Source organism: Poecilia mexicana, unplaced genomic scaffold, assembly GCF_051168715.1.
Source record: "Poecilia mexicana isolate PSO_F unplaced genomic scaffold, ASM5116871v1 scaffold_3, whole genome shotgun sequence".
Taxonomy (NCBI): Eukaryota; Metazoa; Chordata; class Actinopteri; order Cyprinodontiformes; family Poeciliidae; genus Poecilia; species Poecilia mexicana.
Window position 1 is genome coordinate 27,764,661 of NW_028263372.1, and position 288,358 is coordinate 28,053,018.

At 38.0% G+C, this 288,358-nt stretch overlaps 15 protein-coding genes across 17 annotated transcripts in view; 10 read left to right on the forward strand and 5 right to left on the reverse strand.

The window, feature by feature from the left end:
- Positions 1 to 10,589: 10,589 nt before the first annotated feature.
- Positions 10,590 to 15,497, reverse strand: LOC106930649 (retinol dehydrogenase 13-like). The gene is made up of 7 exons (XM_015008325.2): positions 15,243 to 15,497; positions 14,782 to 14,922; positions 13,514 to 13,705; positions 13,265 to 13,426; positions 13,062 to 13,178; positions 12,761 to 12,965; positions 10,590 to 12,575 (listed from the first exon to the last, which is right to left on the reverse strand). The coding sequence occupies exons 1-7, from the start codon at positions 15,316 to 15,318 to the stop codon at positions 12,479 to 12,481; spliced, it is 990 nt and encodes a 329-aa protein (XP_014863811.2). The 5' UTR covers positions 15,319 to 15,497; the 3' UTR covers positions 10,590 to 12,478.
- Positions 15,498 to 16,939: 1,442 nt separating this feature from the next.
- On the forward strand, positions 16,940 to 20,092 carry tmed3 (transmembrane p24 trafficking protein 3). Its single transcript, XM_015008328.2, has 3 exons — positions 16,940 to 17,177; positions 17,789 to 18,034; positions 18,914 to 20,092. The coding sequence occupies exons 1-3, from the start codon at positions 17,034 to 17,036 to the stop codon at positions 19,145 to 19,147; spliced, it is 624 nt and encodes a 207-aa protein (XP_014863814.1). The 5' UTR covers positions 16,940 to 17,033; the 3' UTR covers positions 19,148 to 20,092.
- Positions 20,093 to 24,856: 4,764 nt separating this feature from the next.
- On the forward strand, positions 24,857 to 25,869 carry LOC106930644 (mesogenin-1-like). Its single transcript, XM_015008319.2, has 2 exons — positions 24,857 to 25,716; positions 25,816 to 25,869. Exons 1-2 carry the CDS (start codon positions 25,000 to 25,002, stop codon positions 25,867 to 25,869), a joined length of 771 nt encoding a protein of 256 aa, XP_014863805.1. The 5' UTR covers positions 24,857 to 24,999.
- Positions 25,870 to 30,650: 4,781 nt separating this feature from the next.
- On the forward strand, positions 30,651 to 31,708 carry LOC106930643 (mesogenin-1-like). Its single transcript, XM_088004393.1, has one exon. The coding sequence runs from the start codon at positions 30,893 to 30,895 to the stop codon at positions 31,565 to 31,567; it is 675 nt and encodes a 224-aa protein (XP_087860519.1). The 5' UTR covers positions 30,651 to 30,892; the 3' UTR covers positions 31,568 to 31,708.
- A 1,497-nt stretch (positions 31,709 to 33,205) lies between these two features.
- On the reverse strand, positions 33,206 to 46,737 carry LOC106930642 (aminopeptidase Ey-like). Its single transcript, XM_015008317.2, has 21 exons — positions 46,710 to 46,737; positions 41,999 to 42,698; positions 40,210 to 40,352; positions 39,872 to 40,011; positions 38,866 to 38,992; positions 38,596 to 38,750; positions 38,407 to 38,520; positions 38,180 to 38,323; positions 37,987 to 38,052; positions 37,845 to 37,910; positions 37,325 to 37,497; positions 37,136 to 37,212; positions 36,880 to 37,013; positions 36,743 to 36,798; positions 36,500 to 36,647; positions 36,280 to 36,371; positions 34,597 to 34,707; positions 34,281 to 34,448; positions 33,969 to 34,109; positions 33,665 to 33,746; positions 33,206 to 33,528 (listed from the first exon to the last, which is right to left on the reverse strand). The coding sequence occupies exons 2-21, from the start codon at positions 42,580 to 42,582 to the stop codon at positions 33,373 to 33,375; spliced, it is 2,877 nt and encodes a 958-aa protein (XP_014863803.2). The 5' UTR covers positions 42,583 to 42,698; positions 46,710 to 46,737; the 3' UTR covers positions 33,206 to 33,372.
- Positions 46,738 to 49,935: 3,198 nt separating this feature from the next.
- Positions 49,936 to 67,135, reverse strand: LOC106930650 (aminopeptidase N-like). Its single transcript, XM_088004394.1, has 21 exons — positions 66,923 to 67,135; positions 60,881 to 61,598; positions 60,620 to 60,762; positions 59,220 to 59,356; positions 58,953 to 59,079; positions 58,248 to 58,402; positions 57,900 to 58,013; positions 57,664 to 57,807; positions 57,367 to 57,432; positions 56,808 to 56,873; positions 56,524 to 56,699; positions 55,275 to 55,351; positions 55,012 to 55,145; positions 54,806 to 54,861; positions 54,570 to 54,717; positions 54,387 to 54,478; positions 54,194 to 54,304; positions 52,542 to 52,709; positions 51,323 to 51,463; positions 50,597 to 50,678; positions 49,936 to 50,465 (listed from the first exon to the last, which is right to left on the reverse strand). Exons 2-21 carry the CDS (start codon positions 61,480 to 61,482, stop codon positions 50,310 to 50,312), a joined length of 2,895 nt encoding a protein of 964 aa, XP_087860520.1. The 5' UTR covers positions 61,483 to 61,598; positions 66,923 to 67,135; the 3' UTR covers positions 49,936 to 50,309.
- Positions 67,136 to 67,256: 121 nt separating this feature from the next.
- Positions 67,257 to 73,405, reverse strand: ap3s2 (adaptor related protein complex 3 subunit sigma 2). Its single transcript, XM_014991022.2, has 6 exons — positions 73,180 to 73,405; positions 71,607 to 71,698; positions 71,156 to 71,267; positions 70,740 to 70,811; positions 69,504 to 69,611; positions 67,257 to 68,289 (listed from the first exon to the last, which is right to left on the reverse strand). Exons 1-6 carry the CDS (start codon positions 73,246 to 73,248, stop codon positions 68,164 to 68,166), a joined length of 579 nt encoding a protein of 192 aa, XP_014846508.1. The 5' UTR covers positions 73,249 to 73,405; the 3' UTR covers positions 67,257 to 68,163.
- Positions 73,406 to 80,559: 7,154 nt separating this feature from the next.
- Positions 80,560 to 128,811, forward strand: LOC106920161 (insulin-like growth factor 1 receptor). The gene is made up of 21 exons (XM_014991018.2): positions 80,560 to 82,257; positions 90,043 to 90,609; positions 110,519 to 110,822; positions 111,353 to 111,489; positions 111,909 to 112,053; positions 114,648 to 114,856; positions 115,083 to 115,209; positions 115,398 to 115,633; positions 116,731 to 116,898; positions 116,973 to 117,174; positions 118,461 to 118,765; positions 118,892 to 119,025; positions 119,340 to 119,499; positions 119,603 to 119,699; positions 120,305 to 120,375; positions 120,448 to 120,677; positions 120,766 to 120,873; positions 121,301 to 121,463; positions 122,345 to 122,474; positions 122,612 to 122,746; positions 123,756 to 128,811. The coding sequence occupies exons 1-21, from the start codon at positions 82,167 to 82,169 to the stop codon at positions 124,249 to 124,251; spliced, it is 4,215 nt and encodes a 1,404-aa protein (XP_014846504.2). The 5' UTR covers positions 80,560 to 82,166; the 3' UTR covers positions 124,252 to 128,811.
- A 551-nt stretch (positions 128,812 to 129,362) lies between these two features.
- On the forward strand, positions 129,363 to 135,695 carry lrrc28 (leucine rich repeat containing 28). Its single transcript, XM_014991017.2, has 10 exons — positions 129,363 to 129,528; positions 130,286 to 130,527; positions 130,650 to 130,690; positions 130,773 to 130,810; positions 130,895 to 131,032; positions 132,142 to 132,348; positions 132,434 to 132,536; positions 133,016 to 133,191; positions 134,287 to 134,446; positions 134,567 to 135,695. The coding sequence occupies exons 2-10, from the start codon at positions 130,360 to 130,362 to the stop codon at positions 134,634 to 134,636; spliced, it is 1,101 nt and encodes a 366-aa protein (XP_014846503.2). The 5' UTR covers positions 129,363 to 129,528; positions 130,286 to 130,359; the 3' UTR covers positions 134,637 to 135,695.
- Positions 135,696 to 140,521: 4,826 nt separating this feature from the next.
- Positions 140,522 to 180,510, forward strand: LOC106920158 (synaptosomal-associated protein 25-A-like). 2 transcript variants are annotated; one of them, XM_014991016.2, is made up of 8 exons: positions 140,522 to 140,611; positions 161,829 to 161,934; positions 162,855 to 162,896; positions 168,541 to 168,589; positions 173,649 to 173,766; positions 177,382 to 177,501; positions 178,424 to 178,568; positions 179,210 to 180,510. In XM_014991016.2, the coding sequence occupies exons 2-8, from the start codon at positions 161,863 to 161,865 to the stop codon at positions 179,276 to 179,278; spliced, it is 615 nt and encodes a 204-aa protein (XP_014846502.1). In that variant the 5' UTR covers positions 140,522 to 140,611; positions 161,829 to 161,862; the 3' UTR covers positions 179,279 to 180,510. The 2 variants fall into 2 exon arrangements, with proteins under 2 accessions (XP_014846502.1, XP_014846501.1); XM_014991015.2 differs by lacking the exon at positions 173,649 to 173,766 and adding an exon at positions 173,995 to 174,112.
- Positions 180,511 to 184,933: 4,423 nt separating this feature from the next.
- Positions 184,934 to 187,994, forward strand: cox5ab (cytochrome c oxidase subunit 5Ab). The gene is made up of 5 exons (XM_014991014.2): positions 184,934 to 185,100; positions 186,748 to 186,864; positions 187,313 to 187,434; positions 187,618 to 187,740; positions 187,877 to 187,994. The coding sequence occupies exons 1-4, from the start codon at positions 185,028 to 185,030 to the stop codon at positions 187,729 to 187,731; spliced, it is 426 nt and encodes a 141-aa protein (XP_014846500.1). The 5' UTR covers positions 184,934 to 185,027; the 3' UTR covers positions 187,732 to 187,740; positions 187,877 to 187,994.
- A 1,116-nt stretch (positions 187,995 to 189,110) lies between these two features.
- On the forward strand, positions 189,111 to 195,656 carry fam219b (family with sequence similarity 219 member B). The gene is made up of 6 exons (XM_014991013.2): positions 189,111 to 189,499; positions 191,021 to 191,129; positions 191,464 to 191,557; positions 191,652 to 191,729; positions 191,904 to 191,955; positions 193,673 to 195,656. The coding sequence occupies exons 1-6, from the start codon at positions 189,428 to 189,430 to the stop codon at positions 193,820 to 193,822; spliced, it is 555 nt and encodes a 184-aa protein (XP_014846499.1). The 5' UTR covers positions 189,111 to 189,427; the 3' UTR covers positions 193,823 to 195,656.
- A 1,170-nt stretch (positions 195,657 to 196,826) lies between these two features.
- Positions 196,827 to 260,722, forward strand: LOC106920155 (AT-rich interactive domain-containing protein 3B). 2 transcript variants are annotated; one of them, XM_014991009.2, is made up of 9 exons: positions 196,827 to 197,282; positions 199,248 to 199,880; positions 228,807 to 228,881; positions 229,017 to 229,089; positions 249,011 to 249,194; positions 250,983 to 251,242; positions 252,846 to 253,136; positions 255,039 to 255,131; positions 255,222 to 260,722. In XM_014991009.2, the coding sequence occupies exons 1-9, from the start codon at positions 197,247 to 197,249 to the stop codon at positions 255,419 to 255,421; spliced, it is 1,845 nt and encodes a 614-aa protein (XP_014846495.1). In that variant the 5' UTR covers positions 196,827 to 197,246; the 3' UTR covers positions 255,422 to 260,722. The 2 variants fall into 2 exon arrangements, with proteins under 2 accessions (XP_014846495.1, XP_014846496.1); XM_014991010.2 differs by having other exon boundaries at positions 252,846 to 253,121.
- A 789-nt stretch (positions 260,723 to 261,511) lies between these two features.
- On the reverse strand, positions 261,512 to 280,362 carry LOC106920154 (semaphorin-7A). Its single transcript, XM_014991008.2, has 14 exons — positions 280,028 to 280,362; positions 278,300 to 278,433; positions 278,140 to 278,184; positions 277,954 to 278,046; positions 277,634 to 277,715; positions 277,248 to 277,355; positions 276,348 to 276,490; positions 276,063 to 276,247; positions 275,410 to 275,512; positions 273,745 to 273,925; positions 271,501 to 271,616; positions 271,179 to 271,324; positions 268,875 to 268,954; positions 261,512 to 265,770 (listed from the first exon to the last, which is right to left on the reverse strand). The coding sequence occupies exons 1-14, from the start codon at positions 280,107 to 280,109 to the stop codon at positions 265,436 to 265,438; spliced, it is 1,833 nt and encodes a 610-aa protein (XP_014846494.2). The 5' UTR covers positions 280,110 to 280,362; the 3' UTR covers positions 261,512 to 265,435.
- A 4,309-nt stretch (positions 280,363 to 284,671) lies between these two features.
- LOC106920152 (synaptotagmin-6) overlaps positions 284,672 to 288,358 on the forward strand; it is a 7,319-nt gene continuing 3,632 nt past the window's right edge. Inside the window, exons 1-2 of the mRNA XM_088004639.1 lie at positions 284,672 to 284,707; positions 285,530 to 286,573. Coding sequence (XP_087860765.1) covers positions 284,672 to 284,707; positions 285,530 to 286,573 — 1,080 coding nt within the window. The remainder of the gene's footprint in view (positions 284,708 to 285,529; positions 286,574 to 288,358) is intronic.

The following is a 288,358-nucleotide window of genomic DNA, read 5'->3' on the forward strand; positions in this document are numbered from 1 at the left end:
CATGCAAATGCAATATTGCTGCTCTGAAGGTGAGGCATATTAATGAAAGACAACGCATCATAATCAGACAAGGGGAGCTCTTAGTCCTTGACAGGCTCGCTGCCTCATCCTCAAATGTTAGCAGGGGTCAGCGAACAGCACATCGTCTAAGACAACATGTTGGCTTGACACGTGGATCCGAGGACACATGCATGAAGAAGGAATTTGCTAAAAAACATCCCTTACATACCCTGTGCAGTACTGCATTAATACAGGCGCATGCATAGTCCCGGCAGTTGGTGACGGAGGCTGACTCATGAAGACATGTGTTCATTATTATAATGCAGTCAGCGAGGAAGCACCTGCGGATATTCATATTTTTGATCATATTAATATGTGAAGGGTTTTTCTGGACCCTCCGTTCTTCAGCTGTCTTCTTAGTTCACGTCAACTAAATGAGAAGTATAATTTATGCTTTTAAGCATATGAAAGTAGGGGAACAGGGTCAACAGAAGGCTGCTATGGCCAACTACAACACCACAGTATTCAAAGACACAACAGAAGGAGGGGCTTGTCCACATCGTAATGCAAAAAAAACAAAAAATAAATAAAATCCTCCTTCACAGTTTATGTGATGAGACTCTAGAATAAATCTTATTGGCCAGATGAGTGTAAAATGTAATCGTTTGGACAGCAGTACAGAGAGCATGTTTGGCACAAACCAAATACAGCACTGCTGAAAAAATCCTCATACCAACTGTTACGCTTTAGGGTTGCTTTGGTGAGGAGGAATCTGGCCACCATTGATTTTACCATGTATCAAAGAATGCTTAAGGATAACGTGAAAGTAGCTTTAAAAATAATTGAGATGAAGGGAGAAGCAAACTTGATGCAAATGTGACAATAAGCCAAAACATACCTATAAATCTATCAAGGACTGACTGAAATTTAAGAAATCACAAGTCCTGAGAAAAGTCAAAGCCCTTGATTTAGTGAGACACTCTGGGGAAACTAAAATTACCTGAAACAACCAAGGAGAGATGAAAGTTCCTCAGACTAATGTTAGAGACTGGTAGGGTGGTGAGAATCATCTCGCTGAAGACAGTCATACAGTATGTGAGCATTTATCAATAAAGAGCTGAATGTTCAGATTTTTTCACATAATATTATATATACCCCAGGAAAATTTTAGTTTAAAATGATTTTAATTCAATGAAAAGGCTTGTTTGTCACAGGAAATGAGACAGGCACCTCTCAAAAGATAAAACTATTGAAAAAGAGCATCACTTCTTTCAATAGAGCATCTAAATAAAAAATGATCTGTTGTTGTTGACATTTCAGTTTTAAAATGGCACATCCAAGATGCATCCCTTCTAATCAGAGGAATGTTCTTTTGGAATTACAAACAAGCTTGCTTTTAGTTGCTGGGCTGCATGTTTTCACTGGTATTTTGATAATCATCAGAAGCTCAATGGCTCCTCCTTACCATCACCCTAATCTTTACTTACTTCATGAGGCTGGACTCAACTCAGGTCTCTTCCCAGGCCAATTCAAAACACTAATATTACTTGAAGTCAGAAGAGGAACTTGGTCAAATTAAAAGATTACGTCAAACCTAAATAGATTTTATTTTCTTGCTTAGCTCTATTGGGAGAAAATATTAGTTTTTCTCACAATAGAATAACAGTTAAATAGATCTCATAAGCATCTAAAGTCATACGACCTAATGCTAAGAATATTATTATTTGGCATTTTAATAAAAAATATTAATGATATGGGTCAGAACAGAAGCCATATTAAAACAATTTCTTCTCCTTCATCCTCTTTTTCATTTATATTGCATGCCAATTTGTGCAAATGTAAGCTTTTGAAGAACAATGCATGATGTGCCTCTTCACTACATAACAGTTGGCTTTTTGTCAGTTGCAGAACATAAATAAAGAGTTAAATTGTGTATAATTGAAACACAATTTGAAATAGAAATAATAAAATAATAAATTTGGTTTCATCTACAATAACTTAAATAAGCCTTGAACCGGATGTTGTTTGACTTTGATTTGAAATTTGTAGTTTGTCCAAGTTCCTCAAGAGAATATAATTGCGCAACCACTAGAGGTCGCTGTTCAAACAGGGATTTGAGCTCGCTGAGGGTGATAATTGATAGCGTTTATTCTACTTAACTAAAATATTCTGAAATTGCTGCTTTATGTTTGCTTATGTCTTGTTCAATATATTATTTGCACAGATAGTAAATAAGTTTTGTTTTATTTTTCCTCCAAACTACACAGTCATTCATAAACATATAAGAAATTGTAGTTATTTTTACCACGCTAAGGAGAATTCCAAATTAGACAACCTTTAATAATTATAGTACACATGTTATCAAATACAGTTAGAATCATTTTTTTCCTATAGTAAAAAATCCTGCCACAGTGGTTTCTCATTACTTACAAGAATTCTGAAAAAGGCTTGAATGCAGTTAAACTGGATTTGGGTTTCTGCTACATTTACATCCAGCTGTTTTATAGCATCCTGGCCTTGTTAAGCTTGCTTGTAAATTTGCTTTTTTGCTCCAAGTGTGAGCAACATTCATGTTTTTAAATAGTTCTCTCTGTTGCATGGTGATCGAGTGTGTTTACGTTACATGTCTGAAGCATTTCCCTCTGCAAGCTCAGCTGCAGCGCTACACACCAGATTTGTTTACACAATTTAAAAGAAGCATACCTTTCTTTGAGAATCAAAAAGCGCCCCTCAACTTACTGTGCGCATTTTGTATACAGGCACATAGGTTTGTGCCTTTTATTGCCAAACTAAGTGCAAAGTTCGCCCTCTGGCGTTAGGAACTTGTCAGTGATAACAGAGAGTGGATGGGTTGCAGTTTTCTGGGTTTGCAGTTTCAGCTGCCAGGTCCTGATGTGCGCTGGCAGCTCTCCATGATTACATTTCATCCTCCAGTGAGCAACAGCAGTGCAGCAGAGCAACAGCAACAGCAGCTCTGAAGGCTTTACAGTGTTGCTTCCAGTCTGCTAAGACTGTGGGAAAGTTGACGAGCTCTCATTTAGCTAAAGATGACTCTCTAGAAGGTAGATTTAAAAATGACTGGCTGATAGAGTTCATTACTTTTAGTGACTGATGAATAACTGAATAAATTATATAAATAAATGTCCCCCATTCTTCTTGCCATGTATTTATGCTTGTTGCTTAAAGGTAAACCTTTTTATTTCATTTTTTATTTTTTTGCAGCTCCTGTCTCCACAGCAAAATGCAGACTCAACTATGTACTGTGTCACCATGGATGAATGAAGTGTTGAGGGTGATTTGCATGTTACTTTCCATCCAAACGTAATGTTTTGCATGCTCAACAAAATTATAACACATGGCTTGTTGCAGACTGTAACTGTGTTTTTATGACTTTCCAAAATAAATTTCTTCTTTCTGCTTCTCCATAAACAGCTGATTTAATAGTTGGCAGGTCAACAAAATATCCTACCTGAGCTGTGGCTACTAGCTACCGTGGGTAAGCTACTAGGAGTTTGCGACAAGATGTGGAAAAAATTATTTTATGCAAAAAAGAAGACATTTTAACTTTGTATGCGCAGTAATATATTCGTTTAAATAGCTTCACATTTAACTTTTAAAAATATTTGCTACATTTCCAGGATATGGTCTTAGATCAGGTAGAAATGCTGTTATTTTTAGGTGTTGCTTGTTTGTTTGCTGTCAAATCTGGCAAATAGTTGTTGCATTTCATGTTGGCCTCCCTGCTGCTAAAAGCCATCGGTTTATAAATACTAACTGCCCAAAGGACAACTGTACTTGATATTCAGTTGAAAATAGTTTTTATTCCCCTTTATACCAAAATTATACATTGTTTTGATCGCACATTTTTTAGATTTTTTTTTTTCATTTAAAAAAATATTATTCCCAAGTTTTCCTTAATATCGAATAAGACAGAAAAAGCAGAACATCCCCATAGATTGTCCTTTGAATTTAAAAATTCAAGGGGGGGGGGCTTGAATATTTTTGCTTAATTTCAAATTAGTAGCAAAATGTGAAATTTAATATTTAAGACCCAAAATTACCCCAGTAAACTTTCTGTGACTTTTCAGTTCACAAGACGTTGTTGGTCCCTCATGGTATTGATTTCCAAACTTCAACCATTAAATGTAATTCTCACAGCAGACATTTTGATTTATTTATACCATATTTCTGCACAACTGTAAACCAGGAAGGACAACACACAGTGTAACCTACTGGAAGGCCATGCATTCCTGGTATGACAAAGCAATGTGTTGACACTAAAAAAGGCCTGATAGGTTTGGAAATAAGCAGCAGCATTTAGGAAAATTAACTTGAGCCATTTCTTCCCACACAAGATTTATAGAAACAGTTTAATAGTACATTAAATTACGGGATCAGTAAGGTGTGCCACAGGAATCTCCACAGGTGGGAAAAACCTTCCGGACAGCCGAAGGAAGTATGCGAAGACATTCCACAGGAGTCTGAAAGAAGATTTGAAGCTCCGGGCGGTACGTTCTCCCCCGCTGCCAAGCTACAACAAACATTGCATGTGAAACGTGGACAACATTTTTTGCTATAACATTGATATTAATATGGAGGAAGATGATATTATAGGGATGAATAGCTACTGCTGATGTCAAACTGTTGGTTTCTCATCAGTTTGGTTAAAATACTGACATTTGTTATTCTACCATGTTTTATCACAACAGAATAAATGTTGTAGCACACTTATATGTCAAAATAATATGTTCTAAAATGAAGGCATAGGTACAAGTGCGAACAACGTGGAGCTGGATGGTGGGAGCTTCGGCGCAGAGGGCCAGGAATGTGTCCGTGCTAATCCCAGTAAAGGACAGAAGATGTTTTAGCAGATCTCCTTTGGTCCACATCAGCAGCCCTGGTGTCCAATGTTCCCGCATAACCCCCGGAAAAAGAAAAAGAGGAGCCGGTGGCTGTTTGCTTTGCTCTAGACTTTCACACTGATGAGAGGAACTCAGCTAAATAATTGACAACAAAGCCAGGAGAGGAGGATTCAGGCCCTCCTCGCCCAGCGGTTTGTTAAGTCATCACAAAGTATCAACGGCAGAATGTCAAACCATGCAGAAAAAGCGATTCACTTTATGCAGTGGAAGAATATAGCTGGAGATAAATGAAGGTTTCATATATATTTTTTTTTTAAAAATCAACAGGAAACCATTTTAAATTAAAAATGTAATTGTTCAGTTTTACAGCTCCACACCAAATAACTTGTTACACGTTACTCAGTGTACTAACGCTTTGATTACCTAAACCGCTGGACATAATTTACAAATTCAGTTAGTTTTCACATGTATGGTTTCATGACTAAACAGATTTCCAATTGAAATTAAGTTGTAAATCCATTTTTATATGCTATTTACTTTATTTTTGGGGAAATTTTCAGCTTTAAAAAAGTTTTTTTGTTTTTTTAAGTGTCTTTAATCTTTTTCTATTGTATACTAGCTTTACCTGGAAAGTGAAGTTAAGCATTTCATGTGTTTTTTTTTTTTTTTAAGCTTTATTACAAAATCATTAATGTCTATGAGTGTTAAAAATCCTGGGAACTACGTGTCAAAATGTCCAGAGCAGCACAGCGTGAGCTAATCCAGGGAGACAGCTGACTTAACACCTCCCTTGCTTTGTATATGCTCACTCAACAGTGGCGCTATAGACCCTGACAGAAAATAGCCTCAGGGTCCTCCGGTAAATGCCTGCCCAACCCTGGCCTTAAATTTCCTCTAGACACTCCTGATCCTTGTTATGTGGCTCTTTTTTTTTTCCAACTACTTGAAAATTGCTCAAAAAATACAACCTGATCCACTAAAGTCACACATCTGAGGTTATTTCTTTAGGACAAAGAATACTACTAAAAAAACTAAGTGATCAAAATGATAGCCCAAAATGATCAAATGATCCAATAAGATCTGTGTTATTGGTTAAAAGATTTGGTAAAATGTGTTGTTATTTTTTTTTTCTGGGTTTCAGAGTGCTTTTTCTTAAAATAAATAAATATTTTTTTGCTAACTGTAAATATATCCTTTGCAGAGAATTTGAAAGTGGGGTTTTGTTACAGAAATACAGATTATAAATGAAGGTCTATGTTATATGTCCAAAGCTGTATATTTGTATTACTTTCATCTCACTGGACATGACTATTGTGTAAATAAATTAATCCAATCAAAAAAAAAAGAAAAAAAATTCATTCATTTGAGGACAATAAATATATTTTTGAAGGGGTAGATCAGATTTTTGGAGTGCGAGTTATGATTTAAAGCTATGCAACCTAAGAAGCATAATCCCAAATAAATAAACAACTCATAATCATAAAACAAGTTACAAATTAAAGGCAAAATAATTATTTGAAATTGTTTCCTATAGTGAACTGAAACTGATATAAAATATGAAACAAAAAACATGTTAACAACCTTCTCAGAAGCTTAATGTTACATGACATTATTATATTAAAACATGACATTATTTTAGAAAACTCTAGCTTTGATGGACCAATTGCCAAACTTTCTTTAAAGACTATTTTCAAAATGAAACACTGCATTACTTAATTTTATCTGATCTTGGCTACAGCCAAAAATAAATCATAAATCAACTATTTATGGCGATTCTCCAACAAATACGCATAATATAAAATGCAATGGTGTTTATCTTTTGCATCATTAAAGACATATCAACATTTCTTAATGTCTCAAATGCTTTGTTGTTTTAAAGAGCACTTTATTAATTCATTTTCTTTTTTTTTTTATTAAATTTGATGACTCCAACTCTTGATGCTTTGATGATTTTTCTGTGACAAGCTCTTTCAGTTTTAATTGAAGACAAATTACTAGATAAAAACCCTGCTTGTCCCGACAACTTGGAGCCAGTTGAAATTAGTTTTCGTTTCAACACCTGCAAATTGTTAGTCTTTCATTAGCCTTTTACACTGAAATCTTCTTTTGTTCTACCATTATTTCAAGAAATGACTTTCACTACAGATCCAAAATGCTTGCCCTCGTTATGGTTTTAGGGCACAAATGAGTACGAGACTCTTCTTATCAAAATGTCACTTTGCTTTTGGCAAAGGGCAGAGTACAACAACATCAAATTTAAATGTAATAAAGAATTTTATTGAGGCTCTAGATAACAGGCGGCACAGCTCAGCCCTTTTGACTGACCGTTGCCTGGCCTTTGACACAGTGGACTGTGTAAAGTAAAAGCCAGTGCTTATCAGTATCACGGCCTCAGAACGTGCTGCTGGATGGTTGTATAACATCGTTCCAAGAAAATTGAGCATGTCAAGAAATTTATCTTAACGCATCCAAAGGTGTTCCACTGGGACCACTCCTGAGTTCCCTCTTATTTGTATTGCATAACAAACTTAATGTATCTACTGCCGATATCCCCGTTGTGCTGACAGCAGAGTGTCATGTTTTGTTGCATTTGTTTGGCACAGTTAATGTGATTCCTGCTGGTTTTTTTAATCCTACAGTAACAAAACAAATGCTTATAGATGGAGACAGTTCCACTAGACTTTACCAAAGTAAGAAATTAATCAGTCTCATAATTTCACAATTAATTCTTAAGGTTAAATGCATAAATTATTTAGGATTTAAAATATTTCTTAAAGGTCACCTGGTGTGCTCCCTTGAAAAGGGCAGGATATGTCTATGGGCTATACAAAACATATTCATTATCATAAAATCATTCCTAGATGATTAAATTTTAGTCTGCTCAGATATGCTTATTTGAGCTCTTTTCAGAAGAAGCTGTTTTAAGGCCTCTTGTCACTTTAAATCTAAATAAGCTGCTGCTTCATACATTCATCTTTTTTTCACAGATTATCTATCTCATACTATCTCGTATATCATGGCATGTTGTTTACATACTAAAGAGGACCTTTTTAGGAGTTATGCATCCGGTTACATGGCATAAAAGTAGCACAGCACAATAGAAGAAAAAAAACCAATATTGTGCTGAAAATCAAACATGGTGGTTGCAGTGGGATAGTCTGGGACTGCTTCAACACCATATTATAGTTAATAAAAAAAAAATTATGTTAGCTGCTGCTCCTAAGGGTGGAACAGACTGTTATTATAGATATAAGGCAATTAATTTATGATTGAAAAATATATATTTTATATCCACTCAGGTTATTTTTGTCTGATATTAAAATACTTTTATTGTCCGAAACAATAAAGTGTGACAAACAAATTGACAACTGAAGAAATCTGAAAGAGAGCAAATACTTTTTTTTTTTACAATTCAGCTGTACAGAGCGAATAGCTGTAGTGAACTTAGCGCCTTCGTCACTGTGGTTGTTCTGACTCAGCTCAACGCAGGCACAGACTCGTCCACAGGTAGTCACGGCATTGGGCTTACGCACTCTGTTCCTCTTAAATTCAACGAAGGCAGCAAACCTGCATTCCCACACCTGCCTGCGGCAAACACTGTTCACGTCTGTACTCGGTCAGAAAAAAGAGACAAACTCAGACATGGAGGGGCGAAAACGGCGGAGCGAGAAAAAGACAGGAAAAAAAAAATCAACTGGATTAGGGAGGTCAAGACAGACACCTGCATACCAGAGGGGCAGACTACACAAATCTTCACATCATACACATTCTCTGTACGACTTTATGAACTCCAGAGACAGAAAGCAGGCAAAGATAATCTAAAGTTCTCTGCTGTGGGGGGGCGGGAGAGGGTAGCACATGCCACTGCCTGCACCTGTGCTAACTGACGCCACATGTCAGGGTGGATACACAGATTCAACGAGATTTCCTAGAAACCCACAAGCGTCCTATGCACTTACATTGGCACACCTGTAAAAGCTGAAACATGGTTCTTATTATCTCCAAATCAAATTCCTGGGAACACAGAAAACATTGTGTTTATATGAGACGTGTTTCTTTTATCCCCCAACGAACATGTTGGAATTGCGTAACGATTAAAAAAAAAAAAAAAAGGTAGCAGGAGGGAATTGAAAAGAGTGCCTATGTGTGCAGGTGAACTTGGAGTAATTTCCTCCTCTCGCTTCTGTGCACGCCCCAAGAGCAAGGAAAGAGGAGAGCAAACGGTCAACAGCGAGCCTTACTTTCCAGGATCATCTGAACACTAGTGGAGGTGACAGGTATGTTCACACTGGAATGTGCTGCTCAGCCACACCTGTGGGAAACACACCCACTGAACCTGGTCTCTCACATCCCACTGGCTGCTCTACCCCGTGACTGACAGATGTGAGAACATTTTGGCTCAAGTGCACAAATGCCGGGGGGCAGGTATGGTGAGTTCTAACCGGGAACCAATGACAGCAGAGAGATGTCTGGGACCCAGGCGGGGCTCTGGGGAAATAAAACTCATCAATGGGGTGTGTCTCCAAAGTTTGTCAGCAGGCAAACAGAAGGGCTGCTGCGGTTGGACGCAACTTTGACCGGTTAGAGATGAGCCAGTTCTTAGTCATGCGAGGATCTGAGGGACTGGCAGGGACGGTTTCCGTCTCTATTGGCTGAAACGTGGAAGCAGCACACCATCTCTCATCTACTCTGAAGAAATACCCCTCTCAAGGTTGGGGCTCGGACGACAGGGAAGGTGGATTTTGGAAAACCTGTGGTCGGACTACTGAAAACTTTGAAGTTTTAACTCCTTTCATCCTAGAGACAACAGACCCTTCATGTCACTATGACATAGAGAAACAGATGCTGTTGTTGTGCTGTGGTCACTCACATCTCCTTATCACTTTTCCAGCCCAGCTATATATTCTGTATCCGTTGGACGGAGAACTGATAAGGGCATGTGCCTGACATTCACTACAGGTTGCTGGTTCTGGACAGCCGTCTTAGCTTGTGGAGCCATTTGTGGATTATTCACTTAAAACTGCTACGTAATGAATAAAGGCAAATCAACATGCTAACCTTTACAGTTAATTTAAATGTTTACACATTAAAACCCTTTGTGTCTAAATCAGTCTTTGGGAAACTTTTCGAAATGATTTAAGGAGCTCAACTGATAGATTTCTGAGCATGAAATTCCCAAGCCAGAAAGCAAACAGCCTGACATGATACAGCATGGCCGACACAACTCTTTGTCACGGAAATCATAAGCAGAAAGTGGAATGCATGATTAGGTGAGTAATTATACTGCATTGTTGCATTGACACCAATTGGCCAACATGTGTGATTTCCATATTTAAGTTACAGTAGAATTAAAACCGATACACAAAGAGAGGAAGAGATCACATACAAATAAACCTGCTTTATAGTAATTGTTATGTATGAACAGTAGCAACATATAAATATGCCGTTGGCTAATTTAACTGCAAATTTGAGTCAGAAAAACCATTACTTTCAAATTAAAGCATTAGTTATCAGATCAGTAATAATTCCAAACATTTCTTTCATTTTCATTGATCATTTGAACTTAATTTTCCTTTGTTTAAATACCCAAATATATATGATATAGTTTAGGATCCAGCTTAAAAAACATAAAACAAAATTAGAATAGCCTGATTCAAATACACGATTTTGACAAAAACTGAGAATGTCTTTGCATTTGTGATCTACAAACTGACACAAAAATGCCTCTTTTCTTTGGACTTTTATTAGTGAGAATATTACACTGCTGGTCGCTTCATATTGTACACTTGGCACCTTGTGAGTTCAGTTACCACTATCATACACAGAAAATCTTTAGATTAAAGGAATAAAAAAAAAAAAAAACAGCCTTGTCTTAGCATCACAAACATTATCTCGTGTTAGGGTGAGCTGTGCAATCCTCTTGGTTGCATTTCTTCTTCCAATCTGTTCTGCGCCCCAGAGGCGTTTACATTCTCAGGATCTCATCTCTTCTAAAAGTGCAACAATCCTCCAAGAGCTGTCGTCACGGGTCAAGAGCCATTTCCTTTACAGAAAACCTCTTGTTTCACTTTTTTTTTTTTTTACTTCTTGAGCTGGCATAGAACTGAATATGAAAATAAAAGTTGTCTTCTTTCGTAAAATATCATCAATAAACGTTTTTAAGCCTTAATTGTTTCTTGTGCATTCTTGAAAATCTGTGGCTTTGCTGTGAATTTACATTGTTAAAAATATTGCTTTGTGAAATCATCCACAATCATCTATATAATGGGTTAATTAGAAGATTAAGTGATAAATAGGGGTGTAAAAGTACATGGAAAGATAAGGCATAACTGATAGCTTTATTTTGCAAACACATGGCTGTCACTATTTGAAGTTATTTTCCGCTGATATTTCTACAGAGGCATAACTAAATCATGCATTTATCTTAAAATGTGCAAATGTCATGCACTGTAGCATCATAGTAGCAGGATTTAGTGAAATTTGTGGAGTAAAGTGGCATTTTTGATATCAGGTGATTATGCAAGATTTCAGGCTGACACATTTTCAAATGCTTTTTAGAGTCATCATGATAAATACCCTAAAATACTGGGTAAAGTTCTTCATTCATATATTCATAAATGGCTGTCTGAGTTTCCATAAATGAACCACTTGCTGCTCACTGTTGCTTTATCACAACAGAATAAAATATTTTTGATTACATAAAATAAGTCTCCAAGCTTCTGTCTTGTTAAAATCTTTTGCTTCTTAAACTACATCAGTGTCCTTTACTTACACACCCTTATCTTGTTAATCAAACAGCTTTAATGTGTGCAACGGTTTCTTTTTGACGTGATATGATAACATTAGCAAAACAGGTGAGTACCGTGGATATTTGTGGAGTGGAAAAGCTAGCTGAGCTTTGCTTTGTTGCTGCAGGACTCTCCAGCGACTAGAAGGAAGAAATCCGGTGATGACAATTTACTACCTTACAAACTCTTCTGAAGTAGTTCACAGAACTATCCATCTCTAATCTGTGGAACAATGGTTGATTTTTCTAAAGTTTTCATACTTTTTTGCTGTTTTAATTTGTCGCCTACAGCCGTTTGAGGAGCCTAAATTTGATGGATGTTTGATTGAAACAGCCACATGTCTAACACTTGAACTGCTTTAACTAACATTTTTCATTGACTAATGTTTTCTTTTGGTATTAAACAGATTGTAAAAAAAAGCCTTATGTCCATCCTCTTGTCCACAAGACCTGTGATGGCCTGCAACTGATTAATCTGAGCGCAAACATCAGACTGTCACTGTTTGGCAAGAACACGTGTATTCTTACACCTCTAGTACAATTAAAGAAAAAAAAAATCATGCTTATATAAATTGTTTGCGATATAAAAATAAAGCTTAGCACCTCTTTATAGCAAGTGTTACTTCACTGGAATAAGAGTATATAGTGCAAATAATTGTGCTGAAAACATTTAAGTGCTTTGAAATACAAGCATGTGAAAAGTCTTAATTAATGAAATACCCATTTGTGATTAAAAAATTATATTAAATTGAAGCTCTTTGTACTCCCGTGTAAACAGGGTTACCAACTCCACTGGAAGGAAATGGTTGCTGAAGTGAGGAGGCCATGTTTAGGAAAGACCAACCATGGAGGCACTGAGGTCCCACAACCTTTTGGCAGCAGCGTCATCTAGAGCTGGAGCTGCAGGCTTTTTGCGAGCACAGTCGCTGTACAGAGGGAAAAAAACATAAAGAAAAAAAAATTCAAGAAAATGTCAGCAGAATTTTATCCTTTTTTTTTACAGTGCAAAAAGACAGAAACAAAAGGTGTTGCTACAAAGATATTCAACTAAGTTAGAGCAGATTTCCCCAAAAGTTACTGATAATCAAAATCCGTGTTCACTTGCACTTGCCTATAGTAGAGGCCGCTCTCGTTTGCCAGACTCTCCTCCACAGCACAGTAGATGCTGGTTTGGGCTCCTTCCCAGGGACTTTTAACAAACATCATCAGGACTGAGGCCATCGTCCTCTTCCACCAAGACCAGTGAGGGAACAGGTGGCGACCTAACTCAGTGCGAATCAGTCCAGGGTGAAGACTGTACACTGTCACACCGGTGCCTAAAAAGAACCCGTCATATAAAGTTTTAGTCACAACATGAAAAAACAATTAGTGTGTTTTCACGATGCGAAAACAGGGGCGCACTGAATGTGTACCTTTCAGTCTTGCAGCCAATTCCCTGGCAAAGAGAATGTTTGCCAGCTTGCTTTGCCGATAGCTTACCAAATTATCGTAGTTTCTGTCTAGGTTAATGTCATCGAAGTGAATGCGACCTGCAATATACAAGTTTTTTTGGTTCAATGAATTATAGTATATGCAGAAAATAGGTCAGTAAAACTCCGTAGTAGCTCCATTTTACCTGTAACGTGTGCAACGCTTGAAACAACAACAACACGACTTGGAGCTGATTTCTTCAACAGGTCAAGAAGAGAATTGGTGAGGAGAAAATGCCCCAAGTGGTTGACACCGATCTGCATTTCAAAACCATCTTCCGTCTGCCACTTAGGACACATCATAATACCTTGATGATAAGGAAAACAACAATGAAATTTATGGAACTAAACTACCAGTCTGCTGAAGGAAGAACAAAGGAAGAAGTGCCACAGACCTGCATTGTTAATGAGGATGTCCAGACGTTCCTCATTCTCTTGGACGTACTTAGCGAGCTCCCTGACAGACTTCAGTGAAGCAAGGTCCAGCTTCTTTACCAAAAGGTTGTTGTTCCCAGTCTTTTGACGAATTTCATCTGCTGCACTGTAGGCTTTGGGAATGTCTCTGCAGGCCATGATCACTCTGGCACCTTGTCAAAAAACATAATAAAATTATTTAATAGCAACACTCAGCTGTAGATAGGTCTGTGTGCTTGCACTGCCACTACTTTTTGCAGGATTATGAGTGTTACCTGATATGATGGTTACTAATGAGAAAGTATATCAAAGATTTTAATCAGTTGGTTGATTTCAAAACTTCTGTGTATTTGTCAGTAGTTTAAAGGCTCTCCAGTGAGATGCTAAACAAATTGCTAGACTAACCAGAATATACTGTGTGGATGGAGTCTAGAATGATGCAATGCTGGCCCTTCCCCACCTGTGACTCTGTGCTGCTATCCAGCTGGCTGAACAAGAGTACTACACTGTTTCCTTATACACATGAAGAAATAATCCTGGCTGAAAAGAAAACCATGTCTATTACTCTTTTTTGAGACTGTGAAGCTGAATCTGATCCAAATAAATGACTTGTTGCTCCTCCTCCACAGAAATTGATGACAGGCTAAAAAGATAAGTCAGCCATTTGATTTAGGTCTGTTACAGAAGGGGCCCATTTCAAGGTTGCGCAACTCAAAGACTACAGTCAGAGACCACCCTTACATTTGCATCGGATGGTTCCAGAGAAGCTGATGATCAGCTGCATGAATGGAGGTAGGAGGCACTGGGATTCTTTATTCTATTAATCTAATAGTATATGACAATATAGACATATTTTCAGTTTATGCATCTTTACTTTTATGTCAGAAAGCTACTCTTATTGCTTCATGATATTTTCTCAGTATATGTTTTCTGTCCAAATACCTATCCAATATAGATGTGAGTACAGCTTAAAGGATCATAAAATAGCATTTGAATAATCTCTTATGATGCTTTTTGAGATTAGGTGGAGTCCTAGACCCTCCCAGATTTACTGTTATCTTTAGTCTGAGTCCAGCTGAGCTGAAATTCTATGAAATCAAGAGGCCAAGTAAGTTATTACTGCAGATAAGATATTAACTAACTCTGTAACCCCACCAAAAGTATTGTGATTTCCATCTATGCTTTGGTGTGTCGTCAAAGAAATCAAATAAACCCAAAAACCCTTCCTCCTCTCCACAGAACATCTCACCTCTCTGAGCCATATCCATGGCTGTCACTTTCCCAATCCCAGTGTTTGCTCCTGTAATCAGGACTGTCTTGCCATCCAGCCTGGCCTTGCTCCGACAAACCCCTCCTGCCATCCATCTTCGCAAACCTAGAATCCCTATTCCTATCAGAAGGGGGAAAAGTGTTAACAAAAGACTCTGTAGAGTCTGCATGTGGTTTGGTATGTCTTAATTAGTGATAAATTACTACACTCATCCTAGTAGATATTTGACTTCTTTGATAACAACTGTAGTAAGATTACAATGATTGTCTCTGTCATGACAGAATAGAGGGGCATGAACTGTTGTGGGTCCAAAGTACAGTTTACTTTGACATTAAACCTCCTAGTGTGCATTCTGAAAGATGCCCTTTCTGCTTTAAACATTTCAGAAATCACCAAATGTTTCAAAACACGTCCAAAAAAAGCATATGCAAAAGACTTACCTGCAACAGCAGCGACTGTGAGACCCGTACTGTGCTTCTCCACGAAGTCCTTCAGAACATCTGCGTAATTCTGCATATTTCAAGAACCTATAGGAAACTAAAAGCTGTGGAAAATTATAACTGATGCAAAATTGAACTTAAAACAATTTCTTAACATTAACTTTAAATTCTCTGGAAGCGAATTATGTCAAACCATGAAAAAAGTTGCGGTTTCCCGTTCTTTATCACAGTGCTCTTACTTCGCGTTGAACTATAGGGTATTACGTAATGAGTACTTATGAACGGGAAAAAGGGCGCTGAGGGCGTTTGGATGGGATTTTCAGAATAAGACACCAAATAATATGGACACATTTTTGGTGCAAAAGTATTTATGCCTTGCAGCTTTGAAGTAGCAGAGGAAGACAAAAATACTACTAGCCTTATATTTCATGAACTGTGTGAAACTTTAAAGAGTTCTATCATCTCACTTCGGCTAAAATGTTCCTTGTGGTTGAAGTTCTGAAACCATTGTTTCTGAGCAAGGGGACTATATTCAGATAAGAGGAAAATAAGATTGATCTGATTTGCCCAGAGCATATCTTGCTTTGGAGAAGTATCAATTTGCACAAAACAAATCCAAACTTTTTTGTGTGTTTTCTGTCAGAAAAGCTGAAAAGCTGTTAATAAATTGGAATTATTGAATCAAACCTCACTTTGACAGATTATAATGGCAGCAGAATTGGATCTTAAAATATGGACATTTTTTTTTGTTTCTCCAAGCAAGAGATTTTGTGTTTTTAAACATTAAATATTAAGCAAAAATATAATCAAGCTGAAAAATTTCCTCGGTTTTTAAGCAACAAATGACACATATTTAAATTTCACATTTTGTATTTTGAAATAAACAATAAATAACTTCTTTTTTTGTTGTTGTTTTTCACATCTGATGTAGTGGATTTTTTTTCCTCTGTATTCCTGGACAGGAATCTAATTCTTGGACCAACATCATCGCGTGACTGTAGGAGGCGCTGTTTCTGCTCTCATCCCTCAAAGATGTTCTGGGTGGCAAAGCTGAAGCGAACAGTACGTCATTTTTCTGACGCGCTGTATCCATGGAGACATAGAGTTTTCGTTACTTTCGCTACTCTCTGCTAGTGAGTTGACGTTTTAAATAACAGAAAATCAAACCATTTGCTATTGCTGTTGCGCAATTAGAAAATAACAGACGTAAAAAAATGAGGTAGGATCAAAAGAGTTTCTACTTCTCCTTTTCAAACAAGTATCAGTGTGTTTGAATGTGAATGTTTGAAATAAGTAAAGTAAGCTAAACAAACTAAACTAAAAGATTATAGTAAAAATAAACTCAAATCACTTTTTTATTTTAAGTATTGTTGCTTATCACTGGATTCCAATTATATGATCGAATTACAAACAATTGCGCCAATATAAGTTTAATGTTTGTTTGAATTTAATAATTTAGAAAAGAGTTCAATCGGGCCATGTTGTGCTTTTATTTTGAAAGGTGAGTCGTGAAAATGCAGTCAAATTTGGGAGTTGTCTTGTGGACCAAAGGCTTTAATTTATCTCTGAAAAGATTTATTCTTTATAAAGTTTTGCTAAGAATTACTTAATAACGTTATTTTTAAAAAACAAACAAACAAACAAACAAACAAGCAACAACAAATATAAGTAAATAAGCAAACCGGTTCCCGGAAGTTCTTCGAGGTGGCGCCACGTCAGAGCTTTTCCTCTGTCGCCGTCATTTGCAAACAGCACTTCTTTAGTCTTCTGCGCTTTAATTTAATTTTCGCCATGCTCCGGCTGGGACTAAGCTGCTTTCTGCTGCATGTGGCTTTGGTTTTTGGGACGGAGCTCACGTTTGAACTCCCTGACAACGATAAGCAGTGCTTCTATGAGGAGTTATACAAAGATGTGAAGTTTGACATAGACTTCCAAGTGAGTTACCTCCCGAGCTTCTTGTATTTTAAAAAGTCGTTTTTTAAAAGTGAAAAAAAAAGTATTAAAATCTTATCTGCATTACTTAAAGTATTGTTGAGTGCTACAAACATATGTTATAGGCAGAGGCGTTTCTAACATGAACTGTAAACGGGGCATTCAATTAAAAAGTCTAGACGTAAAATTCTCTACATAAACTTTGATCTTCCAAGTTTGGGCATGTATTTTTGAACATTTCCTAAATGTTGTAAGCTTTTACTGGCTTCACGATCCTCGCTCTTCACATGCTGTCTTTCCTTGTATTTTACTTCCAAATAACAGACTTTTGGATTATCTTTTAAAATGGGAAAAATAGGCCAGACTCATTCCTGAAGAACTGGTGTCATGTGTGTTTTTTGTTTTGTTTCCCTGGTTCACACCTGAATCAAACGAATGGGCCCTCATGGAGCTTTGCTGCTTAATGGCCACAGCATTTTGTTGGAATTTGAAGGGGAAACGATTGCCATAGCAGAAAACTATTCTAGTTGATGTACCCGAGTGAACTGGGACTGGCAGCACTGTAAATATGTTATTGTTGACAGGTTTTGTAAACCATTGTTTACATGTTTCAGGTTATTTCAGGGGGGAACTATGACGTGGACTGCTTTGTCACTGATCCCCACGACAACGTCCTGTACAATGAAAGGAAAAAGCAGTATGACAGCTTCTCTCACACCACGGCCATGGAGGGAGTCTACAAGGTCTGCTTCAGCAATGAGTTTTCCACTTTCACGCACAAAATTGTGTACATGGACTTCCGGCACGGAGAGGAGCAACCTCTCCTGGATAAAATGAGCGGGAGTACAGCGTTGACTCAGGTAGGTCTGGGGTTCTTGGTGCTTGGAAACTGTCCTAGAAGACTAATATTTACATTTTTAATAGGACTGAGTCAGAGATCACTGGGGTCAGAAAAAATAAGAGTCAATTTAATGGACACAAAATGAATAAATATTATTACATTTACCTTACACAATTTACACAATATACATTTTTCAAAATATGTTACACACATGAGGTCTCCATTTGCTCTATTAACAATCTGTTCAGTTTCATGTTAAACACTGTGACTACTGTTCAAAACACTTTGATCGACTATGATTTGATGGCTTATGCAGCAGCTGGGTTAAAACGGACTGGGTTAAAACGGACTGGGTTCAGCAGTGGGACACTTTAGAAGAACTCCACTAGGTGGAGACAGAGTTATTTCGATGCGTTTCAGTAGTATTTTAACACTTTCTTCCACTGCTTATATGGTGATGTTGTACTGTTTAAGGAGCTTGTTATTATTTCAAAACACTCCAACAAATTAGTAGAAACCGAGTAGTTTTGTACAACTTTGAGTGTTAAATCTTTGCAGGTCTCATAAAGACTTGGGCATCATTATTTAACAATAGAAGCACCCAAAAGGGCTGCATTTGTAAGTTCTTTATTTAGGGAGAAAATATCCAGTATCAAATTTGGAAATCATTGGGTGTCATTTCTGCTGGCTTTGACTTAAGTTTAGATTTCTCAAATCTTAAGAGTAAGAATTGATATTCTTATTTTTAGTCAGAGACCAGTCTTTTTTTGTTTTCCTCCATTGCAGGAACATATATCTTAAGAGTTTTAGAAATTGCCTTAATATTGCTGTGTAAGCAATTTCCTATAGTGAATGTATTGCTTTTATTCTGATCCTTATGTCCATGTCTTGCTTTCAGTTGGAGTCGTCCTGTGTTGCCATTCATGAAGTCTTGAAGGTGGTGGCTGACTCGCAGACATGGTACAGGCTAAGAGAAGCCCAGGACCGCACAAAGGCAGAGCACCTGTTTGAGCGGGTGACGTACTGGTCAATCGGAGAAACTGTTCTATTGTTCGTCATCGGTGTTGGTCAAGTGATGCTTCTAAAGAGCTTCTTTAGTGAGAGAAAGGGCTCTGTGGCAGCCACCACTTAATAGTCATCTTGATCTTCCATGGGCATGAACATTTTTCAAGTGCCAGCTTGCATTTGGCCATAAGCACATAAAGTAGGATTTTTTCCTGTTAACTGGATTCAATAGTTTTTTTTTTTTTTTTTTTTTTTTTTCCTGACTGCTCAAATACAATCCTCAAACTTGAATAACTTTTTGTTAACAAGCAAAAAATTACCACAGTAGTTTTTTTAAAGTATAGTTCTTATGTTGTCTTTTAATAGAAGTGAGACATGATTATTGTCAAAGTTTCACCCCGCAGCCAGATTCTGTTAAAAACGTGGAAAATGAATAAAAACCAAAGAAAGATTGTGAATGTCAGTAGTGATTGTTTTAATCTGTGATCTTAATTTTGTCGGGGTGCACCTATTGCAGTTTTCTGGCCAAATCACTGATATTTCCAAAGCCTGGCCTGATGATTCAGATTTTTTTATTTATTTTTTTGTCTGATAAATCACTAAAGATAGCAAGTCTCTAAGTTGGCAACAGTAGGGTGACTGCTACCAGTCACACATGTGCAGGTGTGATCTGATGGACAGGTCTGTCAGTCCTGTCTCATGACAGAGCAAAACAAGACAGGAGTTGATTTTCAGACGTTTGCAGAGGTTGATAAGATTGGTTTCGCAACCAAAATGCAAGAAATTAAGGCCAATTTATCGGTGCACCCTTATCTATTTGTGTTCAGTGTTGTAACAAGCTTTGAGATGATGTCACATTGTCTTTTAGATGTATTGTTTTTTATGTTGTTGTGATGCTTATTAATTGTATTTAAATGTTTGTCTAGTTTCAACTGCTTGATTTGTATGTTTTTGTTTGTCATGCAAAGAACAAAAAGTAACCAAACATGGCTTGTCTGTCATATTGAGCTGGGAACACAAACTGTTTTGAGATTAAAGGTGCCAAAGCTGTTTATTAAAATTCTCAGAAGGAGCCTTTAATTATTATTATTATTTTTTGTATATTTAATTTCATGTTTTTCACTTCTTAACTACTATTTTTATTTCAGGACATACTTGGTCATTTCATGTCTCTAGTCTACAGATAAATACAGATTTTGCACATCAGTCTTATTCTTTTTGGGAAATGGGTGCCTTTTAAAATATTTTTGTTTGATTTCCTGTGAAGTTAAATTAAAAAGCCTATCTTTAGACATTCTGGTAAAATCAGAAGAGGGTTTGCAGTTTCATTTGACTAAAAATTTAAATTTAGGAAGCAAACAATTTTAAGATTTTTTGGTAACTTTTTTTGTTTGCACTGGCTGTCAAAACATTTCATTGAATATTTTTTAATTGTTAAAATAGATTGACTGGACGTTTCAGCACCATGACTGGTCATACTTTTAACAGGATTATAGAAAATTATTTTTGAAACATTACCTTTATTATACAGGTAGGCTTATTGATATTTTCAATGTTAAAACCAAGGAGCAGTGTCATAAAATTCAAATAATGAAACCCTGACTGGAATGCTGAAGTATTTTTTTCTTGTGTTTGGAAGAGGGAAGGGGCTGTTTAAAGGCTTTAAATTTTAGTTTTTGCTAGAAGATTCAAGTATTTCCTTGAAGCCCAATCATTTTTTTTAAGACAGGTCACAGGGAGCTGAACATGTTCATTCCCATGTCAGAGGCAGCTGTGTGACTGGAGAACTTGTAAAAACATGGCAGCACAAAAGTGTGAGCAAGTACTGGTAGTAGGAAGACGTGTTTACTCTGCCTGAGGTGTGAAAAACACCCAGCTCATCTGTCCAACAAGCTTATCACGCGTTCTAAGGACTGCAATGTTCTCAATTAAGTTAAAATATAACTACCCATATAGTCTTGGACTTAAATTTGACATTGGTGCTGTCTTATTGGACATTAGGTTTGAGTAAGTTTTGTCAGTCATCAGTTTATCACAGATGGATATGAAGAAACATTTACAACTGTTGAAAATCATGATTTTACTAAAATCATATTTGGACTATATTACTCCAAGAAAACAATTTTGCTTAATTCCTCGAGTTATTTGTTCAGGTTTTTTTTTTTTCTTGCAGTTTTACACCAGGTTGAAATTTACTGTCCACCCCTGGCTGACCCTTCCAGTCCCAGCAATGTTTCACACCAAGGGTGCAAAATGTGTCCCCCAGAGCTGCCTCCCCACCCACTGAAAAATGTACACACACAAAAACAGTCACAACAACGCAATGAAGCTGACAGAAATACCCCAACATCACTGATTACATTTTATAAATGTCTTAGTTGACTTGTTTTGTGATAACTTCAAAGTTGTGAAACCTTACCGAAATGTGAACACAACATAACATAAAATTAACTACCATAACAGAGATGTTAACTACAGCTGGCTGCAAAAAATGAAGCTAGTCCATTTCCAGAACATTTCAGTGTAGTAATGCTGCAGTTTTTAACTGAAACAGCAGACCAAAGAAACATTTCTTCAATAAAAAAAAATATATATAAGAAACCTCACCATTTACAGTCAGACACAGCTTATAGTGACAGTAGCGCTCAAGTTTGTCTCAATAAATTCTTGGCACATAAGAAAAACTGGCCAAATTCGTCTTGGAAAAGTTTTCATACTTTTTCAACATTTTCCTGTTTGTCAGTGAATAGTATTCTGGAGTATGTTCCTAAAAGCTGCACATGCCTCGACCTAAGCCACACCATCTGCATGCGTAGAGTCCTTCTGATGTGTAAACCTCCACACCAGTCTCTAGACTATTGCAGCTTCTACCAGGTTTTCTTCCAGGGTTGTACAGAATGTCACTGCATCCATGTCCACTCCAACTCTGATGTCCCCATTGAAGAAAAGCTTCACATTAGCATAATGTTGCTGCCATGTCACAACATGTGAAGGGTGTTATCAAAACATTTTCAGTTTTCATCCAGGTCTTACCTTCGTTCACATGATTTCTGTGTCTCCTTGTGACAAACTGAAAAGGGTTTTCTCCTTACCATTTTTGGGAATATTCTAAATATTTTTATGTTCTTTCATTTGGATTTATGCACATCTCATTTCAGAGCTTTTGTTTTGCTTCAACTGTGCTTCAACACAACTGCTGCAACGATTCAAAGTTAAAGTTACTACTGGTGTGTCTTCTATTTATAAAAATGTAATCCTGTCAGTTTAGTTGGATGGTCACACCTTGGTGGCTTTGCAGCTGTGCCATACTCCTTTCATTTTTCGGTCATGGAATGACTGATTGATGCTCTGCAAAATGCTTAGAACTGGAAATATCGTTTTATAACCTACCCTCGCTATAAACCGGTCATATAGTAGAATTTCAGTGAGTTTTGATAGTGAGTTGTTAAACGGCATTGTAGAAGTTGCAAAATTTCTGAGATATAAATGCAGAATCAGATTTACAGTGAATGACACAATTACACTCAAATCTTAGAGGTCAAAGTGGGGTTGACGGTATCAAGGAGGCCCAGACAGGTGGCAAGTAGCCCAGCCTGTGAGGCTGCTGTGGGTGGGCGTCCACCCGGAGGTGCCAAACTCCCAGCCCGGCTCCCACAGCCTCACCTCGGTCAGGATGCCTAGCAGGGTCGAGCTGCGGGTTCAGCTCTGGTTCACTCTGCCCTCAGTGTGACACAGTGTGCATACAACTCTAAGTCTGTTATGGTACATGGTATGGTAGTATGAAACCTCCCACTATTCATTTTAATTCTTGTATTTTGAGACCTCTGGGGCAGCCAAAGATACTGATATTTATGGATTTATGCATGCGCATAAATCCAAACCAGGACTTCAGTTCTCAGTAAATTGTCAAAAAGAGTTAATCTCGGCAGATTTATTTTAAAAAGGTTAAACAGCAAATGAAAGGACTGTGCTTTCAGAAGTGGAGATTCATTAAAATATTCAGTTTTTCTAGAAATTTGCATACCACCTAAAAATATGGGCATTTCTTTTGAAAAAAAAACCCAAAAAAAAAAACCTTGTCACTCCCTTTACAGACAGACATCTCATTTCAGAGCTTTTGTTTTGCTTCAACTGTGCTTCAACACAACTGTTGCAACGATTCAAAGTTAAAGTTACTACTGGTGTGTCTTCTATTAATAAAAATGTAATCCTACTAGGAGCTTATCTCAGTCAAGACGAGTGGGAAGACGGGGACAGAGCAGGGTTACCAGTCCAGAGCTCCTGCTTCTCACCACTAAGGTGTGAAGTGACGCCTCCAGACTCATCAGTTCTCAGCAGTGTGAAACCTTCACACCTTTGCCTTAATTAGATCATTTTAGGCTTCATTAACCCTCATCATATTTGTATTTACATTTTCAATCATTTATTGCATCCATTTAAAGCCAAGAAGGACAAAACAGGAGGTCAGAAGTGTGAGGTTCACCTTCATTTTTGAGCTCATATCAGTGTTGCACTGACGATGATGATGCTGATGCTGTTGCTACTGCTGGTAAAAAAAAAAAATGGTGGGATGTAAATTGCAGAAGATCATCAGATTAAGGAGATGGTGTCAGGATCAAATTTGGGAGGTCAAAGGCAGGGAAATGTTGACCTTTTATCTCCCCAGCATGCTGGCAGATTTAAATTTACAGCTTGTGAGGAATATGTGCTTTACTTTATTCGTTAACGTAGCATGGTCTCTGTTGTAGCCGCAAGTGACGATCGCAAGAAAAGAATTAAAGCAAATGTGCTCGAAATCTGTTTAACTTTAATCAGCTGGAGGTGAATAAATCTGCATGTGCATCATCACTTTAGCTTAAACGTTTTACCTTCTGGATGCTTTTAACAAGTGCAGCATCTGTTTTCTGCAGATTCTGCCTCAAACCTTTTGTAAAATGAAAATGTTTATGTAGCTCCATGTTGTGTCCAGTTCATTTGCTCTCTAGCTCATGCTGGGAACACAGAAGCTAACTTCTTTGCATGGAAACATAGCAACATCTGAAGCCAAATGGGATCTTGGTGATGCTACAAGCTCAGATCACCAGTTTTGTTTTGTTAACTTTTTTTTAGAGAATTGCTTGCAAATCCATCTGTGTTACAATTGAAGTCCAGATTGAAGTTGATATAAAGATTTGTGGAAAAACTTAAAAACTTTTCATAAGTATTTTCCATGCAGTCTGACTTGTCATGAGCTGTTTCGCAATGAAGATGAATCATAGTTTCTAGATGTGCAACACCGGCAGCATCATGCATCAAAAACTTGCAGAGCTGCACTGAAAGACAACTGTACAAAATAAATGGCTGAATATGAATAAATACCACAGATTTTTAAAAAGAACTGAAAACTATTCATCCTTTTTTCCCCCACGTCACATTTGTGTTTTGTGCTCTAAACTAACTAAATGCTGAACTGGAAAACATAAAAGCACAAAACGTGAAAAGTGTAAGACATATCAATATGTTTGCAAGGCAATGTACTCAGGAAAAATGTTTTTTCTGTGGTTTTACTTCTTTGCAGCTGACCTCAACTGTTCTAAAATGAACAAAGTAGAAGATGATTCACAAACAAGCCGCTGAACATGTGCAGAATGCATCGGGTGGCCTGGTGAGACAAAACCCAGAAAAAGTAAAAATGTTTGTTGTTTTCAGCAGGAGTCAAAATTCACACTTCCACTCCTGGAGCTGGACTTTCCCAGAGCAGAGAGAGAGAGAGACTGGAGCTGAAGGTGAGGCACTGTGAGAGGATCCCACTGCTGGAGCGTGTGTGTGTGTGTGTGTGTGCTCAGGGGCAGTGGCCTCTGCCTTAGACAGCAAGTAGTCAGAATCTGCAGAGGTGTCACTTCACACCTCTGCGGCCTGGCCCGGACTTATAAACCAGTGGAGGAGAGCGGAGCAGCACTCACAGCTTCCCAGTTCTTCCAGTCAGACCACTTTAACAACATGGATACCTCCTCTGTCCCTCTGCTCGACTACAAACTGCAGTACCAGTGGTCCTCTGACACGGACCTTTCCAGCATTTCGTCACCAGAGACCCTCTCACCTGTCCTGTCCATGGACTCCAGCTTCTCCCCTAACTACCAGCAGCCTCCACAGTCCACTCCCAAAGCAGCCAAGTGCCTCAAGTCCTCACCTTGCTCCCCACCTGGACGAGGCCGGAAAACGGGTCGGGGCACCCGGATTCGCAGCAAGCAGAGGGAGAGCGCCAGTGAGAAAGAGAAGCTGAGGATGAGGGATCTGACCAAAGCTCTCCACCACCTCAGGTCCTACCTCCCGCCTTCAGTCGCACCTGTCGGGCAGACCCTGACAAAGATAGAGACGCTCCGTCTCACCATCCGCTACATCTCCCACCTGTCAGCACAGCTGGGCCTGAGTGAGGAGGTGCTATTTCAGAGGAGGGAACAAGTGGACACCTCAGCCAGCGGCACGTCCTCTCCTGACCTCATTAGCTACTTTCAAAACTCCTCCGCAGGAGGAGAACACGTGCAGAGCCAGAACCCGTTCCAAGGCCTGTGTCACAGCCAGAACAGACCACTGCATCCTGGGCACTGTAGTTTTGGAGTGAATCAGCTGAGAACGCAGTACGCTGAAGGCCCTCAGGGAGACGTGAGCGTGGATGCAGCTCTGCGGTCACCTCCAGCATCCCAACCCTCTTGTCAGGTTTGTCAACATTTACTCATTCACATCACCGTTTGGTTTAACGCAACAACATGTTTTGTTCATCCTAACACATTCACTCCTTGTCCTTTTTTCAAGCAGATGTGTGGTAAAGACTTCTGCATCCCACTTGTTCCAAGAGACTACTGGGGCTGACCTCTCAGTGACCACAGACCTAAATCCCTTCGGTGATTTCATTGCGTCATTGCGAATCCAGTAACTTATTTTGAATATACGCTTTTCTACATTTTATTTATTTTGTCCTAGTAAATATACCTTGTAAATATATGACTAACAGCTATTTTTTTTATATTTCCCTATGTCTCTATTTATAATAAACAGTTGAAATACATTGTCATCTTTCTCAATTTCTGGTATACAGGTTGGACCGAAGAGAACACTTGGCATCACTAAACTAAGATAAAAGCCACGTAACTCAGGGTTGTCCAAACTTTTGTCACATGGGCCAAAATCATATATATATATATATATATATATATATATATATATATATATATATATATATATATATATATATATATATATATATATATATATATATATGTTGTAAAATGAAAATGTTTATGTAGCTCCATGTTGTGTCCAGTTCATTTGCTATCTAGCTCATCCTGGAGAACAGGATCCAAATCCTGTTCAGCACATGAACAGGATTTGGGTCATTTTTCTCTGAAAACACCTGCTGTATTTGGACAAGTTTAAAATTAAATTCAGATATGGGTCCAAATCTAACGTAGATCTTTACTCTAATTACAGCTGGGAGCCATAGAAAAAACAATTAAGGGTCTACAAATGGCTCCTTGGTTGCACTTCGGATACCCATGCATAAAATAACACAAAAATAATGCTGGACTAGAGTAAAATTCAGCATAATTGACAGCAGAACCCTCCATAAGTTAGCATACAGCATTTGATTATTAAACAAAAAGAAAAACTGCCGTGTTAGTTGCTGAGACAAGATCAGGTTGGTTAGATTATCTGCTTGTCAGTCTTCAAGTCTTGCAACAGATTTTCAATTCTATTTAGGTATGAACTTTGAATGGGCCATTGTAGAATTATGTTTTGTTGTAATCCAGAGGTCTCAAACTCTTCTACTCCAGTTAAAAAAACACTATCCACCTCACTTATCTGTCCATCTGGCTCATGTTCTCTCCATCTTCGACCCAGAAGGTCGTCGGCTGAGTTCCAGTCGCAGCAAGGCGGCCTCTAGTTGGATCTAATGTGCACTGAAGACCTGCGTTTGAGTTGGTTTACCTTCCAGCGGCCCACAAGTGACTCATCCTCAGCATGCAATCATGTTCCTGCTGATAATATAATTATTTACTTCAGGTGAAGCAAAGGCACATTTCAAAGTTCAACTGTGGCTACCTATAAAATTAAAAACTTCTGCAGGCTTCAACTGGTTTTCTTTCAGAATATCATTTTATTTTTGCTCCATCTATCTTCCTATCAACTTTAACCTGCTTCACAATCACAACTGAAAAAAAAACAAAACAAAAAAAAAACATCACCATATAATTATGCAGCCTTCACCATGTTTCGCTATTCAGATGGCATTCAGTTCAGCGGTGTTAGCTTTCTGATACCCAAAGTGTTTAGCTCATATCCTAAAATGTTGATTTTCCTTTTGTTTCTCTTACATAATTTGAGTCCAACTGCAAAGAGGACTTCTTTGATTTATTTTTCTATCTCGGGACTCAGCTCCTGAGTAGATGACTGATATTGTCTTGTCAGTCATCTGTGAGGAACAGAATTGTGAAAGTCACAACATATGAAAGTTGTGACTTTCCCATCTTTGGGGAAACCTCATGTCAAGATGCTTGAATATTTATTCCCCATTTGGCCACTAGATGGCAGTTTAAGGTCATAAGTAATTGTAAAATGATGCACTAAACTCCTGTTTTAAGTCAATTTACTGCATCCCACAGCAACAAAATATTAAAATAAATGTTTCCTTTGTGCTGCTAAACTGTGCTTTCCTTACATGTGTTAAGGAAAGTACAGAACTTTCTATATTTTGTCTATGAAAAACACAAAGATGTGTGTTTTTCATAACACGTTTCACCAACACAAAGATTTGAATGAAGCAAGTTTAAGAATTACATTCTTAAACCCTTTTATTTCCTCCTGTCACACCAAGCACAAAAATAACAAACTCAGAAGAACTACCACAAAAAGAAAACTGCATCTTTGTGGATAAAGGCGATTACTGAGCTAATTTCAGATTACTGAGCTAATTTCAGATTACTGAGCTAATTTAGGGATGAACAAGGGTTCATCCCTAAAGTTTATGATTCTTTCTTACTCCTGAAGGATTTATAGGTCAACATACAACTAATTACTCTGGCCAATAACTTAAAAAGTACTTCAAATCTTTTCAGTGCTGTGCTGCACTCTGCTACATGACCAAAGACGGTGTTCGCCATGACATGATCTATCACTAAAATCCTATTTTATCATGGGTATATTACTAAAATATTTGAATTTCTGAGGTAGATTTTTAGATTTTAATTAGGTTTGGCTCAGAAACACCAAAACTAAAAGAAATAAATACGTAAGCCACATATTACTCTGTGTGTAGTGATTCTTGCTCTTGCTACCTTTGAAGGATTTTTCCAAAAATACGATCTGCCTGATTCAGAAATGCATAATTAAGTTAGTGTTTCTATTTAGATTCTAGAAGTCCTCCTTCTAAAGGGAATGTAAAGAAATTTGCAGAACAGAGTGATTGCTGTTAGTGTTTATCTAGTTTATTTAGGGTTGCTTTGTTAATGAGGCATTGCAAACAGCGAGATCCTTGGCTCCGCTAAGTCTAGACTCAAATTCTCTCTCCCTTCTCTGACCTCCCGCCTCGATCGCTCGCTAAAACCAGAGGGGTCTTTAATATTCATCAAGAGAGTGGATCTGCATATCAGCCCGGGAGAATTAGCCCCGGTGTTTGATTTGCCACGTACACACGGCTCATTTGACTTGCGAGCAACCCACCAAAAGACTAACATACACACTTAAGTCTGTCATCACAGCAAAGCTAATAAACTCTCTGCTCAAAGTAAACAATGTCAGGCATAATGTAGATTAGGAGACTTGGAATCCTCCATCTGAGAAGACAAAAAGAAAGATAGTTGTAATTATTCTGAAATTGAAAGCAGGTTTATTGCTGATGTTTTTTTTTGTTTTTTTTTTTAGTTTCAGGTTGTTGATTTTTTTCAGATAACCTATGACTAACAGAGTAAATAATTAATCTACAAAGAATACCCTTCTGAATGTTTTTACACCCACTGAAATGTTTCACATTTTATTGCACAGCCACAAAAATCTGAAATGTGTGATGTGTAGTATTGCCATAAAATTTTTTTTTATTTTTGAATCAAGGATTGAACAGTTTCAGGAGATGCTTCTGATATTGTTTCATAACTTACCCCTGCTTTGAAGTCCTACAAGAGGTTAAACTTGACACTTAATTCAATGTTTAATAAGACAAACTAACCAAGATTCCCGAACGTTACGTTTTATCGAGTCCTCTTTTTCCTTTAAATGTTCATTTGCATTTAAATGTCTGTTTTTCTTGTGTCAGTGTGGCGGTGTAAAGCGGTGCAGCACCAGTTCACACCTCTTACCAGGAGACAAATGTAACACAGCAGTTTGTGGGAAAGCAACTTGGGACTCAGCTCCACAGAAGAAGTGAAAACAAATCCCGTCAAAAGGACATCGCTGGACACAAAGTGTTTGTCGAGCATTTGTAAAGCTCATCTCTAATCTTTTCCCATCTGTACTGCAGCATTTGTTCATTCCAATTAAAATGATTGTTTTTCTCTTGATCTGTTCGGGATGCATGTCACATTAAATGTGGCTAAAGTTTTTGAAAGATTTTGTGTTTATTTTATATGTTGCAGAAAATGACGATTTGAACTGGAGTTTGCAGACTCTTTAAATTCATGATGCTAAGTTCACAGTGACTGCTTTACCGTTTTGTTTCAATGTTTCATATATCATTAAGATGTTAGAGACAAACTGATTTATTGCAAGGGTTAATTTCTGTTGATTTGGATGACAATGGCACAGAAATAACGAAAATCCAAAACTTTGCTTCTACAAAAATCAAATAAAATTACACTGAAGCTACATAAACCTTATCTTAGGGGTTATTTTAGGGTTTGGATAACAAAGGGATTCAATATATGACTTCCTGGAAAAACTGGTTGTTAAAGCATAGCAGGGATGCAAGGTTCAGTTCAAGAGTTAGAGAAAGATTTACAAAGTATGAACTGCAACTGGGGTCGGTACTTTCTTTTGGAGACTGGCATTTCATACTTTGTGGATATTTACCGGCAATTAAACAGCAATGAAATACCTGAGATTAGCCAGTGTTTTCATGGTGTTGCATATTGAGGCTTTAAATTGAATATTTGTCTGAAGACTTGTTGCATCTTTTCCATCCAGGTTCTGAGGCCTGAGGCCAGCTGCTGGCCAAATAGCTAAAGGTGCTAATCATTCACACCTCCCAGCTGACACGGCACACTTATTCTGACCCGCTCTAAAAGGAGTAAAATGACAGGAAAGACCAAGACCAAAGCATTCATTAAGAAATATAAAGCAAGTTTTTCCTTAACAACATTTATACGCGACAGATAATGGGCCTACAAGCTTAATATTTCATTCAGACAAGCATTTACTCAGCATACAATGATTCAGAGGAACTTTAAAAAGAAAGATATCTTTCTTTTTAAAGATATCTTTAAAAAGAAAGATATCTTTCTTTAAAAAGATATCAACTTTTTTTGTTGCAAATCATTCCAGGGCTTCAATGAATCGCTGAAGTTCTAACATTAATCTCAGGCTTAAGGCCAGGCATGTGGCCCCTACATGATAGTGTTATTTTCAAACACCTGCAGAAGCATGATGCTCACACTAGAAGAGCCACATCACACCTTGTTCTGGAGCATGCCAGTTTCCCATGGGACCCCCTGGCCAAGGTGTCATCCCTGCTCCCAGAGCTCCTCAGTGGCTCCCAAAAGGTGACGCTTCGCACCCCTCACCACATATATTGAGCAGCCTCCTTCTCTCTTCTCAATATCCAGAGCATCCTTCAGCAGAAACCCACTGACAGGCCAGCACCACAGCGTCAACCCACAACGGGACCAGTGATACTTCAGCAGCGACTATGGAAATGTCCTACTGTTCTGCTCTCCATCTTCAGGAGAACTCCTTGTTCTTTGATTATGATCTTCTTCTAGAAAAGTCTCCAGCTTGTGATCCATCCTCAGATCCTGGCTATGTCAGTGCAGGCAGCAGCCTCTCTCCTACCTCCTCTGTGGAAACGTTTTGCTTTTCCCCAGTCTCCCTTCAGGCCTTAGGAAAGGAGCAACATGCCTTGAACTGCTTCCTCTTCAGCAGCACATTGGAGCCTCAACCATCCCAACAGTCGGAGACCGTCCTCAGCTCCAGGCCTTCCTCTTCAGCTACCGTCCCCATGAAGAACTCCAGGTCCAAGTATCCAAGTAAAAAGCGGCAGACTGCAAGCGAGAGGGAGAAGCTGAGGATGAGGGACCTGACCAAAGCTTTGCATCACCTCAGGACATACCTTCCTCCCTCCATGGCGCCAGCTGGACAGCTGACCAAGATCGAGACGCTGCGCCTCGCCATTCGATACATTTCTTATCTGTCGGAGCAGCTGGGGCTCCGCCAGGGGGTGCTGGAGCAGAGGAGATCCTCAGGCTTTGTGGAGCCGGCCCAAACACTCAGCCAGTTCCTGGATCAACCAACAGCCATGAGCACAGAGCAGCTGTCCTCTCTGCACCATTCATATCAGGTACAGTTACAGTTTCTTTTTATATAAATAAAGACACCTCTCTATTTATCTACAGTTAAAATATATTTCTTTGTCGTTTGTTTTCAGGATTTAAGTGCAGGTTACTTCGCCAGCGAGGAGTCCTGGAATCACCATGAACAATCAAAAGCTTTGGCATTCAGTGGACAGAATTGAAATGTTATCCTCAATGAGATTTGTTGCAAAAAGTAAACTAATATATGGACTGAACTTCTCAAGCTTCTAATTTTGAACAAATCATTTTCTGTGGTTTACCTACTTTTTTGTACATAGACGTGTGTATTTATTAAGTGTCCACGCTGTGAAGAAAATAAACATTATTTATCATAAAATCCCTTGTTGCTTTAATTACTCCAAGCCCAAATGTTCAGCTACACACGCAGCACTCACACTCAGTGTTTGGCCTCTGATTCACACAAACGTAGCAGCTGTCTGTAGGATGTGTTAAACAGGTAACACTTCCCCTCTAAAGCTTTTCAGGAAAGAGTCCCACTGAGAGAGGTGACAGCTGATCTAGAGCCAGTTAACCGCCATGTTTCTCATCCTGCTTTTAACGATTTAAAATGAAGCTTTTAATGTACTACAGTCATTATATTCACTTGGCAGATGTTACACTTCACCAAATGTAAACAGAGGTATATAGTTTGTCATAGGACAGAGTTGCACAAATGCCGACACTCAATGCTTTCCTCACACCTCAGCTAAGGTGTTAAATCATGACTTACTTCTGTAGACATGCATTCCTGAGTTGCAGTTAGCACACAGTCCTCTGCTTTGCACACATAAAACTTAAATGTTTGCTAATTCTTCTTTGCAAAAAAAAAAAAAAAAAAAGAAAGTATTACATAGGGATCATTTGACCTTTGACAAACACATTTAAATATTGTGATCCAAACTATTAAAATGCAACTCTAAGTTTAGGATCACTGTTTTATTAAACCTCCCAGTTTCAAGCCTTTTTCAGTCCTTATACAAGGATTTTCCTGTTTTTATCTCTGTCCGTGTTCCTGTGAAGTCTGACAATTTTGCTTCTCTCTTTACTGAAGCGTTCCACAACCTGTGTCACCATGGAGGACGGTGTGTTTAGGACGATATTCGGTTTTATAGAGCCATCCAATGCAAGGCATTGTGTAAGACTTTCTTTTTTTTAAATCGTTGATAAAGGCCAGATTTTTTTGTTTCTATTCCAGAGTAAATAATTATCTTGCCTAAAAATTCTCCCATCTGAGCTATGGATTTATGTGGAACAGATTTTTATTTTTCTAACGTATTCCTAGTGGTATTTTCTAAAAGTTTTTTTTTTTCTTAAATCTTCTGTTTTATTTTTTTATTCCTATTAATTTTAGTATTTTTAATATTAGAAGCAACATTATATATCAGTGTGTGCAAATATGTCAGAACAGAGGCAGACATTTGGCTGGGGTTTAATTTCTGAAAGTGTTGTGAAACTTTCAACCACGCATTTCATTCCAAAGAAAAATAATATGATGATGCATAAATAGAATCTGTTTCAGAACATTGTAAATTTCAGCCTAAACATGTAATGAGGTGAAATATGCTTCAGGTAAGATATTAGAGAAAAAACAAATGTTGTCAAGGACACGTAAAAAAATCAGGCTTTCTCCCCCCCCTGATAAAAAGCACACATATAATCAAATAAATTTATTTAATAAAATATTTTTTTTTACCAAACGCTTCATTAAAAATATTTGATCAAAAAATATCCACAAAGTTTAAATACATGGCTGCTTTCAGGCAAAAGAAAAAAAAAAAGATTTGTAGAAAAATCTGTTGCATGATTTATCCTCTGTACACTACATTCCAGATGTTTGACTGCTCAACCAATCAGACAGTGGTTTCTTGTTTAGGGCCACCCATTTCATGTTGGCCTTGGTTCTCTCCAGCACTGGATCAAATATCCCAGCTGCTGAGCCAAGCTTTGCTTCAACCTCTTTTTTGAAAAGCTCCAACTATAGAAGAGAGGGTGGGAAAACCAAAATCATTTCCACGTACCATCAAAAAAGGATTTTTTTTTTTTTAAGAAACAGCGTCACCACCTTTAATTCAGTTATAAGGAATTTAAGAGTTTAATTATTAAATCCGTACCTGTTTGTATTCATACTCAGTAGAGAATCGTTCCGTCAGTCCATTAATAATACTTCCAATGGAAATTGTTCCTCTGCCATATCTGAAGAAAGAGAAAAAAAACAAACAGAATGGTGTCATTTCTTGGACTAACATTCAAGTTAGCAAACAAAGCTGCTTTGAGGGACACTTTAATACAAATGTTTTTATTATTATGTATTTTGCTGATTTACTTGCTGCAACAGCACATGACTAACCCCATCCAAACGAGATGGTTAGGAAACACAAGCAACTTGCAAAATCTTTGAATACTGCGAAAACTCACTCGTTTAATATGTAGAGCCAGTTGGCTCTAATAAAATCCCAAGCCAGAGGTTGGCCGACTGGGTTACGTCCAATGTAAATAAAAGTATAAGATACATCCTGCTTCCGGATCTTCTCTGGATCCAGGCAGTACTGTAGATACCTGAACAAAATAGTTTTGTTGTTATGAGAGTCAAACTAAAAACACAGAAGTCTCTCAAACCATTTCAAAATCACACAATAAGCATTGACCATGTGTGTGTGTATGTGTGTGTGTGTGTGTGACAGAGTGAGAGAGAGAGAGAGAGAGAGAGAGAGAGAGAGAGAGACCAACCTGTTTAACAGCCAGGGCTCTTGGGTGCAGGACAGAGCATACATAAGTTTTTCTGCCTCTGAGGCAATCGTGGCGTTCTTGTACATCTCCCATGCAAAGTCCCATTGTGCTTTTCCTCCAGCTGCAATCGCATTGCAGTACACTGTGGACTTCAGGTTGGCATCGATGCTGTAAGGTTTAGTAAAAACAAACCAAAACAATTCTGTAAAAATGCTTATGAATAAGGAAGGTCCAAAGGGAAATACCAAGAACTCAATGAATTGGAAGAAACATGCTGGAAATATTACAAGAGCTCCACTTTCTGAAAAGACTTTACCTGTTGACAGCAGGGTTGTTCATCCACTCTTTAAACCAGCCAGATGTAAGTTCTCTGCAGCTTTCCACTCCTGAGCTGCAGGCCAGGGAGATCGCATTGATCTGATTGTATCTGGACAGAGAAGCACAGCGAGAGACATTATAATGGTTTAATGCAGTGATTCCCAACCAGTGGTACAAGAGCACATTACAATGGGTACGTGGAAACATTTCATATTTTATTTACCAGATGATAGGTATCAATTACTCGCCAGACACATACACTGTGCCCCAGTAAAAACATGTCTGGAATGACCCAAATGAAAAATAATCTAAGTTTTTTTCATCCAGAGCAAAAAAGTAACAAACAAAAACTGCATGTGGAAATGATGAGAACAAGTGGCATCAGTGCTGTGCAAGGCTCTAATGCTCCGCAATCAAAAGAGACACGGAGAGAGAGAAGACACAGACAAAGGTCGCAACACAAGAACCCGCAGAAGCAACAGCAGTTAAATATGGATAAATGGCTCGGCTGGAACATCCTGTTACTCTGGATTTAGGAGAGTTCATCAGAGTCCAAAAAAAGCAAGAAGGAGGCCAAACCTAAACCTAAGCAGCACAGTGAAAACTATAATTTGTAATTTTCCAATAAAACTCATTGAGTGTGTATGCAGTAAATTCCCACGGTTCCTTTAGCTGTTGGACAATTACTTTATGTCTCTTCAAATATAACACATTTCACATACTGACACACACTAACACAAACATACTGACACATTTCAGTAACAGAGGTGTCACAGCTGTGATATAATGGATACATTTTTGATTCAGAGAAAATCTTAGGTATGAAGAGCAATTAAGAGAACACGCGGTACTGAGATGAAGTCACTAAGGGGGTAAGCTTAGGATGAGCGATACCATGTATGCAATTAAAATTAAAAAGTGCAAGTTGGGAAACGTCTGGTATTCATCTTACTGACTTCCTCCTTATTCGTCTCACTTTTTTCTTTTTCCTGGGAGCAGAATGGGAGGGAGGGTATAACAGTGAGTGTGTCTCACTTGTATATCCTGAAGAGCATACACTGTTCTTTGAAGTAGAACATATAATGTTTGAAGAATGTTATGTGTTTATGAAAGCACATTGTAGATACAGACAAGGTGAATGGGAATACATATGTCTTACTTAAATGGCATGTTCTCTTGTCATTCCCAATTTGAAAAGTAACTGTGTAAATGTGTCCCTTTGATACTTTTCACCTCAAGAACACTAGAGATCATGCATTGTGAACTGAATATTCCCAGAGACTGTGATCAACCTAAAATGTCAAGGACAGATACCAAAAATACTTTTGCTACATTTATTTTATCTGACTCTTTCAAGGGTTCCAATAACTTGATCTATTATAAAAAATAAATAAAAAAACATTTCCTAACATGGGATTCATTTTCTGCCTGAAATTCCAATTAAAATTTGGACGTCTTTAATTATTTCAGTGTGAGATTTGTAACATAAATTAAAGATACATTTATATTAAGCTTTTTGCATGTCTTCACCACTGGGTTGAGTGGTAAAGACATGCAATGTATGTGCACTGTATGTGACAAAAGAGCAAGGTCTTCATGGTAAAATAAATAAATAAATAAATAAATAAATAAATAAATAAATAAATAAATAAATAAATAAATAAATACAAAGCATCCTTACTGATCTGTGTGCTTTTCTGGGATCTTTGTCCAATTCACAGTGAGATCTCGGAAGTAATGAAACAAGGGGGTGACCTGTTTTTTCATGTAGGCCTGAGGGATAAAGACAAAACATAAAGATTTTGACATAATTATTTTTGTTCTGTGATGATATGAGGCATTTACATTTAATTTTCCACCTATGTTGTCTAATATCTTTAACTTCACAATATTGAACAAACCTGCATGGGTCCATACAACTCACTGCGGTCAAACATAAGAAAGAAGTAATTCAGGTTACGCCTGGCTGTCTCCCAGGGCATATATTCAACTTCTTTATTCAGGAATGTAGTCATCCTCAGAGCCAGAGTTGTCTCAATTATGTTTGCCCTGAAAATAAAAAGAAATTAAACTCCTTGTTTTTTTTTCCGTTTGTTTCTTTACAGAAACTCAACTCCAATATTTTTCCAAAAGTGTGATCTCACTTTGCAAGATTAAAGGCATCATCAATAATCTGAGCCCTATTGATCACAGGAATTTCCTAGAAACAAAGAAACTGTCATGAGCAGCATATTCAGACATTAATAACAGAAATAAAGTAGCGGCACTACACGAGTTGTACTTGATGGTTTAAGGTCAGCTTGGCAATAAGACGCTCCCAGTTTGTTTCGTCGTAGTTGACTCTATAGAAACCAGTCATGTTTACGTTGGCCACCAACCAATCAGAGGCACCAAGAACCAGGTCTGTGTTTGTGTCTAAATGAAAAAATATATATATATATATTATCAATAATTATTAGTTTAATAACAATTGGTATCACCACCGTAATCTTTCTATGAGTGGCTCATAATATTTGTTGGCTTGAAATGATTCTTACCTTCCTTGTTAAGAAGCCAGTACTGCTGTTCAGAACCGCCAGTCTTAATCCAGGTAACAGGGACAAACCATTCGTAGCTGGAGCCAATTTCATAAAATCACACACACAATTGAAAACAAACAGCAAATTAAGTTTTGCATAGCGCATTGTTAGGTATGCGTGAATCCTCCATAAGACGCTGAATCCTACTTGAACTGTGAAGGTGTGTCCACAACAGAGTCTGGATCCAGCAGAAAGTGTTGCTGTGTGATTTTTCCAGTCTGGGTGTTGATGGTGACCACTGGGAAGCCCATTTGTAGGATCCATCGGTTCATAATGACCTCCACAGAATGAGGCAGTTCTACACCAGCTTTATCTACTGCCTAATAAAAAGAAACATTCAATGAAAAAAAAAAGAGTTGAAATTTGTTTGAGAGCAGCTGTTCAAGCCTGAAAATTATGTTTTTCTTCTTAACCTTTAAAAAAAGATAACTTATCAAGTTTTTTACATGGGGCATGGTGATTTAACCCCTTCACTTTTTATTCTTTTCCAATTTCCTGTTACACGGGGTTTGTGGAAAATGATATTTCACTTTTATTTTTTTTATTTTTTTTTAGCTCTGACTGGTTGTTTACAAAATGTGCTTTGTATTTGCTTAAGTATTTCCCAAACTTTTAAGTCAAAGCTTTATTTCCAAGAAAGCTGTGCAGATACATATTGATGTCTTACCATTTGTAGGTGCTTCCAGAGGTCTTTGTAGGATGTGGTGTTATACGCAAACTCCTCTAAATATGTCTGCAGATAGATCTCTGTTATTATTAACACAATATTGAAATTATTAATGCTTTTATCTCTTATAGCCGCTACTCACGTGAAGTCCTTTAGAAAAGACTGTTTCTGTAATAAAGTCTGAGAGCATTCTGAGGACTGCTGCACCCTGCAATGAAAAAACAAAGATTTTAGTTGGAGAGCCGTGATGACGGAGTCCTCAATGTATCTTCATAAAACGCAGTGACATTAACACTGCGATAGAGTCTGTTTGGATCAGAGATGATATGGTTTACCTTGCTGTATGTGATGGAGTCAAACAGTTGATTAATCTGATCTGGTTTCAGGACTTCCTCCTCTTTGGAAGAGAGGGGGTGGGAGTAAGCTGAGGCATCCACCCTCATCACACCGACAATTTCATTAAGAACAATTAAATCTTTCTGTGAAGGAAACAAATAGATGTCAAGACAGATTTCTTCCCTTCAAGACCTTCAAGTTTTCTCATCGAAACACCCAAGCTCACCATATTCCAGTCAGGCTCAGCGTAATCAGCTCCTAGATAAGACACATAGGTGGCGAACCCTTCATTGAGCCACAAGTCGTTCCACCACCTCATGGTCACCAAGTTCCCAAACCACTGAGAGGAGAAATCTACAATAAATACATATACAGTTTAATATATTTCGCTTACAAAGGGCAAGCAATACATTACCATATGAGCTAGCTCATGAGAGATGACAGTTGCCACCCACTCTTTGTCTCCATTAGACGACACTCCAGGATTGTACAGGAGAGCTGTCTCTCTGTATGTGATCAAACCCCAGTTCTCCATCGCTCCAGCGCTAAAGTCAGGAAGAGCAATCTGGTCTAAAAGCAATAACAGAATTCAGAGCAGGTCATGTTTTATTCCTCGCAAACATCTGAGCCATAGGAACATAATCAGGTAATGCAAGCAGATTGAGTAGTTTCTTTGGACCTCTACCTGACTTTTTGAGAGGGTAGGAAGAGTTGTAGTAGTTCTCAAAAAATGCCAATATGGGTCCAGTCTTCGCCAGTGCATAGTTCCCCTGGCCTTCTTCAATGGCCTTCCTGCGAGCCCAGATCCTGATCTAAGACAGGTGGAAAACAGAACTTCAGCACCATCACAAAACGCTGATGATGTGATCTGATGTTTGAGTCCAGCAGAGGGCAGCACAACTGTATCCCTCGTTGTATTTCATTAAGTTCAATCATTTTGCTTCTACTAATGTTTTGCGTGTTCAAGGATAACATTAACAAAGAATACAGCACTTATAGTTTATGTTATGGGCATCTTTGTGTTGATGGTTCTTGAAAGTTTGACTCCTCCAGCTGCAGTCCACACCTTCATAATCACCCTCAAAATATTTCGACTGGCTCTGCTTCACAATTTCTTCAAGGCTGCAGTTATCACTGTTGCCTATGCACCTTTTTCTATCCTTCTTCACTCATCTGATCAAGTTTCCACTGATCCGCTTGGATCCAGCGCTCCTTGTGGAGGGTGTCATTGACTGTCTGCTGGATAAATGTGCCCTAACATAAAAAATTCTGCATTTAAATTCTTTTAATGTGTTATTTCATGGTGTCCTGCCCTGGTTATTGTTATGATCCTGCATCAATCTGTTTTATTAAAGATCAGGGTTCAAAGGAGATCTGAGTGTAATATTTAACTGATGTTTATTGCTTTACATCCATGTTGTTTTAGCAATAATTCACTTACATACCAGCTTAATTATGTTTTTCTCATTATTTTCCGCCTTCAGAGCTCATAAGAGACCGTTTCATTGTACAAATTTAAAAGGAAAGTTACCAAGCTTCATTAACATTAATGTTAACAAGCCAAAGCCTGTTGAGATTTCAATACATATATATAAGTTTCACCCATTAAATAAAATCAAGGAATTATATTAGAATAGTTATGTTTACGATTCTGGCTGTGTTGTTTTTTTTTTTTCTTTTTTTATAATTACCAAGACACCTGCATCCGGATTCGTCCCAATGTATGCAAAATCACATACAACGAAAGCCAACAAGTATGTTGACATGATCTCAGTAGGTTCGAAGCTGGTCTCAATTAAGCTCTCTCCATTCACAGTGATGTTGACAGGATCTATGAAGGATCAAAAACAACAGCAGGTTCACAATCATGTGTTTCCACATGTAACAACAGGAACCAACTGTTAATACATTGGTGTAGTTGTTAAGCAAGTCGCTGTCTACAATGAACCAGAAAGAAGAGAGCAAGTTAATTTATCTTAATGACATGTACAAAAACAGTCATTTCCAGATAAAATGGGCACACACTTACCGTAGTTGATGGAGTTAGACAAAGCCACAGTCCCCTGAGGATGAATCAAGGTCATGTGGAAGACGGCTTTCATTGCTGGCTCATCGAAGCAGGGGAAAGCTTTTCTGGCATCTGTTGGCTGCATTTGAGTTGTTGCTACAATTCTGATAAAGCAGGAAACCCAGTCATTAATCTAACATACAGCTGAACAAAATGTGTGTATAAAACCGATTTTATACATAATTCCATTGGAATTTCCTGAAGATCATTAAATTGTTAAATGTGTATTATACGTTGAGGAATCTGTGCGCGCACTGCATCAAATTAAGGGTTTCCTAAGACGTTTAAGCCCCAGGTAGTTGATGTTGTATCCAGTGTAGATTACTGATTTTTCGTCTTGGAATGACCACTTTAAATTATCAAGAAGAAAAAGCAAGGTGCACTTTTTCACGCAAGTTTCAATGACATGTAAAGGATCTTCATCTCACTTTCCAGAATACATGATACCTCAAGCTGTTGCCATCCAGCAAGAAATCCCATTTTTTCTGAAGCACTGACCAGTATGCACTCCATTTCTCCAACCGAATTATTGGTTGGAGAAAGGTACCACGCCCTCCATCCAGGGTTGAGCAGGTATACAAAACAAATAAATGATTAAATAAAAAAACTTATTTTTGTATCTTTGGACACAGAACACAGTCTTTCCATACCTGAAAGGAAATGTAAATGGCCATATGTGAATTTGTAACTTCTGTTTAACTATTGACTATATTGTATTTACATGGTCCATGAAGAGCTGTGAAGGTGTTCAGCTAAGCTAGGTTTATCCTGTGTTTTTACTAAACACATACAGATGCATCTCAATCAACTAAACTATCAGTAATAGAATATTTTCATTCATTTTATTCAAAAAATGAGACTGGTAGAGATTTTACAAAAAGAGTATTTCAAGTATTCATTTCTGCCCATTTTGATGATTATGGCTTACAGCAAATAGAAACTCCAATATCCAGTTTCTCAGTAAAAAAAATAGAATGTTATGTAAGACCAAAAAGAGAAGGATGTTTAATACAGAAGTCTTATGATGTGACTAATACAAGACTGCTGACCTGACAGCTACGTGGTCAACAGTCACTGACACCCTCCAGAAGAAGTGAAAGCCGTAAAAGGTAAATGGGAAAGAGACAGGCTGTCGACAGAGTGCTGAATCCAAATTTGGGGGAAGTTTACAAGGACTGGACTGTAGCTGCAGCCGGCTTTAGACCACCTCAGGTATCCTTATGCTTCAAGTTTCATGGAGATGCTGCTTCCCTTTTCCAGCTGGACTTGGCACCTGCCCAAACTACCTAAAGCACTAATACCTGGTTTAACTGGACAACTTGCTTCATCTAAACCTCAGAAGGAAGTACTGTCAACAGGAAGATGAGCGATAGATAGACCCAACAGGGTAGACTAACTGGAGGCTGCTAATGGAGCAATCTGACTTCTTTAACACCTTACCAGTCACAAGCTGAACTCTTAGCTGTGTTAGCTATCCACGTTAATAGAAATAAAGGCCTAAATAGTACATAAATAAACATTTTTAAGGATACCCTAATTTATTAAGACATACTTGTATCTATTTGACACCCATCATTGTAAATCCCAGCACAGTCAACATATTGACTTAAAAGAAAATAATATGACTTCAGTTGTATCAAACCTGTTGTGACACATAATGCTACGCTTAAATGCATTTGTCTGAAAATCTCTTTTAAAGCACTGAGTCTTAAATCTGACCAAGTAAAAGGAAAATCATAAAACCTCCTACTTTTTCACGTTGTCTTCAAAGTATTCGCTCCTGTAGAAGCCTCCCAAGTCATCTGACAACTCTCCAACAAACTCTGTGTAGAGCTTGTAAAATTTGCCGGGCTGCAGCGGCTCGTTGAGCTGAATCACCAGGTACTGGGTGGGAGCCTCCAGCCAGGTTTTTTTCAGGGTGGGTGCTGTATCTCCATCCATGGACAGTTTGGCAAGAAATCCATCAAACTTAGTAAAGTCCAGCTTGTTGGCGTGGATGAGGATGAGATCAGTCTCGATCACACATCTGAAAAGAACCTGGGAGTGTCCGGTGAAGACGTACAGACCATCAGTGTTGGGCGTCAGCCGCGGCCGCAAGGTGATGTTATAGTGGACAGGAGAGAGGGTTTTCGGAAGTCTGTAGTAGTCCCAGGGCTCTTTGGGTCCAGATGGTGTGGTTGTACTGGGTCCAGCAGTGGTTGGAAGTAACTCAACATTCTTCGACTTCTCCTGAGCATACAACACTGAGAGGCCAATGATGACTGCTAAAGCTCCAGCAGCTCCAACCAGACAGACTGCTGCCACCGTTTTGCTGATGTAGAATCCACCCGCCATGTCTCCAGCACAGATGAGGAACAACACAGAAGGATGACAGTTACTCTATTTATGTCCTGCCTTTTAGAATCCAACCCAAAAGAGTTAATCATTGATACCGTGGGCAGGAGACTCTGCTGAAAGTGCAAAAACATTGAGATTCGAAATGTTCTAATGATAAGAGTAAAGTCCTGTCCGGACTGTAAACTTCCCGAACAGAGGCTTAAGATAGTGGTAAATAAAGTTTTAAAAGCTGGACTATAAAGATGCACTGGTTAAATTCCTGTTTATGCTCCATCGTGAGTTCTGTGGTGGATCATTTGCAGCAGATCTCTGTCTGTCCTGGTATGTATGAACACAGCTTTTATGTTTCCGGTGTGCCTAGATGTGGCTGTTTAATCGTTAAGAGGGCTGGAGCGGCATCACAGAGGATAGTAAAATCAAGTTAAAAGAGTCTAAACTTTTATGTTTTTTGTCACTCAGCTTTAATCTCATTTTGAAAGAGAGATGTGTACAAAGCAAATTCAGTGTATGAAAAGGCTCCAACAGTCAGTCTATTAATGCTACTGCTTTCAATTGCCTTGATTCTCTGGGTGATAAGGCACTGTGAAAGCTGCCTATCATTGAAAATCATTATCCATTTGGGTTTAACCCCACCTGCCCAGTGAAAGAGAGTCCAACTGGAGGTGGAAACACTCTCTATATACGTTGGATCACAACATAACATGGTGAGGCTGTGGGTAAGAAGGATCTCCGGTCAGCCTTGAAAGAAATCTGAAGAGGCCTCAGTCTCTGCATGACAGTCTCGTGACTGGTCATAACATACCAGCTCAATGTTTGAGCAGCAGAGACGATGGTGTCCTGGAAGACACCATTAGATGCTGGCAAGCTCTGCTTCTCTGCCTCTTTTGCTCTTGCTGCTCCTCATTAAATCTCTGTCTGGCCACATGGTTAGAAAGCTAATCTAAGAGACGTTAGAGTCAGCGATTTGATCCTTGCCAACTGTGATTGATGGAAGGGATGGTTTGAACTTCCCTTTTCTATCTTTTTTTTTTTTGGTGCTGCTCTGCAGTCACAAAACCTCCCTCTTAACTCCTCTTGGATTTGGGGTTCAAGTACTTTTTGTACCCTTGAGATGCTAATCATGTGCTCCAGCTGGTGTTATAGTTACGCATCATAACTGCCTGAATGTAAATCAGATGGAATAATCATCAAAAAAAAAACATGCCTCTAATAGAAAAAAAGAAGACTGAAATATTTTTAAGTGAATAAATCAGAAAGAATAGAACCGAGCGACTCCAGCATGCTGCCACCTGGAGCTGCACAACTATCATCACAATCAAAAGACAATCTGAAGAGACTTTTATACAACGTGAAACCCAGGAAACTACTTTTTGTTACTTTATGACTTTTACTGAAGTTTGTGGTTGTAAAATGACTAAATGTCGGGAATAGAAGAGAAGATAATTCATTAATCTGGAATACTCATATACTTGTAGAATCATTCAAACTCATAAAGATTGGGTTCAACAATCAGGATCTGGCAGGATTTTTGGTAACACTTTATTTGAAGGGGGTTGGATAAGACTGATATGACACTGTCATAAACATGAATAAGCCTTCATGAATATTTATGACTGTTGTCATAAACTTCATTCAGTAAATTATGACACTTTTAATACAAAGTTGACATTATTCAAAATGTCTTTGATATGACAACTTGACATTAACCAAGAAATCATTACTGACATAAATTTGTTATAAAAGTATTATTGATTGCACTTTAAAAATCAGGTAACTTTATGTTATTAAAGATAAAGTTTAAACAGTAATTATTTCTTAGTTAATGTCAAGTTGTCATAACAAAGACATTTTGAATAAAGTCAACTTTGTATTAAAAGTGTCATAATTTACCGAATGACACTTTATGACAACAGTCATAAATATTCATGAAGGCTTATTCATGTTCATGACAGGTGTTATGTCATGTTTATGAAAGTGTCATGACAGTCTTATTCACCCCCCTTCAAATAAAGTGTTACCGGATTTTTTAATTTCATTGATTATTCTTATGGTTTCCAAAGTGGCTTTATATTTTTGATTATCTTTCTGTTTTACTCATGTCAGCTTAATTGCATGTTTTCTATAACCTTCAAGAAAAATGAAGGATGTTGTTTGCTACTTTTCTATCACATTTTTTCAACGAACCAACATGGAACAAACTCAAAACATACAACTCTGCTGGCTGCAGAGAGAGAGAGGGAGTTTATTTCTGTCAGCAAAATTTGGTTAATGTGGGATTGTTTCACTGCACTGACACTTCCAGGCACATAAATAAACAGTCTATCATTAATAGATATTAAGTGTGAATGAACTGTAGGTGTTCTCCCTGAGGCCCTGCTTTATTCAGTCATACACTGAGCAATGATACGCCCATCGAGACTGGATTGACTGCCTTAGTATGTTCTCTGTGAAACAATCCAAGAGTTACGCCTTATTCCTGGAAATAACTGTTTTTTGATGTGTTTTTTTTTTTTTGCTGTCAGTAAAGACTTTTTCATGCAGTCTCTCCACTGGGAGTGCTAAACGACTGGAATCTGGCTCAAATGCAAAATGCAACATGAATGATGGAGTGTTACTATTTTGCTAATAATAACAACTATTCCTTCTTACCACCTGTTAGTTAAGTGAAATAAATAGACAACTAATCATTAGCAAACATAAGTTCCATGGGATAGAAGGTGGCTATATCTTTTAATATTGTATATGTATTTCTTTATGTTAACAGATTAATTTTGATGGGAAATCACGCCCAAAGAATCTGCCGTCATCTGGAAAACAGTTAGGCTTACATGTTCATATCGGACCTTTCATGAATGAACATAAAAGATCAACTGAAACTTTGCAAAGCTCATAAAACATGCGACTAATAAAATTTCTGTGTAGAAGAAATAATTAAAGTTTATATCAGCAAATTAGATCATGCCAAAGTTGATAGTGCTAATTCTAAAGTTGTGAGCAAGGAAGCTTCTAAGCCTAAACACAGAAGGTGCCAATGAATGGTGGTACATTCTTAACTCTGGTTGTCAAATAAAATATTTACATGGCGCGATGTTGGACTAAATTTAAAAATATTTATTATTATATATGCATTTTGTTTCAGCTGTGGAGCTCACAAAATGGGACCGATCAGATTCTTTAATGTTTGCAGGCACTGAGAGGGTAACTCTTCCTGGAGGATCAACCACAAAGTTGCTCCATTTAGATGGAGTCCATTTTCAGTGAAACTGTAAAGCTGCCACTGAGTTTTTAAAACCAAGCCTTAGAGTGGAAGTGTGAACTACTAGGCAGGAACTTTTCCCCTACTAACATTAAAAAATCTATTACAAATGATCATGTTAGAGTGAATACAGATTTTGTAACTTATGAAGAGGCACTGAGTTTATACTTCAACATTTAATTATGATCACTTCAGAGTCTAAGAGATTCACAGATGATTAACAAGTAAAGCCTGAGAGATGCTTGATTTTAGTTGATTATCTTAAATTATTTTTTAGGGCAATTAGAATTACACCTGTGTAATTAAATGCAACAACATCAAATTTTACAGAGGTAGGATAAAATAATTTTAGGTGCCAAAATACTGCAAAGAGTAAAGCCAATAAAAGTATTTTTTGAAGTTTACTATTGTATTTTTTGTCTTAATAAGCAAGGTGAGTTTGAAACACAGGAAAAACTGAAAAGGTTTTCACTGAAAGGATGAACATCATCTTTGCTTCTCAGATGAATCTGTTTTGATTTTTGCTCTTTCCAAAAGGGATGTTCAACTCCCAGAAGAAAAATCTATGTAATCACAGAGGAATGCAAAAGCAGTAATTAACTCTCATTGGCAGCTTGAAAGAGATACTTTTTTTAAGGTAAAATGCCGGTTCCTCCTGTCACAGCAAAGCAACCCTTCTGACATAATCCTCAAAGCGGATTTCCGTGTGAGCGCATGGTGAGAGTTAAAAAAAACGACAGTGTCCTGTCTGAAAGAGTACCTGAATTATGTGCGCGGAAAGACATATAAAGCAACAGGAAACTAAACTATTCCATCATTTCTCAATTTAAGGCTTTTCTCAGTGGATTCAGCCACTTTTCTAACTTACCTTACAAAGTCCTTAGAAGTGCTCTGCCTGTCAGTGCCATATGGGGAAACTTTTCCCCATAATTGAACACGGACAAAACATTTACTGGCACTCATTTTGGAACTTGTTCCATCACGTCTATTGACATTTTTCAATGCATGTTATCACATGCATCTCTGTGTTTTTTCATGCTTGTTATTATTGTGAAGCACTTTGGGGGGTTTTGACTTGTGAAAGGTGCTAGTTTACTTCCTTACACTCTGACTGTGCCTAGAAGATTTTCTGTGTTGAAGGCATTGATGATACTGGCATCTTTTCATCACAAAGGTGGGACTCTATTTAATTCTAACAAATATAAATTTCTTATACTGTTTTATTATACAAAGTCTAGCCATAAATACGCCCCCTTTCAGGAAAATGTGATGCTTGGAGTGAATTCAAGTGATACCGTACTTTCTGGAATGCATTAATGTAACAGAAAACCTCAACACCTCACACAGGAAGGTTTTTGTTCAAGTGTAAACACACGTGATTTTGTACTTTTTTTCACTTGTCTTCTTCTGATTATTCATGTCAAACTGAAACAATGAGGAGAGAATACAATGATGCTGGATTGATGTAGCTGTGTCTCCAGTTTCACTCCCATATCCTCAGGTGTTTGTAATTTTTACTGGACAAGATCCAACATGGCTGAACCCCAATAATAATAAGTTCAACATGGTTATGACTGTAGTAACCGGTTTCAATGACTTATCAGCCTCCTTTTTAATAGTCTAGTGAACTTTTAAATGTCAGGATGTCTCTCTACACCTCATTAGCTTATTACTCCAATCAAAAAAAGACTCTTGCTCGAGTATCTCATTATCATGCCCGTTGAGCAACGTTTGTTATCAGCCCATGTCATCACCTTGAACTGTGCTACGCCGAGCATTTCAGACAAGTAAAAACAAGGGAGGTTTCCTCAGTAGGCCATCCATCATTTGTTTTAAACCAGAACAGATGCTGAGCTTTTTCCAGAATAGCATAGGTTTATGTATTTCTGCGACGAAACACAGATAAGAAATACCTCAACTTCAGATGACTCTGATTGTGATCTCTAACCAACTACATAGGTTTTATTTTGGTTTATTAATGAAATATCGCACTGCCACAGAAGTTAATTTTCTCAAAAGAGACATCAGAGAAGAATCTGACCTTATAAAGATCATTCAGATGAAGAAAAGTAAGCCAGGTGTGTTAAAATACTAACGGAACACTCTTGTTGATTAGATTGTATCTGTCACAGCAGTATGCCACTTACAGAGCCAAAAGATCTCCCTTTGTGAGGGAAGAATGTATAATTTGGTGGGGGACGATGAAAATGTCATTTCAGACATGGAAAAAAAAAACTTACAGGGCATCCTTTTGTAAAATTCAAATTTGACAGATGACACACCCATAAATCAAGACAAGACGGGTACCATGATGCTAATCCTTCCCTCAGAACCCCACCCTTTTTAACATGGGGTGGGGTTGGGATGGGAGTGAAAGTCCCACTCCAAATATGGAGTAATCACGCCCCCTCCTCCCACAAGGAAGTGACATAATGGCATGTGTCAATGTGGGAATTGACATAACAGCATGTGTCAATGTGGGAAGTGACATAACAGCATGTGTCAATGTGGGAAGTGGTGTAACTGGATGTGACGTCTTTCTGATCATGTTCATGGAAAACTATGTTTCCATATGTGGTAAGGTTTAAACAAGATTTCTCTTAAAACTCATGAATTAGCTGTAAATCTATTTTACTAACTCTTAGAAGCACCTTAAAGCATCTAGTAGTAATTCTAGTGTTTGTACTATTAGAAGAATCTGGAATAAGTTTTATTGAGCTTTAAGTTATTGAGTATCTGGTGAAACCAATGAAGTAACATAGCTAAAAAGTTTTGGAGAAAATATAAAATTGAGATGTTTTTTTTAAGACTTCCTCTACTAGAGCGTTATTTTACTGCAGCATAATCTGGCCTCAGAGAGAGAATCCTCACACAGCCATCCCCCCTGCTGTGAAGTCCTGTCCCCCCTGAAACATCCCTCACTCAGCTTAATAAGGAACTATGGAGAAACTGGTTAGCAGAGTTTCATCTCATTATATCACCATAAACAACGTTTGGTTGCAAATTAAAAATATAGTGGTTATTTTTATTTAATTTTATTTTCATGCAAAATATCTCTGAAGGCTCTCATAACACCAGTGTTGTTTCAATAAAACAGTTTAGTTTCTTTGCTCAAATTTAAGGTGATTTTTTTTTGTTTGTTAGTTTTATTTGTATAGTAAAATTGTTGACTGCATTGCGTTTCCCTATGCAGAGTGAAAAACACAATGCATGTTTAGAAGTTTTGAAAGACAAAACACATTCACACATATTTATATTTATCTTCTTTTAAAACAAGACAAAATATATCTATTTATCTATAAAGGTAATATCTATATATTATGTAAAAAAGAGGAAGAGGAGCAGAAAGTGAAGGCAATCAGGAAGAGCCTGGATGAAGACAAGTCTTACAGCAAGAAAGATGAAGATGAAAAGTACAAACACAGTACTTTATTTCACAACTTAGCCTTTATTTAATGTATCTCTGACCTGTCTTATGTGTTCACTAAGGTTTTCTATCAACCATCTACAACTTAAACAGTTCTTCATAGAACAACTATAGTTATACTGAGATCAGATCACGCTTAAGCACAACTTTACATCAGTTTATCATCAAAAAAAGTCTGGTTTTGCAAAGCACTGCATAGACAAAATAACATATCTCCTCTGGCAGCAGGTTTCAGCCTGCAGACAGAGCTCACCCAAAGATTTATGGGGCCCTTAAGCAGAATTTGATTTGAGGTTCTGCCACATACTCACCATACAACTGTTAATTTCTCCTTCATGTTGTACCTGTTTGATTAATTGTGCACCACACAAATAACACAACTATTACTCTAATCTGTTATAATGTGGATGTGTTGAAACACCAGATGACAGCTGACTGCACATCAGATGGTGTTCCCTGAAAATTTAAACAGTTCTTTGTATAATCTAGAATATTGACACTGATATAATCTTTGTTTGAACATTTTAAGGCGTTAGGTACAACTGATGCTACAATCAAAAACTTTTGGGATATATTTTTTATGCCATTTTCTTTATTGTTAAGCTTTACAACAGTATCTAGTTGTGAAATGTTTTAGATCAGTACTCAAACACAGAAAGCAAGAAAGTTGTTTTTTTATTAATTTATTTAATGGTGATATTTTAAGGAAACAAATTTGATTCACAGTGTGAAGTTTGCATGACACTTATCAGAATCTGCATTAAATCAGTCATAGTTAATGATCTCAGCTTCTGCCTCATACCAGATCAGCATGTCGTCTTTATTGAATATAGAGTAAATCACACTCTGCATACATCATTATCTTTAAAATATAGTGTGAGGATATCATAGAAAAAAGTGAAGACTGTTTCTGCTTCTGACACTATTAATGTATCACAACTGAACGTCTTTGTGCAGATTTTGCTGTATTTTTCATTTACATTATTGTTTTTCTCAATTATAAATCCCAGAAAATACAAAAGCTGCATGTCGTCTGAAATTTCATTTCACAGTCTGCTCAGTAAACCAACTGAGCACGTCAGCTTTATTTTCTGTCACCCATTTTATGTTGGCTGTCGTCTTTTCGATGGCTTGCTCAAGTGCCATGGTAGCTGAGCCAAAACCAACATGGAGGTTCTCTTCTTTGAATTTCTTCAGCTGGGAGAGAGAAGAAGAAGAAGAAAACAAACAGCTGAACCTCTGCATATATTGCATTTATTTTCCTTTAAATAGCCTCAGGAAAATCCCGGGTGTAGTTTAGTGTGCTTGTGGCTGTGTGGGCTGCATACCTCCTGCAACTCAAATTCTGTGGAAAACCTCAGTGTGATTCCACTGATGAGATTAGAGAAGGAAAAAGATCCTCTTCCGTACCTTCGACAAAAAATAGCATTGAACCAAAGAGCTAAAATTGCACACACACAAAAATGAACTAGTAGATGTGTGACTTGTGTAATATCCCAAAACCAGCTCAAAAATAATGTGCACTAGAAATAGGATTCTGGTATATTATGACGTGATTGTGAATAACTGTTGAAAGAAGGTATGATTATATCTGCAGAAAACTTATTTTGCTTGGCAACACGAGTCAGTTAAAACTCACAGTGTGTGATTTTAAAGAGACATTCTGTTTTGTTTTTCTTTTTCCTCAGAAAGCTTCAGCATTCTTTTGCTGCAAGTTTTTAGGGGTTTGTCTTTACCAGATTTGCCTGAAGTACTAGTTTGTTCTTTTTTGCCACGCTCACTCTGACAGGAGGGAGAGCTATTTGATCATAAATTCTCATCTGGATTCAGCTCTGGACTTGGCTATCTAACATAAGTAAAAAGTTTAATCTAAACAAATTTTATTCAGCGGTATTAGATTAAAAGTGGGTTGAATTTGAAACCATGTATCCCCTTTCTTTGTCTTCACATTTATGCACTACTTTGTATTTATAAATCACATGAAATCTTCCCCAAAAACCTCTGGACTGTGATGCTGTAATGTGCTTTTTGTTTTTATTGAAGCGTCCTCTTACTGTTGGAAGATGTAACTCCATTTTGCTCTGACAAAGTTCCAAGCCAGTGGCATTCCTATGACATTATTTGCGATGGACTGGATGGTGGAGGTGACATCTTGCTTGCGTATCTTGTTCGGATCGAGGGTATATTCCAGATACCTGCCTCGAAACAGAGTCACCAAATAGAAGAAGTATATAAAATTAGGAGGCAGAATTTGGATGGTTACTTCCAGCAGGAAGAAAAAAACAACAATAATTACATCTCGAACCCTTTTGCCAGAGACTTTGAGAGCTACTGCTAACACTCATCTTGGTCTAGGGCAGAGGTTCCCAAACTGTGGGGCGCGCCCCCTAGGGGAAGAAAAAGTTTGGGAACCACTGCTCTAGGGTTTTATGCAACCTCACTCAAATTTGCAGCTTTCTCATCATATCTAAAACTGAATGATGTCTGTAGCTTTTAAGCGATGACAATGGTTAAGGTCATTTGCAAATCACGTCTTGCTTGATCTTATCTCCTGAGCTACCCTTCCGTATTTGAACTTCACTCAGGAACAGAAGTTGTTGACATATTCCGCTGACAGATGACACTCCCTTCAGGAAGAAGAAGATACATCAACAGTTCTCACCAGCTGTTCTCTACTGACCAATCCAATTAATGCATTTAAGATGTATTTAGATTTTTAGGCCATTATACTAACAGAAAATGTATCTAATGTGAAAGTAATGGCCTTTAACGTATATGGTGATCTTCAAGTATACTTGAAGTATATTGATGATTAAACTGACTGCAAATTTGCTAAAGTTTGTCTAAATGTTCTACATAATTAGTAAGTAGATAAAAATGTATAAACTTTTCATAACAGATCACCATACATCAAACTGGATCATTTAGCAAATTTCTATTTGTTGTTTTGACATAATGTCGATTAAACATCAGATTTTTATTTTATTTATCAAATTCTTAAAGATCCTACTAAGTTACACATGAAAATATTTCTAATTGAAAGAGTATTTGCAAAATCAGCTCCGAATTATTCATTTATAAAAACTTCCACCTACTCCACAGAAGCAACTGGGACCATAGCCCCTAGAAACGTAAGATTAATGGTGAAAAAAAACTGGGAGGAAATAAGTGAAATTGAATTTAACTTTGTGATTAAACACTTTAACGTCTTTAATAAGCAGCTAGCCATGATAATGCTGCTGGGAAAGCACAGGATGCAAAAGCAGCACCCACCTGTTCAAGAGCCACGGTGTTTTGGTGCAGGCCAGAGCCGACCTGAGTCTGGAAGCTTCCGATGCCAGAGACGCGTTCTGAAACATCTTCCAGGCAAAGTCCCATTCTTCAGCACCACCAAAGCCAATAGCGCTGCAGTAAACTGTGGCTTTCAAGTCGGAAGGAATCCTGGTCAGTAGAATGAATAAGAGATCAGAAGAATGAATTATCTTTCTGCACATCTAACAATTTCAGTAATGTCAGTAAAATATAATGAAGGGTACTGGTAATCAACATAATTGAATATGTATCTTATCAATGATCACAAGAAGATTTAAGCACTAATGATTTTAGTAAGCAAAAAGAAATAAGGGGCATTGTGAGGAGCACAGATAGAGAGGATGCCTCATACTAAGTGATGTACCCTGTTTGAATCCTGACCTCAGGACGTTTGCTTCATGTCTCCACTCCACCTCCCTCAAAAAAAAAGCCAAATCTGAGGTGCAAGGAGACTGCAACATTTCTACTGTATACACAATATCTAAACAGGGAAAGTTTTATAAACAGAAAATTCAAAAGATTCTTATCTAAGCTAAGAGTTTATCCAGCTCCCAAGAGCCTATAGAAATAAGTGCTGCTGCCTAATTTGGATTTTAATCTCTATGTCAATTTGAGAGAAGAAAGAAGACAAAAGGAGCTGGAATTCTCTTAACTACTTTACTCGACAAATTTCAACACCAGAACTGCTACTAAATGGCGTTCCTAAATTGGTCTGTTGTCTCACTCACAAATCTTACTGGGCCCTTTTGCTCATGCAGTTCCCACAGTCCTGCCTCGAGGTTTGGCTGGCGGGGGAAATACTGGCACAAACAGCTGTTACTTCGGTCAGAAGGTTAATCAGACCAGAAGGGTGTTTGCTTTTAACAAAGGTGTTTCTGTCGTCTTGGTGGCTTCTGACTATGCATTTGGAACCAATTTGGATATGATGGTGAAAGTATTTAGAAATACAAAGTGACGTACAACGTGTATCCAAGATATGGCGGAAAACAAAACCACACAAAAATATCTTTGCAGGAATTTCCCATAAAATTCAAATGAAAGAAGTAGAAAAAAAAAACATTTACTGCATTTCATACTGACTCAGAGTCACAACTCACCAAGAGACTGTCTGAGAGAAGAGGAGACGCCACAGGGACTAATTAGTCAGTCAGTGATGATTGACTAATCATCACTGGACGTTACACCACAAATAACAGACTTTTTTATTTTTTTTTAAAGGTTTCTTAAACTGGAGACAGACATAAAATATATATTTTTGTGACTGGAGGTGATTTTACAGTCAAAGATTTAAACATGTAATCATTCCTTCAAATTGCTGGACAGGTTCCCAGTCTATGTTAAATAAACTAACGAGATATTTATGAATTTTAGAACCACAAAAGAAACATTCATATGAGATAACTTTATTGGCGGGCATTCAAACAACACATTCCTTCGTACTCGTTAAATCCCTCATTTGGGACCTAAAAATCTAGGAAGTACATTATGAGGTGAACTGGAGAAATATAGTCAATGAAGGTGAAGGTCATTACTTAGGTAAACACGCTCTCCACAGTAATTTCTGTGAGGAAAAATAGGATGTTTTTAAGCACAAATATTTCCTTCATACTCACGGGTTGTGATCTGGGTTGCCCATCCACAGTCTAAACCAGCTGCTGACTTGTTTCCTGCAGGACTCCACACCCATACTACACGCCATCCAAACAGCATTGATCTGATTATATCTGAAAAGAAGCATCTAAAACTATGAGGAGTTCAAGTTAAAATGTATCTGTCAGAGATGTTATGTGCACGCTTATTGCTTACTGGTCTGAGTGTTCTATTGGTGTTTTGGTCCAGTTTGTTGTGACTGTTTCAAAGTATTCAAAAAGTGGTTCGATTTGTTTCTTGAGGTATGCCTAAAACAGAAATGTAACAATGAATATTTGGGGTTAGAAATTTCATTTTATCTCTAAGAGCTTGTCCTTTTTAGCACAAAATAAAATCAACCTGCAAAGGTCCGTAGACTTCGGTGCGATCAAACATGAGGATATAGTACCGAAGGTTTCTCAGGGCCGACGCCCAGGGGATATAGTCTCTCTCTTTTGACAGGTATTGAGTAGTTCTCAGAGCCAATGTCGTGGGGATCAGTTTTGCCCTAAATGAAAGAAAGAAGTATTTTATATGCTTGCAAAAAAAAAAAAAAAAAAACATTGTGGAATTTTTTTCATGACTTTTTTTTTCACCTTGCCAGATTAAATGCATCATCGATGATCTGAGCTCGGTTCATGACAGATAAAGCCTGACAGAAGAAAAGAAGCCAATGCAAATAAGTGAAGAGGCTTTACTTTAATAAAACTCATGGAGAGGTTTGCATTTTGATGCAGACACCAGTTTATCCGACCCGTTTGTGTACACAGAATAATGTCAGTGAAAATAGTACATTGCCTACCTGGTGACTGGTGTCGAGCTGAGAGAGGAGACGATCCCAGTTGTCAGCATCATAGTTAATCCTGAAGTAGCCAGACACGTTTGTGTTTGCTAGTACCCATTCCTGTCCAGAAACTCTCATCTGAGCATGGGTGTCTTGGAGGATTTGCATTGTATTAAGGAACATTAACATGCATTTAGTTTCACCCCTGAGTTAAAAGTCAAAGATGTTGTTCCAGAGCTCTCACACTTCTGACATTGCTGCGCATGTCGCTGTGAACGTACCTGTTTTATTCAGAAGCCAGTATTGTTGCTGATCCACTCCATTTTTCATCCATTTTATTGGAACAAACCATGTATAACTAAACAGAAAAATAAAAAGATACAATCTTAATGTCAATATGTTTATTAATATTTCTAAACAATATTCAGCTTGTTGCATTTACTATGTCTAACTCTGATAATAAAATGTTTTTCAGGATTCCTATAAAAATGATATTTGGAGACCTGCAGTTGTATTTTAATGAATTTGAAACATATTTCACTCTACATGTATATCATACATGGAGTGAAATATTTCAAGCCTAAGTTTCTTTAAATCTTACAGAATCTCGCAAGGAAACTCACTTTGCATTATTGGCTCCAAAGGTTACTTCTGTAAATCATGCAGGTTGAGCCCTAATTCTAAATAGATTAAATTCTTTATTTATTTATTTATTTATTTATTTATTTATTTATTTACCTTTACGTCTTATTTATTTTTTTACGATATCATGAAATGCATAATGTAAATTATGAAGAGTGGTTTGATGTGTAATTTATCCAGACTGTTTTGTGTTGTGCTAGAATGTCATTTCTGTTTAACAGTGTAAAAAATATAGCATAGTGGCTGCATTTAGATCACTCTCATTAGCTCTGCTACCGAATATGTAATTTCAAGAAAAAAGCCTTAAAAGTTACAGTTTCAGCCCAGACACAAATGGTAATCGCAGGACTGAAAGGCTACAAATAAATTACCCACTGGGACTAACAAAGTACAACTTTCAGATTTAGAAAGTGGCGGCTTTTGAACCTGATCCAAATCATTAACTGCTGGGAAATCTCATGACTCCAGCATTAGCACAAACTCAATTGTTGAATTAAAAAAATATATATGAAGGTTTACAGCAAGTTTCCTTTATATCTCAGTAAAGCGACAAGCTGATTGCCTCCATGTCACATTGCATTGATACAAGGAGCCCAGTATTAAGTGCAATTTACAAAGTCCAGAAAAAACATGGACAACCTTGTTAACAGGTCAAGTTTTCTGTAATATATTTTTTCTTTTTATTGGTCTTGTGTAACTTTTATATTTTCTCCTAACTTTAATTCTGGGTTTTAGTAGCTGTAAGTAACTCTAACTAACCTAAGTTAACAGTGTAGGTTGCAGCAGCCCAGGTTTTAAGCTATTCATTTTGTGTGCCATCTTCAATAACTCCAATTTATTGTTCATTATCAAATTGAAGAAGAATAATAAAGGAAAACTCATTTGTACTTGAACTGGGACGGCCTGTCCACTTTCGAATCTGGATCCAACAAAAAGTGTTTCTGGCTGATTCCTCCTGTTGTGGTGTTAATGGTGACCACTGGGAAGCCCATTTGGAGAGTCCAGCGGTTCATAATGTCACGTACAGAGCAGGGAATATGCAAATCTGGTGTGTCAGCAACTGCCTGGAGAAAAAAAGGGGGGGGGAAAAGAAGAATAGTATTTTATATTTTTTCTGGATAATCCAATGAAATTAAGCACAGCACATCTGTCAGCTTTGAACTTTGACAAACCTGTTGGAGATGACCCCACAGATCTGTATGTACTGTGTTGCTATAGGCAAATTCATTGAGGTAAGACTATAAGGAAAACAAAACAGGAAGAAATAACATGTAAAGCATTTAATAAATCATTATGACAAACATGTCCATGACAATGTGAAAGAAAAATCTTGTTCAACCTTCGTTGTTTTGTGTGTGTGTGTCCTAAACCTACCAACTAAATAACTGTCAATCATCACTATGCTAAAAAAAAAAAAAAAAAAAAACTCACAAGTGACAGCACCAGTGAAATGGTGGGATCAGTGTCTTTTAAAAAACTATGTGAACTATGTCAGGTTAATTAAATTCACTGGAAATTATAGAAGATCAACCTAAAATGACTGGATGTTAACATTAAACCAAAAAAGGTGTTTCTGGAAAGTATTAGTCAAAGCATGTACACACTTTCAAATGTTGTTGCAACTTCATAAAAATAAATAAAATGAACACTTTTGTTTTTAAATTGAATTTAGCAGGATATCGAACCACAAAGAAGATGGAAATAATGTTTCTTGGTGTTGCTGTTACCCACACTGAGTCCTTTGGCAAACACAGGCTCGCTGAGAAACTCTGACAGCATCCTAAGCACCGCTGCACCCTGAAAAGAACAAACTTCTAAACCACAAGAATTCAAGAAGTTTGAACTTCATATGAAGAAAACACTGTTGATTCAGAACAATGGCGAAACACACTGTGTTGGATTAGTGGCTCAAATTACAGGGCCAAGATCATGTAGGGACAGCTACATAAATCCCTGACTGTGATTATCACAACTTTCATTCTTCTAAGCAAGTATGTAAATGCTGCCACTTCCTAAAAAAAATCCAACCTTGTTGTAAGAGATGGTGTTGAACATCTCACTAATCTCGGCAGGCGTATTAACCTCCTCTTCTTTGCGGGACAATGGGTGAGAAGAGGCCAGGGCGTCTATGGCAAACACTTTCTGAACATCGTACAGAATGATGTAGTCTTTCTGGATTGAAGCAGAAAGGAGTCAGGACAAAACTTTCTGCAGCCATATTCACTGGGAAGGCTTTGAGAGCTTTTCATTGTTTTTAATCTTACGATGTTCCAGGTGGGTTCAACGAAATCAACTCCAAGGTATTCCACGTATGAAGCAAAGCCTTCATTTAGCCACAGGTCATTCCACCACTGCAAAGTCACCAAGTTTCCAAACCACTAGGAAAAAAAAAATAAAATCAAATATTTTGTCATGATGAAATCTCAGTTAGCACTTTAAAGCAAAAATGACTTAATAGATTGATTCTGGTCAACACAGGCCTGGTATAGGTCTAACCTAAAAGCCACTTGAAAAAAGAGGAAGCGGATTTAACAGAAAGATCCTTCTGTACTTGAGATACTCAACACCTCTGACATGTTAGTAAGGTGTTTGTGAAGAAAAGAATGGCATACCATGTGAGCGAGCTCATGAGAGATGACAGTTGCGACCCTCTCTTTGTTTCCTGTGGAGGAAAGGTTGGAGTCATAGAGCAGGGCTGTTTCCCGGTATGTCACCAGACCCCAGTTTTCCATGGCTCCAGCATTGAAATCAGGAAGAGCGATCTGATCTACAGAGACCAAGGGAAACTGTTTTATAAAACCAAGCAGACAGCATTTCACATAGTATAGGTTCGTTTTGCTTCATCCTGACTAGAGAAGATGTCACACAAGATTACAGTGAATAACTAAGGAAATATACTAATAATAAAAACAGAAAAAGACTTTGCTCTCATAATCATTCAGCATCGTCTTGTTTTTAGTTTGAGTTTTGGTTATCCATAGCATTAGCATTCTTATTTTGTCAATTAACTCTTGCTTAAGCTGATTTCACTCAGGATCTCACAGAGCATTCAAACTTCACTGGACGGACACTAATTTGTAAAAGGTTATTTAGATATAAATGAAAGCTTCATCTTGCTGGGCTGTTAGTATTCTGAAAGGTTTCTACACCTCTGCCCTCAGTTTTAGCCTTAGCGTCCATATATTTAAGGATGCTAAGATGGTGTATAAATACACCATCTTCTTTATTTTACTCCATTGTCCCAAAGGCACTTAAGAAGACAAATTTCCATCCCACAACTACTTTGTAACAAAATATTTATTTTACATGTAACCTACCTGATTTAGAGAGCGGGTAAGTTGCGTTGTAGTATCTCTCATAGAACTGAAGGATCGGTCCTGTAACATTAAGAGCATAATTGCCCTGCCCATCATTTAAGGCTTTTTTTCGAGCCCATATTCGAATCTGTAAAGAAAATTACAATCAAATTAGGTGAAATGGTGTGGGTTGGCTGTTTTAAGGAAAATTTTGTGCACAAATTAAGTAGCGTGAGGTTATCCCTGAATATTTAAATGAACATCAAGAACAAGGACATTTATTCTCACCAACAAATTGCTGTCGTTTGACTGAATGTAGCCAAATTCACAGACGACAAATGCTAATATGTAGGTGGACATTTTCTGAGTGGGTTCAAATGTAGTAACTGTGACTTGAACATTATCACGGATGGAGTCTGAAGAATCTGTGCAAAGACAAAAACAAAAAGCCACACTTTGACACTCTGTTGGCATTGACAGTGAAACATTACAGATTTTCTTACAAATTGTTCAAGTCATTTATTATCTACAGTTTGATAGTAACAACAGAAATGTCACCTTAAAGAATTTCAAAGCAATGAATCTTCCAATAAAGGAATGTGAAAACGCATTTCACCTTACACATTTCTTACTTTTTTTAATCACACTTAAATATTTCAGTTCATAAAATTATTTTTTTTACATTAGACACAGAACATGTGCTAGCCTGAATCTTTCTGGAAAAATAACTTAGCACTTGTTAAATCATGAATTAGTTTTGATTAAGCAAACTTTTTTAATGAGCTGATTTCAATTTCCCAAACTGCACCCAGGCTTGATTCCTGCTAGAAATCCCTTAACGGGACCTCTCTGACACATGAACTGTTTTCTAAAAGCAACATATGACAAATATAAAAAAAAAAAAAAAATTCAAGTACAGATGACTTTGCCATCTATCAGCATGTACCTGGTTATGAAGCTATTTCTAACGCAAAGGATATTAGGGAATCACAGTGAGATCCATCATCGACAGACATAAAAATACAGAGCAATGATGAACCTTCCCATGAGTGGCCATTATATGAAACACTTCAGGGCCTTATTGACGACTCATTTATGAGGTCAAAGAAGAATCCAGAGCAACATCTAAAGCAGTGCAGGCCTCACTTGACTCAGTTAAAATCAGTATTCACGAAAGAGCCTGGGCAAAAATTTCATCCATTGGAGAGCTACAGACTTTTTAGAAAATGTGCATGCCGTTACTTCTGGAGTGAAGCTAAGAGAACATTTTAGACAACGAACTTCATACCAACAATCAAACACAGTGGTAGCACGTTTGATTGATAAGGAAAAAATATTAAGGACACAATTGTCATGGTCTAACAACAAATAGGGTGTGTATTAATACACAGATACATAACTTGTTAAAGTTTGATATTTAATACCCATTATATTTATGACAGATGATGATTCTTGGTTAATGTCAAGCTGTCACAAGAAAGACATTTAAAAAAATATCAACATTTTATTAAAACTTTTACCAAATCACACTTAATAACAGTCACAAATATCCATGAAGACATCTTCATGACAGTGTGATGTCAGTCTGTCTTCAAACACAACACTTGAGCATATTTATTTTGTTCGCTAAAGTGTTAGCATATTTATTTTGAACAAAGTGTAAAAATATATATATATTTGAAACCAACCTATTTCCTTGCCGTTAGAGAGAGCAACGGTGCCTCGCTCATGAATAATGGTGACACTGAAATTTGCTTTCATGGCTGGTTCATCAAAGCAGGGAAACGCTTTTCTGGCATACGTTGCTTGCATCTGAGAGGTGGCGAGAACTCTGAGAAATGTTCAAGTTAAACGTAACCACAAAACAGACAGCAGGATGGTAAATAGAACAACAAAGCCTTCTTAGTCAAAAGTGTGAATATGGCGCAAAATGATCCATCACTTCTTACTTCTTTACACCGTCATCCATGTACTCACTCCTGTAGAAACCCTCCAGGTCATCTGCCAGCTCTCCTCTAAATTCTGTGTAAAGCTCATAGGATTTTCCCACGGCTAGTTTGCTGCTCAGCTGAACAACAAGATACTGCGTCCTCACCACAAGCCAAGTGCTCCGTATGGCAGGCGCAGCAGCTTCACCCTGGCCACTCAGCTTCGCATGGTTGCCACCGTACATGGTGAAGTTCAGCTTGTTGGCATGGATAAGTATGAGATCTGTTTCTTTTTTACACCTAAAGACCACAGAAGAATGTCCAGTGAAGATGTACATGTTGTCTGCGTCGGGCTTCAGTCTGGGCCATAGAGTCACATTGTAGGTCAGAGGGACAAGAGAGTCTGGAAGTCTATAGTAATCCCAGGGTTCCCTTGGGGTGAAGGGGGTCGTCGGCGGTATAGATGTGCTACCCGTATCAGCTTCATCTCCAGGCTTACCTTGAGTCTTGGCCCTTTGCTTATCATAAGCAATAGATAAAGCAATTATTGTAACCGCGGCGCTGACTCCGAGTACCAGAAGTCCAAGGCCCACATTTTTACTGATATTGTAGACTTTTCCCATATCTGACTCTTGGTTCAACTCTGAGGGTCCTCAGTCACTGTTTACCCAAGACACTGGAGCTCTTCTCTGTTAATGGTTGAGGTATTAAACATGGCAAGAAGATCTTTACGGAACACCTAAAGAAAAAAAGTAGAGAAGAATTCAATCATTTGTTAAATCATTTAAACATGTTTTATCTATTCCAGTTTTTCACATCATAAACTTCAGTGCATATTTTTTTTTTTTATCTATGTGCTTCACCAGCACAAAGCTACACATAGTAGTGAAAGCAAGGAGAAGGGATATACGAGTGTAAATATTTTTGAAAAGTGTGGTGTGGGTTGGTATTTGTCTCATTTTTCTCCAAAACCACCAAATGAAATCCAGTGCAACCACCTGACTTTAGAGGTCACCAAAATAATAGAGTCTATCTCTGTAATTTAATCTCAGTATGCAGTGATATTCAATAAATCATACTTCCCAATGAGTCTCTTCTGTCAAATTTAAAGTACATTTTAAAAAATATAACAATTAAGCAGGTAATAAACGTGTTTTATTAAGTCCACGTTTCTGTTTTTAAAAATAGTTCTTTTTTTATTGGTCTGAGGAAATATTCTAATTTTAAATGTCATGTTTTCATCAGAAGTAAATTAAAATTAATTACAATTAAGAGGGAAAAAAAGGCTTTCAAACATTCATTTTAGTATAGTCAATCTATATAATGTGTTCCACTTACTGATAAAGTTCCTAAAATAAATGAGTCTTACAAATAACATTCTAAATTGTCAGAAGTTATCTTTAGAAAGTTTGTAATGTCTGTACGGTGAATCTGGCAGCACATTGTTATGCTCTGGTGTATGTTTTGAGCTGACCAAAGAAATTACACACCCATTAGTTTGAGTAAAAGAACATCACGGATACTCATTGTGAAAATGTTCAATATGATAGGACGTCCAGATAGCACAGCTTCCATAGCAAAGACATTCAGTTCATCTGGACATCCTTGGAGATTCAGATGAACATTCAGCTTGCAAACCAGCATGTCCACAGATTGGAACTTTTGTTTTGTATTCAATAAGTTTCGTAACATCCCTTATTAGACTACCTACAATCTCTTTAGGTAATCTACATCAACATTTCTTCAGGTTTTCTGATGGTCTTCAAAAGTTTTCCATTTTACTTTGACTGCTTTTTAACAAACTGATTTGTCTTACAAAGTTTTAATTCACATGAAGAGCAAACATGTTTGCTTTAAATCCTTAGTACAAGTGATTCTGTTCTTAGAACATACAGTTCGGCATTATGATAAACTATTGGTCACAGTGGAATCTGATCACAATTTTTCTCTTTATGTTTGCTTTAAAATAAGTTCTCTGGACCTTTTATCAAGATATAATTTATTCACATATTAGGCTTTTCCTTCCAACAGCTTAAGCTGTTAGTTTGAAAGATTAAACTACACATATTCAGTCTTCTGAAAAACAAGTGGTTGTTCACATCTTATTCAGGGGAATTGACCACAATTACCTCGTGAGTAATGGTGATTGAATACAAATGTATGCCACACTCGTTTGATTTTGCTTTGTAAGAAAATAAAATGTGAAAACCATTTTTTTTTTACTTTAAACACCCATAGAATAAAAGTTTATGGTTTTCATATGATAAAATGTAAAATAAATGATATGTAAGCATGCTTTCGGTTTGACATCACCCTGGAGTCTTATCTCATGGGCTAAAACATTAATGCTCAGTCAATTAATCATTAGTTACAAAGTTAAGTGAGTAAATTGTTATTCATTAAACCTTTAAATAAAAAAAACTGTCAGCAGTTTGCTGTTTTCATCCCCTGAGTGTACAGATGTTGAAAGTGTTTCAAGTATTCATGTAGGTCCAGAATACTCATTCCTGCTGTTCTATGAACAATAAAAATAAAAATAAAATAAAAAACACATTTGGTACAAATTCTAGAAAAACATCTCAAGTCTTGCTGGTCAGATCTGCAAAAAATAAAAAATAAATAAATAAAATCATTTTGAAGTTTATGAAGTTTCATGATTTTTCTCAAGCTCAATTTAAAAAATATATTTTACATTATTAACTAGTAAAAACTGATTACTGAAAATCTGACAAGTTTTAGAGACAGAGCACACCATTTGCTTGTGTCATCTGCGGCAAAAAATTCAGCTCATCCTTTCCAGGTCAATGCTCTTTCCTTCCTCTGTACTGAGCAACATGTACTGCCTTATCACCTAAATACTCCCATAGTTTTAGAAGGGTAAAACCTGGACAGGTTACAGAAACATCTTAACTTAACCTGCATGACGAGGAAACAAAGAAAATGCAAGTAAACCCAAACATGCAAAGGAAGGACATGAAATGTCCACACAGGAAAAGGGCAAAGATTTGAAGCCTATCGTTTCTTTTTAGAGGTTTTGTGTAAATATAATTATTTTTACATGTAACAATGAAATTATAGTAGTAAAATCCTTATCATATTTCACTGCTTAATATGTCACATAAAAACTTTCAAATTGGAATCAATGTTGCAAAACAGATTAATAGTCAAATAAATTTCTTCATTTCATATTTAAAGATACAGCACACCTTAAAAACAGGACATATTGAAATCTGAAACATTTAAAAATGTTGATTTATATAAAAAAAAAACACTTGAATTTTTCAGTATAAAGCTCAGATCATATCCTCACACACGCGTAATAAAAAAAAATCAATGAATTACTTAAAACTTGACTAAATCTGCGTCGACAACTCAGCCGACTGAATCTGCTGATGAAGTGAAAGATTCACGTTTCAGGTAATTATTAACCTTTATTTAAAAAAAACAAAAAAACATTGTCATCTAGCTAGAAATGATTAATAGAGAGTTACATGTGTCATAGTTTGTGATTAGCCGTCAATAAAAATCCTTCAAATGTCAGTTTAAATAAAAGAAATCCCATTTTGCTAAGATAAACCATTCTGATTTAGTGAAGAGCTTCTGAGACAGTTTACAGTAGGCTGGCAGAATATAGTTACTTTTTCCATTAACATCCAAACACTTGTAGTTTGGATTTCAGCCTGACATTTAAGTAAATGTGCCAACTAAGGAGTTTATTGAATAACATTTGATAACTTGTTTAGCAAACAAGGCAATGTGATGAGTAAAAGGGCACATTTTTATCAGTATTATCTGTAGATTTTATTAGCTTAAGATGGATAATATGCTGATAAGTTCAAGGAGAATGACACTTAATCATAAACACTTTGACACAAAGGGAATTGATCGTTAGTGCACTGCTAAATTATTCCCATCTGCTTGCCATTATCATCAGGTTAGACAAACGTCAAAGTAAGTCTTTGTGAACACTCTCAAAAGAAACTCTGGAATCTCAAAACTGTTTATAATTAGCTCCTCAATTCACATGTTTTGTTTTTTGTTTTTTCATTTGTGCTGGTTTATTGCATAAAATTCCAATAAAATACATTGATGTCTTTGGGTGAAACGAGACAAAACGCTTTAAGAGGAAGGAATATTTTTGCAAGGCAGTGTATTTCACTAATGTAATCAGGCTTCAGATGTAATCTCATAACCCTAAATGTGCCCTGTATAGAGTTAGAGGGTGCATCTCTGTCCATCAATTTTGTGCCAAGTCACAACTTGATTTAGGTTCCTATAAAAACAGCCCAGACTGTAATTACTTTGGCCATCTATCAAAAATACAGCTATTAGTCTAGAGTTGGCAAACAGCGCTTAGAGTAAAAAGCAACACAACAATCTGTTGAAAAATGCTTTTCTTGGTTTTCAAACATGCAACATGTAGAACTTTATTTAATTTGTTGTGTGTTTGTTAATACAATCCACATCATTTTTAATAAATGTTTTAACATTAAAAACTGAGGCTGATGTGTTCAACCAGATCAGTCTCAGTTTTACATAATTATTATATTTCCACGTGGCAAATCCTTAGCTACAATTTAAGAATGCTAGAAATGGCGAGTTCGACGTCATTTCTGAAACAAAACAAAGAAATGCAGAGGAACTATGGGATTTCATGTCAAGTCAAGTCAAAGTTCATTTATATTGCGCATTTACAGCAACGTCAGCTGTCTAAAGTGCTTCACAAGAACTACGACATCAATTTTTTTTTAGAAGTGTTCTGGGCTGATTCTCAGGTGATAGAAGTTGGTCAACTCCATACAGCAGAAATGTCAAACAGTTCTCACTATTTACAGAATAAGTGTTAGCTCTGTGATTCACAGGAATGCCATTTTTATTCTGTTTCTCTAGTAAATGTTTGAGTTTTTCATAGGAATGTGAAAAAACTGCTAATATTCTGAACAGACCAATATTTATTTTTCTCTCACTTTTGGTAGTGATAAGAAGTTTTGTATATTTTTCGAATCATTTTGGTTTGGGATGGAATTTGCCTGTGTGGAAATAAACAATAAGGTTCGTTTACACACTTTTTTTTAACACATGACGTTACATTACATTAAACACAACCTTAGAGGTTTTCACAGAAAAAAAAAAACTATTACTATAGATTTGTAATAACTAATTACAAACTAATCCAACTAATTTGCAGTGTGTTGCATGTTTTTCCTCCAGCGTTTCCACCGTGTCCTTCAGCACCAAGTTAATATCAAATATCAGCTAAACGGGCCACTGACTGTCTACCTTGCCAACAGAGAGCAGGATAATCCTGTCGAGGGGGAATGTTTTTCTTGGGGGCCCAAAGTCACATATTTTCACAGCGTAAAAAATTTACAACAATAGAGCCGTGACACGGTTACATGTACTGTGAGCAGACACACGGCTATCATAAGGAGTCATGTGAATCTGTTTCAGTAAAATAAATAAAAACTTCTTTTTACAAGTGAAAGGACCAGTAACATCAAGGAAAAGTAGGTAGTGTTTTGCATTGACCTCATTATCATCTCCTAAGTGTTTCCCTACAGAATCTAAATGTAGAAGTGACTAGCATCTGCTGGAGCTGCAGGATTTACAGCCAGAAGCTGGCTCCTTAAACAGGAGACACGCAGCATAACCACAAAGTCAAACTTTTAACAAAAGAAAGTTCAAACCACCAGGTATCGCTCTTCACCACAAATATGAAAGGATTGTCTCAATTTGAACTCAAGACAAAGCTGGTTTGCTTTTCTATTTGGCCAAATTCAACCAAGATTATTTCAGAAGGTAGAAAAAGCAACTGACTATATTATTGAAGTGCTTCAATAATGAAAATGTATGATGTATTCATGCACTACTCGTAAAAAGTTGAGCAACAGCCTTTTTTTTTTTTTTTTTTTGCTTCTCCGTCTCCAGCCCTGAGAAACCTCCACCTTTAACACAGCTAGAAAACCTTTCCATCTAGATTATTCAGAAATACATCAAAGAACAGCCTCTAGTCCAGCATGTGGGCAGATTTACAGCGACCTGCAAGGAGAATCCAGTACATACCACTTGATGTTGTCTTTATGTCCTGCTTTGAGCCTGATGAGATGTGGAGGTTCAGCTGGAGTGATCCTGATCCTTGGCTGATGAGAGACTTGTGGTCAGCATCTGTGCGCCTGGCGGTGGGAGCTAGCACAGGTCTTCCTGGGAACGTAGGGAGGGTACAACCTTCTCAGATTTAACAAAAAAAAAAAAAAAACTCTATTATTGGACCAGGGGAGAGAAAGAATGTGGTGGAAAACTGCAGAACTGCAGGCTCAGCAATACTACAAGCTCAATATGTTCGAGGAAAAAAGGAGAAAATGTTCTGCAAACTTAAATGAGAGGAGAATGACTCAAATGATCAAACAGTTATTAGTTTAATTAATTTACCTTGGCAAAGGAATGTCTTTGACACCATGACATGCCTACTTTCCGTTACAGATCACTTCATCTCATAGTAAAACTCTACCAACAGAGCGTAACGATTTCCGACAGCTGAATTCAACAAATCACACACAAAAACATTTACAGAGACACAAACTATCGGAGGGGGAAAAAAATGTCTTCTGTCTCCCTAACAGATGTTGTCAAGACCTTCTGACGTCACACTGAAGGTTGGCTGGAACCAAGCAGCATTTACATCTCCAGAGCCGGACGCAATCCGCTCCCAGGAGCAACATTCATCAAAAATTATGAGGATGCCAAAGACATAATAAATTACAGAGGGGAAACTGATCTCCCCGCAAAAACCAAGAGTTTTTTTTAAATTATTATAGACAAGCACAGAAGTCAAAGTATAATTTTTCACATGGACTGGATGAGGTCCAGTAAAACTCAGGGAAAAAAAAAAAAAGAGTAATATTTTTTTTCTTTAGCTTGGTTCAAATTCCTGCTAATAAACAGCTGAAGCTTGGAGGTGCTGAAAAGTCCCATTGAGCAAAGAGAAGCTATTTAATTTGAAAAGATTAAGTAGCTCACTGCAGAAATTAAGACTCAAAGATACAGATGCTTTGTAGAACTTCTCAAGTGTTGTGCAATTTTTTTTTAATTGGGTTAATCTGCAAATGCAGGATTAAACTGAGTTCAGAATTCCTCTTACATACACATAGCAAAACTGGGATGAACAGAAAAAGCAAGCTGCTGTGGTTCTTCATTATAGGAATAAAAACCAGTGTTGTCTACATTAGTTGCAGAGCTGGGTGTTGCTGTCGGGCTGCATCAGTGGTCCCGTTCTGTGGCCCTACAAAGTTTGGCTGGATTGCTCTTCAGAAAGGGGAGAGGCTCGGCACTTTGATGTTGATGTCTCCGATGTTGATGTTCCGGGGGATCTCCGGCAGGTTCATGTTCTTCACGGCGGAGACGGCACGAGCTGGAGCTGCGGACAGACCTCCCTGCACGTGAAAAGCAACAAGCCAAACAAGTTTATGTCTTCTTACCATAAAAGAGTTTGTCCTTCCACATTTATACAGGAACAAATGTTCTTGAAAATATTCTCACATGCTTTCTTTTGAAAGCAGAAAACAAAGGTTGCGGAGAAAAACATAAAAGCAGCTAAAAAAGGGATGTTCTGTTATGGTGCCTGGACGTCTTCATGCACCTTAAACTTTCCAATATTTTGTTCAACCACAAACTTTGCTGTTCTTAATAGGGATTTGCGCAATTATCAGGTTCCATTTTACTCTAAAACCCCTAAATAATATCCAGAGCAACAAATTGCCTTCAGAAGCCAACTATGTGCCTATGTTTGTAATTTATTCTCTGTATAAATACAGCTGTTCTTTGTAGGCCTTTGAAGGGTTTGCTAGAGAACAAACAGCATTGTGACGGCTACGGAGCACAGCAGAGAGGTCAGGGATAAGGTAGTGGAGAGGTTTACAGCAGGGTTAAGTTATAAAACAAAATCCCAGGATTTGAACAACCAACTGAGAATATATAAAGAGAGAAATAATAAGTCAAAGCAGCTAAAAAAAAAAAAAAAAAAAAAAAAAAAAAGAAATCTTAAATTTTAGACCAAGTAAAATATCCATTTTGCTAATTGGATATTTCAAGGCCAAGCATATTTTTCCTCCCTTAATAAAACCTGAGATAAAATCCAACTTTTATCTCAAAGTTTTCTGAAGACAAGTCTGAAAATATCTTTGGGAGTGGACAGCTCAGTTTGAGCGCACAGGAGTGTCTCACACTCTCAGGTCAGGTTGGAATAACATAACCTCTCCATTTTATTCCCACCTGACAACAAGTGCTGCATTTACAACGGTGAGCTGATAAGATAAGTTTGACATGTGACCTGACAGAGAATGTGCCTTACAGATGAAACAGTGTCAGCTTTCGATGGTCATACTGATTCTGTGGGAATTGTTAGATTTTATACAAACATTACTAAGACCTAATGAAAGACTGTAAATTTATTTAAAAATAGCTATTATTGCCATTATACATCAATTGTTCCTTTTAAAACATGAATCACCAGTTTCTCTACCAGTTTAGCAAATAAGAACATTTTGCCCATTCAAATTAGATAAAATAATTGCTGAATCTCAGTCAGCGTTATGGGACGGGGGGTATATGTAACGATCACTTTAAATAAAAACAGAGAAGTCCTGACCTCTGACTTTTCCATGCGGTTCTGCACCTCTACTTGTGCTACGATCTCATTCATGTTGGTCTCTAGCACCATGCCTCCCATCACCACCTCCTGCAGGATATAATGAACCTGCAGAAAAAGCACAACACACTTAGTAAGGTCTCCCCCCTACAGCTCTGCTTCCCTCTAATATATAGGTATGTAAATTCCTGCAGAGTCAAACCATTTCATGGATTTACAAAAACGGTCTTCTTCCTTACATTCTAATACATTTCAAAGACCCAAAAAAGACCCAAAAATGTGTCTGCATTGCCAGAACTTGGCATGCAACAATAAATGATTTGTAAACATGCCGTCCAGGCTGTCTGCCAGCAGATGGTGAAGAGCTGGGGAATATTAGCATGCTGGTAACATTCCTCAGGCCAAACCTAGCTGCTCCACATGACAACAGATTCCTGTGGGAAAATTCAGTCAAGATGCCTGTAGATGTGTTTGATCACTTCTTCAGGTAAGTAGGTCTGTAACCTTAATAACTCAGATCTGCCTTCTAAGGAATAGCTTTATAAAATTAAACAAGTTTTTGTGTACACAACAGAAGTGATTTACTGACTAATAATTAAAATCAATAAAAGTCTATAAACCAGCTGAAAAGCACAGGTATGTCTGTGAGATGGCAGCTTCCTTAAAGACGGTTTAGAGACATTTGAAAGAAAGGATTTCTTAAAGAAGGAAAAACGGAAGCTCAGATACCTACATCACTTAAATAAAGAGTTCATCTGGGTTCATGTGAATGATTGTGTCATGACAGAAGAAATCCCCCAGAGGCTTTCAAGTTCACTAGAATGAAACCATCGGAAGTTCAGAAACTACCAGACGTGTTCGGATGCTGATTCAGAGTTTACCAGGATATATTCAAGGTAAAACTCTCCAATCTGGACTTTAAACACGTGTCCACGTTTAGTTAAATATTCATATGGAGAAAATTTCCCGAGCAGTGAAACGTAAGCCCAACTACCTACAAGAGAAATCTAGTGTTATAATATTGTTTGTTCTTCTACACACTTTTAAGCCGCAACAAGAAAAAAATTAAAAGGGCTCCAACTCAATCTTACACATTGTAATATCGTGCTAAATAAACATCGGTAAGCAGGAAAATTGTGCCACGCAAAAACAAGTTCAAACATTATTGCATTTATGATTGGAAATGAAAAGAAATTAAGAGAAATATATTTCAGTCACAAAAGCACCTCCACTCACCTTATCCATGTGGAATATTAGGTCCAATTCACAAACGTTTTCAAAGCATTTATCCAACGTTTCCACAAACACCTAAAATGAATGTAAAACAACAGATAATTATTTCGAGATATTTGTATTTTGATTCTGTGTGGACTTTTGTTGGATCAGTTTTCTGTTCTGTACAGGTAAATATCCTGACAGAAGAATCAAATCCTTTCTGATTTTAATTCAAAAGTATCTAGGGATGAGGTCATGGTCCAATAATAAATTATGTTTCCAGAATCTTACCAACAACAAGCAGATTGTGTAGCACAAAACATTTAAATCTGTTGTGATAAAACCTTTTTGAGATAAAATATTCAAGGGTTTTATAGTTCCTTTTAGTGAAACATAAGTTACTCTCAAAGAGTCGCAATAAAAAAACAGCAGCTGACCTGGATCAAGTCCAAAATGCCAAGCTCACTCTCAGATGAATCCACACAGAAGACAAAGTAGAGGGTAGCATAGTGTCGGTAAATCAACTTGTAATCTGAGCCTCCAATAAGACTGAAAGCAGATTTGAAAGAAAAAAGGCTTTAAAAAAATGCAGAACAAGCGTTTCTTTTACAGCAGCAGAGAATCATAAATAACTGAGATGAAAGGTCTACTTTGCTAAACAAATAAACGTATTTTTGGAAAAAGGGAAGAGAAAACTTTATATTTTGCTGCCATCTTCTGTTTTACAAAAGCTATTACAAGACATCAAGTGACGACCGTCTGTTGAGTAAAACTAAAGGAAATATTTCAACGTGGCTAAGGACCTTACAGAAACAGTAACTTAAAAACAACACATAACAGAGTTTGTTCTTCAGTATAAAAACAGAACATCAGAGAAAAATAACTTGCCTTCCACCCTCCAAGAAGTTACAAACATTGTCGTCTCTCTTTGATACCAAGTGGAAAGTCTCTCGAATTATCTGCTGCTGCATGTCCTCTGACTGCAAGAAAATAATGTACAGAGAAAGTATTAAACAATTTCAGAAATGTCTTTTGAATTTTTCATTTGTTTTACTGAAAAGGCACGGTTTTTATCATTCCATAAATTCCAGCAAGATTTAGGAGATCTACAAAACAGAGATCTACAAAACGGTGGTACTTCTAATGTGTTTTACAGATTGCTGCAGGCACTCGTTTAGCTTCTCTCTGCTTTACAAATTCTGGGGGTAATTTGTTTTCCTATAACTTTTTCCACTTAATGCAGGTGACAGGTTTTATACAACAGATGATCAACTAAAGTGGGATGCATCTTCAGGGGCATGTTTTGGTAGCACTGAAGATCAACCCTTTGGCTACTGGAGGCTGAATATGCCTTCTGTTTTCTTCTCCATGTATGTTGTTAAAAACTCATTTTAAAAAGCCTCAAAGTCAGAAAGTCCAATATACAAATACATTTAACAATTAGTTGGTTTTTTGTAAGCCTCGGAGATACTGCATTCAAATAATTATGTATATATATATATATATATATATATATATATATATATATATATATATATATATATATATATATATATATATATAAACACTAATAGAGAGTGTGGCTCCCCAAAACATTACTCTATACATCTCCACTCTTACTTCAGGAACCAGCACCTTGATCTCCAAATGTATGTTCGTCTGACTCAAGAATGAATCAGATGAACATAAATTCAATAATGAATCAGATCAAGAGCTTCCCTAAAACTTTTTGTGAGCTTTGTTTCGCAACCTTTTTCCCTCCACTAAACATCCCCTTTATTCACAATACATATGACTGAAACAACTCTAAACTACCAGATTGTTTTGCAGCTTAGCCCTTGTGCAGATGTTGTCATTGTGTGTCTGATAAACACCTGTCACAGTCACAGCCTGCTCAGGCCATAGCAGAACGTTCCTTTATAAGTAATCCTTTCTATTGGTTTGAAGTAATGTCCTTATTTTATGAGGACTTAGTGTTTGGGTTTTCGTGAGATGCAAGTCAACATCGGAAGAAAACTCAAACTTAAAAACAATACAGTCCGCAAACAATATACGAAAGTAGTGCGATAACGTAATAGCGCTTTATTTTCAAGATGAGTTTTAGCTATATAAATACACTATGTTGTGTAAAAAATAAAAAATAATAAAATAATAAGAGAAATAAATAAAATTATTTTGAATAAGGGTCAAATTTCGGCCCCGAATAGAAATTAATAGATCATTCCAGCAACAAAGTCATAATGTTCATAGGGCTGTTGTGAAATTGTTGACTAGCATATGGTTCACGAGAGAAAATTAAATATTGTGAACAAAAATGTGATGATCTGTCAGAGAAAAATCGCATAAAACTCGTTGAAATATTAAAACAGACTATGTTATTCAACATATACACAAGCTAACATTGGTTAGCACAGCCGGAAAATGCTAATTAACTGAAACAGCAACATCTAAAAATACTCACAAAATATTGATAGAATCGAATCAGGCGCGGCTTCCCGTGGTTGTTAAAAATCAATATAGCTTTTATCATGTTTGTTATTTGGCGTCACCAAATACTAGTGCCAAAAAATTTAGTATTTCTGTCAGATGTTAGCTTGTGTGCTAAATGGTCTTTCGTAGGCCGGAAATGTAACTTTAGCTCACATCCGGCTGCATCAGTCGATCTTCGCCAGTATTTTTTTGTTCTGTGTTGTAACTCTCTGTGCCAGACATAATATAAGGATAGGCGCCTCATGGACCGCTCTCGCCTATTGTCGCTGACAAGATTTAGGGCGGCCATCTTGGAGCGGTACACCACTCCACTCAGGGTTATGTGTTTAGCAGGCACAATGACGTATCAGCGCATTTAATCGATCATAACACACTTTTTTGTTACTGGAAACCATATTCAAACATCTATCAAAGCAACATTTATAAACAATTGTATTTTTAAGTATGTTTTTAATACATAGTTCATATTTAAATAAGCTTAGTGACTATAACAATAGAATAGGAATGGAATATTCTGATATCAATGTATGAAGAGCATATTACAAAGCACACAGTCGTTCATAATTTATTTAATAAATTATTTAGTAATATCAATACATATTTATATAACTATACAAACACAAATAAATAAAGATTAATAATGGCACAAATAATGATTAATAGTGAGTTATATATATGTTTATGTTTTTCAGTCGACGAGTCCAAAATCCGATGCGAGATTCATCCGTGCTGCAGTGAATCTGTCTCTCTTTATAGATATCTCCCACTTCTTCCTCACATCGTGTCTTTAGGAAACTTTCAAAACAAAAACGGAAGATTTAGGATGTATCTTCCTTTTGACAGAGTGAAAGAATATAAATAATAGTCTTTACCACCTGTGTAAACTTTGCCGGTGAATGTTATAACACATAATATAAGTTTTATAATATGTGTTATATTGTTTCATATTTAATATAGGCCCTTGTGTCAGATAATCTAAGTCAATGTTAGAGAATAATAATTTTTTTTAGATTTACGGAATCTCAGTTAGCCTTCATAGCGAGGCTGAACCCGTATTACAGCAAGCACTGTAGCTAATATTAGCTGGTATCTCGCCGGTGGACATAAATACGGTAAAGTAATATTGTCTGTTATCTGTGGAGCCCTCACATCAATAATCCCTCAGTGCTGAGGCATCTTCTGCTGTTTTGATTGAGCAAAGTAGGAGGGTACCGCTCCAAGATGGCCGCCGTATTTCCTGCACCGGAGCGGCCAATGCAGGGTTTACTCTTATATTATGTCTATGCTCTGTGCTACCCATTAATCCGTCCTACCTTGTGGTAATGCGCATGCGCACATAGATGCTACGTCATATACATCTTATTCAGCAGATTTCTTATTAATACGCCCTACCTCCGTATACTTGAAAGATAATAAACATGGTTGAAACTAGAGGATTTTTCGACAGAAAAGCGCATCTGACTGGTGGTTTCACTGAAGGCCAAGTGTCTGTTTCTGTAGAGATCACACTTGAAGTTGTTAATGATCTGCACAGCTCTGGATTCTGATCAATAAATAAAGTTTATTTAGTACAAAAACATCAAAATGACAAGAAGTTCATGATTTACATTTAAATTAAATCCAAACTGAATATTTAATTAAGATCTGTTGACTTATATTTGCATAAATTAATCACCTATTGATGTTACCTATTCATTAGGTTCAGATTATTATAAAGTAGTTAAAAAGTTTGTACCAAATAAAACCCAGCAGATTATATGGAGTCATTGTCATTCACTCCTCCTGACCAGCAGGGGGTGACAGCAAATCGCTTGTGTTGAGTTGCTGACTTTTTAGCAGTCCCTCATACAGAGCATGCATGTTGAGACAGTGGAGAGGAAGAACTCCCCTTTAACAGGAACAAACCAACAGCAGAACCAGAACCACGCTCAGTACCAGCAGCCATCTGACATGACCGACTGGAGGTGAGAAGACAGAGCAGAGACACAACAACAGGTCAACTGCTATGTTCGTGGAAGTGAAAAGGAAAGGGAGAACGAATAGATGATGGTTATTGGCTAACAGCATCATGTTAGCCAACAACCTTTTCCAGGAAGCAACCACATCTAATCAGAACGTCAGACCAAGTGTAGCTTCAGTGGTGAGAAAAATAACTGAGAAAATAAGTTTAGTTTCTAACTAAATTTCTTGTTTTGTTAGAAACACCAGAGCGCCACCTTCTGGCCTCTCTCCATATCAGTTAACTGTTTCTGGCTTTGTTTTTTTCCCCTCTGTGGGCTGTCATCTTATTGTGGTTAAGGTGTTTGAGTGTCCCAGTGATCCTAGGAGCTGTCAGAGGCTTCATGCCTCTATTTGGGACGGGTCTAGTCCTAGGTGAGGTATAAGACCAAGAGCAGCCTAAAGATTGCTTAGAAATTAACACAGAGTCTTCCTGTACAGATATGCCAATATAGACAGGGTTCCCCTTTACAGCCAGAGCTATATACAGAAGTCAAAGTTTCTCACAGTGTTTTATCAGCCTGGCGGGCCACCAGGCTTTATTTTACCCCCACCAGGATATGGGTTGTTGTTTTAAATAGGGATTTTTCTACACCAGTGACAGTAAAGATAGATTAAGCTAAAGATTTATAGTTGAGGCACTGAACTTACTGAGAAGTTGTGAAACAATTGTGCCGTCACATCAGTTGTCCGTTGGCTTCACACGCTGTCATTTCTGACTTTTGATGCCTGTAACTTGATATTTTTTAACCCAAAAATGCAGCAGACTGCTGATGGATGACCTTAGCAGCTCTTCCACCGGGCTCAGCAGGTTTTCTGGAGGAAACCCTGGAAGGGTTCCCAGGTGACGCTTCCTGATTGTTCTCCATTTTGACTTGAAACTTTCTTAGCAATCTGCCTTAAGGAATGCTGCAGGTATTTTGCTGTTTAAGTAATATTTAAAAGTGAGTTTTTGAAAAGTAGTGATTTCATTCTGAGTCGTTAAAGGGTTTGACTTGGAACTTGCACCTGTCTTGTTGTTGCATTCCCGTCCTTATTCCCATTTGCATGATTTGTTTCTCCATTTCTACCAAAAATTGGATGAATAGTCTTCATTCTGGTGCTTTGTAAACAAAATTGTTTTTAAATAATAAAAATAAAATGTTTAGTTGAGACCAGAGACTTCATAATTCCTCTTATTTTGTAGTTTTGTTTATTAATTTAGGATATTTTAAATGTCTTACAGTTCCAGTGTTAAATGTTCATTAGAATTTAAAGTTTGTGAATGAAGAGGACTTCTTCCCTTTGGTCCTCCATTCATCAGTTGCTTTCTTCTCAGTTGGGTTTTTAAAATGTATTGCTCTTTGAGAATGTGTTCTTGCATTATTATGCTATAGCCATTAACTAAAATGAGGCCATTTTAGTTGAAAAAGGTCTCTTTACCATCTATAGCAATAACTTCTCTGACAATTCATCATCTAGCAAAACTTATTGTGACAATTGTCAACATAAATTACGTGACCATTTTGATTTCTTTACAGGGATGTTCTCATAATCTGTTCAAATAAAAATGAATACAACCAGAAAATCCTTGGAGTTTGTCTTTCAAGTTGAGACCTCTCTGCTTCCACATTATATAATTTTGCAGTCTTTGTGACTAATGCACCATCAACTGAGGATTCATGTAATTACTGCATCCTTTGTACATTTTTGAATGCTTCACTGCTTTGGAAACTCCAAACAATGACATCCCAAATCAGCATCGACTGACTTTTGTTGAGATATTTTATAGCAAATGATTAAACTGAAAAGTCCAAATGGGTGGGTGGCTGGAACTTTTGAACAGTGGAATACAAACTAAAGTTTTTGAAATCCCATAGGTTTACCAAATTCTACTTTCCTTTTTTCTGCTCCAGACAATAAAAATATTTCATTAAAATTCCAGACTTTTCCTAGACAGCGTTGGAAACCTAAGGCTGAGGATACAGTAGTTTACAAATGGTCATAAAGCACAATCATGAAGGTAATTAAGGTCCTCCTCAAATATGTGAACTGGCAATTTTTCAATGGCACAAAACATATTTATGGATGTCATCCATCCATCCATCCATCCATCCATCCATCCATCCATCCATCCATCCATCCATCCATCCATCCATCCATCCATCCATCCATCCATCAATCCATCCATCCATCCATCCATCCATCCATCCATCCATCCATCCATCCATCCATCCATCCATCCGTCCAAATCAACAGATATCCATCCATTTCCAATTGAGGCAGTGCCATTATAGATTAAATAAAATGATTCTGTGATATTTCTGTTTTATTGACAAAGGAATGCATGGAGCCTCAGTTGATGGTACATTAGTCACAAAGACTGGAAAATTATGCAATGTGGCAGCAGTGAGGATTCAGCTTTTGATCACATGGGAAGCATGCTGATGTAGATTCTCAGTCATCCAGGACATTGACGTTCCTAACTTAGGCCAGCTCAATACTCATTTCACTATAGACATCAACTTATTGCACATCTTAAACTGATTTAGTTCAGCCAAAAAATGACACAAATAAAGGGTTACAATAATATCTCCTGGTTGTGGCATTAAGAGGTTCAAAACATGTTGGAAGAAGATATCCCAGCATGCTTCAGCACCTTCTTCACTTCTATATAAAAATCCATTCCATTCAAACTTTAACTATTTAGTAAACAGAATCTAAAAACTGGGTAAACATCACCAAGAAGTGAGGGAATTAATGAAAACCATAAGACCAAGTGTGTAAAAAGCTGTGGAAAACTACTGCTACACATCAAGATGGATGCAGCTAAAAGAAAACTTGTATGACGCTACAAAAGAGTTGAGACTGAGTTTGAGGTTCACCTTCTAACAGGACAATGACCCTTAACACCTAGACATATATATATTTGCTCAAATATATGTAATGTTTCCTCATATAATATTTGAGCAAATGTATAAACTATGCCTCTATTTTCAATATGTCTGTGTGGTACATTTTTCATCATTAGTGCTGCAGGGCCACCTGGGTTGTTGTCTGCATATCATCTATTATTTCCCCCTAAATTCCCTTCCTCCTGTGTGAGCACAGTGGAAAACAAACAGACGCTCATTAGCATGTGTGACCCGCTGGTGGTAAACAGGCTTATTTCCACATGAGTGCAATGTGAGAATGGATTTCACCGGGACAGTCGAGGTAGGTGGGCATTGCCGGGTGCCTTGATGAGAACTTTAATAGGGACTTAACAAATGCAAGTGGACAGGCACAACATTCTCTGGCACAGTAGGGTCATGTCGGTACAGTAACCATTTGTTAAAGAGTGACTCACTGTATTTGGACTCTTGGGTGGCCACTGATGTTCGTTTCAATTTTTAATGTGCACCCCTTCCCCATCCAAATGATAATTGACAAAATGCAATGGATGCCAAGTGCTGTCTGCCAGAGTTGAAGTAATGTGTGGCGTTCAAATAATGCCTCTGTGCCCTGCTCTGCAAAGTGATGAAAGCACCCTGTAATTATGGGTTGATCAAAACTGTCAGAGCCTCCTCTGGGGATGGCTTTGTTTACTGTCTGCGTCTCTCAAAGCATCACAGACAGCTAGTTCTCCACCTCCACAACCTGGGCTTCTAACCTCAAAAGACTGCAGCACCTTTACCTGTCTAAAAGTCACTTCTACCAATGAGGGTCATTCCTAATCTGCACAGTTGATATAAAATGTCTACACATCCCTGCTAAAATGCTAATTTTGTGTGATGTTGAAAATAGAGACCATCCATCCATGCATAATGCATCCATTCATCTGTTCATTCTTTCAATGTCTATAGTAGGCTGACATTGGACAATGGAAGGAAGTCAGAGTTCTTGGAGAAAACCCATAGAAGAACAGGGAGAACACTTAAACTTAAAAGAGACCAAGATATTTCAAAACTTTTTCAATCTCAGTTGAAAAGCAACTAGATCATGAAAAACTAAATGAAAAAAGTAAAATAATATGGTAGCATAAATGCCATTTCACCTTTAAATTAATAGGTTTTAGAAGCATCTTTTCAATTGATTTTAGCACCTAGTTGTTTTGCATTGGTGTCTACCAGAATGAAACATATTGTTTTAAGTGGCAGATTGTATATCTGCCCACTCCAATTTGCAAAATATTCAAATCTGCCAAATCTCTTTTGCACAACTTTATTCAAATCACTTTGCAGATTCTCAATTAGATTCTAATATGGAGTACCTTTGGGTCATTAAAAAACTTTTATCTTCTTCCACTATTTTGTTGATTTGGATGCATACATTAAGTAATTGTTGTTGTGTTGAAAAATATGAAGTTCCTCTTCACCTTTCAATAATTTAATAAATAGTTTTGTGGCAACACTGACTGACTGGCATTCATAACAAATTTTAAGTTCCTCAGCCCTGAATAAAAATGTATTTCTAATTGAAAAAAACAAACAAACAAACAAAAAAACAACATAATGCTCCTTTTACAATGTTTAACAGTGGTGGGTACGCTGTTCTTTGGTGAAGTTCATTAATTTCAAACCCAACATTAATTTAGTAATTATTGGCAAAATACTGAACCTTGATGTCATCAGACTATTTTCTTACATGATAATGAGATTAAAATTTATCTTGTAATTTTTATTTTCTTGCATTTTGTTCTTCAAATCTAAGAACAGACTTCCATTTTGCCGACCTGCTGTTTAGTACAGACACATCACATTTTTCCTTACATTACAAATACCAACTATTTTCACAGGACTATGTGGTTTTTTCATATCCACTCTATACCGGCATCTCCTCAGCTCTCAAGGTCAATTTTACAGTTCAAGACTTTTAAATATTGTTTTGTTTTAAGTTACGCAAGACTAAGAATATCAAATGAACATATAAATTAGACAGAGCTCTTGGGGAGCAAACACATCGTCTAGTCAATATCAAGCTTTTAATAGATAAACAAAGTCAATAATTTTGGTAATGCCTTTGCATGTCAACTATTTCTGACGGATTGCCACAAAATACACAATTATTTGCTTTCTCCTCCAGATGGCAGCATAAAGCCCACTCTAATTGGTTAAGTTAACAACCATTGCTGCAGGACCATATATAAAACTCAATTGTGCAGAAGAAATAATGGAATTTTTCAGAAACTTAGGCTTAATACCAAAACATTCATAAATAAATGGCTGTACAATTTCGGGGAAAAATAGTACCTTATTATACCAGTACCTTATTTTAATCGAATTGTATCTTCCTAAGCATGTTCTTCCACGATTTGCACACAAAAACTGCAAGACTATCACAATTAGCAATCTAATTTACATTAAAATGTCGTTGAAAATCAGTTAAACCTGGATATGTCATAGGGGTTCTTTTAATTATTTCGTATGATATCATTACTTTAATGTAAAAAATAGCTGAGATATATTCTATGAAAAACGAACAGCCTTTCTTAGATGTAAATATATCTTTTATTATAGGAGAGCTGTCTTTAAGACACATAACACGCATAGGATACATGCTATTTGTATACGATGGCTCTCCCCCGTCAGAGAAGGCCCTTGCAATCCGCAGCCGGGGGTTGTTGCTCCTTCGGGCATTTCTGAACAGCAAAACAAACCCGATCCTGGATCGGCATCCCAGATTTCCTTTACGCCGTATGTAAAAAAAAAAAAAGAAAAAAAAAAGAGTGGTTATGGCTGTGTCAATTTAGGCTGGTGACACAGAGGTCTCACTCTGTCATTTTTTAAATTCTATGTTAATCGTGATCGTATTTGATCCTGAACATTTTAAGAAACGACGAAAATAAAAATTTTTACTAGAGAATTTATGGGTCCTTGGAGCACCTACTTATAGAAATGCTAAAGGAAGTTTGACTTGGAGAAATTCTTCTCTATTAACGACAGTGACTAAGTAATTTGACTACTTTTGAGTCAGTTTGTTGTTACAGTTAATAATTTATCTGATAAAAGGTTAGTTAGCATCAAGCTGGACAGTGTTACCATGGTAACTAAAGCTAAACTGCAGTAGAAACGACGCCCTCCTTGCTCTCTAAGTTGGTACAGCTGCGTGATTCATCTTTCAGACAGAGACGATCTGTGCGCACGGCGCCGTGTTTACAGCGAACGCAGCAGACTGCAGACTGACCGAGGGAGACTGTGCGTGTACCTGTGCATTAATCTGTCTAACCACGCTGCCCGTTTGGCTATATATTGGCGAAAAGCACCGAGTTGCAAAAAATCTTGACCAAATCAGATGCTTTGCAGTCCGATATTACTTTTGCTATCAACGACATCTACAACAACAAGGCGGTGTGTGTGAGCGTGTGATGACCGGCTGAGGAGGAGGAGAAGGAGGTGGAGGAGAAGGAAGGAGGCTTCGGTCTGAAACCAGATTTTGTCGTGGATATTTCCACAGAGACGTTGCGTCGTTCAGATAACAGTGCTGTGCTTAAATGCAGCGTGCCTTTGGATGCCCCGCTTCACCTCGTTTCACCCCCATTTTAAGGCTAGTCTGAACCGTTTCATGCTTCCCGAAGACCCTGCAGCAGCAGAACATCGAAGATCCCCCCTCCCCCTGTTGATATGGAGTGTGAAGATGTGGATTACGATCACCGAGGAATCCCCGCCGCTAGTTTAGCCGCCATGCTTTCATTATACACGTCAATGCAGCGCTGTGTTTGGCAGGGATAGAGTGAGCTATGAATACGCGCTGTCTGGCCAGCGGGATAAATCGGTGATTTTTGGAGCACGACTGGACTCCCGTTAGGAAACGTGAGAGAGCAGCCTCGCTAGCCTCCTGGTAGTAGCTATTAGCTCCATTAGCCGGCTAACAGCTACAAGGTGCTGGATTTAAAAAAAAAAAAAAAAGGGTGTTTGACCGCTGTGGCCGGGTTTTGCCCACGTTTCCATCTTCGCAACTCATCTTCCCGCGGGATTGTTTGGTGAATCTCCGTGTCCGGGGATGAGGTCTCAAATGGAAGGGAGCCGCTTGACCTTGTTTGGGGGTCTGATGCTGGCTCTGTCCTCCTGCCTTCGGCCCGCCACCGCAGAGAGTAAGTAATGCTGCTCAGCAACACACTCACTGGGACACGATGTTTTTCCATGCTCCAGCACAAACTGTATGTGGGAAGACTGGGCCACTCGATTAAACAACACCAACACGGTGATTTGACGGTTGTTTTAAAATCTGTTGGAATTATGTCCAGCAGATTTCTCTCGGCGATGTAAACATTGCATTTATTGTTAAGCCTATGTTTATATGCAAATGTGGCCTCTGCAGATCAATGAATTGTGGTGCAGATATAAAAGAACGGGGCAGTGTTAGTGTTGATTTTAATCGTCAATTAAAAACATTTTTTTGTTTTGTTCTTGTTGCATGGTGATGTAGATAGATAGCCATCAGTCTTGTTAACATGGTTCCCATGTAGCCAGGAAAAGTATGGAATTTGAGCTTACAATTTTCCAAGTCTAGATACGTCAGGATACATTTAGTATGTGTGTGTGTATGTATATATATAGTGTGTTTTCCAGATTTTGCAATTTTAGATTTTGTAATTTAAAATCACAAAATCGCAAAAAATTGTTTTGCATTGAATTATACTTTATGTAGATTATGTGATAAATGATAAAGTGATAAATATGATTTAAGGAGCATGTAGATAACAAGACCTGACCGGGTAAAGATTTAATCTTTTATCTGAAGTTTTAATAATCAAGTCTTTAAGAGAAAACCAGAAAAAGCTTGAACAAGTCTTAAATTCTGAAACAGTTTTTTTTTTTTGCAAGGATCCGGAATGGAATCCTTGGAATCCTCAAACAAATTATTTGTTAAACTATTTCACCTTAAAGTGCATTAAGAAACTTTGAAACAGTACCAATATTTTGCACGTAAGATAAAAACAAAGGCAGATTAAATTGCGGTATAGTTTAGGTTTCCCATTTTAATTTACAAGATAGTGAAAAGTTGTAAAGCTGAATTTTAATTATTTCTTCAGATATTACAATTCAATATCTAAAAGCATCTTAAATTAATGTTTTTACCTTTTAATTAAAACTTTTTGGAATAGCTTCCAATTTTTAATGGTTTGGACCATACAAGGGTTAATTAATTGATGGTTTTCCATTTTCTTCTCCAGTCACTAAAAATAAATGCGCTGGAGGATCTTTGATAGAGTTAGTGGTCTTAAATCAAACTGAAAATGAAGGAAATACAAGGTATTTAACAAACAGAAGGGGAAAAATCAGATTTTTTCCCCCAGTGTTTTAGTTGTTGATCATTGATCATAGCCAATCTAGGGGAAAATTATCAGTGTCTGATTTTGGCTAATGACATCAACAACAGGCACAAGAATCAAGCAGATCAGCTGGCATTTTTAATCTTTGAAGCAAAGTGAATAACATCCCATAAGAGATTATAATGGTATAATTATTATTTTATACAGTGGCATTTCCTAGAAGGCCATAGGCCAAAAAGAAAACCTAACATGTGGGAGTCACAGAAGAAAAAGAAAGGACTACTTTATTTAGTTTGCATATTTCTGATTCCAGATTAAAAATAAAAAATAAAAAAAAAAAAAAAAAACACATCTTCCAAATCAAATAAAAATAATCGTCTTGGAATATTGACCATCAGCTGTGCTCATTTCTAAATATCGGCCTTGGCCATAGAGAAAACCCACATCGCTTGACCTCTAATCACAAACACACCACAGTCATAACCCAGATATGTTGGCACTCTGCATCCATCATTCTGAGTCATGCAGCAGAGAAAGTCAGCCAGGCTACACATGCACAGCACACTGTCAACTCTGTCGCAGTGTGGCAAATTGAAATTAACGGGGGGAAAAGAAGTAATAGGTGTTTGTTATCCCATTAGTAAAACGACAGGGAAATGGAACATGAGAAGTAAAGATTGAATTTTTTGTCTGTATCCAGGGTGAAACAGAAAAGCGAAATATTACTTTGACCTGCCAGTCTGTGGTGAGACTTCAGACGTATAGAGAAAAAAAATCCAACACTTATTGTCTTATTAGCTTTTCTGCTTTGTTGGATCTTGACATATTTGTGTAAAGTTGCCATTCAGATTATTTCAGGTTAAGGATCAATATATTTTTCCCTTGACAGTAATATTTCAACATTTAATTATTATTTTTTTTTATTTACCAGTTTTATTAATAAATGCCCCCTTTTACTTTATAAAAGCTGAATGACCTGTTTACCCCATATCATGTATACAAACTGGACATTTTGGTTGATTTGATACCAGCCTAGGTTTATCAAAAATCTGTGGTAACATTAATTCTGATCATCTTTTATAATTGGCGCAAAGTCAGAAGTTTTCAATTTAGGAGATTTTTCTTCCTCTATGCAGAATGGTTGATTTATAGTACTTGAAAAACAAATTTTGCCTCATGGAAAACGGTAAAATCTGTGGCTTTGGTGGGATTGAAATGTAATTGATTCAAAAACAAGACAGACATAAAATACATAGTCTGTATAGTAATACATAGACATACATAGTATGTAAAAATATGTATTGTATGGCAGTCAGTGGTACAAAAAAAATATTTTAGTTTAAAAACTTATAAAAGACTTGAAAAAAGTTATAAAAAAATAAAAAGGACACCAAACTGCACAACCTGGCCATAATATGTGCATAAAATAAAATTCAAAAACCCAAGGAACTGTCCAAAGACCATGGGACATTATCATTTATTTCTCTTTGTAAAACAAGCCAAAGGATATTTTGACCTTGGAATTATGTAAAGTCTTTTGCGTGACTAAAATGTCAAGAATTCAAGCCTCACAGCTTTTTACACCTTGTAAACCTTCAAATTTTATTAAGTTGAAGCTTATTCAGCCGTTTAAACATTTGTCTTTTTTGTATTACCACCTGAAATGCTTCCAGCTAAACTTTAAACTGCTTCCTGATTCATCCTTATTCATCTTGACATGTTGGGGAGGTGAGGTTTACCGGGTTGAATCAGAGTCCTGGTTTTAAAATAGAACAAACCAAAGAATATTCACAAGCCAAACAGACTGAGTTCTGTTGATTGGGAAGAGTGAGGAGCTTGTGGACTGTGTGTTACAGAGTTTACTGTAAGCCTCCGGTGGTTACAGGACGAACCCGGGAGCAGTGGAGGGGTTCTTTCGTTGAAATCCAGCGCCGGTGTTCGGCTGGCTAAATATGACTGGTGTGGCTAGACTCTGGGCATTCTTTCTGATTTACTGTCTCAGTTGTGAACGGAGGGGGCTCCCTGCAGGTTTGGTTTAGCCAAGGACAGCTCCGCTGCTTTTCAGATCTACCAAATGGGTTTTCTGTCAAGACTGAGCTTCTGCAGAAGCATTCCGGTGAATTTCTTTCTCATGTGGAAAATAATTTTTTATGAATACGTCTGCCCTCTCGGGCAGCTTGTCAAAAATACATTGGAAATGAGGAGTAAACAGCCTGGATGCAGCCTAGCGGCGATGGACGAGGCAGCAGCTGAGGTGTATCCTCTTTTCATTTCTTGTTTTATGGAGCTTCAAGTAGATTTCCTCTGATTGTCCGGGTGCTACAGCCAGTTCCGGAAAGGTGATCAAAAGTAAATATGCGATCTGGAGTCTCATCAAAGCTGCAGAGATAGGCTTGTGTACTCAGCTGTTCAAAATCTGTCAGTGCGGAAGTAGAGGGAGGGGGTGGGGGCAGCTAATAGGCTGCTACACCTGTCATTGGTGTTTTCCCTCTGTCGCTGTAAGCATGTATATTTTGATCAGAATCTCCCGCTTAGGATCGACACAAGCATAATTAGCAGAAGTGCCCTGTGAAAGACGGACATGCCGGATCTGCAGAGAGGCCACCGAGGGTAAAGCATCCAGGCTGTGGTGATGTAACATCACCAGGCAGTGTGCATTTTTATAGGCCTGAATGTTGAGACTGCATTAACAGGTATTCAGATGGCTGACAGGGAACGGAGACAAGTCGACTTATACCAAACCACATCAAGTTTAACTGTTTTTATTGCCATAAAACTAAAATAAATAAAAATAAATTAAGATGGCCATCTTGTCTGCCTATAACTTTGCATTGGACTTAAAATCCTGGATATTTCTTTTTGTAATTTTACAATTATATCTGAACATTTATAAATATTTACACTTAAATCTTTTAACTACAGTTGATTGTCAGGCGTTGATGCTCTGCTTGCCACATGGACTGGGTTTATGCATTCACAACAGGTGGAAAGTCACTCCTCTATCCTGCAGTATTGCCTTGCGACAATGGCATGGTGAAAACGGTGCATCTTATACAACTTTGAAGGTATAAAAGCTCCCTTTCATGTGGTGGGATCGTCAGGAAAACACAATGTCTTTACTGGAAATCCACCAGCTTTCCTTGTTTCACATTCAAACAGTAAAACTTTATAGACCAGCATTTAAGTGGTAGTGTGACAACCTGTTTGCTGCTTCATGTGAGTTTTCCATGACTCAATGCCCTCCAGCTTTTGAAGTGTAAAGCCTCCTTGCAGTGATGTGCGATAATGGCTTCCATGCTGCTGTGGGTGCTGCTGGGGCTTCGGGCTGAGTATTGTTTTGAGCCCATCTTCCAGGTGGGAGTAAGAGCTGGAAAGGTAAACACTTCACCTATCATCAACAGTCATTACTGTCTTTAGTCACCAAACTTTTCCACACACAGGCTTGCGTAATTCAGCAACACACTGTACAAAGCCTTGTGTTTTGATCTTAGTTTTTGTAGCAGTTAGTTTACAATAGAGGTTGGTGTAGACATGGAATCAAAGTAAACACATTTTCAGCAAGTTTAAAAGCAAAAAAAATAATAATAATGTGAAGTATTGTTGGTCCTCAGCAAACCTCAAAAGCACTCGTAGGCATTTATTTCCAATCTGTGCACATCAAAAGTCAAACTAGCACCTTTTGTTCTGTGGCCTTTGGTCCAAAGCCAAGACATTTCATTCCTGTTGAAGGGGATTCCTTTAATTAATTTAATCGGTGAGCATGAACTGTAAGATTTCTAGAGGGGAAGATTTCTATTGTGGGACGGCAGCATATGGACAAGAACTATTGTGTGTGCGTTGAATTTTGGAGCTTTGCCCTGTTGGCAGTGTTGATTGGTCAACATTTTGATGTCGGCCGAAATAGCTGGACAATTTTGGGACGAAAATTACTAGCTTGTAAAAATTCCAAAGATCTGATGACTTTCTATTTTGTATTACATTTTTAAGTTATTACAATCGCCACATAGTGAAAAACGATTATTACTGCCTATTTTATTGCTCAAACAAAAAAAATAAAATAAATCTGCATTAATACGCAGAGTGAAACCCATCGTGGGGCAGATGTTGGAACTACCAGCAGGAGAAAGACCTAAACATACAACCAGAGCAATGATGGAATGGTTTAGATCAGTGGTCCCCAAACTACGGCCCGCGGGCCGAATCCGGCCCGCCTCCACATTTGGTCCTGCCCCCTGCCCATTTTCATTTAGCACATGCTAGTAGCAGACACGAAGGATCAGCACTTTTACTGTTATAGTTACCATTCGGAAACTGCCGTAATCAGTTCAGTTAAATTTAAACTTGGCAACTTTTTCCTTTTCAACCTTAATAAATGTGATAGTCAATTGACCTGTTATGACTCAAATTTTGGGTGTCCACCCCCCTCTGCTGCAACTTTCGTCTCTTGGAATAAGTCAGGTGATTCTTTCACCCTGCAAAATTGCGGAAAACCTGGAGCGGCAGAGAATCTGTGGCTCATAGCCCGGTGCGGCTTATATATGTATACTTAGTGGGGTTTCTCTTTTTTTTTTTTTTTTTTTTAGAAGACTTTGGGGTTACGGCTTATAGTCTGGTGCAGCTTATAGTCCGGAAAATTTGGGATTTATTTCATAAATAGTGTTATTTCCTGGATTTTTTCTGTGAAGAACCCAGAGAGGGTTATTTGATTGTGCTTTCTGGAAAACAATATTTTTTTACATTTAGGCTCTCCTGCAATCGTCACAATTTTTCTGTTACAAACTGACTCCGGCCCCCCACCAGAAAGGGAAAAGTTATGTGGCCCTCACAGGAAAAAGTTTGGGGACCCTGGTTTAGATTAAAGCTTAGTCATGTTTAGACCTTAATCTAATTGACAGTCTGTGGCTAGACTTAAACATTCTTGTTCACAGATGCTCTCTATTCAGTTGGACTATTGTTGAGCTACGTTACAAAACATATCACACGGCAGAAGCTTAATCTCTAACCACTGGGGTACAGTTGCCCCAAAAACCCTTAGTTAAATTGAATAAATGAAAAAAAAAAAACGAAAAAAAAACCAAACTTTGCAGTCAATTTGAGCTGTTCATATATTTTCCTTCTAAGCATAAGGGTATTGTCATTGTTAGTTGTAAAGAAAACAGTCTGATCTTAATATGTAGCTAGGGACACATTTTGACCAGCTGATTTATATACTTTTTCTTGCAAAAAAAAAAAAAGAAAAGGTTTTTAACTGTAATGTTTAACCTGTACAGTATTCAGACAACATGTACATGTTAATTGAAAAATGACTTTTGGTGGTGTCCTTGGTAAAATGTTATGAAAGCCTGTTAAAAGCAAGCTGAGAAACAAAACAGTAAGGGGTTATGAGGCTTATGCTTGAGTAGCAACAGCCGGGAAGTCAAAAGTTTATTGTTAAACTAAGCATGAATCCAACCCGATTCAAGTGTTTACTTTGTCACACCACGTGAAGTTGCTTTTAAAGAATGAGAACAGGAAGACAAACATCTGCCAACAACGGCACAGCTCAAGTGTACTGTCAGTATGTGAATATTATAAACATTTTTTGTGAGCACGACAATGGCAGGAATGGAGTGTTTGTGGGTTTTTTTATGTACATTTAACAGGAAAGAGTGATCCAATAAATGATGAAATATCTTGATTTCTAAGAGCAGTTTTTGCTGGTGTACTAGAGAAGCTTTTAGTAAATACAATTGAAAGAAGGAAACTGAAAATTAAATAAAATAATAGAGCAAGCACTTTCAGTTTTTTTCATATCAAGTGCCACTTTGGTAAATAGCAGGTTTTCTAAGTACCACCATCTTGAAATTCATTTTAAACCATATAAAACCAGACAGGATCGTTTTTGGGGCTGATGAAACAAATTAAAAAAACATTGAGACAAAAAGAATTGTATCCATTGATACTGCAATATTGATCCAAGGACACAGGTTGGATATATGTTCATGTTCTCTTAGAAGTGGAAATTTTCAAGTTTTAGGTTGGAAAGATGATCAGAAAGCTTCATAGAAGCGAGAAAGTGAGATGTTTTTCACCAATCCGTACCTTAAAAATCCATGGTAGCTGCTTTGCATATTAATTATATCTGCTGATAGAAGGTATTTTTCACTTTCAACAGTTTGTATTTATTAAATCTCTTAAACACAGTACCACACAACCCCCATTGGTACACATTTCTACACTGCTTATATGGACAAACTAATTATTATTTGCTTTTTTTGCTAATAGTAGTTAGCCTGGCCACTTGTGTCAAATAGCAAATCCAATTTGTTTTCCAACTTGGAATGGGAACACAGCTGAATTGGGTTTAGTATCATTCCCAAGTTCTGACTTCAGAGGTGAATAGAATAGTTTCTGACTCGTTGTTGCCCACTTTATCATAGTAATTTTATTCATATTTTGCAAATAATTCACACTAAAATTTATCTTGAGTACTTCTAAATGTTGCCCAGGTACCATCAGTGGGTATTTATTTGTGCCACAGTTTAAGAACCTCTGCGTTGTTTACTTATTCAGTCTGCATGCACCAGTGGCCGCTCACCTCCTTTTTGTTTCTCCCTCTTGCAGTCTGCACTCCCAGTATCGACATCGGCAACAACATAAGTGAATTCAGACAACTGGAGAACTGCACAGTGGTGGAGGGCTACTTGCAGATCCTCCTCATAGGTGACAAAAGCAACAACAACTTCAACCAGGAAGTCTTCCGCACCCTCAGCTTCCCCAAGCTGACCATGATAACGGACTACCTGCTGCTGTTCAGAGTTTCAGGCCTGGACAGCCTGAGCACGCTCTTCCCTAACCTCTCCGTCATCCGTGGCCGTAACCTCTTCTACAACTACGCCCTGGTAATCTTTGAGATGACCAGCCTGAAGGACATCGGCCTGTACAACCTGAGGAACATCACCCGGGGGGCCATTCGCATTGAGAAGAACCCAGAGCTCTGCTACCTGGACTCCATAGACTGGTCCCTCATCATGGATGCAGAGTTCAACAATTACATCGCAGGCAATAAGCAGTCCAAAGAGTGCGGTGACGTTTGTCCAGGCATCATGGAAAACAATCCCATGTGCAAGAAGACCATGTTCAACAACAATTACAACTACCGCTGCTGGAATTCCCATCATTGCCAAAAAGGTAAGCCGACTCTGACACATAATATGTCATCTGGGATTTGAACAGGATCGTGCAGACAGTCCAGCCTTTGACCTGATTTGTGTGGATGCCAAATTTTTTGCTTAATAAACAGATTTGCAGTCATGGCCTGCTGTTCGTCACTTTAATGCCTGTGTTTTGGCTGAGAGAGAGGCAAAAAAAAAAAAAAGCTGAAGGTTGTGGGGTCTGCAATTTCTCTCAAATGTTTACCCAACTTAAGGTCACACAAAGAAGAAGCCTAAAGAAACTTATTAGCTTAGGCAAATTTAGCCTCTCCCCATGTCTTTGTTGCTTCAGTTTAAGAGTATGCGTGTCAAATATCAGCAGCTGTCTAACACGCTGAAATGTTTTGTTAAGTGTAGTTATCTTTAATTGTAACTGACAAGTCGAGGTTGGGCCAATTAATTCCACTTTCTTTGATAAATGCCTTAAAAATTGTAATTATTCTGCCTGTGTACATAAAGTTTAAAAGCTCCCTTTTGTGTTTTTGTATGTGGGGTTTTAGATAACTTGTTTTGCTGGTGCCTTTAAGGCGACATGTTTTGGCTGTGTGTGCGTGCGTGTGTGTGCGCGCGTGCGTGCGTGCGTGTCAGGCTGAAATGTTTCCCTGGTGACTGTGCCTTGCTGCAGACTCAGCATGTTAATGTTTTCTGTCTTGTGACATGGAGCTGTCGCAGGACTGGCCTGGAGTTGGCACGTAGGTATGTGCAGCAGCACAATTCTGCATCAGACACACTCGCAGCACGGACGGTTGTACATTCACATTCATGTGTGAAGGAACGAGGTGCAAAGATGCAAATGTTTGACAGGCCCACATGCGCCTGGGCTGCGTCGTGGGTTGTTGGAGTGACAGAGTGTGGGCATGCTGAAAAAGAAATAAGAAAGTGGAATATATTTGGTGTGTTGGTTATCTCACTACTTCTTTGCTTACATTAGAGTCATAGACAGTTTTTTATTTAACTGTTGATGGTACTGTGTTATTTAATCTCATCTATTTGGGCTGCAATATACTACTTCTCCAATGTGGAAAGGCTACGTGCATAAGTATAAACTAGTGATGATTCATTTGTCAGCTAAACAGTTCTTTTGATTTGTCTTTTCTTTTTGTGGACGTTTGCATATTTTACCTGTCCAAGTCTTGCACACCTGTGAATTTCACCCTGATTCCTCTACATCATACACAGTCAACACTTTATTCGGCACACCTTGCTTACTCTGGAGTTGGACCATTTTTTGCCTTTATTCCTAGTGGTATAAGCTCAACAGATGCTTAGAAGACTAGCCTCTTGTAGCTTTCAAGTTAGTTTTTAAGCAGTGTTACCTTTTGAGTGATGGCTTGCGCTCCTTTAGGAGTTCACTTTGGTTCAGTTGAAGTGAATTTTGGTGCAATTCGACTGCATATGTGAATGCCAAGAGGACTGGGGACTGCTTCAAAAGCGGGACATAAAATAAAGCGTAGGGCATTCTGGGTGAATACAACTAAAACAAATGCAAGATTCTAGAGCTGGCAGGAGAAATGACTTGTTGTCTTTTACCAAAGACAAAAGAGAAATCCTGCAACTAAAATCTTGACTCCACTCCATTTTTAGCATTTTGTGAAGAACAAAGTTCCAGTCAATGTCTTCTTCTGAAGTTTTTGTGTCGTTTACTTCAGTAGTTCTTTGTGCAGTGCCACCACAGGAAAGGGGCTAAACAGGTTTTTCAAAAGGTTTTTTGACACAGTGCAGTGTGAAGGCGAACTGCACCAGCTGAAAATGTAACAAATGTTGCAATTTTGGTCCCCATTTGAACAGAACCTATGACTATCGGGTGTGAAAACACCCTTAGTTTTCATAGTGACTTTAAAAAAAAAATTGCCCCGAACAGCAAAATTTATCTTTCTTGTAAATAAGTTAAGCCTTCTAGGGCTTCCAAACACCCCACTGAATCATTTCTCAATAATAGACTCCTAAGTTTTTACTTGGTTATTTTATTGATAATGCTTTGTTAAACTCCTTCCAGAATAGGTGATCTTGCACTCATAAGGGCATTGTGTCTGTCCAACAGCTGCGCAGGGATGCATCCAGTGTAATAATGCTGGAACACTCTACTGCAGAAAAAATGCAGCTATGTCACGTTAGCATTTCAATATGTAGTCTAAATGCCACTGGAGAAAAATAAAATTAAAAGCTACGGACTGGATTGAACCAAACAGCTCTGTGGACGTTTTGAGTGTTCAACAGAGGATATCATCCCTTCATCCACTGCTTTCTGTACATGGGACCTCTGCTCCAGTATTTTCTGAGCAACCTCTTGCCAGGAATATTAACATAGTGTCTGGGTGAAATGTTTTTTTTGTTTTTTGTTTTTTGAAACTGCAGACATGCCAAGGCTCGGGAATCCCGATGATTATGCCATATTTACCATAAAGTGTCTGGGTCAGATTTATCAGCTGTTTTCCAAAACCTGTCCGAACAGATGAGACCTTTTGGCGGATGATCTATATGTTTTGTCATCTTGAAAAATATGGCATATTATGTTTTTCCCCATTTAAGCATATTACAAAAAGGAAATAGGAGGAGGACGACCACGTGACGATGCTCAAGCGGCTCACCAGACAGCGTGCCAGACGAAGTGAACAGCTTATCAGTTGCCGCCACAAAACAGAATTTATCACAGACATCGACACAACTGCCCTCCCTGCAGGGACTGCGTTGTTGGGGAGACTATAGTCTAACTTGAAGTAGTTTTGTTCTTTAAACTCATTCATCTGTGGAGATGAATAACATAAGTAAACGACCCATTTTGACAGCAAAGCAGGAGATTTATCTATCATGTTTGTTTATACAACTAATGCCCAGGAGGTACGAACCAGTGACTTAGACAGAAAATGACTGACGTAAGCAGAACACACGGCAACACAAGCTGCTGCTGATTGGACTCAAAGGGCACACAGTACATTAAAGGATGACCTCTCTTGCATTTGTTTCAAACTGATAATGGATAAATTCATGAAATTCTACGTTATCAAAGTCGACTGTTTGCAGCAGCTATTCTTATTCATTAGAAATACATTAATAGATGAAAATAAACAATTAAATTGCTTTAAAAATAAAATTGTATTGCCTAAAATGCCATAACAAAGCCCCTCTTCAGTGTATGCCCGATCATTTCTAGTAAAAGATGCAGCTACTGCTTAAAAAGTACTTCTAACATCAACATGTCAAAAGCTCAGCCCTTTCTGTTTGGCTCAACATCAGTACAGCGTAGGACTGATCTGTTTTATTTTTATTTTTCAAATTTTTTTAGCTTAACTGATTTATAGTTGGATTGCAAAAGATGCTATAGAATTAGAAATGGGTGAAACTAAAACTATGCCACTTAATGAGTTTTGGTTAGAACATATTTAGTTTGTTTTTGTTTTAAATGCAAAATATTGTTTTTTTTTCAGTTTTGGGTAAATTGCTGCTCTGAGTGTGCTGTTCTTTCAGCAAATGGCTTTTTTAAGTCTGAATACGCCAGTTAATGATTAATCAATTACTAAATAGGTAATTCTTCACTATTACTTGATTAATCATTTCAACCCAGCCGCTTGTGGTAGATTTTTCACTAAATATATCCAAGCAATAGAATTTGTCTTGACTGTTTTGAAGATGAAAGTGAAGGAGCGTTCTTTCAGCCTGCCGACAGTGTGTGCAGCAACAGGTGGGGAATGGGCTGTGCTACATGACTCTGCTCCATACAGGTGAAGAAAACTGGTTATTCCAAGACTTTCTGTCATTTCATCAAATGTAGAAACATGATGAAAATTTAACAATTTTAAGTACTTGGAATGCTAATATTGACTTTATTATAATTACAGTTTAGCTTTAGCAGAAAACATAACCTCCACAGTGGACCATGTTGTCACTCTCATTCCTCTACCGTAATAACGGCCTATATCAAGCATCAGGGGCTGCACAGTGGCACAGTTGGTAGCACTGTTGCCTTGCAACAAGAAGGTCCTGGGTTCGATTCCCAGCCCCATGGTCTTTCTGCTGGGTCAGTTTGCATGTTCTCATTTTGCGTGCGTGGGCTCTCTCCGGCTTCCTCCAAAAACATGACTGTTAGGTTAATAGGTCTCTCTCAATTCTCCTTAGGTGTGAGTGTGTGTGTGCAGGGTTGTTTGTCCTGTCCAGGGACGCCCAAAATGTCTCACTGGAGATGGGCACCAGCACCCCTCCCGACCCCACTAGGGGCAAGGGTGTGAGAAAATGGATGGATCAAGCTTCAGTAATGTTATCTGGGATCTTTTGTTGAAGTGTCTGCCTTGCTTGCAAGACTTCTGCTGTGCTGACACATGAGTCAGCCATTCACTGCGTGCCTGCATTCAGTTTTTCATTGGATCAGTAAATGAAGGAAGGGAAAAACGCAAAGTCTGTTCTCAGTGTGTTTCTATAAAGGGGCATGCCTTTAGCCTAAACTCGTTCATAAAACTGAAAAAGGGGGGGAAAAAAAAGAAGGTTAAAAAGCCAGTTTCCATCTGTGGGAAAGTTTTCCAACTGTGCTGGTGGGGGCTCCATTGTGTTTACTTCCCTCATTTGTTTCTTGGGGAATCTGGGGTTGTCTCATTCATAACTCATGCGCTTCTTCTAAAGAGATGCTGTGTCTTCGCGTTCTGGGAAGCAAACATGTTGTTTCACTTTACCTCTGTCCCTCAGAGCAGACCTGCACACATGCTCACACATTGAACAGCATGGGGGGATGTTTTTTTCCTGCCGTTTGTATGGTCTGAGGAGATGAAAGCACATAATTAAAGTACCAAGTAGGTCTGGGATTTACTGGAAGGAATTTTTGCCATCTGTTAACCCCTGCTTGAAGGGATTACCATTAACCAAGACAGTTTTTTTTTTGTTATTCAGAGTTGTTTCTCACCCTTGCTAAGCTTTAACTCACTTTACCCAACATGTCACTCGTTACATTTGTTTTTCAGTCACTGGGTTGTTGTCTTGATGACTCAATGAACTTCATCCATCAACTGTATTAGTATAGAAAAGAAAAGTAAATGTTCACAGCCTATATACTACATTCCTGGTCATTGATAACTAGGGCTGGACAGTATAGACTGAATAATTATTGATTCTTTTTTTTTTCCTTTTTTTTTTAAATAGATAAAATACTACCAACCTGGTGCGTGACAGTTTCAGTTTTATCCGGACGTTTCACTCCACGTCGTTATTTTTTTAGTTTTAAGCTTTTAAGAGGCACGGTGGTGAAACCTGAAACTTCTGCTACGCCAGTTAATCGACAGGTGGTTGCTAGGTAACCATCGAGTCTTTTAGTTGATGCCACCAACCTTGTTTAGCTGGCCATGAAAGCTTGAGGGGGCTTTCATGGCCCCCTCAAGCCTACATCCCCCAGAATGCTGTGCAGTACTATATCAGAATTTAGTAAATTTATTGAAAAATTCTATAAGCTGTATTATCTATTAATATTGATAATGTCTATCACAATGTATGTTATTTTATTGATTTATTGTCCAGCCCATAGTAATTTACATGTTTTTTTAGATTTGAATGTTTGAATTTTGTAATGCTTTTAGTGGTCAAATGGGAAAAACACTTTTCCTGCTGAGTAAGACATAGGCACCGGAATAGATTTTACAAACTCATTTGTAAAATTGGAGAGAAAAGGACTGAGAAAGTGAGTCAATAATTTTTAACTTTGCATCAAATATGTGTAATGTAAATATAAATGGATTGGCAGGACACATAAATTACCAACACAACTGCAAATTAATTCAGTTAAAGTGAAACTCTGGGGTTATCAAAATTCTTCATATTTGATTATAACTTTGCATGAAAATGGAGTTTAAAGATATTCATTTGTGTGAAAATTGATGCAAACTGAGACATTTTCATCTCCTTAACTTCACAGTATCTGTGTAGACACAGAACTCTTCCTCTTCTGTCCCCTCAATTACAAAGGCTCTCCAAAACAATCATGGCTGAGAATCAAAACAGTAAGTTTCTGCAACCCTGCTAATGGCGGGTATTTAGAATTAAAATCAAAATAGCTTTTGTGACTATTTAGCCAACATGAAACTGCTTGGAAGAATTTTACCTGTAGGTCAGAGGTACCAGAAAAGTTGATTGATTCTGATTTGGCATGTTGGCTCTAGAACTCTGGCGAAGCACCTTAATTAAACACTGTCATCCTAAATGCAGTTTTAAATGGTAACTGCAAAAGGAAATGAACAAACAAACGCAGTCAAAAATCAATATTAGGAATTTTATGACACCATTACAGTGTTAAGTCAGTCTACAAAGTATGAAATGACACAGAAACAACAAGCCCTTTTTGTTTTTGTTTTTAACAGCCCTTATTGCTGTTAAAAATGGTGGACTGAGGCTGACATTTAGAGCAGAATCTAATTGGAACCAGTGACTACAAAACCAACATACATTTTATCCAAAAAGTCCAAGATGTATAAACAGAGTTTACATATTGGTTGATCCAACAATCATTTGATGATAATGATTATTTTGTTTGACTCCTTCTGCATCACCACTTGGTAGGTAAATAGGCAATTGTTAGCAGCTCAGTTCATTTAAGGTTCATTACAGATTTCTGGAGCCACTTATTAAGTTTCTCTTCCTTGAAAAACCCAAAGTCTTCACCTGTTTTGGTCTGATTTCAGTTTTTAACCCATTCTAGATTCATTGCATTGAGCCATTTCTCCAGCACTCTGAATTTGCTTTAATGATTGAGTTTCAATGTTAACAATAATAATTCCCTTAATACTACTGGAAGTCAACAAATTAATAGGCTGTGGAGGTTGTAAAGTGGAGGAAATCGCCTGAAGTGACATTCTAAAGTTCAACAAGTGGAATTTTAATAAACTACATGGTTTTGTATCTTGAAACACACTTTAGTAATGTCCATAATAAAATAAAAGTGTCATTAAATTAAGGTCAGGGGGAAATGTTGCAGGTTACATCACCAACACACAATTTTTTTTTATAATTGATTTGCATTACAGGCTCTTAGTATTGCAGTACAAAAGCTAAAAATTATGATAGGCACAAGGCAACCATTTTGTGTTATGGCACTACTACAAGTATGCCCATGTGTTGGGGGTTTGTATGTGCTGTGAGGCCATGGGGCACAAGCCAGGGATGTTTTATATCAGGGAATATAAAAGTCAGAGAAGCCGAGCTCCTGCAAAGAGTTCAAAAGATAAACTGACTTGCGTGGCCCAGTGCTAAAGGTTTAAGGAATCCCCGTGACTAGCAGTTCCTGCTGATGTCTGTCTAATATCTGCTTATTATTAGCTCCATACCTTCATGAACAGAATACCAGCATATGCTGTCTGTATTAATATGTGCCAATCTGGAAGTAAATGTGCAAAGCATGGGGCTGTGTCTTGGCTTGTGGTTGAATCTCTGGTTTGAAAGATTAAACAGCTAAGATCTCACACAAGACAAAAGATTGGACAAGTGAATTTCACACACATCTGATTGGCATTTTGGAAAATTACGATAAAGTTGAGTACTGTCAAATTTGATTTAATTCATAGTTATTTTAGCGTATTAGTATGATCACATCTAAAATGCACAGAAATTGAAATTCATTTTTACTATCAAAAGCCCTGCTCACACAAAAGTTTTACTTAACTATAAGGCTGTGAATATATAATCGAGATGATGTCTTAAACCGGTGTTTTAAACACCAAGACTAAAAAATTATTTTGATTTGCACACTTATAATAAAATTTTTAAATTTTGCCTTTTTATTTATTAAAGCATAGTCTTCATCGGCCGGTGAAAATTGTGATTACACATGGATTATGGTAACCTAGAAGAGATAAAATATGGTATAATGGTGTAACAAATACTTTGTGATATTGTAAAAAAATATATTTTCCTACACCTTCAACTTAGTGAAAAAAAAACAACCCCTCCACTGACTCTCTGCTTTAAACACCCCACAGTCTTGCTTTACTGGTACTGTCACATGACCAAACAAATACCATATTACAATCCCCATCTCCCTTCAGAAACACAAACAATAACAACATGAAGGAAAAGAAAAACTGTTTTCTATATCGGCCCAGTTTTCCTTATCAAACTAATATATTTTAAAACATGACCAACATTGGTCAATGCTATTTTAGTGCCATCATGGACACCAAATTTCTTTCATTTTATTAAATGAATTTTAAACACTTTTGGCACAGAATATGACATATTGAACATAAACAAAACATGATGTAGCAATTCACAGCCTTTGACAGTTCAAAATGATAAGACTTGTCTAGGCTCTTGAGAGCAACGCACAGCAAAAAACAGAGGTGGGGGCTCCACACAACCAGATTTTAAAAATAATAAAAAAGCTCAAGTTGCTACATCATTTTATTTGACATACCATTAAAATGAGTTTAAGCCATAGGGTTGGTGTTGTGGAATTTTTTTTAGCAGTTTTGAAAGTAACTTTTTAAAATATTCAAAAGCCTTGTCGATGCCTTATTGTGGCTGAAACATAAAATTTCTGAGGTTTTGAAGAACTGATATTTTGTCCTCATATATTTAGAATTGAACAACATATTTAGAATTGAATCTGACCCGGACCAGGGTCCGGGTCAGATTGCACAAGTCTAACATTATCCTAATGCTCTGTGATTATTTAGAGTGAGAGGAGCACGTTTCAGCCAATATTAACATTTCAATAAAGGAAATTGTGTCAATTTGAGCAAAGAATGGTACTATGCCCTTTAATGTAATATTTTTGGTTTCTATAGTATGCATTTATACATCAATAACAGATATACAGAGCAGCGTACAGCCCTCACGAGCATGATTGTGCACAGCTTCTCACAGACCCCGGACCCATAACTCTGAGACTGCCAGCACTTGTAAATTATAGTTGCTGCTTTGTGTACCATCCACGACTGCTTTTGGTGAACAGTCACACCCATCCCTGGAATTCCTGGAAGAAAACATTACGGGTTTGGCTGTGCTGAAGAGCCGACTGTAATTATGTGGCCTTTAATTGTCCTCTGTTAACACCGTCATGTGGGGATGAGCTGTGACCAGAGATTCAGATGAGTCTTTGGTTTGTGGATTTGAAGCTGTGCAGTTGGCACACTTTTATAATGGCTTTTTCCACTATTTTGCTTCAGTGATTTGAGTAGTTTTATGGAAAACAAGTGAAATATGTCTTATGTCTTATAAGCTTTAGTGTTATTTAAATGAATTCCCATTTGTCTAAACATAGAGGTGGTGTGTGGTTAGGGTACTTCAGAACTGCCTACTAGAGAAGCGGTGATCATTGCAACTGATTCCAGTTTTAATTAAATGGGTTTTAATTAAATGTTTTCCATGCCCATTCTAACTTTTGTAGCACAATCAAGTAACTGATACTTTCAGTTGTTATAAAGATACTGAATATATCAAACATAACTTAAAAGAACTTTGACTTGGTGCCTTGAAATTGGACCTCTATCACTTTAAGAAGCTCCTTTTCTTTACGACACTCCGTCTTTAGCACGTCATCGCAACAAGGTTTCTCCATTAAGCCTTCAACAACGATCTTAGGAGCATCACACTGATCAGTAGTTTGTGTGATTAGCTCAGCAGATGTGCAGTTCCACCAGGTGTTTGCTCATTGCTGCTGCCCATAGTGTGAAGGAGCAGAGTGGAAAGGGCGGTGCTTGGTGAGACCAAGCTTTTATGCACCCAAAATAATTGCCATGGCGATTGAAGGATTTCTCAAACATACACAAGAGAATAAAATCAACACTCCAGGTATGTTTTTGATGAGGGAATAATATTATAGCATGATATAAGCTTTCAGGGAAACCTTTTAAACATTTCATTCTCATTTTTACATTTATTTTAAGCTCCTCATTCACAATTACTGCTTCTTCACAGAAACATGTTAATGTAACTTCTTAGTTCTTAGCTATGTTTGCTGACCCGTAAAACATTGGTTCAGTACTAAAGGCCAAGTTTCCAACCAACTTGTCACAAATCGGCCCAGTCAAGCTAAAAATCATCTAAACTCTGTGTCTTACTATTTACTTACGAATGAACTACTCTTACAAGGCAAATGTACATGTTTATTAATCTGTCAACATGATAAACTTGTATTGGATTGGAAGGGAGTTGGATTTCTTCTCTTCCTCCATAGACATTTCACCCCTCAAGCATGCACAGTTTTTGTTCAAAATTATTTGCATACTTTTTGACCAACAATTTCCCCTTATTGATATTTTTTGGCAAAAAATTTGAGCCCACACATTGAATGAAATGAAAATACCCTGACATGGCACATAGTTTTTGTGACCTTGTGATTTTACTACATTGCATCTTTGACCATATCATCAAAAGACTGGCTTTGGCCACCTTTTTATTGTCTCAGGATTAGTCCCTCGGCAGCTTTAAATTTAGATTGAATGCCAAACAGATCAGCAAAGAGTCAATTTTATGACTTTACAAAAAAATTAAAGTATCAAATTTCACAAGCTGTAACTTTAAAGCATCTGCATTATGTATCTGATATTCCAATCCTTATTTGTGAAGTCCAAGTTATAGATTTTGAAATGGAAATTAGTCTAGATGTTAAAAAATGTGACAAAATTGTCTTATACCGCAATTAAAATATTCATGGAATCCACAAATAATGCCTAGAAAGTTATAAAAGGCAGAAAAATGTCTAGAAGTTTAGGTTTGGAAAAGAATAGCTTTTTAGTATAGGAAAAATATTTTTGAACATCAGAAGATGTTTAGTTTAAAGTACCAAACATTCAGGCCTTGAATTCTGGTCTAGCCTGCATGTTTTCAGGCTGCCATTAAGATACTTTGCCTCATTCATCTTTTTCGTCAAATTCCTGGGATACTTCTGTCCTCCCTCACAGCAAATACGCAGGGGAAGGGAATGTTGACAATGCAGATATATGGTCTGTGTGGGTGGTAGTGGTCAACATAGTAAGAAATCAAAGATGTGCACTTCACAGATTTTAAAATATTTGACCAGCTTGTTTTGATGCACAGTTTTTCCTCAATATCAACACACATTTACTTCAACTCATCACTAAAGTTGAGTCGTCGAGTTTGTAAGTATAATAATTTTGGGATATTTTACTAATTTATAAAACAAAAACAAATACATAAATGTGGGTTTTAAAGTCTTGTCATGCTTTATTTTATATTGCTTTGTTGACTTGTTCAAAACTGATTTCTGCTTAAGTGCAAACATGGAGAAGTTAAGCACATTTACAATGCATGTTATTGAAGATGCATCCCTCTTACATATATTCTACACTTATTAGAGTTGGTGGATAAAATTTAGGTACTTCTTGCTATGCCATCACCATCTATTTTTCTTCTTTTCCACACTTAATGTTTACCTGGCTCACAAAGTTAATTGCTACTCCCAAGGGATTATATATATACTTATTAGCTAAATTAATCAGAAAACAGACCAAGTCTGCTGTGTCGGCCACTTCGAGCATCTTGCATGCTGAGGTGAGTGAATCTTTACCTGTCCAGACAGTACATCTGCATAATGTTGCATGTTATTTCAAGCATATAAAAAGGTCCTTAATATAACATTTGTTTAGAAGTTGCTTAAATTCCACATTAATGCAGCATTTCTCTGGTACTTGGCATCTCTTTCTCTTAAAATTTGAGCAAACTTAAAAAAATTATGCTAGGCTAAAATAAAGTGCAAGGCTAAAAATGATTCTAAAACAATTGAATTGTGGCTGGTGTTTTCTTTGACACCTTTTACCCTTCCTCCCATTTGTGTTTCCATCTTACATTTAATGTTTAATAGAAAAAAATTGGACAAAGTAAAACAAATATGGGGAGAGAAAATAAAAGCAATTTCATGGTTTAAAATAAAACCATGAAATTGGTTTTGCCAATAATGGGTGTGGTGCGCTGTCAATCATTTTTTAAGTATCTCAGGATTTCTAGTACACCCTTATAGACTGTACTGGAATCACTTTTTATGAAAAACCACTATTGGATATGACTAAAGGAAGTGACAGTCACATTGTTCCATTGTTTTCTTTGTTTTTACTTTCTTCTCATTTTCTTTTTGTCATGTTGACGCCAGATCAGTTGTGATATCCGTTTTCATCTTATTTCAACACAAAGCTGCAGGTATCAAGAAACAGCTAATGTGATAGCTTTCTGGGTAAACCCTGTCCTGCTATCGTGTGGCTCCTCTAAAGCCTCTGGGGTGGTGGGGGGGGTGCGCAACATTTGATTAGCCTTGTCTTTTCAAGTCAGCCAACAGAGATGCCAGAGATTCCTTTAGTCTGTAATTGTGCTATAGAGTCAGCTCAGATGCTTGTTCCCAGCAACTTCCTTAAGACTCACCAAAGACTCTGTTTGGACTAACTTGAACAAAATAGTTTTTTGTTTTTCAGATCCTGGTTCAGATTTTGTGACTCATAAAAATACCACAATCATTGTTTTGTGAATAATACTGGCTACCGTGTCAAGGTTACCTGAGAGGATTACAGTAAGTGGAGAAAAGTTGTTGTGGGGATGTATGAGCTGTTTGCTTAGTTGTTGCTTAGGTTTTTTTAACCTTAGGTTGCTTAGGGTTTTTTTTCCCATTTATTCTCGTCTTTCAACCTTCACTTTTAGATTAGAGATGAAAAACACAATTATTTGTGTTGCTATGCCTTCTGGTGCAAGGTCCTTATCAAAACAACTTGAACAAAAAGGTATATAAATTACAAAACAACAAGGTTGATATTTCTCTCTTTAGAAGCTGGCCTTCTAGCATATTAATTTTGAGTTGAAAACACAGCTGGGTGCAAACCTTCCTGTGAAGCTGAAAGGTTAATCTAAATGTATGTCTAACTTGCTATATGCACAGGAAAAAAATTAGGTTTTTGTCTGTAGAGTACACCACTACATCACTGTACTTTGGCTCTTTCTTCTGTTGTGCTGCTCACTTCTTATGATGAAAAATATTTTCATGCCATTACATTCTTGTTTGTCAGCTTGCAGGGTGAATAACAAAATGTGCAACTTAAATATGTCATTTTGTTGTAGTAAAAGAGATGTAACCCTGATGTTGCAGTTTCAACTGGTTTGTTGACAACTGTCCTGCAAACGAAAAGTAGACGCAGTTTAGATTATGATGAACACAATCTGTTGTTGAACCGAGTGTCCAACTGGGGGGAAAAAAAAGAAAAAAGAAAAACTAAGCTGGCAATAAAGTTAATAGATTTAGTAGAGGATATGGCCAGTCGCAGCTGTGTACGGCGCATTGACCAACTTAGATTGGTCAATGCGCCAATCTAAGTTTGCGCCAACTCTCTTTTGATATCTTTTTTGATATCAAAAGAAACAAACGGGAGAGCTAATCAGATTTTGTATTGGTCAATTTTTTTTATCATGTTTGTCTAAAATTAGGCAAATAAAATCAAAAGTAAATTGGGAGTTTTAATGTTTAATGGGAGTGTTTAAATGTTTAATGGGAGTGTTTAAAGTCCCACAAGCCCTTCCCTCTTGTGGGAGTTTTAAGCTAGGAACTAGCGCTGCAGTAGCACCACTTTTTCTGCACCAGAGCTGCTGGTAGTACTGCCAGTTCAAGGTTTGAACACATCCCCACAGTCAGTAACATTTGTGAGTGTAAGATCTAGAAGTAGCTCTGTTTTTTGGGGTCCTTGTTGAATTTTAGCTTTTTATAGCTGCATTTTATGCCTCTTGCTTCAAATAAATAACTCCTTGTGGTTAAACTATAAGACACTTGAGAAGTCATTTGTATGAATAATAACAACACTATACAGCAGATTTGTTTTTCACTTGCAACCATCCAAATGCTTTGCAAGTTTTTAGAAACTATAAAGAAAAACTTGATTAAGTAATTAGCAAACTGCCTTGGAAACATTGCCAAAGTTTCCCGATGAGATCACATTACCAAAAATGATTCTGGGAAGCACGGTGTAATTTTGGCACGATGTCTGTTTATGTTAAGAAATATAGCAATTTGGATTGTTCACGGATGCTGGAGATCCAAACACAAACACTTTCCTGATTGATGCCTGCTTATTTTCTGTTGTCTGTATTGCTGAAAGCACTTTGTGTGGAGTCTGTCTTGTCAGACTTGGCTGGATGGCGGTTTGTGTCTTGCATTTCCCCTGATGAAATGGCCAGTTTGTTGCGATGTCTGTTTTCCTATAGGTATGCGTCGCAAACAGGACAGTTGAGGTCAATCGTGTTATGTTGCTAATGAATCCAGACCCATGTGCTCATTTGAATTGGCCTGCAGACACCACTCACACAAACAAACACACTTCTGGTAGACTTTTTCTTGAATGACTGAGTCCGTGAGCGACACTCCACACAGACTCACAGTCTGGCCAAAACAGATCATGCTTTGTGTAAGGCTATGAACACAGTTGAGTTTTCAGTATATTATCAAGTTTCTTTTCTGTACTGGAACACTTTATTTCCCAATACAGCTTGAGAACTGGGGGACACTGGGATGACATTGAAGTATAAAAAGTTGGGAAAAAGCTGTTGTAGATTCTGGAAACCTCAGTTATTTTTAGCTTGTTATGCTGCAATGCTCTAGTCTATTTGTTTTTGTTAGTAATTGGATATCTTTATTGCTTTAAAATTCAAACTTTTCTAGTTATAGCTTTACTTACAGCTGTCTATAACCACAGGTATCCTGATTGTAGGTAAAGATGTGAATGAAAGACTAAGTAAGAAGTAATGCACGAGTAAATCCTCAGTAAACCAAAAAGGATTTATTTTTGTTCATTATATCACCAAAACCTAAACATTTTCAAAAATATACAATAATGTACATTTGTTAATAATCTGAGGAACAAGTTTTCTTTAGTCTAAAGAAAGTAGCAACACCTTTTTTCAGAAATGCACAGATCAGGAAAATGTCCCATTCCGCATTTCTAATTTGCCAAGGATTTTAGAGTTAAACTTACATCACAGTTATTGCCGTATTGTGTTTTCTTTATTACCTGGGAAAATAACCAATACATAAGCATTGTTGACTTGACCAGAAGATTTCTTACAAATGAGAAGTCCGTGTGTAACTTTCTGTTATTCAAACCACTGGACTGGAGGTTAGTTTGGCTTGAACGAAGGAAAATAAAACACTCTATCAATGTTTTTGAATCGACTGTGCTCTCATCTGTCTAGACATCTGCTCTCGTCTGTTTTTGTGTATTCTACACTACCAAAGCCTGGATTGTCATAATAGGAATGTTGTTCCTGCGTGGGGCATGCCTTATCACACCCAGGGACAAGTGCTGAAAAACGTGGATTAGGAAACAGACGGGTTTTACATTCTGAACTTTTACAGGCAGGTCAAACGTCAGTTTTGATGAATAAACCAGCAGGATATTTACTGTAAACAACCACTGTGAAGATCTTTTTTTTGTTGTTTGTTTTATGTGTTCCACATTTTTTGAGCCAAGTGTCGACTGGAAAAGATCTGTTTTGATGCAAAAGCCCAGACATTTTCCTGCCACTTGGCTGTTGACTTCTTGTATTTTTCCAGCCAGTTCGTCTTGTTGTTTTAATGCAATGCGTTTATCTTTTAGCTCACAACTGGTATCTCTATCACACACCCTGAGAGTTTGATGTTAAACGAATGGATAGGAGAGACTTTTTAAGCTCTCTTCATTGATGCAACTTTTAAATAGCCATTACTACAGCAGAGCTTTAGTGTCTGAAACTTTAGCACGCTGCTATAACTACATGCAAATATGGTATATTTATGATGGTAGCTTGCCCTGTGTATTAACCTCAAGGCAAGGGTTAACTAGGCTCAATAAGCCACTATTATGCTTTGACAACTGATCGCCTAAGACATTGCTTTGTCATCAGTTTCTAAGCGCAGGTATGACTCAACTTATTCTTGCCGAAGATGTTTACATATGGAGCAGTTTACTTAGGCTCTAGGTTAATTTTATCTAGATTGCAGAGTAACCCAGATTTATTGCATCAATAAAATAACGTGTTAAGTTGGTGTTATAACTTTGCAAGTTTTACATTTGAATAAAGGCTTATTTTTTTCCAAATACTGGTCTATTACTGCTCTATTACTGTTTCCTTTTAAGTGAACATTAATTAAACAAATCCTGCACCATGGAGTATCAATAAAATTATATTGAAACTGTAACATTCTTTAACCATCAGTAGGTGATCATTGTCTTTTTAGTTCTTGATCCAGAAATGTTGAACAATAAAAGGCTCTTGAGGTTAAAAATGTGGTGAACATGATTTGAATATTGTGCATTTATGCGACACGTGTGCTTTATAAGTCTAAATCTTTTAGGGTCCCGGTTAGCGAAGGTCATAGAAACAAAGACAAAATAATAGGATTAGAAGGTTATTATTAAACTGCCACATTACACACATTCCTTGTGGATTAGCACTGATAGTAGTCATACCCTCAAACTAACAGAAACGTTTTCAACAGAATGTGAAGCACAGTCTGTTCCTTTGCAAATTAAATAACCTAAGTTGAACATATGTTTTGGCCTATGTCATGCATCTTCTACTTTTATTCATTAAAATATAGCACTTTCACACCTAATTCTGAGTATTTTCTTTTATTAAGCTGGGGATTTTTTCGACGGTTAGTGGAAGTGCTTACCTCACCAGAATGGAGTCCAGTAGACCAAGCTCCATAAACACAGGGACAATCTGCTGTCTGGTAACTTTCCACAGTTCATGCTGTGGGTATCTCCTATTTTAAAACCCGATTCTTAGTACTAGTTTTATGTATTTATATATTTGTATTTGTTGAGGTAAAGTGGAAGTTGTAAGACAGGTGAACAGAAGAGGGAAAGAAATGGTTCACAGCAACCATGAGTATCCATTTGAAACAAAAATAAAAGTCAGACAAATCACATCCACTGAAAAGAAAACATTGTCATGAATTGTAATGTTGGTGTCTTACACCATCTAAAGAAGTCGAGAAAAGTATTGAATTTTTTTTTATCATGTCCCCAGTCTGGATAAAATGTAAAAATAAAAAATAAAAGTATCATTTAATATTCAAAAATAACTCAGTTACCAGAGATTATAACTTCTTGTTCCAAAATGTAAAAATTGTCCACTGTACTGCTTTCTCTCAAATCAGATTTTTACACTCAATCTGTGGTTAAAAACCCCCCATTAAAACTATTTATTTATTTATTTATTTTTTGCAAATAAACGCTTCAAATAATCTGGTACGTACTTTAGCCTGATTTGACAAATCTAAGTGATGTAGATTTTCAACAGACTTGAACTAACCCAGATGCCTTAAAGATCTTTGAAATATTTATTTACCATACTGCCAAATTGGAAGACAACTACAATTTTTTTTTTATTTGATAAATTTGAATTCTGTTATCTTATCAAAAATATATTGGAGAATTTTAAAATCTGAGTCTGCAATAAAATTTGGATCATAAAACAACTTCTTGTGCTAAAATGGTACAGAAAGAGAGCATATAAATTTATTTCATTTCTCATGTGAGCATTGATAGACTTGTATCCTAAAAGACTTTTATTATTTATTTCATCACAGTAAATACAGTAAAATTTTGTGATGAAATACAAAGTTTTCAGATCAGAGACCCCTTAAAATCCCAGCTCCATCTTCTCCATTTCACACATCCTTGGCCTTTTATTTTGGGGCTACCTCAGAAAGTCCAACCCACGTCCCATTGGACTGATCAGGGTGTTCAAACCCTCCCATACAGCTGCTACAGCGTCATGCCCAGAAAATTTAAAGACTGCAGTACTTGTCGAAAGTGCGTGGCAGTGTAGCAAGGAGGATAAAAGCTGGAACTCATTATTTTTAAGGCGTCCGGTGGAAGGCTGTTGTACACTGCTGCGTACTCCGTGACCCATCCACGTCTCTCCGACCTTCACCATCAGTCAGGGTTGTACTTAGGAGGGCAACAGACTGGCTGCTCAGGCCTGCAACAAACTTCACTCAGGGATTCAGCATAGCTCTCTCTGTGGGGCCGAGGCTTTGCTTTGTAATAAATGACACCTTTCTGCCAGCCATTGCCTCATCAGAAGAGGTCAGAGGATGAGATGGAGTCCCGGGTTGGAAAGTGGAGGGGGGTGGGGGGTTGTTTCAGGGAAAGAACACTCTGTGCCAGAAAATGCAGCACTGGCTTCCTCCTGCTGAGCACAAACAGCCCCTGAATGGTTGGTGAGACCATGCAGTCTGGAGGTTCTGATTGGTTTCAGAGTCAGTCAGGAGGAGGGGCTGAGGATCATCCCCTCACAAAGAAAGACAGTATTTCTAAATATAAATCATGGCAAAATCTATAGCAAATAGATGTATTTTAATGCTTCCATTTGGTTCTCAACTGCTTCGAAAAACAGCCTAAGCACTTAAAAAAAAAAAACCCCACTAATGAATAAATTGAGATTTTTTTGGTGTCTAGAAAATGAGCCGTTTCATACATCTCCCGATTGCCGAGTGACAATTGACAGGCAACACCAGCTATGTCACCTAGCAACCCAAGCAAAGCTCCAGCATTGTTTGGTCAGCTAGTTGTACAGATGTGTGCTCTGTACAATGGCTGCTGGAAAAAAGACTTTACCATTCAGAAACCACTTGCTGCATTCTTGTTGGTTGAGCAGGGCGCGATCCTTCTGCTTTTCAAAGATGCGTGGTTGTGTAATTGCACATCTGTTTGCAGCCATTTTCACGTGTGATGGTAAACTTTGAGTTGGGGGTGGGGGGATGTGGCCAGTAAAAGCTTATTTGGATTGAAAGTGACAGGAGGCCCTAAAACAGCTCCTTTGAAAGGAGCTCATGTTAGGCAGAACAGAGCGGACTGAAATCTCATTATCTAAGAATGAGTTTGTGCTCAAAATGTAATGAACATGTTTTGTATGACCAATACACTTATCCTAACATGTTCAAGGAAGTATAATAGGCCACCTTTAAAGTTAACTTTTGCTCTAAATTACAGTTTTACACTAAGATGATAATCTAGAGCATTATAAGTAAGTTAGGAAAGGTTGTTTTTTTTTCTGACTGTTGTTTGTTGCAAATATAACTGGCTCAATTGATCTTCATTCATTAACCAACAAAATCCTTGATTTTCCATATTGCATTTTATGTTTGGATATAACCGACATCATGTTCGTATAATTTACCCAACTCCTTCATTTGTTTTAAATAAGTCATAGTGAGTAAAACTACACACGTTAACAGGAGGCAGCAGCGTGCGTCATATCTCGTTTGTAGACTTTATTTTGTTTGAAAGACTTGATGGAGGCAGGAAGTTGTAACCACCGTTCTATCATGCAACAGCATCCTTTAAGCATCAGTTCCTACAAACTTCCCTTTGTTTAGTTTGTGTTTAAACACAGCTTGTGGCTGACCTAAAAAAATGACAATAAAAAACGACGGCTTATTAGTTCTTCCAGTTTTTTTCCACTCTTTGATATGCTTCTTCCTTGCTTTATAGCTCACAGAACTGACAGACTAACAAACAGGAATAACGTCATGCTGTAATTCACTTTAATTAGCTGTTAGCTTGTCTTTATGACAGACAATCATAGCTGACCTGCGAGGAGTTTGAGCAGGACAGCTTATGTTTCGGCTTTTATGTTGAGCCTCTTTACTGACTGATATTAGAGATGAGTGAACCCCTCATGTATGTGTTAACGTTTAAAGGGCAGTTTTAGATTTTGTTTCCCTGTAAGTCCTTCATGTTTTTATTTAAACATGGTGAGCATTTACATCTGCCAATGCTTCATTTTGTGTGCCTTATTAGTTCACCTGCCATCAATTATAATGTCCCTTTGATTTTATTTATTTATTTTTTTCAAAGGGACATGTTCATGCAGAGAAGGTTTTTCTTAATAATTAAATATTCCTCCCTCTCTCTGTACTTTTTTTTTTTTTACTTCAGAGTGTCCTGAAAAGTGTGGAAGGCGAGTGTGCACAGCTGACGGCGAGTGCTGCCATCCTCAGTGTCTGGGCAGCTGCTCGCTTCCGGGCGACGACACTGCATGCGCCGCATGTGTGCACTACTACCACAACGGCAGATGTGTGGCTGACTGCCCTCCAGGCACATACAGGTTCGAGGGCTGGCGTTGCATCAGTGCTGACTTTTGCTCTAAAGTGCACCTTCCAGACTTCGACATCTTCGTCATCCACGGGGGAGAATGTATGCCTGACTGTCCGTCTGGGTACACGCGATCCACACCTGACAGGTAAACTCAAGTTAAACCCGAAGTATAGTCTTTCACAATTTGTCACGTTGTAGCCACAAACTTATATATTTTATTTTTTTTTATTTTGGTGGATTTTAAGTATATGCAGTACAGAACACAAATGTATCATAAATAAATGAAAAAAGTAAAATCTTTCTTCCACTTTTAGTCACTCTGTTACGTAATACTTTGTTACAAAAAATATATTTTGTTGCGATTTCAGCTACAAGGTTTCCTCTTTACCAACTTTATGAATCTAGTAGCTAATTTATTTTTACCCGTTCTTCATAATCTAGCTGTAACTAAATATTTTTGAAAGACACACTACGGGCTATAATTTCCCCTGAAAAGGGTTTTTCTTCACGTTAGTTTCCTAAGGTTTCAGTGTCTGTGACCTTCGGTGAAGTCGGAACAAAAAAAAAAAAATCTTAAGTGAGCAGAAATAATGAGAGCTTTGGAGACTGCCAAAGTGTGTAGTGATGGTGTACATTTACCACCTTTCCCTTTTTACCTGGCTGTGTAACCCTCAGCATGTCGTGCACCGCCTGCGATGGCCTGTGCGATAAAGTTTGTGACGGGAAGGTCATCGACTCTGTGGATGCTGCTCAGTCTCTCAAAGGCTGCACTGTTATCAAGGGCGACCTGCAAATCACCATCCGCAGAGGCCGTAAGTACTGCAGCACCACACTTCATTTATTTTTACTTTAAGGGTTGATGTAAAAGTTATTGTTGAGTTTAAACAGTATACACCAAAGAGATTTTCTACTTTTCAGTATAGGGAAGTTGGTTGAGAAGTTTCTAAACTGGGAATCCTTTTTGAATCAATTTATGCATCTCAAAAAAAGCTCTGTTTATTTTTTTTAAGTTTGGAGGGAAGAATAGGTTTAGTTTCTTGAATTGTTCTGCTAATTACTGAATAAGCTGCTGCTATATTCACCTGGCATAACAGAACAGAATTAGAAGCAAGTGTTGCTTTACTGTGCAATGACTGAAGTCTGAGATGCACATCCAGTCTGTAAATAAGTGGAAAATGTCCTAAAACCTCTCTGTGTACGTGCATGTGTGTGTGTATGTGTGTGTTTTCAGATAACATGGTGGCAGAGCTGGAGAGTTTCACAGGTTTGATCCAGAGGGTGACTGGTTATGTCCGGATCAGACATTCACACACCCTGAGCTCACTGGCGTTCCTCCGAAGTCTGAGATACATCGATGGAGAAAGCCTTCATGAAGAGTAGGACCACTCAACATACACTTAATCAAACCAGCAGAACTTTGATTTTTTTTTTTTTTACCCAATAGCTTACATTTCTCATTTATTTGTTGGGAGTGGTCTGATCATTTTTTCTATCAGTTTGTTTTAGTCATTTTAATCTTTTGTCTGTCTGGTATATATAGATGGACAGCTGTCTAAAGACTTAGATTGCATGTTTTTATTACTTAGTTTTTAATTAATTGTTTTTTGTAATTGATATCAGTTATTCTGTTACCGTACACAACTCTGGCACTTTCAATATACAAACACAAATAAGAAACTGACATCATGTAAAAAAAAAAACTGTTAGGATTCCTTAATTTGATTGAATGTACATCTTGCTAGATGTACTGAACGATTATGCATAGAGTCTTCAGCCATTTTGGAAACACGAGTGGAAACCAGAATACCTTTTCTCACATTCTTCTGTAAATAGCATATCCTGAATATGGTAGAGACCCAGTTGAGGGCCACAAGTGGTTCAGAGATGGTTCAGCTGCAGAAACTTCTGAATTTATAGGTGAAGTTACAAGATTTCCACTGTAAGCAGTAATACAACTATATTTATTGAACCTGTCCAATTGCAGTTTTGCTAATTACTACTCGACAACCTTTGAGTACTTCTCTAGTTACTGTGGAACAAACTAGAATAATTCTCTTGATCATCTGATTTTTAATGGCACACTCAGTGATTGGGCATAACTTTTTCACCGCTTGCCTAATAGCACTTTGCTCCCCCTTATCCTATAAAAACAACCCTGACCTGTCGAGACATGGTCTCCACTAGATCCTTGAAGGTAAGCTGTGGTATCTGGCACCAGGATGTTAGCAAGCAAATCCTTTAATTCCTCTAAGTTAGGTGGCTTCTCCTTGGAAATGTTTGTCCGGCATATTCCACAGATGCTTGATTGGATTAAGATCTGGGAAAGTCGGAGGGAAAGTCAAAGTGTTGTGCTTCTCAAAGCATTCCTAACCCGTTCTTTCTTTTTCCTTTTTGGCTACTGAAAAAGCAAACAGCCATATGAAAATATAATTTTCATGAAATGAAACAATATTTAGAAATGATTTCATAATTATTTTCGGAGTCTGACTAGATCTGCAATAATTAGTAATTGATTGATTTATCATATTGGAAATAATTAGTGATGCAAATAACCAAATAATTCAGTTCCTTTTTTAAATAAGGAAACAAACTTTTCATTGGCTAAAATGCAACAACGTAGTGAATTTGAACTAGGCAAGTTAAAACTATGCCACTTGAGGGGCATAGTTTTATTTCCAAATAAGTTTTTATCTTAAATGCAAAATGTCTATATATTGTTTTGACCAGTTTTGGCTTAGTTACTGCTCTGACTATGTTTTGCGAGCCTACTGTAACTCATCCTTTTTTTGAGCCTGTATACTAGAGTTATCTCTTAATCTATTGCTAAATTAGTTGACGATTATTTCAAGTCATCACGATAATCATTTCAGCCCTAATTCTGATTTATATCCTTCACAGCTTGATTGAAATACTGGCATTTTTCAGAAAGAAATGTAAGAGAGGAACACAAAGCGAAACACAAAATTGTATCTGATGATGTGGCTGTGGTTTCTCATTTTAAGCTCAGGAGAAAACTGGAGGAAATATGGCGCAGTAGTGACATTGCCAAGAACTGGTTGTTCTTTAAAAATTCAAACAATAAGAAGAAAACGGAAACATTAGAGATGTAGTACATGTCACAGCACTGGGCTCGGGAACAGAGAGGCAAGACGGAAGCCTTTAATTACAAATAAAAATATCCAAGCCCTTATAAATTGTGGGAAAAAAATAATTTTAAGGTCTCTCAAATGCTTGTAATGTTGTGGTCTGAGTAAATGAAGGTTGAACCTTTTGGCCATAATTCCGTTTAGCAGAAACACGGCACCAGACTTAGAGAAGCATCATGTTTAAGACACTTTTTCTTAAGCTGGATTTGTCTTTACCCAAGTGAATCTCTGGTCCACTTGTTTAGTCATCACAATTTGATCCAAACTCACTCAAATCCTTCACTTCTCTGCTTGCAGGACAGAGTTTGAAGGCAGAATTTTCACTTGTTCCTAGTAGTCAACCAACAGTCAACTAACAAGTGCTGTGAGTGTGTTATTCACTTTGCGTGGCGGTAGTCGTACTGTTTTGCCTGATTGTACAGTCTACACAGTCCTTGAATGCAGCATAATCTCCAGCAGTGCCTGGAAAGGTTCTTAAGGTCGTGGTGAGGCCTTCACCCCTCCTTCATCTGTTTGTCTTTTGAGTTCACTGGAGTCTAACTGTCCCAAGGTCCACATTACACTCATTCCTTGATGTTTGGATGTTACCCAGTGATTCATAAATTCCTATCTGGTTTAATAAAATGACTTACTAGGTGATTTTGTCTGTTTGCAATAAACTTCCAACTTAAAAACAGGTCTATTTGAAGAGTTAAAAAAAGAAAAAAAAAAAGGAGAGAGTTTGCTTTCAGTCTGGCATGATTCATTACAAACACAAATTTAGAGTGAAGCACCGTGTTACTGAATCGCATTCCCTATCTTGTTTATCTGGTTTGTCCCTCCAGCATGTATGCCTTCTCAGCATTCGACAACCAGCAGCTCCAGTACCTTTGGGACTGGAAGCAGCACAACCTGACCATAAAAGCGGGCAAGCTGTTCTTCCGAGCCAACCCGAAGCTGTGTACGTCCGAGATCCGCAAGATGTGGGAAAAGACGGGCGTCCTGGGCCGCTTTGAAGAGAGGGACTTCCGAAACAATGGCGACAGAGCCAGCTGTAAGAGTCGAAACGAACCTCCGTCCAAAAGCCACAAACATTTAAATTGCTATGTCCAGTTTACTCTAGTTTAGGAGCAGTTTGCAAACACCTCCTATGTACTCATTCCCCCCTCTGCACCATATGTCAGGGTTTAGAGCGACGTACTCTTTGCACGACTAATTGCAGCTTACTTTAGATTGAAGTACTTTCGGTGAGCTTGCCTTACTATTTGCTGCCCTCTTAGGTGAAAGCACCATCCTGCAGTTTACATCCAACACCACCAGCGACAAGAGGATCAAGCTGACATGGCAGCGCTACCGACCTCCTGACTACAGAGACCTCATCAGCTTTATAGTCTACTACAAGGAGGCGTGAGTTACTCACTGCTGTTTTAATCTAACTCGAAGTACGACTCGGTGGAGGAAAAAAAAACAAAAGCTGAACAAACCCGTTTTGATTTGGTGCTAGAGCAAATGTCTCATTCTTCTCTGGATATGTTGAATTTCTGCCGCTTTGGGCAATTAACTGAAGATTACAAATTGACCAATCCTCTTTGTAGGCCGTTCCAGAACATCACAGAGTTTGAAGGGCAGGACGGTTGCGGTTCCAACAGCTGGAACATGGTGGACGTGGAACTGAGGCCAGATAAGGAAAAGGACCCCGGGGTTCTTCTTTCCGGCCTGAAACCCTGGACGCAATACGCCATCTTTGTCAAAGCTATCACCCTCATGGTGGAAGACAAACACATGCCCGGCGCCAAGAGCAAAGTGGTCTACATCCGCACCAGCCCTGCTGGTAGGAACGATGATTTCATACCTTTTTATACCCAATCATTAGGTTTGCGAGGAATGTATGTCTGTATTTTTAGTCAATTGGAGCCAAATTGATACCTTAATGAAAGAGATGAATTACAAAATTTGCAAAAAGTAAAAATCGTAAAAACTAGAGCATTGGCACTGAAACAATAATATTTTTGCTCTGATTGCCTTCAGTTCATCTCCGTTGGTGTCTCAGATTTTTTTTTACTACAGTTTCCCTCCACTTAACTTTCCATACATGGTCATGACATTTCAATATAGAAACCGCCTGTTTTATTGATCTTGTGTCACTACTTGATCTGTGAGAAGCTGTATTTCACGTTTTTGTTATCTATAAGCCGTATTCATTAAAATACACAGTATTATGATATTCTAATTTACTGAGATCCATATTATTTCTGTTATTCCACACTCTTGTATGGCACGCCAGTGTAACTGGATACCCTCTCATTTCTTTTAGGCTTCATTTCTTTCATTTTCTTTGAGCGATTACTGCCCTCTGGTGACTCCCAGACTGCACTACAACCTAATCTTGAGCCATTTTCACGTCAATTAACACCCAGAGAGCGTAGTTATGACAATAGGCAGCTAACAGTCCTAATCATATAATTGCGATGCCCTAAAGCCTAGCCTAAAACTGAATCTACCTGGGATTAGATGTAACAGTACAACAAATCATCACAACTTGCAGATCAGCCCATTTCTTGTTCTCACCTGAAAAAAAAAAAAAACTTCTGCAGAGGGTAAACAGATATTCTTTTTTGCGTGGGATTTTTTATTTTTTATGTTTTTAGAGACATTACGGCTTCTTGTCAGAAACTTATTCAAACACATTTTCGGAGATGAGTGAAGGATCTTTGAAATAAACACAGCTGCAACTCAAAGGCAATGAGCAGCATATTGATTTACAGAACTGTAATTCAATTAGATGAGACAGAGGACTGCATAAAATAAATCCAGCTGCAGTGTAAAGGCATAGCAGCGCTGTGATGTCAGAGAAACACAGCTGCCCTGGCAGCCTGCAAGGAGAGCGCTTTCCCTACAGTTCCTCAAGTTGTGCTTTTCTTCTTTCAGCGCCCTCCATGCCTCAGGATGTGCGGGCCTACTCTAACTCCTCCACGCAGCTGATGGTCCGCTGGTCGCCCCCCGTCTCACCCAACGGAAATCAGACTTACTACTGGGTGAAGTGGCAGAAACAAGCTGAAGACAAGGAACTGTACCAGCATAACTACTGCTCCAAAGGTAGCCGTTTACCGTAAGGCTTTCTGCTGAAGGCAGCTCGATGGGACACTCATTCTTCTCCCTCCTCCCATCAGAGCTAAAGATCCCCATTAGGATTGCTGCCACTGGAGACAAAGAGGAGGATACAAAACCCACTAAACCAGATCCTGATGGAGCAGATAAAGGTCCTTGCTGCCCCTGCCCCAAATCGCCTGAAGCCCTGGAGGCTGAAGCTGCCGATGCCTCCTACCGAAAAGTCTTTGAAAACTTCCTACACAACACCATTTTTACACCGAGGTAACCTACTTATGTTGTGATGTGACTGTAGAGCGGTTTTAACTTGATTTATTTTTTTTTTACTGTTCTGGAATAAATTTTGGCTCCTGTCAGAGTTCAGGATTGCAGCATTCCACTTTGAACCAAAAAAAAACATCTGCAACACATTATTGCTCTCGGCCTCCACACACAAACATACACACGTCTCAGTCCAGTTGATGTAAATTAGCTCTCCGTATGCTCGGCATAAACAGACGGAAGAGTTGGACGCGTCTGCTTCTGAAGATCAACATCAGGTGACTCTGAAGACACCTTTTCCTGTTTAGTTCTTCTCAAGGAAACCGTGTGTTCCAGCTATGGAAATCACATCATCTCTGGTTTTTAGTTATTTATTTGAATTTTTTTGTTTAAGTTTTTCCCTTAAAGAGGAAAAACTAATGGGATTGAAGCTTGAAGTTTCCCCACTACTTAAAGAAAAAAAAAAAAAAAAATCCTTCAACCTTTTTTCATAGATAATGATAATTTCTAACCTATTGACCCAAATAACATAAAGTAAACCAGGCTTGGTATGTAGAGATGCAGCAGTCAGAGTTTTTTTTTTTTTTTTGGGGCCAGATTTCCAATCACCAATTTTTGCGACGTGAACAACAACTTTACTTCTCATTTCTGGATGAATTGAAAAGTCATCCACCTTTATGATAAAATGTTTACGATAAAACAACAAAGACTTTCTCCAAATATTACGCCTCTCTGCATCGATCAAAGTTTGAAAAATTCAGCAGGTAGTGAGAGTGATCACATAAAAAATAATCTATTTTACTTTCTCTTTTACCAGCAGCTTATGACTCGCTACTCTTTTATGTTTGTGCACACAAAATATTAAAATTCAACGTGTTACAGGACATCAATTTTTCTTTCTGCTTCAGAATGCACTCACGTACAACAACTAACTTAATATTGGGGAGAAAATCCTCTGGTTTGCTATTATGGTAAAAATAATTCATTCATTTGCTGTAACACGGCTTTTAGCAGCTGTTCTACTGTATGTCATTAAAGGGGCGGTGTTATGTATTTTCCAGGCACACAATGCCATTTTATAGCACAATCAGGGAACAAAATTACCTATAAAGCATTTGATATATAAATGCTTTATGTATCAAATATGACTTGAAAGAAATTTGACTTTGCATCATAGCAGCAACTGACACCTTCAAATTGGTAGTAACACATACCCACTTAGTTTAATGTCACTCTTGCTGTCAGTAAACGTAAACTGTGCTTTCCTTCTCTATTATTTCCGCCTCCAGGCCTCCAGATCGGCGTCGCAGAGATCTTTTTGGCGTCGCCAACTCCACCCGTTCTCGCCGCTTCCATCTTTACGCCAACAGCACTGCGATTCCCCCCCCTCAGGGCGGCGGCAACGGCAGCGTCCCTGACCCAGAGCCAACCGAACAAGAGTACGAGGTCATGGATGACAAGGTGACCAACCACGAGCTGCAGATAACCGGCCTGGAGCCTTTCAGAGTTTACCGCATCGACATCCACGCCTGCAACAGGCAGGTTCAGCAGTGCAGCGCGGCCGAGTTCGTCTTCTCCAGGACCAAGCCAGCAGGTCAGAACTTTGAACGGTCGTGAACACCATGGCAGTGTCTGACTGGAACTTTTGTACTGGTTTAGTTCTGCCGGAATACTCAAGACGTGGTAAAATCAAGATTATCCTCTGCATTTCATTCTCCAGAAAAGGCTGATGACATCCCAGGCCCGGTGAGCTGGGAGGGCCATGAGGACTGGGTGTTCCTGCGCTGGCCGGAGCCCAGCCAGCCCAATGGTCTCATCCTCATGTACGAGATCAAGTTCAAACTGGCTTCAGAGGTAGGTCAACATCTATGACGGTTTAAGTAAACAGCTAGTTGCTGTGTATTTAATGTCAAAAAAATATTTACACTCTACTCCAAAATCAATAGAAACATTTTTGCACGTCTCCACTCGTATTGTTATAGATTATTTTTTATATCTGGTGATGAGCTTCTCTTTGCCATCACCCTGATCTTTAGCTCTTTCTCCATCAGATTGAAGTTGAGTCGCAGGCCGGACTGCTCCATTAATAAAACGTCCTATTAGAAGAAACATGTTGGCATCATTATACTACTTTAAACCGTGTTTCCGTTTCTGTTTGTGTTTGTCAGGCCGAGAAGCACGAGTGTGTTTCTAGACAGCTCTATCGTAACCAGCAAGGCGTTCGCCTGACTAACCTCAGTCCTGGAAACTACTCGGTCAGGGTGAGAGCCACATCACTGGCTGGCAATGGCTCCTGGACCCCCACCCTGAATCTCTATGTTTCTGAAAGTAAGAAAAACAGTCTTGCTTTTTTTTTTTGTTTTGTTTCTTTCAAAAATAAATATGTAAGAGACCTTAGCAGTCAGTTTCATCAAAGTGTTCATGTCAACAGGTTCTGAAAGCGTCTTCGCTATGATCTTTGTTCCAATCTTGACCATCGTCCTAATCTGCGCTTTGGTGTCGGTGCTGGTGGTCTTCAACAGGAAAAGGTGTTTTTACATCAATTATTTTAGATATGACAAGTCAAAATTTGTTTGTTTTTCCCCAATGTTTTGCAGTTCCTTTGTGGCAAAAACAAAGAAAAAAAATATTGTACTGTAGTTGAGTCAGGCCAGACTGAAGCCAAAGGAATTTCTCCTTTGGCTGCATTTTGTGTTCGTAGCTTTAGATTTTGTTTTACTTCTGTTTTCAGTAACCGCACATTAACATTTTTTTCTTTGTCAAGAAAAGGCCGGTTCATACGTTGCTTTTAAATCGTATTCATGTCCCTGAAAGTTCTTCATGTCACTTTGCAAAACTGTCCTTCAAAAAAGAAGCCAGTTGAGACAAATGCACCAGGCTGAAGATTTTTGTCATTCAGGTTTTTGTAGTGTTTGAACACTTCCATCAAGGTCGTTTAAATTATTCATGCGATTTCATTGATTTATTGCGACAGACCTAATCTAGAGCATAAAATCTCAATACGATACATTAATGTTTGTGATTACAAACTATGAAAGTCTTTAAGAGAGATGTGCACTTTTTAAAGGCATTGTACTTAGTAGAATAGGAGATACATTGTGAACTTCTAAAACCAACTCTTGTTTTCTCCCAGGAACAGCGATCGGCTCGGGAACGGAGTCCTGTATGCCTCTGTCAACCCCGAGTACTTCAGCGCAGCAGAAAGTAAGTGACGTTTGTGTGCTGGACGTCCATCATTGTAGACTTTTGCTAACGGAAAACAATTTTCTTTTAAAGTGTATGTCCCAGATGAGTGGGAGGTGGCCCGGGAGAAGATTTCCCTCTGCCGGGAGCTCGGCCAGGGGTCATTCGGGATGGTATACGAGGGCGTGGCCAAGGGCGTGGTCAAAGACGAACCGGAGATCCTCGTTGCTGTAAAGACTGTAAACGAGTCGGCCAGCATGAGGGAGCGGATCGAGTTTCTCAACGAAGCTTCTGTTATGAAGGAGTTCAATTGCCATCATGTGGTGCGCACAAACAACACCTTAGGATGCTGTAGAGATGTCAGGAAAGTGAGTTTGAAATTGCAACTTGTTTTGGGGGTTTTTTGTGCAGGTGCGTCTTCTTGGTGTGGTCTCCCAAGGCCAGCCCACCCTGGTCATTATGGAGCTGATGACCAGAGGAGACCTGAAGAGTTACCTGCGCTCCCTGCGTCCCAAAGAGGTAGCACAGCTGCACAGAAATATTGATTCTGTTTAATTCAAAAATAGTGCTGCAAGTTGTTTTTATTCAACAAAGTCATTCAGTAAAGAGAGAGCCAATCCGCATCAATCACCGAGGGATTTCAGTTTGAACAAACAGCCTGCAGGTCATTTGGTCCAGGCATCTTTACCACAGACTCTGGAAGGATTTGGATTGTCATAACGGCATTTCTTTATGCAATCCCACATTGCTTCCATGATGTTTCAATAAGAGCTTTGCATGAAACACTCTTATTGTCACGTAGCACTCCCTCAACCTGTTGATAGTTTTGAATGCATGTTTAGATTCCTGCTGCTGCGTCCCTGAACGATTTACGGACAAGCGGAATTCTACCATAAAAGATTCTTTTAACCCTCTGATGGATTTGCCGCCTGTTTCTTGTCTGCAGCAACAGGTTTCCAGCCTGTCTCTCCCGCCGCTGAAAAAAATGCTTCAGATGGCGGGACAGATCGCGGATGGCATGGCTTACCTCAACGCCAACAAGTTTGTCCATCGAGATCTGGCCGCAAGAAACTGCATGGTGGCTGAAGACTTCACCGTAAAGATCGGAGGTATATATCACTGCCTGAAGTGGATTAAATCGTGACTTTTCTCAAAATCAAGCGTGCTTATTGGCACCATGTTTTGTTTTTCCATCATATTACAATTTTTCTCCACCTTTCTGTTATATTATCCTCACCTTTATAGCACATCAGTAATTTTTGGATGAAAAGTTGATGCTGCTCCATCATACAGCTCAGCTAAATGAGGTGAAACTAAAGGAAGTTGCACTGGAGTGTTTATATTTCTAAACAGAACCACACAAAGGGAATGCTCCATCTTTCACTAAACTCTGCTTGGACTGTTCCTCCTTCCCGTTCTGGCATGGCCCTGCCATCTTTGTTTTTGTATCTGGCGCCGCTTAATAAGTGGCGCCCTCTTCTGGACAGCGGCCAAACAACAACACAGAAAGAATATCTAGTTGTTTGTATCCCTACATTGAAACTTTTATATCATCGTCATCAACATGCGCTCATCCCCATCCAGTTCTTGCCTCTCTTATGAGTCTGAGCTGATGCTTTCAGGTTTATTTATTCTGTGAGAGAACTGCGTGACCTCTTAGCCTGAAAGCATCTAGACCACTGCAGTTACTGCTGCGCACTTCAATTTTAAAAGCTTTCGTGGTTTTAAATGTCTGTAAAACTTGCATGGAATCTTCTCCAAAGGATTATGGTTAATTCAATACTATTTCTAGGACTATAATCTGACTAAAGAATGCCTTCCTGTCCTAAATGGAGCCACTCGACAGACAGTAATTACAGCAAGAATGCAAAAGGAAATTTGCTCAATATTTACTCGTTAAAATCGTGTTTTTTCTAATGCCTTAGGATTTTCTAATTGGACGCAATCTTCCTCTTTTTGCTTAACTGTGTCCTCTTCTATTTCTCTGCAGATTTTGGCATGACCAGAGACATCTATGAGACCGATTACTATCGTAAAGGTGGTAAAGGTCTGCTCCCTGTCCGCTGGATGTCACCAGAGTCTCTGAAGGACGGTGTTTTCACCACCAACTCGGACGTCTGGTAAGCAGGCGCGCGCAAACCCACATGGAGACGTCGTTCTCTGCACACGGCGCTTCAGAAAAATATCCTTCGGACTCCGTAATGAAAGACAGACTCACCAACCTTCACAGCCCTTTCTACCGTTTTCATCTGTGCAGGTCATTCGGGGTTGTTTTGTGGGAGATAGCCACTCTGGCAGAGCAGCCTTACCAGGGTCTGTCCAACGAGCAAGTCCTTCGCTTTGTAATGGAGGGAGGACTGCTGGAGAAACCACAGAACTGTCCAGACATGCTGTAAGACACCACACACACACCACCCTGCACAATTGCCTATTATGCTCCCATATACTTGTCTCTCTGTTTACCATGTTTCCCTTTACTCTGCCGTCTAATTATAAGTGACTACCAGCTACTCCCACCGTGCAGCAGTGCCGCTTGTGGCCTGTGAGATTTCTAAACAGCAGTGCTCACTGCAGTCTGTTTTACATTGTGCGTTTTTGTGTGCTTTGAAGTGTTTGTCTCTAATATGAAACAGGCCAAATATGATTCCACATCAAACAGCTTGCAAGCATGAAGGACAAATTTGGCCACCAGTGAGAAAATTCCAGAGACACCAAGTCATAGACTTGTTTTCTCCTGCATGAAGCGTTTTAGAATAGCGGTTGATGTCTTGCTATTTAAATGTCATGTAGTTTGGTGACTTTGCAACCGATTTTGACAAAAAAAAACTTTGGTATACGTTTTACCAAAAAGCAAATACTTCATCTTTTATCACATCAGCGTCAAATTATTATCAGCGGCAGGACTTTGAAACAAATTGAGCATATGAATGTTTCTGTTTTGAAGAAAGAAAGAACAGACTGAGCTGCTCATAACAGAACGAGAAAAGTCTTTCACAACTTTTTTCTCAGTAACTCAACCTTGGCCTTGTAATTTTAAGATGTTCTTCTGGTGAAATTACATTTTTATTCTATTTATATTATGACTGTATTCTCGTAATTAGGGAAAAAATTCTTGAAACCGGGCCTTAGTCGTCCATTGCACAACTCACAGAAGAGATGGCTGATGTTTTGAAAGTATTTTCTGTCGTTTGTAAATTTGTTTTTAGAAAAGAAAGTGACGGGGGAAAAAAAAGTGATTAAAATCGGAAATCAAATCTGGTATGAAAAAATTTGAGATTTAGTTATAAAGTCATATATCCCAGCTGTAGCTTCTTGTGACAAAGCACAGCTTTTCTCTACTGAGAGATTACTTCAGTAGCATATGCTGCTTATAATTATAACCAATATTCCTTTGTGTGCAGATTCGAGCTGATGCGAATGTGTTGGCAGTACAACCCTAAAATGCGACCCTCCTTCGTTGAGATCATCAGCAGCATCAAGGATGAGCTGGACCCGTCTTTCAAAGAGGTTAGTTTCTACTACAGTGCCGACAACAAGCCCGCCGAAGCTCCACAGCTCCATCTGGATAAACTGGACCACTCCACGGATGTTCCCCTGGAACCCTCTTCGCAGCAGCAACAGCTGCAGCAGCAGAACCCCCCGTCTCCAAGCTCAGAGGGGGCGCCTGCCCCGTCACAAGCGCCCAGCTCCCCGTCCTCTCCCTGCACGTCGAGCGTGGTCATGGACAAGCAGCCTTCGAGCCAGCAGGCGGCCAACGGACTCTCTGGGACTGGCCTTCCCACGAGCTCGGGAGCCACAGTGCGGCCAAACCTGGACGAACTGCCGCCGTACGCGCACATGAACGGAGGACGCAAAAACGAGCGCGCCATGCCTCTCCCACAGTCGTCTGCCTGCTGATTGGGCAGAAACACGAACACTGTTCACCCACGGACCCGAAGAACCACATGTCTGACTGGGTGGTTTTCTTTTTTTTTTTTTCTTCTTTCTTTGTTTGAATCACAGTGAAGCCTTCTCAACAGGATGTGGATATTTTGAGACTTGCATAAAGATGGAAAAAACTTTCAAAGAGTTAATGTCCTGCTGTATGGCCGCACACTTTTCTTTTTCTTTTTTTTTTTTTTTTCTTTTAAATAATCTAGTATGAGTTTCTACCAGCTGGCTGTTATTTGTGATACCGCTCCTGCTGCTGAGTGGAAAGACCAAAAAGAAAAAAAAAAAGAAAAAAAAAAATCTTCAGTAAAATGAGAAATCATAAAAAAAAATAATAATTTTGAGGGGAGTTATTTCACTCTCTCTGTGGCTAAACTTATTTTATAAATTGTTATTTGTTTCTTTTTTTATGTTTCTGAATGAGGAAACAAAACGTGTAGGCCTTTATGAATAATCAGCGTTGTTTGTGTGTGCTTTTGAACGGGCATTATGGTGGAAACATTAAGCATATCTAAAGATTAACAAGCACTAGAACGAGGTCGCCAGTCGGTCGTTTCTGAAACCGGCTGCCATGAGGGTCGAGCGTCGGCATAATGCCGGGTCAAAAGCCAGTCCGCTGAAACAAACAATTGGAGAACAGTCAGCTCTGCCAAATCTGTTGCCAAACTCTTCTGCTTTCACATTTTCTTATCCTGTTGCTCCTCAAGATGCAGTCGTGAAAATGGAAGGAGAAAACAAACAAAAGCACTTTTGATCTTCCACCGCATCGTTCATGTAGAGGCCAGACGGACGTCAACTTTCCTCAGCCGTCCTGCTCGGTTTTTCTAGTGCTGACTGCGATCTGCGGTTCTTCTACTCCGTCAGATCCCTGTGTAGACTTCAGTCCCGTCAGTTTACCTGAAATAGAGCCAGCTGCCACAAAGTGCTGTTACGTTGGGGTTTAACAGTGAATCGCGTAGCAAAATATATACGACAAAACACAAAAAAAGGAAAGGACTGCAGAGGAAGAGCAGTCAGGAGAACATGAACGCCAGATCTGTACATCTGAGTTTTCCCCAAGGTCAGAGGCATCCTTGTTGTACACAAACAGGTATTTTTTTACACTTGTAAATACTTGCCAACATTTACATCTCTACATGTGCAGAGCATTTATGTACAAACCAGTTGTTTTTTCACTTTTTCTAACTTTTATACAGTCAAAAACTTTCATCATGTACAGAAAGAAGCTGCTATTCCTTATTTCTCTTGTGGTGTGTGTGTGTGTATATATATATACACACACACACACACACACACACACACACACACACACACACACACACATAAATAAAGAACCTTCTTCAGGTTGGTTTTCAGCTCGGAACATTTTCACTCCAGTTTCTTTTCTTTTTTTTATGCTTGTCATTGCTTTGTTGTTTATGAACGGATTTTGTTTCTGCAATTGAGTAAGAGGTACAATAACTTGCCTTGCATTGAAAGACCCGTATCTTCCTCGCATCCCCTCTAGAGGGCATCCATGTTCTCTGGTGCTTTTACCATCAGATTCACAAGCCTGGTGTCCCAAATAAAATCTCAGGTGAAAGAGAAAAGCTAAATCCTTTTCTGCTCCCCTTTTTTTTCTTCTTTATTTTCCTTTTTTTGTGCTGCTGTTACCCAGAGACATCCTACCGTGTGTTTGTCGTTCTGTGTCAGATTGTTGTATCAGTGTGAAAGCAATGTTTATCGCCACAATGAGTAACAAGAAGTTTCCTGGTCTCAATCTTGTGGTTTGTCCTTGCCCAAGTTGTATGCAACCAAAAATACTGACAAAAAGTAGGAAAACCTTCAAAAGTTTTAGAACATAGTAAAAATATTGTGAATAAAGTTATCTGAATTTGGCAAAAAATAAATTAAAAATCCTTTTTGAGGGGGATGTTTTCAGACTCTCTTCAAGTTGGCACATTTATAATTTGAGATTTCTTGCGCGGAAAATAGCTGCCTTCTATTTCATCAAGCAGCATCTATTCAGACTCTCTTAGACTTTTATCTGAACTAGCTTTTACCAAACTAAGGGTTTCCTAAACATCCTTAAAACTCATGGATATGGAGTCTGGCTCAGCAGAAAAACAATTGCATTTCCAGACTTTTGTCCAGCCCCTATCTTGTAGTTTCTAGTTTTTCATCTTTAGGGGGTTAATCTGGGAAATTAATTGACTTTTAGTACATTCCTGTGCACGTCATTTAGGTTTTTCACGTCGCTGACTGAGAAGCAACTCCACTGCACTTGAGTGTATGCATATATCAAACATCTATAATTCTGAAATGTGAATTTACAGGAACCCTAGACATACATTGGACTTCTTCTGACATAAAAATGTCAATTTTGTGTTAATTTCAGCAGTGGCTAAATTGCAGCTAGCAAGGAATAGCTTACAATCCAAATGTAAGCAGTTAGAGCACCTTGTAAATGTGTCCTGTTGTGGTTCAATGTTGCTCACATATTAATACAAAATGAATATTTCATCTAATTTTAAAAACAAGAGATTTAATATTAAGAGCATTTTTTTTTTCTTTTCCTGGAGCTAATTGAGTTAACTGAGTAGTGTTTTTTTTTTGTTTTTTTTTTTTAGCCCTGCCTATATACACAAAGATTAACTTTAGTTCACTATATTTAAACATGTGAAACAGTTCAATTACTATTTAGTGTTTCACAGTGAAACAACTGTTTTCTTGGTGGGTTATCTCTGGTTTGTCAGAAGTTACATGGAAGCTAGAAAATGATGTGACGGATAGAGAGCAGATAAACAGAATGTGCACCAACATTTGCTAATAAAGGTGGAAACTGTTTGTTACCCCTTTACATCTTTTGTTGTTTCCTACACATTTCAAATGATGTAACGGGAATTTTTGGTTCACCATTTTCTGATAATTTCCTTCTACTTTTTGTCAGTGTTTCAGTTAAGTTAACTTACGGTCTCTAGAAATCAAAAAAGCCCTTTCTTTGTATTTCTTTGTATTCCATTTTGACTGGATCATCTCACTTGCCTCTCGATCAAAAGCTTTTTTTGAAATATGTGGGCATCCACATGTTGAAGTAGCTTCTGTTCTTTCTTTTTCAATATTTTGTAAACGTTTGATGTGATTGAAGATTTGTGTGACTAAATGGGACTGAATTTGCCTGCAGCATTCAGTTTTCTGTTGAAATGCTTCAATAACATTAAGATATTGTGACCTAAAAGGACTGACGAGAGAAATACACTATGAACCCCTTTTGTTGGAGAAAACAAAATCTTTTCTTCGCGTTTGAGCATCAGTAATAAAACATTGACCTATCTAATTGAGGACCACACGGAATAGTCTCAAAAGTGACATTTTAACTCAATTCCCAGATGTTTTTGCTATTTATTTTTATTTTTGTGAAGTGGTAATCACTGTACAAATCTTCCCTCGAGTTTTTCCTCCCATTTTTTTCTTTTGTTTTGATCTCATATTTTTATGTCCTTTTGATATTCTGGGAGAAGGCTTTGTTATTACTTCCTTCAACCATCCATCTACCTCACTTTTTGTTTTGTCCAATCTATGTACTTGTATAAAACACGAAATATGTCATCTCAGCTGTTTGATCTCACTGGGTGCTGTGTAAAGGTCAAATTCAAACCACAAACCAAACCATCGTGGAAGCAGGCTAGGGCCTCGGACACATCAGATATTCTTTATGCTACAACTAGAGAACTTGATCTTTTTATATGGAGATGCTGAACAAATATATATATTTGTTCAGCAAATATATATATATATATTATTGGGGTAGCTTCGGTTGGCTAATGGGCTCTTTTTGGGGGGTCTGTATTTGCTGATTCAAGTGAAAGCTAGTGGAATTCAACATGAGGTATGGGATGGTTTCATTGGACCATTTCCCTCTACGACACTACATTGTCTTTCATTTGTTACATATATTATTCCTGAGTTGTAGCTTCTTTCTGCCCTGTAGCTGTTCCCACTATGATTTGATGACTGTAAATTGAAGAAATGTCTCTATGAGAAAGCGCTTTCTCTAAAAGCAGACCTGTGCTATATTTTATCAAGCTTCTTGTTCTATCCTTTCTCAGCCAGTCTTGCTATAAAATACTAATCAATTTCTGAAATCAGGTTTGTTTGTGGTCTGATTTTTGCCAGATTTTTCTTTTCTTTTTTTTTTTTTTTTTACCACTGGAACACCTCAGAGGTAACATAAAAACAGTCAAGTTTTTGTTTCTCTTCCCAACTCATCCCTCACTTTTTTTTATATACGTTACATTGACAGTTTGTTACATTTATTTTAAAATATGTAAGTTATTGATAGCCTTCCAAGTCCTGGATTTCTGTTAAAACAATTGTTTGGACTGATGTTTCATTTTGGTTTTTCTTTTGTACATGCTGTTGTAAGATTTTTTCTTGTTATCAATATATTACTGGGATAAAATGATTGGCCGAAGGAAAAGAGAATGTCTATTTCCTCGTTCTTTTTTTTCTACACAAAATTTAAGATAAATAAAAAAATGTACGCAATTTGTGTGGTATGTCTTTATTTGATCCTGTTTAAACTATTTTATATTAAAAGGAAACTTCTGACCATGTTAGTCCTTTTGAGTAACATTTATAACCAAATTTAGGATTTTCTGTAATGCAGCACTTCTGTAACAAATTGGTATTGACAGGAAAATGTATATTGAAGGAAAAACTTAAAATTATCACATATTTTACCTTTTGTGAAAAACGGCAGACATGTTCAGGATGCCCAGTGATTGCTGGAGGTAGACACCAGCCTCCTTACATTAAATATGGCAGATGGATGGATGCTTTAGCATACTACCTGGGAGAATCCACCATTGGCAGGGCAATTATTGGTTTTAAACTGCATAAACATGAACATGGATGCATACCACATTACTTTGTATTGGTCTAGTACTTAAAATACCGATAAAACACGTTGAGATTTCTGGTTGTAAACAAACCACAAACCGCTTTGCGACCAGATTCTCCTTAGTGCAGTACGGTTATTTACCAATTGGGGGCAGCAAAACCCCAGCGGCGCCATCTCAGCCTTGAAATAAAAAAGAGAAGAGTCTGTACTGTGACGCAGGCTTGTTTACGACAGATGATTGCTGCTAACCTGGAGCTTCTTGTTTGGATGTTTAGCTCTTCCAGGGCTCACAGGTTTCTTCCGATAGATGACGAGACGATGTAGACAGTTACAGTGTCTTACAGTGGTCTCCTGCTACTAAGGTAAATTATTTTTGTTTTGAACTTTGTGTTTTGCTAGTAACCAATTAGCAAAGTGGCTATTGCAGGTCACAGTTCTGACTTGTTTATGCTGAAAAAGGGAAACGGCTGACAGGTTCTGCATGCATCATTGACTTTAGCCTTTTGTTGCTCTTTCTAGCCTTATAGATACTGGTGGCTCTTATTTAAAACGACTACAAACAAAATACTATCTGGCCACATTACTGCATGCAGCTGTCGTTTTGTGGTTTTACTTTCTCCCTTTTCAATGAAAGGATCTCAAGAGTAATGTAGGTGCCTCTCAGCGAATTTGAGTAGCATCTAATATTGCTTTTATTTCAGCATTTCATTTCAAAATGAAAATCATATTTTTATTTGAATTTGTTGCACAGATAGTGAGATTCTAAGCGGAGGTTTTGTTTTTTTGTGCTGATATGTGAAAACTGAACCTATTTTTCCTATTTTGTTATACTTAATGTTTAATATTATCAGACACACCTTCCTAAAAGTTGTTTTTTGTTCATACTAGTCCAGAAAATATTTTCTATAAAGTTTCATCGTGGTTTGCTGGAATCTCGAAGCCTTATAAATAACTACAACCCCTTCGAAGCCGATAGATCTGGCCGTAGTATGCTGTATTTATATAATATTATATAATTAATCGGTATTTTGTATGGGTTTCATATTTTGGGCACTAAATTAACTTGTTCAAGAGATTCTAGTTGATTAAGATGAACCTGTCATGCTTGTTGACTTTCAGGAAACAGTGATGCCATAGGAGATTCAGGCGTTGCCAAGTGTCCTTCATCCAGGAGGGGAGAGCTTTCCTGAGAAATGGCAACTGAACTCCACGAGACTATATTCATGGCCAAGCAGGAGCGCCACAAAAACCTGTTCCTGAACTACAAAAACCTGAACATTTTTCCCGTAGAGCTGCTAAAAGATGAAGGACTACAGTTTCTGGAGAGGTTGTACATGAAGAGAAACTCGCTGACTACACTGGTATCCTCACAGCACCATCATTTGTGATTTTAAAAAAAGCACTCATGAATGACTGACGTTTTGTTCCTGTGAGATCCCTTATAATTTCTGCTTTTGTCCTGTTTTTTTTGTTTTTTTATCAGCCTGATAATCTTGCTCAGAAGCTCCCAAATCTTATAGAATTGTAAGTGCTCTTGTAATTTGCTCAGATATCTTTGTTGTATTTAAATATTTAATTTAAATCACGTTTTGTCTTTTGATTCAAGGTACCTGCACTCAAACAACATCGTCATTATTCCTGAAGGTAGGACTGCAGTACGACCAGACAGTTGTGCCATTATTTCAAAGAAATTAGATGTAACTGCTAAACTAACCTTTTGATTTCCAGCTATTGGAAACCTGGCACGACTGCAGTCACTGGACCTGAGCAATAACGCCCTCCAGATGCTCTGCCCAGAGATTGGCCGCCTGAGGTCTTTGCGACACCTGAGATTGTCCAATAATCAACTCAAATGCCTTCCACCAGGTAAATGTTATTCCAGTTTTAAATTTACAAACAAAATATGAATTTAAAATACAATATTCTTTTCTTAACTGAGCTAAAAATGTAGGGGAACTTCATGGTCTGAATGTTTATAACACAAAAATGGAAAGTTGTGAGAGCAACATAGTCTAACGATAGGTGTATTTGTTGCGCCATTCTGTGTTTCATACACTTCCCAGTCAACCTCCTGCAGAAAAGATTAGGAATGTTCTGTTTCAGGCTGATTACATTTTTTTTCTTTTTTTTTTAAACATGGAGAGGTGAAGACTGGAAGAAGTTCCACTTGCAGGATGTTTTGAATCCACTCTTTATTCAAGAATTGTTTGTAAATGATATCAAGATACTTTACTGTTGTACAAATTCATCATAGCACTCACTTTTCTTCTTGACAAATTAGTAAGTATTTGTTTCAACCAATCAGAAGAATTCCTAAGAAAAAAAAAATCTATGTACTTGTATTTATGTATATTACACGAAATATGTCATCTCAGCTGTTTGATCTCACTGGGTGCTGTGTAAAGGTCAGTTTTCTCTTGTCCACCTTTGAACTTTCTGTAGGATTAAGTTTTGGGTCTTGATGTTTTGTCTAGACATTCATGGCCTTTTCGCTGCAATTCTTGGTATGATTCTGTTGTCTGTAAGGTTCTGCTTCACCTTGTATTCATGTGCATTCACACTCTCCTTCCGCCAATGTTGAGAAAACTCTGCACAGGTGACAACCCACCTATTTAACACACTTATCATGGGAAATCTAAAGTATTAATTTGTGTAAGTTCAAACCTTTTGGGCACATCTGTGCTGTTGAATCCCATGTGTTTGTCTAACACATGGGTGTAAAACCTCAGTTTGCCAGCAGATTGCGTCTGAGCTCTTCAGCCAAACTGTAGAATGAAGTTGTCCAGCACCCATAAGCTCATGTTTTGTCATAATGTTAATCTTCAGCAGTTATTGTACACACTCACAAATTACATATGGCTATTTTTGGCCTCAAGAGATTTTTAGTATAGTCCTTTGTTTTAAACTTTAAAGTCCCAAATAACCACTCTGTTCTCCTAATATCGATGCTTCCGCATTTGTTATTTTTCACTCAGAGATTGGTGATCTGCAGGACCTGGAGACCCTCGACTTGGCTATGAACCAGCTGATGTCTCTTCCAGACCGCCTGCACCGCTGCCTCTCCCTGCAGAACCTCACAGTGGACCACAACCTTCTGAGTCATGTCCCCCGCCAGGTCTGCTGGCTGCACCGCCTCAACCAGCTCTCCATGGCAGCCAATCGCCTAACCTTCCTACCACTCGGTCAGTATGGTGCTGTGTCTGCGATCAACTGCAACGATTTGGATATCGTGAGCAACGCATCGTTAATCGTCTGCCTGTTTTATAGATCTGGGCAGATCCCGAGAGCTGCAGTTTGTGTTTGTAGATAACAACGTGGATCTGAAAGGCCTTCCCTCCTACCTGTACAACAAGGTCATCGGCTGCAGCGGGTAACATCCTTAACACCGACAGCAGTTATTTCAGAAGAGTATTTCAACTGGGTGCAGACGGCTTACTTGGATAACTGTTATATATCACTAAGCTGAAGTGAAATAACAAAAAACTCTGACATTAGAGCAATTTTGATGCATATGAGAGGGTTTAGTGTGACACCGTCAGCCGACAAGCAAAAATATCAATGAGTGTCTGTGGAGAAATTGAGTTTTCACTTCAGCGCAGCCTTTTTTATCTGAAAGGGGGGGGAAAAAAGATCTACACAACATCTTTCTCTCATATTTCAAAGTATAAACTTCTAAGCCAGTGATGTTAAATTTCTGGTGTTTAATACAGCGCAAACTTCCCAAACACATGCATATCAAATGTACAGAGTCTGCACGTTTTGCCATGTTGTAATGGTAATTATCACTTCAAGCTCCCGCTAGTACAGCTGCTCACTCAGGTAACAACTTCTCCTGTGGTGTGTGTGCAGGTGTGGCTTATCCTCTCAAGCTCTGGAGGGTGGCAGCATGGGTGAGGTACTGACTGAGGCCCTGGTGGGGCTGCCGGCTGAAGTGAAGGTGATTGGGTCGCACACGGATAACGTGGTTCCGCTGGAAGAGCTGGCTATGAGGACTATGCATCGCATCTACCATCACCGCCCAGCAGGTGGGGGCTGGCTGTAACTCGCCTTTATGGTTTCTGCAGCCTCTGAAAAATCACAGTCTTTTGGTCATCTCAGTTTAAAAAAAAAAGTCTTAAATATGTTCAGATTTTCTGTCTGTCCTCAGTTTTATGTAGTTACTCCTTCATTTTCTTAATTTGTTTATTTTTCCATTAAACTTCTTGTTGTCCTTTTGGAAGGAGTTTAATTGCCTAACAGTCAGTCTTTTTTGACAAATCCATGAAAGCAGATTCATCATAAAAGTGATTCATTGCTGTTTGTTCAGGGAATTGAAATAAAGAAAAAACTTTCTGGCTCCATGACCAGCTGCTTTAGGGGATTCTGTTCAAGCAGATCGGCGTAGTAAATATTATCTTTATTAGTTAAACGTGTTGTCAGTAATGTTCTCACGCTAAAATGCATTAAAGTTAGGTTGATGCTGAAGTATATTATTTATTTTTTTCCTCATTTTGCCCCATTACAACTACAGCTTTTAATGTATTTTATTGGGATTTTTTTCATGATAGACCAAGTGAAGTAATGCATGGTTGTGAAGAGGAAGAAAATGATCTGTGTGACTCTGCAGCTCCTGCAGAGTTACCATGAACCTCTTGGCTGCTTCTATGATTGATGCTCTCCGTTCTCACCTTGTCAGTGGTGGATGACTGTCAGTGTCCCAACTTCTTCAAAATTTGATCCCAGAAATTAATTTATACACAGGAAGACCCCAGTTACTAATATGGTGGTTTCCCAAATCAGTTTGTCACACCGGATTTTATTCATGAGTATAAAAGTACAAAAAAGGGCAAAGTACAAATTCACAGCACACCTTTCTGATTTTTGTGTGAAAAAAAGTTGTTTTTTTCCTTCCACTTCATAATTATGTGCTACTTTGTATGGGTCACTCATAAATCCCCATAAAATATATTTAAAAAAAGCTTTTAAATCAGATGTACGATACAATAAAGTGGAGAAATATTATGTTGAAATATTTATACAAGTGTTCAAGCCATTGATCCCCAGCTAGACAAATTCGTTTATAAATAAAATAATTGACTGTCTGTTACCTCGTTTTAATCCGTCGCATGTTGTGTTTTCAGGCCTGAACTTGCTGCCTCCCATCGTCCTCCCAAAGAGCCTGCTGGACCTGCTGCGGTTCCCTCTGGGTCACTGTCACCGTTGCAGCCAAGCCATGTTCACCATCATCTATCCCAAGCTTTTCCCTCTGCGTGACACGGCGTTGGCCGGAGTCCACCGCAGGTCAGAACAAACGTCCCCTTCTTTCTTTTTCTGCCCCGGTACTGTCCCCGTCTTATCTTCTCGATAAATGTTTTTAATTAAACTCGCTTCTTGTCTGCATTTCCGCCCCTTCCTCTGCAGAACAACTGTGAGTTTTGTGGCCTACTGCTGCTCCAGTCACTGCCTCCGGACCTTTGATCTGCAAGGGTGACATCACTTCCGTTCTTTGCGATCCGTCGGCGCTCATGAAGGTGACGGCTGATGATATCCTGTCATTTGTGATGAGGCGCTGAGCATCGGAGGCGTCCTGTGCAGGAACTCTGTTCATCATTATGTCAAAAAGAACCACACAGAAACTCTTGCCTTGTGACCGACAGACATGCTGCTCCTCGGGTGACACTACAGCTCTTTGAACAAAGACTCAAAGCGCTCATGATGTTCTTCTATCTAACCGCCGAGAAGTAGAATATTCTTGTGTGTCTGTGGTTGAGGACGGATCAGTGTGCTCCATCACTGATCAGGTTGGATCTGAGGTAACCACAACCCCTCCCCTCCCCCCACACTCACATCGGAGCACTTTTTAGAGCAAACACTTGGATTTTTGTGAAAGTTTTGAGTCATTTTTCACAAAGTTTCCTGTAGCAGGCACATTTATTTCTTTATGAAGTATAACCAAATGCTGTGTGTTCTCAAGAATATTTGAAGGTTATTTAAATTTATGTTTGATGTGTAATTTTTAAAACGGCGAGTATAAGGCTTTGTTCAGTTACCCAACAGAAGGCAAATACTCAGGTCTCAGTGCAGAAGTCGTGTATCCAATTATACGGTGCAATGTTACATTCATACTCAAAATTATAGTGTCCAAAAAAAAAAAGCCAGTTAAAGTTACAAGACCAAACTGTTCCCTTTAAATGTTTTTTTTTTTCCTTCCCACTGGCTCTTCATTTGTTGCACAAGTTGCAGGATTTCTTATGGCTTTATTTGTTGCATCAAGTTTTTACAAGTTATCATCTTAGAAACAGTTTCCTCCCACCATCTAAAACATTAAGATATGTCATTTTGACAAAACTTACATGAACCAGAAAACTAATACAAAATACAAAAAAAAAAAAAAAAAAATGAATAAAACGCAATGCTAATTATTTCTACTCCACACGCATTTTAAATTCAGTTTTTGGTGAAAACTGTGTGACTGGTTGCACTGACGCTTGGACGTTGTAAAGTTCATATCTGTTGTTTGTTTTGGCAGTAAATGTTGTCTGATCTTTGACTTTGAGTGAATTCGACTCAGTTATTTGATCTGAGGTGAGAATTTACATTTCAGCATCGTAGAGACGCTCAACTCTTTCCTCGTCTTCCTGCTTTTAGTTTGAGCAAACGCTCAAGAGGGAGACGCACAGCAGCTCCAACTACAGTGTAAGCTGCATGTATTGATTCATAGTGACCTAATATGTATGCACACCACACTTTCCAAGAAAGAAATACTCACAGGCTCATGGTTGTAATGTGAAAAAAATTCAGGGGGCATTGCTTAGTTTCACATGGCACTGCAGCAGCAGGTTTGATGCCAATGCCAGTGTCTAAGCTGCAGATCTAGCTAACACTTGGAGTCCTGTGCAGTTGTTTGTGTCAGTGGGTCAGGAGAGGAAAGCTGATTGTCTTCCTATCATTTAGGATAAAATCCCAAAAGAGATTCTGTTAAAAAAAAAAAAAAAAAAACATCTAAGAAGGGCCAGATCCAAAATTACCAGGAAAGCTTTTCTTAATATTAAAATAATTCCTCATTTTTGACACCAAAAATATTTCCAGGTCAGTGGGCTCTGCTGCTCCTTAGATGGCAAATCCTCCAAAAACACAACAGCATGTGCTGCTGTGAAAAGCTAGAAGCAGTGCCTCCGTCACCTGGAACAATGGCGTGTTCAGACAAATGGCTCTCTGGTCTGTAGTCAGACTCTCTGACCTCCCTCACCACGTCTCGGCTGGTTGCACATTTGCATTAACACACGTTCACCCCGCAGTCTTGAGAGAGAATTCAGTAAATTCTCAACCTGCTGGCAATGTACCCAAATAAAAGAGTAATATATGGTATGTTATTTCCATAATAAACACACAGGTCATTCAGCAAGGAGAAAGAAAATCACCTAAAGCTGTAAATGATTTTAGAAACTTGAATATTCATTCCAGGTTAGCAAGTTGGTTGATCCCATGCTGGTTAATCTTCCAAATGATAAAACTAATTATTCAAGCTCTTTCCACTCATCAGGTGAAGGTAAAATGCAGACACTAGGTCTTTTCTGATCATTTCCCTTGTTCTCTTTACCACATTTCTCCAGCACTGAGAAATGGAACCTGTGGCTCCGTTGCCACAAGTGTTTCTCTGGACCTTTCACAATAGCACTTAGAGTTTCTGATAACACAGTGTTTCTCAACCCTGGTCCTCACCGCCCCCCTGCTCTGCATGTTTTAGATGTGCCTCTGTTCCAGAACAGCTGATTCAAATGATTGCATGACCATCAAGTGCTGCAGAAGCCTGTTAATCACCCAGAGATGCAATTCAGGTGTGTGGCAGAAGGGAACTACCTAAAACATGCAGGACAGGGGGGCGGTGAGGACCAGGGTTGAGAAACACCGATAATAAATATTATAGGTATTATTTATTATTTTTTTGGCTAAAAATAATAAATGTATAAATAAAATTGGGTTTTTTTATAGACTAGCAACTAAATTCCTGCTGAATCTTGTAAAGATTTGTGGCTCTGAACATTCTTTTTTTTTTTTTTTTTCTGGGCAAAAACGGCCCTTTGGATTGTAAAGGTTGCAGACCCCTGATCAAGCTGGAGGAGAAATCTGATCTGATTTTATCTTTGTTTTGCTTTGGAACAAAATGTGCAGTGTTTAGTGCATATCTGTACACAGAAACAAAGTAGAAGTATTGACCTAAACATAATGATCCTGAAACATTTTTTATTTATTTTTTTTATAAATGTATGTGGACAATTAGTCTTTAGCTGTTTTGGAGTGTGTTTATAAGTTAATCCTCTATCTGGCACACCAAAAGTTAGTTTGAGCTTAAAGATTGCTTTTGTTGTCAGTGTGTGCACCGTGCTGTGCATGAATGTGCCCAGGACCCAAGGACACAAATCAGTCTTCATTTAATCAATGACAATTAAGTGAGATTCATTGTGCTCATCACTAGGGAGGGATCTCTTTTTTAATGGGTTTCTTCATGGGGCCGTTAACTTCAAGAAGACGAGGCTAATCCATCAACGGCAAAAAACAGATTGGCTCAACTAACTGGATCTTCTGAGGAGGACGGTGACAGTGACAGAGGTAAGTGGAGGGATGGTGGGGTGGGGGAACGTCCTGCAGCAGTGATGAAAACACATTGTTTAAAGTCATCACACTGAAACGTCCAATTGATTTTGGCAGCAAATGGATCTCGGAGCTCGTTTCTGTATCACCATTTCCTTTCTCTTGCAATAACTTCCCCTGCCTTTTTATTTACAGGCATTCTGACCAGGCAATTCAAGCTGCTCTTTTTTTTTTATTTATTTTTTTTTATCTAGGACCCACTGTGATAAATGTGGACCAAATGATGCTGATGCTTTGGAAGATTAATGCTAAGTTTTTACCCACAACATCCCAAAATAACATTTATTTCACCTCCCACTGGAGTTCAAATAAGTTTTTAGTTATTTATTTATTTGTTACTGGTGCTATTCATATTAATTTATCAAGCAGTATATTTATTACATCACATTACCATACCCTGGTGTTAGGTGGAAGCATTATGTGGAACAATAAAGTAGGTCCACTTGATCTGCATCATAAAGACGAAGATCTGGGCTGGACACATAGAAACTGATCATAATCTAATATTCTTATCATAAAAAAATTAGACTATCATATTCAGCAACCAGCTTTTTGTTATATAATATTACAAAAACAAAAACAGCAAATAAGGAGAACAAACTCAACACTGAATTTGGTAATGAATGAATAAATGAATGAATAGCAACTTTTACCATCACGGTCATCACGGAAACAAATTTGGCATAGAGAGGAATTTCAACTTTTTTTTTTTTTCCTTTCAGAAACCAGGAATCTAAATCTACTGATTATCTACTTTAAAATGTCATCTTTTCCAGCTCCAAAAACAGTCGCATAATTATCAAGATGAAGGTTGAGGTAGTTTAAGCCTCCATAAAGAGTCCTGTGGCATGCTATAAAAGACATAATGTAATTAAATGATGTATAAAAATATAAGATTGTTTTTTTTTCACTGTGGGATGTAATGTTCACTGATCTCGTATAATGTGGGGGCTGCTGGAAGCCTTCTGTGCTGTCTAAAGCCCAGAAAAAGATGGCAACACCCTATCTTAAAACGGTTTTCTCGTCTGCTTGTTCCTGTGTGTCACTTGGATGCTATTTAAAATTCATGAATCTGATCGTATGAAGTCAAGGGCCCAAGGGGAAAACAGCTGTGCACACCCTGAGCAATCTCAGAAGGACAGGGAGGACCGTCCAGGTTCATGTTTATGGAAATGCAGACACAAGCTGCTGTAAAAATCAGCAGACATTAGCATGCTTCAACTTGCACATGAAAAGAGATGCAGCGAGATCATTGGATTGTCTGCATTTTAACGCCTCTCTTCAAATAGAAATCTTGTTGCTCTTGGATGTGATGGTGGTTAAGTGTTTTTGCAGCTCTTGCACCGAGTAAAAAAATGCACTGTGATGTTCTGAGTTGGAGTGAAAGAAAGCGAACAGATGGCAGAATATGTCCAAACTACTCTGCTTTCGAATGCACTCAGTACCTATGTGCTGAGAGTGAAATGCTGGAGTGCATATTTTTCAGAAGGCTGAGTTCAGACAAAGAGAAAGAAGGTCAAGGGTGTCAGGTGAAAGAACTGGAGAAAACTGAAAACATCGCAGTCACTTCAACACTGAATCTTAAAGCAGAGCAGCTTTTGCATGTTTCCTTTTAAAATTCCCCTTGTTAAGATTTAACTCTTTTTGTTAAAAATCAGTGCACATTTTTTACTTTTTATTTTTAACTCGGTGTGTTTAAATCCTCCTGAAATGTGTCTACTAACCTATCAGATTTAGGGTAACATACAAACATATCCAGTTTGCGTCCTGATCCTGTTTATAAATGACAAGGGAGAATCTGTTCACAGGAGGTAGAAAGCCAACATGGCTTTGAGTTGGGCTGAGATGCCCTACCTTTTATCCGCTGCCTCTGACGTCAGAGGGCGCGGCCATTTTGTGGGCAAATACAATTCAGGGAAGCAGGAAATTAGAAGTCCGGCTCTTCAGATTAAAAGTCTATTATTAATTAAGAAAGCGTAATTTTGCTGCGGGTATTGAAGTAGCATACATGTTCTTTCATAGGCATAATTGTATACTAAAACAAAAATAATGTAGAATATTTGCATGTATTATATTTTGGTAATTTTTTTTTAGATTTTGATGTGTTTCTAATTTAATTTCCATTTTCTAAATCATATAATATAGAATCTACCATTGGTAATATTATTAGTACTATTACAAATTATGAAATAAACATAAACAAACAAAAAAATAGCTCCATTAGAAATATTAACCTCAATTTTGAAGTACCTATTAAAAGTATCCATACCAGTTCCTCCTCATTTCCGAAAAAAAAGTCTTATCACAACAACAAACTTTTTATCTATTTTAAGATTTTAGGTGACAGAAGAACGTAAAGTAGTGCCCAATTGTGAAGTGGAAGAAGCCTGCAAGATAATTTCCTTTCTTATCACTAAAAGTTTGAAAAGAATGTGTAAAATTGTATTCAACTCTACAGACACAATGCGTTGTTAAACATTGAATCTGTAAATCAAATATCCCTTGTTTTGAAAATTTTCATTTGAACTCTAGTTGTATCTTTAAGACCACTGTACTGCTGGAAAGTAACTCCACATCCTCTTAAAACCCCAGTTTTTACTCGTGACTCCCGTTCTGGTTTTATTTCGCAAAGTCTAAACCGGAAGTTCCTTTGTATAAATCCGCCAGGCGTAGCGCTGTGTTAGGGAGGGGGCAGGGTAGTGTGTTTCCACGGAGGTTAGTCCTTTAAACCGAGCTTTGGAGCGGACAGACATTTTCATCCTGTCCACACTCACAGCAAAACAAGGGAAAGACGAGAGAAAGAAAGTTAAGCAGGTAAGTTTGACTCCGTCCTTTTTGCCCCTCTTAATTTTGACATTTCAATACAACCGCACCGATAAAAGTTTAAAGAAGTATTCATAGATGCGCGCTTCATAAGTTCCCCAGTGGCTGCTTGTTTAAGAGAAGGATATGTGAATTGTTGTGACAATTAATCTTTTTCGTGAGTAGTGCCGCTTCTTAAGATCTCTCCGAGATTTCTTTGTATTTCTTTTAAATTTGTTTACAGAAATGTGATTTAGTGACGCCCTAAAGGACACATTATGATATCGCTCCTTTACTGTTGTGGATCTTGTGCTTAATCCCACTTTCTGTGTGAAATTCATTGGGACTGCCTGTCTGTTGCGAGGATTGTATAGAGGTGGGGAAAGTGGATCTGGTTCAGCACCCTGGACAGCTCCGAAGTGCTCAGCTCAACTACAGGCTGCGCTGACGCGCTACAGTTAGTCAGAAAACACGCACAGAGGTACTTCACCTATGAGGTTTCCTCAAGTTAATGAAAAAAATCAATATCCCTCTAATTTCTGGTGTAAATCATGAAAGAAAAATATATCAGCTAAACAAAAAAAAATTGCCATAAGATAGCGAGTTGTCGCTTGACATGTACCTTAATTGCATGTTTTGAGTTGTTTTTAAAGGTTGCGTCATGAATGAGAAAGAGATGCTAGGGAAATGTTATTTCCCAATGATTTGTCAGTTTTGTCAGATTTAGATTAAAACTGGACAATAATGTCAGCATGTGCAGCATGCATTCACAAAGGTCTTTCTTCGTTGCGGTGTTTTTTTCGGTTATCACGTTTTAGCTGCTATGCGTTCAAGCCCTGTTTGCCATCAAGTGCCATTTGGCCACTTGGATGAAGTTTCACTGTTTGTCACCACATCTGATTCAGATCTCAAGATCCAACAGCTCATGGAGGGTGGTGAGGACAAAAGAAAGAAAAAACAAATCTGATGAAAATATGGGCTAATTGCAATCAATGTCATCAATATTCACAAGTATTAGGTAAACTGATGTCATGTTTTACCTAATGTCATGCAACACTGCAAATAATTTTGAATAATTAGCAGAATGTGCCTTTGATTTATTATTTGTTTCTACAACATTTACTGAGAGTATATGATAAACAATTGACACTATTCTTTTTTGTGGTGAAAAGTGTGATGTATGCCGATGCCACTTTATTTTTAAAGCAACCTTTTTGATGATAATTAGAGATTGGTTCAATTCTAAGAGTCAGATTCAAGTTTCTGAGTAAGCATGTTGTGAACAATAGAAATTAAATACTTTCTTTTTCCAGTAATAAACCTTCAGTGGCTGACAGAAGAAAATGCTGCACTTCTCCAAGAAAATTTTTATGGGGCAAAAAATATGGATTTAGTGACATCAGTATCTCCTGAACCTCATCCAGGGTGGAAACAGCTAATCAGAGAACTGCTGAATTAGACTAGTACGTTTTGATTTATCCAGAAAAACCCCAGAGCAGAACATTTCTTCTTTTATGGAGCTTTGATCAAGGTTGAAAAAGTAGAAAAAGCAAAACTGAAGCAGTGAATTAAGCAACATGATTCCCTAACTTATCATGGACAACAACTTTCTTTGAACATGGGTTCACGAGAGCTTCAGATAATCTTCAGCTGTAAGCAAGAACATCACAGATTTCCCTGGTTTGTTCCCGTTTCTTTCTGATGAAGACATGCAGTAGAAAGTTATCATCTCTGAAGCTGTGAAGTTATACAAGCACAGAGTTATTCTCAGCCTCACTCAGATAAATGCTGCCAATAGTTGTTCAGAACGACTTTAAACTTTTACTACTAAAAACAGCATGCTGGCCATCCCCGTTTCCTGTTCTGCGTCTGGACTCGCGGTAATGCCAGTGAGGATGTACGGCTCAGGCAGAGTGTTAAGCAGGTCAGCTGCGTATTCTGCCTTCGTTTGGCAGCCTGGTGATGTTTGTAGCCAGGAGTAAACAAGTAGATATTTCAATTAGGACAGGAAATGAACACCCACACACAGAGTAAAGAAGGAGTCCGACTTACTACCAACAGAATAGTAGCATTGATCAACAATGCTCAGCTACATTAATATACCAAAATAAACCAGTTTCATAATGTATAAAGAAAAAAAAACAGTCTGAAAGACTTTTGCTTTACTAATCCATTGAAAAATCTACATAAAAGAAGTAAAGATGATTGACGGTTGAATTTCTGAGAACAAACTTGAATTTTTGCTCTGGGATTTTGTCACCTTCCGACACACAGAAAGATATTTTGCTAAAGGAAGTTACCAAATGACTCAGAGAATGTAGTAAGCCATTTGATGTTAATGAAAGTATTAATTGTAACCAAATAAGACTGGGTGATCAGTCCTCCTCTGGCCCAGTGAGACTGAGCCTCCAGAGGAGGGGGACTTCAGGAAACACCTGAGGAAACATGGATTCTATTAATAGACTAGAGAAAGACAAAAAAAAATATTTAATCAAATCCTCATTGCAGATAAAATACAATCCCATAGCTGGAGTTATTTTTGAACAGAAAGTTAGAAGCATGGAATTATCCAGGATTTAAATAAGTCATCCAAACATAACGTTATGATAAATTGTGTATTCTGAGTTAGCAAAGCAACATAACTTATAAAATCATTCATATTTTTGGAGATTTGGTAAGACTGGTTTTAACAGGTCCAGCAAGAACATTTTGAAGAGAGCTTAGAGGAAAACAGTCATTGTAGGCGACGTATGCCGTTTGACCTGCTCTGTACACCGTAGAATATTTTCAGTTGGATTGCCAATAACATTCCCAACATTTCAAGGAGAAGCTGTAACTTTTCATCGTATTCTTTCAATTTGAAATGTTGTGACGAAGAAGAAACCAGGCTGCACATAAAACCGGCTTCCTGGTGGGAAAATTGTACCTGCTGTCATCACACATAAGAACCCCTTTACTGCCACCTCTTCCTCCTCTCCCTCCTCCAACACTCCACCAGAAAAAAAAAGGTGAGAAATTACCACCAGGCTCCAGTCCAGTACTGCTACATCTGTTAAAAATAAGCATTATGCACACAAGGACACGTTCTCCTGGCACCTTGGTGGATTGATCACACTTTCATGTTGCTCACCTGTGAGGTTCGAACATTTAAAGCTCATATTTGCAATGGATGGCCCAGTTTTTCTCAGAATAAATTTGCCAATCATTCGCCACACTTTTAATAATTTGAGACTTTCTTTTTCATATTTAAATGTTACGACACAGTGTTACACACTGACTGTTGTTTTTACATCTTTTTAACTCTGTGTTGACATGTCTGTGCATTTGGTTGCTTGGACATTATTGCAGTTCTTCTCAGTTGATCCTAAGCGTCAACAGGCAACAGTGTGAAAACGCTTCTCACAATATTTGAGTGTTTCATGTGAGTAAAATTCATACATTTGTTGAACATGAGGGATCCACACAATGCCCTCTGGTGAAAAGCCCTGCATGTTCTTCCATTTTCTTTCATTTCACACCTCTTGTACTCTGCGAGCTGAAGTGGCAGCTGTGTTCAGAGCTTTTTCTCTGTATCCAACCCCTCTTTCTTTTCACACAAACACAAATCTTCCCCCCCCCCCCTTCAATCACACACATGTACTCCAACTCTAATGCTCCCTCAGCCTGTAATTTCTAAGTTCCCTGAAATTGTGAGATGATCTCCTCTTATTGATCAGGATGAAGCGGCAGAGCCAAAGTAACCTGATTCCTTGCTTCTTGCTGTAGAAATGCTCCTGTGTTACCTTGAAGGCAAGGTTATTGACGTCAGGGCAAGAAGAACAGGCAAATGATTCCCATTTGGGAAGAATGTATTAACCTGTTTTAGACATAGATATTTTTATCATGAGAGAATCAGTGTTTGTAATGCATACAGTTGTGCTGAATAATGTGCATATTCAATATTTTTCAATAAATAGTGTAGAAAAAGTATTCTGCTTTTTACAATACATTTTTTTAAATCAAAGTCAGTTGCTTAAGATTATCAAATAAATCTTAATATCAGATAAGAATAAACTTAACAAATACAAAAAGCAGTTATTACATTATAATTTCATAAACGGGGGGAAGAAGCGATTCTAACCAACTTTAATCCCATTACATCCATCATACAATTCTGAGTAAAAGAACATCGTATTAACAGTCAAACATGGTGGTACACACACAAACAGACATTTTCTTTTTTTTTTTTTTTGTCACCTTCTGACCCGATAATTTGTCATAATTGATGAAATCATGAATTTTGTAATAAAACAACTGTAATGTTTTGGAGTGGCCTTGCCAAAATTCAGTTCTAAATGTTTAACACTGGAAAGCCCGGCAATGTTTCTGCAATAATGAGTGTCACAAATTCCTCCACGGTACTGTAAGACTCTTTTTGCCAATTATTGTAAAAGCCAGATGACAATTTTTTTCCACTAAGCAAGTTTAAGCAGAAGTTAATTAGTTTTTTCATGCAGAGTCAGGTTGATATGGACACCTTCTTCCACCCATACAAAGGAAACTTCTCATCTTTTAGCCAAACTTAATTTATAACCGATTCAGAAAACGGCAAGCATTGAACAAATGCTAAACATAAACATGTAAAAAGAGTAAAACAGAGAACAAAAATGTTACTGACATTTGTTTTGTCATCTGAAACATTTAATTGGTGCCAAGAAGAGTCACTTTTTCATTGCTCTGCCTCTCCCTTTCAAAAGAAGGTGCATGCAGATATGGATAATTGACAACCATGTAAAGAACAGCATGTTGACAGGTGTCATCTTGAATGTGTGCATGCTATAGCAGAGAGCTGCAGGTCTGTTTGTGATTGAGCTAAAGTGACCAAGAGATGGTTACGGAAAAGGGAAAAATGTTTGATAGAAAGTGAGAAGAGACTAAGAGAAAGAGTAGTTCATGGGTTATGCAAGTATTTTCATGCTTGTGTGTGTATTCTGTGTGACGACAGATTAATCCAGTGGGTTTTATCCTCTGTGAATGGGACAGTGGGACTTTGCCGTGATTATCCCTGCAGGCCTTGAATGATTGCTTTGAATCTCCTGTGCTTCCCACATTATCATGTTTGCCTGCCTGCACACAGTTCCTCCTTTCTGCTTTTTAGGTAGCATGCTGACAGACTCACTTTAATTGACCAATCATGAAATTAAAGACAGAGGCTCTTAGTGGCAACTATAAATACTTGTTTTTGTCAAAAGATATGATTAGCCTTTTGAAAATCAATTGAGGTGGCAGAAGTTAAAGTTTTCATCTGGGTGATGACTCGTCTCTTCAGAACTTTGTTTTCTGCCAGTTTCTTTAATCTGCTTGTCTTAACTATTGACTGTCTGCGGTAGCTTCCCGCCTGTCTCTCTTTTGGATTATATAACAAATAAATGCCGGAAATACAGTCTGCTCAAATGAGACAAAACATCGCTGACTGCTGGGAAACTGATGTCTGTTTTTGTTTTAGGGTCTGTAACAGTGTTAAAACTCAAACCTGGCATTTTGGGAGTTTTCATTCAGTGGGAGAACCTGTATGTCTTTGTTGCTGAGTTGTTTTTCTAAAGCTTGGAAAAGAGAATGTGTTGTTTAATTTTATTGAAGTTTAAAAAAAAACAAAACAAAACTGTGCACTCCTGTTTTGGCATGTCTAAAAAAAATCTTGAGAAGTTTTTTTTTTTTTACTAATGTAAGTTACTCCATATCTTATCTGTAATTTTCCACAGCAGATTTCTCTCTGTGTGTCCCTCCTGCCTCTCCATAGGGAACGCTTTAATTCAGGGAGGCCATATTGTCACAGCAGGCGCTGCTGTCGGCAGGAAATCGCCTTGTTCCTCTCACACTCAAACGTTGTGCTTAACCCGAGTGGAAATCAGGAAGTTTGATTTTCATACAGAGCAGTATTAAAATTAAACACTGCATATTAAAGTAGTTGGAAAAAATACTTAAATAAAATTTCTACAATTTTTAGAAACATTAGTTTGAGTTTTTTGCTCTGCACAGTAAAGTCAAAGTGGACAACCGGAAAATGTGATGCATGTTTGTATAAGTCTACAAGTCGCATGTAGTTTAATAGCTGCCGTTTCAAAACAGTGTTGTCCTAACAGACTGAAGCTATCACTTTTTGAGTTTTTCTTGACAATATTTGCAAACAACAAAAATAGTTTGTTTTTTTTGGAAGCAAGGGAAAAGTGTACAAGCCTCTAACTACTCAGCTGACAGGCAGTGTGCAGCAGCAGGTGAAGGAGGTGGAGTAATGGGTTACATGCTGCAATCGCTCCAGGATTTTCTCTAGCATCTCATGAAAAGGATTTTAAACTAGGATGGAAGTGAAATGGATCCAATAAAATGTTAATCTGTCTGTACGATGGGATTGTTTTGGACTGATCTGGAATATATATTTCTGGATGTGAATTAGTGACTTGTTTTGTCTTTCAAAGGGTTTTGTGATGTCCTTTAAGATAACATTTACTGTAAATTGGAGCTGGAGAAATACACCCAATTTGACTTTATTAAATTACATGAACTATGAAATAAAAACAAGCTTAGAAATTGATACTTTGTGTTTTGAAGGAAATGTGTAAAAGTTGCCTCGCTGCTTTAACTTTTAATATTCCAGAGAGTAAAGATTGATCATGTCAGACTATTTAATGAACTCAAGAATGTTTTATTCATTGCATTCTTACAATTTTTTTTCACATTTTTTCTGGCCATTTTGCTGTTTCAATAAATCTGCCTGTTATATGAGTAAAAGAAGCTAGTCTGAGCTTTTCTGTCTATACGACTGGAGCTGCATAATATATCATCAGTGAGGCAGAAAGTGGTGGGTGAATGGTCTGAATAGTTTAGCCCTCAGGCTCTCCTCTTGCTCTCTGCCCGGGTCAGATCTTGGTATATTTACAGAGTATAGGTCAGTAGTGTGTTTGCTCTGGGGGTTTGGTTGTTATAATTAGAAAACTGCAACATATAATAACAATTTAACCATAGAAAAAATGTTATGAACACTATGTCCCCTCTGTGTGAACCCAACTTGACATTGTAGCAACAACTGTGCAAGAAATCCTGGGATGATTTTACATGTGTAAATGAGGCATGTTAGCCTCTCTAGCCTCTCTGATGCATGGATAAAAAAAATATATCTATTGTTATAGTGTTGAACATGTTGGTGTTGTAACAAAGAGTAAGTGAAGTATGTGAAGTGTGTATTTGAATGGAGACAGTTATTGAGTTATATTCTGTGTGTGTTTATTTGGTTTGGACAATGCAATCAGTTTGAAGTAGGACTGATGGTGTAACCTACCAATGGCAATTTTGAAAATATATTATGATGGTAAAAGGAACAATATGTCTGTTTTTTTGTTTGTTTGTTTTTTTAAAAAGATCAAAGTTGCTGTAATATAAGCATTTCATACAGCAATATCAGATACATGTGGTTGAAATTTTCTCAAAGAGATTGGGATCATCACTAGTTGTTCTTCACAAAGGTATTTAAGAGTTTTTAGTACTCAAAGTGATTTACTGCTGTTTATCTAACATGAAAATCTGGGAAATGGTGAAACTGTAAAATGTTGATGTTGGTTTATCTGATGAAAATGATTCACACACCTTGAACATTGTCAATTTTTTTACATTATAACCATACGGTTTTTTGCTGTTTATCAGGATCAACCTAAAGTAGTGCTCAAAAGTAAAGAGGAGCTTTTAAGCTAAGAGACGAAGTAAAAGAAATCTCAAGCCTGTGTGTGATAAAACCAATCAAATGTTTCCATGTCATGGATGTCACTTTTCTATTTTTAGATTGGATAATCATTATATCAGTATATTTCTTTAACAATTCAGTACAAACCATCATACATGCACCATCAGAACAATTTGGAATAAACAAATCACTGCTAATGTTGGCTCAGTTTTACCCAAAAAATAATAAACCAAAAGACTCCTGTGTTGTGTTAAGTTGCTGGTCCCACCCAGTGTCTTTGTGCAGAGGCATTACCCTTCACAGAACCCTTGTTATTAATAGCCTGACATGGTGAGTCTGTGGACAATGTGACTTTCACTTAAGGGAACACAGAGGAGAAGTTAGGAAAAGCTGTCTATTCAATTTTACATTCACAGGTTGTCAGTTTTAATTCATTACTGTTCATTTTCTTTTCCATAAATTATGAGGTAATTGGCCTGCTGTACACACAGCAGGCCAAAGATTGTTCAAATAAATAATACAGTTGCTTCTTAAAACTTAAATACTATATTTATGTCTTATCCACTTCTTTTATTTCTCTTTCACGATGTCACAGCAAAGTTTCCCTTTTCACAAAGCCAGTTGCGTTAGTTCACTCTGTGCCATGCAATTGTGCTAGAAATAAATTTACATGCAGTTAGACTAAGAAGGCAGTACCAGAAAAAGCAAATACTAATTTCAACTCACGCTGTGCTTTCCGACTCATTTCTCTCTGCACCTGGAAAAGATCTGTAGAAACAGACAAGCATGAAGCAGCTTCCCTAAAAGTCACCAGATTTAGGTTAGCGCCTCTGTAGACCCATGAGAAACATGCAGCCAAACAACTGAAAACCTGACCTGGTTTCCGTCACTGTGAGATTCAGAGCAGCCACACTGTCCTGATGTCCCATTTCCTTCACAAACACTGTTTATCTGGGATGAACACGCTTCCTGATTGATAGCAGCCTTTTCATTGCAGAGGCGAGTAAGTTTATCATGACAGAATTACATTCTGCTTCAGCTAGGGATAATTAACATGGCTCCTTTCTTCCTTCCAGTCCTGCATCCCTGCCGAGCTGCAGGTGGAGTCAGCTGCAGTTGCAGCTACTCTGTAGATCAATACGGACAAATACAGCTTGAAAATGATTTTTCGGAGGACTTCCGGGAAGGCAATGGAGAAGACGGACGCATAATTTTGCTGCTCCACCAGACCCACAATAAATAGCCGACAAAGTAATGAAAATTGATAAATGAGTACTAAATTAAAAGGAAAGGGCTCAAGAGGACGGACTTCTAGTCAAAATACGGAAAAGAAGGACATGAAGGCTGGTAGAAAAGATGACATTTCGGCTGGCTCTAAGCAGCTAACGTTAGCCGAAGCTACACCGTTGAAAGCTGCAGGAGATGCTAGCGGGGAAACAGTGATGCTAGCAGAATTACGAAAACTGCGGCAGGAAAACATCGACTCATTCCGGGACCTGAAGAGCTCTCTACACCGGGTAGAATCATCCATGGAGGACTTAAAGACACGACTGGAGGGTCTGGACAGAAGACTGACTGAAGCGGAGGACAGAGTAAGTGCAACGGAAGACCGAAGCATACGGCAGGAGAGGGCACTGGGACACTTGCTCGAAAGAGAAGCTATCCTCACGGCTAAATGTGACGATATGGAAAACAGACTCCGTCGTAATAACATTAGGCTGTATGGCATTCCAGAGGGAGCGGAAAAAGAGGATATGGTAAACTTTATCACAGACCTCCTGAACACTTCTCTGGAGTTTCAAGAAGAAGTTGTCATTAAACTAGAAAGAGCTCACAGAGCATTAGGCCCAAAGCCGGCAGCTGCAGCGGCGCGCCCAAGATCCATTATAGCCCGGTTTCTGGACTTTAATGTAAAACAAAAAGTGCTATTACAAGCTTGGAAGCAAAGAAACATAAAGTACCAAGAGCACACGATCTATTTCGACCATGACTACTCATCTGACTTGCAGAAGAAAAGGAAAAAGGTCAGAGAGGTAATAAAGAAACTAAAAGAAAAGAACATCAAAGCCCAGTCACCATACCCAGCCCAGCTGAAACTCTTCATGAACGGGGGGACAAAACTCTTCCCCTCACTTTCAGCAGCACACTCTACACTGAAAGACCTCGGCATTGAATCCTCCCTGGAGGACGGAGACATACTGGAAGAGGAGCTCATACGAGTTGGATGGACAACCCAGAGAAAGAACAGGAAGAGCCAACAGCTGAACCCTGCTGAGATCAGAGCCATTATCCATGGAGACAACAGAGAGGAGCGAGCCCTTGGTCGTGAGTAAGGCTGTCAGATCCGGTCTAGAACTGGATGGAAAGTAAACAGAGACAAGAATCTGTGATGAAGAATATGAAATATTATATTTGTGGAATAAAAGAAAAAACTAGTCTGGACTTGTAAGGGAGTACCATTTATCATAAAATATTGATTTAAATAAATAGATTTAGGCTATAACATAATTGTTGGAAAATAACCTACTAAACCGTGGGGAAGGGAGAAGGAGGAAAATCGGAGGATGCAAACTTTACAACCATGGCGGTGTGAGGACACTTCAGGGACATCCTGGAGGACCATCGCCCAGGCACTTTGTGCACAACACCCGGAGAGCCTTGTCTCTCTGCCCAAAGAAGATCGGGGGTGGGGATCCCCTGAGTTTGTTTGTATGGTTCTGTTTGTGTTCACTTCATTTCAGGGGCAAACCACTGGGGTATTGGAAGTTCACAGTTGTTTTTCATGTTCAGGAAAACTTTTTTGTTTCTTTAATGTTCTGTGTCTCTCAGCAAACAGTATATTCTATGTAACCATGACTTTTGATGTTACCCCGATTATAGTTAAGTGCAACTACAAGTATGTTTATAAGGAAGGGGAAGGGAAAACTCCAAAAACCTTAAGCTACAAAAATGGATACACTAACAGTAATTACATATAATATAAATGGAGTGAACAATCCAATAAAGAGAAATAAAATTTTGACACAGCTAAAAAGGCTGAATTGTTCAATTGCAATGCTTCAGGAGACCCACCTTAATGAGACAGAACATAAAAAACTTAGAAGGGCGTGGGTAGGGCAGGTTTACAGTGCTTCATGTGAGGGGGGCAAGCGGAGAGGTGTGGCCATCCTATGTCATAGATCATTAGGCTTTGTTGTAGAGAACACATACGAAGACAAAAAAGGACGCTACATTTTGGCTGTGGGTACAATTAGAGGAGTGAGAATGTCTCTCTTAAACCTTTATGCGCCTAATGAAGATGATCCTAGGTTCTTCAAGGACATTTCAGCTCTTCTGACAGCAAAAGCTGACGGATTTATATTGGTTGGAGGGGATTTTAACTGTGTGATGAACCACAAACTGGATAAACACCCATGTGACCAGAGACCAGTGCCACAGAAGGCTAAAATTCTGCCGAGTCTGATTGAAGAAATGGGGCTAGTTGATATATGGCGTCAAAGCCACCCCAAGGAGCGTGATTATACCTTTTTCTCAAAGGTCCATGGAAGTTATTCCAGAATAGATCTATTTTTTGTTTCTAAGAGGGAGGCACATAAAGTTACAAATTGCCATATTGAACCAATAACATTATCAGACCACAGTCCAGTTGTTATGACAATAATTTTAGAGAACAATAATCAACCTAAACAGTGGAGAATGAATGTTTCACTTCTAAATTATCCAGAAATAGTTCAAAGAATTAAAAACGATTGGACTGAGTACATGGAACATAATGACAATGGGGAAGTATCAGTGTCAACTCTTTGGGAGGCTGGAAAAGCGGTGCTGAGGGGGAAGTTAATATCTTTGTCATCCCAAATCAAAAGAGAACGCAATAAAAAACAATTAGAGTTAGAAAATTACATACGACATTTGGAGGGGGAACATAAGAAGAATAATGATGAAACTACCTTAAAATCTCTTGGCGAATGCAGACAAGCACTGGATATCTTGCTGACGCACAAGGCAGAGGGGGCTTTACGGTTCGCTAATCAAAAGTATTATGAATCAGGGAATAGAGCTAGCAGGCTACTAGCATTCCAGTTGCGCAAGAAACAGGCAGATCGCACAGTGGAGAAGATAATGAATCCTTTTACGAAGAAAATGCTGTCCCATCCTAAAGACATTGCAGAAGCTTTCTCAGCTTACTATGAGAGACTTTACGATTCAGAGGAAATAGACAGTAAAACAGAGAAGATTAAGAATGTATTGGGTAAAATCAAGTTACCAAAATTAACTGAAAATGATGCCAAAGCAATGAGAGATCCAATCACAAAACAGGAAATTGAGGAGGTCATAAAACACTTAAAGAATAGTAAAGTGCCAGGCGCTGACGGATTTCCCGCAGAATTTTACAAGCATTTTAAAGCAGAGGTCACGCCATTACTACAAAGAGTATTTAATTACGCCCTCACAAATAAGGACCCCCCAAAATCTTGGTCAGAAGCAATAATATCTATAATTCCCAAAGAGGGCAAAGACCCCATAAATTGCTCGTCCTACAGACCAATAAGTTTGCTCTGCTGTGATTTAAAAATCTTAACTACAATACTGGCAAACCGAATCCAAAAATGCATCCACACAATAATTAAACCAGACCAAACAGGGTTTATAACAGGACGCTTAGGGATAAATAATATTAGGAGAACCTTAAATGTGATCTCTATGGCAAGACAAAAACAGGATTCTTCAATGCTTCTCAGCCTTGACGCTGAGAAAGCATTTGATAGGGTGGACTGGCAGTATCTAAAACACACACTGGCAGAAATGGGATTCCATAGAGACTTTATCAAATGGATTGGTGTGCTATACTCTGGACCCACATCCAAAGTACGGGTGAATGGGTGCTCCTCAAAGAAATTTGGTTTAAAAAGAGGAACTAGGCAAGGATGTCCCCTTTCGCCTCTACTATTTGCCATTAGTATCGAGCCCCTGGCAGAAATAATACGGACAGACCCCAGAATTCATGGAATAACAGCAGGTGGAGTCACCCATAAAATTTCGCTTTATGCAGATGACATTATTTTATATATTTCTAATCCTCTGAGCTCAATACCTTGGCTTATGACTTGTTTAAAAGATTTTGGAGAAATCTCAGGCTATAAAGTTAATGAAACCAAGTCAGAAGCTATGATGTTGGTGGGGAAATGGCCTACTGGTTTAGATAAAGAGGTCACTTTTAACTGGTCCAAGAGGGGATTCAAATATTTAGGGGTGATGATTACACCACAAACCTCGCAACTATTTAATGGAAACTATAGCAGATTAATCACACAAATAAAATCAGACTTGGCTAGATGGGAGATTCTCCCTCTGTCCCTCCTGGGCAGAATAGAAACAGTGAGAATGAATGTGCTCCCACGATTAATGTACCTATTCCAGGCACTCCCAATTTGGATACCTGCCTCCACTTTTAAAATTTTTGATAAAATTATTAATAACTTTATTTGGCAAAGGAGGAAACCAAGAATCAGACAGAAATTATTGTTAAGCCCAAGAGAAAAAGGTGGCCTTGGTCTGCCTAATCTGAAACTGTACTACTGGGCAGCACAACTTCGTGTTGTGGTCGAGTGGCTTGTACAGGATGAGGAGACAAACTGGATCAGTCTGGAGAACAATGCATGCCCACTGGTACCTCTTGAAGCCATTCCATTTATGGAGGGAAAAAAGTGGAAGGATTTAAAAGTTGAAAATGAGTGGATTAATTGTACATACAGAGTCTGGTCTCTGGTGAGGAAGAAATTGGGAGCACCTTTAACAATATCCCGCATAATAAAAATAGCCAAGATCATTGACTTTTTTCCAAACAAACTGGATACGGGGTTTCAGAGATGGGCACAGAAAGGGTTAATAAGAGTTAATCAGTTATTCAGTGGAGAAACTCTTAAGACGTTCGGGGAGTTACAAAATAAATATGGACTATGCTCAAAAGATTTCTATAAGTACCTACAATTAAGGGATTACCTTTTATCACACAAAGAATGGCCTACCTTGAAACAAAATACATCGCCCGTAGAAATATTTCTGATAAAATGTGTAGAGGACCATAATAAGAGGAAGATTGTATCTAATTTATATAAACATTTACAGATGCATTTCTCTGACAATTCTACAGACATAAAGCAAAAGTGGGAACTAGAAATGAATATTGTTATTGAAGATGAGGAGTGGGAGGAGATCTGTGTAAAAGGTTTTAAGATCACCCACAGCCCAGGATGGAAGGAATTTGACTGGAAATTAAAAATGAGGTTCTTCAAAACACCTTTCGGTATTTCAAGATATGACAGAAAAGCCACAAATTTGTGCTGGAGGGGCTGTAATCAGATTGGGGATCACACGCACATTTTTTGGAACTGCCCAGTGCTGATTCCATTCTGGCAGGGGGTTCAGACAGAAATCAGAAAAATATTTAAGTTTACACTACCACTGAACCCACTGCATTATATACTGGGTTTGACCTTAAGAGAAGATAAAAAGGAAGCCCAGTTATTACAGATCCTGTTACTAGTAGCAAGGAAAATGATAACTCTTTTCTGGCTAAAGCCTTTACCTCCCACCCTTCAACATTGGAAAGAAAGATTGAAGAATGTGTATATAATGGAAAAGATAACAGCAAAACTTCATGTAAAAATGGACATTTTTCTGAGTGTATGGACCCCAGCTATTTCCCATTTTGGATGGCCACATGGGTAAAGATGTCAATGGGTTAGAAAAAGATGTGTCAGCCCCCTTTGTATATTTCTCTTTCTTAATGGAATACACTGGATATGTACACCTCCCTGTCATGTGACAAGGCCTTTTGTATGGTATGTAAATTGCCGAATTGGATTTAACTGTTTGCTGACCCCTTTTTTTTTTTTTTTTTTTTTTTTTTTTTTTTTTTTTTTTTCCCTTTCTTTTTTTTTCTTTTCCCCTTTCTTTCTTTGTTTCTGTCTTTCTCCTGTGGTATTATGGAAGCCCATATATAAATGTGCATATGCATATATGTTGGATTCTCAATATTGTTAAATAAAGAATGTTCAAAAAAAAAGAAAATGATTTTTCGGAGGGTTTACAAAGAAAAAATTCACAGTTTGCATTTTTTTTTCTAGTTATGTTGACGTGTGGAAACACTCTGAACGGTTTATGTTTGAGATAGAGTTCACATGATCCCACTTAACAAGGGCCTGGTTATTTTCATCCAAACACTGATTCTTTACTGTGCAGCAGGAGCCGGACACAACTGATGTTTGTTTCACACCCGGCTGCAGGCTGCAGACAGCAATGTGAAGTTAGACAGTTGTAACTTTTCTTAAAAAGTTTCAGAAATGTAAAAAAGGTAAATTAATACAGTAATAATAATAATAATAATAATAATAAATCATGTATCAGATAACACTATTTACATACAAAAATTACTATAATTTATGCATTTTATTATGTCAACTAGCTGTAGTAACTGTAATTGCTTTATGGAAAAGACTTGAAACAATCTCTGGTTTCAGACAGTGATGCATTTCAGTAAAAAATCAATTTTTACTGTCCCTTGTTTATAGGCAATAAAATGGAGTTTAAAATAAATAAAACCATCAATTTAGAACATAGTTGAGGTTTTATCACACACTAGGACTGTAAGGCCATTTCAATGTGCCATTGTCTGTTTACATGGTGGTCAACCAGGTTGGCAGGCTCAATCAATCCAACCTTTGCTTTGCTTTTAAGAGTCTTCTTAAAGAGTCTGTGCATAACAAGCTGGTAGTAATAAAGTATTTGCCTGGCAGAGTCAGGTGTAAATAATAATGCATGTGAAAATGAACTCTTTTTACCCAAATTCACAAGGAGAGACAACAAAACGGCACGCTAAATTTGGAACTGTAGATGAGACTTTGATCTGAAATAAAACTACCACGGAATCGTTCTTTTGGCTCCTTGGCTCGCTTCTCTTCTGTATCAATTGTCTTCTTTTTTTTTTTTTTTACTGAGGGGTTATATTTTTGTTCTGAAGACTGTTGCCAAACCAGTTTAAAATTTTCAGTTCTACAGCTTTTAGGATTAATGCTATTAATATTTCGATCAATAATTCATTGTTTGCCCTTTTAGTGTCTCTAGTGTCTCTTTTACTCTATCTGCTGTTGTGCTTGGGTTTGTTGCTCATCCCTGCTCCATATCTGGCCCAGTTTCCAAGAACAAGGCAACACCAGCTGCGTTCAGCCACAAGTGGACTCACTTCTGTGCATATTTGTCAGATAGTGATGAAGAAACAAATAGAAAACATTTCAACTCAAGTCTTTCATAATATACAGTAATGCAGGCGACATATTTATAGACAGAAACGGCATGGAAAGCAGATGAAGAAGAGACAAGAAGGCAGGAGATAAAGTCGAGAGAGAGAGAGAGAGAGAGAGAGAGAGAGAGAGAGAGAGAGAGAGAGAGAGAGAGAGAGAGAGAGAGAGAGAGAGAGAGAGAGAGAGAGAGAGAGAGAGAGAGAGAGAGACTAAATCCTCTTTCCCTGCTGACTTTAATCTCTCCATGGGCTGAGCCTGGCAGTACAGTCCTTCCAGCAGCTGTCATTCAAGACAAGTGATGGCTAGCAGGGCCCAGGTGGGGGATGGGGGCACTCGGACCCTGCTGTATGTCAGCTTTTACTGCAGATGTGTGTTTGGATGTGAAGCATGTGTAGCATGTTAAAGAGGAAGGGACTTTAAGATTCAAAAAATGATGTCAAAGGGATGGCAAAAGAAAATAACACTGTGAATCTGAAATTGAAATTTGAATAAGCTTCATCAGAAATACTTGAAAATATGAAAACCTTATCCTTTTGCTGCCATTCTCTAATCTATCTTCTTACCAGTTTTGTCAGGAGTTAAAACGTTATCGCGCCACTGGATTGCTATTTTGTTTGTAGCTCTTTATTCTGTGCTGAATAGTCATTTTATACTTTTTGCACTGTATTTTAAAGATAGTGTTTTAAATAAATCTACGTTGGTAATGTATTCTCTTTACTTTGTTTATTGTTTTGGATTCTCTTCACATTTTTAGATGTCAAAATGAACATATGGTGACTACAATGAAAAACCTGCTTCTAACTAGGATTGCTGCAAACTACAGTCTTAAAGCAAATCATTATGAACTGCACAAGCTGTTTCACGACTAAAGGAGGATTTTAGTCAACTAAAAATTAGTAATGCAAATTTGTGCAAACTTGTAAAAGAAATATCCTTATTTTGGTTTTAATAAACTGAAGAATATAACTGAGAATGAAAACTGAAATCTGACTGGAAATGAGAAGAGCCTGTGCTGAGGGTGTGTGAGTTGACAGGAAGCGACGTAACGGCTAAGAGAAAATCAATCAGCATTGGATCAATAACAGCAGATCAGTGGGAGGATGCACACAGTGAGGAGCATCAGGAGATTGAGTATCTGAGAGAGCATGGTTAAAAAGAGATGACTAACAACTTGGTTTAGATTAAGCTGGACCTGAAACACGAGTGCATGTTTCACCAGATTTGACTAGTTTTGCGTGAATACAGTGATACGAGTCAGCAAAACTACCAGTAAATCATCGTTTACTACCACTTAGTTACCTTCCTCTGATAAATGTTTGGACTTGTTACTGTAATATTCTGCCTAATGTGGTTTTACTGCTACAAGTGTAACAATGCAAAGGAAAATAATGTTACAATGAGAAACCTTTACATCTACAGTCCAATAAGCTAATTCCATTACCATCACAGCATCATTACCCATAATGTGGTAATGAAGAGTTTCATTATTACGTAATTAGAAAATGATATTGCTCGATGTTTGTCATAGCTTCTCTGGCATTCATAAGTACACAATATTTAAAAAAAATTTTTATTTCCATTGCATACATTTTATGCCAGCTATCATGTATTGGCAAAAATACAGGAAAATATCAAAGATAAAATATACTTATATATACATATTGTTATACCTTTAAAAAGCATGGCAACACAAGAACTTAAAAGACAACCCTACCCCTTTGGAAACATCTGGGAATTAGATAAGAAGCAGCATATGCAGAATTAAATTGACCATAGTCTTATTATTATTTACATTAAAAGCAAACACATTATTATAGCATTTACAAAAGTTCTTGTATTCAAGTCAAAACTTCAGACAATGGTAAAAATACAAAGGCTGGATTAACAGCACCTTATAAATGACATTTCCTTTGTTTGAGCACATTAAATTGATCAATACTTAGTTAATACATAATAATTATTAAACTTGGTAGTAGGAGGAATGTGCAGTATTCCCTTAAGAACATTAACATTAATATTAGCCAGTTCTTCTACTAGTAATTTCTTCAACTTGTTAAATTCCCATTTATAAATACAACATTTTCACAATAAAAAAACATTTTGCAATTAGATTATATAGAAACAGACAGAAATTTGCATGAGTTGGATTACTAAGCACTTCATGTTTGTTGTTGCAAACTTTATTGCTTGTAGTTTATTTTACTTTTGAAAATGTAGTTGTCTTATGAATTACTTTCCAATAATGTCATCCGGCACTTTAAGGTTGTCTGCAGCTCTGCTGGTGTTTACTTGGTATGGAAGATACAAATCTCCACTAAATCACTATAATTGGACACATGCATAAGAGTGATGCTCTTCATCTCATAATTGCAAGTTCATTTGTGGTGTAATAAAAAGCATCTGATCCTGCCAAACAGGCAGCAGTTTGTCAGATGAACTGTTAATCGGCCACCTATGAATCCTGCTCCTTATTACTCACCTGCTTCCTTGTGTGTTTTTAATCCGTTTCCCTCACCAAGTCAGCCTGTTGTTGCATAGCATTCACAGACACACGAAAGAGCCTCAGATATTAAAATAATGCATTAATTTGCTCATTTGTGTCTCTCTCCTGCTCAGCTTGTGGTTACCTTCAGTGCTGCTAATATACAAACTCGTTGTTAGAATTACATAAGCAGTCAAATAACTAGAAGGTAAAATGCCAACATAAATATTTCAGTGTTTTTCTTGCCAGCCTTTGCAGATAAAAACTGACATGTATCTATATATGAAGGGAGGGAACACGAATGTAGGAGAGGAGCACTTTAGGTGGGCTTTTTTTTTTCCAACTCCCCCCTCCATCTTTCTTCCCCGTCACATGTTCAATTATTAACTGGTGTGACGACTCCACGGGGAAGGAGGAAAGAGTAATAAGGACAGGAGGCGAGACGGAGCAAGGAGATAGTTTATCAAACATCCAGCTGTGACTCTAACTGACCTTGTCTGCTCACCTCAGAGATCTACTGACTGACGGATAAACTTGGGCGATGAACTGGAAACTAACGCCCAAGTCTCAAAAACCTGCAAACTATCACAATTGGCAAGCTGCTTTCTCTGTTTGTCTCCCTAAAATGTGTTTACATAATTTTATGCAAATGGCATATTGCATCACAAAATGGTTCCCTTTTTAAATTTTGCCAAGTCTGGCTTTAAAAAAAAAAAAAAAAAAAAATCAACACATTCCCTGACGGACTCTGGAAAGCAGCCGACTCTTAGTTCCTTTTATACACTCTATCATGAAGTAGATTAGATCACATAAAGCTTTAATGAGTCCCGAGCTGCAAGCTGCTGGGTGGTTAAATTTAAATCAAGTGACACAGGAACAGAAATTCTCTAGTATGAGTTCAGCTATTGAAACTAAAATGCATTATACTCCCAAATGAGCTCTGATTGGAGCCGATCACATTATTTGTCTTGTTGAAGTCTTAATTATTGAGTGAGACGGATGCAGAGTGTGAGGCAGACTGGAATAGAGTTGGGTTCTTTTTCCTCCCCTCAGCCTTTGTTGCCTCCATTTTGAACTCCGTGTCCCTCCTTCAAACTAGAGAGTAACAAGCACATCCATTTTTCATGGCGTGCACCACCAATGAATCTGTGCATGGGTATGCACATGACTACAGTAAAAATAGACTCATGTCTCCGCTTAGCAGTCAATCCTCTTGACATTTTTTCTTGTTTGTTTTGATACTCTCCGGTCTGTATTCAATGCCTTGACAATTGTGTTCATTTTATGTTAAAACCACATATCTATACTCACAGTTCATTTTTTACCTGCCTTATTTGATATTAAATATGGCTAAATGTTTCCTGCGTTATATCGGTTACGATTACCAAATTTATCTCTGTTTGCTCAATGCTAAAATATTAACGGAAAAATAGGAGCGGTCCCACATTTATCTCTTTGGACTAAACTAAACTGGTAATGACTGGAGAGTCATTTCCTGTGAGTCCTGTACGAACTTTGGCTAAAAGATCACATCACTCAGTGAAGGAGTCATTACTCTCAGTGCAATATAAAAAGACAGAGTAAAGTTTACAAATGCAACTAGAGATAAAGAGCTTAAGTTTTGGACACACATTGTGTTTGAGTCTAAACACCACTGTTACATTTCTGGGGGGGAGAAGAAGAAGTGTGAAAATCATCCCAGTGGTCTAAAACTTCAGAAAACTATTATGAAAATCCCTTGGCTGGAAACCTAAAACATTTGACCAGAAGTCACACAGTTTAAAAAGCAAATCTACCGAAAACTGAGGATATATGTAGACTTCTGAATTTGAAAGAAAGGGCTAAAAATAATTTTGGTAATATTTACTGAACTTAATCAGGAAAGGTCTATTTTTATTTAAAGTCAGATAGGGAGAAAAAACTGCTTTGGATCCTTTTAATTCTTTCTTCTTCTGTATGTAGCACAAGGTTGCAGCGTATTGCTGTGTGCTGAGCCCTGATGTCTGGAAGAGGGTTACACAGTGAAATATTTATATTGTCAGCATTTCACTTCAAGGTTCAAAACTTAATTTTCTCACTTAAATGTTTGCCTGAGGGACACTTTGTAAAGACAAATTGGTACAAATTGTGTGTATCTGAAAGTTTAAACTATATATATATATATATATATATATATATATATATAATCCCATTTGTTGTTTTTATTTAGACTGTCATCAGTTGTCGACAGAATGGCAAGAAGAAATCCATTAATGAAAGAAAGACAAAATAAGGTGTCTGTGCAGTTCAGGTCACATGTTTAAGTATTTAACAAATATCTGTGAATGCTACAAACCATCTCTGTGTCTAAATAATTATAATTCAGCTTCGCAGTGTAAATGTTGTGACATTGCCATGCATTGACTGTCCCCTAGGTGTAACATGGTGGTAGAAGTATCATGCTATGGGGATGCTTTTGTTCAACAGCGACAGATAAGATCTTCAGTGAAAAATGGATGAAGCTAAATGAAGAGCAAAAATCTCATTCTATAAATATCCAAACCTAAGAAATCAACTACTAACTAAAGGGCTATTTCAAAGCCCTTTAAAGAAACATAAATAATGGTAATCTGAATGAAAGCAGAGCAATACAAAGCAAAATGTCTTCCCCTCCTGCTTAGCCGTGATCAAGACAATAGTAACATTTCTCCTTTTCTCTCTCTCTCTCTCTCCCTCTCTCTCTCTCTCCAGTGTCTTTTAATTGAAGTGAAGTTCAACAGTCGTCATGGCAGATGAAGCGGACATGCGCAATGAGCTGGCCGACTTGCAGACACGTGCAGACCAGATCGCTGATGAGGTACATTTTCAAAACACATAAGCCAAGTTATTTAAGGACACACAATTGTATTTTTCCCAATTTTAGAATAACATACCTAACAATGTGTGCTGTAGTTTCTGGCAGCTACAGAAAACAAATAAATCAGAATGAACGACGTAACAGCGTAACAGCGTGGAAGAATAGCACAGGGGACAGACAGAACACAGAATGTGAGGCTAAATATGGTCTGCACTGAAAAGAGCATTGCTTTGTGACATGCCAATTATAATTTGACATTTCAAAATGACCTGTTCTTGTAAGGACACACAAATGTACTGCCAAAGCTCCCAGACTTTCAGACACGGTACCTTCAACAGTTTCTTCTTTCAGCAGTTGGTTCTGAAAGTCTCTGTTCTTCTCGACTGTAAATCGTTGTAGGTGGGATTAGGGGGAACTTTGGCCTCTTTAATGAGCTGAGTGGAGCTCAGGAAGAACAGATAATTCAGTGCATCAGAATAATAGGATGGCTCAAACGGCCTCATTAAAAATTCATGAGGAGATAATGCAGGGGCCAAAAGGCGGCCATGGATGGAGTTTAAAAAGTTAGAGAGGCAGAAGAAGAAAAACTAGACGAGAAAAATTTTGAACGAAAAGAGGGAGCAGGGCTTAGGAATCCCTTTAAGAAATGAATGACTTTGGAGAAGGTTTTTAAGGATTAGTAAACAAAAGGCAGAAATCTCATAATTAATGAGTGTGAGGACAGAAAATAACCTGTGTTAATTACATTACAGGATATCTGTCCACATCATTTGTTTTCTGTTCTCCAGCTTATTACCAATGACTCCTTGAGAATTTGTTTTCTACAGAAAGTCATTGAGATGTCCCTGTGACATGCATTGCAGATCGTGCACTGTATCTGCTTTTTGTGCACTCAGTTGATTTGTTTTCTCTATTTACAGTCCCTGGAGAGCACTCGGCGTATGCTGGCTCTGGTCGAGGAGGTGAGTCCAATCACTCAATCACATGCTTTTTTGTTAGCATTTACTAAACCACGTAATGAGCAGTTGTGACATTTTCATTTCTGTCTTTTGCAAGTGTAGCAAGCAAGGTCGTATATTCGAAGCATTCTTTCAACCTCAAATTTTTATTTGTAATCTGCAACTATACAATAATTTCACAAATTTCACATTGAACCTGATGTTTTGTGTGCATCTAAAAATGTGTGAATATGTGCAATATAAGATAAAGAGATTAATCACTTCTTTGCAGGGAAAAAAAATTTAAACAAACTACTTGATTGAGCTCATCTCACTTTAAGAGGAAGAAGGTGATGTAATAAAAAAGGCAAAGCTAACAATAGCGCAAAGGTTAAAGCAGTTCTAGTTTTCAGGGTTAGTTTTGTGTTAGGATTAAGACTTTGCTTATGTCAGAATCAAAGCGAAGAAATGCTAATGGATTTTATTATTGTGAAGAAAGTTTCATTTGTTAGCAACTCTCTCTGTCTCTCAGTTTGATGGGCAGCTTTTAATTAACAGCTTGATAGATTGATGTGCTATTTTTGTGAAACCCAAGATGAGTATACAATATACAGTTTCAAACACATCCTGGTAAATTATATCATTGTTCTTTCTGATAAAGCCTACAATTAAATATCTCCTCCTATTTTCTTTCTATAATCATTCAGTCTTACATGTTGGACTTCTTTTTTCTGAGGCTTCTTCAGATAATCTGACTCCAGCCTCTGGACAAGCTGAGATATTTTAATGAGACAAAACAGGGGATGGAGTAAGGTCTGCAGCTGACCTGAACTGTTTTCATCTCCACAGATAAGACTTTTCATTGACTGGATGAATATCTGACTTTTAATGTAAATGCCAGGAGAATGCCACTTAGTTGTTCCAATCATCTCTAAAATGTCCTGAGATTGGTCTGTGTTTCTTAGTGTTGATATAAACATCGGTGAACATTTTGAGTTTACAGCATTCAGTATTTTATACATCTGTCGCAGAGTGATTCAGCTGATGGCTTTCCCACATCCATGGTACTCTGGGATACCCTTAAACACTTACTCGTACACTGTGACTGCTGCGCAGTTCTGTTTCTCGTCTCAAATCTGTTCGCTTAGGCCCGACCAGGTTTGGTTTTAATCCAAACTGTTCCTACATGAAATATGTTTAAAAAATATTATGCTGTGGTTTCATGGAGTCCTGCTGAGGAACAGCAACCAGCTTGCTAAGTCTTTTCCAATCCTTCAAACTTTAAGGTTTAACTTGTCAGATAAAGTTAATGGATCGCATTCATCTCTGGGTTTTCTGCTCAGAGCTCAGCACTCTCTCTGTCATGAGAAGATTAACCTGTTTGTGAGCGCCACAAGTGCTGGAAAGCAGATTTTGTAACCTTTGAACCAAGATGGCTTCCTGAGTGGTAAGGAGAAACCGGAGATTCTTGAAGGCCTTGTTTTGATGGTGGTGAGGTCTTAGAAGTTGAGACTGATTGTTTACAGGATGTTTTCCAAGCTGTTAGATAATATAGTACACATGTTAACATAAAATACAATGATCAACATAGGTTTATATACAAAATACTTTCCAGTTTTATATACTTTAATCAGTGTATTAAGCAAATGGGTCTCTCTTGACATTTATGCTAATCCAATAGTCATGCTATGTCAGAAGTCTGGTTTGAAAAAATAAATTTAAAAAGTGTTTCCTAAAAAGTGTCAAAATGTGCTGAGCTTTTTATTTAATTTAAAAAATACTATAAAGTGTTTATGAAAACTGTTATCTTTACCGGAGGACTGCAGTGACCATAAATGAAAGAAAAAGAAAACGGATGAAATGTGAAGAAACGGGTATAGGACGGATATTAATAAGGAGAACGAGACCGAGGCACACAGCAAACGGGCTGAAAATGAAATGAGAGGAGGATGCTGAGAAAGATACAGAAAGGTATATGAGGATATTAAGCTTCCACAGCCTCTGAAACACTCATTGTAAAACTTTCCAAAGAAAAAAATTCTACCTAGGTTGGTGGATGAAGAACGTTGAAGATGAGTCTAACAGCCGAGTACTGGGCCAGCAGCAGCAGGTGTCTGGGGCCCACATATTTGTTATTTTTATGTTCAAAACTTACAAGCGTGTATCAGTGGAGGTGTTTTAAGTTGTCGGGCTTCTGTGAAGATAACCAACACACAGCTATCTATAATTATTACATCATATCCCCTCCTCTGACCAAGCTCTTGACCCCAGCTGGGTGAGAATGAAATTATTTAAATGGATGCTCTGTGCCTCCTTTGTTTTGCTGTGTTTTCCTGATTGCATTGCCTGTGCCATTTGCTAGAACAGTTTGAGTCTTGTTTTGAGGATGAAGACATTGCAAGAAAGGTGCTGGTCACCTTGCCTCTTCACCATTTTGGGTACAACCGTTTGAACCAACATCTAGCCATCTCACAAAGGGATTAGGCTGAGGAGTTAGAGACTTACCCCAAATTTAGCATGCCTTAGATCACAGGTAAGGAGTCACTCCTCTTTTGTGATCAAAACAACTCTGACCACTAGAGTTATAGATGTGATGTAATTTCTTTAATCTCACAATGACATTACAGATTATGCTCATAGAGTGACGTAGTGAGTGGCAGAAAGACACCAGACAACAGTTGTGGACTTCTTTTTGGCAAACTTAAGACAAGACAGATCATTTTATCTCTTCTCATTTGCAGTCCTAATATCTAGGATGTTTACTGAGGAATTGCTTAAGGCACAACATTTGTTAGTGCTACAGTTAATATCGTTGTCTTACAATAAAAAAAAATAAAAATAAAAAAGTCTTGGGTCTGAGTCTGAGCCAGGGAGTTCAAAGTCTGGCTTCTTAGTGTGGTCCAAAAACCAACATGTCAATTTGAAATCTCTAAATTGCAGTCAAAAAAAAAAAAAAAAAAAAAAGAATCTATTTTACAAGAATCTATTTTAATTCAAAGACGACAGAAATCACAATAAATCCCAAAGGATCTTTATATAAGTTGTGGTTTCTGCCATCTTTGGATTGATCTAATCTTCCACAGACACCCATTAAACTGACTGGATGAAGTGGCTGTGATGAGCCTGATAAACACCTTAGACAGCTTTTAATGTGAAAATAGCCGAGGGCTGCTGTGGAGCTTTTGTGGAGCCACTTTCATTTAAGATGTATGTGTCCCAGAAAGAATTTCAGTAAAACAAAATAAGCAATATTATTGTCTGTTACACGGAGTGGACATCTGTGTAATAGATGAATACATCCACTTTATGTGAACAAAGGGACTTTGGTTTTGTGCCCTCTTATCAGGAAAATAGATCAGTTTATTTGATTTTTTTTTTTTTTTAAATATGGAGACCAAGACCAAGCATTGCTATGAGAAGCGAAGGAAAAATATATTTCTAATATAGTCATGAAAAGCACCTTTCATGTGTATATTCTTAGATGATTATTTTGGGAAGACTGCTTAACAAGACCAGGTGATTCACTGTAAGGTGTGAAAAACCTGACTGCGTATATGTGTGAGCATGTGTGTGTGTTTTGCTGGCTGTACATGGAAGAGTGAAGTCACCTCACATTATGCCAGCTGGCATAGTCTGATATCCTGTCCTGTAGTTTTGAAATCTCAACCTGTCTGTGATTTCCCATGATTCCCTCTGGGTAGACAAGCAGCTCTCTCATCTAAAATTATTGACCTGCACATTTTGGCAGAGCTGAACACCCAAAAGCGTTAATTTGATCACAATGCACTCAACAAACCATTTCTTTCTTTTTTTTTTTTTTTTTTTTTTTTTTTTTGAAATTACATTTTCAGTCTTCCCGAAATAAAAATCTGTCACCACAACCAGCATTTATTTCACTCATTCCAATCTAAGGCAGGCATTTGTTTCAGTCAGTTTGTGTGGCATAAATATATGAGACACGTCTGTGCCTGTGTGACATCTATAACTGTTCTAAGAAGGTCACTGCACATTTTGATCAAAATTAACTCATGCATGAACAGAATGGCCTCTGGACTTTAATATCTGTTGTGAAACAGAAGCCTGGAGAGTGCAAAACTGTTGTTTAGTCACATGCACACAGCGGTTAGCATAGTTATTGTACGCTCATTGAAGTGTGATATTAGATAATGAAGCTCCTGCTGAGAGAAACAACACATGCACATGTTGCGAGTACATGTGTTATTATACTTCAGATCGTGCCAGCTTTCTAAGTCACACCAGAATGTTCTATTACAACAGCGGTGCATTTGACTCTCTGGGAATGAAACAGACAAAACATTTACCTTTCGATGACAAGGTTCTTCCCAGGAATCTGTGCAAGAAAATGCAGGAATACATTTGTGCAATGTTTTTCCTATTTTTAATGTCCAAGCAGCTTTATACTTTTATTTTAACCAAAGGTTTTGGTTAAAATGTTGCACATTTTAAACAAGCAAAGTTGAAATACAAAAAAAAATCCTTTAATTGTCAGACTACCAATGTTGAAAACTTGGAAGTGGACTTAACTTAGCTCAAAATTGAAGGACCCACTTGGCAAAGGCAGGGTAAGTTTATTGTTTCAGTACAGTTGAGCCTGTAAATGAAAGTGCTTTACAGAAAAATAATGATACACTCATAAGGACAGTTAGATTAGAAACAAGAATTACATCAATGCAGAAACAGAAAAATTGAAGCTGAAGCATCAGAACAAACAAATCAGAAAAACAATTCAGACCTTTTAAGGTTCATCTTTTCACAAAAAGATGTTTAGATCAGTCATCTAAGGACCAGTCAGATGTGATCTATTTTCCTAGTGTTGCCCAGAACTCGGGGAGCAGCATGTTGCATTCAAAATGTATTTATGGAGACATAGTTAAACTATACTACAATCACCTACAATTTTGAAAATAAGCTCACACAAAACTGCTTTCAAGGAAACTTTTTATTCAGGCAATGTTTTTAAGATGACAGTAAGTCTGTGTCTTTTGTAAACCCACACTCTATTAACTGGTAATTAGAAGGACACAAAAATATATAAGTTTGTTAAATTTTCTAATCATTATTATCTGATTTTGGTGAATCTTGTTGGTATTATAATACCAGGGATCCAAGAACAAAGCCTTGAGAAACTCCACATTTGATCTTTTTGCCATTCTGTTGTTTCTATGATTAAAAGTGTGACATAAACAAGTTCCAATTTTTTTTATAAGACCTGTTTATTGGAAAGACTTTTCATAAAACAAACAATAAAATACAATGCAATATCAAATGTTCACATTGAAAAAATAATAACCAAACATCCCTAAAATCACAAGAAGCTATTTACATTTGTGTGACAATACAAATCATGAGTAAAGGAACATAGATTTCAACATAAAATTTAATCAGCTTTAGTCTAAACATAAGATAGTCCTCACCATTTTTAGAAAAGGTGCAATGTCAGGACGTGTTTTCAATCAAGGTGTTTCTGCAGGATCAGCTTTTTAAATGTGATTTCAAATTGTAATCTGAGTAGATTTTGCTGTCCTGATATTTCAGCTCCATTCTGCTTGGTTTGCCTGTACTCATCTTTCACTTTTATTCCTCTTTTTTCCCTCCGTCTCTTTTCCTTGATGCCCCCTCTTCATTTCTCTGTCTACCCACCTGTCAGAGTAAAGATGCCGGCATCAGGACTCTGGTCATGTTGGACGAGCAGGGAGGTAAGTTCAAAAGGAGAGTTTGCTGAACACCGCTATTTTTTTATCCAGCTTTCCCTGCTCCTGATTAGCTCTTGCTGCCTGTAGGACCATTGAAACGCTAGAATATGAGACACATTTAAATTATTTTATGTCTTATTCAGTCAATGTCTGGAACACTAACATTCACCAGAGTCTGCACTAATATGACTAACAAGATTATACTCTATATTGTTGTGGAGCTAGTTCTCTGCTTTGCCTCATCCTGCATTCAATCAGACAAAATACTTTAAATGTTGAGTAAAAATCAGTGACCATAGCCAATGCATTTAGAGTCATTTTTAACCCACAAAGCCAGATTTGTAACATCTAAGATTTTTATTTATTTTTTTTTTACATATGTCACATCGGAAATCTCTCAGGTTTTTAGCAAGTCTATATTACAACCATGTAATGTGGAGGATCAGTTTTTGGGAACTTGACCCATTTCAGGGAAGATTAGCTAGTAAATCTCATCTTCCATTGCACAGATCTTAACTGACTGAAGATTATATTCTATAAATATGTCTGTTTAATATTAACAATTGATAAGAAGTATTAGAGCACAGTTATGTCAGATGTTTTAACACCCAAACATTGCGCAAATGAATGTGTAAAAATCTATTCATTTCTAAATGCAATGTGCCATTTGTGCAGTCATCCACTAGCAATGAGCACAGATGGACCAGCCTGTTAAATTGATAATCAGGATCACTTTTCAATAATAAAACAGTTTCACTTCTTTGTGCTAAAATATTAGGAATAGGTTAAAATGTGTGCTCAGCAGCGGATAGAAAACAAAGTAATCTATCCGTTTGCTGAAGAGAGCAAGGTGATCCGCTGTGGATGGTTTGTCAGAAAAACTGATGATGTGTGTTTCAACCACAACTCCCTGCACTTCAGGCTTGAAGGACACATGGACAGTCAGTCAGAGGGTAATGCTATGGGATGAATGTTGAATAAATTCTCAAAGAAAAGGAGATTTTGTGCTTTCTTGATGTGTCTCAAAAGTAAAATATTTTTTTGTCAGGAATGAAACATTATTGTTTTGGCTATGAGAAGAATAATGCTACTATTAACTGTGGCTGTTTTTGACAAAAAGTTACTACCAAACAATGCAAAATCCTGTTTTAGTCTAAAACCTTTGTGTTAGACAACAAAGGACAGAGGTTTCCATTACAGAAAAGGGACAAACACTAAGAAAATGACCTAACTTTGAAATGAGCATATTGATTTTTAAAGACTTGAATAGAAAGAGTACATTTCTCACTAAAAGTCATACCGATATATATGAAAGACATGTATGTTTGCAGGGTGTTTGGTTTTTGCTGTGTCCCTGACAGAGCAACCTAATTGGCCTGTCAAAACAACAGATAGCCTGTTATCCTCCTCTCTGATGTTTTCCTGCCTCTCTGAGGAACTGCTGCTACAGTGCACAGCTAACCGCTGTTATCACAGGACACCAATCAATTCTCAGACTTAATTTCCTCCGCCCCCAAGCTAATGTCCCCTATACCTGATCCCTATCTCCCTCTCAATCTATCTTCCTCGTCTTTTCTCCACTTCATGCTGTTTTCAGTGTTTGTTTTCTTTCTTGGATCTCTGCTCTTCTCCTCTTTGTTGGTTTTTTTTTTTTTGTTTGTTTTACGTTTATCTTTATGTGACTGTGTCTGCAGTAATGGTGTGACTATTCCCACAATCTCCCGTCTTTGACAGAGGCTGTTAGAGGCCCTGTCTGATTTGACCCATTATTTACTTCCTGTTGCATGAAAAAAGGCCTGTAAAAGCTTGCCAGGCATGTCATCATTAATACAGCCTTGCTTGGCTTTAACAGGGGTGTGACTAATCCCTTTGCCCTTTACACACAAGGCTGTATGCACGCATGAAGCTCACACATAGGAGGAAATATGTCACTCCTTCCAGTCATCTATTACCTGTGGTGGAGGTGTCACAGACGTTAATGAGCCCCTCCATGCTTGGCACGATGGCCTACATTTCAACAAGACTGACAGCTGATGGATTATGGTTCTGGCTTAGATGTCGCTCTGTAACTCCAAATTTTACGTGTTCTCACAAACTGCAATGATGCCCAATAAAAACAGCTGCTTTTATGAAATTTATAATGTCGTCTTGCTAATTACAAAGACAACGCATTGCTTTTATTAAATGTTTATATTTGCTGTCTATGGTGAGAATGAGAAAAATATGCATTTTTGTTCTCTTTGTTATTTGGAGGTAGGTAGTAACTAGTTATATATACTTTAGTAACGTTTTGAGAAAAAAATTGCTTAGGAGTAGTTTTATTACACCATTCTCTTTAGTTTTACTTTCACTTTATTCTACTGTTAGCAATGTGTTGTACCTTGCACAAGTATTCAGTACCTTAAAACCTTTTCTTGTTTCACTATATTGCAGTAACAAGCTTCAACTTGTACGTCAATACTTATATGAAGAACACATAGCTTTTCTTGCTCTGTAAATGCATTTATTACATTTATCAAGTCAGTAGACCAAATTAAAATATGCAACTTAGGTCCAGATTCAAAGAACAGTTATTCTTTTTTTCTGTGGAAATGAAACTAAGTGATATTTCCTGTATTACATGAGGCGCAATCAACACCCAAACCTCTTTTTTGTTGAGGACCAAATGGTCTCCTCTACTTGATGGTAATTATTATAGACTCTAAAAAACGAGATCATATCTGAGAGTAGAGAGTAAAGAGCTGAGGAAGTGTTTGTTTTGACTGATTGACGGGTTTTATTTATTCATTTTTAGAAAGTGGTGTTGTTGTTCTTGATACTGCTAAATGCACACAATTTATTGAAAAAGTACTCATGACTCGTGAACCTTTTTACAATCATCGTTCAGTAGGAGATCAGTCTTTTGGAGCCTCCAACAGGTTTTCTGTACAGTATTTAACTCTATCTTCCCATCAGTTGTGCCCATCTTCTCTGTCCTTGTTGCAGAAAAGCATCTCCAGAGAATGATACAGCCACCACCATGTTTCACTGTGGATTTAGTATGTTCAGGGTGGAGTCTGGAGTGCACCCTTAGCTTCATTTCCTTCATTGCCTTTTGAATGTAGTGTAGTTGAGCACCTTGTTCTACATGTTTGCTGTGTCCAATAAATAACTTGCAGCAAACTGCAGAGGAGAGATTCTTCCTGATTTTCCCCCCCCAACCATTTCTTTCTTATCACCACTGTTCCATTAAGACCCTTTGTGTAGTGCAAAACTCATACTTGCACCTTCACTGTACTGCAATTAGATATTACTGATGACATAGCTATTCTTAACAGTGTACAACAGTGTAGTGATAAAATTATGACTGTATGTAGTCTTATAAGAGGCTATTTATACCTATATTGTTTGTGTGGGTTTCAATTTTATAATAAGGTTGTGCCTGATTTTTGTGCATTAGTTAAGAGCGGTGCCTGTCTTCAGCTACTCCAGAGTAACTGGTCTCTTAAATGACTCTAATTAATACCCTCCTTGCTAGGCTTGTCAGTGTAGGTGGTGAGATGTCAAGTTTGCACTTGTGCCATGCTTTTAATAGTTTTGAGTGACAGGTCAAGCAGTGCTCCTTGAGATGTTCAAAGCTTGAGATGCTGTTTAATAACCCAAATCTGCTTTAAGCTTCTCCACAACTTTATCACTGACAGCCGTTGTGTTCTTCCTCGTCATCATGAAGATGTTTTTTTCACTAACCTTTTCAAACAACCCTACGAGACCTTCACATCAGATCAGCTGTATCTTTGCTGAGACTAAATTATACACAGGTAGACAATATTTGCTAGTTAAGTGACTCCACTGTACTTTTATATAAGGGTGAAAGATTAAAAGAGGATGTATGCATGCACCAGTCACCCTCCTCAGATTTTTATTTGTGAGAAATGTTGAAAACCTTATAATTTATCTTCCACCCCACAATAAAGCACTACATTATGGTGTCCTGACGCATAAAAGACAAATAAAATACAGTTAAGGTTGCAGCTGTGGAGGAAGTTCTAGTGCAGTGGTTCGAACCCCCCAGTTTCATATGCGCATTCACCGAACCCCCATCGTCCCCCCACCCCCGACACAGAAAATAATTTGCGGTATTCTGACTTATTAATGTAATTATATTAGTTGTATTACCTCCCCCACCCCACTGGAGGCAGTACCAACCCCGAAAAGATGTGACTAAGGTTTAGACTATAGAATTTGGTAAAAACTGAGCTTTACTGAAGTAATTAAAGACACAAGTTCAAATCCATGCTGAGAGTGGAACTCCTTCCCGCAGCACTGATTGGCTAAGCAATGTAACGTGATCCTCTGGAGGAAGTGATGGCAAAACGGGGCATCATCACGACTTTACACAGTGTGTCTTTACCTCCGCGGCAGAGGCTCCGCCGAACCCCTGAGACCGACTCACCGAACCCCTGGGGTTCGATCGAACCCAGGTTAAGAACCACTGTTCTAGTGGTATGAATAGATAGTTTATATAAGAAGCTACTTGTTACATTTTGCTCTGGCTCAGTTAAATGCTCTTTTTGTTTTTTTTTATCTTCTTGAGATCTTATTTCACACTCTTCAGCTGTAAAGGTTTACTTCATTGGGTCAGTCATAAATTCCTCCTCATCTCTCCCTCTCTTGTCTTCTACTTGAGCTATGTTTGATGAGCAGCAGCAGTGAAGCAGAGGAAGTGGCAGAATAACCGTCTTTATGTTCGGATGCAGCTCTGGATGAGGCACTCGGTTGCTGCCACTCAGATGAAATACTCTGAGAAAATCAAAATGTCCTTCGGAATGGAGGTAGGATGGAAAACAGAAGCTGATGCAATCACAAACAATCCAAGAGACAAAGTTGCATGGAAAGTGAAAGACGATGCCGCTGGAGTTCGTCTGGTTTCAATCCACTGCACAAGCGTTAATATGAGGCTCTCTCAGTCCTTGCTGCCCGCTTTGCCATCTGCATTTAGCCTCTTGCCCTGTAGCGTAGAGCGCCAACTAAACACAAACCAGTCAGCTTCATTTCACTGCTCTCATGCCTTTGTCCTCACCAGAACAACTTGATCGTGTGGAGGAGGGCATGAACAAGGTGAACGCAGACCTGAAGGAGGCCGAGAAAGATTTAAAAGATATAGGACAGTGCTGTGGTCTGATATGCCCATGTGTTAAAAAGTAGGTACCGGCCAGGAGCCTCGAGCTCTTGCCTGTCCAGTGCTGGTGGTGGTGGTGGTGATGGTGATGTCTGATGTCTCTCTTGTCACAGTCTATGTCTTTTTTTTGTCTCTTCTCCTTTGTCCTCCCCCCCCTTCTACTTCCCTTTTCCGTTTTTTTCCACCTCTCTTCTCTTCTTACGTGCTTTCGTTCTTGTGATGGGATAAATGACAATGTGTTGCTAATCAGAACAACTGGAGCGCATCGAGGAGGGGATGGACCAAATCAATAAGGACATGATGGATGCAGAAAAGAATTTGAACAATCTAGGACAGTTCTGTGGTCTATGTTCATGTCCCTGTAACAAGTAGGTGCTGCCTGTGTCGCCCGAATGCATGTGTTTCAGTGCCTACCTGCCTTTCTGTCCATCTGCCTGCTTCTGGTGTGTAGAGCATGGTAATCTGTGTTGTGAGCAATCAGGCCTGAAGCCACAACGACACACTGTTTGAACAGGCACAAGCACCGCATGCACAAGCACGTGTGCATGTCTGAGTTAAAACTAATATCACCAAATGATTATTGCATGCATACAGCATGTACTACTTGCATGTGCATAAGGGTTCTTTTGGTGCTGTATTTGCCCTCCAGTCTCCGTGACGGTTGCCATCAAAAGCCCTTCATTCCACAATGGATGAAAGATTCCCTTCCAGCAGGTATCAGCATCAACGAGGATCTCGACTGCGGCATCAACCGAGCTTTTAAGTCCATCCTTCACTCCTACACCTACCCAGTAGCATGATGCCTCGTCATCATGTGTTTGCTTAACCAAGCAACAATTCAACTAAATCCGTTGAATATAATAATTCTGGTGTCCATTTAAAAATCAAAAGCTCGCTAATCTAATTTATGTTTTTAAATGATCGTGATTAAAGCTCCAGTGTGAAGCGTATTGAAATTTGTGATGCCAGAAATTTCATGTGAACTATTCATTACAATTTTTAACATAAAGTCATGTGATTATGAGGATTAGTGTTATAGTCTCATAATAGTTTTTTTAAAAGGGGACCTATGATGCAAAATTCACATTTTTGCATGTGTTTGTTCTTCCATTAGGGGCTCAAAAGCTGCTTCTTAAAACAGCCCAGTCATTTTTGGCAGTAAATTCATGTTTTTTGGTGTCTGGAAAATGAGCAGTTTCAAAAACCTTCCACTTGTTAAGCCACAATAGACTTAACAATTAGAGCGCCATTACCTAGCAACTACAGCCTGGTTTTACTGCTGTATGCATTGTACAATGGCTGCTGGATAAGACAAGTTTTTTGAAGCACTGTATTTTCTCAAGTCTAAAATCAGCATAACTGTTGAGCAGAAGATATTACATTGCTTCATGCTCTCTCTTTTGACCAGATTTATGGAGATGCTGTTCTCCTGCAGGACTTTGGCAGTGTATGCACTGTGAAAATGATCAAAAACTGTTTTATTGACCATGTTGAAGGGCCAGAGTCATGATGACAAAATCCTAATAAGTCAATTGAAATAAATCCCTCTGTTTAAAGACGATAGAAAATTATTCAATGATGAATGAATCGGGACTCACTTTATTTAAGTGTCCAACTTGGACAAACAAGGTAACATTGCATTGTACACACTGAACCTTTAACCTAAGGTGATCTATTAAATTTAAGTAAACTTACTTTAACATTAATTCAAGATTACAAACTTTGAGTACCATGACGCCTCAGCCTCCTTCCTCAAGACTTTCTTACATTTTAATAATACACAAGAGTTAACATGTTATCTGAACTCAAAATGTTCAAGTTAAAGCTGTAGTTTGAAAGCTCAAATGAGTCCCTTACATCTGGCCCACAACAGCCAAACTATGGTCATTGAGTCATGTCTGTGCATTTTGCACCTGTGTACCAATGTACTCTATTTAATGTTCTCTCTCAGAGCTATAGAAAACACAAGTGACCTACAAAAAAGGAAGGAAATAAGAGAAGCCTAGCAGCTTTTGGCAATGTTTGATGAGTTTTCTTTAATCATTTTTTTATTGGGTGTCTCCATTTGACCAAATTTCTCTAGTTTCTTCTTGTAATGTCTTATACCTACTATTTCAGAAACGTTACATATAATTAGTTACTACTTGCTATGGATAGTTTTCAGCAAGTTATTTCCTTTTGAACTATGTGGTACTACAGTGAGATCTTGGACGTAATTGAAATGCAAACTTAGAAATTAAATGTATTGTTTGGTGCTTTGACAGTAGAAAAAAACACATTCTCCAGTGCACCGGACTAATGGTTCAATGTGTTTCTTTTCTTCTTGTTTTCTGACGTGTATAAACAAAATGTTTTTAATTTAAATTTTTGGTATTTAATCCCACAGTTGATATTTTGACAACATATCATTCTTTTCTCCAAAACTGGGCTGGACTGGATCCTGGCAGTCAATAACTGATCTTCCCAATTAGCACAATAGGGATCAGAATAAAGGAGTTGTAGTTTTTGTCAACAGCTGGCACATAATTTTTGATTTGTTTTCAGGGTTCATGTCTTTTGATTCAGCTTTCATATGTTACTGTTTTGGTTTAAGATCTTGTATATTCTATAGCTCTTTGGTCCCTTTCTTCCATTACCCACTTGCTATGTAACCCTGTGGTTATAGACTCTCATGTTTCATTTAAAACATATGAATTGAACGCATTGGGTTAAACAGCATGAGACGTTTCTTGTTAACAGTCTAACTGCATCACCTGATATGTGTGATATACCAACACTAACAAAGACTGCTTGATAATTCAGAATACTACTTAATAAGTATATGAAAAATTGTGTCATCACATACAAATCGAGATAAATATACTTACCAATGTCAACAAACTGATGAAAGTGTTCCTGTCGGCAAAGACCTGCATCTAACAGGTGTTTAATTAATGAAACGAGCAAGAAGAACTGAACTTGCTTCTTTGACTGCATGTGATGCATCATCATATAGCTCCATCCATCCAAATGAAATGAAGGGCTAATCACTGCTGGTCTTCCAATCAGAATGATAATGTTATGTAATTTTTCTTTCTTTTTGTGGGGATTTTTGCCACATGGACCTAACAGCTCAGCTTTCTTTGATAGCTACAGCATGTGTCTGATCCTGTTCCCACTGTGTACCAAGTCTCTGCATGTCCACTCTACAGGTCTTCATGTGTGTGTGTGTGTTGTCGTCTTCTTCTCTGTGCTAATTGTTTTTTTGTGTTTGAAATTCTTTCTGAATGTAAGCAGCACTTCAGCTTTTTACGTTCAATTGATCTGCATGTTGGATCAATTATTCACCAACATACTGCAAATGCATGTAACGGCTGTGTATCATATGTGCTTGTCATGCTGCTTCTGTTAGAATGATTAGCTTCATGCCATTTTACATTCTAAACATATATGCACATATATGTTTTGATAGAGGAAAACATGCATGCACATTAACATTTCACACGTCAGTGAACGAACACCACATGTAGACCTACAAAGATGTGCACAATCACTTTTACTAACCAGTTAACATACAGACGCTTACCACACAAAGTTCATCAACATTTATAGCTTTTTGATACCTCCAGTGGCCCTGACTGAAATGTGTCTGTGGTAGGATTAAGGGCGGGGGCCAGGCCTGGGGAGCAAACCAGGACGGAGTGGTCAACAGCCAGCCAGGGGCTCGAGTTGTAGATGAACGCGAACAGATGGCCATCAGTGGGGGCTTCATCCGCAGGTATACGTACATTCTGTAAATGTGTATTGTTTCCAGATTCATTAATGCTCAAGATATACAGATTTGAACATGTGTTGCTGTTTATTTATGAATGTAGATACTTAACATACATGAATTTGCTTTTTCATGCTGGTTAATAATTTTGTCTCTTGGAGTTACTCTTTCTTCTTCACAATATATCAGGTATCCTGTATTTTTGTAAGTACATCAAAAGAAAGTTGCAGGACGCACTGCAAAACCTTAAAGAGGCAGTATTATGTAAAATAGACTTTTTTGAGCCTTATATCATAATGTTATTCTCTCATCAAAAACATACCTGGAGTGTTGCTTTGATTCTTTAGTACATGTTTGAGAAATCATTAAATTTCCCTTGGCAACCATTCAGCTGTGCAAAATGTTTGGGGGACTGAGCGCTGCCTTTGAGGCTCCTCCGCGAAGCTGAAGTCTCCAAAACGAGTCTTTGTACCACAGAGCATCCCTCCGACTTCCCCACTGAGCTCCTTCAGACTATCAGCAGCAGCAATTAGGAAACACCTGATGGAACTGCGCATCTGCTGAATTCATTATTCAAGCTGCTTTTCAGTGAAACGCTGGTAAAAATGTTATTAAAGGGTTAATAGAGAACCGATGTGATAAAACAGAGAAAGAGCTGAATTTTCTTAAAGAAACAGAGGCCAATTTCAAGGCATCAAATTATGAAGCCAATTTTCTTTGAAATCATATTCAATGCGGCATTTTTATAATAACTGAAGGTAATATTGTTACCTTCAATTATCATAAATGCCATAAAATGGCACTGAGAACCTGAAAAATGCATAATACTGCTCGTTTAAATTTCAACAAATTTAACATTTCTTTTAGCAGCTTGTATCTCGTGTTTTAGGTCCAAAAACAATAAGCCACAATAAATTGTATTCTGCAGGGTAACAGACGACGCCCGAGAGAATGAGATGGATGAAAACCTGGAACAGGTGGGCGGGATCATTGGCAACCTGCGTCACATGGCCTTAGACATGGGCCAGGAGATCGACACGCAGAACCGCCAGATTGAAAGGATTATGGAGAAGGTACTGCATTCATTCATATCAGTACTATATAGAGGATGTGTCCCTATACCCAGGGACACATCCTCACATGATACCTGATTATTTCAGATAATCAGGTATCTGGTTACTTGACATAATCAGATACATTTTAACCTGTTACTGTTTTATTTATTTTTTTTATATATTTTATAAATTAACTGATTGAAACAAATCAGTTTCCATGTAAATGTATTACAAAAGAAAAGAACATTGCTATTCTTAGAAAATAAGCTGACAAAATAGAATTTTTTTCAACAAATATATATCACTGTCACAGATAAAAGCATTAAAAATTACTCTTACACCAACAAATATCAGTAAAATAAAGAAAATAATTAATTCTACAAGGTACAATTTAGCTAATACATAGATTAAAATTATGTTTATGATGGATTACAGGCTGAACATAAGGTTATGTACTGATTTCAAGCAGATTTACTCTGACTCTAACACACTAATGGACCAAATCTGATTTACATGCTGCCCTGTGAATATCTGATCTATTTACATTCCGATTTATAATACCTTCACTGAAATAACCCTTCCACATACCTCTGTATATACTTGTGTCTTACCTAAACAACCTGGCGTCTGTACAAGCTGCTGCTCTCTTTCTCTTTCAGGCTGATTCCAACAAGACCAGGATTGATGAGGCCAACCAGCGTGCTACAAAGATGCTGGGCAGTGGCTAAACGGCAGCTTAAAGTGCTCTCATCCCTGTTAAACCCCAGTGACACCAACCAAACCCGGCCCTGCCCCCAACACCAAATGCCGACAGCAGGCGCTGCACAGTCATGCTTTTATTGTGATACTGGTAGAAGTTTGCACACATGCACATATCATACATTGCTTCCCTCCCCTGCTCTCACCCCTACACCTACCTGACACTCCATCCAATCCCTAACCTTGTTGTCAATGTTGCTCTGTGACGTCACTTTTTTGGATTTTGCTAATAAATAGTTCAGTTAGGCATCATCCACTCCAGTCTTAGCCACGTTGTACATAGTCCATCTTTACTGGCTTCTGTGCCCCTGATCTCTCATCATCTTCTCTCTTCATTCTTTTCTTTTTTTTAAAGTCTCTGTGTAAAATAAACTGTCTGTAAACCTTATGTCCACATTATCCTTCCCCAGTCTCGGTATTCTAGTATTGTCTGCCTCAGATGCATTGCGTATTAATCAGATAGGATATATTATGCTATATGCTACGGCTGTATAAACAGTAAACACTGAGCACTGTATAAATATATCTAGATGTGAATCTGCTCAAAACTTAATAGTTACATAATAGAACATGAATTTTGCCTGAAATGTGACTGTCTCTGATCTGTATGCCAGTGAATTACCAATCTTATTATTGGAAGAGTGTTATAACGATTTAATGCCACATATGTTACACTGCAAACATTTTCCTCAGGGACCTAATCTTACTACAAAAAAGCAAAGTTTAATTATCTATTAATGCATTAAAGTCTATTAAAATACATATTTCTATCAGAAGGCTCATTTTGAAATGAGACAAGTAACAATTGCACTTATTTGTGGTCTGCACAGCATTATTGGGGAGCAAATACCAACAAAGACAAACAGCAGTGAGTTCAAGTATACAGCACATTTTAAAAAGTGTCTGCAACATCTTTGCATAAACTAAAGACCCATTCCACAACCAAAGCAATAGAGCATCAAGTGCATTATGCATGTTATCAGCTTCTCAAAGCATGAAATAATTCATTTATCCAGGAAAACATCCTAACTTGGCAACGGTATGCTGCATCCTGCAGCATAAACAAAGAAGGAGCTTATATCGGTTTGCAATAGTGCCACTCAGTTTTGTGTCTCCTTACCTTTCCAGACTGTGATCATCACTGTAAAATAATATGTACCTTGTTAAATGCCAATAAAACCATCTAAACTGTAGGACCAAATCCAGTTTTTCTGTCTATTTTGTTGCATTGTATCTGAGCAAAAGAGCTGCAAGGTTACAATGTAAAGCCCAACATAAAGGGAATGGAATCAATGGATCTTATTCAGATTCATCGCTTGGCAGCATCCTAATTAACTTGTGAAGATTTGCTAGCTTATATTAAAATATCATCAAAATGAAATTTTTTCAGAAACTTAAATTCAGAGGTATCAGAATATGACATGGTTCAGAAAATGTACAAATGGCACCAATCTGTGCAATACTTTTGTAATGACAACTTTTTATAGACCATCAGGTAATATGAAAGCATGTGTTACTGATATGCATATAGCAGCAGGAATGCTTTCTAAATACTGACAGATTTTCTCTAATTTCTTAGCAGTGTGTGCCTTTTGCACAACTTTTAATGAGTTCAACACTTATTCAAATTGACAGTTATAGACTAATTTGTTTTTATCCTTCTGAGTGTGGACGACTTGCGTTGCTGTCGCCGTTTGTGGTATAAAATTTACATAAATGGCCTCATTAGAAAAACTTCAAATGAGAAAAACGTTGACATGTTTGATACTTATTTTACCTGCTTTTTAATATGTATTCTACTCCCTCTCCACAGGAAGATGAGAAATAAGATTTATGTCAAATTCAGACGCAAAGGAAAAAAAAAAAACAAGTAAGGTTAACAAAGAGACAAAGAAGGAAAGATGAGTAGCAGCACATTAAACTAATGGACATCCACAGTGCTGCTCTGGGCTTAGGGAGGATTAGAGTACACCACGTCACTAAGAACTGAAACACTCTCTCCCACACATGGGGCTGATGGTCTATAACTTAGTTACATGTAATACCAGTCCCATTGCAAGCTTGCCAATACATGTAAATACAAAATGGTGGAAGATTGCCTTTCACTTTATCCCGATAAGATATAACAATTTTTAGTTTACTGAAAGACAATATATTAATGCTTAATAATTTAATCGGTGTTTTTTCTTTATTCTTACTCACTCTTAATGTAAATGATTGTAGAGTTAGGGTTTTGCAGTTAGACCTGGAAACGCAAGACATTGTGGGAAAAACCCCCACTTATTTGTGCACTTCTAATGCAAAGTCTCCCCCTAGTGGAAGTTTATGTAGATGCAATTTTGATTTAGACCATAGATTTGGCTCTTTTGTTTTTTTAGGGCAAAACGCCCCAAACACTTAAAATAGCCTGTTAAATAGACAATATCAACAAATAAATAAACCGAATGATTTCTGCAAGTATTGTAACAGAACGGTGTACAGGATGAGTTTATAGGCAATGTGAGGGAGAAATGAAAGGTTCCAAAGATGTTTGGTGGTGAGCATATCAATTACATTTTTAATTAGCATGTGCCATTAAAACAAAAGGAAGAAGAAGTGGGGGGAAATCTTTAAAGAGAGACGGATTCACTAAACAGCACGGATGAATCTCATCGGATTTTGGACTCAATCTCACCTGCTGAATCACTCTGAAGCTAGATATATATATATATATATATATATATATATATATATATATATATATATATATATATATATATATATATATATATATATATATATATATATATATATATATATGTACAAGGAGGCCTCTGAGACAGTCCAGCACATAACAGCAGGGTGCAAGATGCTGGCAGGGAAAGCGTACATGGAACGACATAACCAAGTGGCGGGCATAGTGTACAGCACATGTGTCAAACTCAAGGCCCGCGGGCCACATGTGGCCCGCCATGTCATTTTATGTGGCCCCCCAGCGTTTTATAGGTCCATGATTGACTTAAAATAGGTTTTGAGCACGAATTGACGACAAACTACATCTCCCATAATGCATTCCGATTGTTACCAGCCAACATTACGGCTTCTCGCCACGAGAGAGCAGCAGAGTCACCTTAAGCTGCTTATTGATTTTACCAGCGAAGACAAGCTAACATCAAAACGTCCAAGAAAAGAAAAATCGATCTACAAGTAAGACTGTGAATGAAGATGTGTGAGTTGGTATCAGGGCGGCAGGTGGCGCTAGACTTTTTTTGTTATCCGTTATCTTGACCGACAACATAAAAAAAAAAAAAAAAAAAATCGGTCCTGTACTATTTTTATCCGTGAAATTATAATCATATTAACATCGGATATTTAGCCGCATTTTATGTGGTTTAGTTAATATTCACCGTGAATCCTGATCCCATCACAGATTAAGCAGATAAATGCATCTACATTTTTCTCCGTAGTGACAAAAAAACCACTGACTGAGGCCCCAATAACTTTTAATAAATTAAATTAAGCGACTTCACTTAAATTAGCATCACTTCACCCGCTGGGGTCTGAACAACTTCCTCCTGGTTCCCATCTGCAGTAAAATCTGCACTAATTCATCAGTCAGTTGGATCTGTCTGATCCAAACAGATCAACTGAACTCTGAGTGTTTTACCCTGCGGGGTCCGGTGTGCGCTTTAAGGATTTTATTTTTTTTTTTTTTCGCTTCTCTGAAACGGACAGAAGTCACGTCTGCAGCTCCTCCAGAGCGCCGCTCTCCTGGGTTACGTGCACCAAGAAGGCTCAATTTGTTAAATCCGCTGGATGAGTTACTCCCAGCGGTTTTTAATTCTTCGCAGTGGCGTAACGTAACTGCCTCCGCAGTGGTTGAGCAGCAGACTGCGCATGTTACAATCTAATTAACTTTTGCATCGTCATTTATTTCCTCAAGATAAACTGCCGGCTCCTCAAATGGTTTAACACAAAGTTGCATTCTCTTTAGTTTTCTCTGGTCTGTAATGGAGACTTGAATTTAACGCACCATTTCAACCAAAGGTTTGTAATGCGCTTCCTAACCAGAAGCTCCAAAGAGTTATTTAACAATATGAGGTGTTCAATTTATTTTTAACATTGTATTTTCATACATTTTATGCTAGGGGTGCCCAAGTCTAGTTTTCCAGAGCTACCATCTGCAACTTTAGATGCGTTCCTTCTCTAACACACCTGGATCATTTACTCATTATAAGGCTCTACAGAACTGAGTTGCTGCTAATGAGGGAAGTCAACCTTTTGCCTGGGGTGTGTTTTAGCAGGGATGCATCTAAAAGTTGCAGTCTGAAGGACTGGAGCTGGGCACTCCTGATTTGTACCGTCAATGTGGCCCTTTGAGGGTGGCCAATATGCTGAAGTGGCCCTCGGTGAAATTGAGTTTGACACCCCTGGTGTACAGGAACATCTGTGCCGAATATGGACTGGAAGCCCCGAGGTCAAAATGGGGGACACCCCCAAAGGTGGTGGAGAATGACCGAGCTAAGATCCTGTGGGACTTCCAGATCCAGACAGACAAGATGGTAATGGCGAACCAACCGGACATTGTGGTGGTGGATAAAGAACAGAGGAAAGCCGTTGTGGTGGATGTAGCAATACCAAGTGACCACAACATCAGGAAAAAGGAGCATGAGAAACTGGAGAAATACCAGGGCCTCAGAGAGGAACTGGAGAAGGCCTGGAAGGTGAAGACCACAGTGGTGCCTGTGGTCATCGGGGCCCTCGGGGCAGTCACCCCCAAACTGGAGCAGTGGCTCAAACAGATCCCAGGAACAACATCAGACATCTCAGTCCAGAAATGTGCAGTTCTAGGCACAGCCAAGATACTGCGCAGAACCCTCAAGCTCCCAGGCCTCTGGTAGAGGACCCGAGCTCAGAGGATGAAAAAGAGAGAGACCACCCACGGAGGGTGAGAAGGGAATTTTTATTTTATATATATATATATATATATATATATATATATATATATATATATATATATATATATATATATATATATATATATATATATATATATATATGTATGTATATGCTTACATATACATAAACATGTATCCAATATATATTATTCAGTATTAATCATTATTTATTTGTGTCATTATTAATCATTATTTATTTGTGTTTGTATAGTTATATAAATATGTATTGATATTACTAAATAATTTATTAAATAAATTATGAACGGATGTGTGCTTTGTAATATGCTCATCATACATCAATATCAGAATATTCCATTCCTATTCTATTGTTATAGCCACTAAGCATATTTAAATATGCTGAACTATGTATCAGTACAATTAAAAAATACAATTGTTTATAATTGTAGCTTTGATAGATGTTTGAATAAGGTTTCCAGTAACAAAAAAGCGTGTTATGATCGATTAAATGCGCTGATACGTCATTGTGCCTGCTAAAACACATAACGCTGAGTGTAGTGGTGGACCGCTCCAAGATGGCCGCCCTAAATCTCGTCAGCGATAATAGGCGAGAGCGGTCCATGAGGCGTCTATTCTTAAGTGTGGTCTACTCTAGAAAACAAGAATTCACGTTCCAGAAATTACGTCAGGTCGACGTCCTCTACGTAGAGGCGTTCGGCTTTCCCCGTGAATCACGTGACGACAGGCGCCCTCATCGTGTCTGTCCGTCCAGAATTTCCCTCTCTATCACTTACAGGACGATTAGCATCTCCTGTCCGGCACCATGTTGCGAGCTCTTTCCCGTTTATCGACCTCAGGGTTCCGAAGTGTGGCTCGGACACGGACCGGTTACTCGGGTACGTAGGTCCGCTTTATACCTAGAGCAAAATCTTATAAAACTTTGAATACGATTGGTTTGCTCGGCTAGCATATAGCCACAAGCTAACACAGGGTGACATTGAAGCATTATTGAATGCAGCTGTTTCTTTTAGTTTCGTATTATCAGTGTTTTGCTCTTTTACGTTTCATTCTGTATTTTAATTGGGTTCTTGGAATGAAATTTAAAGAACAAGCCTCTCGACCTTGTGATGACCCCGTTTAGTCAGTTCAGAAGTGTCGGTAGCCGCAGTTTAACACAGCTATGACCAACACTCATTCTGTAGTTTTATTTGACCCGCGGCTTAATTCATCTAGCTTCCCTTGAATCAAAATGCGTTTTTCTGATCTGTTCTCTTTAAACCCGTGTAAAGTTCTCCAGCTCAGGCGAAAAGCTTTTTAGTCACTAAAAGGAAACAGAATAGAGTCTATGTTCATAAATAGTCATGAATCAAAGTGTATAATACCTTGAAGAAAGTGCAAAATTATGTTAGAAGAAGTTGAGATTTAAGGACGAGCAACCTTCTGTTCCTCGTCCTGACCTGAGAAGTTTCACCTCTGAGTAAAACTAATAGGGGACAATATTAAGCACACGACAGCAGGTGGAGAACTACTGCTGGTTTAATTTTATTTTCTTTGAGAACTTTTAATGCTCATTTGGGATCATAGTTAGTATGTTAAGTTGTTGATTAAAATCAGATGCAGATTTAGTTTGTGGTCTGACAATAAATACCATTTGTGCAGTGGGATCAAGAAGTGTTGCATGTGTCATTTGGAGCAAGTAGTTGTACCTTTTCATTCATTATAAATGACCATTATTCAGCATTAGATAGGCATTAGATTAGGTCTACTACTGGCGTCAGTGTGTAAAAGTATTTGTGATTTTGAAAAGTTACCTGCTCTGGTAACTTGAAAACCCTAATATGTCTGATGATTAAATACAGAATGACACATTTAAGCATTTTTACAATTATAAAGACTGACAATGTATTTCCCCAGAAAAGTAGTTCAAAACTAATTTTAACTAAGAGATATTTTTCTGTTGTATATGCGATCATGGGGAAGGTGGCTGATTTGAGACTGTCCCTCCAACTTTGATAATTTCCACAAAAGGTAATTGTTGAAGAATTGTCTAACCTAGGCTCAAAAGGGAGGAAAAGGTAACTCTTCACAATTGCTGAAAATTTGTTCCTCTGATTTTAAGTTTTTTTCTTATACAAGGCTGAGAAACTGTCAAGGTGACTGGGTTTTTCTCCAGTTGTACGGATTAAAGTAATGCAACTTAAGCACCATATTACTGTCTGGTTGTGTAATAATGGTAGTCAACCATCCGACAACAGCTTCTTATTCTTGTCTTACTCTATCAAAAGCAGAAGGCAAAATGTAAAGCACAACAAGCACTTAGAGCTCCTTCATTTAGTTGTTCTATATTCTTAAGTTTAGTTTTTTGTTAAATGCCTGATTTATTTAAATAAAATAAATTTAAATTTATTTAAATAAAATAAATTTAAATTTATTTAAATAAAATAAATCAGGTGTTATTTCTTGGTGTGATTTTGTGATTGTTTTTATTTTTTTAATTAGGAAACAGGTTTTGCTTTATAATAATTCTGCACTTTTTTTCCCAGCTCCCCTGGCATCCAGATGTTATTCCCATGGGAAAGTGGAGACGGAAGAGGAGTTTGATTCTCGTTGGGTCACCTACTTCAGCAAACCTGACATTGATGCCTGGGAGCTGAGGAAAGGTGACTGCACTGGTTGCTGTTGTCATTAAGAGAGTTTCCTGGTGTTTTTGCTGATAATGTTTTGGTTTGTGTAGCTTTTAAAACTCCTCACCAGATCCACAAGAAGACTGAAATTCCGAGGAAGCTTTAGGCAAATTCAGCTAATATAACTTAAAAGTTTAATACCTGTGGGAAAAAAAAAACTTTCTTTAAGTTAGTAGTAGGTTGTTATTGTTCTAGCTTTTAACATACTTGCTAATCCAGTGAACACTGGGAGAAGCAGCCCTGGAATACCTGCACTTGTTTGTCTTTGTTGAGACTGAAATACATATAGTAATTCTTCTAACAGGAAACAAACAGTTTTTTATTATCCTAACTGTGGAGGAAACTTTGTTGATGACACCAAGTGAGACTGTCACTTCTGAAATACTTACTGGCTGGTAAATAACAAGGATTTTACCAATTACAGGCATGAACACTTTAATTGGATATGACCTGGTCCCAGAACCCAAGATCCTAGATTCAGCATTAAGAGCTTGTCGTAGGCTGAACGATCTCGCCAGCGCCATCCGCATCCTTGAAGCCGTCAAGGTGAGTCTCACTCCCTCCATTGGCTAAGGCAAGAGTTCAGTTTCTTTTCTGAACTTTTCATCTAGCACTTCCAAACTGAAGCTCAATCAGAGAGTCACGAAAATGCCAATGTTCCAGCATTTAGTGTACTGAAATTTACTTGTCTAATTTGCAATCAATTCAAGCATATTCTCCTGTTTGCAGGACAAAGCAGGTCCCCACAAAGAAATCTATCCCTACGTGATCCAGGAGCTGAAGCCCACCCTCACAGAACTTGGCATCTCAACACCAGAGGAGCTTGGAATTGACAAGCTGTAGACTGTCGAGGTGAGAGGGTGTTTACACTACACACTGGCTCACACCCATGTTGTGTTTGTTGACTGTCTCAAAGTGTAAAACTGTAATGATGCACATAAAAATACCTGTGGGTTGAAACATCTCTCTCTTCTCTTTTTTCTTTCAGGCCTTTTTAAGTGATGATTCTCCCGACTGACCCCCGTTGGAAATATCTATACTGTTAATTCAATACATTCTGTGCTGTTGTACAAATTAATGGATATAATAAAAAAACAGTTACCAAACGTGTTATGTATTTGAAAGAGAACTACAAATGTAATATGTGCTGATGATAAAAAAAACATTAGAGGAAAGCCAGAGAAGTGCTGAGTTATAAATAAGTATATCACAAAAAGAAATTTGTTTTAAAGTGAAACTCATAGATTTATTGCACACACTGTGTAATACACACAGCACAGTGTGTGATAATGTGCTTAATAAATATATGTAGTGTTGCTTATCTGTGGATAATTTCTCATGCCTATTATGGCTTACAGATAATGAAAAGCGAGCATCAAGTTTTTAGGAAAATTGTTGCATATGACCTGGAAGGATTTTTTACTGTTCTTGTGCTACAAAATCAAAGGAAAGATTGATAATTTGACAATTTCATCAAAATCCACAAGGAGTGTAAGCCAGAAAAAAACTACCGCTAAAGAAGCGTGCTCTTCAGAGTTCTGCATTTAAAATATCGATAGGAACTTAGTGGAAAGAAAGAAGTAGAAGGGACAACAGTAGCCTACAGGTTGTTTCTCAGTGATCCAATGTTCCCTTGTCATATTGAAGTACATTTTGCATTTTATTTGGAAATCAAAGTCCTAGAATCTTTAGAAAATTGGAGAGGCACAGAATCCATAATATATGAGGTTCAGTTCGAGGTTTCCAGGATCTGGGATGATTTTGGCAGCCATGTCATCATCAGGTGTTGGGTCATTGTGTTTTCTGAAGTTCAAAGATAGCATCCATTTACTAGGTGTTTTTTTTTTATTAGAACATATTGTATGCTGAGGCTGGTTTCCTCATGTTGCCCTAAAGATGCAGCAATATGTGAACAGCTGTAAAGCAACCAGGTCTTCCTACACACCCAAGCAAAGTCACAGGCTTATCACCTCCTTACTATGCTACATTGATTCAGTAATTCAGATGAAAGGATACCTGACATAACATTTACATATAAAATGTAAACGATATCTTAAATATACAATGATCTGTACGTGTAAGTGCAGGAGCTCTATGAAACACTTACACTAAGTGTACCATAATTCCGTACACGTGTTTCCACTATATTTTTACATTTCGCTATCCACCCGTATCCACTCTCTTAGCCACTAGATGGCGACAAACTGCTAAAAAGCAGCGTAGTTTTACATATAGCAAAAGAAGAATCAGTGTAGTATTCGTAATTTAATACTTTATTTATTGTTACAAGTGTTTTAAAATTAATTGCTAACTAGCATTTGTCCTTATCCTTTTTTATGTATTTGCATTATTTATGGTCAATCTTTTAAACTCTGGAGTCGTTATCTATTTTTCCCCCGGAAGTAGAGACCTTGGCTAACACTGATAGCAACAGTCTAGCGGGCTAACAGAAGTGCCTAAAAGTAATCACCAGGTCCCTCTCCTGTGGGACTAATGTCATAGCTATGTTGTGGAATAAATTGTGACAACTAAACCGAAGATGATGAACGACATAATAGAGGAGCCTGAAAAGGACACACTCCTGGAGGCGCAGCAGGAACAAGTTTTGTCGGTAATGCTAAAGCTAGTCCAACGACAGCTTGGATGAAAACAGAAACTGGGAGGTTAGCTAGCTAGCCTAGCATGTCATCTTTGACAGTTGTTTACATGAGATAAGCTTCAAAGAAAAGCTTCTGAGTTTATATATGTGACAATAACACCAGCCTGGTAATTGACATAAAAAATACGTCTTTCTCAACCGCTTTCTCCTGTTCGAACAGTTAGGGTTTATAATGAAAGCTAAACTAATACAAATACAACAAAGTGCATTTGTGTTGTACTGTGTTGTAATCACAGTGCTGTTTATTTGTAACCCCCCCAAAAAAAATCTTTTTATAGGTTGCTCATCAAATGTGTGTTTCAATAAACACTCTTAATATTCATAAGTTCATGTATTTACTCAACAGTCCCAACCTTAACATATTTTGTCGCGTTGCATCCACAAACGTCAATGTATTTAAAGAGGGAAATTGATTCTTAAGTTACCTTACGGTAAATAAAAGCTTGACAGTGTGGTGTGCTTTTGTGTTTAGCTATTGAAACTCTTTAGATTTGTTCCTAACATCTTTACACGTTTGGAGGTTGAAAGTGTTGTTCTGCAACATATCTCAAGCTTAATCAGATTCAATGGAAAGTCTGAAAATCAATTTTCAAGTCTAGCCAGAGTGTCTGTGTTAGATAAATGACTGGACTATGATTCTTACACATAAATATACTTTGATCCAATCCATTCTACTGTTGCGCCCTGGCTGTATGTTTAGGGTTGTCCCACTTATGCAGCCTCACGTTTTCTTGCATGTATTAAGCTTCATGCATTTTCATGTAAACTATATGCTCTGTCTCTGCTGAAGAAGATCTTTCCCATAGCATGATGCTGCCTCCACTTTGTTCCCCAGTGTGGACGGCATGTTCTGATAATACAAAATCCAATTCATTTATAAAGTACATTTAAAACGGCAAGTTTATCAAGTATAAAAATAAGTTAAGAAAAAGGGATAAAAGTCAATCTATTAAATAATTATTAAAACACTTACACGACAGACACAAAAAAAGACCATGTCAGCTTATATGGTGCCAAACGTTATTGAAAAAGAAGGAAGATCATTCTGGAGTAAATGAGAGAGGTGCAGACAAGGAACGCCATTTAGGCATTTCTAAGAAAACAACAGGATTTTGAAATGAATTTGGTGACGTTGAGAGGCCAGTGAAGAGCAGACAAAATGGCTGAGAACAGACGCACTACTTTTGTTTATTCTGGGCCGTCAGTTTACATGGATTTCCAAGTCTTGGTTCAGTTTCAGTTTAGTTCAGTTTCCTTATTTTGGAATTAGTGGCAGTGTAATTTACAAAGGGGTGTCTTAATAAAGAGGCTATATGCAAATGTATACACACATTTCATACTGTTGTGTAAAATAAACAATAACAAACTTGAGTATCTAAGTTAAGACATTGAGGTTTGTGGTTGTGGTCTGACAAAAATGCGGAACTGTTTAACGGTTATGAACCCTCTTTGTTTGAATTTGTGAAATTTCAGGGACCAAGTAACAGCACAAGACCTAAGATTCCAGATGGAGGCATCCGGCCGGTGGAAAAGAGAGGACCTTACATCATGTCCAGAGCTCCAGCCATCCACCTCAAACTACGTGAGCATTTTCACTGTTAATGCAAGGGGAGAGATGAGAACAACGTTAAATTACATCTATGAACCACCAGTGATTTATATAAGTTATATTTAAGTATTCCATTGAGGTTAAGTCCCTGACTTTTTAGAATGTTTAGGGTTTATTTCAACCGAGGTCATAGAATGCAGATATCATGTGCAAACAGTACTGACCGGCTTTAAACAATCAGGAATTATACATTAGAATATGTGCACAGTAGCACTGATGAATCTCAGTATGGTTTAATCAATAATCTGGTTGTTGGTTTCAATCTGTCAGCGCAAGGATGACATTTATTCTTTTTGATCGTTCAAAGAGAAACACAGGGAGATGGTGAGGAAAGCGCTAAAGAAGAAAGCCCTCTCTGCTGGTCTTCCAGTGGCACAACAGCCCAGACAGGGAGTCAAGAGGTGGGGAAAGAGAAAAGCAGATTTTTTTTTTTAAATCATGTCACACGAAACAGGGATGTTTAAAGAGATATTTTTTTTCTACCTTCTTTTTCAGGACGGTGAAGTTTAACAAGGGCTACGCTGCTTTAAGCCAGAACGCGGAGGAAATGTTGGTGGCGCTAGACTCAGACAGGTGGGGCACACAGAAAGAGGCATAAATCAATCCGATGATGCCGCCTTCGAGGTCAAAATGATCTTTAAAACCGTATTTACGGCTTGATAATGCTGTAAAGTTGGCGCTGCACTGCTGATTTAGTTTAACAGCTACATTTACGACATTCACAGTCTCTCTTCCTGATGTTTTCAGTGATGAAGAGATCGATTTTGAGCAGTATTCCTCAGGATACTCTTCAGCCGAGGTGAGTTTGTCTCACTGGACATTTTTCAGATTTGTCTGATTCTTTGACATATTGTCAAACTGGCTGCGGGACTGTCGGCCTGTGGTTGCGGGAAGATCATTTTGTTTTCTTTTCACCGAGGTCAATTAGTGCATTTTTTATTCTCTCTGTGCACCTTTTCACACTATTAAGAAAGTGGTTTATTGAAAGCCTTGCCTTCAGAGTCATTATTCACAAACTATTGTGCTTTTTTTTTTGCAGGACATCTGTAACAGATATATAGATTTTAAAGCAAATAGGAGGCAAAAGATAAATGAAACGGTTTTTCTTATAGCACTAATAGAAAATTACTTTATTGAGTTATTTCAACTAACAACCACATTAGCCACGTCACAGATGACAATTTTTAGTTTTTTTTACTCAGTAGTCATTGAGTTAATGTCACAGTAATTTATGTGCATAGTTGTTTTCCTTTTTCTTCTCACACCCTCGTTTCAGGTGATATGTGACATATGCTGTACAGAGAAATTGCCTGGCCTTATTTCCTATGTTAGTCATGAGTTTGTGCATTTGGATTTGTTTATACAGGCTCCCCACCACAGTATTTTCTTTAATAGCTGCTCTCATTCTTCTATAAGTATTCATTTGGGTGAGATCACTGTCGTGCATGAAAACAAACAGTCTCGCTGTGACTGTCAAATGGCTTTGTTTTTAATTGTAGAATATCTTAATGTACCACATGGTACATATTTCAGATCTGAGCAGACCTGTCCACCTATGTCTAATCTGGATGTATATTATTCTTTTCTCAGCTTAGCTTTTATAGACTCTCTTTAGGAACTACAAGTCTTTTTCCTGGAACTCCTTAAAACAAGCCAAACTTGTCTATTACCCTCTCACCTGTTTGGACTCTCATGAACTTTTTTTTTTTATTTAACATACTTGCTGAAGCTAACTGAAGGCCTTTTTAAATTGAGTTTTTTGATCTTTTGGGATTATTCTGAGTCTTGTAAAATCTCTTTTCAAATTAAACTGGCTGAAACTTCCACACCCAGGAAGATTGGCAGCTTTATGCAAATTAAATGTTATTATATTCTTATAATAGCTAGAGATGTCCCACTGAGGGACAAGGGTGTAAATAAAATGGATGGATGGATGGATATTCTCATGATAAACTTACAATCTTTTCAAAAGTTAGTCCTAGAGAAGCCCCCAATCAATCATCTAAATATCAGAATCTGCCGCTTTTCCCTTAGTTGGTTCTGTTTGGTGATTGGCCTGGGAAAAACTGAAATATCTTGATTTATAGCAAATGTCTATAAATGTCTCGTTATACACTTTGTTTTAGTTGAAGAATCAGACAAAAGGTAAGGGCAAGTATGTTCTTGATAAACCAGTTAAACTTGTAATCCCTTTATCTTTAAAACTTGTCTTTGTCAATAAACCTACAGCATGACTATATTTATCCTGTATGTTTTAGTCCTTAAAATTTTAACTTGACAGCTATCAATTATTTGTTAAAAATTTGGATAAAAAGTGCTCAAGGTATTTTATCCCGATGATCTAATCAGGCAGGAAACTTCAGGAAATTGTCTAAAAAAACCCCAAAATACTTCCCTCATCAGTTCTCTACATAGGATAAAACTAACTTCAAATGTAAACTCACTAACATTTATCAGCTTTAGCTCAGCTGTTCTGTGAGGTTCTAGTGGAGTGTGTATTTTTTTTTCCTCCCCAGGTCCATCCTGATTTAAGCAAGCAGCTGCTTCAGGATGGCTACCACCTGGATGAGATTCCTGATGATGAAGACTTGGACCTGATTCCCCCCAAAGCCATGGGTTCTTCTATGTGCTGCTGCTTTGAGTGCCCGTCTTGCCCCATGCAGTGATGTCGGTGCTGTGACTTGGACCTTCTGAAGGTCTGACTCTTTATTCAGCTCGCTAGTTGCTGGGGCCAAAGCTCTTCTTTCTAATGCAGCTCAGCTGCTGCATGTTGCCTGAGGAAATCCAGCTCTGAGGCCTGATGCTGGACTGCAAGCATTGAACACTGAGATCGCTCAGCTGCAGTGAGAATGCAGAAGGACATGAGAGCAAGCCTTATCCACTGTGACTCCAAAGCCTAACTAATTGTATTTATTTATCATGTTCTTGCAGCATTACACAAAACAAGCCGTAACTATGACACTGGTCTGAGTTGAGTGATGGAGTATTTCGACATTCTTGATAAGAATGTTGACTCAAGGAGGAGCTGGCTGGTTTATTTCCTCCATGGTGAGCAGGTCTGTAACCCCCTAGAATACCACCAGTATGAAAGGTCTTTGTGGAAAGTTTAACCCTTTGACAAATCTGAAATGATCAGCTGTTTATCTGTAACTGTTAAATAATATATTGGCACCTCATGGGAATACTGGCAGCACCTGAGTGCACAATAGTAGTTTTATTTTTATTTTTACTTCCTCTGTCATTATAATCTACATCTGGTTCTCTCTCTCTCTCTCTCTCTCTCTTTCTCTCGAAACTCTAAATAGCAAGGTGACCATACATATGTAGCACCTGTCTCAGCAAATGCAACTCGGAACAAAACTGCAGCAAACTAAGAAGCACTCCGTTTATACATTTGGCACATTGTACAGCTTCTGTTTATGGTTCAAAATGTAGTTTTGACGACTGTGCTTAAATTGAGGATTACATTTGGATCTAGTCGTTCACCTTGGCACAGATCTACAATTAAAAAAAACAAAAACAAATGTACTGAAGAGACTGAAGATAGACAAAATGATTCCTCAAGGTAAATTTCTTTTGATTTGTGTAGTATTTTGGTTTAAGCAGCTCCTAACAAAACATGTCTCCACATCAGATTTGTGTTACATTATTTATTTATCATTGCATTTAAGTGTATGCTGAAATACTTGTTACAAGTTATTTACAGTTCTAATATAATTCACATTTAGTGTTAGTATTCATACATTTATTTGCTTTGTGTTCTGATGCTTGTTGTGGCGTCCAACACTTCAGAACGTATTTGTCATTGAGATTACAGCATTAACTGTTAAAACTATTAACACCATCTATTTGTCAGAGATGAAGAGACTTCTCCGTCTCAGGAGGGTTTTATGCGTTGGACGCACAGAGATCAGATAGACTTTTGCATATATATTTAAAATTAAATTTGAAAATTACACACCCGCTCCAGAGAATAAAATATTACAGGCAGGATAAAAACCTCCCTACCTACTGTTGCATACATGCACAGCAAAACAGTTCACCACATTAAGGAAGTATAGGACTAGATGAAAAACAAAATTCTGTGCTAGGACAATGTAGGAAGAGCTGAAAGCGGGTCATAAATCCTGAATTGGAGAGTTGAAATACGCAGCATAACCTCCTTACATTTTATAGTTTTAAGGCAGGTTTCTGGTTTGAGCAGACTGCTTTATATGGACCTACTAAATTAATTTTTTAACCCCATTTCTTGCTCTGTGGTGTGTTTTGATGTAGATTAAATTTTGCACTTAACACCAATTGCCAGTAGCAAGTACACTTGACTCACCTGTACTATGCAACTATGGGACAATCTGCTTGTTGTAGAACATTGTGACAAGGTTGTGTTATTGAGTGCTGAATGCAATAAATAAATGTTTTGTTGTTTGTTTTACAACTGTAAATACTCGGTTCCCATTGTACTCTGTTGGTTTACATTATAAATAAAAAAATCAATTAACATGGTTTGTATTTGTGTTCATTGAAAGTAACGGTGCGAATTGTGTAAAGAATTCACATTACAGGGAACCTCTTTCTTTTTGGACTACCATAATCTTTGTGCTATTCAACCACTTAAATATGAGAAATTGCTGCTCTTTCAGAACAGGATGACTAAAGCATTGGCTATCCAGACTAATACATGTCATTTAAACCAATTATCTTCTGTTGAAATGAGTAGGATCATTTTTCAAATTGTCTAAACACGTTGTGAACGTTAACTACTTCATTTCTTTTAATTAGAAAAAAAAACCTAAACATTTTGACTTAAAGCACGTCAATGAACACTGGTATTACCAGATGCTTTAACTTTTAAAATACTTATCAGTTCAAAAAGTTTTTGATCAAACAAAACATGTTCTCACTGACTTCTGCTTAATTAAGATCCTACATTCCACTTTAAAAAAAAATAAAAAATTCCTACTGGTATATCTTTACCTAAACATCACCAAATTGCACATCAAAACAATTTATTCAAGTTTGTCCTTTTTTAAGTATAAATTTCAAATAATTTTGTCGTAATTACATGCCTCAGAACAAGAAAAATGCAAACCACTTCTCCACTAATTATAAATCAAATTATAAATTTAATCAGGTTTTCAAATATGTTAAGTGTATCTACTGCAAGGTGCAGTTTGACATTTCTCTATTAAATTGTATTTTTATTGGTCTTATGTAACTGTACTTTTCTGATAAACAAAATTTTGCATTAGCTCTTAATCATAACCATTACAATTAAAACAAATAAACGCTTCAGATCTGTAACCTTGTAAGGAATATGGACAAATGTTTAACTTTTTAAATCGAATTGCCGACATTAATTTCCGGAAGGGGGCAGCATAGAGCTGTGCTGCTTGAACTACCTGTTGAGGTAAACATTTTCCAAGTTGTTGTAACATGTCGTTTGAAAGACTTTTATGCTACAGAAGCAAAATGTGTAAGTTGTGCATCTACAGTATACACCCTAAAATGTAAAAATCTGTACACGTTGGCTTCAAGAATATACACGCGACTGCATCAATACCTGTGTTTTTATTTTGATTCAGTTAAAAATAAGGCTTAATTATGATGTTGTCGCAATAACCGCAAACACGCTCTGTAATCCTCAAACGGTTGAGGAATAATGAAATTACTGTCAGATAAAAGCATGTATTAACTTAATTAAATCGAAATACTTGTTGCTGTCGTTGGGCGGGCCTAACGCTGGTGTGCGCCATGCGAGGGGGGTGTCAACTCCACTGGAGAAAAAAAACGGCAGGGAGTTACCTCGGCGCTTTCCGAGGTATGAGATTGGGTCATTTACCACCCTGCTCCCTTATCTATTAAAGAAGGAAATAACGAATTTTACGAAAGCGGTTGGAAAACGGACAGAAAAAAACGGGCAAACCTGGAGAACTGGCCCAGGAGAAAACGTCGGATAGCTCCTTTTTCTCCTTCTGCCGGCGGATCAGTCGGAATCTGAGGGGCGTGCACGCGCGCATGCGTGTGTGTTTACAAGTGTTTGAACTAGTGCCAGAAACGAGGGAAGGAGGATAAAACCCCAAGGAAGGAGGGATGGTGGACAACTCCAGCAGTAGCAAGGCGCAAATGGTGAGTGGTGGCTGTGCTTGTTTGTGGCTCTGCTCTTCTCTGACCTGGCAGCGAGCTGAAAAAGCCCTCCGAGAGTTCGTTTTTACGCTTTTATTCACGCTGCCGAGAGGAGGAGGTGGCTGCTGATCGCGTAGTTTCCCAAAGAAAAAGGAGAGCAAAGTTTGGAGAGGTAACATGTCCTTTAGAGCTGGTTACTTTTCATTCGTTTTTAATTTGGCAGCTGGGGCAAAATTTTTGATTTGTATTCTTAAAAAAAAGCGCAAGTTGGCTGACTTGGCATGTTTGCATGTTATCTCCACCTTATCTATTATGTTATCCACGTTATTTTGAGGATGTGGCAGCTAACTCGCTCTAATACGGAGGAGGTGCTTTAACTGTGTGTCTGTTTTTTTTTTTTCCCACTTGGTAGTTTGCTATTAATAATAATGTTGACCAAAACCTAGGACTTAATTGGCGACAGTTTTCACATTAATATAATATGATTATAGTTTAATTAATTATGTCAAATTTGTGTCCATCCCTCTCTTTGACGACCGTCTACTTCCAATACCAGTCCGGGTTCTGGTCATTTCACATTCTTGCCATTTCCTACGTTTTAAATTTTGTCTATTTAGGCTCGAAAAGGTGGGCGTCCTGGTAATTTGACCCCTTTGCCACTTTGTACCCCCATTTCTCCTCCGTGTCTTTGAAGAAATTGTGCTTTTTTATTACGAGTATTTACGTTAAGTATGTGGATTTTTGGGCTCACCTGTAAAATCCAACTGAATTAAAATTCAGTTGGATTTTATAATCTATTACTTCCTATTTCCTTTGAGTTTTGGTTGTAATCTCAATTTGGGCCAGATGACTCTGGAAACACAACCACTGACCAAATCAAAATAGTAAATCTATGTGACCTTCTGCTGGTAGAAAATGTTGGAATTTGTAATCATATTTCCTTTTAAAAGACCTTCCAATTTGCATAAAAAGCATTGGAAATCATTTGTTGTCAAAACGGGTACAAAACACCTCCTTGTATGAATTTGAGATAATAACAAAAAGCCAATGCTGAGTGGGTAAGAGGGATAAATGACCAGCACCCTTGTCAAGTGTCAACCCTGTGATTGGAAAACAATTTTTCAAAAGCAGTCGAGTCATTTTCTATTATCTGCTCATATATGCAGGGAAATGTGGTTATGAATTCAATAAATAATATCAGCAGGACGTCACTTAGCATTGTCTTGGTTTGATCAAGGATCATAATCTATCAAATTTCCAAAAGTCAACGGGGATCAGAACACAAATGAATAAAATGGGGTGTAACACAAAAATTTAAATTAATTTAAGATTTTAACAGTTATGACTTTTTTCATGTTTAGAATTTATGAAAATGCTGAACTACACAATAAAAAAAAAATCCCTATTGTGGTCAAATTACAGTGGAAGAAACACTTCATAAAGTGCTCCACAGCGGGATAATAAATAACCCAAAATCTGTGAAAATAGAATCTTAAAATGCTATTTCAATAAAATAAAATTACATGTCAGACTTGTTCACCAAAAATAACCAAGAGAAATTGTTCCTGGGTAAAGATTCGGCGACAAATTTACGTGGAGCCCGTGTCCTAAGAGTCATAGCAGTCAATATTTATCTGCCGTCTATGTGCCGTTTTCTATTTAAAATTGAATTTGTTGTCTGCATCAGTCATTTTAACACCCGGTTATATTGCAATGTGCTTAATTGTTAGTTAGAGTGGAAATATTTTAGTATTGATTCTAGCGCATAATGTCCTGGATTTATTATTCTTTTATTTTACAGCAAAATTTATTTTGAACCCGGTTTAATAATGTCCCTACCACTGAAAACATGTTTTTTTGGTTATTTAGAAACTTGTTGTATGTATGCAAATTTGTTGCCAACGTATCTTTACGGAGAGAGTAGCTTTCCTTATCTGTTCTTTATGGTTCTTTCTCTTCCCTCCACAGCCAAGCATGTCTCAGGAGCCCGGTGTGGCTTTTCCACAGAGCACTTCTACAGGGGGAATGAAGCTGGAGGCAGTGATGGAGCAGCTCCAGCGCCAGCAGCAGGCCCGTCTGGAAATGGAGAGGAAGGAACGGAAGCTGCGAGAGGCCCACATCATGTACGCTCAGCAGGTTGCAGCCCAGCAGGCCATCCTGGCTGCAGCCCGGGCTTCCGGGGCAAGCTTCATGGGCAAAGGCATGGCCGGAGGCGTTCCTGCAGCCGGCTTGCCTCCTCGGGTGTCCAATCAGAGCAGCGTGGACTCGGAAAGAGAGGAGGATGAGGACAGAGGCCGGGATTCGGGGGATGAGGATGACGACAACGAGATGATGGAGGGGGACGAGGGAAGCGACGAGGATGAGGGAAACCCCAGCGGCCTGGAGTTTCTCCGCAAGCAGACCCTGGCTCTGCAACAGAACGCCTCCCGCATCCCAGCCCGTCCGTTCGCAGGCTACTCCATGTCGGCCCCCCAGAGAGCTGCCTCCCCACCTGTTAGAGTGAAGCAGGAACCTGATGAGGGCATGTCCCCTGCAGGGCCAAACTCGTCTGCCTCCCCTAATGGACAGGCCGACTGGGGATTTGAGGACCATTTCAGACAGGTTAGTTCCTTCCTCTGTGCGGCTCCTGATGCTATGATGCATTTTTCCATTTACTCTTTCTTGATTGCAAATTGTGTTTTGCTCTTTTCCTAGTCATGTCCTCCAAATATTGAGTTTCCTCTGCTAATATTAACTCTCTGAACATGTTCCTGTCTTTTGTTGAATTTTGTGAGCTTAGTGTGATTTCTCTGCTAACACCCCCTGCTGGGAAAGACGGCTTAATCTTGACTGCGTCGTGCACTGCTCCGGGAGTATCTTTGTAAAACACTTCAAATCTCTACAGGGGGTTGACCGCCGATTGGCTTTTGTGGTGGGTAAAAGAAAAAAAAAAAAAAGAGCCTCTTGAGTGAGCCTTGGCAGACTGCCAGGCCGAGGTGCAATGTGTTCACGCTCGCCAGTTTTCTCCTCCTGCACTCACATTTTGAGTGTGTGTATCTTGCTCTTTGTCCCTCTTGGCGCTTTGCTCGGGCTCTGGTTTGGCTCTGGTCCAAGCAGCGGAGTCAGGCGGGGCAGTGCTGCTGCTGTGAGGCTGTGGGTGGCTGCCTGGGTCAGCTTGATGATTTTGGGTGGGTGGAAAGGTTGGATGTAGTACACAGTAGCAGCCACCCCAAGAGGTTCGGCTGTGTGCCAAGTGAACTTTCCCTTGAAGGTAAATATTGCCTCAGCACCGTGTTACAGAACACTGACATGTCAGGAGGGAACCGAGCCAAGCGCCATGTGGTTTAACATCATAGCTGCAGACGGAGCAGGTTAAACATGGCGCTCAGGAGCCTGTAAGTGAGATAAAAAGCTGTAGCTGTGCAGAAAGTGGACAGTATAACAGGACATGTGATTGGACAGTGGGCTAGGATGATTTGGCTCTCATGTGCTTCTATTTTATTATCTATTTAAAGGCAGTGGCCATTTATTGCACTGGGGAAACAGATGTTTACAGGGACGCAGCATCTGGAATGATGTGTTAAGTGCATGATATAAAATAAAATAACATGTCATAATATTTACATACAAATTTGGAACACTCAATTAGCAATCTGAGTTTTGCTTAAAACAAAAAGATAGAATTATTCCAACTGTTCTTAAAATAATCTAACATATCTGTTACATCTATTACTGTTATTTCAATACTTGAGGAAAGACATTAAACAAACACTTAATATTGTTCACATCATGGGAAATGTACATTTTTACTATTCTGCTATTTTTATAATAACAATTGAAGTACAACGAGTTTATATTAGTTAGCTCGTTAATTAATTGACCTTCCTGCTCGGTTAGCGATATAAGTTTTGCTGTTTGGTTATGCAAAAGAATTATGACCAAATGGCTAAATGTGCTTTTTTTGTTAGTTTGGTGAACATATAGTAGCGTTTTTTTCAGCAAATTGATAGGGTGTGCATATAAACAAGTTAGTGCTGGACATCGCTGCGGTACTTTACTCCGTGCATCCAAAGAAAACTCTGGTCATACTGACATGCTTTCCGGTCTTGTATTAACAGGATTTCAAACCCTAAACACATGAGGAGAAACATTTTAGGTCAAAACCCAACAAACAGAAAGAATTCTTTTAAAAATGGAAGCCATCCATTATCGTGTAGGCTACTTTAAGGCACTAGTTACATTAAATATGACAACTAAAGAGAAAAAAAGAATATTTAGATTCAGTCATAGTTTCATACATGTATATTCGTTCCCTCACTGAATCAGTGGTGCGAAAAAGTATATAAAGTAACAATCCCGATTTTAAATGTTTTTAGGGATTGCCAAGAAACATTTGGTGATCCAAATTGTAACTGTTTTGGTGAAAACAGTAATAATTCTCATCTTAGGTTTTGACATGTTTCTGATTTTAAAAGGTATGCAGTCATGTTTTGAGAACTCATTACTGTTGCTAAAAAAAGCTGTTTGGTCATTCATGATTGAAACGGCTAACTGCAGACTCTACCGAGCAGAAAGCCCAAATTAACCAGCTAATACCCAGTGCCACTCTATAATACGACAGAACTGTAATATTCTTCACATTAAGCACAGCATAAGAAATACAAAATTTTTAAGGTGTTTATATGATTTATAGAAAGAAGTTACAATAAATGTTTCTAATATTTCCACATAGATTATTTTTTTGTGTAAATACTATGAAACTAGTATTATTTTTTTTTACTCAAGGTTATCACAGGGGAATGTCCCATCTGTCTCAATCGCCCCAAAAATATTACATCCAAGATTTTTTATGCCTCTTTCCAAAGACGCGTTCAAGCTTGGCCAGAGATCACTCCTTTTCATCACAGTGTGACTCTTTAAAGAACTGAGCCTTCATTGGCTCTGCGCTGCCAATGGAGGTAGTCACACAGCAAAGTTGACGAGTAGGTGTGAAGTGGGGAATTGCATGAACATTGCACTATTATATCCATGTTGCTGTCATTTGTTGCTTCTCTAATGCCAACTTCACTTGTTAAAGCCCGTTGTCCGAGGATGAGATGGGCAGTAACATGCAGGTGTTCAATTGATGTGAAAGTGAAATAAAACTTTTTGCTTCACTCATAAGGCAGCGCTTGTCAGTTTTCTGAATTCTTTCACCTGGATTTTAGATATTTGATGTGAACTAGATCTTATCCCATGTGTAACTGCAGGTTTGCACTGCTGTCACAACTGAATAATAATGCTATTATTACACAAGAAAGACCGCACTGGTTTTTTTCATTGTGCGTAAAGGAAAAATTCTTTGCAGAAATAAACTACAATACTACCCAAATGTACATTGTTTTTAATTTTTTTAAATCCCACTCTGTCAACACTTTTCCTTTTTTTTACAAAAGAACAAAACAGCCGATGATGAGTGTAAAATGAAACATCCTGGAAACAACGGCATTCTATTTTTCTCAGATTGGCTGGATACTAAGAATAGACCAGTCAGGCTTCCATTTGCTAATGGTAATTTCTGTGTTTTTTTGTTTTGTTTTGTTTTTTTCTTTTAAAAACAAAGAAAAATGTGTGTGTTTTTTTTTTTTTTGCATTCAATGAGGAGGGGACATTATTTTTTTTATGTAACCGATTGCCAGTCAGAGCCAAGCAATGGGGAAATTACTCAATTTTGTTTACTGGTAGACTGATTAGTGTGTCTCCTGTTTAGAAATACTTGTCAAAGTAGACACAAATCTTGGACTTGCGTCATAAATTTGAACTTTTTTTTTTTTTAAAGAAATGTACTTGTATAAAAGCAAGAAATATCTTTCAGAGCAAAAGATTTGAACATTTTTGAATTGCTTAATCCAGACTGGCAAAACGAAACATTTTAGGTAATTCAACTAATGTACCTGTTGTGACCTCTGTTAACAAAAATAAAAACTGTCACAAACTTTAATCCACGGCCCCAGTTTTGCAAACTATTATTTTTGGTCCAGTTACTTGTGGATCCCACAAGTAACTGGACCATCCATGTGTACATCCCACATGGATGCCCTCATCCATGTGGGCATGTTGTCCATGCACACTTGGCGGCAGGCACAGGGAGATTAATATTTGTGACTGCAAGTACAGGTCCTAGGGCTAAAGATAACAACTGCTCTTAACCACATTTCCAAATTTAGCTTTGGACAATAGAAAACCAAGTTCCACCAAATTGGTCGGACTGGTTACTGTTTCCCTTGAGGTCAAATACTAGGGTATGTCGCTGGTCAGGCTTTGAGTGTCTCCTGAACAGTAGATTGTAGCAGCCAACTTGTAGCTGACCAGTGTCCTATGTGTGGCCTGGTGTCTTTTATTAGGAGAGGTGACCAGAGCCTGGGGGTTGGGGGAGGCATTATGGGAAGAGAATTGGTCTGGCCTTTTTTTGTTTTCTCTCTTTTATCTTTCCTGTCATTATGTCAGCTCTGCAGTATTTAATGACGGCTCATCTCTTCAGGCAGTTTCAGGTTGCACCGCTGTAGGGGGAGGGGATCCGTGTAGGCAGGGGAAGTGTGTGTGTGTGTTGTTGTTTTTTTTTGTTATTGTCTTCAAAGGACCAGAGTCAAGCCTGACAGATGCCACAGATACCGACTATCTTAAATTTTAGAAAAGGACATTTGCAATATTATGAAAGACAAAGGAGAGAGAGAATGACTCACTAAGGAGGGATTTCTATAGATTAACTCTTACTTTACCATGTCGGTGTGTGTCTCATGTAACCTGTCACACTGGATGGAGACTTTTATCTAAAGCACTTGGTGGATGAATGCTGTCAAGAGATATCACCATGGTGCTGAAGCCTCACAACCCATATTTAGAAAAAGTTTAGGTCCTGATGTTATCCAGAACAATTAGGTGATTAAAATTGGCTATGTCTATTTAACAAAGCTGCATAGTGCCTTCTCCCACCAACTTTTCTTTTTTTAATTGTGCACAAACTTGTCTTATGATGACCTTATTCATTTCCATGACCAAAATTGACAAATGTGTGAATGGGAAAGTGTGTAAGAAGAAAAAAGAAGGCACAACTCTGAAGTGTGTGAAGAGTAATACTGGGATATTTTTAATGTCAAACTCAGGCATCAGTACAAAGACAATGACCAACCAAGATGAAAGTAGTAGTAGCAGTCAGCAACTTGAATTTGAGCTCATAAATTGAAGGTTTATCTGATGATTTATCCAAGAGGTTGAGGCAGAAAAGGAGATTTTTTTTTGAAGAGCAGAGGCTTGGATACAAAAATATCTCAAAATACTGAAATTGTAGGATCATTCAGTTTGACATTGCTATTTCTGCTCTGATTCTGACCATCATTGTTACTCTGATGTGCACCAGAAAGTTCCTCTAAACAACTGTTTCAACAATAGCCTAAGTTATATTGAAACCATACAGTGATTGTACACGTCAGTAATTTGATAATTTTTGGAATTTTTCCAGGGAGACAATCTGTCTCTCCATTCAAACTTTAAGCTGGTTTTAGTTAGTTTCCCCACAACATGTGGTTTAGTCCTAAAAAGTCACTTCCCTTCTCTGGTTGTTGAATCCCAGTTGCGCTACCTGTGGCGTAACCTGTGTTTCCTCTTCCTTTTTTTAATGATAAAAAAATTCTTCCTTAATTGCTTTGGAAAAACAAAAGGAATAGCCAAATTCAATTTATTAATGTTTCATTGACTATAATTTTTAATAGTTAATGGCTTTATGACTCTAAGATATGATTTTCTAACTACATTTGGTGAATTTTCTTCCCATTTTTCCCCCCCAAATGTAGCAGTTTTTGTGCATCAAAATATAGCTCTTAACTGAATGAGATTTCCCTAATTCCTTGAAACAATTTGACTGACGGGCATTACAAATAATCCATCTTGCAGCAAAGTACTCCTGCCTATTTGAATGAATGTGAATGTCTTATACAGGGCAGCTGGGTGTGGACAGACATGTTAACCAGTGTTTTCGTGTCAGTGATGTATGCACGGTGACCTCGGCCCTCTCCTAAACAGCAGAGTAAATGAATGTCAAACAAGAGGATGCACAAAGGTGCCGTGTAGAGCCAGAGATGGGCAGCCACAGCACCCGGGTCTCCTCTGCAATGGGATGAAGACTACGTGACCTCTGTCGTTTAGCATCCACATGTGAATAAACCCCACCTCTTCTTACTGTAATTTGTTTGTGGTTATAGATAGTTTTATTTTGCCTTTGGACATACCGCTGAAACCAGATGTTTACAGACATAATATAAAAAGACAATCCCTTTGTTTTCACTGTTAATCAGACTAAACTTTTGCTGTTTTAGGTCAGTTAGTGTTATTAAATATATTCCTATTTGCTGGGTACTATAATAATGACAGAAAATGTTGTAGTTTAAGGCAATATTATAACTCAAAACTTAAACTCTGACATTTTTTTCAGCCTGTAAACACAATAAAAACTGCATATTCTTTGATGTGCTGCTTTGAGGTTAGCAAAAAATCAGATAAAGATTAGGGTTGGGGTTGGTGATGTAATATTCTTCCCTTATCTTATTTTCTTTTATAGTGAAATTTTTTATGAATCCCAACATAAAAAGCATAGTCTTTAAATACATATCATATAATCTTATCGGATGTCATAGTGCCTTGCATGCTTGCTGTGGATAAGCACATTAAAATAAATATTACAATATCAAAATTGCTAAACTTTTGGTGGATTATCAAAAGGTCTTAAAACCTTTTGTTGTTCTGGCAATACAATCCCTTGAATTAAAACATCACTGTTTTACATATAGCAAATAGAAAACTTCTAGCACTTTCCCTGGGATTTTCACTGAATTGTATAATAATAAGACTCAAATAGAAATGTAAAAATTAATCTAGTTTCTATGACCAGATTAATTTGAGAGTATATGACTGGATCTGTTTGCTATATAAAGTCCTTGAGTTACTTTTTTTAATAGATTTGTTCTGACTAGGTGTTGCATAAATAAATTGAAGGTAATTGTAACTAATACCTTGGCAAAGGCAGCATATTCTATTTGCTCTGTTGAGTTTTTAATTACATTTTACTGTTAAATTCACACAGTATGAATCTGTATTGGATTTATACAGAAATCTGTATTGATTACGAAAAGCCTGACTGACTGCGTCTCAATCTCAAACTGATATTAGTAAATCTCACGTCATTCACAGTCATAAGATTTACCTGGGTTTATTTCACATTTAAAATTTAGAAAGTTCATTTTAAATTGTGTTTTTTTTACATTAAATGATGTAATTTCTGTAAACATTAAGACAGGCTGTTCTTAGGAAGACATTACACAATTTCATTCTTGCCTTGTATCCTGTGAGCAGGCATAGCGCTAGCTTCTCAGATAATATCTGTACTCCTGGCTTTCTGGAAAGACAATTTTTATTTTCTATGAGAAAACTGAAAAAGACAAGTAGTAATTTATAACTGCTGATTTAATGAATGCAACATTGAAAACTTTTTCCAGGAAAGATTTGTCCTACAACTCAGGCGAAGAATGCATTTAAATGAGGAAAGCTGCTTGACCAGTATTGGCCTGGTTGGACTAAATCTGTTTCCTCCCTGTAATTGGGCATCTGCTATTGACAAAGCGCGGGAACACTTGCCACTCTTGAGCCTTGCTTTTCCTACTCATGCACTGAAGCCTGTCTGTTGAGGCAGCAGCGTTGCATAATTTAGCTGTCGCCCCAGCAACACATCAGTCAGGAAGTGGGGAGCTGCACGGCTGCAGCAAGTAGATCGATAAGGATTGTGTGTAAGCTTTAAGAGGCAGGAATGTTTGGCATTGTTTTCAGCTCGTTTTCCACAAATGGGGAGGAAATTGCATTTAGCAGATGGACTCAATGCTCTTATTTTGACAATAGAAAGTGGAACAGTTCTGCAATCGGTGCGCAAAAACGCTATATTTTGCTAGAGTATTGTATGTTTTTGGAAACACAGTCTGTAGTTTTGTAGTACAAGTCAATGTGCCCCACTTCATGCGCCAACTTGACCTGGTTTCTCTCTTTCAGAATGTTATCTCAGATGCCATTACTGTCAGTGGCTTTTAAATGGAGTACTTAGTATTACTCCGTTTACTGCACTTCCTGTTATGTTGATGTAATAAGACTGGAATTACTGTCTGACCTCTGCTTGTACAAATTGCCTGCAAATGGAGGCCATTCAGATGAGAAATAATGAGGAGGGCTGCGGTCCATTAAAACCTGTTGCAGTGCTTGTTCAGAACAAAGAGCGACTATAATGTGTGAGGCCTGGAATATCTTTCTTTGCACAATCTGCTGGACCATACAGGGAATTGAAAATCTCAATCCACACAGTTTACTTAAAGTACAAAAACAGAACAGAAGACCATACGTGCATGTAAAAGAGGTAGGTCTACAAAGGATTGTTGGTGTTTAGTGTTACACATTTGTTCATTTCTTTCTTTTTTTTTTTTAGAATTTATACTATATTATAGCTTCAACCCATGCATTACATTGGGAAGCAATGAGATTTAAATGATGCCTGTGGAGTTCATAGGCATCTTTTTGACTGCTATTTAAGTTTGACCTGCCTTTTATTTAGCCTAGTAAATATTTTTAGCCCGCAGGTTGTGCCTAAGTTATCCTAAACAAAGGCGTTGAAAGTCAGGCTTGGTTGGCCCATACCACCGACCCCCAAACGCCCTTCAACCACATTTAGATTTGATTAATCTTTACGTGGATGTCATCATGTTTCAGTCATCATTGAAACTGCGATCTATCTGGGATGTAATAATTTGTACAGAATAATAGTATAATTGTTGTTCTGTTGTGGGACTTCAATTTTGTTATTCCATATAGAAAAACGAGAAACTACTAAAACTCGCATTTGTTATTCAATCTCTGCTTAGAAAAATATTAGTTGGTTCTTTTCTATTTTTAGCTAAAACTATTTAAGAGGCATTATGGAAAAATATTTAGAATCACTTGTAGGCACAGTGTACTGTCCACTGATCTGATAATAATTTTTTTTATTCAAAAGCTGCTGATAGTGGTGTGTATCAAATTGAAATAAATGCCCCTAATTGTTATTTTTAAGTGCCGATTTTCTAAAAAAAAAAAAAAAAAAAAAAAAAAACCGACAAAAAACAATAATAAAACAAAATTGTAATCACTCTGACATTACACAGCTTTATCTTGTGCTGACCTCTTAACAGCTAAGTGTGGCTCCACTGCCCCCTCCCAGAAATAGAGGTATTGAATTTAGTAGAAAGATGAAGGGGGCAGAGGGGCTGTAGGAGAGTGGTTAGTGGTCTGGCTCCGCACGCTACACTGCCCCACCCAGAGGAAACATTCCAGACAGAATTAAAGAGTTAACTCTTCAAACAGTGAACATTCCCACTGGGGGCTCCCAACAAGAGACAGGGGGTTTGATGAGGGTGGTTGGGTGCATGTCCATGTGGTTGTTGAGCCTCTCATTGGTGATCTTTCAATTCATTTCACCCAGTGTTGCAGGGGCTGTAAAAGGGGGGGGGGGAGCCAAAGTGCCTCAAAGGGAGGAGCTGGAGGGGAGTACCCCACTGCTGAGGGCAGAGACAGTTGGGGTTTTTTATTTGTCTGAGTTCTAAAGCCCCACATCTGCTCACAGACAGGGGGAGGCTTCTCAGAGTGGCCGCAGTCCTTTGACCTCTGTCACGCCATGCCCTGGTCAAGCTCGCTACTTACTGGCGCTGTCCGTTTGTCAGTGATGACTCTGCCATCTGTACACAAAACCTCAGGGTTCATGCTGGTTAAGGTTTTAGGACTGAAGCGACGAGCTGTGTTGGTTCTTGAAAAATATACCAATATTATTTGTAAATAATCAATTGTTAGTTGCTTATGACAAAAATAATTATCATATTTTCATTCTTTGTTTCATTTCACCTCAGTAATGGGAGTATGGTGTGTAATTGTACAGCTGACTACAAATTGAAAAAAAAAAAAAAACACCTGTTGCTATGCACTGCCAGACAGCTGGCTTCAAGAAGTCGGCTGCACTTTTCCCTCCCTGTCTGATGGTTTGAAAACTAAAGGAGAGCTACCCACTACTCTTATTTACATAACCCTTTTTAAAACAATGGTTTACAACTTCAGGGCAGCATGTCTGTTAAACAGCAATTTAATTAATCAGCTATTATCAGATTATTCTTCCTGTCTTTGTTGATACAGGGCAAATCGGTATAATGTTGTGCTCAATAATGATTACTGCTGAGTTTGTCTTGCCTCCTCTATATCTAAGAAAAATTATGAGCATCAAAATTAAAATGGGTAATTGTCAAATATAAAATTATCATAACTAATAACTAGTATGTTAGATTATTTTAGCCTCATTAGCAACTTTATCTTTTATGGTTTTGATGCTATGTAAAAAATGTGATATTCTGTTCACTTGTTTGCTGTTCATGAGTGATAAATGAAAGCAAGAGTATGATACACCTGTGAATCATACTCATTTATTCAAAGTCATTACATTCATATATCTGAACAGAGATTTAGAAAAGAGTTAGAAATATCCTTTATTGTTCCTCAATGGGGAATTCAGGTGTAATCATATTTCTCCCTCTTGGGCAAACAACTTTATGTTTTACACTGACTCCTGCAGCATTTTTTTGTACTGTGGTATTTATGCACAGTACATAAATACCAGTTTCAAAATGCCATAAAAACATCTACATGATACAACAGGATTTGGATGTAAACATGCTTGCATAACGTGATGTAGGCAATTGTTCTCATTGCTTTTATTTGACAATTTACTGAAAATGTGATCTTATTCTGTTTAATCAGTGGATACCGTATGTTACTACACCAGGGTTCTTAATTAGGTTGTTGTCGCTATACTGCTGTGAATGTTAACACACGTACTTGAAGCTTGAAGTGATGACCCCTGTGAGTGCAAATAAGGGATAGCTCTATAGAAATAAAAAGCCAAAAATATTCAGTCTCAACCAGGACTAGTGCTACATAAGACCTGCAGCTCAACTCTCTCATAGTCTTTGACCTAGTATAAATACCACAAAATGTAAAGCAGCACATAGGGAATTTCCCAGAGTTTTTACAACTGAGCCCTGACGTATTAAATTTAACGAAACAAAAAAAAAAAAAATCTTCTGCACTACCATTATGCTAGATTCAACCAGCATTTTTATTTATATATATATATATATATATATTTTTTTTTTAGACAAATCAGACCTTATAAATATACAAGTATTGCAAAATACAATCATTCTGAATAGGAAAAATACAAGTTTGGTTTAAAATGTACCATACGTTACACCATGCAATTATTGATTTAACAAAATCTAAGCCATGAGGAAAAGGCAATCTGTGGGAGAAAACACTAAACTTAAACCCACAACATGATTCAGTGGCTTGTAGAAACACTTTTAGCAGCTATAACTTATACTAATTGTCTTCTGCATGACCTTATCAGTCTCTCACTATGTTGTGGAGATTTGGCCCCACACTTCTTTGCAACATTGCTTCAGTTGCTACATGATTTACAGGCATTTGTTTAAGGTTCCGCTCTGCCACAAGATTTAAATCAGGTTAGAGTCTGGACTTTGACTGAACTACAACGTGATTCTCTCTCTTTTTTTTTTTTTTCAGTCAGTCTTTTCCAGATTTGTTCTATATTAACTAAAGTCCAGTGATGTGTTCTGTGCTACACTAGTTAAATGAAATGGACATAAATTTAGCCTTATTTATCTATTTATTTATTTATTTAACGCAGATCAGTAATTTGTCTGACTACAATGCAAATAAATATTTGGCTGGTTGTGTTTTTATGAAAATATTTTCTCCCATTTATTAAGTCTTAAGTTTTTAGTATGCAGTACTATATCGGTGTTTGTGATTTTTATCAACATACAGTAGCATTCAAATGGAAAAGTACTTATTTTCATTTTGTGGATTTGTTCATGACTCACATTGTAATCTGATGGACATTTGGTCTAATTGTTTTCAAAGGAGCTTTTGCATCATGGTAGGGCGGCTAGTTAGTGAATGTTTCAATTGACAACTTTCTTCTAACGGGTTTGTTGACATGTTGAATACTGGTAGCAAAACAAGACGGGTGACATTTTCCACTTTTTTGAGAAATGGATGGCAATCTTACTGTATATAAGGAGCGGTTGTGCAACCATATGTTGCAGCCCATCCACTGTGCTTTATCTGATGGGTGCACTGTTCAGCTCCTCTACTGTCTTATCAGTTAACAGGTTCATTATCAATGATATTATTGGTTACAAATCACTGCAACAATTAATCATTAAAATTTCTTTTAGTGGTTTGTATACTCAGATAGGTAAAGTTCAACCTCTTGCTATTTTGTGTGAATTGAACTTTTAGTTTTACACATAACATAATGGATGATGCAATCAACCTATTCATGCCTGGTCAGGAGGTGGAGGAGGGGATTTGCAATGCACTCCAACCATCCAGCATGCAGATAACTTATTTACCTTTCAGCTCTAATGCAAAGTAAGCAGTGAATCATTTCAAGACATGTGAACAATAACAAAAAAATGGGGCAAAGTTAATAATTTATGAGAGAATCTTCAGGCTTATTTTTTTTTCTTTATTTCTTTCCCCCCCAAAAGCACAGAAATATATGGGTTCTTACAACTATTTGGCTTTTCCTGTAAACCTAGTTGTTGTTTTTTTCTTTTACAGTCCACTAATCTGATGTAACATTCACAAGCATGATTATTGATGGGTAGACTGCACTTTTCCTTTTTAATTAGGCTAAAAAAACATTAACATTTACTTGGAAGGTTGTATATTTGAACTAAATGTTGTTTTTTTTCCTAAACAGATCCTTGGAGATAGACTTCCCTTCAATGAAAACCGAGATACTCGGGTCCATTGTTATTTGATCAGTTTGTAGTAAACCCAAAATCCACCCCCTTCAACACACACACAAACAGCTTTGCCAGTTTCATTCATGCTTTACAACCACTCCCACAAAACGTATCTCAACACCTGCTCTTTAATGAAGGCGGACAACATAGGGGGAAAGCCAAATGAGAAAAAGACATCCACCAACGCCTTCGGCAGCTGCAGTGAAACATGGTCAAGGTCATGTTACCCATTATGATATTGTTGCTGAAAGTTTCCATGAGTTTCCACATAGACAGACAACATTGTGATATATATATATATAGTCACTATATGCAGCGTCTGTTATTCTGAAGAGAATAAACTCCTGGAATGTAAAGTATTTATGAACTTGGTGTCTAGAACATCACACAATTAATTTGAGTCTGATAAGGAATTAAATTTATATAACTATTAAATGTAAAAACAAAATGTTGCAAGCTTTTTGGAGAATTAACGTGCTGAAAGTTAGATATTTTTCAGAGTATAATACAGGTATGTTTTTGAAGCAACAATAATTATATTTTTTACGCTTTTGAACTTTTGTGTTAGCACTTTTATTTTCCAGCAATTTAAATAACGTCTTAAATTGCTTTTTAAAGGAGCTACTTTTAAGTACATTATAAAGTTTGCTTTCTTCTTAAATTTTTAAGATTAAATAGCAATTCAACTTAAGAAGAAAAAAAAACGATATAAGAAGTTTTCTGGGTTCGGCAGTCTCAAGCTATCCAAATTTTATTTGAATTGGAAATCAGCTGTCGACATTTGACACTATGTTTAAATAAGGAAAACTGAAAGGAGATGGATGCCGGATGCCTTCCTTGTTGTTTTTGCCCTCTTGCAGGATAAGGGGATTTACTACACATTTAGTGAACAAATTTGAAAGTCTTAACGCTTTATTAGTGGAAACTGTACCACGCCTTCAAACTATTAATCAACAAGTTTTTGGTTTTTACATGCTGAAGTGTGAAAATCCTCAATGTAGTTTATTGGGATTGTTTTGAATAGGCCAATGCAATAATTTACAATTGTAAGCTGAAAGAAATGTCAAATGGTGTTATTTTTTTTTAACCAGATGAAACTCTTGGATTGTAATATACCAAACATTTGCCTTACCCACTTTACTCTTCTGTCCCTAAAAAAATTCAACACAATCAACTGTGTATATTTTTAATGTCTACATTGACAGACCAGATGAATCAAGGGAAAAATGATAGGTTAAGTATTCAGACAGTAACTCTGTTTATTCTTCATCTAAAGCTAGAAAGAATATGGCACAACTCCATACCTACCAAGCGATTGCGGTCAACCTACAAGGAGAGTTTAAAACAGAGAAACTGCCGAGAGACTCATGTTAACTCCAGACGAGCAACAGAGATCCACAGCTCAAGGGGGGAGAATCTGTCGGGAAAGCCATTAGTCTGTGTAAGAGTAGCAAGATTGTTGAATTGTTGAAAGAAAGCGAAAAGACGGGTGGCAGCTGGCCAAAACCCATGTAGGGACCAGAGCAAATGCATAAAAGATGGTGCTCCGTCCAGATAAGATTAAGAGAGCTTTTACACAGTAAGAGAGCTGGTTGGTCTGTTTTAAGTTCGTCCCCTCAGCCATCTTCATTTGGAATAGTCAGGTGTAAAAGCTCAACCGTTGTCTGATACCGACGAAGCAAGTGAACCTTGGTGCGGTTTGTCTGCAGAGGGAAAGGAAACTGCCTATCTAGAGAGCGAATGAGAGACTGTGAGCCAAAGGGAGGAAGTGACAGGTGATTTCTAGACGTATACATGAGATGTGGAAACATTTATATCCTTGCTGTACCTTGCACTGTGTAACCATGTAACAGTTCCTAATTTTTCAACGTCTTTTTCTGTTTTGCTGCTTTCTTCAAATGTGTATACTGTATAGAGTAATGCACTCAGTGGTCTGTTGCCTCGTTTGCTCATTCTGGGCACATTCTTGTGATTTGACTGTAAGGTGAACAGCTTTTGTAACTACATGACATAGTCCAGTTTAGTCCACTTTGAAAGAAGTGGGTTTAAAATAAACCAAAGCAACTAACGTTGACTGCATTCCCTACTCAATATGTCGAGTTCCCTGGTTTGTCATAGTGTGAAAGCATCCTAAAATGGAAGTTTTGGCTGATTTGAAAATTTTAACGTGTGGTGAAAAAGCAACACATCTTCAGCAGGAACATGGAAGCTGATCAGACTGGGTAGAAATATTGATGGAAATAATTGTATAAAATCACTCAAGAAAAACTGTTGGTGACTGAAAAAAGACTCAAGACTGGAGTAGAGATTCATTCTCCAGCAGGACAACCTGAATCATACTGCCAGGAACGACAGAAATAATTTAGATCAAAGTCATATTTATGTGTCACAATCAGCCAAATGTGCAAAAACGGTAGAAACATAACCCAAAATAAAATGAAATGTATTTCTGCAAGCAGTCAAAGCCTGGGCCAGACACAAATGTCACTTTTTTTATTCAGTAAAAAAATTAACATTATTTTGCTGTCCACTTCACAATTGTGCACTACTTTTTTGTCTGTCACCTAAAACTACAGTAAGATACATTAAAATATGTGGCTGGCACATGACTGTGAAAACGCTAAGGGGATTTTAATGCCTGTGCAAAGTTTTCCGTATTACTTGACATTTCTGCTGACTGTGCATTTGTAAAAGTCAAGATGCACTGAACAAACCAATCCAAAAACGCATCACAGCAAGTGTTTCAAAGGCACAATGCACCCGAGATCAAGGCCACATCAGTGAGCAAAGAGACATTTCAGATGTTTTTTTGTAGCCTTAGTGTCTTTCAATAGAAAACTTCTGTTTGTTGGTAAAAGACCCTGCAAAATGGGGCCAACTGGCGTAGAAGTGTGCAGCGAGAGTCGTCTATTGTTAGTGGCTTTCTAGGTCCTCTTCTGCTACTGCTTTGGCTCAGCTCCAGGCTGCTTTCCGGGGCCTGTAAGCGCTAACTGGGCCACTGTGTCAAGGCGCTTGGATAAACGCAGCAGCTGACTGGAACCTGGCACAAAGCCACACTTGGAAGCAGTTGGAAGTGCTTCAGAAGGCTTTCCTTACACTGTTGCTTCCCTGCTTTTTGGTCAGCATTGCACTGGCTGCCAAAATTTCCTGCATTTTATAGTAGCATGTGGCTATGCTGTTTATCTTCAAACATAAACTAAACGTAATCAAAGTCCTGTAAGCGGGAGAGACCACCACAGCAGGAAGGAAGAAAAAGAATCTCCTGGATCCAACCCAGGAAACGTCACATTACACTAATAGCAATTTGTTTACTGCTCAGCCTCTAATATCCTGACTACCAGGAAAAAAATATTGTCCAATCACCATTCTTTTTAAATCTCACATTCTTTGTAAGGTAATAAAAAGTTTTATGCACTTACTTTGTCTCTTCCCATAAAATGTGTTATTACTGATGAACACAATTTTTATGAATTAGAAAAAGATACGTACAAAAGTCCCACCCCTTCACATGTGGTATCATTGAAAAACCCTAAATGTCCTCTCCAGATACCAAAAGGAATTAATTCAGTAAAATGCAGGGGGTGGGAGATATTCAACTTTAGAAATGTCCTCTACAGAGGACAAAAATGAACTACTGGTAGTCAGGAGGATATTTTCATTTGCCCTTTACTCTAAAACTGCTTGCTTCCTGAATCACAAAAGAAAAACCACAAGAAGTGAACTGTAAGTGGTATGTCTGTTAAGCATTGTATTTCTAAACTAGGATCGCATAAGCACAGTTTTCAAAGTCTTGTATTTTTTCAGTCTGAGTATTTTTAGTTACATTATTGCAAAGCATAATGTTTTCCAATAAATTTATAAAAATATAGATGCAATATAGATCTATGTTGCTCTACGTTGCAAATCTACAACTTTATGTTGCAGATTTGCACTGTCCAAAATAAAGTCAACTTTATTTGACCTGTAGCTGTTCTGGTTAATAGACAATCACATTGGCTGGAACTATGAACTACGTAAACTTTAGTCAATAATTTCAAAGCCAAAGTAGTAAATGATTAAAGCGTGACATAGAAATTTCAAATATGAACTTGAGATTCAACACAGAGTTCATGCTTTTGACAAAAATAAATGTTGGTGTTTATTGTCCAGATGTTTAGCAATACAAAGTAATCTACATTACAAATGCTTACCAGATGCTAAAGCTCTGATATGATGATTCATATTAAACTCTGATAATGTCTGAAGCAGATTTCAATGTCCCTTACACACACGCACACACACACTCCCACTCCCACTCCCAGTGGAGCTGGCCTTGATTAGTCAGCCATCTGGTCAAACAAAGACGTCTCGGGTTTTTCTGCTCTATAAATGTGATTAGAAAAACCTAAGACTGCCCATTGCTTTCAGCATAAATAGAAAATATTATAAGATTGGTTGTTTCAAAGGTAGGTGGAATAACACATGCCAAATACATGGATCTTTTGTTTCATTTGATGAAATGGACTTAAATGTAAAATTATTCCTGTGCCACACTTTAAATACACCATCATCATAGGAAATAATACGCCCCTCCCCCTTAATAGTTTCTTTTGCAATTTGATAGCTTTGGCATGATTTGGATACGCACATTTCAACATTTGAGTTTGATTAACGCAAACCCTGCACTGCAGACACACCTTTTGCACCTTTAGCACATTCTCTAAATCCTGTTTATTTTCTCCTATTTTACATTCCTTGCTGCTGCAATAACTCTTTTAATCCTGTTTTTCCTTTTTAGACGTACTGCAGTGCTACATTCGGTGCTATAAACTTTCCACAACCAACTGCAGAATTTCTACAAAATATTAATCTGTTGAATTCAAAAGGGGACAAGTCAGCCAAATTCTACCAGACTTTTCTTGATCGACTCTGACAGATTGGCAGACCAAATACTGCAATACTAAAAACAAAACTCCCCTTATTGATCAAATCCTCCCTGCATAGCTGGTAACCTTGTAACTCTTTGACTTTCCATTAGATTTAAAACTACCACCCCTACCAATGTTCATTAAACTGAACATTGGCATCAGTCAGGAAAAGCCTGATCGGTTCATCTCTGACAGATGGTTGTTAATACTACCTCACAAGAATGATGTCTTTCTTGTCACATCAAGGCATACCTGTGCTTTTAATCTCTTACCTTATAAAGGAGGCTATGCACTATATTTTGCACTTTTACACACATTATATTCTCTGTCCTCAGCAGACTTATGAAGCTCAAAGCTCATTCAGATCAGCTCTAATCTGCTGAGCATCCAGTAGAGATGTAGCTCCCTGCCGCCTCTGGAGATGAGCTCCAGATGCGTGACGGCCAGCAACATCCAAACCTGGTTCCCAGGGGGGTGCTGGCCTGTCAGGGTTGGAATGCCCCTGTACACTTAACGCTCACTGAGAGGAAACAGATACCTCTTGCTTTGAGCGGAGAAATCGCTCCCTATCGATTTAAACTCCTCTGAAAAGCTGTGAATTGCGCTTATGGTTTGAACATTTGATACTCCGGATTCATAGAGGCAGTCATAACAGTAACTTTTCTGACAGAGGAAGTCCTCCCACCCCCAACTCTTCTTAACCATGTCTCACAAAGAAGCCATTTACCCATCTGACTCCAGGCGCCATGACCTCTGTCGTTTTATATGTAATTAAAAGTTTTTTTTGTTGATTGTGAATGTATCAAGTTACTGTCACTGGCAGTAGACTGAGAATGTATATAAAGACTTATCAGGCTTGTGCGATGTCTCCCATCACCATTAGCTTTGGGGTGAGGTGGATGCTTGCCATTTGAAAGCTGTGAGATATGCAAGGTATTTTCAGCCAAAGCTAGTGACGCAAGAGAAATGTCTTATAGCTGCTTTAAATTTTGCAATATAAGTCCTAACAGAAAGAGGCAGGGATCCGGGATATTGTGAAATTTCTGCTTTGATGCACAGTTGGAACATAAATTTGAGTTGTTCATAAGATAGCTACTTAAACATTCTGGATAAATTATTATATCTGTCACTGTAGACTTCACAGAACAGAAACAAATTATCTAAACCAAATTATCCTTAAGTGGGGGCCCATGAAGCTCCTTTCTTGTTAGTAGTTGAAAAATTTAGTCTCTGCGGTCTAGTTTCTGATTGGCCCTGTAACCGCAGAGTAACGGGTTAACTTATGGAGCGCCGTAGTTGATGGCACAGATGTGATTCACTAAAATATTTGCTCTGCCTGTGAAAGGCTCTTTGAACCAATGAGTGTGAACTCCTGGCCACACCACCCTATAAACGTTGCATTTGTGTGAGGCAACGAAAGGGGCCATCTAGTGTAATGGGGGATGGGGCCTCTGCCTGTGGAATGTAGTGTCTTGGTGAAAGGGCTGGAGCTGAACAAACGCACTCAGTTTATTTGGCAAACCAGACTTACAGGTTACCAGCAGACATGTTTACTCTGCAGCTAATATCAAGATCTACTTCTTCTTCTTTTTTTCTTTATTTGTATTTCTGAGTGATTGAATTCACAACCTCTTTCTGTTTGGTTTAAAAACTGAATAAGGCAAATAAATTGTTGAAAAATGCACAAGTTTATTTTTCTTTTTTGTACGTTCGTCTACCTGCCCATTTGCCTGTAGGTGTCTCCTGTCTGCCCCCTCCCTCTTTCCTCTGTCTTTCTTTTTCAGCTTTGTAATTGGAGTGATTAATGGAGGGAGGGGTGGTCTTGCCTGGAGGCCTGTTTTTCAGTGGCCTATTTAGAGGTGCAGCACCGCTGAGGCCAAGACAGGTAGCAACATGCTCCGCTCTTGGACGTTTAGCCCCTTGTCCCCGCCACTATGTCTGTTCCCTCTAAAGCCAGAAATCTCTCATAGCTACAAACATGACTGGATACTCAGGGGCAGGAATGCCTTTAGGTTCTGTTCCTCCCTGATCTCATCAGCCTGATCTCATAGGATCTGTAGAAATGCTGTTAATATTTTCTTATGAGAGCGTGCAATCATGAGTGGACGTGGCTGTCAGCAGGAACTTAACCATATGTTCCTGACAGCCAGTGAGATTTACTTCCTCCTTGTTGCACATGGGATCACGATTAGCCGGAGCCTTGGTTGATGGTAGCGTGTGGCCAGCTCACTGTGAAATCCTTTACAGTTGTTAGCAGGTAAAAGATGCGGTCCCCTCGGCCCTCCTCCCTAATACACTTCCCAGTCGGAAGAGCCTCAATAAGTGATTTCTGATCAAACCCCAGTTATTTCATGTGGTTGAACTATTTCAGACCCTACTTTTGTCAGGCATGTTGGGAGAGAAAGCAGATTTGCTTCAGGGCTGTCACTTATTTTTATGCTTCAAATAATCCAGCATTTTTATTATAAACTTTATCGATTTAACCTGGACATTTATTTTTGCATATAAAGATTGTCTTCTGAATTAGAGCTAGCTAGCTTTTTATATATGTGTGTTTCACTGGCAAGGCAACTACTGATGATGTAGTTGTCTTTTTATGTACAGGAACTAAAATAATGAACTACTTTTAGCTGTGACTGAGTACATTTAGCCTTCTGTAACAAAATTATAGGAAAAAAGAACTCCCAGGTTCTTGATGGACAGCTGTCAGTGTAGCCTCTTCAGATTCAGCACATAAAAATCTTAATCTTAACTGGTCATGCTTCTTTTTCTTGTTTTAATTTTTTAATTTACTTGGCCTAGAGACTCTGTCTCCTTACTCACCATTGCTACAGGTAATACAAATCTAGCCATTTTTTCTGACATTTGGTGAAGTTGGCTAAAGGTCCACAATTACTTTTCAGTTCTTTGTTTTGCTTTTTTTTCCCTTTATTTTCCTTTTATCCTCCGAAGAGCTCTGGCATGCCTCACGCTTTGAAAAGCTATATCTTGACTGGTACCTTAAGTCTGCCGTCTTGTTGACAATTAACCTGCACTGATCTTTTTGTTTATGCTAAAAGTATGTTTTTTGTGTGTACTTGAGTTACTCTTATTGTTAGGGTTGGACAATCTTAGAAAATCTAGCGATGACAACTTTATTAGGAAATATTGCAGTGACTATCCATTACCATGTATGCCTATTTTCTGCTTCCCTTTTGTTTTGTGCTCCCATAACTCTTGTGACTGTTTAGACATTTTTGTGTCCAGTGTGATCATTTGCTGGTGTAAGACTTCGTCCAGCTGACTAAATATTAGATTTGGATGAAATATTCAAGTTCATAACACGTGGGATTTACTAACTCTAAATAGTCCTTTGTGATATAAATACTGCAGACGTTGTCATTGCAATGACAGTATTTTTGCAATATATTGTGCAAATATATTGAAGAAAATAACTGAAGGTGATGAAATGAATGGCGTTTTGCTCTTAATTCATAAAAGTAGGAGAGCCTGGCTTAAACCACAGATCTATTTAATAGTAATATAAACCTATTTCCCGATTTATTTTGGATATTGTGATTACTTTCTGAACTTGTATCACAAATAGGCTTTTAATTGTAATCTACCCTCTAAATGTTACTTTTCATTCACAGCATTGCTATTGGCTGTGGTCCAGATTTCCGCTGAAGGCCAAGATTGCGATTAAATTACTGCTGCCATGTCTGTTTAAAAGGTTTTCCTCGCTGAGCTGTTTTGACAGGCAGCAATTTGGCTAAAAAAGATTAGTCTAGGAATGAGATGTTAAGAGTACCTGTGGGATGAGAGGGGCTATCCTGTTATTGTTAGGTCCTGTTTCTGGGGTACAGGAATGTTGGTGAATTTCACTAAAGTTGCCCTCCCACCTCAGTCTGTTCTGGCAGAGTTCACTCTGGAAACACTGCAGCATTTGGTTAACTTTGATTTACTGCCCAGGGTTGCTATAGCAATCTAGCTTGCATGAGCATGAATTGTGTGTTCTTTGAGTATAGGTGTGGCTGTTTACACAGTTTCTTATAGATGGCTGCAACTTGATGAAGGTTTCCCTTGGAAACCCTAGCCATGTCACTTGAAGTTAGGATGTCTTGTTGGAGGCGCGGCGGTCAGGTCACCCTGGGAGCTATGATCCAGCCCTCATCTCAGTTTCCCTGGCGTAGTGGTAGATGACTGAGGATGATGAGTATTGACGTTTGCAGTGAGATTGCGTCCGGAGGGGGGCTGGGGACTTCCCTGTGTTTGCACATCCAGGGCTATTGATTTGAGCTGCGTGTTCAATAGCTATGGCCCTGGGGATTTGGCATGTACCTCTGTAGGGTGGGGTACAGAGAGCCCTGACAGTACCCTGGGACAGTTAGCTTTAAGGGCTTTTGAGGTATGGCTAAGGGCTAACATGACCTTACATGGCAAAGACGTGTTTTTGACTCTCCATAAGTTTTTTTGTTGGGCTCACAAGATTAAAGTGGTGGGCTGCTTGAACAGATGTTTTAGATCAGATGTGGTGCTACTTGTTTCCACCAGGTCAACTGTAGCAAGAAACTTCTCTTCTTTTTATACACTGGGTCACCTTTACTTCAACAAAGTATTTACATTATTTTTTAAATTAGATTTTTGGTATTTCCAAAGTGGACAGTGAATGTCTTCTCATCTCAGTCTTTAAGAGCTAGTTGAGTGAAGAGAAATCACATGATGCTTTTATTAAGGGTAAGCCTCTTCATGTAATAACAGCTGCACTATCAAATTGGAAAAGTGCTGTCAACATCCTGAGCAATCAATGCCATCCACCCCCCGCTCTCCAAGCAGCAGCCATTAACCCCTCTTGTTCCAGCATGCCTGGCCTCAATAAAATGGTGGCTCTTCTCTGGACATTTTTCTATGGTGTCAAAGTACAATTTCCTGCAAGAAATGCATTAGCATTCATGTGGGAGAGTATTGTGTGGATTGTCTGATGGAGTGCAATGAAGAATGTCATCCTGCTAAAGGTTGTTTGCTATAAAGCATCACAATAATGGCACATAAATACACAATTCGGTCTGCATTTCACATACATTCTATAAGGAAGTTAAACACTCTGCCAAGTTTTCACTGCCTTGCCTCCTTTTGCAGTCAGACATGTTGTTGAATCATTTGATGCAACCATCAGGCCAAGTTTGGCATCCATTTGTCTTTGAGGTATTAACTCCTTGTTGCAATTTTGGCAAAATTATTTTTTTAGTTACTGTTTTCTTTCTTTTTCCCACCATCACCATTGGATCACAAGTTGGAGCCAATCAAGAAAATTTTTTTAAATTTTTTTTATTTCACATTTTGATTTGCTGATCAATGTTCATCTTTAAGTACAGAAATGATCCAAAGTGTATTTAAAAACATTTGCATGTTAGCAACATTTTCATTTTGGTGTTTTCCTTTCAGATACTGAATAAGGGGGATCTTTCATGAAGGACGTTTGTGGAAGTGTGTCCTTTTTTTCCATCGTCTCCTCCTAGTGATGTCCATCTTTGGCTAACTTTTAGTGCTGTGTTATTCTTATCCCTGATTTGGCACTGAACCAGTTGGTCACGTATGGCCATAATGTAATTAGGCCACCCACTGCCTGGCCAGTAAACCCTTTAACAGCACAAGAGAAACAGACACAGTTGCTGTTTGAGCATATGGCAGCTTGTGCAGATAATTCATATGCATAGATGAAAGCCATGAATTGCTATGAGAGTCTTACATGATAATCTTGTGTAGAAATATCACAGTTTCACTGTATTACAGTTTTTATACAACAATTTGAAACAAGAATGCTTTGGTCCTGAATCTAACTGCTTACAAAATGGCAACAGTTATTCATATCACTGGTAATATGATCTAACATATTGCTGTGGCTGTTACATTAATGTTATATATAGCATTGTGTTATTTTTATTCAAATACATAGACTTGAAAGACTTGGTTATTTTCAAGGGCTTATTGTACTGAATGTTATATCTTTTTTGTCTTTATTCTATTTATAGATTAACAGTGGGAATCTGTGGTTTTATTATTGCCTTAATGACAGTGATGAATAGCATCTCTTTAGACACAGAACAACACAGACACTGTGGCTGTCTGTATTGTTTGTGGATTCAAATATTTCCAAAGAGCAAATTTGATTTTCTAAATAAAGGGAAAGTAGCAATGCACCTGGCTGTGCATTGCTACAAGTGGCAAGGTCAGCGTAGCATTTCTTTAACCTGCATAAAACTGTAGAGGTCTTGATTTTCCCTAGTGACTGATTGTCATGATATTCATAAGCCTAAGCAAATGAAGACACAAAATAGGCGTTACTCATTGACATACAACATGGCTGCACCAGCATGTTTCAGAGAGACGGGTGAAATTATTCTAGAAGCAACATTTTGACTGTTTTTCTTTTTCATATTTTAGTTTAAAACAATTTTTATTTACTTAATAGAATTTCAAGTTCAAATTCAAGTTTCCATGAATGTTGAAAAATTAAGCACAGTCCAGTAGCTTCCTGCATGAGATTTAAAAGTGAAGATGGAGGCCAGAAGATGCACATCAGATGCATCTGATTAACCAACCATCAATTTATTCAATCATTGTTCGACATGACAGGAGAAAAGGCATCAGCAGTGCCTTTGGAGAAGCAATTGTTGCCTGTCCATTAGTCTGGGAGCAACAATTTTAAGTAATTCCATGAATTCATAGCCTAGCCATTCCCCTCTGTATGAAGCAAAATGTAGCACAAGGCTGGTTTTTACCAGGTTAATGAAGTCATAGACTACTACTAAAATATTACCTACAACTGGAAAACATTTCACACTCCTTCTGTTTATCTTGTGAATTACTAGCAATTCCATCTAGAGGTCAAACTTTGCAGTGTTAAAAAAAATGCAACTAGCAGGACTTATTTTACCTGTAAAAACTCGCCACATCACACTAAGAATCAATTAAGGAAATGTAGCTTGTTTGAAAACATTGTCTGTTCTCTCAAAGAAGAAAACAGCAAGACAAGTTCACAAGTGCGGAACTAAACGGACCACTTGATTATGGAATAATGTCCTGAAATGACTGACAGCAAACCGCAACCTACTGATGCAACTTCGTTAAAAACATGGGGTTGACATTCTTCCACAGTTAGTCTTGTTGAAAACTTCAGGTTATACCTGCTAAAGGCAGTTCAACAAGCTCTTGATTCATAAGGTGTACTTCCCCCCCCTTTTTTTAAACCATTGCTGTATGCAGCCTTGCTTGTCAGATAAGCCAGTCAAAAAAATATATAACGTAAATGTACATTTCTCCCAGTAAAGAGCTGTGGACTACTCAGACAGGTGTTTGTTATATATGTGTGTGTACATATATCCACCAGTGTTTTCAACACAAACAATTCCTATTAGTCACACCCATACTGACTCCATATGAAACTGCATTTTTCGTGTGTGTACATTAAGCTGCGAGGTTATGTTCTGCTGAGAGCAAAACAAATGTCTTTACAGTTTTAGTTGTGATGGATGTCAGACAAATCCTGCATTTAGCAACACTCCTGTACAAAATGTTGGTGTTGCACTACTTTCAATAAAACAGTTATTAAATACGATAGGCATGTCAAGTCATGTACACATTTTCCATAAAATGTGGGAAGGTGTGTGAATTTTTTTTTAAAGTCATTTCTGGGTGGAGTGGTGGATGTGATGAGGGGGCTGAGGTGACTGATCATAAGGAGCGGTCCAAACACATCAGTAGCCACTCTTAACTTTACAAGGAGCAACATGGTGTTAACATTCCTCAGCTGACCAAGGTCTCATTTCAAGAGCCAACATGTCTACTCCTGGTTAATGGCTCCTGTTATAATTACTTTGCACGTGTGTGCATGTGAGTGTTTTCTTCACCAGAGACAGCATAAGTAAATATATAATGAAGAACTATTAGTCACATTAAGTGACATTAATGTCCACAAATCACCCAATCAGACTTATTATGAATTCAATGTAATCATTTATCAGCAAAGTGAATTCGCACCCAGACAGATTGAAAGTCAGGCACATATATTCAAATTGATCCTAGTTGCCAAACAATGCAGTTGCCTTCAGTTTATTCATCACATTTGAGGAAATCCAACAGAGTGCAAGTCACAGTCTTGCATCATTCACTTCTCCTGGATGAGCAAGAAGCAAAAGTTGGCTTTCACTTGTAGGAAAGTAGTTTTAACTGTTACAAAAATAGGAAATGTCTCAATTATTTTAAAGCTTTTAGATTTATATCAACATTATATATATATATATATATATATATATATATATATATATATATATATATATATATATATATATATATATATATATAATTTTTTTTTTTTTTTTTAGTTGCTCACATCTCTTTGGCTTTGAAACACTTTTTGACAGCACTGCTTCAATCAGCCAGGAGTGATCCCTTTCAGAAATGATAACGACAGTGGTCCCTTTTATTCCCAGCTTTGAGTGTCTTGAAGTTTTTAATTTTGGATTTCGAACAGGGATATTGATGCAAAACTTGCATGCTATAAAACTAACTTCTGACTGAGCTTTACTCCATATAAACAACATAGTGTAAAATGTAAAACAAGCATTTATTTGGAGTCCGAAAAGGGTGACTCTTATTGACTCAGTTGTGTCCGGCCTCTTTGTTAAACAAAAAGCTCTTTGTTTGCTCGGTTCTTCTGATCCCTCCACAGCAGGACTTGCACCTCCAGCCAGACTAGGTCATCCAAGACCGATCAGCCACTAAACCTTTGGGTGTTGAGGGTGTTGGATCAGATATCCTGTCATTGACGTTAAGGGAGTCTGAATAAAGCCAATTGTAGAAGTTGTTTCTTCTTCTATTTCAAAAATGTGTCATTTGACCCACAATATTTCCTGATATAAACAAACTGCTTGAGTTGCTTTGCACATTTAAAGTATTCTATTTAATAAAAGCAGTTTCACATTCAAAACATTGAAACGAGAAACATTTACCATGGAGACTTATGATTAACTGTGGATTGTAATAATTGAAAGGAAATAAAACGGTTAACCTTCATGATCTCGTATTTGGGTCCGGGGCTTTAACTGGGTTTTCATTTTAATGATTGGCTGCATTTTAAGGTGGCAGTTGAAATTAACTAAAAAGTTGCTTCAATACCAATGTTCAGTGAGCTGAAGTTATTGATCTGTGTCTTCCCAGATGTGTTTCAGATATTCTGAAGCACTTGTGTAACAGGAGGATAGGATGAAAATGATTCCTAAAGAAAGCAAATGGGTTTTCTTCTGGTTGATGTTTACCTAAATTATTTTTCTACTGATTTACCACTATAGTTAACACTCTCTCCTCCCACTCTATAGTCAAGTTTGTTTTAAAGTACTTGGTAACTTTTGGTGTCCACTAATTACATTCACACAGGTTTTTCCATTAAAAAAAAATCTTTGAAAATGTTCTTAATTCTGAAATATGTTATGGATTGAGAGGGAAAAATAATGTTTCGGTAGCTGAACTTGGCAAGTCAAAAGTGGAATCTCTGATTATAGCATCAAAATGACCATTTGCTTTAAAGAAGTCACATAGCCTAGTATTTTTTTTTAGTTCATGGGTTAAAGTAAAATAAATATTTATGCAATGAGTTGCATGTCGATCTAAACTTCTGTTTTCCTAAACATCTTCCCTTTTTTTTTTTACACCAAGTTCTTCTTCATTGCTGTCCTTTTAACAAATTTGTCAGTTTCAAAATTTTACTTTTACAGACAACTTGGAAAAAGCCTGAGTCTGACATTGACTACATAGTAATACTCTGTTACTTTAGACCTTTGTTCTCGTTTGATGTCACAACACCTTTACCCCTGCAAAATGCACAATGGCACAACTATAAACCCAGCATTAATCACAGAAGCAGCCAAAGGAACACAACAAACATGTATGGAAGAAAACTAACCCTGCACACCACTCTAAATGCACCATTCCAATGGTAAAAATTGGTGTGTGCAGAACCATGCTGTGAGGATACACTTCCTCAAAGGGAGAGTGCTGTGAAACAGCATTTCAGATTAGTTTGTCATGATCTGATCAGCTGTTACTTTCATGCTCAGCAGCGTATACTAACTAACTAGATTTTTTTTTTTTAGTTTAGGTGGCACTTTTTTCATATGTTTTCCAATGCAAATATCTTTTAGCTTTCTAACAGCACAACTGCAAACCTGCTTAAACAAGGTCAGAAACGTATAGACAGGCTCTACGTGCATATTTAAAATCTGAAGTATCTTCAGTCATGACATTCATAAAGGTTAAAGTTTAACAAAAGCGATCAAATTACACTGCATCTGGAGGCCTTATAGACCTTTGCACACAATGTATGTTTCATGTCCACATGATCAACCAGTAGTAATCTTTGTCACATGTCATAGATTATGCAATTTAATAGCAAAAGGTGTTTTATATTAGCACTTTTTTTAACACTCAAGGCTTAAAAACGTTTGCCTTACAAACATATGTTGGACATATATATTTTATGTATGTTGTTTATAAAAGCACTTTGTGCGTGTGTGTCTGTGTGTGTGTTAGGGGGGCACGACTGCCTTTCTTTCACAACTCTTCATGCGTTTATCTGTTAACCTTGAAACAGACCATCTGCAGCGGTTGTCCAGGTTGATGGCTGATGAATATTTGTTTTGGGTGCATGAATGTTGACAACAGTTAGACACACGAGAGTGAGAGGGTGAAAATGACTTGCTCTCAGAGGCCTTGACAACCTTTGCCCTCCTGGCTCTCATTTCAGGGCCTGTAATTGCCACTGACCAATAGGCTCCTGGTTGAAACTAGACCCCGCACTGCAGCTATTAACGTCTCCCTCCAAAAGGATCTTGTTTTGATTCCTGATGCTTTTATAGGTTTTGTCTTTAAGAGACATTCCTGGTCTGCACATACCGTGCACTCCTTTCTGCCTTTATTTTCTTTCTTCCCGTCTTGTGGGGCCATTATGCCCCCCTCCCGCCCCCTTCCTACACTCACAAACATGCACACATTGATGATTAGCCGTTGCGCATTTGTGTCTGTGTATGTGGGCGTATGTGCAGGCCTGCAGAGATGCACGCTAAGGCAAGTGACCAGCCCACCCTCCTCTGGCCCCTCCTGACAGCCAGCTACACTCTATGAACTTGGCCACCCGTCACAGCTGCGTTAAGATTGAAGGATGGGGGGCCCGTGTATCCAGCTGGGTCGGAAGACATGGGTGGGGGCAGGGCAGGTCCAGATGCAGATGGTTTAGGTCAAATGGAGATGTTTGAGGATGAAGGGGGAGGGGTATTTAAGAGATCGGGAGTACAATAACTCCAGAAGTTGCTCTTTCAACCCCTGGATAAATGCATTCTTTAGCTCCGAGTTTACATTAGTTTTTTTGTTTTTTTTTTCACTGGTTTTTATAGCTGGATGTTTGTTTTTAGCTAATTTATAGCTTTGTCTTCTATTCCCTTGAGTCCAGCACAAATGTGTTGACCTGCAGTAAAACGAAAAAAATCAAATGAACATTTTTGGAAGGAATAACATCCAGAGTTCATTCACAGCAACTAAAATTTGATACGTCTCTGAGATGCATTGTTTTGGTTCTACTCCACCTTTGTTCATACAAATTCTCTGTTTGATTGGCATAATTTTTTTCTACGTTTTTTCTGACCGTTATGTTTTCTATGTTTTCTGTTTTTATTGTTGTGTTTCAGAATGGCAGTGCTGGATGGACAGATGAAGCTGACAGTAACAGAGGAAGAGGAGAAGCCTCTAGAGACTTTGCTAAGGTGAGCTTGTTAAAGGCAACAAAATCTGGGCCTAAAAATGACACAGTTCACTGAAATTTGTATTAAAGCATCCTTGTTTTCAGCAGCCACAAAACTTGCATTTAATTCCCTGATATGTTTCTGTGTCTCCTGCAGCTGTATGAGCTGGACAATGATCCGAAAAGGAAGGAATTTCTGGATGATCTCTTTACCTTCATGCAGAAACGAGGTAGGAACAAAACATTAAGCGGCAACAACAGACGGGATAAAATATTTTGTGGCAAAACTATTGAAGAAAGTGGAGGTTTGTTTGGATTGGCTAAAAAGGATTAAGAATTTACAAGAACCCTCGTCATTCTGAAAAAAAGAGAAGTGTCCAACAGTTTTCACATGTCTGTCAGAACAACAGTAGGTCTGATTTGTTCATTGAAAGGAGGATGGTTTGTGGTGTTTGCATTTAAGAGTATTTCACTAGTCGGATGGACTTGCTCTGAATATTTATCACCTTATTTTCTGCCTGTTTTGTCTAAGAAGTGTGCAGTGTCACTTACCAGCTCCAAAATCATTTTACATTTTATACACCCAGAGAGGCAAAAACATGTCTGGCCACCAGTCCTAAGATTATTGGCCATAAGATCTCAGCAGGTGAGCTCTGCCTCAGCTGACCCTTAGCAGAGTGAAGTAGATCCCAGATTGGCAAAACTCGCTTAAATGCTTGTGAGTTAGGCATTCAGGGACCATGAACTGCTTCTGCACAAACTATAGGACCCTTCAGATCCCCACTGCTGATGCAGGAAGACTTTCATCATACAAACCTGCTGCCATAAAAGGCATTTGGCTTAAGTAATATCTCCCACAGTGAATCTCATTGTGAATACAGTGGTGCTCTGGATGTGTGTGCGCTCTGGTTTATGAGATAGTTGTATCTTGAAAAAGTATTCATACTCCTTGAACCTTTTCATCTTTTGTCATATATACATTTCTATGTATTTAACCAGAAATTAACCTGCTAGACCTACAAAAAGTAGTGTATAATTTTCAAATGCTACAAGTGCTTGTTGTTTTAAAATGTTTTCAGAAAACAATCTGAAACATTTGCTCTGGAGTTGTGTTTAGCCTCCTTCACTCTGATATCTATATAGAAGTAATAGTCAATAGAGTACTTGTTTAGAAGTTGCTATCAGATGAGATAGACTGCTGAAGATCTGGCACTTTACATCTCAGCAGGACTACAACCTTAAAGATACATCTGGAGCTGCAATGGATAGGTTTAGATCAGGGGTCTTCAACTCCAGGCCTCAGGGGCTGGTATCGTGCAACTTTTAGATGTGTCTTTGCTTCAGCACACCTGAGTCAAATAATGAGGTCATTAGTAGGACTAAAGAGAACTTGGCTGCATACTGAGGAGGGGATTCAGCCATTTGATTCATCTAAAACTTGCAGGACACCGTCCCTTGAGGCCTGGATTTAAAGCCCCCTGGTTTAGATCAAAGAGTATTGGTGTGTTGCAATCTCTCAGACCTAGAACCAATTGAGAGTCTGTTCTAAGACTTAAAATTTATTTACGGATACTTCTTATTCAGTCTGACTGAACCGAAACGATGGGGAGAAATGGGCAGAAATTGCAGTCTATATATGCACTAAGCTGATAAAAATGCATCCCACAGGAACTCGAAATGTACTTGTCGGGTTTTTCTATAAAGCATTGACTTGGGTGAGGGTAAATACAAATGCTCACTACATTTTCAAAGTGTTGTTGGTGAAACATTTTTAAAATAATGAAGAATTGTCCTTCTGTTTTTTGTAGTTGTACACAAACTTATGTGAATCTGGCACATTCAGTCTTGGCAAAGAAAATCAAGTATTTGTCGTTAAAGAAAAAATAAATAAACTACCAATACCTGGTCGTGTTTTGGTCCATTCATGTTTACTTGTATGTTTTGCTGCTAGTGTGCTACATTTTCAACCCAGAATGTTACATATTTCTGGGACGCCTAAATGTGGAAACATTTCAAGTTTATTTCTAAAACTTTATACAAACGGTCCTCAGATGCTCTATCCATATTTACATTTGACATCATCAATAGCATTAAACACAGTATAAAAAAAGTGATGCACTAAAAATAAGATGCAAGCAAAACCATCTCTTGCAGCTATTAGTAAATGTAATCATTTTATTGTTGGGTGTTTGGTGGCTGATTTCCAGAACAGGCTACACATACTGATGTTCTGAAACTCAGACTAAAAACGAGCTACAGGCTGTGTAACTCATTTTTTCTTTTTACAAAAACATGCCACAAAAATGTAAGATTTTTGAGCTCGTTTTTTGCCAAAGCACCATCTACAAAAGAGCGACCTCTCCCTGATCTGGTCTTGACACCTGGAGTTCTTGTTTGGACTCTAATGGATTGAGCAGAGCCAGAGAGACTTAAGTTTTTCAGGTCCTTTGTGGCGTCTTTGAACTCAGGACATAGTTCTCGCAACTTCTCTCAACCTGGTTATAAACTTTACATTCCTAAGTTTAGATTTTAAAAACAATATGAGTTCTGCTGTTTATCTGTTCAGGAGTTTGAGCCAAATTATGTTTCTGGTGTGTGTTACAGAAAACGTTAGAGGAGTCGGCTTGCACGGATCACGTTCCTGTGTCATCTTGTACAAGTGTTAGGTAGTGAGGGAGTGCAAGGGTCAACAGTTAGCAACCTATACTGCAGCTTCTGGAGATTACCTAAAATTGTATTCATTTGTGGGCAAACTTCTTTTGTGATTTCATACTTTGATGATTTTTAGGTTTTCTTTCTCTAAAATGTTTTATTTGACTTTTAATCCTAATTTTTGATTGAACTGTCACTCTTCAAGTTCTGAGTTCACATCTTCTACATTAAAGTCTCACGAAAGAATTTGAATTTGTTTTCATTTTGTTTTCAATTTCATCAAAAATTAGATTTACAAATGTAATTTATTAAGTAAAAAGTTTAGAAATACTATTTTATTTTGTGAGGCTCAGCAAAATTCAGTAAACTCTTGAAACAGGAGACAAATGGTGAGGTGATTTTTCCCACCTTGGCAAGGGGCCTCTGTCTTGAAAGGAAAGCAACAGCGGAAGGAAAAATTACGAGGGATTCCCATTTCCTGCCTCTGCAGTTTAAAAACATGCCTGTGTGGGTGGGTGTGTGTGTGTGTGTGTGTGTGTGTGTGTGTGTGTGTGTGTGTGTGTGCGTGTGTGTGTGTGTGTGTGTGTGTGTTAATGGTTGAGGAATTTCAGCAGCTGTCCTAAATAGTGTGAGGGGGCCCATTGATGCTCTCTGGATCACAGATAAAGCAGAAACTTCTCACAATCTGCCTCTTCAACTTTTATACCTTTTTGCCAACTTTTCATAATAGTTCTCATCTTCTACTGGCAGCTTGTTTTGCATTCACAGCTGAACTCGGTTGTGTTTGTTGTTTAGTAATTATTGAGCATGATCTCGGCCTTAATCAACCCGAGAACCTCATGTATATATTAATTATTTGTTGCAGGAGCAAACATTAGCTAATGGCCTGACATGTACATGTAATATAAATGGATTAGACCTGCCCACATTGGAGGAGTCTACATAGCCCTGATGAGTTACGACTGCTGTTCATTAGATCCATTACGGTTCTCCTGTCTCGATTCTACTCTCTGCAGGGAAGGAAAAAGCCTCAATCTGGCTTGTCACCATTAACCGCCTTAAGGATTTCGATTAAGCTGGAGAGGGATTGTCATGCTTGGATAACCAGTTGCTGTGTCATCGTGGAAAGGGGTGGGGGTGCTTGGGAAAAGAAGTGGGGTTGCGAATTAGGGGTGGTGTAAATTAGTCTGCTGGATTACATGATGAAGGGGAAAAAAGACTGATGCTGCCAACTGCCTTTCAGCGCTGTCCACTCAAGATGATTAATGGCCACAGACTGTGATGGACAGAGCCAAAGAGAGAGGCTCCTGTTCATTGAAATCACCAGTCAAGAACAGAAGGGTGTGGGGAGGGGACTAAACACAACAGTTCCTCCTTTTCCTCTAGCTATGAAAAAACCTTTGCATGTCACCATTTAAAAGGGCAAGTGATTTCTCTTCCTTTATGTATTTACTGTTTAGATTCAGCTTGAGTTTTGTAAAGCTCTGACCTCCAGATACCAATTTAATCCATTTCTGATTTCTTTTTAAAAAAATCAGAAATAACACATTTGTCTTTCTACTGGCTAAATACATTGAAAAAAATTATGGTCTTAATTTAAATTCACAATCAAAGAAGAAAATTCTCAAAAACACCCAAAAGTTGCAGAAATGTGTCTCTAAATCACTGAAAATCAAAACCACTGAAAAACACTTCAGGTTACGAAAAAAAGAGGCATCTTTCCAAATAAAATGAAACCAAAAATAATGACAGAAAATGTAATTTACTCACTCACAAGATTTCCTCGACTTTTTTCTACAGGATTCATTCCGAATAAATGCCAGTAGTTTTGTTAAAATAAAAACTACTGGTATTAATATTTGAGATGATTAAAATGGAAATTGATTTATTTTGTGTTTTATTGGTTAAAAAGCAGCTGCACGGTGACGCAGTTGGTAGAGTTGTTGCCTTGCAGCAAGAAGGTTCTGGGTTCGATTCCCGGCCCCGATCTTTCTACATGGAGTTTGCATGTTCTCCCTGTGCATGCGTGGGTTTTCTCCAGGTACTCCGGTTTCCTCCCACAGTCCAAAAACAACAAAGTAGATAAAACAACTTTTTTCATAATGAATCATTATTTATATTAGAACAGTCAGCAACACTGCGTGTGTGAGCAAGAGAGCAGTCGGCGTTACACAGCTCTGCAACTAATGGAAGGTTTCCACTATTATTTCAGTACAAAGTCAAAAGGTTACAGAGTTGGCATTTTAAGCTGTCTTTAATATCTTTATTTGTTGGTTAGCACTGTTAGGGTGAGGGTCTAATAATGCTTTCTGTGAGACAAAGAGAATCAGATTCTCCAAAAGGAAAAAGGAAAAGTGATTTTGCTATAATTATTTCATTTTCCATTCATCTGCTGACATCTCACTCCACGTTGTGTCGGCCTGAATGAACAGGCAACATGCTGCTGAAGGAAATTCAGTTTCCTTTTTACAGCTTTTTACAACCGTTTCGTGTTTCCTCTGACTTCATTTTTAAACACCTATTCTGACACTGAAAATAGCTGGCTGAGTCTTCTTCCTGCAGTTTCTACTCCTGCTCTAAAGAATGTCATTGTCCTGGTAGAGCTTATGTTTGGAGACTTCACTGATTTCTTTTGTTTCCAACTAGCTAATTGACAGTTGGAGTTGTTCGACTGCAACACTGTCAGTTTCTACTCAGAGTGATTTTTATTTATTTATTTTTTTTATTAATTTTATTTGGAAAAATTCCTACATATATCAAAGTTTTACTTTAACTGTTGGGAAGTTAAATTTAGGTCAATTTCACACTCAAAATGGGTTTAAAGTTTACTCTGAGGCCAGGCCAACGTCAATTTTTTTTATTTAATTTACTGTCAAACTCAGAGGTAATCAATGCATTTTTAAATTTAATTTCTTGTTGCATTTTCTACAGCGTTTTACACTAAACAGGTTCAAACACCATCCCTCTGCATATACATGTAAAAAAAACACTATTGGGTTAAATGGGTGAAATTAGTTTAAAAAATAAAATGCAAAACATTTGTTTTCTGAGGTGCTAGGAGATCTGACTTTGTTCAAATCTTTGAAATCATAAGCACAATTTGTGTGTTTGAGCCTAAGCTCTTGCTTGGCCTCGGAAAGGCTTTAGGGAACATGAGAAAATAGTTGGAAAAATGAAAAGAGAGATGACAAAGATGAACGATTAAGGTTGTGAGAAATGCTGTAAGATCTCCTTGTTGCTCTGATCAAGGTTGCAAAAATGACAAATTATGTTTCTTGAAAATGAGGAGGGTTTCTTTTTGTCTAGAATGAAAATGATGTGCGTTTGTTAACTTATGCTATGCACAGTTTGAAAAACAAAATAAAAATTCCTTAAGGACAAATAAACATAAATCTTCCTTTGCCAATTTTCCAATATTAAAAAAAAAAAAAAAAAAAAAAATCTTTCGTCCAGATTTAGCTTTTTGTTGCAGCTGTGATGGGATTTGTAGTGTGGGAAAAGTGGCTTCCCAGCAGGACATTAGAGGAAGTTCCCCAACTGTAACCCAGAGACCCAGAGCTCTGTCCACACCAATTACACCATGAATGGGCTCAGGGGGGATCCATGTATGCATTATATTACTCCCCTGGTCAGCCTCACACTGGTGCTCGTAACAGGCAGGCCTTCTGTACAAACACCACACCACAATGGGAACATTCGCTGGCTCTTTGATATGGCCTCATTTTCCTTTAGTTAACACCCCACAACTTCTGGAAAGTGGCAGCACCTGGTTGACAATAAAAGCACAAGGTATTGTGAGTATATTTTAGATGAAGTGTTGGTTTTTCATTTAAAAAAGGTTTTCTATTTCAGAGAGATTCATTTGATTGGTTAGAGACAGCTATTGGATGGATCCAGTATTCTTCCATAAAGATAATCCTGGTAAGCATGTTTTACTCAGAGTGAAGCAATAAAATGTAATGAAGAACGGACAGTTTTTCCTCTCTTCTTGCCTTGTGTCTCCAGCCCCTTCCTCTTCTACCCCCACCGAATGCTGCTTTCCTCTCTGTTTATTGTGCTACAGTTACAACCACTGAAACTTGATAACACCATGGGGGATAAGGGTGGAGGGCCGCACTGCGGCCTGCTTGGTCAGGTTCGGGGGGAGTGACTGGATTAAAGGGCCTCCTGTCCTACACAGAATGATTAATGATCTCTAAATAAGTGGGGTCCAGCGTTTTTGATAGGGAACCCTTGACAGACAGCAGACAAGGGAGAGGCCGTTGTGTGTCTTAATGTGTGAAAAGAGAGAAAACGGAGAATAAGGGATGAAGAGGGCAGACATGGAAACCACAGGAGGAGACAAGGGCAGACAGGGTGCCAGGGTGACTGAGCAGAGGTTAAAGGAGACATCAGCCAGTCTGAGCAGAAACGAGGCCTTGCGCTTTCATTTCCCTTTCAAGGCACTTTGTCAGGGAGCTGAAGCTGCCTGAGCTCACCAGTCAGACAGTAAGACAATCAGGCAAACATTAGAAAACCAGAAGCTGGAGCACAGGGGTCCGACTTTCAGGAAAGGGTGGCAACCTTAATGATACACCGACGCCAGCCACAGCTTTTTAATCATTGCTCCATGGAAAACTCCAAAAAAGAGGCAAAACTTCTCTTTTGAACACATCCTCCCCCAGCATTTGCGATCAAACATGTTGTGGCTTCCATCTTGATATATTTGGGCGCTGACATTATCTTTAACTCTGTGGCACTCCACCCAGTGGCTGGCAAATTACAGCCCTGTCTTTGTGGAGCTTACATCTTTAGGGTTACGCTCTTCCTTCAAAACAAAAGGAAATAGTAGTTTTCCTGATGGTTTTGTTTTTATGCTTGTGTTTGGGGGGAGGTTAAATGGAAATCTTAAGACCTTATTTTCTGTTTCTTTCCAGCCAAGGCTGCTCTTTATGTCCTTTCCTCTGCTTCCCAGCCCCCATCCCCATTCACCTCCTTGCTATTTCCTTTTTCATTTGGGAAGACATTTCAACATGCACAGATTGCCTCAGCGCTGTCTATCTTTAATTACAGCTGTAATGTACAAAGATTTGAGAACTTAAGCTGCGGAGCTGAAAGATTCCTAATCGCCGTGCACTGCAGAGAGGAGAACCCCAAATGGATACTTGGATGCAGCAACATCATAATGACACCTTATTAGTTAATTGTCCTCTTTTATTCATTGTGCTGCGTATTTGCAAGCAATCTTAGAAGATCTTCAAGAAATTGTGTTATTGGAGGCTTTCAGAAGCTTATTTCCCCAGAATCCCCCCTCTGATCAACAAACTGCCAAACTTCTGCTATCTCTGCATATCTGTATGTCTTGCTTCTCCATCTGTGTCCTGTGTGTGCTCTTAAAGCAATGTTTCCTGCCCTCCACACCCCGGTGATGGATGGTATGAAATGCATTACAGCCCCCAGAGGAGCCCTACACCAATACAATGGCCCTGAGCTCACTTCCAGTGCGGACTCTGCAACAACGTTCCATGAGCCGCACAGACACCAAGATGTGAGTGCAAAGGGGCCTAATGGAAAACGAGGGCCCAAGTGGATGTGAAGCACAGATGCTACAATCTCTGCCAGTGACATTTATGTTGATGTGTTGTATTTTTTATTTTTTTATTTTGTTGTTTAACAGTCTGTAAAGTGGATATCCGGTAATTCTTGAAGTAGTCTTTAGAAATTGTAGTATACAATCTCCTACAATGCATGCTCCCATGTTTGTTTGTTTTTTTTTTTAGGTTTTATTTGAAAAAAATAAGATCTTAATATATTGATAGACTTCTCTTATACTTGCTCCTGTCCATTAAATGCCCTAAAAGACAAATGCCTAACACAGTGTCATGGATTCCAGAAGCCAAAAGTAATTTGCATTGATGCGAGTTAAAATTTCCTGGACGGCTGTGTAACCCCCCACACGCTTTCCTTTGTTTAAATATATTTGTCTTTCTCCTCGACGTATAGCTGCAGATGTCTTTCTCGTATTGATCACTGCTCCAAATAAAGCTGATGGCTTTATTTGTCAATCTGGGTGGTTATTGACTGAAGCAGTTAGCTGTTTTATGAAGCTTGCTTTAAAGGACCGACATGTCTCTTTCCTGTGTTGCCTTTAAAACTTGTAAACTACCACCAGTGTTGGCAAACTGTGTTAAATTCCTATGCATGTATTTTTCTGTTTGACTTCACATTTACATTCATCTACGTGCAAGATTGTGTTATTCTCTCTGGCTTTAGGTGTTTTCTTTTTTTTTGTTTGTTTTGGGGTTTTTTTAGATTGGAAAAAAATCTGCAGCTACTGCCAGAGTTCCTCCCTTGATAATCCATTGTTATGTTGCTGTCACATAAGCATTCTCGACATTTTCTGCTCCATCATCAAAGACGGGTGTTTACAGGGTCAGGCTAAAGGGCTATTTTTCTCTCTAAATTTTCCATTGCATGTAAGTATGGAGCAGAGGTCGTCTTTTATGTTTCTGAGAAACCAGGTGTTTTGAAAATCTAAACTTATCCATATAAACACACCAAAACAGTGAGTGAAGCAGGCCGTCATTGCTCTTTGGTTTTGTTTAAAATTTTTTATTTATTTTTTTTTTTTGTCTCGTCTGCTGAAAACTAGGATTGCACAACATTAGGAAAACATGTTTCGTGCGATCATATTGGTGAATGTTGCAATAATGATGTGACTTGGGATGAATTGACAAACGACTAAAGTACTAACATTTGTCTACTTTGAGTTCATAGCAAACACTGACTCAAAAACAATAAATCTATACAGCTACTTGGGGGTATGGAAGGGATAAAAATGAAATTTTGGTTTCACATCAATGTTTCTTGAGACTGAAACATTTTAGGCTGCATTAAACAAATATATTATATATATAGAGAGCCTGACTGCTAGGTATTTGAATAATTAGGCAACTAATGTTGCATACCAGGAAGTTGTTTGTGATATCCTTATTGCATACAGTGATATTGCGAAAAAGAGCAACTTGCATTGTATTATGCAACCCTACTGAAAAGAGAAGAGAAAACTGTACCTAAGGTACCCATTTATGTCTCTCTGTTTGAGTTGAGCAGAAAGGAATCACAAGATTATGCCTGGTTATATGTAGGAAAGATAATCTAAATAAAACCATAGAGTAAGATCTTTTTCCCTCACCCTCTGGAATTAAATCACATTACAGTTTTCTAGTTTTAGTTAATGTGTGATATAAAAATGTTCTTTCTATTTGTTAACATATGTTTTTTTTTCTTGATTTCGTTTGAGAAATTGTCACTTTTTTTAATTTCAGGATTTTACACACGTGCATACATTACATTTTGTGTGTAAACAGTTGGGAAAGCTCACATTATGAACTCAAATTTGAAATTCACCCTTGAATTTATGCCAAGATAAAACCTCAAAACACTCTGCTCTGCTTCTTTGTGCAACATAATGGAAAGAAATCAGAGAGTTATGGATTGCAGCACAATATTTATTGAACCACACTGACCATCGCAATATCAGTGTCCATACTTTTTTTCAAATACAAAGGACTGTTTGGATGCAATATTTGGTTTTATATATTTAAAGTGCTATGCAGGAAATAATGTGTTTGACCAGTTGAATGGTCTCTGATTGCTCTTGCACATCATAGAAAGAAAAGAGGCAAGAAAATGTGTTTTAAGCTCCATTAATATCTGCACTCAGAAGATTATTACTTCAAAAGCAAGACAAAAAGCCAGATCACAGTTTTCAAAAAGCCACAGAGACGACCTTGATTTCTGATGACATGTCCTGTGAAACTAAAATTGAAGTGTTTGACCTTAGTGACCTCTGTTAGATTTGTTTGCAGTCTCTGTGGGTATTACTGTGGTACGGGCCGGTACGCTTCACAACATAGGCAAGATTGTATTGAAGCAATATCACTACTAAACACAAGCCCCAAGTTAAAGGTTTCAAATAAATATGTCTTGAAAATAGATTGTTTCTGTTAGTTAACTACACATAAAAATCCCCAGAGGCAGGAGAATATTTTATGGAGGTTGGCATTACGCATTATTTGTAGGTTCCCTTAACAGCACCTGCAATTTGTTGGAAAATTTCTTTTCAGTGCTTCTCTGGACTTTCTCCTGAGATAATTGGTCTAATGAAAATACTCTACAACTTGTTTGTGTAGCTGTTTGTGTCTGATTACACTTTGGCCATCCTTCAATATGTCCATCCAGCCATGCATTCACCCATCCATCTCTCATTTGGCTCCATACCCTCTGCTGCTGATTGGGGTCCTGTCAGTTGATCTGCTGGGTCTCAGGGGACTGACGGGACTTGGGTTACAGTTGGAGAGGCCATCTCACTTTTCGTGCCATCCAACCTTTTCAATCCCCCTCCTCCCCCCCCTATTTCGCCAGGTGACCCATCGTTATGACCCATGGAGAAGGAGTCATATTTCTCCCTTTCTTTCTCCTTTTTGTGCAACTACTGACATCTAGCACTATTTTTAAAGTACTTGGAAAACCTGTCGAGGTTTCACTGCTCGCAGCATAAAAAAAATGGAAAACAAATCTATCGTCTTTATGGGTAAGAACGATTTACTGCCAAATTGCAGCGGAAAAGCTTCTAATCATGCAATTCAGTTGCTAATGGTGTCATTGTGTGCAGCCTGACAGCCTTCCCAATGATTTGACTAGACACAGTGAGATTTGCAGCAGCTGACCTTTGTTTGGAGCCTCGCCAGTTTTTCTCTCCTTTACACCGCACAAGACAGCTCTTTTATTTACTGGCTGCTGGCTCGCTGTAATAACTCCCAGAAAGAAACTCCCTGACTCATCACTCAGTTGAACAATTCACTTGTAGATTCTTTGCCAACAGCAATTTTTAGGATTAATGTCAGCTCATTGTTAAAACTCCATTAGAGCTTTCTCATTACAAGGTTTAAGCTGTGGCACAAGAAGGCTTTGTTTGGTTCTCCTTTTGTAGACAGTAACTTAGTCAAGAAATCTGTCTACTACTTATTCAATTTATTGATTATTCAAATAATCTAAATTAGTGCTGCACAAAGTCAATATTAAGATTGTAATAACTATGTAGATTACAAATTAACTAGCATTTTCTGTGAAGTTTTACTTATTTAAGTGTCAATGTTTTTTTACACAAAGACTAAAGTTTATAAGTGGACTTGCAATTGTGCTCTAGGTCATTCCTCTCTTGTATAAGTGAAAGAGGAATGACAAGTTTCTCCTTCAGGATTTTTTTTTTTGTGGTTTCTACTAATACAGAAAGTTGTCCAGGCCTTGAAGAAAAGCAGAAAAGCCATCATAGACCACAGACACCATCATGATTCCCTGATTGATGTGATATTCCAAATTTGATTTTTGTCAATCCACAAAATGCGTTCCCAAAGTGGATAAAGTCACACATACTTTTCAAAGCTCTGCATCGTGACATGGAAACACTGCAGGCTGCTTGAAATCATCGATACTTTAACAACTGTCACACTGAAACACTTCCTTGTTTAATGAAGTCATCTGAAAATCTGCGACACAATTCACAGCATAAATCACAGGTATCTCATTTGTCCACCGAAATTGAATATTTTCCGCATGACTAATGAGCATGAGCATGTTTATTAACTGCAAATATGGATTTTAAGATCAATTCTTCTTTTTCCTCCGCTGTGCAGAGATGAACTCTGTCGCACTGAGGCATTATAAATCACTTGCAAAACATTTTCTGTGGCTAATGAGTTAAAAGTCTGTCACAAACTTGTTAAGTCTATGTATGGTCCTTTATTTTCTTCACTTTTAAGTCATTTTTGCACAGCTGAATTAGTTTGATCTAATAAACCCACACATACAAAAAGTTGCACATTGATTCTGTCTCCATTAAGGAGCTCTGCAATGGAAAATGGAGCAGAGTAAAACTGTTAAGTGGAACCACGTCCTGTAAAGCGAGCTTTTTTGTTGTTAAATTAATACATATGCTGTTCAGTTTCACAACAGTGGACTAAGCTGGTAACTTTATTTCTAAGAATTATGTCAATTATTTTGTTTTTTTCTTTTTTTATGCATGCAGTTCAGTTACTATTGTCCATGTATACAGTCAGAAGACTCCAGTGTTGACCTTTGTTTGGAGAGACGTCAGATTTTCTTAGGTTTTTTTTTTTCACACCCTGACAGACAGCTCTTTTATTTACCGCCTGCTCAGTGTAATAACTGGCCCTCTCTTTAGTAAATACAGCTTCCTCCATTATTGACTGTTTACCGTTTTCCTCCTTAGTATTGGCCTTGTTGACACAACTTGAAGAGAAGAATCTGTTGGATTTTATTCCTAAAAGAAAGCCAGACTGGTGCTGAAATGAATGAATTTATTGATTGATAAAATAGAGAGATATTGCAAAGTGCTTGGGTATAAAAAATATTTGTCTTTGTGAAGTAATCTGACATCTTGTTCCAATACTTCACTAATGAAGGAAACTACGCTGCTTTATAATGCCTTTATAATTCAAATGTATGTATGCACATAGCTTTAACATTTCTGGAGTTGTAAAACCTGCTTGACTTGCCTAAATGCACATAAAAGTCATTAGGTAAAGGAGTTGCTCTTTTTTTTTTTTTTTTTTTTTTTTTTTTTTAGGGTTTATCTCTGTGTGGATCATATTCAACCATCAACACATTTCATGCTTTTTTTCCCCCCTCTCGTCAGTAGTTCCTCTTTCCATTTACCCACCTTTCTGCCTGTGTTAGTAAAGATTTTTTGAACATATTGACATGACAGGAGCCCTCTATCTCATACAGCCAGATCTGTAGAGATTATTGACTGGCTTATATTGAAGAATTTAAGAGAAGGCAGTCCCTCACCTTCTCTGGATGTTGGTGTGTGTGTGTGGGGTGTGTGTGTGTGTGTGTGTGTGTGTGTGTGTGTGTGTGTGTGTGTTAACCAGCTGTAGCTTTAAATCATGCTCAGAATAGCAATGTATCTATATAGTGTTACATTACATTTAACTTCCCTTATGTGGAGGGGTGGATATCTTAACACATGATATGAATTGGGTTGTCATTCAAGTGGTGGCTCTGCCTGCACTAAAGATAGCAAATTCCATGCACTCAAAGCTTTTTTACCTTTTATGTCCTCGACCGTGCATTAAAAATAAAACAAACATCCCCCGGCATACGGCAGGGTCCTGACAATATGGTGGCCCGACATAAGAACGTATAAACTTAACAGCCGGGGTCTGCATGCATAAAGTAAACTCCCAGCATGTGGAAACCAGACGCTCCTCTCTTCTGCTAGTGTCTCTGTGTTTGATGTTAAAGAATTTGGACGGTTGTCAGTGGATATTCGCTAGAAATCAACCAATAATTTAGTGAATATTTTTGCCTTTTATTATGAGGAATGAAAGCTTATTAATCTTTAACATTTTCTCTTATTGACAGCAGAACAATGGGATGGATATGACGTTTTAAAAGAATCATCTTTGCAGAGGATTTTTGAAAGACAATTTCCCTATGTAATTCTTGTTCAGACTTGTAGGGCACAATATTTATTTCCATGTCTAAAAATAGTAAAATAAAAGGTAGGAAGCATGAAATAGAAAAAGCTAGTATTAAGAGCAATGATGTCAAGATAAGCGTAGCAGTAATTTTACTTTCTTTGGTCAAAAATTAAAGATTTATACAAGTTATGTGATGATGAGAAAGTCAGGAGAATTGCTGATGACAGTAATGAGGAGACTTAAGAAATCAGCTCTTTTAGGTAATGGTAACAAATATTTCTGTACAATTAATTGTCCCAGAAGTTATTGCTATGAACTACAATATTGTCAGTTTGAGAATATTTTCAAGTAATATATACTTGATGGCATAGTAATGCAAGTACACATTCTCAGCGATCAATAAACTTTAAAATCTAATCAGCATTTGACACTGGAACTGAAAAATATTTTAAATATCCAAAATACATAAAAGAGCAACAAAAATAGAAAAAAAAAAGAATTATGGTGTTTTTGTCAACACAAATTGCTCTTCAACAAAAATGGCTAGTTCAGACCGAATCACCAGACTGAAGAATTTTGTCATCCAGTTTTTAGTAGAAGGAGAGAGAGAAAAAAGAGAAATACGATAAATCATGCTTGTTTTAATTCATCATGCAATTAACTAATTTATTACTTACTGCGGCAGGCATAGTTAATCTAATAACCATGAATGTGATTTCTCCATACAACCATGTCACCGCAATAGTTTGTTCTCTTTTTGGGAGCAGTGCTGTGATTGTGAAAGTCTCATTTTCTTCCACATAATCAGTGTGTGAACTTAGCTGCAGTGCTGTTACGTAGTTGTTAAAAACTTTTCCAAGATCACCTTTTATAACATTCAAACTCTGTAAGCCAGTTTACAGGCATTCACATAACAACAGACCATTTGTTTTTGAAGAAAAATCCCTTCCAGCTAATGCTACACATGTAGTGGTTGGGAGCTAAAATACGCAGATAGCATCTGCAGTCAGACATTCTCTCGGCGCTCTAGTTGTTTCAGAATTCTGGGGGGAAAAAGTGTTTCCAACAAACAGACTGTTTGGTGAGTGAAGAGAAACGTGTCTGCTTTGCTCTGACAAGAAACATTTCTGTCCCACGTAACATACTCGTAATGGCAATAACGTAGATTATTACGTCCTCTACATTAGCATTCATGTGTGGTAGTACCATATATGGATATATTTTCCATGGAAACCAATGTGATCTAGTCATGTTTCATACTTTTAATTTATTTATTTTTTATTTACTGGGTCCAAATATTATGATTATAAATGCATTTTACAAGTGTATTGCGAATGTCCTGACTGTAATACGGTTTGAAATAACAGCAGCTGCGTCAGTGGTTGGTTCTGCTGTCATACAAAGCACTTTGTATTGCCTTGTTGCTGAAAATGTGCTATATAAATAAAATGACCTTTACCTGTAGAATCAATCCCAGAGACTGACACAGTTTGTATGGGAAAAAAAAAAATGTTGCAAACTTGAAACCTTTTCTCATCAGTTGGATTTGTAAAAGAATGTGAATGTCGACATAATTACAGTTGGGTTTGATCTACTTGTTGATGTCGTGATTGGGGTAGCGAGGAAGACGAGGAGGAAGGTGTGGATGGGTGGTGGGATGTCGGTGCTCTTAAAGACTCAGACGCTGCCATGAGGCCAGGGGCTGTTTGTGTTGGCTGACACCTTCCTTACAGCCATAATCCAGTCTTTCTCCAGCTGGCTAACTACTACACCTCCCCCTTCCTTTTCCTTCATCTGTCCTTCTTTTCCTTATAAAGGCAGCAGAGGGACACATTTTACCCCATTTTTTTCCTTTCTGTCTTACCTATTTCTATATGGGGTTTTTTTTGTAAGATTTTTGTCTTGATTATGACATAAAAAAACATTGACTATCTCAATGAGCAAGCAGTAAGGCATGATTTGTTTTGTTTTCTTCATTTTTTTGTTGCTCTTCACAGTAGATGGCAGTGAAACCTAACACCGGCCAGCACTCTCATTCAGTAAAAAATTCATTTCCTGTGTGTTGGCCGCTGTAAGGCTGTCGCCCCGTCTCATAATTATTTAAAGAATGCCCATCAAGAGAAGTCAGCAATATTTAATTTACCACCACTGGCGTCAGGGGCGCCCAATTGATTTATTATAGAGTCCATTTTAATGTGAACAGCTGTTTCCAGCTAAAAATAGGGCAAGGGTCAGATGAAATGACCTTGTTTTTGATGGGCTCACTGTATAACATTTGTTTTAGTCAAACAAGCAGCTCTTTTGTTTAGTTTTCTTGTGTACTGATAATTCGCTTCATTCTCCGATTGACAGAATGCGTTTACACCTGGTTACATGTTTTACTGTGAGTTTTTCAGAGACAAAAATTCATTATATAATGCAGTTTGCAGGCATACATCATAGGATGAAGGTATTGATCATTCTCACACCCACACACTTCCAAATATGAATCCTTCAAAGGGGCTGCTGCCTGCTTTCTTCCTGAAGGCCAGCCTTTTGAAGATCAGCCGTGTGGCTCTGGTGCTCGCTGTGGACATTTGAGGAAGGACTTAGGGAGTGGTTCAGGGGCCCTCAGCCTCGGCACTTCCCACCAGAGCGACCTCTAACCCCTGGTGCCATTAATCACTAGGCTCCTGATGGTCCTGTCCCTGGGGGAAAATCAGTCCGGGGCAAAGGATGATGGGAGGTGAGGCCTGCAGCCAATTACAGATTGGCTCAGAGCAAGCGGCTGGTCAAATCAGTGCTTCACAGAGAGATGAAGCATCCAGCAGTTTGCCTTCCAGAAGCCTCAATCATCATATTGTATCTCCGGCTTCCTCAACAGCATTTGGCAATACGCTTTATGTGTGAATAAAAACAGCCATTTAGAGCAGCTATGGGGCAGAGGTGGTGTGTTTTACTGATCAAAAGACATGTTTTGGGCTGCTCTAATTAGAGCTGGATGTCTCCAGGGTTTGAAACGGCAGATGTTGGACAGCAAAGCCAGGCGGTGCACTGGCTCTTTCAAACACGGGAAGTCTCTCCCTAATTGACCAAGTGCTGTGAATGTGATTTTTGTTCAATTATGATATTAATATAACTGCTTTCCTCAGGGCTTTCATGTGAGGCAATCAGAATTTGAAATGTGAAACTTAAACCATTTTAGATATAAAGATGCAGTAGCTGACCGTATTCGCACTGCAAGCTTTGTTCTGTTTTGCATAAAATATGAAACATTTTGAGTTTCCCTATGGCTACAGCCGCTACACAGAATCAGATTTTGATTTGACAGCAGATGGTGACAAAGGCACAGACGTGAATTAAAAGCTAACTAACTGCTGGCCTGTCACTCTGGGGCCAGCGCTCCTGTGTCTCATTTGTTGTTCTGTCATTGTTCACGAGCGGGCCAGTATGAAAACATGGCTTCCTGCTGACCTGCAGTTTAATTCACACATCAATAACCCCTGGCTGATCTCTGACCCCTGTAGTTGTACTAATTGTTTAATGCAGGATTGATGTCCAACGCTGCATTAGATGACTGACAAAGCACTTGCAGCTTGAAGCTGGGTTTGTTCTGGAAATTTTGCGTGTTCCCAGAAGCAAAAAGTGTTGGGGGTTTTTTCTGTGTGCCGTCTGTCTAGCTTCCTTGGCCACTGATTAAGCAAATCGGAAGCAAGATGGCATTACCAGATTAAAAAATTTATTGTGACGTTGATTCCACATTAACACAGTTTCTAAATATCATTTGCTTTCAAACTATTATTTTGCTTCTGAATTTTACCAAATTTAATTCAATAACTAATAACACTATATTGACATATCCATATAAGAGCTTAAAATAGTTTTAAATTAATTTCCTAATTAAAAAAACAACTTGTTACTTAATAATAAAATATTTTCTAAATATAAGCAACATCCCATTTGATTACTATGTTTCTCTAACGATATTGTTCTTAAGTGGTATGTATTTGGATAAAGAAATTATGACAAACTTAATTATATTTTATTGAAATGTAATGCAACAGACTAACGAGAAGTAGCAGAAAAAAAGAGGCATGGTTTCAAAGGTTTTTAGAAATAAAAATCTGAAAAGTGTGGTGTGCACTTGAGCAACCTCTCCACGACCAAAGAACACAGCAGACAAGTCATGGAGAAAAATAGTGGAGAAGATTATGATGTGGTTAGGGTCAATCCACCATCTGAAAATGGGGAAAAAGTAAACTTACCAAGACATGCATGCCCAATTAAACTGACAGGCCAGGCAAGAAGAGAGTTAATCAGAGAAACTAATAAAAGGTTCATGGTTTCTAAGAACATGGTTTGATCAGATGAGAACAAATTTGAACCTTCTGGACTACATGCAAAACATTTCCATCAAACATTAATGCTGCCTACCACCCTAAACAAAACATCCCAAAAGTAAAACATGCATTGTGATACTGCAAGGACACTTATTAGAGGCAGCAAACAAATGAGATAGGAGTGGACATTCACCTTTTTGCATGGACGTAGTGGCCTACTCATAGTCCCTTAATAAATTTGGCAATAGCTGAAGTCTAATCTTCATAGATGGTCTCTTTTAAATGTGACTGACCTGTGGAGATCAGAATTGTGGAGAAAAAAAATATCTGCCTCTACATATGCTAAGCTAGTTGTCCCATTTCCTCAAAAAAATCTTTTAACTGGATTTGCTGTAGGAAGTGTTTCTGCAGATTTTTTTTTACTTTGACTGGGGGCTGATTATAAGGCCAGGTTCATTTTGTGGGAAATTTGAAAACTACGCATCCGTTTTCCTCCACTTCCTAGCTAAGCACTGCATTGCATTGGTAAATCATACAAGATCCAAATAAAATACATTGAAGTTTGTGTTTGTAATACAGAACATTGCAAAAAAGTCCAATCACTCTGCATACTTATTTACTTTTTTTTTTTATTTGCACCTTCATTTTCCTGTTTGTATTTCAATGATTAAGCTCGTTTAACTCTTTTCAAATGCACCCAACACACCTCCTAACTAGAAATCAGCTTGTCTCCCAAACACTGGCATTGACTAAGGCATGTTCAGAGGGTCAGAGTCGCTTTTCTGATCTCCACTCCACAGGACCATGTGCTCACCTTGGCCTCTTGCACATGGCTTAAAGACATGTTACTAACTTAAGAAAATGAATCGGGGCTAATCTGTATGGTCCGATCACGCTGCTATTTTATAAAGTCATTAATGAGCCCAGGTTAAGAGCAGTCCGAGGAGGGGCTAAAGGATTGGTTGGCATTACCTATGAGGGCAAATCTGCACATCTCTATGCACTGGGTCCGGCACTTACACAGAGGGGTGTGGATTTACTCGGCGCAATCCTCTAAATGAGCTTCATTATACCAGCCTATCCTGGAGCCCACATCCCTTCCTCCCCACTGGTTCTTAAGGATTATTAGGTTGTCACAATCCCCAGTCCCCTCCTCCCATTTAATGCTTACACTATTGCCCATTGCACTTTGATTTGATACCGTCACATATGGGAAGCGGCCGGTGCTCCTCCCTCCTCCGCCTCCACCTCGTTTTCCCACTGCACACGTTCTCTACGAGCTTCACTGCAAATAAGCTGCTCACAAGATTAATGCATCTGTATCAAAAGTCTCGAGCAGCTTTGCTTTGTGTTGTTTGTGAATCCCCTTTTCCAGGTCAAGCCAGATTGCCTTAACGGAGCTAATTTGTTTTCAAGCCAATTTTAATGGATGTGCGGGGCAGCCAGCTCACCACTCTCGTCTTGTTATCATCCTAGTAGCACTTAGATCAGGATTTAGAGGTCAAAAATAATCCTAGGTGTTTTAGCATTGATTGTTTGATGAGCTAATGGCAGGATTCTTCTTGTTCTGGCATTCTGTCTGCAGAAAAAGCCTAGATGGCTCCTAAACCGGTCACCGTTCCTCAAGACATTCTAAATCACATAAATAATTGATACTGTATTGATGTACCTCGTTTATATATTTTCTGTAGGAACCCCGGTCAATCGTATTCCTATCATGGCCAAGCAGGTCCTGGATCTGTACATGCTCTACAAGCTGGTAACGGAGAAAGGCGGCCTTGTGGAGGTTATCAACAAGAAGATCTGGAGAGAAATCACCAAGGGACTCAACCTGCCCACATCCATCACCAGCGCTGCTTTCACTCTGCGCACACAGTAAGTCTTTGTCTGTTTGGAAAGGAAACAAATTACTTTCATCTGCTGGAACTAAGTTAAGAACGTCAAGCGAGTAACCTTCAAACTGGAAGCAAACACCTTTCCCATGTATGCGTGCAGTATTAAGGTGCGCTCACGTGTGACGCATGTCTTTTAGATGAGATCTTCTCCCGTTTTAATCAGTGCAGCTGTCTTTACAGACAACAAAGGGAACCATGCTTTGGCTGGGTTAATTGATGGTCGTGTGCAAAGCTGAGGAACAGCTCTGTTTACACCCTGCTGAAGTAAATGTGCGTTTGTACACACATATGAGAAAATAATCTCCTCTCTTTGTGTTTATTTGGATCTCCATGACATTACATCACACCCAAACCTCATTGATCTGTGTGATCTATCGATGTTATTTGGGTCAGAGTACAACGTGACTAAGGTGGGGTTGGACTGACGGCTTACACATTTAGCCAAGACTAAACCTATTTTTTTTATGGAAACCCATCAGTAGAAGTAACACCTCTTTATCTTCTTACACTTTAAGAAACATGATGTATGTTTTTATGTTGACAGGTTCTTATACAGTATTGCTCGCCTACTTTACATGATAGAAACTGCTGCTCTTGCCGGTTTATGCCCTCCTTCCTTTATGGGATGGGAAACATAATAAAGCATAAATCTAGAGCTGCAGTGATGTGATCCAAGTATGTTTCCAGTTCAGCCTGTCAAACGACATTATTGTTCCAGGTGTTGCTATAAATTCAGACGTTCTGGAACATAAAATCACGCTTCATCAGAAACAGAGTTAAGTGCATAAGGGAATGGAATTAGGGAAGGAAAAAAAGCTAATGTAAGTTTTCAAAATTTGATAACCAAGTGTGTACACTATGCTGGATATATTTTGGACATCTTGTTTAATTTAGATGATCAAATAAGAAGAGTAGAAAAACACGCTGATGATACCCTTTAAACTTTCCTGTGTTTTGTCACTTTATGGCCACAAACTTTAGTTTGATCTCTAACAAACGTCAAACTTTTGATCTTCATGCAAAATCCTCTGTGTCCAAATTAATTATCTCACATTATCCTGAATGTCCCTAGTCCCATCTTGCTATGTAGTTGCTTTTATTCAGCCAGAACAAGGAAATTGTTTCAATTTGATGAGAAGATGGGCACAGTAAGATGGTTTAGATCAAAGTATTTTCACTTTTTGGAATGGGATAGTCAAAGTCCTGAGCTAAATCCACTTAGTAATCTGCTGCAAGACTTCAAAATTTATGGTTTGTTGCTTTAAATGTAAATGGGAAAGGGCAAACATTTCAATTTCTAGATGTCCAAAGCTGGTAGAGAAACACTGCATAAGAATTGCAGCTGATATGTTTGAAAAAGATTACTCTATAAAGCTGAATGAGTGGGAGTCTTTATTACTTAATGTTGGTCTTACACACTGTGTAACTTTTGAAGTGTATGTTTCTTGTGCTACAAAAACGTGCAAAAAAGTTAAAAACATCTAAATATTTCCTGCAGACTGTATTTCTTAAGAAGAAAAATGGCTTCGCCTAATGAGACGTGCTGTTTCAGCTGCAAAGCAACATTATTTGGGAAAGTTAATTTAAAGAAAAATGCATTATTCTCATACTGGGTAAACAAAGTTCTATATGCTCACAAAACACATTCTTTAAATAAAAACCATACTTGCACTCCAAACACATTACACACGAGTGCATTTTTCACATGCTTGATTTTGATGGAAGGCTTTCTCTCAGTCGAACAATAACTTTGCATTTTCTTGCGAAGGTACATGAAATACCTGTACCCGTACGAGTGCGAGAGGAAAGGTCTCAGCTCCCCAGGCGAGCTGCAAGCCGCCATCGACAGTAACCGACGCGAGGGCCGTCGTCCCAGCTACAGCAGCAGCCTCTTCCGCTTCTCGCCTTCTCCAAGCACGGCCCCCCACATCCTCTCGCCTCCCAAGATGCATCTGGCAGGCCTTGGCGCCGGGACCTCAGTCGCCCTCAATGGCCTGCAGGCTTCTCCAGGACCCTCTCTGAAGAAAGGTTCGTGCTTTCAACTTGCACAGAATAATGTTATTTAAGTTCTAGAGCATGACAAATTTGGTTCAACTTCTGCAATATGAATCTGGAAAACTTAAGAAAAAGGTTTGAAGGTAAAGTGCTTAAGATTTTTCCACTTTAAAATACACATGCTTCCAAACAGTTTTTAATGGTGCTGGAAGGGGGAAGACGCAAATCAATTATGACTTTATAGGTTGGGTAAATTACTACTTGGGAGAGTTTAGCTGCTTTGATGTGGAAAAAATGGCTCAAGTCTGTCTTGTACCAAGATGCTGATTGATAGAGAAATACTGCCCTCTATCGCTGTGTTTGATAACTGCATCTTGCCCATATAGTCCTTCACATTGCAAAGAACCTTGATTCTTTTCTTACTCCGGTGCATTTTTGTTAGAATTTCAGCCTTTTGAATCTTTTCACAGTTTCATTGCCAAATTTGGACATCACACCTCTGCTACCATTATGATATAGATTTTCTGTTTGGCATCATTCTCCTGTTGAGCAGCCAGATTACTGTCTAATCTCTTGATCTCTTTCTTTATACTGAGAGTCCTCGGCTGTAAAACAAGCTCAGATCATGACCTCAGAATCACTGTGCTGTGGTGCTTATGTACTCTTTGATTTTTGACAAGCGTGGTGCTTTTTGTTGTTCAACCCTTCATAAAAAGCCACTCATTATTATTATTATTATTATTATTATTATTCTCCAGTTGTACAGTTTTTTTTTTTTTTACTTTAGTTTTTACATATCAACTAACTCCAATAGAGTCTTGGATGAACTTCTTTTGTTGTTGTTTTTGACACTTCTCTGAGCATTTCGGAGTCTGACCCCGACGTAAATTTGGGAGAAAATCTGTGAACATTGCCACATTTCAGCTGTTCTCTATACTGCATCACCCCGTAAACATGTGGGTGCATTTTTACTGTTTGAATGCGACTGTCAGAGCAAGTTCATGTCATCCATCCAGGTGTTTAAGAGTCCATTGCGAACCTTTTCTGCCCAAGGCTACTGGGAGCCCCCTCCTCTTTAATGATAAATAACATGTTTCCCACACAGGGGAGGCCACTTTATGAACTTTGAAGCTTGTGTTTCACATTAAGAGGACTCCTGCTGATAACTGTCATTACGCTGTTGTTTTATCTGATGTGGCTTAGCCTTGGTTGGAATGTGAGGTGTTGACCTCTAGCAGTGTCTTTGGTTTGACTTGAGTAATGAGCTGTTCAAGTTCTTTACTTTAAGTGGTCATGTATGATGAGTATTTGAGCTTCTGTAATAGCTGTCGGGCTCTGTGTGACATAAACCAGTGCAGAATTGTCTTATACTCATAGTCTTAAAGTCTGGATTCAATGAACTCGCTGACGATCTGAAAAAAAAAAAAAAAGAAAGAAAGTAAAGCCATAAGCAGTATAAAAATAATAGCGAAAACTAAAAATAAAGAATCTGAACCATCATTATATTCAGGATCACACAGCATTTGTTCACATTGAATTGATTTCTGTTCCTGTTTCAGTTTTACAACACGATTGTTAAACACAGTTGTATGTACAACTGCTTTTTTTGTTGTTGTTGTTGTTTTAAATAATTTAGAAGACCTGACCCCTGCGATCATGGCCGCAAGACCTCCTCTTGCGCTGTCTCTGGGTCAGCAGCAGGTGGCTGGTTTGGCGAGAGCAGCCACCCTGGAGCAGCTCAGAGAAAAACTGGAGACCAGCGGGGGAGGAGAGGGGCCGGAGAGAAAGATGGCCCGTCTGGCAGAGGAGCAGCAGCGCCTCATGCAGCAGGCTTTCCAACATAACCTGCTGGCCATGGCATCCCAGATGCCCATGAATCTGCGCTTGGGAGCCCCCACCATCACCACCAGAGGTCAGCGCTGCCAAGGTTGTGAAAAATATTATTTGAAATTTTGTAAATGGTGACTTTGTTTTTCCTGTGTCGATATAAATTAATCAATCCCACAATCTATCAAAAAATTGGTTTGAAGGATTAATTCTTTCCTCCCTATTACACAATTTCTATCAACAATAAAAAAAATCCATTTATTTAATTTCAGTCAAAAATAATTTCACATTTGCCATAATTAACATTGAAATATTCCAAGAATTAATTTACAAAATTGAGAATTATTTTTCTTTTTAATCACTGAGTCTACTTACTAATGATTTAATTTAAAATGGAAAAAAGAGACACACAAACTGACGATGTTGATTCTACACTATCTGGTACCTATGGAAGCTAAAAGAGGACGTTAATGGCTGGGAGATTGAATTTCAACAATATTAATTAAACTGATTAAAGAACTAGTCATCAGTGGTTTGCCATCTTCTCAGGAGAGTAAAGAAACAAGCTTTAAAGCTTTGAACTTCTTCAGTCAGAGAGAGAAAAACGGGAAGAATTCAGAACCATTTAGAAACAAATGTGATTTTCTAACACCAGAACTGATATGAATAGACTGAGGAACTGAACCCTATTGGTTCAGAAGAGGCGTTTTGCTTCCTCAAAGCCAACATGTGTTTCTGCTCCAGGGTTTCATCAGCTCTATTTCCACCTCAGATTCAGTTTTCATCCTCTGGTACTGGTAGCTCCTGACACTAGCTTTTGGCTATTTCTGTAATGATATTGACTATATTATAACAATGACCCACCACGATATGCAAGAATAACATCTACAGTGTGGGAGTGAAGGGAGTAAAAGTATATTTAGCAAGCCAAAAATATTATTGGCATGTCGAATTTGTTTCCATGGCATTGGAAAAACAATCCTAACCTTCCAAGCAGTTCTTTGCGATTGAACACTGATTTTACCAAACCAACTGAAATTTGATATACTGTCCAGCTCCAGTCAAATAAGTCAGCCAAAATAGATAGTTTACATTTGAATGACTTCCACATGTATGACAGGCATTGACACATTTATTTTGAGCATAAGACCTGAAGGTCATTATGACTTGACCTTCAGGTCTGCCAGGATATTTGGAGGAACCTTGTGGAAAAATGGGCAAAATTAGTTAAAAAGTTGGTTTGTTGGGTTTTGCTCACACAGCAAGCAAATGTGACCCATATCCAACTTTTTCACGGAAGTCTGAACAACCCATTTCCCATCTTTTCACCCCCAAAACACTCTGATCTGTGCCATTTCCATATGTGGTACTAATCTGATTTACATATCCAATTGTTTTCAAAACATCTGCATGTCACTTTAAACCAGGATGTAAATAACGACTGAAAATGATAATTTATGAACTTACAAAAAAGTCTGTGTCACTGAAGCGCATCATATTCCTGGCTCTGACTACACATCGAGACAGACATCTCTAAAGAAGATGCAGTCAAAAGGTTGTTGCTTTACTTGTGCTTCCTTTTCTTTAGTTTCCTTCGTGGTGTTGTCGTGTGATGATACCGACCGTTGGCTCCTATTACTGAATAAACCTTAAAATCGATCCAAAAATGGCCCTTTCCATTATTACTTCTGTAAACAATGGGTTGTTCTGTGACATCAAAACAGCCCATTCTTCTGTGTCTGCGGGTGGCGTTGGAGACTTTAATTGTTTACACAGAAGTGTGATTGCATTTAATTAGCGGAATGGAAGGTGACTAAAAAAAAATTAAAAAAGATCAAATTTCAGCAAAACATCAGAATTGAGCATCAACACATGGAGTATGAACGTAGCCGTAGTATTCACTACACTTCACAAAATTAGTTTGAAAAAATATTGGGATTAAAGTGATGAGCATGTCCTGTGAACAGATAATGGAATAATAAGTGCTTCTGTGTTGGTTTAGATGAGAAGCAGCAGGATATGTCTCTTAGCATCTCCACCAATGGGAATGCCAGCATCACTGTATCTGTGGAGGTTAATGGCACAATCTACTCAGGTGCGTGTGAAAAAGATCAGAACCTTTAATTTGTACTTTTCACTCCGGCAGTGATAAAAACAGTCTTTGGAAATTCTTTGTTTTATTCAGGAACCCTGTTTGCCCAGAAGTCCGGCGGAGCACCAGGGCCTGTTGTTGCTGCTAGTGCCGCCTCATCATCCCCTGCTGGACCCAGCTCAAGCTTTGGCTTCTCTGCTCCCCAGGCCCAGACCCTCAGCCCCACACCTTCCTCCACCTCCTCCTCCAAGGGCTCCGGCTCCGCCGAGCTGGCGCCCAGCAGTTCCCCCTAACTCGAGCTTTCCTTTGTACCCGCTCCCTAGGCCGCTGCTCCACGGCAAGGCCCCAGCATGAATATACAGTACAATGAGAAACCGATAAGAATAAGAAACTGTTGCACAACAAATACCTCAACAACCCTGTCAACCTTTTGGCTGTGTAATCATGAACATAGAGCCCCAGAATATCACATAAAACCCACTTCTCTGCATTAAATTCATCACACGCATAGATATACACAAATCAAAACACACATTCTACACACTCATACACTTGTTAATCCTAGTGTACATGCTAAACACAATCAGCTCAGCCAAAACCCACTGACAGGCGTATTCACAACTGAACTTGAAAAGTTTTATTTTAGGACATTTTGTTGGTTTTGTTGCCATTTTGTTGTCTTTTTGATTTTTTTTTTTTTGTTTTGTTTGTTTGTTTTTTTTAGATTGATTTTTGTTTTCAGTTTTTTTCTCTTTTTACATACCTCAAATCAAGTAACCTGCAGTGGTGTCTTTACCTCAGGAGCTGTAGAATATTTAACCTGAATCAACTTTATTTTTGTATTCTGTTTAAACTTGTTGCAATCAGGGGAAGTCGGGTATCTCTCACCAACAGAACCTCATGTACAGCACACTCACCTCACAGCAATAGGCCTCCAACCCAGGCCACTCAGGTCTGAAACACACTGTAGCCTCGTGTTGAACTCAGACTGGTGAATGATAAAGATGATGCTGTAGATCGGCAGATTAAATACCTCATTTCACAACTACCCTCAGTAAAAGACCTAACAAAGGTTGGAAGCACTAACCTATACAGGAGCATCTCAGTAAATTCAAGTATCTTTGAAAATGTTATTTAATTCAAGAAGGGAAATCCACCGCCTCAGAGTCATGCATTTCAAGTGTTTGTATCTGTTAATGTAACGATTATGGCTTTCAGCTAATGACAAAAAAACATATTTCAAGTTTCTCAGAAAAAAAAAAAAAAAAGTATTCCATGTACAAATATAGGCCTACTGAAAAATATGTCCACTCAATACCTAGTTGAAGCTCGTTTCGCATGAATTACTCCCATCAATGCGACCTGACAGGGAGGTGATCAGCCTGCGGCTCTGCTGCTCTCTATTATTGGCTCCGGTGTCTCTCATCTTTTACGCAACAGCACCCTGGTGGGTCTCAGTGGAGTTCAGGTCAGGCCGGTTTGCTGGCCAGTCGAACGCCGTGATGCCGTGTTCATTAAGGCACATACTGGTTCTTTAAGCAATGCGAAAAGGTGCCAAGTTCTGCCAAGCTAAATTTCTTGGTAGCTGGCTTGTTCATGTCCTGAATAAGTCTTTGTGTGTCGGTGGATCTTACAGCCCTGACCCAGGCTGTAGTCTACATTTTGTGAAAGTTCCCCAAGCTCTTAAATGGACATTTTTTTCCTTACCTCTGGTCTTCCCTATGCTTAACCTTATGCTGAGATTATGAGATTATGCCAGCTTCTTTACCAAGAGCTTTTGTGGCTAACTTTCATCCACGAAAGGTTTTGTAATAGGCTTACAAAACTTATTATTGGTCTAGTTTCTAGTGCAAATATATTTAGTGTATTTGAAATGAGATAAAGCTAAGTAAACAATTCCTTTATATTCATATAAAATCCTGTTTTCACTGGCAGATTATTTCACTTATAATGAAGACATTTTTCCCTTGCTATAAGTGAAATAATCTGCATGTGGAACTAATAATTTATTATCAGTATTAAGGAATTATTTACTTAAAACAAACCTTGATGAAAAGTTACTTTTAACTTCGTTTTGTTTTTTCCCACATGTACTAAGATATTTGCACTAGAAACTCGACCAAAAATAATTGGTAAGATTTTATGTTTTTACAATGCGAGACTGTCAGTAACTGTGCTGTAAGTAGTCTGCCCCATTATTATGATACCATAACATGAAATTTGTGCTCTAAAAGCTATGGATTTTATTTAACATTCTAATTATCTGAGAAACTGAATTTTTGGGTTTCATCCCTGCCCATTAACCACAATCATCAAAACTAACCGAAGTAAATACTTGAAATATATTGACTCTCTGTGTAAGAAATCTAACTTTTTGAATTGAGGCGCTGAAATAAATTAACTTTTTGAAAATATTTCTGTCTATTGAGATGCACTTTTAGTCCAGTTGCTCACAGGCCTGTTTTTTTAACAACTTAACGCACAAAGTTTGGGGGGGGAACAGCAGCTCTTGTCCACCAACAAGCCCAGTAGACCCTGAGCCCCCTGTCTCTAATCAGACCTACTGTGGCATTCCAAACCCAGCTACACGGTCCCATTTTGTCACCCCCACCCCGTATTCTGGTTTGCATCCTTCCACCTGAATGTCCAGTAGGACAGCGTCTTCATCAGTAAGTAGTTCCCAGACCTCACACTGGCCTCTCTCTTCTGGAGGGCATCTCTCTCAGGAAGCAAAGTGACAACCGCAAGGAATCACTGATAATTTAAAGAAGATTCATTCGTGAAGAATGCACAAGACTACGTGACTGTTTCAGAAAAAAAGAAAAAAAAAAGAAAAAAAAAACAGAAAAGAAAATACCTCATTAGACTCTCTGAAAGCGAGAGCGACACTACATACCTCGGCTGTGAAGCCAAATCCTGCCTGAACTGAAACTGAGATGGATGTACTGACACACTGCGGGTGGGTTTTGGGGAGGAAAAAAAAAAATTAAGAGTTGGGAGGGGTTTGCTTTCTTCCTGCTGTATTTACTCATAGACCCTGTTTCATGCATTCTTTTTTTCCTGCTATTTTTTTCCCAGTGGGTGGGGTTTGGGGTGGGCGGGGTGGGGTGGAGGGATTTCGTCTAAGGGAAGTGATATATGCATTTTTTTTTTTTTTTTCAGGGAAGAGGAACAGAAATGTTTGTTCCTCACTGTTGTACAGATTTGCAGGATTGTGACATTTGATTGCGAACAGAGGAATTGCAGTTAATTCTTTCTTGGCCGTTTTGAAATGAAATGCATGTGTACAATCATGTGACCAGTGTTAGAACACATTGATTTTCTGGTTATTGCACAGCTAGATACCAAAGACTAGTCCGGCTGGTCATCCTCGTACAATCCTGGTTGCACGTGCTGAGGTGCATCGAAAAACAGGTCCGACAGTCTGTTGAACTGCAAAACAAAGTCTCACCTAACCTTTTGCAACATAATCTTTGTAATATTTGTGAAAAAGAAGGTCAGGTGAGGTGCAAATCCTTTCTTTCTCCACATATTATGACATGCCTTCACTTTCTGCTCACAATTTAAACTAGATTAAATCGAATCTGAACGTGTGACATGAAAGGATGGTCATACGCTGGCTGTGTAGGAGCGATTGAAGTGTTATACAGAACAAAAAGCCAGGTCTCATGTCATCTTGAGCTTATATAATCAGATATTTTGGGGGGCACTGAACACACCACCTGTCTGCAAGCTCAGGCAATGCCCCCCAGTTTCAGTTCCTTCCAGCCAAACACACTTCCTGGTGGTCCAGACACAGCTGGCATAAGACATGTTTTCCTTCAAGTTCTTCTTTTTTTTTTCTGAAACATTACATAAGGTTTAAAAATATATTTTCCAGCTTCTCCTGTGTTGAATGTGAGGCCCAGTCTTGATGCTTGACTGTATCTTAGCCACTAAATGTGCGATCTAGCAGCTTTTGGTCACGCTGTTCATTTTATTTGGTCAGAAACAAACTCGTAAAGGAGGGAATCATAGATGCTGCCTTAACGTAGTTGCTGGTGAGATCTGGTCAGTGCAGGTTTCAGGCCGGTAACGTTCGGTGGGTTTATCACCTGCCGTTTGGATAGATGTTTTCCACCATTCATACTGTTACCAGATGAGTTTTGATATTTATTTGTATTGTTTTATTTGTCTTGGCTGAAATTGTTTAGCTAAATCATCTAAACCGCATAACTGAAACATTTTTATTAAGTCCAAACTGTCGGTTTCATTTACTTAGTTTTTGGTTTGTAATTGTTGTTTAATAGAGTAGCCTCACTGCCTTTGTATGTTTCTGTGTTTTGTGTGTGGGAGTGTGTGGAAGCAGGTTTAGAATATTATTCTGTGAGCATAATTGTGGTAACATTAAAGAGCCTGCAGATGGCGCCAATGTTCTATCTGCTAATTCCTAAAATGACGGTGAGCATGTTGAAAATCGAGTCATTTTGAAACTTTTCCTGAGGCTGGCACAGTTCCAGTTTACTGGCACCACCACAGTCCTGTCTGTGCTGCTTGAGGTCTATTCAGAGAGTGGGAAGTGTTGAGGGTTGGTTAGTCATTTTCACTTCTCCAGTGGGCTTAGTTGAGGCTTCCTGTCTGTGTGTGACGTGCCTGTCGTTCAACAGTACCTCAGGACGAAGCTGCATCGAGTGACGAGTACTGACGGAAGCTCCGGTCATGTTCCTTCTTTGGATTTTGAGTTGCTTTATGTTTTATTTTAGGCTTTCTGTCGTCACTAACTACAAGGCGACGTCTCGTCAATCAGGAAGCTGTGAAGTTGGAAGTCTGAGGAACCTTTAGGTCTCTTGATTTTTGGAATAAAATACACTTTTCGAATGTTTAAGGACTGGCCTGATCTGTGTTAAACAGGTGCATATGCAAGTGGTTATCAAATACCTCATTTATCAATTTTATGTTGTTTTGGCTTGTACAATGCTCCGTATATTAATTCAACTGTGGGGTTTGTGCATATTTTTGTACTGTTATAATTATTATTATGGACATGACAATAATATTACTGATATTATAGTTTTCTCTTTGATTAATGCAAACAAAAAAATGGAACAAAACACAAGAGTGCTTGTAAAAACTGGTTTGTGCTGATTGTATTTAAGAGGAGCACTTTTCCAAAGTGGTTTTCACACATTCAGTTTTGTTCATATTAGTTAATATAAAGATATGGTTCTCAGGGCTTTAAACTTGTATGTCATGATAAAGTTTTACTTTATATCGTATTTTTTGTGTGTCTGTTTCATTTCTTCTGAAATCACTAGACTTGTTTCTTTTTTTTTGTATAGATTATTTACACTTACTGCTGTTAACCAATTTCAGCTAAAGCTACATATCCATTTTTTTGTAATCGGGTGTCACGCAGAATATAGAGTCATGGGAGAAAGAAACTACACCCTCGTAAAATCTGGGGTTATCCATAATAGGACATAATGTAAATCAAATCTGAATATATAATCTATATCTGTATATAAATTGGATGTGTTTTGTAAAGTGCCTTGAGGTGACATTTGTTGTGAATCGGCGCTATATAAATAAACTGAACTGAGTTGAATTATGGTCAAGACCTAGTCCCATATGCTGTGCAGTTTCATATGAAAAACGACAGATGTTTCAAAATGTTGGTCTATTTTATAGTAAAGACGGACCGTTGTGTCTGGTATCGTTAATTAGAACAAGACGGCGTTAACATTTTAAAGAGAAAAGAGAAGCATGAAAAACCTTTGTAAATTTCAGAAGAAATTCAGATCACTTCACCAAAAATGGAACCCGCCTGTTGTTTTGTTTTTAATTTAGGTTTTTTTTTTTTTTTTTCACCATTCTTTTGTAAACAATGATTCGGTTGTGCTCTTTTGGAAATCCAGGCCCTTTAAACAAACAAACTGATAGGGGAGACACATGGGACATTTTGGCAATCAGAAGAAAAACAATTGTTCTCTGTTGTTTTCAATTGGGGTAGCCTTGAAGGCTGTGCCAGATGTACAAGGCAATACAACACAATTAATTGCAGGAAGTACCTGAACTAACAGGGAATGCACCTGCATCCTGTACCTGTATATAGTACTTCTATTATTAAATGCAATTGAGTTTTGCCTTGGTACACTGCAAAGTTTTAAGTAGAAGGACATATTTAAAAAAAAAAAAAAAAAAAGCTCACACAAATAGAAATCTAGAAAAAATGTTACATTTATATTCAGCCACCCAGAGTCAATACTTTGTAGAGCCACCTGTCTTTAAATGCAAATCTTTTGGGATGTTTCTGTCAATTTTGCTTCTCTGATACGTTTCACAGAGGCGATTTAACTCGGAACAGCAAATCGTGAAGATTATTTATTGAATCAAAACAAAAACAGTTTGTTCATTAAGAAAATATTTTATTAAGTAGGATTCATAAAACTAAACACTAAAAATTCAACTAACTCTTTATAACAATGACAAATAAACTAATCAAGTTGCAATATTCAGCGTTAGTTAGTCCAGCTATCTTACACTATGCATGAAAAATATATTTATAAACAACATTTCAGAAATAAGAATGTACTTTTCAGTTCTCGATAAAAAGTCCTTCAGTAATACAGAATGACTCAAAGCGGTGGAATTCAAAGGTCATGGCCAATTAAATGAAGTACAACCCCTGGCAAAAAGTATGGAATCACCAGTCTTGGATGAGCACTCATTCAGACATTTCATGCTGTAAAACAAACTCAGATCAAAAACATGATACAATATTAAGGTCGTTCCAAAGTGCAACTTGTTGGCTTTCAGGAACACTCAAAGAAATGAAGAGAAAATATTGTGGAAGTCAGTGAATGATACTTTTATTGACCAAACACAGGGAAATAAATATGGAATCACTCAATTCTGAGGAAAAAAGTATGGAATCATGAAAAACGCATAAACAAAAGACCATTCAAAATACATCACTAGTATTTAGTTGCACCACCTTTGGCTTTTATAACAGCTTTCAGTCTTTGAGGCATGGACTTGATGAGTGACAAACAGTATTCTGCATCAATTTGGTGCCAACTCTCTTTGATAGCAGTTGCCAGATCAGCTTTGCTGGTTGGACCCTTCTTGTGGACCATTTTTTTCAATCTCCACCACAGGTTTTCAATTGGGTTGAGATCTGGACTATTTGCAGGCCATGACATCGACTGAATGTGTCTTTCTTCAAGGAATGCCTTCACTGTTTTTGCCCGATGGCACGATGCATTGTCATCTTGGAAAATTATTTCATCATCACCAAACATCTGTTCAATTGAAGGGATGAGAAAACTGTCCAAAATGTCAATGTAAACTTGTGCATTGATAGAAGAATTAACCACAGTCATCTCCCCAGTGCCTTTGCCTGACATGCAGCCCCATATCATCAAGGACTGTGGAAATTTGGTTGTTTTCTTCAGGCAGGCCTCTTCATAAATCTCACTGGAACGGCACCAAACAAAAGTTCCAGCATCATCACCTTGTCCAATGCAGATTCTTGACTCATCACTGAAGACAACTTTCATCCAGTCATCCACAGTCCATGATTGCCTCTCCTTAGCCCATTGGAGTCTCGTTCTTTTATGTTTAGGTGTCAATGCTGGTTTTCGTTTAGCTTTCCTGTATTGAAATCCCATCTCCTTTAGGCGATTTCTTACGGTTCGGTCACATACATTGACTCCAACTTCCTCCCATTTATGCTTCATCTGTTTAGTTGTACTTTTTCGGTTTTCAAGACAAATGGCCTTAAGTTGTTTGTCTTGACGCTTTGATGTCTTTCTTGGTCTACCAGTACGCTTGGCTTTAACAACCATTCCATGCTGTTTGTATTTGGTCCATATCTTGGATACAGCTGACTGTGAACAGCCCACATCTTTAGCAACCATGCGTGACGGGTTACCTTCTTCAAGATGTTTCACAATCCTCTCTTTTGTTTCAAGGGACATTTCTCTTGTTGGAGTCATGGTTCTCACCACTCCACTTCGTCCAGCAGCCCTCCAAGGTGTCATGACTGCAGGTGTTTTGAACTGCACACTAACGGGCACATCTAATCTGGGGCAGGTGTCCATTTAGGGAAAGGAAATAGACTGGGTGTGTCCTTTTTTTTCTACCTCCAATTTGAGTGATTCCACACTTTTTTCCTCAGAATTGAGTGATTCCATATTTATTTCCCTGTGCTTGGTCAATAAAAGTATCATTCACTGACTTCCACAATATTTTCTCTTCATTTCTTTGAGTGTTCCTGAAAGCCAACAAGTTGCACTTTGGAACGACCTTAATATTGTATCATGTTTTTGATCTGAGTTTGTTTTACAGCATGAAATGTCTGAATGAGTGCTCATCCAAGACTGGTGATTCCATACTTTTTGCCAGGGGTTGTAGTTCCAGCGTAAGTGCATACGTGTCCCTATAGTTATTTATCACACCTGACATAAACATATTTATGACTCATTAAGACCACATGTTACCACAGATCATTTCTCTTGATGATGGAGTATGTAACATTTACCAAACTTTTACATATTTGTAAAATATGAAACAAACAATCTGTGAATAGATCGAGCCCCTCCACCTTATCTCAGTGAACCAGTAAAAAGATGGGATGTAACTGCAGAGCACTGTATTTTTGTGCTGTGGTCCATGTATATATATGTATGTATATATATATATATATATATATATATATATATATATATATATATATATATATATATATATATATATATATATATAACTTTATAATGTTTAGGTGCTGCTGTGCTATATTTTCAACATCGCATATTTCAAGAACATCACATAATTCCCAACATGTCTAAATGTAAAACATTTCCTGTTGATTTCTGATAAAACTTTACACAACTATTTGGAAATATGATTAAACACTGTAAAAAAAACCCTCACTGAAAGACACCTAAAGATGTAAACAAAACAATATTAATGATCATTTTAATGTTGGGTTTGTGATGACTGACTACAGGCTACAAATTAAGTTATTCTGTAACTAAACCCACCTGTAAAACACAACAATGGATATTTAATACTGATATAAATTTTGCATTATTTTGACTACAATCAATGTTTCTGCTGTCGGACGGTCCAACAAAGGTGTTGATTTTCACAGTAAGATCTTGGGAAAAACCAATGTTTGGAGCATTGCATGTGATTAAGGTTTTTCACCACACAGTGACTCTGACTAATACTGATACTAATAATTTACCATGGCAGTCACCTGCTTGAAATCATGTTTTTAAAACTCCTGCTCGCATCCAGGCTGCCTTTTTAACAACGCATAGCAAGAATGAGACACAAATTAATATAAACAACAAACAAAATGAGAGTGAAAGGAGAGAAATCAATGCGTCATAACGACAGATACAGCTCATTAATTTAGAATATCATTGAAAGTCACTGAAGTAAATTATTCCTACAGCGTAAGCTCATTATATACATTAACTACGCATATCTAGAAGTTGATTCTGATGATTGTCACTTGCAGTCGAAGCGATTTGAAAACTGAAATAAGTTTTTATTTTCAAAGAAATGTTACGCCAGTCTTAATCACCACAATCAACAGTTCCAATAAACCACTTTATATATGTAATCTAACTATATATGTCTCTCTTTGTGAATTGTATTTCTGAACAAAATAGACTTCAGTGGTATTCTAATTCAGCAAGATGCTACTGTGTATTCAGCCATATTTAATTACTTTGATAAGAAAAAAATAAAAAACTATCAAGAAAAAGAAATATCTATCTACAAAGACAAATAGAACAAAACTTTCCAGTTGGAGATTAACAGATCTGATATTAATATAAATATTGATCTGGATATTAGAAAAAAAAATCTAGATTGGATATTGTTCACAATGTGCCCAATCCAATCTGGCAGATCTATTCAGTCTAATTCTATGCTTTTGTGCTCTGAGCAACATCATGCTTTATTATTTATTCTAGTTTATATTTAGAATTCCTAATTGCACTTTTTGAACCATTTCAAAGAAGGGTTGTTGCTGTTAGCACTGTTACATCAATAATGACCATCTTGAAATAAATGTCCATAATAACATTTTTAAAATGTCTAGTAAATAATGTAAAGGAACATCTAAACATGAGAACAGTGCTGCTGTTAAAGTGACCTTTGAGTCTGTTTCACATTCTTCGTTTTTCTTCGTTTTTGCAACAATATTTTCACTTTGTCTAGCCTGTTTGACCACACCGACCTCAAGCTCTGACAGATCTTGTTCAAGATTTAATTTGCTGCAATTAAAGAAAAATGTGCTTAAAGGCTCAGAACTAAAACCAGACACTGTTGAAGACTGCTGCAATAAAGATCCAGACAGTTGGACCAAATGTCTGGCCTGCAGATGGACATCTCAGCTCGTACTGTGCCAGGACTTTTCGATAGCCCATTTCCTCAGACTCACATTTATACCCTCCCTGTTGTCTGGGAGTCATGCTGTCGATCAGCAGAAGACACTCGCCGTCCCTCGAGTAACAGGAACTGGAGCCTCCAGGAGTTTTCCAGGTATACTGGGCATGATGGGATGACACTGGACATCGCAGGAAGCAGCTGGACTCAGAGGGAACTGTGATGCTTTTCACTGAGTTGTCTACATGACTTTTGGTGCCTAAAAACAAACAAAAAAAAAAACAAAAAAAAAAAAACATGAGTTCAAAATTTATTGCATCTTTGTTTCTAAAATGTGTCCTTGATTAATTTGTTATTTAACTTGGTGCTTGTGATCTAACATTCTCCTTCAGAACAGGAAGTATGATATCATTTTACTGACAGTGGAAAGAAAGTAATGTATTCACTTTGTTTTATCAGTCTGGTGTTTTTTATTTCCAACGATAAACTTACAAGAAATGTAACTGGAATTTCATTGGTAGACAAACACAAAGTAGCACATAATTGTGAAGTGAACTAAAAATGATGCATAGTTGATCTTTTTTTTTCCAAATAAGAAGGTGAAAAGTGTATCAAAGAATACTTTAATAAAATAAGTATTATATAGGACACCTGATATGTGTTAGCAGGTGCTCTGGTAAGACAAAAAAAAATTGTGATTCTACAAAGCAGTATTTGGGGTAAGTGCAAATAAAAGCTACACATTTATATTTTTATTTCTACGGAAATTAAAACCCACAATTTCATTTCCTGCCTTCTACAGATGCTACTTTCTGTAAAGTTTGTATAGACAAACTGTGTATTTGAAGCAGTCAGAAGATTTTATTTTGTGTGCGTTTGTTTTTCATGATTAAAATATAACTTCTCTTTAGATACAATCAGAACTGTAACCTAGCATAGTAATTCTGAGAAGCCTGTGGCTACATCGCTACTGGGAAATTAGGCCACTAAAGATTGGGCTTTTACCAGATATGAAGTGTGCTACACCGATAAGCCCTCAGGGCGTCATCTGTCAGTGAACAGAACCACCCATTGCAGCAAAAAAAAAAGATAGTTCCTTTTTTCTATTTGGAGTTTTTTCTCATATTTAATTTGTTTCTCTATGTTCCATGTTCTGGTTGACTAATTCCCCTGCTTTATTTTGACATTGATCTTCCTTCCTTTTGACATCACCACCTTTAGTTTAAACATGTCTTTGTTCATTTCCCTACAGAGCTGCTTCCTTCCAACTCTGGGACTTTGACTTCCAAATGAAAAAGAAAAGTTTTTGACAAGAGAGTCTACCAAGCAAAAATATCTGAGCTGATCAAATTCTCTTCACAATTTGATCAGTTTGATCCATGCACAAGCTTCTTTATGCCACAGTTATCACTGTTGCTCGTGAACTTTTTGCTCCCACATGTTTTCCTTGCGTTAAACTTTCCAGTAACATGCTTGACTACAGTGTTTTTCTTAACACCCAGCTTTTCATCAATGACCTACTGTGGCCTACCCTCCTGTCAAAAACCTTTGAGGATATTCTAAGTAGGTTAGATGAACCTTTGGTAAAACATCATAAAACCTCAAAAAATTGAGGAGCTGCAGAGCCAAAATTGAGAACAGGTGTCAGGCTGTGGGAACCAAAGTTCTCTGAAAAATAAAAAGGAAACCTTAGCAGAAGCCGGAAACAGTTGAAATAACTCAGGATGTGGAACGAGAAGGGATAGGATCTAAGTAAGAGCAACATGAAACCAGGGAAACGTAATAAAACATTTTCATTGGATCTGATGTGTTTGGTAAGAACAACACCGGTTTAACAAGAAGAAAAAAAAACAGAGCTAATCCAAATATTTGGACATTTGTAAGTTGGTCAAATAAAAGTCAGACGGAAGGCATTTTTCTGGATGCTGAAATCAGCCGTAATAGTGGACAGCTCTCCAAACACAGGAAGCTCTCTTAGCACCAGAAATCAGTTAGAGGATGTGAGATAAGGTAATCTCACTCAGGACAGACAAGCTTTTATAGCACACTTGAATAGTTGTAGTGTAAACAGAGACCAATTTGTTCCACTTTTATTTAGTTCCACAGGAGAACAAAGATGTGACCAAGCCCAAAGATAATAGTTCCCTTAAGACAAAATAACAGTATTTCCAAAAACAAAAACAGTTGTCCTGTTAAAGACTTAAAAGGGAAGCCTAGCACTGGTTAAAGTCAAAACCAAAAGTAACAGAAACTTCATCTAGTTTGTTATGTATCAGTTTTGTGTGTTTCAGGCTGTCCAGCCGGGTAAATGACTCAAGCAAGCTGCCCAGTAAATTCCTACGATCGCACTGTAGATAACTCAGTCCTGCATCTCTTGATAACAAGATCCCCCACACTGACTGGAAGGTTTACATTATTTACTCATTTAATGAGCTACTTTCATCCTCATTCTTCATGAAAGTTCAAGAATGACTCCATACACGTTCAGAGTGATCTTTTTTCCTCCAGGAAAGTAAACATTTATTTTTGGCTCCATGTAAAAAAAGGTTTTATTTGTTTGTTTTTTTTTTCAGTTTCTGATGGTGATAAGGATGGCCTTTGAGGCTATACTGAGGATGGTGGACAGTTTGTTATAAAGGAGGTGTTGCATAGCTAACTGCAAAGAGCAGACTGACTGAGTTGGTAGTTATGAGAGCTAAATAAAGAAAAGACTCTGCTATATTGTGCTAAAGTTCATTCCATTGATAGCAAGATGGATTATTTACAATATCTACAAGTAGATATGCAGGATGTATACCAACACCAAACTGCTGTGGATTAGGAATAATGATGAATTACCTCCATGCCTGTTAATGCAGTAATTTAAGGCTCCCTGTCTGCATGTATCCAGGAACTGTACAGTATATGATCAAACTATCAGCAGGGAAATATCATGCAAAGTGATACAACATAAAACTTTTACAACTAAGTAGATGATTCAGTGGAAGCTGAAACATAGGAAGCTGCTGATAAGTCAAATGACAGGAACCAAATAAATGCAGAAGTCACAAGATGGATCACATCGTGAGTAAAACAGAACCCTGCATGACTTAATTTCATTTTGTCTTGCTTTTGTTTATTAGTTAAAGAGCATCTGGTTAGAGCTTGCTATAAAATGTAAAATGACTGTTTCCTGAATGTAAAACACAAGCAGGCATATTTCTGAGAAACTCCTTAGTTTTTTTACGTTTTGAAACAATAAAAATACTTTGAAAGCATTGATGTTAATGGTAGTTAACTGAGTCACCTTGAACCCAAAGCAAAGCCCTGTTTCTTTATACATTTACACTTGACAGGCAAGTACACTCATAAATATGTCAGTACCTCCAGCTGAGCGTCGAAGTGGTGATGCCAGGTCTTCTGAGCACATGCTATGGTTCCTGTGGACCACAGGACTTGCACCACTGCAAAACGGAAGTAACGTCAGTCAGTCATGCTACAGGAAGTGCTTGCCATCTTTAAAAATGCAAACTGTATCTTGACTGCACACCTGTCAGCTATTGCTCTACGGTAAGGGATTGCTTATTGTGAGCCACTATAATGTCCTGTAATTCAAACTCTATTCAGTTGAAAAATACTTTATTGATCCCAAAGTGGAATTAAATGTGTTGTAACCCATATTAATTCAAAGAGTTAATAAGTTTCCCTCACTGTCTTCTGTTAATCGCCCTTTGTCAGCCCTTCCTTGAGCCCACAAACAGTCAGTGGCCTTAAACCAACTCAAGGCTGTGAATAAAGTTTCCATAATCAATCATCTAACACCCCTCACCCTTGGCTCTCCAATCCAGAGCTTGCAACCTGTCACACTACATAATGTGTATGCAGATGCTGTGCTGTGCGGTTTCAGAGGGTCTTGTGAGAAAGAAAAAAAAAGACGGAAATGTCTGCATTTCCCCTGATGTGGGCCTCTGCAACAATGCAACAACTTCAGTACAGCTCAGTTTTCACTTAGCTGTTCAAAGAGTAAGCAAATGTCTGTTGCACTTTTTAAACTTTAGATAGACTAACTAATCTGTTTACTGTATGTATATGAGTCACATGCAGTCACATTTTGTGGGTAACTCCAAACTACCACATGATTAAAAATAAAAAAAGTTCCCAGTAGTAATATGACAGGAATTAACTTCATGTAATAAAAACTCTTTTGATAAAGAGTTGAACAAAGGTTTTGTTGGATTTAGGCTTACAATTTGTCATACTAGTAACAAAGACTGAAAAGTAATTTACTCAGTCCAGTTAGCTGGGTCACTTCAGATTGACAGTATTTGATTTAACTTGACGACTTCGTGATGACCTGGATTTATCTGGACTGATTTTAGACACAGTTGGATTCCATTATTCCATTAGAATCCATTAGAATTTTGTAATTACATTTAAGGTTAATCTCTGTTTTGTAAATAACTGAAATGAATACATTCCTATAAAAAAAGTTTGTAATTTTATCTTGATACAAAACGACACTTTCAATTCCTCCACTCACACCTCCGTGGGAATGGTTAGACGGGGGAGAGGCGTCAGGGAGTGGGTTTTCCCCTCAAAGCTGATGCACTATGAAACAAAATGCTGTAAGACCCAGTTCTGTGTTAGTCATTTTTTTTAAATTTAGGTAAACCACAATAACTGGTGCGCAACCTTAATTTAATATAAAGTGGAGCGTAGTTTTCAGTTCTTCCACAGACAGTTCGCAGATCCCTATAAAACGTTTCAGCTCCTTACATTTTACGGAAACATGCAGAAAGTGAAAATCGTAGGAAATGCCATGACGTGTTGCAGACAGGAGAAAGAGAAGCAAGTTGTTACTGTTTGTGCACCTGATTTTATAATCGTTACTGTTAAGTTCTGGTCAGAATTCAAAGTGGTGTGCAAATAAAGCTAAGATAAACTGCAACGTTTTCATGCCTGCGCAGTCTGCTACACTGCATTCTGACCAACAAGCTTCAGCATTGGTACAGAGTTAAGCAGCACAGTGGCTCACAAAAAGACAATTGTTACAACTGGCTAGATAAGAAACATAAAATGTCATCAGATTCACCTACTTGTCATACGTGTATGCACCATGAAACGAAATGCTACTGAATGATTTTTATGTATTTATATAATCAACACTGATATTGAAATATTATACAGTGTCAAAGAACTGCTCTACAAAGGACGTGAATTTCCTTCAGTAGGTGCGGCTTTTCTTTATAACTCATGTAGCAGATGATCCATTTCCAAAATAAGCAACCAGTGATAACTCTGCAGGCTTGGGCAGATCTGACTGTTGTGTCTTTCATCACCACGGATATGTGTCAACAAGGTTTAGTCACTATACAAGCAAGGACTTTGTGGCAATGGACACTGACAAAGCGGAAGAACTGCTAACTGCTAACTGTCCTTTGAATTAAGGATAAAATATACAAAATAATAGGATTCAAACCCTTGATGGCACATCTGTACATAATCCTCAAGCATTCTATCTGACCTATTCCTTTTTTTAACCAGATGATAATAGTGGTCAAGTTAATCTTTGGAAAAACAGTGAAAGTTTTATTGTTCTGCTAGAGAGTCTGTAGATAAGCCTCTGTGTTGGATCATTTTTTACTCCAAAAGACAGATCGGTGGTTGGACGAAGCCTTGAGGTCTTACCTCCTCGCAGAGGTGCATTGTTGGTCTTCCCAGCTGCAGTATGGATCTCTGGACAGAACACAGTCCGGACAGTTGTTTCCATACTGGCCGCAGTTTTCCACGTCAATTTGGACCAGCTCAGTTTGTGAGTTCACGTACAGCTTTTTCTGTAACAAAGGTTCACCAACGTTTTTCTTATAAAAAAAACAAACAATCTTTTTAAAACACTTTTTTTTCATAATTCTTTCAAACCTGTAATAATAGTTAAATAAAATCATTCCAAACACTAAGTCAGACTTTTGTGTGGGTGGATCAGTCATGTAGGTGTTCACTTGTTACTCACAGTGGAGGGGTTAAGGACAAAGTTGAGGATGTGGGCTGAGTAATTAAAAGGTTGATACTCAGCGATGATGAAAGAATGACTTTCCAACTGTAATGCCTTGTGAATCGCACCATTACCTGGTTAAAGGGCACAAGACAGAGGGAAGATGATGACACACACCTGCCTTCACACCCAGATGTCTTTTGTCCCCTAAGGGCGTAAATGAATCTTAACTTTTGACTTCAATGTTCTGCAACACTTCCCAGACAAGAAATTTGGAAACAGTCATAGGTAGACCCACAGTTACATCAAATCAATTATTGTGTAATTTAAAAAAACATAACCTGAGGCAACCAAAGTGATGTACACATCTTGAAGAACAACCTATTGGTAGGCAACAGTAATAGAAGAAACTGGACAAAATAAATGAATATACAGTCTATTGGGCTCATTAATCAGATTAAAAGTGCATTTTTGAAAATAACCTTTAGCAGTTTGTTAACATAATTTACATTTATTCACATTTATGCTTGTCTTTTTTTGTTGGTATGATGTAATATTTGAGCTTAAAATATTGTGTTCTTATTAGCTGGAAATACAAATATAGGGTTCTGTGCTAAGAATAGAATAATCTTGTGTTAATACCCAGAAAAGCTATTTTTTTTACTTATCATGGTGAGTCAGGCACCATTTTTGGTCAACCTCCAGGAAGTTGCACATGCGTATTTTTGAATCATCTGGTAACACAGCCCAAATAAAACATACACTGTGAGGCAAATACGTGTCCCAAAAGAACCAGTCTGTTTTTTTTTAAATAATCATTTAATGCTAATGTAAAGTAAGAATATTATCCAAAAATCCATAAAACCAAAATTACATAAAACAAATTGATTTGTGTGTTACTAAAAAAATAAATGAGTACTTTACAAAATAAATGCCCACCTCTAATACAAATCAATCAAGTTTGCAGGTGAACATATAAATAACTAAAAAAAGGCTTGATACAAAATGCCACGGTCAAAAGAGACAACAATCAATTTGTTTTATATCGCCTTGGCTCTCTGAGCTTAGCCGAGAAATGCTGGATGTAGCACCAATCAATCAATCAAATTTTATTTGTATAGCACATTTCAGCAGCAAGGCATTTCAAAGTGCTTTACATAATTAAAATAAAAACCAGCATGTGACATTGAATAAACATCTGAACAATCAAGCCCAGAGGAGGAAGCATCATGCTTTGGATCATTCAGGACAACTTCACTGCCATTTGGCCAAACATCTTACTTGAGAATCGTATTTCCCTCTGCTGATCAAAACATATCCAAAGTAGTCACCTCATGTAGTCGGATGAGGATCATGGAAAACTCTTACAGAAAACCCCAGACAGAGCTGAAGCTTTAAGCGGCAAAACATTTAGAGACTTTCAGGATTTGTTTTCTAGAGGAGTCACCAATAATCCCTCATGACAAGGAATGTACCAGGCAGCAAATGTATTTGCCTACAAGTTCTCAGAAACTTGTGTAAATGAACGTAAAGTTCTCAGAAACTTGTTGGCAAGTTTCTGAGATAAATAAGCAAGTTTCGTGCTTATTTATCTCAGTCACATGCAAAACTATTACGGTGCAATGTTTTTTTCCCGGACTTTTTGTTGACACGCTTTCCTTCCCCATAACAATGAAATCACAATGGGAATAAGAGACTGGCTGTTTTTCTAATAGTGAGCAGGTTTGCAAAAATCAGTAGGGAATATAATGATTTCCCCTATGGTAAAATAAAAATATACTAATCCCTGAGAGAGTTACTGATACATGTTGAATTAGCTCTAGGTCGTACATTAGATCATCTCAGAAGCAGAAGTTTCTCTGCTGTTTTTAAAAAAACCTGATGTGTGAGCAACAAGGGGAAGAGGTCAAATCTATACTTGCTAACCCAATACAAGTTATAATTAAGCTTTCAAGACATGACCGTAAATCTGAACCTAATCAGCGAGAGTTGTACCAGTAAGCAGAAAACTTCCAAGATGTAAGAAAAAAAAATGTTCAACTAAGCTGAAATGAGATAAGCTAATACAGCAAGCCGCCCATTTAGTCGCACCACAAGCCCGGCTTCAGTTTCCAGAGGTCATTTTTCATTCAGCTCAGCCTAACTCTACAATGGCTTGACTCCTCTGTACTTTTTGAACTTACAAGTGTTTGTCTGAACGTTCTTAAGGTTGCTTGAAAACTTCCGCTCATTTCGTAACTAGTTTAGGGAACTTGTACTCACTTAGAGAGAGAAACATAACGTCGTGTTGATTCCCTGGGGAAGCATCAACAACAATTCGGGTGTAGTTGTGATGGTTGAAGAGAACTGGGTCCATCCTGGGCTTCACCCACTCCTTCATCTCCAAAAACTTTTCGACTCTTCCCAGGATGCTAGTAGAAAGCTTGGTGCTGTCAGGAACACACTGAAGGCACAAAGTTCATACGTTAGAAAAATCCTGTATTCATTTGTTGCTAATTAAGACGTGACCCCCTGAGGTGCTGTTAAGCTTTTTGTTCCCACAGATACCGATAGACTGATTTAGAATTCAAAATACAATAACTTGTACTGAGAAGGTGTCACAGGAAAGCAAATCTTCCCAGTTTAATTTGTAACTTGAAGTAATTTCAACTCAATATGATGCAAACATGGAATCATTTCTAGAGAATAGAGCCGTATCTCAGTAAGTAAGAACATCATAAACGACTGACCTCATTTATTACACAGAGTGATGTAATACTGTCATTTACTGTTGTCATTTTGATAATGATGGCTTTTAGCTAATAAAAATCCAAAATTACGCATGCCAGAAAATTGGAACATTACGAAACACTACTAAAACAGGAAGCATGGAGTGGTCTAACATCTACTGGAAGATGGTTGGACTGACTTGGGACTTCATAAAGTGGAATGAAAAATTTGATTTCGTCTGAAAAGTGAACTTTAGACCTGAGAAATAGTACAATCCTTTTTCTGCTTAGTCAAGATCAAATGCTTCGGACATTGTCTGTGGTTCCATAGTTGAGTTAACTCAACTATCAACATCAGTTTCAAGCAATGAAATTGAAATGAAATTGAAGTCCTGAACTGATGTGTTCAGGACTACTTGGTATGTATCCAACTATGGCCTGAATACATAGCTGTATCATGACGTATCAGGACAGCTGTATCCTGTATTCAATACTGTGTGGTGGTTTTTGAAGCAAAGGCTCTAGCTGTAGTTCATACCTTAAGAATTTCCCTCAGAAAAAGTTTGCTCGTTTTCTGTTTTCGTCTTCTGTCTCTGGGGGTCACTGCAGGGTCACGGTCCTGTCTGCCCCCACGTTCATGCTGGGCTTGCGGATAGTTGGATACATAGTTGGTATGTATCCAACTATGGCCTGAATACATAGCTGTATCATGACGTATCAGGACAGCTGTATCCTGTATTCAATACTGTGTGGTGGTTTTTGAAGCAGTGGCTCTGGCTGTAGTTCATACCTTAAGAATTTCCCTCAAACACTTAAAACAGGCCTTCCTTTTCAATCCTCTCAAGTCAGCAGTTATCCATTTTGCTGGTGCACATTTTCTAACACATGTTTTCCTTGTCTGCCTATACGCGTGGCAACAATATCCTGAATGGCCAGCTTCTTGAGCAATGACCATCTGCAGCTTGAACTACTTAAGATAGTTCAAGTTGGGTCAGTGACCGTCTGCTGGACAAGTGTCAAGTCAGCGGTTTTCTCTGTGATCTTGTAGGACATAAGACACTATTTTAGCATTAAAAATCCTTTTTAAACATTTTCAGACATAATGTCATGGAGCAAGTGTCACTATTTGAATTTAATTATCAAAACAAGTTAACTTTTGACATTATTCTGAGTTCTTCAGAGATGCCTGCACTCCATATGGAGTTAGTTTCACTTATACCTTTTTCATGTCCTCTTCGTTCTTGTCTGAATCAATAAAGGGGGATCTGGTGAAAACTTTTTCGATGTCTCCTATTGTGTAGATGCACACAGCACTCATGCCCCTGCATAAAGAAATGACAGTCAGCAGAGTTTCACAGAGACACTGTTGCAAAAAGAAGTGGCTCTTGGGCTAAAAAAGACTGCAGACCTGAAAGTGGTTAAGAAACATTGTGAAAAGTCGACTGCACAAATGGAGCAAGTGTTAGCAATGGCCATGTTGACAGCTTTACAAAAACCAAAGCACAGAGATCACATAGAGTACTCCTCTTACTTTACCTCAGAATCTATATTGCACATGTCCTTTTGCACAATGTTTGCATGCAGTTGTGCCTTGTTTGCTCACGACTGCACATGATTCTTGCAAATGTTTATCATGCAAACAACAGCTGACAAGTCATCCTGGTTATACCACAAGTGCTACTTTTTTAAATAGTGACAGAGAACCACTCCAGTTAGTCCAGAGCTTTAACAAACAGCACATTATTTAATTTAAGTTCATGTCAAAATGTGAACAACTTAAATTTAATGTAACATTTTACTGAGCTTTGGTTTCTGTCAATATAACAATAAGAAAGTTTCATTTGTGACTTTTCTTGCACACTGACATCTTACCATTCATTTCTGAACAGTGCATAAACTCTGGTGTCCTTCCAATGGTTTGAATGTACAGTGGCCACATCCACCAGCTCAAAGAAATGTCGTTTGTTGTCCGCTGTATTGTGACCACAGTAGAGCCGTGCATTCATCAGAGACGTCCAGCTAAACTGCAGGTTTTTCTTGGGACCCCCCACATCAGCCTTGAAACAGCCACCAGATGCATGATCAATCATCCTGATCCAGATTTCAATTAGCGTAAGCAGTGAATCTGATTACATTTTCTCATTTTAAGTATCTTACCATGCAAACTTGGCTGACAAAGGGGAGCCACATGTTAGAGCCCAGGCTTGTGTCTTTGTTTTTCTGCTTATAAAAAGAATAAACTTTGTTCTGCAATGGCTCGTCTTGTCTTTTGCTCAGAACCAATCCCAAATAGTACTGCTCTACAGGCAGAAAAACAAAAGAACATAGAATGTGATTAGATAAAACAAAAATGGTCAATCAGTCACCAAATCGAATGTGTTTTAATGGGATTTTTATGTGATTTGTTTTGGAATCCTTTTACTAAAACGAACAGCTCAGACTGCATCTCCCAGCATTCATAGTGCTGGAAGCCATTTTGCTGATGTCACAACACCTTTATAAACTCAGGTGAGCAGATGTGAGGCATCAGCTCAAGAACTCTAACAGATTTGCACATCTACAGGCTGAATATTGTTCCCATTCTTGAGTGGAAAGTAGCTTAAAGTCAATTCAGATTAGATGATGAGCATTTGTGAAAAACAAAAAAACAAAAAAAAAACATTTTTCAAGTTTCCACAACTGATTCACAATTGAATTTAGGTTAGAACTTTGACTGGACCATTCCAACACATGAATATGATTTGATCTAAATAATTCCTGGACTGGTTGTAGGTTTAGGATCATTGTTCTGCTGGAGGATGAACAGCTGCCCCGGTCTCCTCCTTTAACTTTCTCCACATCGCCTGCTGTTTTCCTTCATCTTCTTGATACTCTTTTTTTTTCTCTTTTTTTTCCAGAAATGTTCTCCAACAGGTCTTCAGAAAACAGTTGGATTCATATTGAGATAAAATTAAACACCATATATACTCTGTGTATTTACTAATATTGCAGATGTAATGTTCAAAAATACGTAATGTTAAAGGGCTAAAAAAAGAGTTTTGTACTGTGTGTAAATACCTTTCCCATGATTGACTGGTCTCACTCTTCTACTTCCAAACTTGTGGATGCCAACATTCTCGTGAGCTCCAGAGGACGTAAGGTAGAGATCTGGTTTTGCATCAGTTTCTGAAACAGAACAGGTGCACATTATAGGTCAGATTCATTTGAGGTTCCATCTGACAAATAACATATGGAGTAGAAGCAAAGCGAAAGAGAATACCATTAGATCCAAGCTGACAGAATCAAATAATAGCACAGACATTGACGAAATACAGCTCCTATAAGGATGAGGAGAGTAAATGTACCTGTGAGAATTTAAATCTGACAGGATGTGAAAACACATAAAGCAAAGAGCAGAAACAGCTGAGCAAAACAAAAAAAAAAGACTGTAAAAATAAACTTACCATCAAGAGCAGATTTTTCACCTTCCTTAATGTTAAAATTGTTAATGTCGATTTTATCACATGTGAGTGACCCTGATGAATCCTGTAAAAAAAAAGAGGAATAATAAATCAATCTTGCAACACAATGTGATTTAACAATAAAAATTCTCGCATCCCCCCAGTAGTTTGAAACAAAAAACAGGAACATTTCCTTTTTTTATTTGTCTTGATGAAATTGTTTCATAATTAGCCAAGCTATTGTCTTCTTATCATCATGTGAAGTGCAACACAACTTGTTCTGCAAAACTGTTAGTTCTGGTTAACATTTCTCAGTTTCCTACCAGGTCACAGCATTGTGATGTCCTGTCTTTGGTCGCACAAACAAGCAGCGGCTTTCCTTCTTCCCTCTGATGAACCACTGCAATTTTGCAGTCCTAGGTGACAAGAGAAAATTTGTCTTTATATCTTTGGAACTGGAACTGGAATAGATTAACTTCTGGTGAATCTAATGACTTTATGATGCTCACATTCCTGGGGCAATCCTTCCACTGGACCTCTGTGTCTTTAGCAACCTGTGAAAGACGATATGGGACTTTTTTACTTTGCTTCTAAACGAATCTTACTAATAGAATAGTTCTGGAATGGCTTAAGTTCCTCAGTTTTATTCGATGTAAATGTAATAACTACCTTCTCGGTGTTATTAAAGTTGTAGAAAGCCAGACGGGTCTTTTCAACAGATGTAACATTAGCCGACCATTCTCCGAAGAGAATCTGAACTGGCAAATGTTGTTCACGCAATGGAAACCTTTTAACTGGAGCCTCTGCAAGTAAGGACAAATTGAGAAAATATCAGCCTCACTATAAAATGACATCTGCAACCAAAGTGACCTGCGGTTGTATTTTCCTGTTTGATCAAAACATGTTACAAAATTTAACAAGGAGTCATGAAACTAATCACACACCAAGCTTTTAATGTGGAATGAATATGAAGAATATCTGTAAACGTAAAGCTTTTTATAATAAAGCAACTACCTAATTGCTCACATCTGCTGATGACTTCCCACCTCTGACTATTTGGTTTATATCTGATATATACACACATACATCATCATCACATTTGTTGCTACACACTATAGATAGCTGTACACGACTAACCTTTTAAGGTATTATGGGAAATCATCTTTCACCAGAAACCATGTGATCAAGCCACAATCACAGGTTGTTAAACATATGACACACATTTTATTTTGACTGAATTACCAACAATATTATTGCAAACTTTATCTGCTTCTATGATGTTCACTTCACATTCACCGATTATGTTTTGGTGGAAATATCCACACCAGCCTGCACACGCCATCGCTATGATGAAACATGGTGATGGCAGCATCGTGCTGTGTGAATGCCTTTCATCAGTAGAGCGAGGCAAGCAGGTGAGAAATATGGAAGAAGCTAAAGAGAAGGCAGAAATCCTGTTAAGGTGACAAAATAATTGGGACTGACGCGGTTGTTCGCCTTCCAACAAGATTATTTGAAATTTGATGTTCAAAAATGGGGTCTTTTCCGTCTTATTGGGTTTGAGCTCATTTTCAAATAAAAATGGACAGACATGACTGTGTTCAGATGGGCAAGGCTGGTGAGCACAGCTGTAATTCCTGTTCTGCTTCTAATGTAGCAGAATGGTGATTACTATCTAATGAATGTTATTTTTTGCATAGATAAACCACTGTTTTCCCTACACATTACTGTTATGCACTATTTTGTCTATCACACCATATCCCAGTAAAATATCCATAAACACATCAAAATGCTCCTCCATATTCACTTATAAGCAGGTCTTGAACTTATAATATCTACAGCCTCACTTGTTAATTTAGTATTTCAGAGTAGAACAACATTTAACTGAAAAGATATACACCCTCACAAGGCACAAAGACAAACTCAAGATTAAAGTCTTTGCTCTTGAACACAGGAGATTAAGTTCAGAACTCTCTTCTGGGATCGGACTGAAAAAAACTGTTTGTCATGATACGGTACATTTAATGGGGATTAAGGGGTGTGCCACACTGCCACCCATTTACAGGCAGTTATCAACATAATATTGTATTGTAGCTGTAGACTATATATAGTATATATTGCAATATGGTGCCACCATTACAGTACGATTTTATATTGGATTTAAAAATGTATAGAGCCTGCTGTCTTTCTTTACAGCAGGCTCAGTGGAAAGAGTAGTCTGACAGTCCTAACGTTATGAGATCGATTCCAGTTTCCTCCTGTCAATTGCGATGTTTTATAGTTCGTATCGTTCACTTTCTGACTGCAGTGAACATCGTGCTCTCGTGTGAACGGCAGTGAGTAGATAACTTGGTCTATTTACGGGATAAAAAAAACAGAAATAGAAACATGTCTTACCTTTGTATTTGAACACCATCCTCGGTGAATGTAAGTTCGCTTCATTTAAACAAGCGAAAATTAGTAGCAGTAAGGTGAACATTTTTGCCAAAGCAGGTAAGTCAATAAACAGCCGTCCGCGTCTCACCCTCGAATTAACTGAGGTGGGAGGGGTTGTCAAAGACTCCAAGCTCCAATAAGATAAGAGTTCATTTAGATTTCCAAACAAAACCACTATCAATTCAACTACATTTATTTATTTTCTAAATAATCTATGGTCACAATAAAAGTAATATCCTTTCGAGGGCAAACAAAGTGTAAAGTTAAAGTTCACGAGACACATTTCATATTAGGAACAGACTCTTCCCCGGATTAAAACATTAATTTCTGCCATCTAGTGGCAATTGGAAGTTTAGCAGACAGACTCTACTTAACCTTTCTAAGATTAAGTAGGAAAGGAGGAAAAAGAGAGAGACCGACAGGAAGGGAGGAGGAGGGAGGAGGATGCGTCAGTTTGTACGGCTCTGCGCAGCTCATCTCAAACCTCCCACCAGGAAGGATGGAGGATCCCTCTCTCTGTCACTCTTTTTTGGAATGACACATTCATAAAAGTCTGTTTTAAGATTTAAACCACGGAACAATTGAAAACTATTTTGTACCTAAACTGATGTTTGTTTTTAGAGGTACTACCTGCAAATTGGAACATGAAAGGATTCACTGAGATAATTGGAGCAACAAACTTCAGTCTAGTGAGATATAAACTTCTAAACGTTGAAACCAATGAACTAATGACAAGAAAGTGGCTTGGATGCAAAAAAAAAAAAATAAACATCTCGTTCCTATTTGTAAGTATTCATCATATTCATCATATTTAAATAAATAAATAAATAAATAAATAAATAAATAAATAAATAAATAGTGTTGCAGCTCAAAGTTGAATTTAGATCTAGACTTTGACTTGGCCATCCTGACACAAATATGATTTGATCTAAAGCCTTTTACTATGCCTATGGTAATAAGATGTCATTGTCCTGCTGCCAAGTAAACCTTGATTCCAGTTTCAAATCATTTCAATCTTCCAAAAGTTTTTTTTTCAATATAATTACCTTTCATTTACCTATGTTTTTATCTACTCTCACCTACTCTCCAGCATAGGTGAATAAACCCACCATGTTTCACCTTAGAGTGATGTGGAATGTCATTTTTCTCTCTACACAGTGTTTTGCATATAGAGTAAAAAGTTTATTTTTGGTTTCTCTTTTCCCCACATTTATTGTGTTTCCTACCTGGCTTTACATATTACACTTTTTTTTTAATGGCCTCAATTAAAAGCCAGATTTTTGGAGCTCACATAGCTCATCCAGTTAACAGTTCTTTCCATCTGAGCTGTGAATCTCTGCATCTCCTCTACAGTTAGTCTTTAATCCTTTAAGTCAGTCAGTTTAGCTGGACAGACATATCTTGTATGCAGTTGTGCCATATTTGTTTCTGTTTTAGGTGATGAAGCAGCTCTTTGACAGATGTTCAAAGTTTGGGAAATTAATCAATAGTTTCAGTTTTAGAAGATTACCTATTATAAACTTCTCCACAACTCTATTCTGTTGCTTACTTAACACACGTAGAAGATGTTTACTAATTAGGTGACTTGCAATGGCAATTGGTTGCATTGAGTACTTAAAAATCACGTGTTCATTTCCTTCCACTTATTATTTTTTCCACTTTGTGTTGCAAAAAGTCAAAATAAAATTAAATGAATTGTGTGGTTGTATGAGTAAGTAGTAGACAGGTAAATGAATTTGTTTCCGTATTATGGAGGGGGAAGATTATTTTTTAAAAAGCTGAAAAATTTGGTAAGTAAGACGAACAACACACAAAACCAGTTTCACCTATTTACTTATTATAGAGTTTTGTTTTTAACAGCAGATGTGAATTAAACTGAAAATTGACCTGAGTCGTTTTTTTTTTTTTTTTACAGCGGAATCGATCAGAAGCGCCGTGAAAATAGTCGGACCCGCGCCTCTCTGGCTGCAGTGCGCGTTCCCGACACAGGGGGAACAGATTTTCCCAGAGCTGGGGAAGCTATATGGTAGAAGAGTTGTGATATTAAAATGAAAGAAGGTGGGGCTTCTTCGCATCCTTCCGACGCAGGTTCCCTCAGAAGATGAAGCAGCTGCTGGATGGTTGTCAGATCGCTGCGGGATGGTCAGCTCACTCTGACCCAGCTTCCCTCAGACGCTGAAGATGTCGTATTCTCTGGGAGGTAGGATGTGTTTTCCGTGTAAGACTTTGTCACGTGTTACTTTTGTAAAAATCGGATTCTAAAGCATGAAAGGAGACTGTTCCAAATATCTTATCAGGCTCGTTTCCAAGTTCTTGAGTGTGAGAATGAGACGGATTTTTTTTCTATGAGTAAATAAATATAAACGGTGTTATTTCTTTAACATAATAGCTGTTGCGACTTCTTAACAATTAATCTCTGAAAGTGACTGAATTGGCACTCCTCAGATTAGACATTACTGTAATGTTCATTGACTGGCCCTGATAATAGTGTTTTTTTTTTTTTAACATCACTGATTTATCGCACAAAATTGACAAAAAATACATTTTGCAGGAGAGTGAATATCAGCATCAATATTCCTTAAAAATATTAAAAAAAGATACTTTGTGTTTTTTACTACAAAATCCATGTGTATTGCAAAGTATCTAGGCTACTCTCTATCTGTATTCTGTGTGTGTGAAATCAAATTCTTTGTGCACAAACCTGGTCAATAATGCTGACTCTGAGTCCAGCAGAAAATTGTGTTGTTTGTAGAAGACAACACAAGTTGTCTTGTTTCTTAAGCAATAAGAAATAAGAGTATTTCTTATTGCTTAAGAAATAATTCTCTGTTGTGGTGCAAGAATATAAAGAAACAGGCCTGCATTTTATTTTCAAAACTTGTGCAATTACAACAAATAAGCAACCATTTCCACAACAGAATTGAATATTATGTTTTTAATTTTTTTTACTAAGCAATACAACAGTAGTGAACATCTGAGTCACCTCATCCCACTGGTATTCCTAAAGATTGAAACTGAACTCCAAGAATTGTAATAAACAACAAGAATTTTCTCAAAAACTGAGTTTCAGGGGAATCTATTTGGACTCTCATGCTGGATGAGCCATCCACGATAGATTCAGGCATGAGTTCTGGCTTATTCTCGTCCTGATACAGCTTTTCCTTGAGGAATGATCCTGAGAGCAGAAAAATGATCAGACAGGAGTTGACTCAGAATATGACTCACAATCTGCAAGAAGTCCTGGATTCTGATATGGATGTCTAGGCTGAACAAATGGTGATATAGATGTAAGCCCTCAAATCTTCAACCCGTTTTCCTTTTTGGAAATTCTTAGTTTGTTTTCATTAGTACTAAATTTGGCTGTCACATCAACTAGAGTCATGCTCTTACCATGCCATATAAATCTAATGTAGAGCATATAAAATACTCTATAAAGTGAATAAAAACATTGGAGGATTCGATTTTATGACTTGTGTATGGCTGATTGGGATGCTGGCTTTTAACTGTTGCATTTGTCACATAGCTGTTCCTCAGTCTTAACTTTATATCTTTTGTGATCATTCAAATGGAAGGATGGTATTTGTTGTTAACTGGTTAAACTGGAGTCATCGTAAGGCTTTCTGCTTTAAGGTCATTGCTGGCTGTATGCAGATGATGCAGCTGGTTTACAAGTCCTGGGAGGAGGAACATCCTGGTGCTCGTCATAAACTTCTACATATTTCTTGTTGTCAGATAATCTGGAAACCTTTGTGTTTTGATTATATGTTTTTATGCAGACACTGAAGAAAGAAATGTGAAGCAAAACACCAACAACTAAACAAACAGGTGTACTTGTAGGACTATTTGAACTAAAATGTACTTTGAGAACTTTAGATGCACCACTAGAAACTAAGAACCTCCAGAAGTATTTTTTTCAGGATTCATTTTACAGTTAGTTAATCATTTATAATAAAAAAACAGCAAAACAAACTGAGATACTGAATATTCTATTTGCTTTTTAAATGTAAACTAAATGCAAAATCAGTTAGTTTCTCAAGGGTATGTTAAAAATCTTCCTAAATAAAATGATTTCAAATTTGTATTTGTATTATTTTATTATCATTCTAACAGCTAATTTAGACTCAAGCTATTTTTTATCAGTGTGATTCATCGCTTCTCAGTAGATTCATCTCCTAATGGAGGGGAGCCACCAGTTACTCTCTGTGATGGGGCTGCTGGGTCTGTGGTGGGAGAGTTATCGCTCTCTTGATGAATAGTGATCTCATCTTTTATGGATGTTGATTGGTTTCATTCTCAAGAGCTTTTACTGCCTGATGCGATGATCTTTTTATAGGAGGAACACACCTCGGGTTACACCAGCTTATAGTTAATCTTTTTGTCCTCGTGGAGATATATCTTAACTTTACTCCTGACAGAGGAAACATTTTAGTATTTGTTGATCTCAGCATGGTCGCTGGCTGATGTGATTTTCACAAAAATCCAATTATGGAGGGTGAGTCATCTTAATACACCCCCACTGTGTGACGTTAAATAACCTCAGCAGCTTATTTGGCTCCGATCTCTTTTAAGTCTAAAAAACAAATTTACAATTACATGCTAATAGAGATGACTGTGAAAATGCGGAAAATCAAGTCAGGGATTGTGATGCAAAACACATCAATGCTATATTGGTCTTTATTCTTAGTTTTTAAACGTTTTTTTATTTTGACACCTCATGGATGACACAACCATGATTTTGAAAATGTAACCTGAAACTCTACAAAAAAAAAATGAATGAATCAAAACAAAAAACAAGCGCAGATGTCTTGCTAGAGTGCCCAGCTATATCATTTTAATTATTTCAACATTTCCTCTTTGATTTCATCAAGCACGCAGATTGCAGACGAAACAAGATAATGGTTTTCAGCAGGATCCTCTTGCAATGGATTCATCTTCATTTGGAGTCAAAGTCTGGAGACGATTTCATTTGTCAGTCTATGATAATCCTAATACTTGTGTTTCCTTTCCTGCGGCCTTAGTCATAAACAAACAGTTAGCTTTTTATCATGACTGGATTTTCTGTGATATAAATAAGGACTCAATATCAGTGAGAATGCATGAAGGAACTTTCACTTTTTAAGTTCCTTTTTCTTTTTATAAGTGCATTCTCACATATTTAGTTCCTGTTTCTCTTTGTTCTTATTAATATTCAATGTTCGTACATTATACTGCATTTAACTACTTCTGCTAACTCATATATCAATTCATAATTCAAGTACAGCTTTCTTCTACTTTTCCCTAATTCTTATGCTTTGTTTTGCTCTTTCTTGCATATTTTGCAGCAATCATTCTGCAGATTTGCATTCTCACGGCTGTTTTGCTAGGAACAGCAATTTTTCTAGTATAGGTGTTATGTTTATTTATTAATTGGTGCCAAATAATGTTGCAATACTTTTAACTTGTTAAACCAAAGATACTATTTAGCCTCCTTTATCGTGCCTATTTGTGACTTTTTGTTTTCTAGTCCACCTGCAGGTTGTGCTGGCTGTGGGTCTGGCTGTGCTCTGCTACTGTCTGGTTCTTGGCTGCATCCTTTGCTGTCGCAAACAGAAAAGCCTTTCCTCTGAAGACAAAGAAGCAGCTGTTCTGTCCCCTCATCCTGCTGAGAGTGTGACTGTGACATTAAGTCACTCTCTGTGTACTCAGCCTGTCAAACAGCAGTACGAAGAGCTGGATGGTGATGTGTTGGAGTGCCCTTCTTCTAAAAGTAGATCTTCTCCATCTGAAGATGACGTCAGCACTCTCCCATTTGACAACAGCCCTTCTAGAGCCGCTGAGCTGGCGCAGTCTCCCAGAGCTACTTTCCCAACGCGGCGCCTTAGTACTTCTGCTCTGCCCTGCTCTCCCAGTAAAGCTGCTAGTCACGGCAGGGCTTCCCTGCCCTCCCTCACCAAGCTCAGCTTTGTGTCCAAATCCCGCCGGGTGATAGGCAGACGCAGAACTGTTAGTGGAGAAAGTTATGCTCTCAGTGAGAGCAGTCGGCTTACAGCAGGTGCTCCCAGCGTTAACAGCCAGCAGGGGGAGCCATGTCACCCTCAGTACGGCTCCAACTCCATCTCTGCCTCACCCAAACCAGCTCCTCTCCTGCACTTTTCTCTGCTCTTTAGCTCCAGCTCTGGCACCTTGGTGGTCAACATCCTGGGGCTTTCTGGGGACACTAGAAGGCGTAGTGGGGTATTTGTTCGCGCCAGCCTCCCTCCACTTCACCCCTCGCTCCAGCAGACAGCCCCACGCCGGCGCAGCCTCTGCCCAGACCTGGTCAGCCAGAGCTTTGTGCTGCAGGTGGGCTCTGTGGAGGAGCTCTGCACCTGCACCCTGAGGCTGGCGGTCTACAGCAGGGACTTCTCTGGGCTGAGAGAGGCCGCTCTGGGGGAAGTGGAGTTACCCTGTGAGGAGATTGCGTGGGAGCCTGACTCCAAGACTACCTACACCAAGCAGCTAATCCCAAGCAAAATCAAGCTGAAAAAGGTACATAGAAAAAGAGCTTTAAAAAACTGTCTTAAATGTGTGTTAGAGACAGATACTAAAATTACAAGTTTCTTACATACTGGAAAAAGACAAAATCAGAGTATTTTTGGTCTAGTTTTTGGTGGAAATCTGGGGTAGTCGGAGTTGCTCCCACTTTCCAAGTGGGAAAAACAACTTTGGAGGACATTCCAGTTGATTTTCTGACGAATCAACAAAAAGATGCTGATAGGGATGCTGATATCCTCAGAAAAATAGACTGAATGCTGAAACAAAATTAGATGCAATTTAAAGGTTTTTCCTTTTAACATATTTATTTTCAATTAAATTGCACAATATAAATATCACATTGTTAGAAATAATCTAACAAAATGATTTATGAAATGATTTATCATGGCCATATTTTTTATACAACAAAAAGCTATAATTTTAACTGATACATTTTAAAAATGTTTGTGAGCTGCTTGCTTTTGTTTACTTTGTGTTCCAGTGAATACATCATGGATTCGCTGAAAAAAAAAAAAAAAAAAGAAGTCTTCCCAAGGTCTTTGCAAAGTCTTCTCTGCTGCTTTAATGGATAGGGAAAGTTTTCTTGCACCCTTTTAAATAACTTACTTAATCTATGGTCACATACAACATCTAATCAGCTATGCCATTAGCCAGTTTTCCATAGATGTTAGTCATGGGGATTTGGTTGATAGTGACTGCAGAACAAACAGGCCGAGTGAAACAAATTGGATGAGCGCCCACGCAGTGCTCTCTGTGACTCAGCTGCTATGCTGCCAAAAGGCATTAATAACAGCCTTTTGGTGGGGGGTGAGCCTGAGGCTTCAATGGACTGTATTCACTCATGAGCACCACTGTTCTTGTTGGGAAAGCCCATTTCCTGTCCCCTTCCCCTTTATACAATGGCCAGTTATAGATTATTGATTCCATTCCACAGCACCATCATCCACAGTCTCGGTAAGAGCAGCGGCTGAATGTAAACAGGTGGATGTGGGCTGGCTATAGAAGAAGCACGGTTGCTCTGCCTCCTGGAAAATAGAGGAAGAGTGATGTGTAACTTGGTCAAGGCTCTGTGGCTCCAGCTTTGAGGTCTGCCCATTCTGAATATGAACTACTACATCACTTTTGTAATCACTGTAATGTAACCAGTGAGGTTACTGGCAATAATTCATCTACCATTTCTTGCTTTGACATTTTGTTGGAATAAAAGGTTTTGAGATTATGGGCATTTTGAGAAGAGGCCAATCGATGATTATTCATTTCCTGTGTTTGTTTGCATGCTCTCAGTTTTTAATGCGAGTGTCCAAAATATCCACAGCAAATGTCATGTTTTTTTCAGTCGGCAGAGAAAAAAATTAGCATTTTTTTTTTCAAATTAAACAATCAGTTATTTATCTAAAAAAAACAAAAAAAAAAAACAACCTGCTTTCATACAGGCAGATGTACTGTCCACATATAGAGTCACAGTTTTAGCAAAACCACAGTTAGCTTCCAACACAGCTAACAGATCATTGGAATTTTATATGATAGATTATCACAATATGTTGTGTCAAAGTTGCAAAAGTTGCTTTTGAAACTTTGCATTTTATTTATTTTTCCCATATTTAACTTACACCCTGGAAATGAAATTTCAATCCTCTGGCTACCTCCAAGAATGCAGATAACTGTTTATTTATCTAAAAGTAGGATATGCAGTCAAATTAATTTTCAAGCATCCCACATGCTAAGGTGAGTGGATCTTCAGCAGTACAGTGTTTGCATATTATTGCCAGCATTTATTGT

What these genes read in the sequence shown, in the direction of transcription:
- LOC106930649 (XM_015008325.2), bottom strand. Translation starts at nt 15,318, where the DNA reads ATGCAGAATTACGCAGATGTTCTGAAGGACTTCGTGGAGAAGCACAGT. An exon ending in CACAGTCGCTGCTGTTGCAG is followed by an intron (nt 14,923 to 15,242) that starts GTAAGTCTTTTG and finishes CCCTTCTGATAG; the next exon opens with GAATAGGGATTCTAGGTTTG. An exon ending in GAGAGCGGCCTCTACTATAG is followed by an intron (nt 12,576 to 12,760) that starts GCAAGTGCAAGT and finishes CCCTCTGTACAG; the next exon opens with CGACTGTGCTCGCAAAAAGC.
- tmed3 (XM_015008328.2), top strand. Translation starts at nt 17,034, where the DNA reads ATGCTCCGGCTGGGACTAAGCTGCTTTCTGCTGCATGTGGCTTTGGTT. An exon ending in AGTTTGACATAGACTTCCAA is followed by an intron (nt 17,178 to 17,788) that starts GTGAGTTACCTC and finishes TACATGTTTCAG; the next exon opens with GTTATTTCAGGGGGGAACTA. An exon ending in GGAGTACAGCGTTGACTCAG is followed by an intron (nt 18,035 to 18,913) that starts GTAGGTCTGGGG and finishes TCTTGCTTTCAG; the next exon opens with TTGGAGTCGTCCTGTGTTGC.
- LOC106930644 (XM_015008319.2), top strand. Translation starts at nt 25,000, where the DNA reads ATGGATACCTCCTCTGTCCCTCTGCTCGACTACAAACTGCAGTACCAG. An exon ending in CATCCCAACCCTCTTGTCAG is followed by an intron (nt 25,717 to 25,815) that starts GTTTGTCAACAT and finishes TTTTTCAAGCAG; the next exon opens with ATGTGTGGTAAAGACTTCTG.
- LOC106930643 (XM_088004393.1), top strand. Translation starts at nt 30,893, where the DNA reads ATGGAAATGTCCTACTGTTCTGCTCTCCATCTTCAGGAGAACTCCTTG.
- LOC106930642 (XM_015008317.2), bottom strand. Translation starts at nt 42,582, where the DNA reads ATGGCGGGTGGATTCTACATCAGCAAAACGGTGGCAGCAGTCTGTCTG. An exon ending in GACACACCTTCACAGTTCAA is followed by an intron (nt 37,213 to 37,324) that starts GTAGGATTCAGC and finishes AATTGGCTCCAG; the next exon opens with CTACGAATGGTTTGTCCCTG. An exon ending in CCAGAAAAGCACACAGATCA is followed by an intron (nt 34,708 to 36,279) that starts GTAAGGATGCTT and finishes TTCTCTGTCCAG; the next exon opens with ATACAATCAGATCAATGCGA.
- LOC106930650 (XM_088004394.1), bottom strand. Translation starts at nt 61,482, where the DNA reads ATGGGAAAAGTCTACAATATCAGTAAAAATGTGGGCCTTGGACTTCTG. An exon ending in ACACCATCTCTTACAACAAG is followed by an intron (nt 57,433 to 57,663) that starts GTTGGATTTTTT and finishes TGTTCTTTTCAG; the next exon opens with GGTGCAGCGGTGCTTAGGAT. An exon ending in TGGAGTTACATCTTCCAACA is followed by an intron (nt 50,679 to 51,322) that starts GTAAGAGGACGC and finishes TTTTTGTCGAAG; the next exon opens with GTACGGAAGAGGATCTTTTT.
- ap3s2 (XM_014991022.2), bottom strand. Translation starts at nt 73,248, where the DNA reads ATGATAAAAGCTATATTGATTTTTAACAACCACGGGAAGCCGCGCCTG. An exon ending in AACTTCTTGGAGGGTGGAAG is followed by an intron (nt 71,268 to 71,606) that starts GCAAGTTATTTT and finishes ATCTGCTTTCAG; the next exon opens with TCTTATTGGAGGCTCAGATT. An exon ending in GCATTTTGGACTTGATCCAG is followed by an intron (nt 70,812 to 71,155) that starts GTCAGCTGCTGT and finishes CATTCATTTTAG; the next exon opens with GTGTTTGTGGAAACGTTGGA.
- LOC106920161 (XM_014991018.2), top strand. Translation starts at nt 82,167, where the DNA reads ATGAGGTCTCAAATGGAAGGGAGCCGCTTGACCTTGTTTGGGGGTCTG. An exon ending in GAATCTCTATGTTTCTGAAA is followed by an intron (nt 119,500 to 119,602) that starts GTAAGAAAAACA and finishes TCATGTCAACAG; the next exon opens with GTTCTGAAAGCGTCTTCGCT. An exon ending in GTGGTCTTCAACAGGAAAAG is followed by an intron (nt 119,700 to 120,304) that starts GTGTTTTTACAT and finishes GTTTTCTCCCAG; the next exon opens with GAACAGCGATCGGCTCGGGA.
- lrrc28 (XM_014991017.2), top strand. Translation starts at nt 130,360, where the DNA reads ATGGCAACTGAACTCCACGAGACTATATTCATGGCCAAGCAGGAGCGC. An exon ending in CTCCCAAATCTTATAGAATT is followed by an intron (nt 130,691 to 130,772) that starts GTAAGTGCTCTT and finishes TTTTGATTCAAG; the next exon opens with GTACCTGCACTCAAACAACA. An exon ending in CTACCATCACCGCCCAGCAG is followed by an intron (nt 133,192 to 134,286) that starts GTGGGGGCTGGC and finishes TTGTGTTTTCAG; the next exon opens with GCCTGAACTTGCTGCCTCCC.
- LOC106920158 (XM_014991016.2), top strand. Translation starts at nt 161,863, where the DNA reads ATGGCAGATGAAGCGGACATGCGCAATGAGCTGGCCGACTTGCAGACA. An exon ending in CAGACCAGATCGCTGATGAG is followed by an intron (nt 161,935 to 162,854) that starts GTACATTTTCAA and finishes CTCTATTTACAG; the next exon opens with TCCCTGGAGAGCACTCGGCG. An exon ending in TTGAAAGGATTATGGAGAAG is followed by an intron (nt 178,569 to 179,209) that starts GTACTGCATTCA and finishes TTTCTCTTTCAG; the next exon opens with GCTGATTCCAACAAGACCAG.
- cox5ab (XM_014991014.2), top strand. Translation starts at nt 185,028, where the DNA reads ATGTTGCGAGCTCTTTCCCGTTTATCGACCTCAGGGTTCCGAAGTGTG. An exon ending in GACACGGACCGGTTACTCGG is followed by an intron (nt 185,101 to 186,747) that starts GTACGTAGGTCC and finishes TTTTTTTCCCAG; the next exon opens with CTCCCCTGGCATCCAGATGT. An exon ending in TGCCTGGGAGCTGAGGAAAG is followed by an intron (nt 186,865 to 187,312) that starts GTGACTGCACTG and finishes TACCAATTACAG; the next exon opens with GCATGAACACTTTAATTGGA.
- fam219b (XM_014991013.2), top strand. Translation starts at nt 189,428, where the DNA reads ATGATGAACGACATAATAGAGGAGCCTGAAAAGGACACACTCCTGGAG. An exon ending in CCCAGACAGGGAGTCAAGAG is followed by an intron (nt 191,558 to 191,651) that starts GTGGGGAAAGAG and finishes CTTCTTTTTCAG; the next exon opens with GACGGTGAAGTTTAACAAGG. An exon ending in CAGGATACTCTTCAGCCGAG is followed by an intron (nt 191,956 to 193,672) that starts GTGAGTTTGTCT and finishes TTTCCTCCCCAG; the next exon opens with GTCCATCCTGATTTAAGCAA.
- LOC106920155 (XM_014991009.2), top strand. Translation starts at nt 197,247, where the DNA reads ATGGTGGACAACTCCAGCAGTAGCAAGGCGCAAATG. An exon ending in GCTTTCACTCTGCGCACACA is followed by an intron (nt 249,195 to 250,982) that starts GTAAGTCTTTGT and finishes TTTCTTGCGAAG; the next exon opens with GTACATGAAATACCTGTACC. An exon ending in CAGAGGTCAGCGCTGCCAAG is followed by an intron (nt 253,137 to 255,038) that starts GTTGTGAAAAAT and finishes GTGTTGGTTTAG; the next exon opens with ATGAGAAGCAGCAGGATATG.
- LOC106920154 (XM_014991008.2), bottom strand. Translation starts at nt 280,109, where the DNA reads ATGTTCACCTTACTGCTACTAATTTTCGCTTGTTTAAATGAAGCGAAC. An exon ending in GGAAGGATTGCCCCAGGAAT is followed by an intron (nt 278,047 to 278,139) that starts GTGAGCATCATA and finishes CTTGTCACCTAG; the next exon opens with GACTGCAAAATTGCAGTGGT. An exon ending in CATCACAATGCTGTGACCTG is followed by an intron (nt 277,716 to 277,953) that starts GTAGGAAACTGA and finishes TTTTTTTTACAG; the next exon opens with GATTCATCAGGGTCACTCAC.